At 42.7% G+C, this 288,358-nt stretch overlaps 1 protein-coding gene across 8 annotated transcripts; it reads right to left on the minus strand.

Moving 5' to 3' along the window:
• Positions 1-8,177: 8,177 nt before the first annotated feature.
• On the minus strand, positions 8,178-115,133 carry elovl6 (ELOVL fatty acid elongase 6). 8 transcript variants are annotated; one of them, XM_063046359.1, is made up of 7 exons: positions 65,290-65,321; positions 65,007-65,120; positions 40,168-40,299; positions 23,643-23,681; positions 22,721-22,857; positions 16,227-16,378; positions 8,178-10,368 (listed from the first exon to the last, which is right to left on the minus strand). In XM_063046359.1, the coding sequence occupies exons 4-7, from the start codon at positions 23,667-23,669 to the stop codon at positions 9,941-9,943; spliced, it is 744 nt and encodes a 247-aa protein (XP_062902429.1). In that variant the 5' UTR covers positions 23,670-23,681; positions 40,168-40,299; positions 65,007-65,120; positions 65,290-65,321; the 3' UTR covers positions 8,178-9,940. The 8 variants fall into 8 exon arrangements, with proteins under 8 accessions (XP_062902429.1, XP_062902426.1, XP_062902430.1 ...); XM_063046356.1 differs by lacking the exons at positions 22,721-22,857; positions 23,643-23,681; positions 65,007-65,120; positions 65,290-65,321 and adding exons at positions 113,836-113,896; positions 114,857-115,133; XM_063046360.1 differs by lacking the exons at positions 22,721-22,857; positions 23,643-23,681 and having other exon boundaries at positions 65,290-65,304.
• Between the last annotated feature and the right edge of the window lie 173,225 nt (positions 115,134-288,358).

Genomic DNA, 288,358 nt, shown 5'->3' on the forward strand with positions numbered 1-288,358 from the left:
TCATCACTCGTGCAGACACTTGGTTTTAGAAATCACAAAGAAGTTTTTGGGGACCTGTGTACAGTCACGGTGTTACAACTGACTGTAGTGGAAATACACCTGTATCTGGAAGGTCCAATTGCTGGAGAGTCAGAATCTTGGCAAAAACTACACCATGAAGACAAGAACACTCAATGCAACTCTGTGAAAAGGTTATTGAAAAGCACAGGTCAGGAAATGGATACAAGAAATATCCAAGTTACAGAATATCCCTTGGAATACAGTTAAGTCAATCATCAAGAAATGGAAAGAATATGGTACAGCTGTAAACCTGCCTAAAGCAGGCTGTCCTCAAAAATTAAGTGACTGTGCAAGAAGGGAACTAGGGAGAGAGGCCACCAAGGGACCTATGACAACTCGAGAGGAGTTACAAGCTTCAGTGGCCAAGATGGAAGTGAATGCACATTCCAGAACTGTTGCCCAGGTGCTTCATTAGTTGCAACATTATGGGAGAGCTGCAAAGAGAAAGCCACTGTTGAAAAAGTTCACATGAAATCTCAGCTAGAGCTTGCCAGAGTGCATGTGGGAGACACTGAAGTAGGTTCTATAGGCTCATGAAACCAAAATTTATCTTTTTGGTCATCAGACCAAACGTTATGTTTGGAGTAAGTCAAACATCGCACATCAAAAATAGACCATCCCAACTGTGAAGCATGGTGCTCTGGGGATGTTTCACTGCAGCAGGTCCTGGAAGGCTTGTGAAGGTAGAGGGTAAAATTAATGCAGCAAAATACAGGGAAATCCTGAAAGAAAATCTGATGCAGTCTGTATGAGAACTGTCACTTGGGAGATTTGTTTTCTAGCAAAACAATGACCCCAAGCATAAATCCGAAGCTACACAGGAATGGCTTAAAAACAATAAAGTTAATGCCCTGGAGTGGCCTAGTCAGAGTCCAGACATCAATCCAATTGAGAATTTGTGGCTGGACGTGTAAAGGGCTGTTCACTCATGATCCCCATGCAATCTGACAGAGCTTGAGCAGTTTTGTAAAGGATAATGGGGAAAATTTGCAGTGTCCAGATGTGCAAAGCAGATAGAGATCTATCCACACAGACTGAAGGCTGTAATTGCTGCCAAAGGTCATCTGCTAAATACTGACTTGAAGTGGGTGAATACTTATGCAATCAATTATTTTGTGTTTTTTCTTATTTGTAATTAAGTTAGATCACTTTATAGAGAGTTGTTTCACTTTGAGTCTTTTTCTGTTGACGTGTCAAAAAAGCCAAATTAATTCCCCTGTGATTTAAAGTTGTAAAACAATAAAACATGAACATTTCCAAGGACAGTGAATACTTTTTATAGGCACTGTATTTTGAATGCACGAAGCATATGGAATAAGATAGAAGATCTTGTAGCTCTATTAGAAATTGGTAGATATGATGTGGGCATCACAGAAACATGGACGAAAGAAGACCATAGTTGGGAACTTAACATCCAAGGATACACATTCTATCAAAGGATGCTCAGGTAGGCAGAGGGGGTGGTGTGCCTGTGTTAGTAAAAAAAAAAATGAAATCAAATCCTTAGAATGAGGCAACATAGAATCAGCAGATGTAGAATCCCTGTGGGTAGAGTTAAGCAACTACAGTGGTAAGACGACCCTGATAGGAGTTATTTACAGGTCTCCAAACAGTAGCCAGGATGTGGGATATAAATGCCAACAGGAAATAGAAAAGGCATGTGAATAAGAGCAATGTTAAGAAAGTCACGGGAGATTTCAATATGCAGGTAGATTGGGAAAATCAGGTTGATGCTGGATCCCAAGTGAGGAAATTTGTAGAACGCCTACGAGTTGGCTTTTTTAGCAGCTTGTGTTTGAGCCATAAGAGGAAAGGAAATACTGGATTGGGTGAATTCTACCTCATCTGTTCTAAAGGGACATCCTTCATTCTGTCATCCAAATCACTGACATATAACATGAAAAGGGGCAGTCCCAACACAAACCCCTGAGGAATCACCTGCAGCCAACCAGAAAAAAAAACTTATAAGAACATCTTGTGGTTGAACACATGAGGGTAAGGCAATTCTGGATCAGGTGTTGTGTAATGAACCAGATCTGGTTAGGGAGCTTAAGATAAAGGAAAACTGAGGAGCCAATAATCATAATATGATTGAATTCACCTTACAATTTACCAGAGAGAAAAATTCAGATGTATCAGTAATATTCTGGAGTAAAGGGAATTACAGAGGCGTTCGAGAGAAGATGGCCAAAATTGATTGCAAGGGGACACTAGCAGGGATTATGACAGAGCAGCAATGGCTGAAGCTCCAGGGGGCAATTCGGAAGGTGCAGGATATATACTTCCTAATGATAATGAAGTATTATAACGGAAAATGAGGTAGCCGTGGGTGACAAGGAAGGTCAAAGACAGCATAAAAACAAAAGAGGGCATATAATAGAGCAAATATTAAAGGATCGGGAAACTTAAAAAAACAGAAAGAACCATAAGGTAAGAGAAACTGAAATATAAAAGTATATCAGTAGTTCCCATTTTTTTCAGATATATAAAGGCATCCGTTAGTCTTGCAAGACCATGGATCTGCGCCTGGAAAGTCTTCACTTTCCAGGGTGCAGGCCTGGGCAAGGTTGTATGGAAGACCAGCAGTTGCCTATGCTGAAAGTCTCCCCTCTCCACGACACCAATGTTGTTCAAGGGAAGGGCATTAGGACCCATACAGCTTGGCACCAGTGTCATCGCAGAGCAATGTGTGATTAAGTGCCTTGCTCAAGGACACAACACGTTGCCTTGGCTGGGGCTCAAACTCACAACCTTCAGGTCGCTAGTCCAATGCCTTAACCATTTGGCCACGTGCCAAGATATATACAAAGAGTAAAAGAGAGGCAAGAGTGGAGATTCAACTCCTGGAAAATGATGCTGGAGTAGTAGTAATGCGGGACAAAGAAATGGCAGAATGAAATTAAATAGTATTTTGCATCAGTCCTCACAGTAGAAGACACCATCAGTATGCCAGAAATTTGAGTCAGGGGGTAGAAGTGAATGTAGTTGCCATTACTAAGGAGAAGGAGATTAGGAAGCTGAAAGGCATGAAGGTAGATAAGTCATCTGGACAAGATGGACTATACCAGAGGGTTCTGAAGGAGGTAGCAGAAGAGGCATTAGTAATGACCTTTCAAGAATCATGAGATTCTGGAATGGTTCCAGAGGAGAAAAACTTGTAAATGTCTCTCGACTCTTTAAAAAAGGGAGGCAGAAGGAAGGAAATTATAGGCCAGTTAGCCTGACTTCAGTGGTTGGGAAGATGTTGGAGTCTGTTATTAAGGATGAAGTTTCAGGGTACTTGGAAGGGCATGTGAAAGAAGACCAAAGTCAGCATGGTTTCCTTAAGGGAAGTATTGTCTGACAAATCTGTTGGAATTCTTTGGGGAAATAACAGACAGGATAGACAAAGGAAAAACAATGCAAGTAATTTACTTTTTATCCCAGATCATCTTTGACAAGTTGCCACACACATGGTTGCTTAACAAGATAAGAGCCCATAGTATTACAGGAAAGATACTAGAATGGAATGAAGATTGGCTGTAGTCGCTGGCGCTTAGAAGAATGGGCTGTGGTGGTGGGGCGGGGGGAGAGATCTCATTGAAATCAAATATTGAAAGGCCTCAACGAACTGAATGTGGAAATGAAGTTTCCTATTGTGGGTAAGTTAGGACCAGAGGGCACGGCCTTAGAACAGAGGTGAGAGGGAATTTCTTTAGCCAGAAGGTTGTGAACTTGTGGAATTCATTGCTGCAGAAGGCTGTGGAGGGCAAGACATTGAGTATATTTAAAACAAGGGTTGCCAACTTCTTGGTTAGTCAAAGATTACCAGGAGAAGGCAGGAGAATGGGTTTAAGAGGGGCAATAAATCAGGCATGATGGAATAGCAGAGCAGACTCATTGGGCTGAATGGCCTAATTCCTCTCCTATGTCTTGTGGTTTTATAGAATCAAGATAAAACTGGAAAAAATTAGGGCAGCACACATGTCAATGTAAAGTAGACAGAGAAACAGCACAGTGGCACAATGCCTGATAGCTCATGATTAAGGTTCAATCATGGCCTTATAGGAATTGGCTCAGTTTGGAGTTGTAAATTCTTCCTGTGACATTATTTTCCCCTGGGTGTCCCACTTCTCCATATGCCAAAAATATGTTGGTTGGTAGGTTAATTCCTCACTGCAAGTTGTCCCTAACGTGCACCTAATAGGTAGAATCTGGCGTAGCTGTTGGGAGTGCGAAAAGGGTTAGGGTTGGATAAAATTGAGAGCTTGATGGTTGGCATGTATGTAGGGTACTGCCAGGCCAGTTTTCCTGCTGTATCTCTATAACTTCATTTATCTGGTATTCACCAATTGCAATGCACTCTTACATTCAATAGGATAATTTTAACAGCCATTGGTAAAGCATTAAATTACAGTACAGTAGTGCTAGAAAGTTTGTGAAGTCTGTAGAATCCTGATCACATTTTAGGTCATATTTTTGCAGAAATAGAGAAAATTCTACTGGGTTCACAAACTTTCTAGCACCACTGTAAATAATAACACATTTGATTGGTTAATGAAATCCAAAAATAATTTTTCATTCAAAACTGCCTACTGAAAAGCTGGGTACTGCTGAGGCAGTACGGTAGTGTAGCGGTTCACACCACTCTTTACAGTACAGGCCCAATCCCCATGGTAGTGTAGCGGTTCACACCACTCTTTACAGTACAGGCCCAATCCCCACGGTAGTGTAGTGGTTCACACCACTCTTTACAGTACAGGCCCAATCCCCACGGTAGTGTAGCGGTTCACACCACTCTTTACAGTACAGGCCCAATCCCCATGGTAGTGTAGCGGTTCACACCACTCTTTACAGTACAGGCCCAATCCCCATGGTAGTGTAGCGGTTCACACCACTCTTTACAGTACAGGCCCAATCCCCATGGTAGTGTAACGGTTCACACCACTCTTTACAGTACAGGCCCAATCCCCATGGTAGTGTAACGGTTCACACCACTCTTTACAGTACAGGCCCAATCCCCATGGTAGTGTAACGGTTCACACCACTCTTTACAGTACAGGCCCAATCCCCATGGTAGTGTAACAGATCACACCACTCTTTACAGTACAGGCGACCCAGGCTCAATCCCTGCTACTGCCTGTAAGGAGTTTGCACATTCTCCCTGTGACTTTTCCTCCGGGTGCTCCAGTTTCCTTCCAGTCTCAAGACGTACCGGTTAGTACCATAATTGGTCACTGTAAATTGTCCCATGATTAGGCTAGGATTAAATTGGGGGATTGCTGGGTGGCGTGGCTTGAAGGGGCAATTCCATGCTGTAATGTCAATAAATAATAAAGAAAGCAACTCTCCAACAATCACATTAGTTTCTGCAACGTATCTGTGTGTGTCCACTATATTGTTTCTACCACCTGCCTATGAATGCTATTCCTACTTACCGAAACACAAATATTCACTCCATTTCTATTATCAACAGCGTCGATAAATTCAGTCCATAGTGCCCTGAGTTTCTATTGTGCCAGGAAGCCAGTGAGAATGCTACATGTCGTACAGTTTTAGTTAAAAGTGTCACTGCAGTTACAGTTACATTTTATTCCGGATTGTTATTGTTTACCTTGTTCTAGCTCAATGCATTGTGCGATGATTTGATATGTATGAATAATATGCAAGACAAGCTTTTCACTGTATTTTGGTACATGCGACAATAATAAAGCAATCCCAAATACAGAACCTATCATTGTTGTGACTTTTTACACAGGACTATGAAAACCAACAAATTCTCAAAGAAACAGAACAAATCTTAAACACAGCTAACTTCAAAAGGAAATCTCCACATTGCTATGATTAGACTAACATTTAACAAGTCTCCAAGATGAATTATAAACTGTAGGTGCACTGCACAGTAATTTTTTAAGCTTATAATTTTCAAAATTAATGTTAGATCCACATGGCTGCACAATTATTGTGAGAAGTTCTGTTCTTATGTTGTCACATCCACCCTGTTTGACTGGTTTTTGTTTGAGGTTTGTTTGATTGCTCCACAGACACTGAGTAAGCAAAAATAGAGGTAACGCCAAAATTCACCCAACAATTTAAATGTATTCGTCTTTGTGTGATCCTTTAATCAGAATAAAACAACTCTAAATTAGAAGATTAATTTGATTAAAGGTCAGGGAATTAACGAGTAAAAGCAAATCCAAAGACAGAAATGCAAAACTAGTAAGAGCAATCACTCTTCTCTGTTGCTGTTTACAATCTTGTTTTCCATTATCAAACGTATTAATCTAATTAGTAGGCAATTAAATGACTAAAGGAAACAAGTGCTCAACAGGTTTTGACCTGCAAAATCTTAAAATTGATGATGTTTACTAAGGCAAAACGCAAGTGACACCAAATTTATTTGGAGCTAGCAAAGTTTTCAATTGTCACAGAGGCTTTCTTCTACCCAGCAATGTTTTCATTTGAACAGGATATTCTATCAGTTATTTTAGTATAAAAAATAAAAAAGGAGCATTCCCCATTATCCTTGGGATAAAAGGCCATTACTCGCTTTTGCTCCAGTTTATTAAGTGCAGTTACTATTCTCAAATAGCACTGCAAGTAGATTCTTGTAGGAAGCCACCCTTGATTTTCCACCTGCAGCTATAACTGCCTATTGCAAGACCTTTTCAAAACATTACCTGCTATAAAATATTTATTAAAGATGTTCATTTTGCCATTAGTTGAATAAACCAAATTATGTATAATATTAGATAAATAGTTTTGCTAAGCATCTGCAGATTCTTCCAGAATGAAAGTGTTACCAAGAGCCTTCAACAGGTTTGTCAAAAATAAAAAGTGAAAGGGAAACCTGGAGCTGGCAAGAGAAGTAATTGGTTCAGCTCATTTTAATTATAATTACGAGTTTCATATGTGCTACATTTTAAATAAGTTATTCACTTAACTTGCTGTTAGTTCTCACCTTAAAGATGATAAATACTGCAGCAGCAGTGGTGAGAACCAATAAAGTGTGGTCAAGGGAGGTGGAGGATTGCCGAGTCGGTGGGCTGACAATATTCAGTGATTATTTTTGTACCTGAATGAATACAGTACAGTTGTCACTGACTTCATTCCAAGGCCGAGTGGAGAGCCAGTGAGATGGTATCTGCTATTGTGGCGATAGGCAAATTACATCTGGAAGCATGGTGACATCTGTAGTCTGCCCCTCACTCCTGCATATCAGACTGTGTCGGCCACTGACACAAAATTACACATTTTAACGCATGCATCAGTACACACTTGACAAATAACGCTAACCTAACCTTTATCTTTAACTTTTACATATTTCAACTTTAAATATTAATGCATTCAATCACCATTCATGCATATGAAACAGAAGTTTGCGAAACTGCGAAAAGGAAGCAAAGTATAAACCATAAAATTGTAGTAAAATTAAACTATATGTCTCAGTGAGAATCCATTTTTGGTTTGGAAATGGTCAAAATTTGTAAAGATATCAGACATTTTGTGCCCAAAAATACACTTTGAAGAGATCTGAACAATCACAATTGGAGGACACTCACCTGAGGTTCTGTACACAACCGAGGGCCAGTTAAAAAGGTAGGTGCATTTTTGGCTGGGCTTGTTGTGCAAGACTGCGGATATTTAGACACCTTGCACACAAGGGCATAACTTGTACAAAAGATTTGCCACATTATCAGTTTATACAAGTTTGTGCAGCACCAAAGTGCAAATTCAGAGAAAATCCAAGGCACTCACGCAAGTTCTAGAGTTTGATAAATAACTGGTAGAGATGATGATTGGGTAATTTTCCATGATCAGTTCCAGAGGTCAAAAACAAACTGAGGGTAAGTTATACTATCTGGACCCTAGGAATTATCCATACATTTATGGTTCCATAACCTACTGGTTAAAATCTGACTTCATCAGACAAAACAAAGTCATTCCTTCCTCTTAGACAGCAATGTGTAAAAATGTTCCAAATTAGCTGGCAACAATACTAGTATTTTTCTCCTGAGAGGGATTATTATTTAAAAAAATATATATATACAAAACGAAGCAACAGATTCAAAAGTACAATTTATTTTATAATATCCTTGAAGGAATATTTAATTAACTTTCTAATTAAAAGAGGCGAACTACTACACACCCATTTAAAAATATTTATTGTTTGTTTCAGCAACAGCAGTTCACACATTGTAATTTAGGAAACAACCAAAGAGTTCTAGTTGAGAGGATGCTTTGTCTGTGCTTAAACATACTTGGATATACAGTGTTAAATAACTGGAGCAGCAAGTTACATTGTTTTAGCTGTTTCAATTACCTCATTTATCATCACAGCATAAAATAGGATTTTTTTTTCTGGAAGAAACATCTTTAGGAGCCAGTTTCTTAATCTGAAAATGACAGGACATAGCAAATAATTTTAAGTCACCATCCCCTGTAGTTAGCAGGTTAAATGTTAAGTATTGTTTCTCAAAGCTGCCGTGCCTTAATTTATTTACAACAAACGATTTATCAATAAGACCACAGTATCAAAAAATACAAGTAAAAATATCTGTAAAATTACCCCATAACAGGTTTATATAAATACTTTTGTGGAACCCAGATTCTGCTGTGTGCATACGACACCCCACGAACTGTTTTAATTTTTAAATTACAACTGTTCAAACTGCTTAGCTTAATTTGCTCTAACACAAATAACCATTGCTCTCATATTTCAGAGTGTTTAAACTTTAGCAAGAATGAGGAGGGAACAGAATATCATTGAAACGGTACGGAGATCAATTTGACAGGCAACAATGGTTGGAAAGGGAGCCACACAAGCAAATGAGTTTGGCAGAAGTGAATACCCATCGAATCCTAGTGTGGTTTGAGAAAGAATCAACGGTCCATGAAATTTTCAGTGACTTAAAATAGAAAAGAAGCATGAAAACCAGAAGTTAAGGAAAGAAGTCTAAATTGTTCCTAGATGCCAAGTGACAAATAGTGGTGGATGTTCCAGATTGACATATTCGCTATACTCAATTACGAAGTGCAAAGAAAATGCACTTTGAAATATCAGTATTTTTGCACAAATGATAGCTGAATCTGTGGATGCATTTTGTATGAAATTTCTCTGCCCTTTATTTTTAGATATCTTTTTAAGCAATATAAAAAGGCAAAATAATTTCACACAGGTATTACACACAGCCTAATATTAATTTTCAGAATGGAAATCTATTTGAGAAATTACATTGAAAGAAATGTTTTAATCTTTTAGGAATATCTCATCACCTCTAAAATGCAATACCTTATTGTCCTTCGATAAATCACCATTTCTCCTAAGTAGAACAGCTATGCTGTTCAAATGGTAGTTCTTAAGAGGCCATACGATATATAACCAATATCCTTGAAAAATACACGTGTTTCATAGTGGGTATTTCTAAAGGAAGAATATTACATTTTAGTGGGCAGAGACTCTATGGTCTAGAAGTTGCTAGCAATTTTCAGTGCAGAACCATTTGATTCTGATTAACGCATAAAATTAAGATTTTAAAATCATTAATCTTTTCTTGAAGCTTTTGGTTGTTCTAGCTGGCCTTCAGAAAACCTTCTGATTCAAGACTAATTGAGTTAACCCTTTAAGCTCCTTTCATACCTCAGTTGTCAGTTTAAAAAAAATCAGATTGCAAAGCACCAATACTGAAACCTAACAGTTCAATATGCAACCTCTCACACCGCACAACTTTCTCATTTGCTTGGTGGCATTTGAAACTTCCAAGGATGATCTCAATGAGGTATTGGAAGCTCAACGGGTTAACCCAACCTAATGAGAATAGGCTGTCATTTTGAAGCACTCGAAACATGTCACTGTGCCACATGACTAATCCCCTGAGCTGTAACTTTGCACCACTCTGATCTAGGTGGCCTTCAGTGCTTTCCTGGTGCTGCTGCTCAGGTAAGCCCCATGAAAAAATTGGCAGAAAAGCACAAAATAGCTGAGGTACATGAGGGAGGACCAGACAATGTTGTGCATGTGAGATGGGCATTGGCCCTGCTGCATCCACTCATACACCAAATAGTTAACAATGCAGCCCAAGAGCATCTGGGTAATTTGCGTCATAGTGATGAACATGGCAAATTTGCGCGATACTCGGAAGCCAGCAGCTCGCAAAGCATAATAGGAGTACATGACAGCATGCACGCCATAATTCATGGTCATAAACCACCCTCCTCCAGCCACCATGTCTTTGTAGGAGTACCAGGAGTACAGGAGGACTGTGATGTGATGGTACCAGTGCAGGAAGATGAGCTTCTGTTTCCGTAGTATAATAAAAATTGTGTCTCCTAGAAAGATAAAGAGAAATACTTTAGTAATAAAAGATATAGGTTACTTCATTGTGCAGGTTTAAAGTTAAATACTTAAATAACATCAGATCTCATATTTAAATAACACATGTTCTTACATAAGAACTCCAGTCACTCTGAATAGATTGCAATCTCTGACCAACCACTACTAGTTGATCAAGAATTGAAGTGTGAGACAAGTTTATGAACTGATCTCTAAATGTATATCATGCATTTAAGACCCAAGGCCATCGGACATGGGAGAAGAATTAGGCCATTCAGCCGATCGAGTCTGCTCCACCATTCCATCATGGCTGATTTATTATCCCTCACAACCGCATTCTCCTGCCTTTTCCAAACGATCTTTGATGCCCTTACTAATCAAGAATTTATCAACCTTTGCTTTAAATATAACCAATGACTTGGCCTGCACAGCCATCTATGGCAATGAATTCCACAGATTTAACACCCTCTAGCTAAATAAAATCTACCTCATCTGTTCTAAATGGGTATCTTTAATTCTGTCATTCAAAACATTGACATATAACATGAAAGGAAGCAGTCCCAACACCAACCCCTGAGGAACATCACTTCAGTCAACAAGAAAAAATGGCTTTTTAGAGCAGCTCGTGGTTGAGCCCACCAGGGGAAAGGCATTTCTGGACAGAGTGTTGTGTAATGAACCAGATTTGATCAGGGAGCTTAAGGTAAAGGAACGCTGAGGAGGCAGTGATTACAATATGACAGAATTCACCCTACAGTTTGAGAGGGAGATGTATCAGTATTACAGGGGAGTAAAAGGAAATTAAGAAGGCATGAGAGGAGCTGACCAAAGTTCATTGGAAGGGGACAATAGCTCGGATGATGGCAGAATAGCAATGACTTGAGTTACTGGGGGCAATTTGGAAAGTGCAGGATAGACAAATGAGAATGAGCCAACTGTGGCTGACAAGAGACATAAAAGCAAGAGAGGGCATATGATATAGCAAAAAATACAGGGAAGTTAGAGTATTGAGAAGCTCTTAAAAGCCAACAGAGCAGGTGGCCAAGTGGTTAAGGCATTCGTCTAGTGATCTGAAGGTCAATAGTTTGAGCCTCAGCTGTGGCTACGTGTTTGTGTCCTTGAGCAAGGTACTTAACCACACATTTCTCTAGTGTCTGTGCGAGGAGTGGCGCCCCACACAGATTTCCAATCTGCACCTTGTAAGGCATGATAATGCCTGACGCAGGCCTCTCATCGTCTGAGCTGACGTTCCCTCCTTCCCTCCCTAAAAGCCAACAGAGGACAAGTAAAGGAGAGAGGAGATGAAATATGAAGGTAAGCTAGCCAATAATATATTAAAAAAAAAACCAAAAGTTTTGTTTTCCAGATGTATAAAGAATCTGAAAGGTAAGAGTAGATATCAGATTGCTGGAAAATGATGCTGGAGAGGGAGTAATGGGGTTAAAGAAATGGAGGACGAACTTAGTAAGTATTTTACGTTAGTCTTCATCGTGGAAGACACTAGCAGTACGCCAGAAATTCAGAAGTTGTCAAGAGGCAGAATTGAGTGTAGTTGTTATTACTAAGGAGAAGGTGGTGCTTGGGAAGCTGAAAGGTCTGAAGGTAGACAAGTCACCTGGACTAGAGGAGCATCCCAGGGTTCTAAATGAGGTAGCCGAAGAGATTGTGGAGGCATTAGTAATTATCTTTCAAGATTCACGAGATTTTGGAATGGTCCTGAGGACTGGAAAATTACTGTCACTCCACTCTTTAAGAAAGGAGGGAGGCAAAATAAGGGAAATTTTAGGCCACTTAGCCTGACTTCAGTGCTTGGGAAGATGTTGGAGGTCCAGCATTAAGGATGAGATTTCAAGGGTACTTGGAAGCATATGATAAAACAGGCCAAAGTCAGCATGGTTTCCTCAAAGGGAAATCTTGCCTGACAAATCTGCTGGAAATCATTAAGGAAATAACATGCAGGATAGACAAAGGAGAGTCAGTAGATGTTGTTCACTTCAATTTTCAGAAGGCCTTTGACAAGGTGCTGGACACGTGGTGCTTAATAAGGTAAGAGCTCATGGTTTTACAGAAAGATGCTAACATGGAAAGAAGGTTGGCTGGATGCAAAGTGTGGGAATAAAGGGGCCTATTCTGGTTGGCTGCTGGTGACAAGCGGTGCTCTGCTGGGATTATTATTGCTTAACTTTTCATGTTATATATCAATAATTTGATGAGGAAATGACTTTATGGCTAAGTTTGCAGACAATATGAAGACAGGTGAAGGGGAAGGTGGTGTTGAAAAACTGGGTAGTCTGCAGAAGGACTTGGACAGATTGGATGAATGGGCAAAGAGGAGGCAGATGGAATATAGTGTAGGGAAGCATACGGTCATGCACTTGGGTAGAAGGAATAACGGTGTAGACTATTTTCTAAATGGGAAGAAAACTCAAAAATCAGAGGTGTAAAGGGACATGGGAGTCCTTGTGCAGGATTCCCTAAAGGTTAACTTACAATTGAGTCATGGTAAGGAAGGCAAATGCAATGTTGACATCCATGTTGAGAGGACTAGAATATAAAAGCAAGGATGTCAGGCACTGGTCGGACTGCACATGGGAGTATTGTGAGTAGTTTTGGGCCCCTTATCTAAGAAACGATGTGCTGGCAATGGCCAGGGTCCACAGAAAGTTCAAGAGAATAATTCTGAGAAAGAAGGGTTAATGTTTGAGGAGTGAGTGATTGATGGTTCTGGGTCTGTATTCGCTGGAGTTTAGAAGAATTAGGGGGAAATCTCATTGGACTGGTTCAAATACTGAAAGGCCTAGACTGATTGATTGTGGAGAGAGGATGTTTCCTATAGGGTGGGATTATAGGACCAGAGGGCATAGCCTCAAAATAGAGGGATGTCCATTTACAGCAGAGAACAGGAGAAATTTCTTTACCAGAGGGTAGTGAATCTGTGGAATTCATTGTCAAAGTCAGCTAAGGAGTTGAAGTCTTAGCATATATTTAAAGCAGAGGTTGATAGGTTCATGATTAGTCAGGCGTCAAAGAGTACAGGGGGAAGGCAAGGGAAAGAGGTTGTAAGTGATAATAAATCAACCACAATGGAATGGCAGACAAAACCCAATGGGCCAAGTGGCCTGATAATGCTACGATGTCTTATACCTTCTATCTAAAATGCTCCCTTTATTCTGACACTTTGCTTCCTGCCAGCCAGTCAGCCAATCTTCTATCCATGCTAGTGTCTTTCCTGTAGTACCATGGTTTCTTATCCTGTTTAGCAGCCTCATGTGTGGCACCTTGTCAAAAGCCTTCTGGAAATCCAAGTAAACAACATCTACTGACTCTCCTTTATCTATCATGCCTGTTATTTCTTCAAAGAATTTTAACAGATTTATCAGGCAAGCCTTCCCCTTAAGGAAATCATGCTGACATTGGTCTATTTTATTACCTGCCTCCAAGTACCCCAAAACATCAAACTGAATAATGGACACTAACACCTTCCCGACCACTGAAGTCATGCTAAGTGGCCTATAATTTTCTTTCTTCTGCCTTCCTCCCTTGAAGAGTGGAGTGATACTGCAATTTTTCTATCTTCAGGAAGTTTAAAACTTTTTGTTCAGGTTTGCAATGGCACAAATACCTCCCTGAAAGGAGCAGTATACCTATATTAAATTTCCAGTCATTAAAAAAATAATTAAATTTAAGTAGAATTTTAAACTGATATGATAGTTTCTATCAGGAACATCCTATCACATGAAAGTGCAAGCATAGTAATTGAAGGGAAAAGTTATCAGGACTGAAATTATGACAAAAATATTTAAACATACTTAATAAAAAACTATATTCAATTATTGAATCGTTGCACACCATGTAACATATTATATACAACATCTTGATTCCTGTATATTGGTGAGACCCGACGTAGATTGGGAGACCACTTTGCTCAGTATCTTCGCTTCGTCCACCATGGAAAGCAGCCCAGTGGCCACCCATTTCAATTCTACTTCCCATTCTGACATGTCAGTCCATGGCCTCCTCTACTGCTATGTTGAGGCCACACTCAGGTTGGAAGAACAACACCTTATATTCTGTCTGGGTAGCCACCAACCTGATGGCATCAATATCGATTTCTCGAACTTCCCACCACTTCCTCCTTCACCATTCCCGTTTCCCTCTCTCACCTCATCTCCTTACCTGTCTATCACCTCCCTCTGGTGCTCTTCCCCTTCCTTTTCTTCCATGTGTCTTCTACCCTGTCCTATCAAATTTCCCCCTTCACTCACTCTTTATCTCTTTCACCAATCAACTTCCCAGCTCTTTACCTCACACCCTCCTCTCTCCCGGTTTCACCTATAACCTGCTACCTTATACTTCCCTTCCTCCCTTCTTATTCTGACTTCCCCCCTTCTTTTCCAGTCCTGAAGAAGAGTCTCAGCCTGAAACATTGACTGTTTACTCTTTTCCTAGATACTGCCTGACCTGCTGAGTTCCTCCAGCATTTTGTGTGCTGCTCTGGATTTCCAGCAGCAACAGATTTTCTCATGTTCAAAATGGCTCAACCCCATTCTATTCTTTCTCTGTGACTTTGTAAATTACCCTCTCCACTATCCAATTTTCTTTTGAACATGTTGAATGACACCTCTTCTATTCCCCTCTTACCATCAGCGTTACAGATCACCACAACCCTATGTAATGAGGACTTCTCTTGTATCCTGTGCCTTCTTCCCTTCAAACCATTTTTTTCCATCCTTGAAACAGATTAGTAAGAACAAGTTCTCCAAATCTACCAGATTCATCACAACCTTGTGCAGCTCCATAAAGTCAGCTATCAACCTTTTTCCGCAATGAGCTTGTTTATCCGTTCACCTTGCAGCCAAAATTCCTCAGACCTGGCGCTATTCTGGTAAAACTGACATATCTATCTGACACCAGTGCGTCCTTCTTATTGAGTACACAGAGTGGTGAATGCATGGAGTGCGCTAGCTGGGGGCCATGGTAGAGGCACATACATTTGAGAGAGGTGTGGATTGGCACATGAATGTGGGGAAAATGGAAGGATGTGGGATATTGTGTTGGCCGAGGGGATTAGTCGGCCATTTGATTACTGACTTAGGGTCTGTTACTGTTCTATGTGCACTCAACATCTGCCATTCCAATGATGGATGCACATACCTGTCCCTGCACACCCTTTACAACTGTGCCTCTAAGCCTACGCTGCTTCTCCTTTGCCCCTCCACTCTGTCAAAATGAAGCTTCTCCCTGTATTAACTTTCAAGAGGCATGGGGTTCAGGACTTGCCCTGGCCAGCACAGTGAGTGCACACATTGCTGGTAACTGGCACCAGCTTCTCCGTGTGCTCACTGACTGCCTCACACTGACCATCTCCCTCACCTCCCTCTGAGGAGAACAGCACAGTCAATATACGGGAAGAAAGCATTTCCCATCACATCCAGCAGGAGAGAGTGAGGGGTACTGTGGGATCAGGGTGGTTGGTGAGAACACGCAGCAGATGCCAGTAATGATACTATCATCATGCTGAGCACAAATTTCTCTGAGCAGAAAGAAATTTCCCAGTCTGGAAAGACACTGAAACCAAAAGAGGAATGACTATAGGCAGGGCTTTAGATTGTCCTATTAAATGACATGCTAGAATTATATTGTCCCTTAAAATAGGCTTAAAACAGAATCTGGCATAAAGTCAAATTTTACCGAAGATACACACCCTTTTGTTTCCATTGTTCTATCAGAAACACATAACCATTTCAAACACTTAGAATAAAAAAACACCAGTGGCATTATTTCCACAAACTAGAATTTTCACTATTACTAGCTCACAGCATTCAGCAAAAAATAAATCATCTTCCTTACTCACCTAGCTCAGGTGCTTTGCTCAACACAAATGCATATGCCCAAAATTTGCTGATGGGCCCATTGTAGAAACCTTGATCACACACCGACTGCTTCAGGCCGCTGGTTGTCAGGATGTACACCATGTAAGCTCCAGTGCGCACAGCTCCAATAATACTTCAAGGAGAAAAAGAAAGACAAAAAAATAATGAGGTACAGTGTAACCAGAACAGAAATGAAGCTATTCTAAATAATGATTTTATCTTCTGAATGCTTTGCAATGCAGGAAAACAAAGAGCCTAAAATCCACTGCATAGAAATTGGAGCCATGAACGCTTCCTTTCATGCCTAACATGCATATAGACCATAGATATAGGAGCAGAATTAGGCCATTTGGCCCATCGAGTCTGCCACACCATTTCATCACGGCTGATCCATTTCCCTCTCAGTCCCAATCGCCTCCCTTCTCCCCATATCCCTTCTTGCACTGACTCATCAAGAACATACAAAAGGCGTTTTGCACCCATTTTTACCAACTTCATGCTGAAAGCCTATCACAGTAATTAGGCCTCCTCACTTATTACAGTGATCCACTTTAAAATAAGTACTCCTCCCCGACTCTGGGAAAAATACTGTGACATCTACACCAATGTTATGTCTTTGATTAACTTCATGCTTTAATTACTTTCATAGATTAATAGAGTTATGCAGAACGGAAAACAGGCCTTTAGGCCTAACTCATCTATTCTGACTCTCCGATGCCTATTTCAGCTAATCCATTTGCTTTCACTTGGCCTATATCCTCTGCATGGACTGTACCTTCCAAATGTCTTTTGAACAATGCCACTGTTTCCACCTTTATCCCTCCACTGGCAATTTAAGGAGTCATCTCTTAGGCATTATACAAATTCCCTCTCTTGGGATTCAACAGCAACCTGATTTCCCCGATGTACCTGCATATTGAAATCCTCCATGACTATTGTAACAGTGCCTTTTTAATCTCCCGTTTTAATTTGTAGACCCCATCCCGGTTGCCTTCCGGAGGCCTGTACGTAACACCCATCGGGATCTTTTTACTCCTGCAGTTTCTTAGCTTTACCCCCAAGGATTCTACATTTTCCAATCCTATGCCATCTCTTTGTAAGGATTGAACTTCTTTTTACCATCAGAGCCACCCCATCCCCTCTGCCTAGCTGTCTGTCTTCTGACGCAATATGTATCCTTCAATGTTAAGCTCCCAACCATGACTGTCTTTCTGTTATGACTCGGAGATGCCCACAACATCATATCTGCCAATCTCCAACTATGGCACAAGATCATCTACCTCATTCTGTACAGTGTGTGCAATTCAAATACAACACCTTTAGTGCAGTATCCATCACCGTTTCTGCTTTTGGCCGCCTATATACTTTAACTCTTCCCACTGCAGTTTTGCCCTTTCATCTGCACATCCTTCCTCACAGTCTCCCTGCATCCGGATGTATACCAACTGCCCAACCTCAGCTCTATCACTCTGGTTCCCATCCCCTTGCCAAATTAGTTTAAATCCTCCCCAACAGCTCTAGCAAACCTGCCCGCAACATAATTGGTCCCCCGTAACCTCTCCTTTTTGTACAGGTCACACGTTTCCCCAGAAGAGGGGCCAATGATCCACAAATCTGAAACCCCACCCCCTGCACCAGCTTGTCAACTATGCATTTGCCAACCAAATCATCTTGTTCTTACCCTCACTGACACACAGCACAGGCAGCAATCCAGGGATTACTACCCAGGAGGTCCTGCTTTTCAGCTTTCTGCCCCACTCCCTATATTCTCTCTTCAGGACCGCCTCCCCTTTCCTACCCATGTCACTGGCTGCAATATGTACCGTGACCTCCGGCTGTTCCTAAGAATGCTGTGCAGACGACCTGAGACATCTGACCCTGGCACCTGGGAGGCAACATACCATCTGGGTGTCTCTTCTGTGAACATAAAAGAGACACATTATGGAATCCCCTATCACTGCCCTGCTACTGATGGAATCTAACTTAGGCAAGTGCACAGTAAGATGTACACAGTGAACTGGGAAGTGTTGTTGAACACTGAGACCTCGGGGTACAGACGACGGAGTGGTGAAGAAGGGCAACGATAAGCTTGCCTTCACCAGCCAAGGCACTGGGTACAGGAGTTGGGACTTCATGTTACAGAGTGCAAGTTATTGGTTCAGCTGCACTTGGAATAGTGTGTAGTTCTGGTCGCACAGTACAGGGTTAGACTAGAGAAGGTGCAGAAAAGATTGCTGCCTGGACTGGAGGGTTTAGGTTAAAAGGAAAAATTGGATAGGCTTACAAATTTGTAAGGGGTTTAGATAGGGCAGATAGTAGAGTCTCCAGAGTAGGGGAGTCTGAAACTTGAGGCCTTAGGTTTAAGGTGAGAGGAACAATTAAAATGGGATCTCAGGGGGCAGGGTTTTTTTTTATTTCTTTAGCCAGAGGATGGTGAATCCCTGGAGTTCATTGCAACACAGATGGCTACACACGCTAAGTCACTAGGTATGTTTAGGACAGAGGTTTGTTAGGTTCTTGGTTAATCAGGGTGTCAAAGGTTACAGGGAGAAGGCAGGAAAATAAGATGAGGGGGATGATACATCAGCCATGATGAAATGGTGGAGCAGACTTGATGGGCCAAATTTTCCTAATTTTGCTCCTATATCTTATGGTCTTAATTCCAGGCAGTTAGCCCCACCTTCGCTTCTCAGATCTTAAAGCTGTTAAATTGGAGCAAACTCTATCTCTGTTGCAGTCTCAGGGATGGCACAATTTCACACTCTTTCCCAAGTTTAGATTCAGTATTGGTGTAATGTGCCGCACAAATTAGTGCACAAAATACACATGAAGTTCTATTTTTAGGTATTTTTTAAGCAGGTGAAAAATATACATGAAACTAACTGTAATGCATGTGGTCTGTTTGGCTTGCCTGTTGGGGCAATCAGACTATTACAGTGGTGCTGGAAAGTTTGAGAATCCTGTAGAAGTTTCTCTATTTCTGGATAAATACAACTTAAAAAATGTGATCAGATCTTCATGCAAGTCCTAACAATAGGTAAAGAGAACCCAATTAAATCAATAACACAAAAAAAAGGCTTGTTCATTTATTTATTGAGGAAAATTATCTACTATAACATGTATTTGTTGGAAAAAGTATGTGAACCTTTGTGTTAAGGTAGGAATCTTTGTAGGTTACATGGTCGACACAACACTGTGGTTGAAGGGTCTGAAATGTACTGTGGATTTCTGTGTTCTATGTTCAGTAACTGGTCTGACCCCCTTGTACAGCAATAACTTCAACTAAACATTTCTGATAACTGTTGGTCAGTCCTGCACAACAGCTTGGAGGAATTTTAGGCCATTCCTCCTTACAAAGCTGGCCCAACTCTGGGATGTCGATGAGCTTCCTTGCATGATCTGCTTGCTTCAGGTCCTTCCACAACATTTCTATAGGATTAAGATCAGCACTTTGACTCGGACATTCCAGAACACAGATTTTCTTTTTTTTTTAAAACCACTGTTGTTGATTTACTCTTGTCTTTTGAGTCATTGTCTTGTTGCATTATCCAATTTCTATTAAGCTTCAGACGACAGACTGCTACCCTGACATTCTCCTGTAAAATCTCTTGATACAATTTTGAATTCATTGTCCCTCAACAAATAGAAGTTGTCCAGGCCCTGAGTCAGAAAAGCAGCCCCAAAGCACGATGTTTCACAGTTGGGATGAGGTTTTGGTGTTGGCATGCAGTGCCCTTTTCCCTCCAAACATAGCAACGTGTATTTCTGCCAAAAAGTTCAACTTCTATCTCATCTGTCCACAGAACATTGTCTCAGAATTACTGTAGAACATTCAGGTAGTCTTTCGTAAACTTGAGACATGCAGCAATTTTTTTTTTTGGAGAGCAGCGGTTTCCTCTGTGGTGTCCTTATATGAACACCATTCTTTTTCAGTGTTTTTCTTATAGTGGGCACATGAACATAGACTCTTGCAAGTTCCAGAGATTTCTGCAGGTCTTTTGCTGTTACCCTTGGATTCTTTTTCACCTCCTTCAGCATTGCACATTGTGATTTTAGTGTGATCTTCGCAGGATGCCCACTCCTAGGAAGAGTAGCAACAGTACTGAGTTTCCTCCATCTGTAGACAATTTCTCTTACCGTGGACTGATGAACCCTCAGATCTTTAAAATTCTTATATAGCCTTTTCCAGCTAATTCATCTCTACAGATCTTCTTCAAAGGTCCTCTGGAAGTTGTTGTGATTGAGGCATGGCACGCCTAAACAGATCTTTCTTGAGAAGAGCAGGCTCTGTTAGTAACTTGACTTTGTATCCTTTTTAAAAAATAGGCATGGCACCTCTACAACACACACCTCCTGACGAAGGGTCTCGGCCTGAAACGTCGACTGCACCTCTTCCCATAGATGCTGCTTGGCCTGCTGCGTTCACCAGCAACTTTGATGTATGTTGCTCCAATCTCATCTCATTGACTGGGGCACCTGACTTCAAATAGCTTTTGTAGAAGGCATTATCCCAGATGTTCACATACAGTTTCTAACAAATACATGCAACATTTTTCTCAATAAATAAATGGACAAATATAATGTGTTTGTGCTATTTATTTAATTGGGTTTTCTTTATCTAGTTTTAGGACTCACATGAAGATCTGATCACATTTTAGGCCATATTTATGCAGAAACGGAGAAAATTCTACAGGGTTCACAAACTTTCTAGTACCACTGTATATTTTTTCCCTATTTTTCTTGAAAATCTACAGATTCAAGACCTGCTTGAGCCACAAGGAATGAACTGCTTACTTATCAACCATATGCTTGGGTTTCCAGTCTCGGGAAAGAAAGATTTTACTGCCTTATATCCTAGATTGCTGAAATTAACTTCAGCAGAAGCTTGACATTACAAAATTCACTGTAACATTCCAAATCATGCTGACTTTCAGAGTGCTGAATCACGTGCAAATCTGCAACTAGGAGTGCAGTTTTGTTCCACCATTGGGAAATGCACAAAATCCATCAATGGTGTTAATCTGAATGCTAACAGTGAGTAAACACAAGAAAGAGGTTTAGCAGATGCTGGAGATCTTGGAACAATGCACACAAAATGCTGGAGGAACTCAGCAAGTCAGGCAGCATCTATGAAGGAGAATAAACAGTGGCATTTCAGCCCGAAGGGTCTCAGCCTGAAACGTTGACTGTTTATTTCCCTCTGAAGATGCTGCCTGAGTTGCTGAGTTCCTCCAATATTTTGTGTGTGTTCCTGACATTGAGTAAATCCTTTTGCTTCCATATGTGCACAGTTAAGCATGAAAGCTTGGAAATCTCTGCCACCTGTCCAACTGCTCCAATCCTCAACAGTAGACTTGACATTGCAAACAGTGCTCTGCTACTTAGTGTAACTGATCACTAGTACAGTACTTCTGAAAAAGTTAGGAGAGATTAATTCCAAATTAGCACCTCGAGCTTAAATAACTTATTAATGCCACAAGCATCCAGAATTCAGAAGGAATAATTTTACCTGTATCAAGCCTCGTCTCCTACAGCAATTAGCATTTATATTTTAGAAATATTTAAAAATAAATAGAATTAACGGCTGAGAAGCAAACAGCTCAGTTCTCAGTACATGCAACAAATCATCAACAAATCTAGAGGCAATGAAATTCAATAATGCCTAAGTCACTTTGGCAAACTCTCTGAACAAAATCTGTATTCATAAACCACAGGAAACTTCACTACTTGCATCCAAAAGTGGAATAATGCAGATTCTCTAAATCTGAACTGAAGCAAAAAAAAACCCTGGGAAGACTCAGCAGGTCAGGCAGCGTCTGTGGAGAGGGAACAAATTAGGACCTAATGAAAGAGTTACCTCATACACTAACTTGGCTTCTCTCTCCCTACGATGCTGGGTGACCTGTTACTGAGCAACTGATTTCTCTAAGTCTAACCTTCCCGTTTAAACCATTGATTCATCATTTCATTCCACCTTTACAGCGCATTGCCTCAGAAAGGCTAGCAGTATCATCAAGTATGCCTGCCCCTTTAGTCATTTCCTTTCCTCTGTTCTACCTCCTGGGTGAAGATACAGGAGCTTGAAAGCCTAGAAGTCCAGACTTGTGACAATCTCCCCACTGCTATCAGACCTCTGAATCCATGACATCTTTCACACTCCCCTCCTGGTGGGGCTGCCACATCCTCTTATCTCTGACAGCTCTTGTATCCTCTTACAACTCTCCCTCTCTTTGGTTATTCCATTTTTGTCATTTCAATATTCCTGTTTTGTACTACAACCTTTACACCATTTTGCTGCTTTTTCGATTCACAGAGTTATAAACTGCATTCATTATTACCACGTACACCGTTTTCTCTGTGAGCTTCATGCAAACTAGAATTCCCTGCACTCCAGCGTATGTGATAACAAACTAGTGCAAATGACAATTTTTTTTAAAAAACTAGAATGCAGCCATACATGGGAGAAGATACATACATTGAAACCAGAGTTAGAACTTCAGGGAACGAAACATGCGCCAGTGAGAAACTGTTCCGTACAGCTCCCCAACACTGATAGCCAATGCAATGCAGCACCCACAAAGCACCTCCTTTCATTTTGCTTTGGTAGCCTTGCTAGGAAGATGAAATATTTTCTTATTAATAAAGATTTAATGCAGTTCAATAATAGGCAACGCTGGTTATCCAAGCACTGTAGGCACCATGAGTGAAGAGCGCATCAGGTGTATAGGCAAGCCAATTAATTATAAAACTAGATGCACAATTAATATTCTTGACTTGGACTTCATTCTTATTGCATCTAGAAATTTAGTATCTAGACACGGTGGGAGAAATCTGGTCCAAGAAGCAGTTAGAAGAGAACCAAACTATTGCTCAAGGCTCCATAGTAATGAAAACATATATAGATGTTAGGAAGTTTTAAACTCTGTCAAAGATTGGCCATCTATGGCAATTGAACCAGAGGGCAGGCTGATGTATCAAGTGGTCCTTTCTTGATTGCTTCTGCATGTTTGTTATAAAAGATGTGTTTTAAGTTAATAGGTATCCAAGAAACACAGAAAACATAGTGCCAGGCTTTTCACTAGATGCTGCACAAACTCAGAAGATGCAGAGATATTATTTAAAGCTTCTTTAGCAGTGCTACCTATAGATTCACACACTATTAGAGAGAAGCAAGTACTATACTATGCCAAGGAAAAGCTACTATAGGAGCCAAGGCAATAACCTAAAATTAGTGAAAAAAATGAAATCATATTTTTATTTTCAGATAATTACTTCTACCTCTAGGCTACTAAAACAAAGTTTAAGGGAGATAATGGTAAGCTCAAAACATGCATTAAGTGGTAACTACGATTTACTCTTTAGCTACTGTATTTATAACATCAAAATGAACTGCTTACCCCAGCAGTCTGTTTTGTGAAGTACATCAAACTGGGATTCTAGGAGCAAGGCAACAGTATATTACTGTACAGTGATTTCCCTGCAATACAACTAACTTATATCCAAAATTCTTGGCAACATTGGACTGGAAATATCACAAAGTTGTTATCCACCATGCCGATAAAATACTGTTATCCAGGTAATTGACAAATGCATTACAGCAGAAATATTTTGTACCTGCTTAAAAATTCAGATCAACTTCAGTCATTTCATGTTTAGTTCATCTCATTTCAGAAGGGTTATGAATTGTAAAGTTAAGGTTTGACAGAGAATACAAAAGGTGTATTTAAAAAAAAAAGGCAAGTTCTACAGATGTACTGTGGAGAGCATTCTGAATGGCTGCATCACCGACTGGTATGGGGGAGTGGGGGTGGGGGAGGGTACTACTACATAGGACTGAAGTAAGCTGCAGAGAGTGGTAAACTCAGTCAGCTCCATCATGGCTACTAGCCTCTATAGTATCCAGGACATCTTCAAGGAGCGGTGCCTCAGAAAGGTGGCGCCCATCATTTTGGACCCTGGCACCCAGAGCACCCCCTTTTCTCGCTGTTACCATCAGAGGGGGTACAGAGGCCTGAAGGCAGACACTCAGTGATTCAGGAACAGCTTCTTCCCCTCTGCCATCAGATTTCTGAATGGACATTGAACCAATGAACACTACCCCACTACTTTTCTGTGTTTTTTTTCCCCACTACTTATCTCAATTTCATATACATATATATACTTACTGAAATTCAGTTTTTTTCCCTATAGTTTATTATATATTGCATTGTACAGCTGCCACAAAGTCAACAAATTTCATGACATATGTCAGTGATATTAAACCTGATTCTGATTTTGAAGTATACCTAGATGAGGGAAACAGCAAGATCTTGATAAAATCATCATGCAATTCCTACATCTCTCCAGGCAAACATGATTTCACTTTTGTGCAGGTTGAAACAAACTGTGTCATGTTTATTGTAAGTAATGGCCCTGGCAATTATATCAGTGCTGCACGATTGAGAATGGATCTACTTCGCGATTAAAATGCGAAATCTGATCAGTCACTTTTCAGCACAAGTTGCTCTTGCGTGTCTAATGCAATTTCTGTGCCATATTACATCACTCCCATGCCACACCTTGGCTGGAATGCCATTGAGGAAATCAAATCACATGTTCCAATTACCACGGTAACAAGTACTACTCTGGATTGGGATACTACTGGATATCGTTAATTACTTTTAAGTTCCCATGTCTCTGCACTTTTCCCTCTCCTGCGACCGCACCCCCCCCCCAAAGAAAAACTGTACTCTCACCACCTCAATTGCCACTGGCCCTGGCCCTGGTCCCAGGCTGATTCTCTCTTACCCCACCCACCAGATTATGACTTCTCACAACTCACCTTTCAACATATTCCAGTCCCCCTCGGCTTGCATGGGTGTTTTTTTTAAGTTAGTCAGGCCTACATGCAAGCAACTTCTCCCATGCTGTATATTTAAAAAAAAGGCACTATGGTTGCCTTTTCTTCTGCAGTAGATAGCCTGAATTCTAAAGCATATCATTACCTCATTTGTTAAAGGAACAAACACGGCTTATAAGCAATTAACACTAGTTGCAAAATAATAAATACACATACAACACGGTTCGAATAATGAATTTAAAGATTTAGTTGTGATGTTATAAATTAAGCTTAAAGCATTCAAGCTAATAAATAAGTAGACTCTCATTTAATATTTAAAATAGATACACCAAATCAGAGCATCTGGAGCAGGCACAAAGGGATTATTTGCTAAAATATCCTAGAGAAGAATCAAGTTAATTCTAATAAGGTTGAAAGCTTTCTTACACGAAAAAATTGCGAGGTTATCGATAGGGTAAATGCAAGCAGGCTTTTTCCACTATGGTTCAGTGGGACAACAAACAGAGGCCATGGGTTAAGGGTGAAAGGTGAAAAATTTAAGGGGACCATGAGGAGAAACTTCTTTACTCAGAGGATTGTGGGAGTGTGGAACGAGCTGTCAGTGCAAGTGGTGCATGCGAGCTCAAAAGAAGTTTGGATAGGTACACGGCTGATAGGTGTGCGGAGGGCTATGGTCCTGGTGCAGGTCAATAGACAATAGGTGCAGGAGTAGGCCATTCAGTCCTTCAAACCAGCACCACCATTCACTGTGATCATAGCTGATCATCCACAATCAGTACTCTTTTCCTGCCTTCTCCCCATATCCCTTCACTCCGCTATCTTTAAGAGCTCTATCTAACTCTTTTTTGAAAGAATCCAGAGAATAGGCCTCCACTGCCTTCTGAGGCAGAGCATTCCACAGATCCACAACCCTCTGTGTGAAAAAGTTCTTCCTCAACTCCGTTCTAAATGGCCTACCCCTTATTCTTAAACTGTGGCTTCTGGTTCTGGACTCCCCCAACATCAGGAACACGTTTCCTGCCTCTAGCATGTCCAATCCCTTAATAATCTTATGTGTTTCAATCAGATCCCCTCTCATCCTTCTAAATTCCAGAGTATACAACCCCAGTCGCTCCAATCTTTCAACATATGACAGTCCCGCCATCCCAGGAATTAACCTCGTGAACCTACGCTGCACTCCCTCAATAAAATGAAAGATGGAAGCAGGCAGTTTTTATGGTTCAGCACGGACTAGATGGGCTGAAGGACCTGTTTCTATTCTGTACTTCTCTATGACTCCTATGATTTCCTTCAGTGGAATTAGGTATGTTGGTTAAGGTCTCAAGCAGATGCTTTAAAAAAAAAGTGCTTAATTAATGGAAAATTCCCGCAAATTCCTTCCACTATAGAAAACCAGATATTGAAATCACCAAACAACAACCTTTCATCTGGCAATAAAACAGAACACTTGATGCTTGGCTACCTTTCAAATGGGTATATTAGAAAGACAACAACATATATCGTCAGGCAAATGATTCAGGCAAAACCTAATTTAAACACACAACTGCACAGCTTCCAGATGTATGTAGTTTCACTGGTAAAAGTGCCAACAATTACTTCTAATTACGCATGCAATTTCAATACAGTATTTCATTAACAACTATGCAGGCAATTACTGATCATTTAATGCTTTTCAGCTTTAAGGACTAGGTAAGAAGGGAATTACTGGTAGACTCAAACATTGCAGGAGGATGTCAGTTGTCTTGATGTTCGATTAGTTTTGTACTTAATTCATACAAAGTGATTTGGTTTAGAAGGCATTGACTTAAAGCAGGGATAAGCTGCTTAGCCCTAACATTCTATGCTGAGGCTTACTTCACAAGACCGGTCGCTGTAAACCATACGTCTGCTCTACCTCCACTTATAAAAATTTCAAACACACTTAACCTATTCTAAAATGCTAGTATGGCACCTCTTTCAATTATTAACTTCAGTAATCCATTGCACAGCCTTAAAAGCGTCTTTGGAAATAAAAACTTCAGTGCTTTTACATTCCAAATCATTCGCACTTAAACCTTGGCTTGGAGCTGAATCAGAAAATCACATCAAGAGACCCAGGCACATAATCTGCATCTACAACAGTGTGCAGCGCTGAAGGAGTACTGTACTTCCTGAGATGCCATCCTTCAGGTGAGCTGCTTGCACAGAGGTTTCACTTGAGAATGCCTCAGCCAATGTATCAGTAAAATCTGATTATTTGATGACGTCTGTGCACTTTCACACATTATAACACTTTCTTTTCCTCTCCAGGGTCCCACATCACATGTAACATTAGTGGGAGCATGACTCAAATGTGATTAACCCACCGCCTGTTCATTGCTTTAAGAGTTCCTCAAATTGGTGTTGGCACCACATCCGGAGATCCAGGCCCAAATCCCTTCAGCTGCACCAACTCACTGTCACAATCCTGTCCGCTCTGCAATCCCATCTCATCCTTCTTGACACTTAACATTTTTACAGAGTAAAACTTTTGTTCCTCTTGGGTATCGACAGTGTCAAACTCAACACCTCTTGGATACCAACATTCCCCCAGATACTGTGCAGCCATCACTTTTCCTCTGACCCCATTCTTCTTCTGATTCCACCTCTTGCCTGATTCCCAACAGCCTTCTGAGCTCCCCCTCTCTGTCCTCAACAGAGGATACAGCTTATGTCCTGAACTACGATTAATTTTTCCACCAGGCATCTTCACAGCAGACAATGAACCCCCTGCTCCTGTCGTCAGAAATCCTGCTTCATTCCGCCTCCTTCCCTCACCAGATCTGCTTGGCATAACCCATCAGTTATGAAAATCACCTCAATGTTTCCATTCCACCAGCCCACGCTTTGAAAATGTACCAAGCTGCTCACTCAGGACCGATGCCAATGTTGCCCCTAAGGCTGATTTATACTTCTGCGTCAAATGGACGCCATAACTACACAAGTGGCCTACGCACATTGTGAGCATTGTGAGCTTCCTGTCCATCAGAGGACTGACTTTAAAATATTACGATTGGTTTATAAAGCACCGAATGGTCTAGGGCCAAAATACATCTCTGATTTCCTGCTGCATTATGAACCTCAGGTCATCTGGGGTGGGTCTGCTTACCAGTGTTTAGTTCCTATGCTCCACATTTCCAGAAAAACCTTCCAGAGGATCTGAAGTCTGTCTCAACTTGAAGCTCTTTTAAATCTAAGCTTAAAACGTTTCTTTTCGCTGTAGCTTTTAGTTAGAGTCTCCTGCACTGTAACTTCTATTTATATCTATCTTCGTGTGATTTTATTCTCTTGTATATTGTCTGAAATTTGACATTTGATTTTTTTTATACCCTGTTCTTTGTAAAGCACTTTGAACTGCCTTGTGTTTGAGAAGTGCTAACATAGAAAACCTACAGCACAATACAGCCCCTTTGGCCCACAAAGCTGTGCCAAACATGTCCTTAGAAATTACCTAGGGTTACCCATAGTCCTCTTTTTCTGAGCTCCATGTACATGTCCAGGAGTCTCTTAAAAGACACCACTGTACTCACCTCCACCAACATCGCTGGCAGCCCATTCCACACACTTACCACTCTCTGTGTAAAATACATACCTCCCACATCTCCTCTGTAGCTTCAAGCACCTTAAAACTGTGCCCTCTCGTGCTAGCCATTTCAGCCCTGGGCCTCTGACTATCCATACGATCAATGCCTCTCATCATTTTATTTTAATGCTATACAAATGAACTTGCTTGCTTTGAGCATTTGTCATTATTTAAATATTTTTGTTCCTAAATCTTTACCTTCCCAACAATTCAATGCACCACAAACATCTCAATATAGAAGTTGTTTAAAGCTGATTCTGAAGGCACAGGAAGTATTAATTTTGTTTGGCACACTCGTCTCTGCCAAGAATCAGTTATCTAATGTCACGGTGTACCTCCCTTCAGACCATGTACAGACAACCGAACATCAGACGTCCCCACACATCTACCAACCTGAAGTTCAAACTTCAAAATAAATTTTATTATCAAATTACATGTATGTCACCATATACAACCCTGAGATTCATTTTCTTGTGGGCACACTCAACAAATTCATAGAATATTAATAACAGGATCAATGAAAGATGGCCTAACCAGAATACGACAAACTGTGCAAATGTAAATATAAATAAATAGCAATAAATAATGAGAACATGAGATAAAAGAGTCCTTTGAAGTGAGTCCATTAGTTGTAGGAACACTTCAATGATGGGGCAAGTGATACTCAGTGAAGTTATCCCCTTTTGCTCAAGAGCCTGATGGTTGAGGGGTAGCAATTGTTCTTGAACACATACTCACCGATTCAGGAACAGCTTCTTCCCCTCTACCATCTAACTTCTAAATAGACATTGAACCCATGAACATTACCCACTTCTTATTATTTTATTTTGCACTACTTATTTTAACTTATTACATATATATGCGCGCGCACACACACACACACACACACACACACACACACACACACATACATATACTGTTGGTCTTCCATACAACCTTGCCCAGGCCTGCGCCCTGAAGCGTGAAGACTTTCCAGGCGGAGATCCATGGTCTCGCAAGACTAACGGATGCCTTAATATATAACATACACACACACATATAGATACATAATGTAACTTTTTCTCTATATTTATCATGTATTTTCTTCTACTGCTGCCATCAAACTAAGAAATTTCATGACAAGTGCTGGTGATATTAAATCTGATTCTGATTTTACCCTGGTGGCGCAAGTCCTGAGGCTCTTGTACCTTCTACCTGATGGCAGCAGCGAGAAGAGAGCACGGCCTGGGTGGTGAGGATGTCTGAGGATGGATGCTGCTTTCCTACAACAGCATTTCACGTAGATGTTCTTAATGGTTGGGAAGCCTTCACTCGTGATTTACTGTGTAAAATCTACTACTTTTTGTAGGATTTTCCATTCAAGGACGTTGGTGTTTCCATGCCAGGCTGTGATGCAGCCAGTCAATATACTCTCCAGTACACATCTATAGAACTTTGTCAGATTTTTAGATGTCATACTGAATCTCTATAAACTCGTAGTAAGGAAGTAGAGGCCTTGCCGTGCTTTCTTCATAATTGCACTTATGCGCTGGGTCCAGGACAGGTCCACTGAAATAACAAACCCAGGAATTTAAAGTTGCTGACCTTATCCATCCCTGATCCTCCGATGATGACTGGCTCATGGACCTCTGGTTTCCCTCTCCTGATATCGCTTAGAGAACATGGATAGTCTTCCTGGATTGATATCCAAGGTCCCTAGATACCGCTCCAGTGTCTTAACCATGACATCATATCAGCAATACTGTGGTCCTTCCTGAGAGCTGGTCAGCTCCTAAATCTGGGTTCCATTCAATGAATCAATGTTATTTAACAATAAAACCATTGGCCTGCCATTTTCCAGTACCCTACACTGCTGACCAACCAAGGATGTAACCTGGACAGTTACAGCCCCTCAGATAATGGGTGCGACTTGCTGCTGCCTGTCAGAGAAGTTTGACTCCAAAAGTAGAACCATGTTGTGTTGTACAAGATTTGCTTTAAAGAATATATTTTGTATTATAGAGATGGATTACATCATGTATTTCCCAGAAAAATTTCCTCAAAACACCAATGCTATTTCAATGAGATCACAAGGGAATCATTGCATACTGCAGTACAGAATTCATGGATGCCAAACAAAATACACATGAACTTTTTGCCATTTTAAATTTCAGGGGAGGGATATAAAAATAATCTACGCCAAAATACAGATACTCCATGTACAAATCTAACAACTCTATTGAGATTTGTGCTTTACCGTTGAGGCATCGTTGGAAGCTGAAATGCTGTGGAGATTAACCTCCTTTGAAAGCACTCTAACAGCATTTAATGACATCCAGATAACCACTGGAAGGAAAATAATGGAATCCTGTATGCAATTACATTATAGAAATAGGAAGAAATACCATAAATCCCTAGAGCAAAACTGAAGCTTTTCACAACTACATAACTAGAAGAGCATGCCTGAAATCACCAGGAGAATCCAGTAATTCTATAACCTATTTGTTGAAGTATATAGGCACAGTATTAAATTTAAAAAGTGATACAATCTTCATAGTAAATTTAGAAAGTTATCTGCATAAATATTTGATCATGTTGAATTATTCCAACCATGGATGATGTCATTAAATGCTGGCATTGTCAATAATGTCAAGTCACAGTACCCCAGGGAAGCAAGTTCAAGAGTTAGACCAAATGTGCATGATGGAACAATGATATTTTTGGAAGTCAGGGCAGTGTGTGATTCGAAGGAAACTGTGGGTGGTGTTGTCCATAACCTATCCTGCTTTGCCCTTGGTGTTAAAGGTCACAGGTTTGGAAAATGCTGATATACCTTTAATGGGGATGAAGGTACAATCTGCGACTGTAGTGCAATGGCAGAGGAGGAATTGACATTTAAGGTAGTGGTCTGGTCAGTGGTGACGTCCCGACCTCTAGAAGTTCACGTTAGTGGTGATGTAATGCCTTTGAAAACTAAGGGCAAGAAGTCATCGTTGGCTGATGTTATTGTTGTGTGGATGCTGCTCACTACATTAGCCCATGACTGAATGCTGCCTAGGGTTGAGCTGGTCTTTAGAAGTTCAGAGCTGGGGAAATATGGGTATTTGCAACTGGAACCTTCTGTGGCATCGGTGGTAGAGGCAGGCGGGGCCGCCACTTTTGCTGCATCTCATTTTGATCCTGAACAATGATTGACACGCCTGGACATTCAGGGCCAATCTCTCTTGGACACGGATGGGTTAGTTAGTGGTCATCACCATTTCTCCCTGCTCCATAACCCCCCACCCCCAAGGCTGGCAGCTGAGCAGCATACACTGATCAGCAATTTGTGGACTGTTACTACAGTCTGCAGTCTCTGAATAGCTACACATACCTTAGGATTGATGATGCTGGTCATCTACTTTCCAAAAGACATATGAGAGTCATTATTGTAGAAGCTTAGCTCCTGAAACAACCTCTGCCCATAGGTTACAGCTATCAAAGCTGCGGGGTGGGGGAAAGGGGGCAGATCACCTAGTTTTGTCAGCTTTAAAAGCTAGAAATCATTTCAATAAATTAGAAATGTCTGAGGTTTATTTATTAAGAAACAAAATGATCAGAATCAGATAGTCAGGTTTAATATCACCGGCATATGTTGTAAAATTTGTTGTTTTGCAGCAGCAGTACAAAGCATTACATAATAATAAAAACTAAATTACAAATTTAGATATATATATATATAAAAAATTAAATTAAATAAGCAGTTTAAAATAGAAATTAATACGTAGTGATTTGTGTTCATGGGTTCAATGTCCATTCAGAAATCTGATGGCAGAGGGGAAGAAGCTGTTCCCGAATTGTTGAGTGTGTGCCTTCAGGCTCCTGTATCTCATTCCTGATGGTAACAATGAGAAGAGGCCATGCCCTGGGTGATGTGGGTCCTAAGAGATAGATGCCGCCTTTTTGAGGGATCGCTCCTTGTTCTTAATATAAAGAGTATAGAAACAAGTAAAATACAAAACTAAAACCAAATAGCTAAAATAAACTAACATTTCCCCTTCTGGCAAAACTGAGTTAGTGAAATCTCAGGACTTGCTGCAATGCCATGATCACAGGAATAGACATATTGTAAATAAGGAAACATTAGTGTTCTATATTTAAATTTTATTTATTTAGAGACACAGCGTGGAATAGGCCCTTCGAACCACACCACCCAGCAATTTTAACTCGAGCCTAATCATGGGACAATTTACAGTGACCAATTAACTTACCAACTGGTACGCCTTTGGACTGTGGGTGGAAACTGCAGCACCCGGAGGGAACCCACGCATCACAGGGAGAATGTACAAACTCCTGCCAGGCAGCGGCAGGAACTGAACCCAGGTCGCTGGTACCGTAAAGTGTTGTGCTAACCACAACGCTACCCTGAGTAACATGAGTTTTCTTGTATATACATTGCTTAAGCATTATTGTTCGTTTAAATAATTATGGGTTATGTACAAAAATACGTTAATTGCTTATGTCATCACGCTATCACCTGATATGTGCGCACCTCACTTAAAGTAAACCCATAGTTAGAATCACATTTCAGACTCCTGTGTCTACATTTTAGTTAGTTTAACATTTTGACGTTACAAAACATTGCAATAAAATTCTGGAAGAAATTGTTACTTTGTATATTTTTGACTGTATTTATTGGATACCAAGCTACACACAAATTTAGTAGGAAGCAGCAATTTCCTTGATAATCACAAAGATACCAAAAGTGAATGAATCAAATTTGGCATCAGGCAAGGCCTCCCGCTCTCATCTGTCATATTTGTGTGTGGTGTCGAGCTCTTGTGCCCATGTCATTCCTGATGGATTCAGCAAAAGAGGGGTGACAATGCCAGACAGTGCGGGACTTGGATCCAAGCCTCCCCATAAATGATGATGCCACTTTCTTCTTGTCAGACCCATTGTTGGTCTGCAGATTGACCAGTATCTGTGACCATTCTGAACTGGCCAAGGGTCAGAATGAATCAAAGCAAGAATGAGGCCATGTTTTCTGGCCACGGTTCTGCTGTAGTCTTCACATTTAAGTGTTAATACGCCTAGAATCAGGCTGGAACAGATAGGCAAGGCAAAACAGAAATTGGGAGCACTGTCTGGATGGTTGCCATCTACTGCTCCTGGTGGTGTTGTGCCTAGCACAGGTTTAGGCCCATACCTATACCTCGCTCCTGAACTGTGACAGTCACTTGATTTATCTGCCAGTTTATCTTGAGACCCAGAATGGATCGCCTACACATCAGGTTATGTTGCACAAGTCACCAGAGACAAGGGCCGGGGTATAAATGTATCCAATATAGCCCTTATTCCCGACGGTGTGAGATTGCACCAAGGTATACAGACACCAAGTGTCAGTATGAATTGAGATTCTACCCATCCCCAGTGGTGTGAAAGATGTCCTTGGCCACGTAACCACGCAACTTTCCCACTCAGTTAGGCCTTGCTTCCTTACACGTCCCACACAGAGAACCACCTCACTAACGCAGGCTGTGGAATCCATTTGCCAGAATATCTCAATCGCCAGAACTCGCCAACGAGCACCAAGACCTCACCTGGCTGATGGTGAATGATCCATTCCCTCTCCTCCCTTCCCCTCCTGCATCTGATCCTTCCCTCAAAGCCAGAGTCTCACTCCTACCACACGGTGACCTTGAGATAACTGTGGGAAGAATGAAATGATTATACACCTCTTAATTGCCAAGGTGTGGAAAAGAGTACAATGGTCTTTGCCTCTGAGCAGCTGTGCAACAGAAAAACCTGTTTTACAGGCTGGTCCGGGAACTCGTACTGAGAAACATCAACTACTCACGGAAGATTGATTCTAAGACAGACACCATTTGGTCTGCTCTAAACTTAGTGTTCCAGTCAGGAGATGTCTGCAAGAAAATGACACATTGTAAGGCGCAGGATTTGCAGGGAAGGACTGCTGACTCGAGTCCTTCCATCACTGGACACTGAGCAGTGAGGCCCTGTGTAACTGCCTCTCAAACATTTCACAGGTGCATTTTCCCAAAGAGAAAACCTGAACAGTACTAATGAATTGTAAAACCATTAATTGGACTGATAATGAAGGTAAAAGAAGGCACTTAATGTATTTAATGTATTCCGGTTTAAGAAGGTGCTGCTGAAGTGAGCAACTACTTACAGGTTGCTAACAAAACAAGGAATACAACTAAATACTTCATTAATAAGACTTACTTCTGTTAAAAAAAAATTATGGTAAACGATCACTGCACACAATGAAGAGGTGAGGCTGAGTTGGGGGTCGAAGTGTGAGAAAGTGAGGGGAGGTCGAAGCACACTCGAGGCAAAGTCGGGGTGGGTGGAGCCAGACAAAGTCAGAACGTACGAGACGCAGATTGGCGGCCCACCCACCCACCTAAACCAAGAACCAGGCATTATCAATCTTGGCACCGGGCCGATTTGGAAAGGTCGGGCCTGGGCCGAAACTTGGCAGCAGAACCCTGGCCCAGAGAGCATCGACGTGACACAGCTTGAGTCCGAGGAGCAAGGAACGAAAGTTTAAATGCTGGTCTAGATGGAATAAAAAGGCGGGGTGCCAGGACCAGAGGCAAGGGTCGGTCCGGTTCTGCTCACCGCTCCATGACATTTATTCCACTCTGTGATTACCTGAGGCTGAGGCTGTGGCCGAGGCCTCCGGCTGCTCTGGGCTCCGTGACGTTTACTCCGCTCTGCGATTACCTGAGGCTGAGGTTGTGGCCGAGGCCGAGGCCTCCGGCTGCTCTGGGCTTCGTGCCTGTAGGCTCTGTGATGTTTACTCCACTCTGCGATTACCTGAGGCTGAGGCTGAGGCCTCTGGCTGTATGGCTGCTCCGGGCTTCGTGTCTGTAGACTCACTTTCATTCTAAATGTTACTTGCTTACTTTAATTGTTTGCACGATTTGGTTTTTCTTCCGCACATTGGGTATTTGTCAATCTTTCTTAATGAGTTCTTTTGGGTTTCTTTCGTTTTCTGGTTGCCTGTAAGGAGGTGAATCTCAAGTTTGCATAATTTACACATACCTTGATAATTAATGTACTTTGTAGTTATGAACAAAAGCATAATTTGGAAATAAAAAATGGCTTTACACGGAAGCATACAGTGTAAACAAGGTGTATTACTATCACTTGATGCCTGCATATAGTGACTGGGACCATTATGATACTTTCCTCGTATTAAGACCTAGAATCTCCAATGACATCCACATCCATGGGATTTCAGGTTCTCTGCTGCACTGCTCAGCAACGGATACATGGCTGTCATTCCGCAAGTCCAAAATCCACTCATAATCACAGGCATGTAACTCTATACTTACAGTCATCCCATGCAGGTAGTTCTGACTGGCCCGTTGTATTTTCATTGCAAAACAACTGGACTTAATTTCAATTTAGTGGTCTTACACTTTACTAACTCCAAGGCAGCACCTGCTTTCTTGGGCACAGAGTCCTGAACTGCACGTGGTACTAATGTGGTCTCAAAGGTTCTGTACATTCCCAGAAATGCATCCCTACTTGGGCACTGCAAGGTGAAGATACCACTTTCCTACGAATAACTTGCTGTAACAGAATATTTCCTCCTTTGCACCCCTTGAACTAACAGATCCCGATCCTTCTGAATAATAGTTTGCAGGGCAGCATTGTGCGGTTAGCGCGATCACTGATTAGGGTCACTGAGCTATGCTGGCACCAGAAGCACGGCGACACTTGTCAGCTGTCCCCCATGCAATCCTCGGACATTTCACTCTATGTTTTGATGCAAGCGTGACAAACAAAGCTAACCGCTGTTCTTCACCATTTAAAATAATCTTTTTCTATTCTCTCTATCCAAGTACATTACCTCCCATCCTTCCACATTGCTTTTTAAACTTGCATGCCAAAGCAGACTTTCTCAAAAAGCACAACAGAACAATAACATTTATGCGATCTGACAAAGCATTCATGCTGATGTGGATGTTGTAAGTGCATATTAAGCGAGGGATGTTTTATTAGTCAGACTATTGCTGTTACCAGCTATAACCATCACAAGGATTCTGTCCCACTAAACTTACTTTCAACTACTGTCGAAGTAGTTTCGTTGCCGATAATAAGCCAACTAAGATAACTGGGCCAGAACACACACACTCTCACACCTCATGCGTTCCTTTTATTTTACTTGTGCACAAGGAGAACAGCACGGGCCCCTGTCACCCACACTGTTCTGAAGTCTGAACCAAAATCTGCTATTTTTTTATATATATACAAAATTGGCTTATCAGTTGCAGATATTGTTCATTATAAATTGTACTTGCTTGAATTCCTTACTCGCAAGATCAATCGCTATTCATAACAGAAGTGTTAAAGTCAATCAAAACTTCAAGCGGACAGCTGATAACATTTTGAAGTTAGTAAGGACAGTAGAGTCTTACTGTTTGGTATACTACACAAACTTCTGTTAGTTTATCTATCTCCGGCACCCCCTAGTGTGTTAGGGGTACTTATGTTTTACGAAGGCCTTTCCGGAAAACGTCTCACTACAGAGGCCTCACTTGTTTGGCTGGAGTATACACCACCTCAGCCAACCCGGCCCATCCCATCTGTAGTAAGCAGAGGCATCTCCAGCAGTCTCACTTGACTACAACTGCCCCAGGCTATCCTTGCCTTACTTCCACATTGCATTTTCAAAAGAAAAGTAACAGCACAGAGAGGTTCAAGGGCAGGATTATAACTCTGGTGTCAACTCTAAAATTCCAAACTTTGAAACTCATATTTAACCAGTAACACCGCCAGTTCAAACTATTACCTTAAATAGCATCGTGCTGCTGATAAACGGGCAAAATCCAACATCACACACATCACCTTGACTCCTGGTGTTCCTGAACTGAAGTAAAATACAGCAATGTTCCTCCTCTACGCTTTTAACACATTGCAAACCACTGAAAATCTAATTCCTTGGATCGGAGGCAAGGGTATGATCTAAAGCAGAGCCTTGTTCATTTAAACTAGAGGATCAATAGTTTCAATCCTCGAATGATGTTCTATTTCAAATATAAGATAATAATATAGAAAATGATACCCTGATAACGAAGAGCTGCTTTGTAACCAGAGAGTAAGGAGAATAAATTGAAATGCCAATGTCAAATTGATGTTTTTATAATTATACTATGCTTTCAAACAAGCATAGCTCAAGTTTCATCTTTTGAACAGCAGAATCTCTGCGGTAAACACTTCTTTGTGCTTTTCCTAAGAGATGGAAATTATATGCCAGAGGCCTGCACAGCCTGTCCTTATATTCAATAACTAACTTCTTTTTGTCCCCAAAACATAAGATGCTCATTTACAAATATACTTCAGCATCAGAAATGTGGAAAAGTGATGCACTTTGCCTAGTATATAAACATAGAAAATTACCCTTAATTGGTAATAATGATTACTGTGTTACAGTGCAGGTTCTTAGCACTTATTGTGCTTGTAATTCTATTTAACATCAACATGGGAAGTGTCATTATTGTGCTATGATATTGTATGTTTTAACAACAATGTCTGGGAGTTGCCACAACCTTTCAAATCACTTTGGGAGATTATATGAAGAGAGAATTTAAAGAATCTAGTGTTATTTCACACTAATTTTTAGTATCAGATAACATTAGACTATTGACACTAACATTTAGTGTTTCCAAAGTCTTATGCCACAGTAGGCTAGAACTTGCACCTTGATTGCTGACTCAAAACCCAGCATTGTTGCTGATGAACTTGCCCTCTGTTTCCTAAAACTCTGCTCCATCGAAGTTAAAGCAGCTAAAGTGAGACAGACAAGAGGACTAAATGCTAGATTGTGAAACTATCACAAGCAACTAAGGAAGAGATTTATCCTAAGTACCTGTAAAATCCATAAAAGCAATTGATGACACATTGAAATGATCTAAAACAGTTTTTTTTTCTTTACCCCTCATATCCTGCCAGCTAGCCATCCAGAAATAAATGATAATCACAATGCTGAAGTAGGAATAGCTAGGTAGAATAATTAAAAACAGCTTAGAAAATTAACCAAATATCTTTTAAGGCAAATACAATTTTTATTAACTCAAGGCTAAACAAATTTAGAGAATTATTGAACTGCACAAAATAACCATGTAAATCAAACCTGATTAATATTCAGCTGTCAATGTACATCACTGAAACAACTGGCCTGTTTATTACGTTGTTATTTGCGGAACTTCGTCCTGCAAATGTTGGCTGCCATATTCCCCACCTTACCACGGAGGCACATTTCAAAAGTACTAAGTTAACGGTTTGTGACATCTCGAAAGCCATGTGAAAGGTACACCGCAAGTGCAGGTCTGCCTCTTTCCATTAAAGCAGATGTTTTACTGATACTAGTGGCAAGTTAAATAATGATCACTTTTTCCGTCACTCATTTGAGTGAACGGATGTTGCCTGGATTGGGGAGCATGCCTTATGAGAATAGGCCGAGTGAACTCGGCCTTTTCTCCTTGGAGCGACGGAGGATGAGAGGTGACCTGATAGAGGTGTATAAGATGATGACAGGCATTGATCATGTGGATAGTCAGAGGCTTTTTCCCAGGGCTGAAATGGCTAGCATGAGAGGGCACAGTTTTAAGGTGTTTGGAAGTAGGTACAGAGGAGATGTCAGGGGTAAGTTTGTTTGTTTTTAAACGCAGACAGTGATGAGTGCGTGGAATGGGCTACCGGCGATGGTGGTGGAGGTGGATACGATAGGGCTTTTAAGAGACTCCTGGACAGGTACATGGAGCTCAGAAAAATAGAGGGCTATGGGCAACCCTAGTAATTCCTAAAGGTAAGAACATGTTCAGCACAGTTTTGTGGGCTGAAGGGCCTGTATTGTGCTGTAGGTTTTCTATGTTTCTGAAGTTTTATTTGGTATTAGAATTTACAGATTCAAAATAGTTTTTCTCCGAAGTTGCTGCTTTCCACGCCTTGTGGCGCCTCGGGTGGCAACCTTGGCACGTCTTTAGCATTTTTTGCAAGGCCGAGTTGCCTGCACAATGTTCAACCCAGCGCAGATGGAAAGTGTGCAAGGAGTTGGCCAGATTCAAATCCCTGACCATTCGCCTCGAAGTCTGGTGCAGATGCCACTACACTACCGGCCGGCTAATTTCTTCTCTCCCAAAGTAGATGTATTATATACATGGAAAACTTCCTTGACTTTGGTTAGAGGTAGAGAATGTAATATGACTAAAATCAATTTCATGATTTACAAAATTCATATCTTGTAAAGACACTTCAGATTAAGATCCATTTGGAGCATTACAATGCAAAGTTTGACTGCAATTTTTAAATACAAAACTTAAAAATGAGGCATTTGCAGCTATTGATACATTTCACCATTTTTAACCTCAATAAGATGGTAACAAATCACAATCCTATAGTTCATGAACTGAAAGATGGGTTGAATTGTCTGCAGTGTTTATAAGTGCCGCGAAGTATCACTATACAGGGAGAAAATGATACTTACCTAAAGAGGGCAAGGCTCAGTGACCAGAGTACCAAGGGCTTCCGCAGCTCAAACTTTGCTCGTTGTTTCATCATGTGCCGACCACCAAATATCAAGGCAGCATAAAGGGCTGAATACAAGAAAGACTTCTTCCTGAAAATAAGTGGAGAAAAAAACTGCTCCATTAATCCAACAAAGTCTGAGATGCAACAGCAGCATTTATTTCTGTCTGCAAATACAGATATTTTTGTCAATCCAATGCAAATAAATTATACACTCGAGATAATTCAACACTTTGTGCTAAATTTATCCAATAATCTGATCTCAAACTGTCCTGAGTAGAGAGCAATTCCAATGCTTGGGGTATAATCAACTGAAAAGCTGAATGGATAATTAACCCATCAACACTTCCTCAGTATCACACACACAAAATGCTAGAACTCAGCAGGTCAGGCAGCACCTGTGGTAAAGAGCAAAGAGCCAAAATTTTGGACTGAGACCCTTCTTCAGAAAACAACAAACTTCACGACTAGTAAACCTGATCTGAAAACTCAGCCGACTACAATGAGCTGAATGAAGAGAATGTTCAGACAATGCAATTGCTTTTTTTTAAAAAATGGATGACATTTGAAGACCATTAAACTTAAGTAATCTAATGAAAAATAAGATTATTGAAGTATTTTAAAGTTTTAAGTTAAGGAAATAAAGAGTAAAGCATTATAATTTGCACAGCATTACAGCATACCATTGCAGGATTGAGTGAACTGAAAGACTGACAAGGTGAATCTGCAACGTTACAAAGCATTCTTGTGGAAGTTTGGTGTTTACTTCAGTTTTAATTGCTGAACCCTTGGTGGCTCGATACAGAATTGACAAACAGACAAACACACACTGTTTGTTACGCTGAGTGTGTGCACTTTAATGTCTTCCCCCGGTATATTCCATTCCTTTAGTAATGGGGATGTGTAAATGCCGTCTGTGTAAATACAGTACTTAAGGTAGATACTTCTGATTATTTTGTACTATGATTGTAACTACATTGTGGGGTGCATCATATTCTAATTCATGTGTAGTCTTAAGTTGACTTTGTAATTAAAGATGGTATCTCCTAGTGCCTAATAAACAGGGCAGCTTGCTCTCAGTGAGGGTGGGGGAGGGGGAGAGACAGATAGAAAGAGGTTGCCAGTTCACGCTGGACAAAACTAGTATGGAGCTGTTATTGCGTTTTCTAGTAGATATCTTTTTGTAAATATTGGCAGTTTTCTTTTCACTAGTTTTTGTAAGTTTGACTTTTGACTTTAAATAAACACCCTTGCACTACAGTGCTAAGTGATTCCAGCAATTTCTTTCCCTTCAGTCGTAATTAATATATTTAACAAATGCTTATTAAAAGGTGTTTTTAAATCAGGATTAATTCGTGGCTCAGCAGTGAAGTAATCATCAAATAAAACAGGGAAAATATGGTGGCTTGAAGTAACGGATAATCTACCACATTAATTCCATGGGATGCCAAAGCATGTACACATTGCATTCAATAAAATCACTAATCAATTCAGTTAATAAGGTAACGTCTGCTTGGCAGCATGCTACACAGCGTGAAGAATAGCAGTAATTTTGCATTGGAAATCTGTTCATGAGTCTTTGCCATAAAACCAAGAGATTTAGTAATTCCAGAAAAAAGTAGATATAGAGCTTGCTATTAAAATATTTGTCAGAAAAGAAATTGTTTTTTCCCCCCAGTTAACTAAAAAAAAATGATAGAAAACACATTTAAACTGGCATCTGTCCACAAGGAATAAAATCCTATGATTAACTCATTGTTAAAGCTTCCAGAATCAAAACACTTGAAATTTTATCATTTATGCTGTGTTGCAGCCTGATCTTCCTTTGCATGCTGTACTCACTGACACAAATTGAATTTGGGATAGCAGTAATAAACGTGAAGTCAATAAAATCCAAGCTAGGGGCATTAATCGCTCAACATCTCCCAGCTATAGAATCAGAGTTTACTGTAAGAACTACTTCTCCAAACAGGATACTGAAACAATGAAAGGCAAGTAATCAATAATGTAATTGAAACAATAAATCATTACAAAACAGGAAAATTATGTCATAACTCCCAAGAATTTTCATGCAATCAATTACCTTTCTATTAACAACAAATTTAATTTGGGAAAGCTTGACCCACATTATGTTACAATGATATTTGTGAAGCATACAAAAAAAAATCTTTCCTACCAAATGCAATAAGCATATACAGTCCAACAGTTCATCTCTGTGTGACAGGAGAACACACATCATAGAACAAAGGTCTGTTTTCTTTTGAACATTATTGCACATTGCTAAATTATAATTGTGCATATTATTCTGTATTTTATTATTTGTTATTACTATATTTATTATTATTGCTAAGCATGTTTTTAAACGTTGCTCCTGTAACAAAATTTCCCACTCGGGATCAACAAATTAGTTATCATTATTATACAAAACGCTTTGGTTACCATATGTTACCTGTCTGAAGCTGTATAGAATGTATCTGAAGAATTTACAAGTTTCTGTGTGCTGCATTCCAGTGCAAATCCTTCATAATTTTGGAAACAAACTCTTGCAGAGATTAAATTTATGTGCAGAATTATGAACACTGCAAGTAATGTGGCTTACTTCACATATCTGTAGTATTCAGATTAAAAAAAAATTCAGTTCTGCCTTGCACAGGGTGGTATATTTTACATTGGAAAACGTGCAAAAAGTTACTGGTTATCGTGCTTCAAAAACAGTACATTTTGCTTTAAAACTTCATGCGCTAGGAAATGATATGATTATATACATACATTATATGCACAAGTTATATACATGCATTATGGAAGCTTGTGCCTGGGAGACGAGGGGAAATAGGAGAAGAAAATACAAAAGGTCAAGATCACTACATGCAGAAGGCCAATCATATAGGGTCTGAACAACGGCAGAAAAGCTTGCCACACTAGTGGCTTTCCTCGGCTTAATTACAAGGGGCAGCTATAGTTTGGGAGCAGTCGGCAGATCCGAGGATCTGGGAAAATGGATGGATATTCATAGACAATATAGTTGTCTGAGTTAATAGGGTTTGGGGGGGGGGGAGAGGGCAAGAGGCAGAATAAAGAGAACTGTGAGGTGAAGGATTTTACCAAAATTCCCAACGTTCATAAGATCAAAGATACAGAGAAATGGACATTTTAATATTTCAGTGGCACTTCACTTTTCCGAGTGACTTTTCAATGCCTAGATGGGGATATGATTACTGATGGAAAAGTGTGTTTACCGCACATCTAAGTGTCTAATCCCATCCCTTACTGCACAAACTGTCTTACCAGTACTGTGGTTTTGAAGAATTATTTCAAAAATTCTTCCATAGACACCTGGCTGACTGATTCATTCCAGCTCTCGCTTCAAGCTATGACTTGAAATACTAGAGTGAAGATGCCTGCCAGTTTCACAGGTAGGAAGGCAAAAAGTGAGGGCAAGAAGAGGTCAACAATAATGCAAAAGGAACTTTCGATGAAAGCTGGGCTGGGAAGATAGAGAAGAAGGGAGCTAAAAGTCAGCTTGTGAATAGTGAGGGAACAAAATCTGGGAGACACCATTTCAGAAGCTTCAGAACAATGTTACAGTGAGAAAGGGGACATTTATCTTGTTCTAGCATAGTCTGGGTAAATGAGTCAGTATTTATTGTAGCAAAGAGTGGAAATAGCAAGATGGAAAAAGTATGGATTGAAAATAAAAACAAAAATTTTCAGTTACTGATATTGACCATTTAGTAAAATTGTTTATGTTGAATTCTGTACTTACAGGAATAACTGCCATTCACAATAGAAGTGTTAAAGTCAATTGAAACTTCAAGCAGACAGTCGATGATATTCTGAAGTTAAAGACAATTGTGCCTTACTTGTTTGGTAGGTTTCACATTCTTCTGTTAACTTGCCTGTCTCTGGCACCCCTATTGTGCAATGGAACACTGTTTTCGGTAGACCTTTCTCAGAAAGTCTCACTCATCTGGCTTAAGTACACAGCCACCCCGACCTATCTCATCTGTACTGAGCAGAGGTGTCTGCAGTGATCTCACTTGACTATAACTGAACCAAGCTATCCCTGTGAACGTTGCCTTTAACCCTTGCCTTACTGCAACTTCCACAGCATCCTTGATGCCATGGTTTAAAACCTTTTGGATTTTTTTGGTTGGGTACTGTTACGTACCCCGTAACTGGGTTGCCAAACCAGCAGAAATGGATCACTCAGTTGGAGTCTGGAGTACTAGAACTAAGAAAGTTTTATTAAAGAAACAAGCAACACAGTAATCGAAAGGATAATAAATGCAACAGTTCAGTGATGATAAACACACATGTGCACAGAAGTAAGATAACAGCATCAATCAAGCTCTATCGTTGTCTAGGGGTAAATGACCAATTTCAAAATGACTCAAAGTTCAGTCCAGTTAGTAGTTCAGTTCACAGTAATCGTTGCCATGGCGATGGACAAGGTGGGGGAAGAGAGACAGAGAGAACAGGAACAACTGATCATTCAGAACACTGCTTCACTCACAGACCGGCGATACGGCTCACAAGCAACTTTTGGGCGGGTCCTTGGTGATGTCACCTGAGGTCACCGACTGTGACCCCTCCTCCAGATGCGGTCGATCCTCTGCAGTGAACCCGCGCTCAGGCAAGGGCGGACACACACCGGGTTCCCGCTGATCGTACCTTTCCACCCTGGTCGTTGTGTGGTACTTCTCACCCACTCGTGAGAAGCGTACCGCTTCCAGGGTCTCGTTACCTCGGGTGGCGTGTGTCCCTGTCTTAGCGAACCTGTCCCTTTTTATCCCCCTGCTGGGGTATCGCCTGTCCATCACTTCAAACAGTTCAGGGTTCAAAGGGGGAGCTGCTCCAGACAGCTCTCTCTCCCACGTCCCTTCATTACACATCTCCAGACACTGCTCCATTGTTCCTTATCTCTCCTTCCCCTGAGGGCAGGTGGCAGACCAATTGCTGATGCCACTGATGCTAGCCCAGGCCAGCAAACATCTTAATTTTATGTGTATTCTCGTAACAGTACAATTAAGATACAATATTTTCCTAGTGTTGGGGAGGTGCTGACACATCTTCACTAGCTCCCACACCATCCAAAATACTAATTCTTTATATCTGGGCAGTCAGAGTTCAGTAAAGTCCAAAGACTATATAAATCAGCCTCACAGTAATCCATTAACATCTTACATTAAATATCTAGGCCAAGTTTAAACAAGGGGGGAGAAATGGGCTCAAGATGATAGAAATGTGGCTCCAGGATACACCCCTGAAGCGGCCATCCAGTTAAGATAGTTTTCTCTCTTATCAGGCCAACAGAAATCCTGTGACCTCTGGTGAGATCCAGGGAATTAATAAGAACTGGCGTGTGAATGCTTGAATAGTGACGGCCCACTGTTTGCCTCTAGTAGAGTTCTTAATTGGTGAAGTGCAGGCCTTTCTATTTTCCGAGGGAATTCTCTGCCATAGTGATTGTGTTGTCTATATCAATCCCCCCCCACCCCAGGGCTCTTGCGTGAGCTCTATAATGCCATTAGTAACCTTCAAGCCAAACACTCTGACAGTTATCATTGCTGGCTTAAAAACCATGCTAACTTAAAAACAGCCCTGGCTAAATTCTACCAGCATGTTGACTTTGCTACCAGAAGTGGGAACATACAAGACCTGGCTTATACCAACATCACTGGTGCTTATCAACCGAGCTGCTCTTCACCCCCACCTCGGATACTTATCTGCTGTGCCAATTCCTGCATACAGATCACTGACTGATTGAGTCAGATGTTAAGTTCTGGTCCCCTCATTACAGGAAGCATGTGGATACTAATGAGAAAGGGCAGAGGAGATCTACAAGGATGTTGCCTGGATTGGAGAGCATAATAGAGTGAACTTGGCCTTTTCTGCTTGGAGCGGAGGATGACAGGTGACCTGATGATGAGAGGCATTGATCGTGTGGATAGCCAGAGGCTTTTTCCCGGGGCTGAAATGGCTAGCACGAGAGAGCACAGTTTTAAGGTGCTTGGAAGTAGATATAAGGGGGATATCAGAGGCAAGTTTTTCCACACAGAGAGTGGTGGGTGCGTGGAATGCACTACCAGTGAAGGTGGTAGAGGCAGACACAATAGGGTCTTTTAAGAGACTCTTAGGTAGCTGCACGGAGCTTACCAAAATAGAGGGCTATGCAGCAGGGAAATTCTGGGCAGCTTCTAGAGTAGGTTACATGGTCGGCACAACATTGTGGGTCGAAGGGCCTGTAATGTGCTGAAGATTTCTATGTTTCTATGAGTCAAACCAATTGAAAAAGAGAGAATGACCTGGCCAGAAGCAGGTCAACTCAGCATTGTGGAACTGTTTTGGAAACACTGGGAGATAGCCACCTACAACAATCACATTAACATCAATGCATATGCAGGATCTGTGACTGGCTTCCTAGAGAAGTGCACTAGGGACTAAACACATTTCTGTGAGGGCAAACCAGAAGCCATGGTTGACAGCACAGGTCCAAGCACTGCTGAGAGATCAGGATGCTATCTTCAAATCAGATGGCTCTCTGGTCAGCAAGAGCTGCACTTTCCTGTGTCATCAAGGTGGCAAGACAGGATTACTCGCAGAGAATATACAGCCATTTCTGTGACACCGGAGACACAATCGGACCTTAATGGATCAACCTGCACGCCAATGACAGTGACGCCGCGCTTCCAGATAGGCTGAATGTCTTTCATGCATGTTTGATGCACAAGACAATGCGCCAGTGAGGAAGGACCCTCCCCTCCCCTCCTGAGGAACAGCTGACGTGAGGAAGACCCTAGCCAGGGTCAACCCATGTCAAACTGCGGGGCCCGATAACACACTGGGGGTCGGGCGTTGAGGGGCTATGCAGCCCAATGGACTGAAGTTCTAATAAATACCTTCAACACTGCTCGAGAAGTGTTCACTTCCCCAGACAGGATCCAAGGGAGCTAGCATCATCCCAGTGCCCAAGCCGGGGCCAGCAACCTGCCTCAACGACTTCCATCCAGTGGCACTGACTCAAAAATGAAGTGCTTTGAGCTCTGGTTATGGATCATATTAAACCCCACCTTCCTGCTGCAATGGGCCTTTTCCAGTTCGTTCATCTTTCAAATCGCTCTACTAACCTCTGCACTTCTCTCTGTCCTGTCCCATCTGGAAAATGGAGCCTGATAAGCAGGATGCTGTTTATTGACTTCAGCTCACTGCTTAAACACAATCATCCCTCAGGAGCTGGAGGGAAAACTGTCCTCATTGCGCTTCAAATCCCCTCCCTGTAACTAGATGTTGGACTTCTTGACAGAAAGGCCTCAGTCAGTCTGTGTTAGCAGCAACATCCCTAGCTCCATCACGCTGAGCCTGGGCACTTTCAGGTGCAAGTCACCTTAGTGCAGCGGACTTGCCCAGGTCAGACTGAGAACACCCATGGCCACCATGACAAACAGGCCACGTGCGAATTTTTATGCTCTTATGTTTTCCTCGTCAACACACAGGTTTCACCTGGTGCTCCAGATTTCTCCTGTGTTATAGGCATCCATTAGTCTCATGAGACCATGGATTTGCGCCTTGGAAAGTTTCCAGGGCGCAGGCCTGGGCAAGGTTGTATGGAAGACCAGCAGTTGCCCATGCTGCAAGTCTCCCCTCTCCCCACCACCGATGTTGTCCAAGGGAAGGGCACTAGGGCCAATACAGCTTGGCACCGGTGTCGTCGCAGAGCAATGTGTAGTTAAGTGCCTTGCTCAAGGACACACCACGCCACCTCAGCTGAGGCTCGAACCAGTGACCTTCAAATCACTAGACGAACGCTTTAACCACTTGGCCATGCACCAACACCCAGCCACAAGTTACATCTGGTATGTGTGAACAGAAGGAGAATCAGAGGAGAGTTAACGGAATACTGCCACCACAGATTTATAGCGGCCTCAATTGCATTGGCTCTCCACTCTACTTTGGGTACCTAGACAATCGTAAGACATACGATTACAGTCAGTTTATGATTACAGTTTGACATTTAACACCAGTTCAAGTGGCTCATCATGGACTAGATGGGCCGAAGGGCCTGTTTCTATGCTTCTATGATCATCATTCCCTCCATAGTAATAACCAATCTTCAAAACCTGGGCCACCTCTCTCTGCATTTGGAACCTGGACTTCCTCATCAGAAGATGACTGTGGTGTGGAACAGAGATAAGCGCACCTCACGGAGGCATATTTAGCCCTCTGCTCTACTCATGCTACGTTCATGACTCTGTGGCCAAGCACAGCTCAAGTGACATCTATAAATTCACAGATGACATCACTGTCGTCTCAGAACGTCAGGTGGCAACGAGAAGGCATACAAGAGTGTGATAGATCAGCTGGATGAGTGGTGCCACAACAACAAACTCGCACTCAATGGCAGCAAAACCCTGACCATCTGAAGATCCACACTCAACGTTTTAGGAACAGCTTCTTCTCTTCTGCCACCAGATTTCTGAACGGTACATGAACCCATGTCAGTACCTCACTACTCCTCTTCTTTGTATTACTTACTTTTGTAACTTAGATTTTTTTTAAATATACCTTTGCACCACATTGCCACCACAAAACGACAAATTTCACATCATAGGCAAGTGATAAAAAACCCGATTCTGATTTCTGAGAGAAAATAGGTTAGAAGGAAACAAGTGGGATAATGGAAATCACTGTGAGCATTGTCAGAGAATCAACAGCACTTCTACACTTTAAGGAAACACAAGGTCCCATTTCAGCAAGTTTGTATTTCAGGTAAGAGCAAGATGTTTTGCATTAGTTGCTCATATCAAGTATACAAAGCAAACTGAATATGCAATTAAGTGGATATCATTATGTGCTGTGTCATATGACATCATTATGTGCCATGTCATATGACATCATCATTATTTGCCATGTCATATGACATCATTATGAGCCGTGTCATATGACGTGGGAGATCATGGTCCCATGAAGTGGTTTGCCATTGCCTTCTTCAGGGCAGTGACTTTACAAGACGGGTGACCAAGCCATTATCGATACTCTTCAGCGATTGTCTGCCTGGCGTTTCTGGTCACACAAGAAGGATTTGTGATATGCACCAGCTGCTCATGCGACCATCCACCACCCGCTCCCTCAGCTTCACATGACCCTGACCGGGGGACTAAGTAGGTGCTACACTTTGCCAAAGGGTCACCTGCAGGCTAGCAGAGGGAAGGAGTGCCTTACACCTCCTTTGCTAGGAACTTACTCCCCCACCACCCTTAAGTGGATATTAGTTACCTTACTAAAAGGTTTTACTTTTGTATGTTGAGCACAATTCTGAAGCTGGTTTCGTGCCCTATTTTTGGATGTGACTAATTCAAGCCATACTAATCTTAAAAGTTGCAACAAATTTGTTTCAACACCTTACCATGTACCGAACAACTCAGGCTACCCTGGTCATTATGACACAGGCTAATGTCTAAATGTACAGGTCTACAATGAGACTTAATCTTTAGAACATGGAACAAAAATATTAGAGGTTGCTCAATTCCATTGCACATTCCAGTATATAGTACTTTACACTTCAATAATGTTTATACTTCAATAATGTTTTATTGCCTGCCTGCACTTTCTGTAAAACCTTGTTTGGTACTGTTATTGCTTTCACAATGCACTGCTGTAAAGAATTGATCTTTATGGATGGCATGCAAAACAAAAAAAAACTGTACCTCAGTCCATGTGATAATTTACTCAATAAATTGAAACTGTTCCAAAACAACCAACTAATCACTATAAGGTGTAACAAAATCTTAATTCCAATCACTTCATTATCAAGTTTGAGTATTTATTTCTTACTTTAATTCTGCTCTCTTTGCTATCATCTATCACCTTCTAGTTATCCTCTTTCCCCTGCCCCGTCTTTTCATTCTGGTGCCTTCCCCCTTCTGTTAGATTGTTTGAGATGTGACAAGAATACACATAGATTAAGATGTAGCTGGCCTGTGCTGGCACCAGTGGAATCAGCAGTTGGTCTGCCACCTGTCTTCAGGAGAGAGAGAGAGATAAGGAAAACAATGGAGCAGCACTTGGAGATGCTAATGAAGGGGAAGGAGAGCTGTCAAGATCGGCTCCCCCTTTGAACCCTGAACTGTTTGAAGTGATGGACAGGTGATACCCCAGCAGGGGGATAAAAAGGGACAGGTTCGCTAAGGCAGGACACACACGACACCCGAGGTAACAAGACCCTGGAAGCGGTGCGTCTCTCACAAGTCGGTGGGAAGTACCAGGCCATAAATGCACAGGGTGGAAAGGCACGATCGGCGGGAACCTGGTGTGTGTCCACCCTTGCCTGGGTGCCAGGCTCACCGCAGGGCAACGATCGTATCTGGAAACGGAGGGGTCACAGTCGGTGACCTCAGATAACATCACAAAGGACTCGCCCGAAAGCTGACTGCGAAGGTCTGTGTGTGGAAGCCTTGAATATTCATTCGTTTTGCTCTCTCTCTCCACCCCCCCACTGTCCATCACCACGGTAGCGATTACTGCGAACTGAACTGAACTAAATTGAACTGAACTTTGCGTCACTTTGAAATTGGTCATTTACCCCTAGACAACGATAGAGCTAGATTGATCCTGTTATCTGAATTCTGTGTACATGTATGTTTATCATTGCTGAACCGTTGCATTCATTATCCTTTCGATTAGAGTACTGTGTTGCTTGTTTCTTTAATAAAACTTTCTTAGTTCTAGTAATCCAGACTCCAACTGAGTGATCCATTTCTGCTGGTTTGGCAACCCAGTTACGGGGTACATAACAGAGATAACTCATTTTTTAAATTTTTTCTTATTTTTCTTATATTTGTATATCTGTGCACTTGTAATGCTACTGTGACACTGTAATTACCCTTTGGGATCAATAAAGTATCGTTCTATCTATCTGGATGTCATGCCGAATCTCCACACAGTTCCAATGAAGTAAATGCGTTACTGTCAACACATACAAAATGGAGGAACTCAGCAGGCCAGGCAGCACCAACGGAAAAAAGTACAGTCGAGGTTTCGGTCCGAGACCCTTCAGCACGACTGGAGAAACAAACAGCTGAGGACTATATTTAAAAGGTTGGGGGGAGGCGAGAGAGAAACACAAGGTGATAGGTGAAACTGGAAGGAGGAGGGATGAAGTAAAGAGCTGGGAAGTTGACTGGTGAAAGAGATACAGGGCTGGAGAAGGGGAGTCTGATAGAAGAGGACAGAAAGTCATGGAAGAAAGAAAAAGGTGGGAGGTGCACCAGAAGAGGGCAAAAGGCAGGCAAGGAGGTAATGGTGAGAGAGGGAAAAGGGGATGGGGAATGTTCTTACTCATAGGTGACGGGTCAGTCAACAAAAACAAGTGCCTGACTTCAATAAATCATCTTTTAAGAGCTTTATGATAATCAAAATTTAAGATTTCTATTATTTGATAATTGCAGTTCAAAATAATTTCATTGTTATTAAGGATAATAAGATCATGAAAGTGCTATATAAAAGATACGTTTACTTTTCTTCAGACACCACCTTAAACTATTTTGGATGGCAGTGATCTATTGTGGTGGATTAAAATCAAGATGCCTAACATTCCAAGAATACTTAGTGGTGGATCATTTCAAATAACCAAAAAAAAATGGTTAAAAATTAAAAGCACATTTAAAGACAACAGGACAACATACCCCTCACATCTATGAGTCACTGATTAAAAATACTTGTTTAAGTATAAACTTAAGAATAAAATAAATTGGTTTAAAGGCAAAGAATCAGGCTCCTGAACAAGAAAATCTGCAGATGTTGGAAATCTAAAGCAACACACACAAAACGCTGGAGGAACTCCACAGGAGTGATAGCATCTACGTAAATGAGTCAACATTTCGGGCCGAGACCCTTCATCAGGACTGAAATGTTTTCTAACATTTCCAGTTTAAGGATGAAGTATTCTTGACCTTAATCGTCAACAATTATTTCCCGTCTGATGCTGCCGGACTTACTGGGCACTGCCTCTATTTCCAGGCAACACACATCAAAGTTGCTGGTGAACGCAGCAGGCCAGGCAGCATCTCTAGGAAGAGGTACAGTCAACGTTTCGGGCCGAGACCCTTCGTCAGTTTATTGCTAACTGCCGACGGGTCATCAACCGTCTTGACTTCACCTCACCTTGTTCCCATTTTTTTGTACCTCTTCCTAGAGATGCTGCCTGGCCTGCTGCGTTCACCAGCAACTTTGATGTGTGTTGCTTGCATTTCCAGCATCTGCAGAATTGCTCATGTTTACGCCTCTATTTCCAGTTTGCTTTACACATTTCCAGCATCTGTAAACATTTTTTGCTCCAATTAGCACTCCAGACACTTGGACAAACGAGAGAATCACAAGTTCAAAATCTACCTCAGCTGTAATGGAATTTAATATTTGGTTGGCATGAAATAACTGAGAAATTGCAACTTTACATGTTCTCAGACAACATCCGAAATAATTTGATTGCTTCGATTTGTGCACGATGGGGTTGCTTGTGAAACATCGATTTGGATGAAGAATGCACAGTGTGCATCGTTATAAATTGAATTGAATTGACTATTACTTACATTCGTCATATATATGAGGAGTAAAAATCTTCATATTACGTCACCAAGTATGCAATGTGCAATTTATAATAAATAGCATGCACAACAGGACAGTCAATATAACATAGAAATACAATGGTGTCAGCGTGAATTAATCAGTCTGATGGCCTGGTGGAAGAACTGTCCCGAAGCCTGTTGGTCCTGGCTTTTATGCTGCAGTACCGTTTCCCAGATGGTAGCAGCTGGAATAGACTCCAGACCCCATTGATACTTTGGGCCTTTTTAAAAAAAAACACACTTGTCGTTGTAAATGGCCTGAATAGTGGGAAGTTCACATCTACAGATGTGCTGGGCTGTCCACACCACTCTCTGCAGAGTCCTGCGATTGAGGAAAGTACAGTTCCCATACCAGGTAGTGATTCAGCCAGTCAAGATGCTCTCAATTGTGCCCTCTGTAGAAAGTCCTTAGGATTTGGGGATTCATGCCAAACTCCTTCAACTGTCTGAAGTGAAAGAGGCGCTGTTGTGCCTTTTTCACCACACAGCTGGTATGTACAAACCACGAGATCCTCGGTGATGTGAATGCTGAGGAACTTAAAGCTGTTCACCCTCTCAGCCCCAGATCCATTGATGTCAATAGCGGTTAGCCTGTCTCTATTCCTCCTGTAATCCACAACCAGCTCCTTTGTTTTTGCGACGTTGAAGGAGAGGTTGTTTTTTTGACACCACCTGTGTCAGGTTGATGACTTCTTCTCTATAGGCTGCCTCATTATTATTTGAGATTAGGCCAATCAATATAGTATCGTCAGCAAATTTAATTAGCAGATTGGAGCTGTGGGTGGTGACACAGTCATGGGTATACAGAGAGTAAAGGAAGGGGCTCAGGACACAGCCCTGAGGGGCACCTGTGTTGAGGGTCAGAGGGGCAGAGGTGAGGGAGCCCACTCTTACCCTTGCCGGTGATCTGACAGGAAGTCCAGGATCCAGCTACACAAGGCAGGGTGAAGGCTGAGGTCTCTGAGCTTCTTGTCAATCTGTGGCTGCATGTTCACAACATAGCTGCACTGCAAAGTCAGGGCAGAATTTGCTGAGTCTGCTCTGAGTATCACCGTGATGAGAGATTTAGGTGAGGAAGACAAGGGCCCAAGTGCTAGAGTATACTAGACTAGAATCGAGACACCATTTTGAACCTGAGGCAAGAACAGGGTTCTTAACTAGATGAGAACTTGATGAGACTAGACGAGAATCAGAATGAGAGAGAAAACCGAAATGCAATCGCATACTGAACCAAAGCTGAGCTGATAATTGAGCCCCGAACCCAAGTACTCTTTAAATATCCAAATCTGGGTAGCAAAACATGGCCACCAATTAGCAGAGCAGGTCAGAATCTTTATCGGGACAGTGCTAGCTATCCATACTCCGAAGAATTGGCGTGTCTAAACCCCGGAGGCGGTCAGGTGGGCATCTTAACAATCACAAAGTTATGTCATTTGGTTCCAACAAATTTGCATCCAAATACCACAAGGACATCAGAGCCGAAAGCAATTAAGGTCACCACAATGCACTTTAATAACTTCCAGTGAAAAACGTTAGTAGCAAAAAAAAGTGTCCTAGAAGCAAACCTACTTGTGCCTATCCATTTTGTGCAAAGCATTCAGAAAAGCTTTTTGAGGATGCTTTGAAGTGTTTGCACCCATTCCCTGTTGAAATTCTGCCCTTCAGGAAATTGGATTGGCTGTATCCTGATGTAATTTGTTTCAACAAAGGCGGCCTTTTCCTGTGCCATTTCCTCACACATGGCAAAGACATCAAATTCTGGCCATTAATTAACCGAGGAATCAGCCAGAGGATCTATGGAACTCGTTGCCACGGATTAGTGTGGAGGCCAAGTATTGTTTATTTATTTAGTGATACAGTTTAGGCCCCTCCAGCCCTTCAAGCCATGGCGCTCCAGCAGCCCCTGACAACCCGATTAACTCTCACCTAGTGAGGGGACAATTTGCAATAACCAATTAATCTACCCATTCCATCTTTAGAGCATGGGAAGAAACCAGAGCACCCGGGGAAAACCCACGCATTCGACAGGGAGGTTGCACAGAGGATCCTTACAAATGGCACTGGAATTGAACTCTGAACTCTGAACCCCCATGCCCCCCGCTGGAACAGCATCGTGCTAACCGCTACGCAAGCGGGGTGCCCAAAGCAGCTGTCGACAGCTACATAATTAGTAAGGATGTCAAAGGTTATGGGGAGAAGACGGGACAACGGGGCTGAGAGGGAAAAATGAATCAGCCACGATTCGATGGCGGACTCACAATACGCTGGAGGAACTCAGCAGCACAGGCAGCATCTATTGGAGGGAAATGGACAGCAAATCGCTTCAGATCAGGACCCTTTGTGCAGACTGAGAGATAGAGGGGAAATAGCCCATTTTCACAACACAAAATGCTGGAGCAAAGAGGTACAGCAAGAGCTAGGAAGCAATAAATAGACACAGGTAAGATGGGAGGGGGTTGGAGTGGTGATAGGCAGATGAGTGAGGGGAGAATCGGAATGGTATCAGAAGCTGGGAGATAAAAGTGACAGGGAGTAACGGAATCTGATGAGAGGAAGGTGGAACATGGAATGTAGGGGGGAGGGAGACAGTGATGGGGGCCAAATTGATCAAGATGGGAGTTTAGAGAGCAAAGGGTCAGGGTGGGGGTGGAACCGTTAATGGGAGCTGGAAAAATCAATGTTCATTCTGCCAGATTGTGGGCTACCCCGGTGGAAGGTGAGATGCTGTCCCTCTAGTTGGTGTTTAACCTCTACTTGGTAGTGGAGGATGCCAAGTCCCAACAGCAAGGGAATATGACTAATCTGCCCCACCTGTCTCGGGTGGGATTAGTCTCCTGCATGTAATTAACCGCCCCCGCCCTTTCCCTACCTTGATTTTAGAGTGCGATGCTCTCCGTCATTTCCACACTGCCAGCCTGCTGAACCCACCCAACCCAACTAAGCCCCGCCTGTAACAATCTGCAAATCTGGCACAGGAAGAAGAAAAGGGAAGGAGTTGAAGGTCAAGATCTAAAGTGTATGCCAATTAATGGGAATAAATTTAAACATATGTTTGGACTCCATAATGCTCAATATGCAGCAAAGAAAATAAAATGTATGTACAATCCAGGTTCATGACTATCAAAAGGACTTTCATTCCATTAGCATGGATTTGTTGGAAACCAGTGTGCAAGTATTTTGCCATCTTATGTTTGCTAGAAACTGCCATCCACACTTTTGTCACCTCAAGTTTCGTCTATTCCAGTCAGCTTCACATCCTCCTACCTCCAAAAACAAAGTTCCAAGGACATTTATCACCCAAGTACGCGCACATTATACAACCTGAGACTTGTCTTCTTACAAGCAGCCACAAATCAAAGAAACCCAAAAGAGCCCACTAAAAAGGACTGTCAAACACCCAATGTACAGAGAGAACAAAGATTGTGCAAGCAATGGAAGTAAGCAAATAGCATTCAGAACAAAAGTGAGTCCATAGACACGAAGCCCAGAGTATCAGGAACAGGCCACAGCCTGGGACTCAGCTCAGTGCAGAGCCCAGTAAACATTCTGGAGCCCTGAGACATGGAGCCCGGAACAGGCCATAGCCTGAGACTCAGTTCAGTGCAGAGCAGAGTAAACGTCCTGGAGCCCTGCGACATGGAGCCCAGAACAGGCCACAGCCTGAGACACGGAGCCCGGAACAGGCCACAGCCTGAGACTCAGCTCAGTGCAAAGCGAAACAGCAAGTAGAACTGGCCCAACAGTATTCTAACACGTTATGTATGCCCTTTCATCTGTCATCTCCATCTGGTGTCCTACAAATGCTCTTTCAATCCAACAGCAGGTCAATTTTAAATGTTGCTGCATTTCCACATCCTTTAGGTTTAAAACCTAACACCTGACAGATTTAGGTTTGCCTTCCTAATGTCACAGTTCTTGGACTGGTGCCAGTTTTTGGCTGGTTATTTGCCTGTGAACCCCAAGGTCTTCAAGCCACACACATAAAAGTTGCTGGTGAACGCAGCAGGCCAAGCAGCATCTCTAGGAAGAGGTACGGTCGACATTTTGGGCCGAAACCCTTCGTCAGGACTAACTGAAAGAAGAGCTAGTAAGAGATTTGAAAGTGGGAGGGGAAGGGGGAGATCCGGAACGATAGGAGAAGACAGGAGGGGGAGGGATGGAGCCAAGAGCAGGACAGTTGATTGGCAAAAGGGATACGAGAGGATCATGGGATGGGAGGCCTAGGGAGAAAGAAAGGGGGAGGGGGGAAGCCCAGAGGATGGGCAAGGGGTATAGTGAGAGGGACAGAGGGAGAAAAAGGAGAGAGAGAAGAAGAATGTGTGTGTATATATAAATATAAATAAATAAATAAATAAATAACGGATGGGGTACGAGGGGGAGATGGGGCATTAGCGGAAGTTTGAGAAGTCAATGTTCATGCCATCAGGTTAGAGGCTACCCAGACAGAATATAAGGTGTTGTTCCTTCAACCTGAGTATGACTTCATCTTTACAGTAGAGGAGGCCATGGATAGACATATCAGAATGAGAATGGGACATGGAATTAAAATGTGTGGCCACTGGGAGACCCTGCTTTCTCTGGCGGACAGAGCGTAGGTGTTCAGTGAAACGGTCTCCCAGTCTGCGTCGGGTCTCGCCAATATATAGAAGGCCGCATCGGGAGCACCAGACGCAGTATATCACCCCAGCCGACTCACAGGTGAAGTGTCGCCTCACCTAGAAGGACTGTCTGGGGCCCTGAATGGTAGTGAGGGAGGAAGTGTAAGGGCATGGGTAGCCCGAGGTCTTCAACTTCATTTTAAATCTACTCCTAGAAACTGTCACAATGCTTTCACATTCCAATTCTACTGTCATTTAAGGACAAATCATCACCTTTTCAGCATAAGCAATAATAGTCAGTACAGGACTGGTTAGTCCTGACTTGATTTGTCGCCCAAGAGCATTCCCATGAGTTTAGACAGGACTGTATATCTTGGCAACGTTGTTCTGGTTTTTTGTGTGAAAAGTAAACTACCTGGCTGACAGCCACATTTCAATGCAAATCGCTTGAAACTGAGGTAAAAATGCACTAGCTTACCAGATGGCCCTGCAATAAATTCTACGTGGTCCTTTGCTAAAGGGCCAGGCTCTATCCAAGACACTGGTGTCTCAATTTGCACATCAATCCACTTAACAAACCTTTACAATAAAGATGACGCAGAGCAGAGCCCCTGACTATTGATCAAATCAGTAACTCCAGAATTTGGTGCTAGAGAAACCAATGTCCCTCTGGAAAATCCTCTTCGAACTGCTCCACAGTTCAATAACCCATTTTTCTGCTACAACACACCTGCCTTGGCACAGCTCACACCCATTCAACAACTACTTTAATAAGCATGTTCTCAGGTGGGCAAAATACCCAAATTTTACTTCTAGGGAATGGCATGTTGTCACTGTGGTTAGAAACTTCCTCCCACCCCTAAGCAACTACCATTATGTTCAGAATCATACAATTATGCTCACAATTCCTCAAGTTCCCTAACCAACTCTTGCAGAGCCCTAAATTATTTGCCTTGATTTTTCAGGTCTTCCTTGGCATTTTGCTTTGGTCAGGCAGAGTTCTTCAAGTCTACTCTTTTTCCCAAGGGCAATTTCCTTCCAGGAAACTGGCTTCCAGCTGTTCGGTAAGGCCTTGTGCATTGCAAGGACTTTCAATCACATCTGAATTGCTTTTGAACCTGGTCAAGCACAGCCCACGTTAACCAACTGTCAAAGCTGTATTAGACTGTCAAAGTCACGCCAAACAATTAAAAATACAATTAACATTTCTAACTTTCTTTAGAAGTATTTAAAAGCAGAATTAAATAACTTAAATAACTAATATACCTGATTCACTAATGTAAAAAGTTTCCCTCTCCAGCTGATTTTCGCCATTAAAATGATTGAACTGACTGGACTTGTATTGATTAAGCTCAGTGAGAATTGCCTAGCCTACATGCTGGAGAACTGTAGAGGTTTACATCACCCTGTTAGACTCCTACTAAGAGTTTAAGAGGGTACTGCAGTTTTTCCCTATCAGCACCAACTGGCTGGGTAGATTTCAAGACATCTTGAATAGGATTCAAGATCTATTCATCCTTTCCCTGTAACTTGGGTCTTTAAGTCCCGGCAGCATCATCGCAAATATTCTCCATACTCTTTCAATTTTATTCATTTTTCACATTAGTAGATGATCTCAGAACTGCACAAACTTCAACGTAACATCCGATCTCCTGTACTCTGTTTAGCGAAGGCTAAAGTGCTAAAGCAGGGGTCCTCAACCTTTTTCACACCGTGGACCGGTTTAATATTGACAATATTCTTGTGGACTGGCCAACTGGGGTGGGGTTGTTCAAGTGGGGTGAAAATCACTTCAACTTGTCTTTTACAGTTAGGGTTGCCAACTTTCTCACTCCCAAATAAGGGACAAAAGTAGTAGTCAAATCCCAGGACACTTGTGTTTACCCCCGGTGAGACTACCATGACCATGAAGCCTTGTGCAGGCACCTGTGTGCGCATGTGTGACGTGCGCATGCGTGTATGTGCCGGTTTTTTCCACAAATCAGTTTTGGCTTAATCTTCCCGACTATACTGTACATACTTTATTTCTTCTTTATATAGGCTGTGTAGTTATCATATCATTCCTGCTTTTACTATATGTTAGTGTTATTTTCGGTTTTATGTGTTACTTGGTAGGTTATTTTTTGGGTCTGGGAACGCTCAAGTTTTTCCCATATAAATTAATGGTAATTGCTTCTTCGCTTTACGCCATTTCGGCACGAAAGCTTTCATAGGAACGCTCTTCCTTAGCGGGGGGAATAGGGAACAAGGGCGGTCCCGTATGGGACAAACCAATTTAGCCTGATATACGGGATGTCCTGGCAAATACGGAACAGTTGGCAACCCTATGTTCAAGTTCAGCAGTGCGTGACAGGGAATGAGGAAAGGTGCAGCTGACTCATATCGTTCCCTCAAGGACTGGTAGCACATGCTTGTGACGCCACTTCAAGGAATTATGAATCGGTATTCCTAAGATCCTTTGTTTTACTGCACATCTCAGAACACGGCCATTCACTGTGTCTTACCCGAGTCTGCCCTCTCACAATGCAACACCTCACGCTTCTCTGCATTGAGCTCCATCGGCCATTGTCCAGCTCATCTCCCCAGCTGGTCCAGATCACGCTGCAAACTTTGATGGTCTCCTCACTGCCCATTACGCCCCCAAATTTCAAACTGCACTTATTATCAAAGTATACATACCAGATGTAACTGTGAGATTCATCCCCCTGCAGGTAGTCATGAAACAAAGAAATACCAAGGAACCTGCTCAAAGAAAACATCAAACACCCAAAGGGCAAGAAAAAGAACAAATTGCGCAAGCAGCAAAAACCGAGAGAACGACACATAGAATATCAAACATCAAGCGTCCAGGAGTATTCAGTTTAGTTCCATTCAACAACCTGCCGCTGGCCGACTGTATGCCACAGTGCCAGTCTTTGCTGAAGCACCGCAGTCTGCGTTGGTCAAACCACTCAAACAAAAAGCAAAAAGAGACAAAGGGTCTTGGCCCAAAACATCAACTGCTTACTCTTTTCCATAGATGCCGAGTTCTTCCAGCATTTTGAGGGCATTGCATGGCTTTCCAGCATCTCTGGTTTGGGAAAAATAATGTAACCAGAATCCAGAAACACCTGCAACATGAACTCAAAGTCCTCCCAAAACGAGTCTACAGCCACGAGCCTCACCACTCAATCCGTGCAACATGGATTCCAAGAGTCCTGCACTTTCCTTCGACAGGGGCTAACGAGAGGGAGAGGATTGATGATCAAACACAGACAGACAGTGTCAAACATCCACCCCCAACCTCCACTCACAAGTTCACTGACTTCAGCCTTGCTAGATACCTCAATCAGAGGGAAGCAATGGAGTCGACCACAGGCGCATGCCCCATATCCAGCCCTCTGGGCTGCACACTCCACTCCCAACCTCACTGAACTCCCTCAGAGGCAGCGAAGCCCTAAAATTGCACAATCGGCCCAAAAATACACCATCGAGATGTAAATCACAGGTTCCAGCTGTGCACAGCTTAGTAGTAGAAGCATATTTGAATGAAGTAGTAGGAGTAAACGTAGTTCCGTGAACTGTCAGCAGGGCTTTGCTGTTGGTCGCGCTGTTTGCTTGAAGTTTGATCGTGTCTTGGTGTCATCTGCACCTATATATTGCAGATGATACAAATGCACGGGCAAGGTACTATGATCCAAAATACAGGTTCTGTTCTGTTGGTCTGTTCCACCTCTTCACAGAGTTTTATATGTACTTTTCTTTGGTGGTACAACGAAAAACTTAAATTTAAATGGCAGTCTTTCCAGCAACAGAACAGAAAACCCTCATTCCCACTGCGCTAGTTTTCAGGGTGACCAATTGTACCAGATAATGGACACCACATTCAGACCAGGTTCCTTCACTTGATTCTATGACAGGAAGACAGAGCAGCGTAGGTGTAGGCAAGAATGCAAGCAGACATGAAATGCCTCTTTTTCCAAGCCAATCACAATAGAGTAACTGAAGATAAAGAAACTTAATGCAAAGCATGTCCTCACCAAGTAAACACAAAAAGTTAGCCAGAAGCCAAAGGTGCCAATTTATCGGCAGGTTATATCGCCTGCCCAAAAATTAAACATTCAACTCAAATGAGCTGGCAAATTGCCTCTGAACAAATCCAAGAGCAGCCTGTTTGACAGGTGTCATTTCTATTACACAACGCAAAATTAAATTCAATTAAATCCTGGGTGCGTCTCAACTACTTTCTTCCCACCTTTTCTACAAGACAACTGACAAGCACCAACTTCACAGGTGAGTGACGGCTGAGTTGACCTTTGGGTCGGACATCTGCCTAACCTCATGCTCTAACATAAAGAAGTGTTAAGTCCAATACCGTGCATTCTACACAGGAACAAGGGTTAGGCCTTTGCGGGACTCCCTCAAAATTTCAGAAGCATTACCTGGAAGGTAAAACCATTGACAGTGCACGAGGAAATCTGCAGATGCTGGAAATTTAAGCAACACACACAAAATGCTGGTGAACGCAGCACGCCAGACAGCATCTATAGGAAGAGGTACAGTCAATGTTTCAGGCCGAGACCCTTCGTCAGGACTAACTGAAAGAAGATATAGTAAGAGTTTTGAAAGTGGGAGTGGGAGGGGGAGATCAGAAATTATAGCAGAAGACAGGAGGGGGAGGGATGGAGCTAAGAGCTGGAAAGTTGATTGGTAAAAGGGATATGAGGCTGGAGAAGGGAGGGGATCATGGGACAGTAAGCCTAGGGAGAAAGAAAGGGGGAGAGGAGCCCAGAGGAAGATCGAGAGCAAGCAAGGAGTTATAGTGAGAGGAACAGAGGGAGAAAAAAAAAGAGAAAGGGGAAAAAATTTTTTAAAAAATAAATAAATAAGGAATGGACTAAGAAGGGGAGGAGGGGCATTAACGGAAGTTAGAGAAGTCAGTGTTCATGCCATCAGGTTGGAGGCTACCCAGACAGAATATAAGGTGTTGTTCCTCCAACCTGAGTGTGGCTTCATCTTTACAATAGAGGAGGCCGTGGATAGACATATCAGAATGGGAATGGGACGTGGAATTAAAATGTGTGGCCACTGGGACATCCTGCTTTCTCTGGCGGACAGAGCGTAGGTGTTCAGCAAACCGGTCTCCCAGTCTGCATCAGGTCTCACCAATATATAGAAGGCCACATCGGGAGAACAGGATGCAGTATATCACCCCAGCTGACTCACAGGTGAAGTGTCGCCTCACCTGGAAGGACTGTCTGGGGCCCTGAAGAGTGATGAGGGAGGAAATGTAAGGGCATGTGTAGCACTTGTTCTGCTTACAAGGATGAGTGCCGGGAGGGAGATCAGCGGGAAGGGATGGCGGGGATTAATGGATAAGGGAGTCACATAGGGAGCAATCCCTGTGGAAAGCAGAGGGGAGGGGAGGGAAAGACGTGCTTGGTGGTGGGATCCTGTTGGAGGTGGCGAAAGTTACGGAGAATTATGTGTTGGACCTGGAGGCTGGTTGGGTGGCAGGTGAGGACAAGGGGAACCCTATCCTTACTGGGGTGACGGAGGATGGGGTGAGAACAGATGTGCGTGAAATGGGAGAGATGCGTTTGAGAGCAGAGTTGATAGTGGAGGAAGGGAAGCCCCTTTCTAGGCTTTTCATTCCAGGACGAAGGAGATGTTTTCTTTTTTTTAAAGAAAGGGGCTTCCCTTCCTCCACCATCAACTCTGCTCTCAAACACATCTCTCCCATTTCACGCACATCTGCTCTCACCCCATCCTCCATCACCCCAGTAAGGATAGGGTTCCCCTTGTCCTCACCTACCACCCAACCAGCCTCCAGGTCCAACACATAATTCTCCGTAACTTCTGCCACCTCCAACAGGATCCCACCGCCAAGCACATCTTTCCCTCCCCCACCTTTCTGCTTTCTGCAGGGATCGCTCCTTATACGACTCCCTTGTCTATTTGTCATCCCCCCATCCCTTCCCACCAATCTCCCTCCTGGCACTTATCCTTGTAAGCGGAACAAGTGCTACATATGTCCTTACACTTCCTCCCTCACTACCATTCAGGGCCCCAGACAGTCCTTCCAGGTGAGGCGACACTTCACCTGTGAGTCGGCTGGGGTGATATACTGTGTCCGGTGCTCCCGGTGCGGCCTTCTATATACTGGTGAGACCCGACGCAGACTGGGAGATTGTTTCGCTGAACACCTACGCTCTGTCCGCCAGAGAAAGCAAGATCTCTCAGTGGCCACACATTTTAATTCCATGTCCTATTCCCATTCTGACATGTCTATCCACGGCCTCCTCTACTGTCAAGATGAAGCCACACTCAGGTTGGAGGAACAACACCTTATATTCTGTCTGGGTAGCCTCCAAACTAATGGCATGAACATTGACTTCTCTAACTTCCATTAATGTCCCTCCTCCCCTTCTTACCCCATCCCTTATTTATTTTTTTTTATTTATTTTCCCCCCCTTTCTTTCTCTCTCTCTTTTCTCCTCCCTTTGTCCCTTTCACTATAACTCCTTGCCTGCTCTCCATCTTCCTCTGGGCTCCCCTCTCCCTTTCCTTCTCCCTCGGCCTCCCGTCCCACGATCCGCTCCCTTCTCCAGCTTTGTATCCCTTTTGCCAATCATCTTTCCAGCTCTTGGCTCCATCCCTCCCCCTCCTGTCTTCTCCCATCATTTTGGATCTCCCCCTCCCCCTCTCAAATCTCTTACTAGCTCTTCTTTCGTTAGTCCTGACAAAGAGTCTCGGCCCGAAACATCGACTGTACCTCTTCCTGTAGATGCTGCCTGGCCTGCTGCGTTCCACCGGCATTTTGTGTGTGTTGACAGAAACAGTACCTAAGTTTCTAGCTGAGCTGATGAGCAGACTAAAACACCAGAGGTAAACATCAATGTCAAAATGATGCAAGAACCCCAATCACTAGCCATTCTCAATTAAAGAGCTTGACTTATAGGAAGGAGCTTTAAAACACAGTCATGGCAGACAAGGGCAGCACACCTGCATCAATTTACAAGCAAAACAGAGGAAATGGCTCATGTATTAATCTTCCAATATCAGAATCAGGTTTAATATCACCAGCTTATGTTGTGACATTTGTCGACTTTGCAGCAGCAGCAGCACAATATAATACATAATAGAGAAAAAACTGAATTACAGTAAGTATATGAAATAGTTAACTAAGTAGTACAAAAATAGAAATAAAAAAGTAGTAAGGCAGTGTTCATGGGTTCAATGTCCATTCAGAAATCAGATGACAGAGGGCAAGAAGCTGTTCCTGAATCACAGAGCATGTGCCTTCAGGATTCTGTACCTCCTTCTTGATGGCAGCAATGAGAAGGGGGCACCTCCTGGGTAGTGGGGGCCCTATATACATTTTGTGTTCACAATATGGAGCCTTCGATATGAAACCATCCATAAATGATCAATTTGCACAACACATGTGTTCAATATACAGGAGAGATCCCAGATTCTGGTTGCTTACTACTTGAATTCACCTCCCCATTCCCAATCTGACTGTTTCCGTCTGTGGCTTCCTGCACTGTTCCACTGAGGCTCCATGCACACAAACTTGAGTCGTCTCAAGGATGCCTCACCTTCTTGCTGGTCACGTTGCAGCCTTCAGGAGTCAATATTGAATAATCCAACATGTTAGTAACATGTTTTCTTTCTCTCCATAACCATTGATGCCTTTTGTCATTTGTAGCTTTCTTTAAAAAAAAATCAGCATTGTTTAATATTCTAGGCTTGCCGCACGGCCTTATCATTAACAATCCATTATGTGCTTCTGATGGATATTCCAACTCCCTCCCCACTCAGTCTCAGATATTCTTTATTCTATTCAACCCCCCTTCTCCTCCATCTCTCCTGTACACTAACCTGCTATTCTTTTTCCGAAATCTGATGAAGGGCCTCGGATCTAAAACAACATTCTGCTCAGCCTGCTGAGTACTTTCATTTCAGATTTCCAGCTTCCACATTTCAGTTATTTATTTAACTTCCAATTGCTTCACTGCCGGTCATGTGCAATACAATGATGTTCTTTCTAAATGATGAGTAAGTGATCTTAAATACAGCAGGCATTGTTGATATTTAAAATGAAATGTAAATTGTGCATTTTATTAAAGAAATATTCACTCCCGTAACAAATCCTCTAATCCATAATGTTGCACAATATTTCGTGTCATTTTTGACTGTATTGACCACAAAGGCACACCCCTGTTATCAACACTGAATTGAAGAAATGACAAAGCAGATTTTACATTGAACTTTATCCTTCACCTTTGTACTACTGCAATCAAAATTACTGAATATCTTTTCATAACATCAGGCAATTTTAGTTTTCAAATACAAACTCTCCATTTCTGAAAAAAATGAAGAAATGGGAATGGGAAACTAAGTTCACCTTTCAGGCCGATGCCTTGTTCTCGTTGCTACCATCAGGAGGAAGAAGATACAGAAGCCTAAAGGCACACACTCAACAATTCAGAAACATCTTCGTCCCCTCTGCCATTAGATTTCTAACTGGACGTTGAACAGTACCCCACTACTTTTTTATTTCTGTTTTTTGCACTAATTTAACTATTTAATATATCTACTGTAATTCACAGTTTTTCCTCTCTATTATTATGTGTTGCATTCTACTGCCTCCATAAAGTTAACAAATTTCGTGACCCATGCTGGTGATATTAAACCTGAATCTGATTCATCTGAATGAAACAATTTGCGCCTTTTTTCTTCCCATTTAAATCGTACATTCTCGGGCCACTAAAACATGGGACAAAACTTAAGTAAGGAATATGATGGGAAGAGAGCACAGCAGTTCCCCCCAACATTATGATTCCTCTCAAACACAAATATTCAACAAGTGCTTATCATATTCTATGGAAACTGTGGGTGACCTACTTTGCGGGGGGGGGGGGGGTTAGTTAGAAATGATGAACAATGCAGTTCCAGCAGAGAAAAGCTGAAATCTCAAAAACTTCTATAGATGTACCATGGAGAGCATTCTGACGGGCTGCGTCACTGATCACTGTCTGGTATGGTGGGGGGGGGGGGCTATAGATGTACCATGGAGAGCATTCTGATGGGCTGCATCACTGATCACTGTCTGGAATGGTGGGGGGGGGTGTCTCAAAAACTTCTATAGATGTACCATGGAGAGCATTCTGACGGGCTGCGTCACTGTATGGTGGGGGCGGGGGGTTGCTACTGCACAGGACCGAAAGAACCTGCAGAGGATTGTAAATCTAGTCAGATCCATCTTGGGTACTAGTCAACAAAGTACCCAGGACATCTTCAAGGAGCGGTGTCTCAGAAAGGCAGCATCCATTATTAAGGACCTCCAGCACCCAGGGCATGCCCTTTTCTCACTGTTACCATCAGGTAGGAGGTACAGAAGCCTGAAGATACGCACTCAGCAATTCAGGAACAGCTTCTTCCCCTCTGCCATCCGATTCCTAAGTGGACATTGAACCCTTGGACACTACCTCACTTTTTTTGTAAAAAATGCGTATATATTATTTATGTTTTTGCATGATTTTTAATCTATTCAATATAGATTACTGTAATTGATTTATTATTTTATTTTGTTTTTTTTCTAGATTATGTATTGCATTGAACTGCTGCTGCTAAGTAAACAAATTTCATGTCACGTCAGTGATAATAAACCTGATTCTGATTCAATGAACCTTTGAGAATAATTCTTCTAATCCATGGTCTGAGAAATATTAGGCGTTCAACCATTTAATAGGCTCGCTATTTAGCATAATGAGTTGAATGACCCTTTCTTCACCTAAATATGCTCATTATTAATGAGAAGTTGCCAATTATGTGGGAAAAATCATGATTCCCTTTGCAATACAAAGATTTGGGAGGTGGAGGGAGATGAGCCGTAACTTTAATTCCTCCAACCCACAGATGTGAATGGGGTAGAAAAAGTTACAGTTTATCATCCCTCATCAGGAAGGGTACCAGAGCTTCTAGCTGCATGTCCAAACCTTTGGTGCAGTTTGAGATTTGAGTCAGATTGTGGAACTGCTCTTGCCTGAATTTTCTCAATGAATTCTAGACATTGCCATTTTAATTTGGCAAAGAATCAAGAAAGTTGTCAAAATATTTTTCAGGAGACTGCATGGATTAATTTTAAACTGTCTTGCACTCTGCTAGCATGGAATTCCTGAGACTCAGTAAATGAAATGAGAAGAGGGAAGACGCTTTAATGCAACTGATTATGGGTTATGAGGCAGAGAACTCCTATACCCAGGTGTGTCAAGTTTACCCAATAAACAATCTTTGAATTGCCAATCTCACTCCACCCTCCACAGGAATGTTTCAGGGCATGTTATACTAGGACTTGCACACTATTCACTTCCTAACTGTTAAGCAAACCACAATAGCTTGCCTGGAGGAAAGGCCATTTGGGATCATTTTAATGTCTTCAGGAAACACTAATTTCAGTGTATCCCAACTATTTTCCTATATTTTTATCCCAGCTTGCAAGTATTAATTGTACTCTATCTTCCAAGTAACCATATATGTGAAGACAGACTTCAAAATGGGAAATTTAGCACCCAGATCAAAGTTAAATATCAGTTAAAACAGTTACAATGCCAGCTGAAAATGCGTTATGAGTTACATTAAGATGAAGAAAGAGGTTCAACTTGAAGAAGAGTGAAAGAAATGTATTGCAAAATTAACTTGGAAGTAAACAAATTCTGAAGCATCCCTAAGAGTAGGGTTGTTATATCTGTAACTCCAAAACATGAAACTCGTTGAAAGAAAAAGAAGAGAGTCCCGAAGGTGATTCACGTACGTTGTGTTTACTTTAAATGAGGTGAGCATGTATCACGTGGTAGCGTCGCAACCTATGTGATTCACTTGTTTTTAACATATAATCCATAATGAATTAAAAAAAATGCTTAATCAATTTACAATATTACTCAAACACTACTGAAATATTGGATAAACACTCCTCCCTGCTTAGATATAAACTCCAATTCAATAGAGAATGTATCTCAACTATATACACAGTATAGTATTAGTACCTGACTATACACTCAAAAACTTCTATAGTTGTACCGTGGAGAGCATTCTGACAGGCTGCATTATTGTCTGGTATGGAGGGGCTACTGCACAGGACCGAAAGAAGCTGCAGAAGGTAGCCAGCTCCATCTTGGTACTAGCCTACAAAGTACCCAGGATCAGGGAGCGGTGTCTCATAAAGGCAGCGTCCATTATTAATGACCTTCAGCATCCAGGGCATGTCCTTTTCTCACTGTTACCATCAGGTAGGAGGTACAGAAGCCTGAAGACACACACTCAGCGATTCAGGAACAGCTTCTTCCCCTCTGCCATCTGATTCCTAAATGGACATTGAACCCTTGGACACTACCTCACTTTTTTTAAAATATACAGTATTTCTGTTTTTGCATGTTTTTAATCTAGTCAATATACATATACAGTAATTAATTTGTTATAATTATTTTTTTTTCTCTTCTATATTATGTATTGCATTGAACTGCTGCTGCTAAGTTAACAAATTTCACGTCACATGCCAGTGATAATAAATCTGATGCTGATTCTGATATAAACACCCACAGCATAGTAAATTTTTTAAATTGTCCCACTCAGGCCTAAATATTTAATAGCTTTTCAGGCTTTCTTACTCTTGTGGGATAACATCTTTCCTGACAAGGGTGATCACTCTGCTTGGTTGGTGAGACCTGTGGCTGTCAAACAATCCCAGGTTCAGGTTCTGGAGCCTCCTCTGTGGAGGCTGTAGGAGTTGACTCTGAGACTGTAGTAAGTGGTTCTGACAGCTCTGGACAGCTTTCTCCTTCCCTCAGCTTTGCTCTCTGGATCTACTTCGACCCTTGCTCCTTTCCTTTTCAATTTCTTGTCTTTCTTTTTCTTCTTTTAGTTTCTTGTAAATATCTCTGAATTTGCTAATTTCTTGAGGAATTAAGTCTCGTTTATCCTCTTCTATTTCCATAGAACTTCTCATCCTTCCTTCTCCTTTTCCTTTTTCTTCTTTCCAGGGTGTGCATCTTGATCCTGAGAAAGTGCCTTAAATCTCTAGCTTACTCTCTTATTAATCCTGCTATTGCTCCCTTCATGCTCTGATCTCTCCTCTTGGTTTCCTCATCCACATCATCTGACAAATCCTGTTTTTACATCTCAATTGACTCTTTTCATTTTGGCCTTCCATTTATCCAGCTGGACTTTGGTCTTTGCATCTACTTTTACAAGCAGCTTTTTGTCCCCCACTTGAAGTTCAGGCAATAACCTTAAAACACACAGTGCAGATTCTGGATCTTTACACTCACAAAAGTTGAAAGTATGCAACTTTCCTGAAGCTCCTTGAACTCACTTCCAGCCTAAAAGCAAGCCACATTTCACAAATAACTTCCTGTTTAAACATATCAGAAGCTTTCTCAGGTATGTTGCCTACAAAAACTATTGTAGTTGGACCACTACTTTCCTCACTTTCACAATTCCACTGAGCAGCATAATCCTTCCCAACCAGAGGCAGAGAGTTTGGCACCAACATCCATTTGCCTTCTCGGGCAATGGTTCATAGCGTACAGCTTGGAGACAGTTCAGAATCAGGTTTATTATCACTGGCACGTGTCGTGAAATTTGTTAACTTGGCAACAGCAGTTCAATGCAATACATAATATAGAAGAAAAAATAATAGTAAATCAATTACAGTATACATATACTGAATAGATTAAAAATCATGCAAAAACCAGAAATAATATACACTAAAAATGTGAAGTAGTGGCCAAAGCTTCAATGTCCATTTAGGAATCGGATGGCAGAGGGGAAGGAGCTGATCCTGAATCGCTGAGTGTGTGCCTTCAGGCTTCTGTATCTCCTACCTGATGGTAACAGTGAGAAAAGGGCATGCCCTAGGTGCTGGAGGTCCGTAATAATGGATGCTGCCTTTCTGAGACACCGCTCCTTGAAGATGTCCTGGGTACTTTGTAGGCAAGGACCCAAGATGGCGCTGACTAAATTTACAAAGCTCTGCAGCTTCTTTCGGTCCTGTGCAGTAGCCCCTCCATACCAGACAGTGATGCAGCCTGTCAGAATGCTCTCCACAGTACATCTATAGAAGCTTTTCAATGTTTTTGTTGACATCTCAAATCTCTTCAAACTCCTACTGAAGTATAGTCCCTGTTTTGCTTTCTTTACAGCTGCATCGATATGTTGGGAGTAGGTTAAGCCCCCAACATATCGGGACAGTTGTGGATCATCCAATACCTTTCTTAATTTACTTTTAGTTGACTCTGTAGCAGGGGATGTGGCATACAAATGTTGGATGGATCTCCAATCAGGTTGTAGTTGTCTCAGCCAATCGTGTCCCCACAATGGTGGTCCGCCTGCTTTTACCACATGCAAGCCAATGTGGCTTGTTGGTTGTTGCATTTCACAGTTATGAATGTCATTACCACAGGAATGATCTTTTCTCCAGTACTAGTTCTTAGCTGGATATCTGCAGACTTCAGTTTAGTATCTTTGAAATGCTGTTCGAACTCATTTTGTGGAATGACTGAAACAGCCGAGCTAGAGTCCAATTCAATTTTAATTAATTTGTCATTCCCTCCTGGTATAAGCCATATGGCTTGTCTGTTGTTAGCTTCCATATTGTAAATCTCTAAGCTAGCCAGTCCTATGTCACTGACTGAGACTTTTCATCAAAGTGCATATTAGTGCTCTTTTTGAAACCGCAATTTGATTCTTTAGCTTTTTCTCTTCCCTGTGCAGTCCATTTATTTTTTCTTTTTAAATCTTTTTATTGAATAAGTATACAAAAAAGTAAGCCATATAGACACTAATACATTGTTAGAATATAATAAAATTACAGAAGATATCAATACAAAAAAAAATACTACAAACAATGTAATTTAAACATAACATACCAAGGTAACATAATAGTATACTAATTTTATATATATATATCAATGGAGAAAAAGAAAAAAAAAACCCCAAAAAAAAACCCACCGTGCAACTAACTAAAAGCAAAGCAAAGCAATGGGCTAACTTGAAACCAAACAGAGTTAAACTTAAAATCACGTCCTCAATCCCGACCTCCATTAAAAACAGTGAAAAAAACAAGAAGGGTATATATTACATTAAATGAAAATATTGAATAAAAGATCTCCAAGTCTGTTCAAATTTAAATGAGTCATAAAGATTGCTTCTAATTTTCTCCAAGTTCAAGCATAACATCGTCTGAGAAAACCAAAAAAAGGTGGTTGGAGCATTAAGCTCTTTCCAATGTTGTAAGATACATCTTTTCGCCATTAAAGTAAGAAATGCAATCATTCTACGGGCTGAAGGGGAGAGATTACTGGAAATTTTAGGTAGTCCAAAGATAGCAGTAATAGGGTGAGGAGAGATATCTATATTCAATACCTTGGAGATAATATTAAAAATGTCTCTCCAAAAAGTTTCCAAAGTAGGGCAAGACCAAAACATATGAGTTAAAGAGGCTATCTGCCCCGGACATCTATCACAAAAAGGATTAATATGAGAATAAAAGCGCGCTAACTTATCTTTGGACATATGTGCTCTATGAACAACTTTAAATTGAATTAGGGAATGTTTAGCACAGATAGAGGAAGTATTGACTAATTGTAAAATCTGCCCCCAGTCATCCACAGAAATGGTAAACCCCAATTCCTGTTCCCAACCTACCCTAATCTTATCAAATGGAGCTTTCCTAAGTTTCATAATAATATTATAAATCATAGCCGATGCACCTTTCTGACATGGATTAAGGTTGATTATAGTATCTAAAATGTATGTAGGAGGGAGCATTGGAAAGGAAGAAAGTATAGTACTTAGAAAATTTCTAACTTGTAAATATCTAAAAAAATGTATTCTTGATAAATTATATTTATTAGATAATTGTTCAAAAGACATAAGGGAACCATCTGAAAATAAATCCAAAAACCGTGAAATACCCTTAGTCTTCCAAATTTGAAAAGCACGATCCGTAAAAGAGGGAGGAAAAAATGTTACCTAAAGTAGGAATCGCTAACCCAAATTGATTAAGATCAAAAAATTTTCTGAATTGAAACCAAATACGCAAGGCATATTTAACTATCGGGTTAGACACCTGTTTAAGGCGTTTCCAATCAAAAGGAAGAGAGGAACCTAAAATAGAGCCAAGTGTAAAACCCTGAACAGATTGTAATTCCAATGCTACCCATTTAGGAATGGATAGTATATCCTGGTCCAGTAACCAGAATTTCATATGTCGAATATTAATTGCCCAATAATAAAATCTAAAGTTAGGTAATGCTAAGCCTCCATCTCTCTTAGCTTTCTGTAAATGTATTTTACCCAGTCTCGGGTTTTTATTCTGCCAAATAAATGAAGAAATTTTAGAATCAACTTTGTCAAAAAAAGATTTTGGAACAAAGATTGGTAACGCCTGAAATATATATAAAAATTTTGGCAAAAAAAAACATCTTAACTGCGTTAATACGACCAATCAAAGTTAAATATAAAGGAAGCCATTTAGATGAAAGTTGAGTAATATGGTCTATTAATGGTAAAAAGTTAGTCTTAAATAAATCTTTGTATTTACAAGTAATTTTAATCCCAAGATATGAAAAATAATTATTAATCAATTTAAATGGAAATTTATAATATAAGGGAAGTTGTTTATTAATCGGAAAGAGTTCACTCTTACTAAGATTTAATTTATAACCTGAAAAAAGACCAAATTGTGCTAATAACTCTAAAACAGCCAGGATGGATTTTTGAGGATTAGAAATATATAAAAGTAAATCATCAGCATAGAGTGATAATTTATGGGACTTTAAGCCCCGAGTTATCCCAGTAATATTTGGAGATTCCCGAATGGCAATTGCAAGAGGTTCTAATGCAATATCAAATAATAAGGGACTAAGAGGACAGCCTTGTCGAGTACCTCGAAAAAGAGAGAAAAAAGGTGAACTTAAAGAGTTAGTACGGACCGAGGCCACAGGAGAATAATATAAGAGTTTAATCCAGGATATAAATTTCAAGCTGAAATTAAATCTTTCAAGCACCTTAAATAAATAAGGCCATTCTACTCTATCAAAAGCTTTCTCGGCATCTAAAGAGATAACACACTCAGGAACATTTTGTGAGGGAGTATAAACGATATTTAACAGTGTACGAATATTATAAAAAGAGTAACGACCTTTAATAAAACCCGTTTGGTCTTCCGAAATAATAGAGGGAAGTACTTTTTCTAATCTATTTGCTAATAACTTAGAAAAAACTTTAGAATCAACATTTAATAAAGATATTGGTCTATAAGATGTACATTGAGCAGGATCTTTATCCTTCTTTAATATTAAAGAAATTGACGCTCTATTAAAAGATTCAGGAAATTTACCAAGTTTCGATGAAGCCTCAAAAACCCTACAAAGCCAAGGGATTAATGAAGGAGCAAAACATTTATAAAATTCTACGGTAAACCCATCAGGGCCAGGAGCTTTCCCCAAATTCATAGAGAAAATAACATTCTTAATCTCATCCATGGTAATAGGAGTATCTAACATAGAAGCCATATCCTGTGAAATCTCAGGGAAGTCTAAATTATCTAAAAAATCATTCATATATTTAGAATCTCGAGGAGACTCTGATTGATATAAGGAAGAGTAAAAATCACAGAAGGTTTGATTAATCCCCACATGATCAAATATTAGTCGATCATTTTGGTTATAAATCTGATTAATTTGAGATGTAGCATAATTAGACTTCAATTGATTAGCCAACAGTTTACCAATTTTGTCACTGTGTACATAAAATTCACTTCTTGTTTTCTTTAATTGGTTTACAATCGAGGACGAGAGTAATAAACTGTGTTCCATTTGAAGTTCAGTTCTTTGTTTATATAACTCCTCAGAAGGAGCTATAACATATTTCTTATCAATTTCCTTAATCTTGTCCACAATTACCAACTCCTGCTGCTTCTGCTTCTTCCTCAAAGCAGCAGAATACGAGATAATCTCACCACGAATATAAGCTTTAAAAGTATCCCAAAGAATGTTAACAGAAATATCCTCTGTATAGTTAATTGTAAAAAAAAGATCAATCTGTTCATTCATAAAGTTAACAAAGTCCGAGTCCTGAAGCAACAGCGAATTAAAACACCATTGTCTATTATTTTGAATATTGGCCAGAATTTTAATAGAAAGCTTACGTGGAGCATGATCCGAAATGGTTATAGAATCATAATCACATTTAATCACTGAGGGAATAAGACGAGAATCAATAAAGAAATAATCAATTCTGGAATAGGAATGATGAACATGTGAAAAAAAAGAAAAATCTTTTTCCTGAGGATGCAAAAAGCGCCAAATGTCCGTCGACCCAGAATCAGAAAGAAATGAGTTAATCAAAGTTGCAGATTTATTAGGTAAGGTCCGTAAAGGAGCCGCACGGTCCAAAGCTGGAGACAAACAGGTATTAAGATCTCCGCCCCAGATCAATGAAAACTCATTCAAATTCGGAAACTGATTAAATAATGATTTATAAAATTCCGGACAATCCATATTAGGAGCATAAACATTAACCAAAACTACTTTTTTATTAAATAGTAAACCACTAACCAATAGAAATCTGCCATTCGGATCAGAAATAATATCATGTTGTATAAAAGTAACCGAGGAGTCTATAAAAAACGGAGACGCCTCGAATCTTAGCATTGGAGTTCGAATGAAACTGTTGTCTCTTCCAGAATTTAAAAAAACGTAGTCTGTCCCCCCTCCGCACATGGGTCTCTTGTAAAAATAAAATTTGTGCTTTAAGTCTCCGGAACACTTTAAAGACTTTTTTCCTTTTAATAGGATGATTAAGACCATTAGTATTCCAGGAGACAAAATTAATAATAGACTCCATAAACCCTAAGGTCAACCCACAACAAGGAGGATTGACGATAGGCTCGACCCACGAACCCGGAAAGGGAACAGAACATACAAGAGATACCGGGAAGAAGAACGCAACCCATACTTCAATAATGTATATAGTCCAAGAAGAAAGAAACTAAAAAGTGAAGCCCCTCCCACCACCCCCCACCCCATGTCCCGAAAGCTAAGTCTAACGCAGACCAGCCCGAAAGAAGCAAGCCCTAAAACTACCCCCATGACTTCCGGTATACGCTCCCTAAAAAAGTGTAAATATAAAAAAGATCAGCTGATTATAAAACAGTAAAAGAATAAAAAAAGATAACTCAATTAAAATAAACACATACCAAAATAAAAGCCAGAAAATATATGAAAAAAAACCGCAATAAACACCAGACCCATGAATAAGCAGAACAACAAAAAAGAAATAAGATTATTAACCTAAACTAGTTATAAAAACCTACAAAACAAAATAGATTTTAAAAAAAACTACAAAATTTAAGGCCACAAAAGAAATACGTAAGATGACAATAAGGAAGTAACCACCCAGAATCCCCTGGGAAAAAGAAAGAAATGACGCAGTTAAAAAGAAAGTTTAGCAACCATATTAAGTAATCAAAAATAAACTTTTCTGCCCATATAAGGCAAAAAAAATTAAGACCAACAAATTCACAGCCTCCGATCAGCGGAGATAGTTAAAAAATTACAATTAAGATGTCGATGGTGAAAATTGATCCAAATAACTCTGGGCATCCGATGGAGAGTCAAAAAAACGGAGGGCTCCATCCGGCGTACGAATCCTTAGACGTGCAGGGTAAAGAAGCGCAGGTCTTAAATCCATCTTGTAGAGTTCCGACATCACAGATCTGTAACGAACCCGTTGATCCCGGATTGGTTTACTGAAATCTTCCACGAATCGGAATTTAAGATCCAGAAAAACAATGAAACCCTTAGATCGAACGAATCGAAACAGTTTCTCCTTACCTTGAAAGTAATGAAACCGTAAAATAACATGTCGAGGTCTATCTGACCTAGGCGAGTATGATGGAACTCTGTGAACACGATCCAATAACGGTGGTTGGTCAGGAAATACAGTAGGAAATGCATCTTTTAAAAGTTGAGAAAAATACTTCATAGGGTTATCGGATTCAACAGCTTCACGCACCCCAATCATTCGAAGATTCTGCCGTCGCATTCTAGATTCTAAGTCAGAGTTTTTAAAGGTCAGAAAGTCGAGTTTCTTCTTCATTACATTAATTGTTTCTTCGATTTTCTCCATCTTGAGCTCACTTTGTTGCGTGGATTTTTGAAGATCAGATATAGCCGACCGATGTTCCGTAATAGATATTTGTATCTTCTCAATTGAACTGGCAATTTTCTGGAAACTAGTTGAAGTTTCCTCCCGAATTAGCTCCGATATAGCTTTCAAAGTCACTGGTGGTTCAGTCGGAGGGAAATCGGTACCTTTCGGTTTAACCGGAGGTTTGCCATCCTTCCCGTTTTTCCCATTCTTAGAGATAGCAGATCTTAAACGCATCCAGTTATCGAAGAGCCCAATTTAATTCAAAGTATTGTAAAAGTTGATGCCTTAATGGTTACTTAAAATATAGCTGATCAGAAGAAAAAAAACTCAGAGGTAATGGAGCGAGTCAAGAATGCGACTTCACTCCATGAGCGCTACCGGAAGTCCCCCCATTTATTTTTGTCCACCCAAAATACTCTTTGTATGGGACCTACTTTGTTGCATTTTCTGCAAGTATTACCTTCAAACCCGCATTGGTCTGGTATATTTGAGCCCCTGCCACAACTGTAACACATTATGTTCAGCCAGGCCAGTTTCTGTTTAGACGTAGCAATGTTGTTCACACTCACTTTCATTCCTGCTATAACTCAAATGCATTCCGGTCTGCTGTTTCCACTGATACAGCAATTTCAACTAATCTTATAAATGTAAGTAGTGCTTCACTTAGGAACCATTTTTGAATGTTTTCTCATAAGAATCCACATACTGAACAATCTCTTGGTGCGTCATTAAACTCATCACCGAACTGATAATGCTCAAACATCTTCAATTCAGCCATGTGCACTGAAATCGACTCCCCTTCATATTGATTCTCCTCATGAAACCTAAAGCATCAACAATGGTTTCAGTTCTAAATGTTCCTGCATTACTTTCATGATATCAGCAAAGCTCATTTTGGCTGGTTTGGCTAGAGCAGTCAGACTCGTAAGCAAACCGTATGCCTTTAAATTCAATGCACTCAATAAAATTGGTACTTGTTTCTCACTGGGTACTTCATTTGCTTTAAAATACTACTCAATCCACTCATTATACAACATCCAGTTATCTTTTGTGTAATTAAACATGTCAATCTTTCCGACGTAGCCAGCCATTTATGCTCTTTTTTAAAAGATTATCACTCAGTACTCAGTTTCTAATCCTGTGAATTCTTCCATTTATTGCTTTTTCAAAAAAAAAAAATCCTCGACCGTGTCTGTCCTTTCTGAAGAAGCATGTGCAGTGCTTTTTTTCACTTTAAGTGAGGCAGGCACTTGGTAGCATCATGACGTATGGAATTCACTTACTTTTACATATAATCCATAATGAATTTAAATGAGCAAGAATGTTAAAATACATTTACATTACTCAAATACTATTGAATTATTAAATACACAACAGCGATAAGGGAATTTCATAGATTAACATCAGCGAGTAATATTTATTATGGCAATTGATAGTAATCCCGCAATTTTCAAGCATTTTTCTCTATTAAACTCATACAGTGGATAACTCCATCAAATCATTACAAATAAAAATAAAAATCATTACAAATCAGAAATCAGGGAGTGGCTCTTAAGGTTTATTAATGCCACTAAATAGACACCATGTTTGAACTGTATTGACACCTGTGGCTGTGGACTTATGTTGATAGGCAATTGGATGCTGTACAGTGTGTAGTGAAACAAATAAATAAATAACACTTCTGACTCTTTTTGAATAAATCAGCCAGAATGGCAGGCAATATCCCAAGATAATCGATTTACCACAAGCAATCAGGACATCATTTGCAACTGCTTCTAAGTCCTCCATCTGCCATACTGAGCTGTTTAGTACCATATTCTAGTACTTCACATTAGTTACCCAATTGGTGCCTTAACTATTTAAATATCAACACTACAGGAGCCCATTTCACATGGAGAATAAAACAGACAAATTGCCATTTGCCAGCTTTTAAACCACAACGTGCAATTTCAGAATAAGTTAAAATGGCAATGTTCTGAATGGATCAGACAAGAGCAGTACAAAAACTGACACAAAAATCTCAAACTACACCAATAGCTTGGACACACAATTAGAAGCTGTGGCATCCAACACCCACCCTCAGTAAACTGTAGACAAAGGGAGAGTGAGGGATTGTGAAATGAATTAGGCAATAAAAGGACAAGATTTAAACTGTAGAAGACCGGAATGAATGGATAAAAGTTGTGACATTTTAAGTCAGTGGTACTTAGGACATCCTGACATTCCACCTCTCAAATTTGAGTTTTCTCAAATCTCTGACAAGCTTCAAGTTAAACCAGACTTTTTTCCTGCCAACATGAATCTGCTTTAATGCCAACATTGATGCCAACATGTAAATACCACCCACTGCACAAGTTTTGAGCCTTCAGGCAATCAACCTCAAATTATGCTTGCAACAGTTTTGTTTTTTGATGCAATCAGAACTAAACAGAGAATACAATCAATCAAAATGTATATAATTTGTAGAGTCAAGTTTCAATAACCTTTATGCTTCTTTAGGACTAGAAATAGGCCAATTGGCCCTTCAAGTCTGCTCTGCCATTTCATCATGGCAGAACCAATTTTCCTCTTAGCCCCTATCTCCTGCCTTCTCCCCGTATCCCTTAATGTCCTGACTAATTAAAAATCTACCAGACTGCCTTAAATATATATATATAAAGACTTGAACCCAAATTGGCAAAGAATTCCACAGATTCACCATTCTCTGGCTAAAGAAATTCCTCCTCATCTCTATGAGCCCTAGCTATGTCTGCCTTTCTGTTGGCTTTGTGGAACTATCTATGTTCCGTGCCTATTCTGGTATCTGTCCCCCACTTTTCCTTCGCTACATCGACGACCGCATTGGCACTGCTTCCTGCACGCATGCCGAGCTCGTCGACTTCATTAACTTTGCCTCCAACTTTCACCCTGCCCTCAAGTTTACCTGGTCCATTTCTGACACCTCCCTCCCCTTTCTAGATCTTTCTGTCTCTGTCTCTGGAGACAGCTTATCCACTGATGTCTACTATAAGCCTACTGACTCTCACAGCAATCTGGACTATTCCTCTTCTCACCCTGTCTCTTGCAAAAATGCCATCCCCTTCTCGCAATTCCTCCGTCTCCGCCGCATCTGCTCTCAGGATGAGGCTTTTCATTCTAGGACGAGGGAGATGTTTTCCTTTTTTAAAGAAAGGGGCTTCCCTTCCTCCACTATCAACTCTGCTCTCAAACGCATCTCCCCCATTTCACGAACATCTGCTCTCACTCCATCCTCCTGCCACCCCACTAGGAATAGGGTTCCCCTCGTCCTCACCTACCACCCCACCAGCCTCCGGGTCCAACATATTATTCTCCGTAACTTCCGCCACCTCCAACTGAATCCCACCACTAAGCACATCTTTCCCTCCCCCACTCTCTCTGCTTTCCGCAGGGATCGCTCCCTACACGACTCCCTTGTCCATTCGTCCCCCTCATCCCTCCCCACTGATCTCCCTCCTGGCACTTATCCGTGTAAGCGGAACAAGTGCTACACATGCCCTTACACTTCCTCCCTCACTACCATTCAGGGCCCCAAACAGTCCTTCCAGGTGAGGCGACACTTCAGCTGTGAGTCGGCTGGGGTGATATACTGCATCCGGTGCTCCCGATGTGGTCTTCTATATATTGGCGAGACCCGACGCAGACTGGGAGACCACTTTGCTGAACACCTACGCTCTGTCCACCAGAGAAAGCAGGATCTCCCAGTGGCCACACATTTTAATTCCACATCCCATTCCCATTCTGACATGTCTATCCACGGCCTCCTCTACTGTAAAGATGAAGCCACACTCAGGTTGGAGGAACAACACCTTATATTCCGTCTGGGTAGCCTCCAACCTGATGGCATGAACATCGACTTCTCTAACTTCTGCTAATGCCCCACCTCCCCCTCGTACCCCATCTGTTATTTATTTTTATACACACATTCTTTCTCTCACTCTCCTTTTTCTCCCTCTGTCCCTCTGATTATACCCCTTGCCCATCCTCTGGGTTCCCCTCCCCCCGCCTTGTCTTTCTCCCCGGACCTCCTGTCCTACGATCCTCTCATATCCCCTTTGCCAATCACCTGTCCAGCTCTTAGCTCCATCCCTCCCCCTCCTGTCTTCTCCTATCATTTTGCATCTCCCTCGCCCCCTCCCACTTTCAAATCTCTTACTAACTCTTCCTTCAGTTATCCTGACGAAGGGTCTCGGCCTGAAACGTCGACTGTCCCTCTTCCTAGAGATGCTGCCTGGCCTGCTGCGTTCACCAGCAACTTTGATGTGTGTTCCTCCTCATCTCTGTTCTAAAAGGATGCCTCTCTATTCTGAGGCTGTGCCCTCTGGTCTTAGAATCTCCCACGATAGGAAACATCCTCTCCACATCCACCTTATCAGGGCCTTTCACCATTCAACAGGTTTCAATGAGGTCACCCTTCATTCTTCTGAATTCTAGTGAACACAGGCCCAGAGCCATCAAACCATCAAACATTCTTCACCTGACAAGCAGTTCAATCCTGGAATCATTTTCCTGAACCTACTTTGAACCCTGTCCAGTTTCAGCACATCCTTTCTAAGATAAGGGGTCCAAAACTGCTCACAATACTCCAAATGAGGCCTCACCAGTTCCTGATAAAGACTCAACATTATAACCTTGCTTTTATATTCTAGTCCTTTTGAACATCATATTTGCCTTCTTCACCATAGACGAAACTGCAAATTAACCTTTAGGGAATCCTGCACAAGGACTCCCAAGTCCCTTTGCACCTCAGCTTTTTTTAATATTTTCTCTCCATTTACAAAATAGTCAACCTTTTCATTTCTTCTACCAAATTGCATGACCATACGCTTCCCAACACTGTATTACAACTGTCATTTCTTTGCCCTTTCTTCTGATATGTCCAAGTCCTTCTGTAGCCTTTCTACTTCCTCAAAACTACCTGCCTCTCCACCTTTCTGCAAACTTTGGATGTTGGAATTGATGGCTTTGTTGCAAATTATTGACACATAACATTTAAAAAATAAATACATTGGTCCCAACACAGACACCTGTGAAACATCATAAGTCATCAGCAGCCAACCAGAAAAGGCCTCCTCTACTCCCACTCTTTGTTTCTCGCCCATCAACGCTGCTTTATCCATGCTAGAATCCTTCCTGTAATACTATGGGCTCATAGCTTGTTACGCAGCCTCATGTGTGGCAGTTGTCAAAGACCTTCTGAAATTCCAGGTACACAATGTCAACTGATTCTCCTTTGTCCACCCTGCTTGTAATTCTTCAAAGAATTCCAACAGATTAGTCAGGCAAGATTTACCCTTGAGGCAACACTATGGCCTATTTTATCATGTGCCTCCGAGTACCTTGAGATCTTATCCTTAATAATCGACTCCGACATCTTCCCAACCACCGAGGTGAGACTAACTGGCCTATAATTTTGTTTCTTCTGCCTCTCTCCCTTCTAGAAGAGTGGAGAGACACTTGCAATTTTCCAGTTTCCTGGTACCACGCCCGAATCTAGTAATTCTTGAAAGATCAGTAATGTCTCCACAATTTCTTCAGCCACCTTTTTCATAATTCTGGGATGTACACCATCTGGTCCTGGTGACTTATCTACCTTTCAGGTTTCTAAGAACCTTCTCTCTAGTAACTGTAACTTCACACACCTCATCACCCCTGACACATAGAACTTCGACCATATTGCTGCTGTCTTCCACAGTGAAGACTAATGCAAAATACTTATTCAGTTTATCCGCCATTTTGTTGACCCCATTATTACCTCTCCAGCATCATTTTCCTGCGGTCCAATATCTGCTCTTGCCTCTCTTTTACACCTTATGTATCTGAAGAAACTTTTGGTATCCTCTTTAATATTACTAGCTAGCTTCCTTCGGTATTCCATCTTTCCTTTGGAATAGTTCTTTCTCTTTAACAATCCATATGTAATAGCACTTTCTGACTGTCACATCTTCAGCCGAAAGTGCTGAGTTTGTGATTCATCTCCTCTGAGGGCCCTGGCATCACAGCAGCCAGCCTTGAGTCAATTCACTTACTCTGCACGACTTTGAAGGAACAGCCAGAAGCACTTCATGGAGCAAACATGATGGGACCAACTACCACTTCAATTGTGAAGATAGCTGGCATTTCAAAGCTTGCTGTGACTTTAGCCAACCTTTTCCAGTCTAATCACTGTGCTGGTATAAAACACAGGATGCAGCTAACCACAGTATCACCAAAAGTTTATGATACAAATATCATGACCCTGTCTATTCTCATTCATCATGAGTTGTAGTATGTTGTCAAGAGTGCTATGCCCTCAACAACTTGCTCATCAGTGCTCAGTCTAGTCTGTGCCTTAATCACTTGCTTGAGGACTTCATTACAGACTTGATCTAAACATAAATAACAGAACAAATTTGGTGAAAGAAGAATTAACGTCATTGACATCAAGGGTAATGAGCCCGGTAATAAATTCCCTAGTAACAGTGAAACCAATGGATATAAAGGGAAAGCTCTCTACAAACAGAAATGATTATGATTTATCAGAATCATAACCACTGACGTTGGGTGGGACTACAACCAGAGGTCATGGGTTGAGGGTGAAAGGTGAAAAGTTTAAGGGGAACATGAGGGGAAACTTCTTCACTCAGAGGGCCATGAGAGGATGGAATGAGCTGCCAGCACAAGCAGAGCATGCAAGCTCGATTTCAACACTGAAGAGAAGTTTGGATAGGTACATGGATAGTAAGACTATGGTCTTGGTGCAGGTCCATAGGAGTAGGCAGTTTAAATGGGTCAGCATGGATTAGGTGGGCTGAAGGGCTTGTTTCTGTGCTGTGCTTCTCTATGACTCTATGAAGTCAACCATTTTAATCTCAGGATATTAATGCACATATTATTCAAAGTAGTAAGATACTCGCCAACTGAAGGACAGAATGGGAATATTTACTGACAAATATGGGTAGGCCAGTAGAGATGCAGCCTTACAGCTACAACAACCTCTTACTCTTGTCTTTTCTCCGTGGATTGTCACCTTGTCGTGGTGGAGAAGCTTGTGTGGTCCTGTGATCCCGAGAGCAATGCCGTCTGGAGCTACATTCCTGGTAGGGTTACCCATGGCGGTAAGGTCGAGGGTGAGGTCCCTGACAAAGAACAATCCAACCAAGACCTCAACGGTGGAACAGGCGGACGAAGTTACTTCGAACTCAACAGCTGTGAAGGTGGATGAAGGCTACAATAAATCCATCAGCTCCAATCATTGTGGTTTCCATGCCATTGGAATCGGTTGGTTGATTTGTGAAGTATCGTGTGCTTCTTGGAGCGCAACATCAAGTACACATTGAACAAATACACACATAGGCATCTTCGCTCTGTGGGCCACTTCTTCAGAATGAAGACCATCATCCTCGACCTTGAGGGATAGCCACAACGACGACTGTTGTCTGTGTGGAGTTTGGACATTTGCCCTGTGATGATATGGGGTTAAACACAGAATACAGCACAGGAATAGGCCCTTTGAAGCACAATAACTGAGTTCCCCTTTATCCTGGGTGTCCTGTAAATAGCTCTTGGTATTTAGGCATATGGTAGCATCTGAGTGGAGCTGATGGAAATGTGGTCAAAATAGGTTACAGTGAAAATTACCGAGGAAATGAGATTGCTCCAATTACTTACATAGACTCGATTGGTCAAAATGGCCTCCTATATTGTAAAGCAAAGAAATTACACAATGATGAGTTCCATCTGAAACTCCTCAAAAAATAAAAAGTGAAGCAAAGTCTCAAGCAGATAGAGAACCAGTTCATAAAGTGCAATTACATATGGATTTTTAAAGGCTGGTTTCCCCTATGCTCCATAACAAACAAAACCACAAACTAGAAGCACACCTATTGAAGAGATTAGCTGTACCAGTTGCTGAGAATATTTTATACAGATCAGTTAATGAAGAGCTTTCTTGACAGCCTGAATGGCTAACTAAGCTCTGTTTCAAAGGTAATACCTGTATGGCCATTGCAGCCCCACTAACACAGGCAAAAGAAAACTCCACAGCTAGCAATGGCCCTGTGCCCAATAACATCAGGGCCACTGCTACCATAGAAGCAATTACTAGAACTTACAACACAAGCTCTCTGGGTAAATTAAAGCAAACCATTTACTCTTTGAAAATTATTTCAGTACAACTGCATAAACAAGACTTGTATCTTTCATGTGGTACTTCCTCTCAGAACACAAGTTTTAATCATTCAGAACGAAAAGGGTGAAATACTTTCCATATGCCTTTCAAGTTATGACCGAGTTTGCTGGTAGTCATTTTGAGATTTAAAAAAAACAAAAATTAAGTGGCTCTCAAATATAGAATCCACATCAGGAACTAATAGTTTAAGTAATAGCACAGATTAAGAGCACCACTTATAAATTAAATATTTAATAACATGTCCAATCTGTCTTTATAATTTCATGCTGCCACATGAGTAGACTTGGTCCTTTGAAAAACAGCACCCAGCCATCAAGTGTTTCAACATATTCAACTAATGCTCTTAATTTTTCTCCTAGATTTTCAAGTCCTGCCTTGTGGTGGGGTAGAGTCCTTTGATCACCCAGTAACCTCCAGTATGAACAGCGTTCTGTTGAAGGCTTGGAATGGAGTGAATCAGGAGACAGTCTTTTTTAAATCATTACCTGCCCATTTTTGAGCGTGTGAAGCAGGATTTCTTCCTATTGCCGACTTCCCTGTAACAAGTTGAAGGAGAGTAGCATTCTCAATACATGTCAGTCCTTGCCATCAAGGTAGGGCTACCATGCCCTTGAATTACTGGATCTAGGACAGTGATGATAAAGGAACAAAGAAACATTTCCAGACCTGAATGTTGTATAATTTGGAAGGCAGCCTGCATATGGTGACGTTTCTATGCTGCTGCTGAACTTATCCTTCTTGGTGGTAAAGGTCAGATGCTGAGAGTCATCGATGCAAGTGCAGAGTACTTAGCAGACGTTGCACATTGCAGCCACTGCATGTCAGTACTAAGTGATTCGAGTGGTGAACAGGTTGCCAATCAAGCAGGCTACTTGTAATCTCTGCACCATGGCCTGTTACGGAAGCACCAACGCCCAACCACAGAAAAGCCTGCAGAAAGTGGTGACACAGCCCGGTCCGACACAGGCAAAGTCCTCCCCAACACTGTGCACATCGACAAAAAGCGCTGCCACAAGAAAGCAGCATCTGTCGTCGAGGACCACCATCACCCAGGCCATGCTCTCTTCTTGCTGCTACTATCGGTACAGAAGCCTTTGGATCCCACACCACCAGGTTCAGGAACAGTTATAACCTTTAAACCATCAGCCTTCTGAACTTCACTCCCCTGAATTCTGAACTGAACTGATTCCGCAACCCATACACTCACTTTCAAAGACTCTACCACTCATGTTTCAATATTATTCATTTACTTATTATTATTTTGTATTTGCACAGATTGTCCCTTTTGCATATCGTTTAACTTTTAATTGATTCTATCGTATTTATTTGTTCCACTGCAAACGCACACAAGATAATGAATATGGTGACATATACACATTTCAATAATGAATTTACTTTGAACTTTAAAGATGACCTCATTGAAGTGTCTGAGGAGCACTCCATAAACACTCCTTACTTACCTGTGCTTTTGGATGGTGTAAAGTCGCTGGGGTCCTGGGATGCGATTGATCCACCACAGGAAATCCAGCCTTTCACCTGCTCTTGTAACCATGCCTTTATGAGGTCCATTCAGCTCAGCATCTGGTCAATGGTTAAGGATGTTAGTAGGGGAGTTGACAATGGTAATGGTATTGAACATCAAGGTCAGTCGCTTGTACTTTCTGTTGAAGGCCTTTTCCAGTGCAAATGTTATTAGTTTGCTACTTATCAGCCCATGTCTGCATGCTGTCTTGATCGTGTTGTATGCAGGCATGAACTGCTTCATTTGTTAAACACCTGAATAGAATTGAACACCATAAGACAAAGGAGCAGAATTAGGCCATTCAGCTCATCAAGCCTGCTGTGCCATTCCATCATGGCTGATTCATAATCCCTTTCAATCCTATTCTTCTGCCCTCGCCTCGTAACTTTTGACATCGTTTTAAATGTACCCAATGATTTGGCCTCCATAGCTGTCTGTGGCAATCAATACCACAGATTCACCACCCTCTGGTTGAAGAAGTTTCTCCTCATCTCTGTTCTAAATGGATGTCTCTCTTTTCGGAGGCTGTGCCCTCTGATGATCAACCAAGGCAGGTCTGGGCTGATGGGTGACATTTGAGTGATACCAATGCCGGCCAATAATGGTATCCCTCTCTTTCTGGTAAACGATCATCGCAGCCAATAGCATGTCACTTCCCTTTGGGCACGAAGGCAGAATCGAAGCAAGTCAGTGAGCCTGTCGCCCAGAGTGAGAAAGACCTGCGGTTTGATCTATTAAAGCACCGGCTGAATTGGAAGGTCAGGTACAGGCAGAATTGAGACAGTGGGGTCCAAGCCACAGGGCGTATTGAGGCCACTGCATGCCATGTTTGGACGACGATTTAGGTACCAGGCCAACTTGAGAAGGTCAGGGTGTCGGAGCCCCAAGGTGAGGGCAGGCCGATTCAGTTCACTGCTCCGCGTCTGTGGACGGAATCTTTGTGGACTTCAGTTCAGAACGCTGTTTGCTTACGCTTATTGTTTGCAGGATTTGTTTTTTTTCCCCTGCACTTTGGGTACTTGCTGTTCTTTTTATTAAATGTTTTTTTTTCCCTTTGTTATGTGGCTGCCTGTTAGAAGATGAGTCTCAAGATTGTATAATGTATGCACAGTTAGATAATAAATGTACCTTACACCTTTGATCGATCATCTCCTCCTGACATGGTATCACTTTCATGGAATCACTACCAATACTCTCGGCAGGGTGTTGCATTGACCGGAATTTGAATTGAATTGGAGTAGCCACATACAGAATTGTGACTACAAGTACAGGTAAGAGGTTAGGAATCCTGCAGCAAGTATCTCTCTAAAGCCTGTTCACCATTTACAAGGCTCAGGTCTGAACCTGATGGAATTCCCTCCAACACTTCAGCAGGTTAACACCATTCAGGGCGTGGTAGTCCACTACATCCGTTCACTCAGCCTACCACCGATGCTCAGTAGTAGTAGTGTGTACCATCAACAGAGTGCCTCTGCAACGGCTCACCGTCCAAACCCACTACCTCTGCTAGTTGGAAAGGCTGGGCAGAAAAAGCAGGGGAAAGCACCACCACCGGACAGTTGCCCTCCCAGCCACACGGTCTTTCCTCGCTGCACCGAGTTCCCTGCGAGTCTGCTCCAGCCCGGACACGCTGCAACCATCCTGCCCCAGCGAGACTCGTCACACTGCAAAAACGCCAGACTGTACAGGCGACACAGCTCAACTCCGACGGGGACGCCACAGGCCGCTACTCGCTTACTGGGGGGGGGAGTGTCACTTTCTTTATTTCATTGACTATCAGCAAGCTGCCACAAACCAGTAAATAACTCCACCTTAAACCGGAAGTTTACAATTATTGATGAAGGAGCTGAAGTTGAGAGGGACAAAGACCCAGCCCCTCAGAAACTCCTTCTGTGATAACTCCTCAGCAACAATCAAAACATCTTCCTTCATGCACGATGCGACTCTCCATCCGAGTGTTTGCCCTAGAAAGGCCAAATCAGCAGCATCCAGTCCTTTGCTGCCCTCACATCACGGGTGCCAACTCACCGCTGGAAATCAGCTTTCTTGTTCGTGTCTGGATCACTGCTATGATCGGATTTGAGGCAGATACCCCAAATGGACATTAATTAGCAGTTTTTTTTTGGAGAGTAAATGTTTGCCTGACAGCACTGTCAAGGACCATAATCCCATCACTTTTCAGCTGACTGAGAATCAGCTCATGGGGCGATGATTAACTGGATTGAATTTGTCCTGCTTTTAGTGAATAGAACACAACTAGGCAGTATTTTCACATTATCAAGCAGTATAGTTATATCCGGTGCCATAACTTGGGTACAAGCACAGACATTACTCAGCACAAGTGTTTTGTGCCATAACTGTGAAATCAGTGGGTCCTCCCGAAGGGTTTCAACCCCAAACATTGACTAGTTACTCTTTTCCATAGATCCTGCCTGGCCTGCTGAGCTCCTCCAGGATTTTGTGGGTGTTGCTTGGATTTCCAGCATCTGCAAATTTTCTCTGTGTGGGTCCCTTAGCCTTTGATACTCTCAGCCAGTTCCCCGCCCCCCCCTACACCGGACTTTATATAGGATATAGTAAATTGGCTTAAGACTGATTTCTGTGATAAAGGGAATGTGAACACAATGCTCAGGTAGACCATCCACTCTATTTCTGATTGAAAGTGGACTCATGAGGCACCACGACCAACTCTAATTCTGAGCTCATCAGGTATCCCCACCCTTATAATTTCCAACAGGATCACTGACACTCCATTGTGTCGGATGCCACACACCAACCAGGTGCCACTACTAAGTTTGGCAAATTACCCAGGCTTCACATGGAAGCCAGGAATCTTCTCAATTGGCTTGAAACCAATTTCAATAGCAAAGTTATAATATAAATTTACCCCTTGTAAATCAGAAACTGCCTGTAAAACACACAATGAGTCAGGCAGCATCTATTACAAAACCTTTAAAAATTAACTTCAATTGAAACTCTTTAGTAGAACTAAATACTAAAGAAGAAAAGGACTATTCTTTCAAATTTGCCCTCAGTGCTATTGAAAGGGAGCAGCATATCAAAACAACTCATCTCTCCTGATCAGATGGATTGAAAAGGCTGGGTGTTAGGGGCCAGAGTCGAGGGTCAGGATGATTTGGCTCATTGCTCCACGACATTTACTTTGCTCTTTGCTGCACAGAGGCCGAGGCTGTGGGTCTGCGCTGGGCTCCATGACGTTTTACTCCAATACATGATGAACCGAGGCCCAGGCTGCGGGCCTGCACTGGGCTCCATGACATTTTACTCCAATACGTGATGAACTAAGGCCGAGGCTGCGGGCCTACTCTAGCTGCTGTGGGCTCTGTGTCCGAGGACTCACTTTCTTTCTAAATGTTATTTGCTTACTTTTATCGTTTGCAAGATTTGTTTTCTCTCTCTCTCTCTCTCTCTCTCTCTGAACATTGGGTGTTAGTCATTTTTTAAATGGGTTCTTCTGTATTTCTTGATTGGTGGCTGCCTGTAAGGGGATAAATCTCAAGGTTGTTTAATGCATATATACCTTGATAATAAATATACTTTGAATCACTTTGGCAGAGGTGCATAGGGCAAGGCAAAAGGACAAAGGAACTGAGGACTGGAGCAATAAGCTTGCATCTGAGTGCAATGTTGGAGTTTTATGAGAGTCTCTGATCTTCTCTGCTTTACAATGAGCAGCTTTTCACTATATCGGTAAAGCTTTTCCACCCTCACTCCATTGTTGTAATCCGGCAACAATGCTAATTGTATGCTGCGTGCTAATGATAAACTGAGCTGAGACAGGCAGCCACACTCTCTGCCGTTTGGATATTAAGCCCATCACTTAATGTAGCAGGCAAAGAGTGACCGGCCTTAATAATAGACAGACATGAAGATGTACTTTGTAATAAGTTACTGTATATACTTTGCTGCACCCCACCTGCCCCAATCACCAAGGTCAAGGTTAGTGTCAAACTGAACACAGGGTCTATTGTACTTGATCACAAATGTAACAGAAGGCAATCATTCTGTAGGCAAGAAGAATCAATGCGGAGAGAAGTTACAAAGCTTTCAAGATAACGTGTGACGCAAATCCATAGAAGCAGCTGCAGTACCTTTTGCCGTTGCTCATTCTGAAGAGATGGAGAGAAGGAACATGAATGAGAAAATGTGTGAAAGACAGAAGAAATGGGAGAAAGAAAAGGAAAGGGATTGAAGTAGATCCAGAGAGAGAAAAGGAGGAGAAAGCTGTCCAGAGCTGTCAGAACCACTTTCTACAGTCTCAGAGTCAACTCCCACAACCACCACAGAGGAGGCCCCAGGTTACCTAGAGTCGCTAAACCTAGCGTGTGGGTCCTGATTGGTTTTGGTCTAGTAAATGCACTCATCCCCAGTGCTCGTCAGCATGTATTAGCTTCAGAATTACCACAGTTATCCAAGTAACAAAGTTCATTATTACTCCATGCTTTTCAATGCGCGTGGCAAGTATTAAATTAAATACAGCAGGAATACTCTGAATGGCTTGATTTCTCAACGATTCCTTAACATCTTAAACCAGGCATCATCATCTTGTCGCTTTGCAAGTTGAAGGGCAACTCAAAGACTATACAGTCATAAAATGAAATAATCTACCCCCACCCATTCCAGTCATTAGTCATGATGTAGCAAAGTCACGGCATGGCATGACCAACTTTGCAGGAGCACGAGACTTTTATTTCCAAAAAGGTACCATACAAAACAAATATTGCAACTGATATCAAGGAGTAAGGTACAGGCTGTAATCTGTTCTCTAGATCCAATCACCTTATACAAACAAACCCTATGGAACAATAAAATGCTACAGGAAATGACTCCTCCCCAAGGGTCATAGTTTGACCTACTTCCATTGATGTTACACACCTGTTCCTCTACTCAACCCAATAGATTTGTGCACAACAACATGATCCAAGCCTAACAAAGGTGCTATTCACCCACCTTGCCTATTCTAACCAAGGTCAATTTCTGCTTCACCTCGTATACACCCAGTAACGGTTAGCAGAAAGTAATGACGACAAGCCTTATGTTACTGGTTCTGCAGTTTCTTCTGCTACCTTGCCACGCACCCATTCTTCCTTGGATATACAGACAGTCACTAGTCTGAAGGACTGAGAAGTCCAGTCAGGAACTTGTCTCACCAAAAATCCATAAAGGTACCTTTGCAGGGGTGCCTACATGCAGTAATGGGGCCTGTCACATGTTTTCATCTTAAGGCTTTATAAAGCACCGCGGAGGCCTCACTTGGAGTATCGAGAGCAGTTCTGGGCACCTTGTCTAAGAAAGGATGTGCTGACATTGAAGAGGGTTCAGAGGAGGTTCATGAAAATGATTCCAGGATTGAAAGGCTTGTCATACGAGGAGTGTTTGATGGCTCTGAGCGTCTACTCACTGGAATTCAGAAGAATGAGGGGTGACCTCATTGAAACCTATCAAATGTTGAAAGGCCACGATCGAGTGGATGTGGTGGGGGAGTCCAAGACCACAGGGATGTCCTTTTAGAACAGAGATGAGAAGGAATTTTTTTTAGCCAGAGTGGTGAATCTGTCACAGATGGATGTGGAAGCCAAGTTGAGTACATTTAAAGCAGAGGTTGATAGATTCTTGATACGCTTTTCAAATCAGTGACTTTGTTCCTAAAATCAGATATTAAATAGAAGAAACCAGTGGGAAACAAAGCCCAACAGATGCCATTGCAGCCAATTTTCCAAACAAGAGGCAAAACTATAAACTAAGCAGAAGATGAGTTTTGCACAGATTGACAGTCTGAAAATACTGCCTCCAATAAAGGGCAGGAAAAGAAAAGACAGAAAAGAAAGGAGACAATTCTTAATCACTAGGTATTACAAAATTGTTGAAATTGCAAAATACAAAACTACATTGAAAGTTATAAACTGTTTTGATCAAAAATATCCTTCAAAGCACAAAGTTATCAACTTAACTGCCACTTGTTGCAATCGCACTCTACCCATTCCAATTTTTTTTACAAGCTGGGTGATGACATAGATATTAAAATCTCAAATCTGTGATCCAATTATTTTAATTAACACAAATGATTATACAAGCAATGGGAGACAGCTACTATTATGTTGCTCACCAGCCAACAGCACAAGGATGTCTTTATAAATTTGAGTGCCATTCACTGATCATTCGTATAAATTAAGGGTCACATCAGGTCTACCAGGGCAACAACTCTCTAAATCACAGAGTGATTACATTACAGGAGGTCATGTCAGGTCTGTGTGACAGCATTTCAGATTGTGCCTCATCCTTCCCCATAACACTGCAATAATTTTCCAAGTTCCAACGTAGAACTCTATATATATACTGCTGAGCTGTTACACTGCCCATTGTCACTCAATCTTTGAAGGAGAACACACACTTCAATCATACTTCCTCTCAGATTTACATTCACCACTCTTTAAGGTAGTGCAGTTTGTCACACCTACGTAAAAATTATCCAGTCCTTCTCCTCTCTAAATATCTTTAGTTCGCTCCAAGGATACCCCTCATAGTGAAAGGAATAGAAGGATGTTGCTTTATTTATTGAGATACAGCGTGGAATAGAACCTTGCAACCCTTCGAGCTGCACTGGCCAGTAATTCCCTCAATTTATCCCTAGCCTAATTATGGAACAATTTACAATGACCAATTAACCTACCACCCTGTATGGGAGGAAATCGGAGCATCCGGAGGAAACCCACACGGTCACAGGGAGAATGTACAAACCCCTTACAGGCAGCCGTGGGAATTGAACCCAGGTCACCTGTACTGTAAAGTGTTGTGCAAACCACTAAGCTACCGTGCCCATAGATCAGAGATGAGGAGGAATTTCTTTACCAGAGGGTGAGACGGCTGTGGAGGCCAAGTCATTGGGTACATTTAAAGTGGAGGTTGTCAGTGAGGGTGTCAAAGGTTACAGGAAGAAGGCAGAAGAATGGGGGTTGAAAGAGAAAATGAATCAGCCATGATTGAATGGCAGAGCACTCAAGGGCCAAATGGCCTAATTCTGCTCCTATGTCTTATGGACTAAATCTGTTCTTACTGCTCAGAGACTTACTTCCAGCCCTCCCCCCACCACCGACTCCATCACCCTCATCACCCACATTCCCAATGGAAGTTAATGGCATCTGCTCTGGAAAAGGCCGCATCACTGAAAGGTATTAGGAAGTTTCTAGATTGTGTTGAGATGGCAGGAGGGATTTCTAGTAACCATTGGGTGTAACTGCTTACCAGTCCAAGCCTCTTACAGTCAGATTGGGGTGCTCCATGACCTTATTGCATTGAGTACACCAAACACAAGTTAGAGAATAGCCCAACTGTTCACCTCATGATGATCACTCCAGGGACAGGTGAAGATAGAGACAGGTGAAACTACAGATGCTGGAATGTGACTTTAAAAAAAAAAGGAACTGCTGGAGCTAAAAGGGGTGCTCGACATAGACTTGGGATCCTACATCTGGACTGTAAGGCATAGTGTCGAATGAATGATAGACAGCATATCAAAGAGGAAAAGGGGTGAGACAAGGATTGGTAGGTGATACGTAGAAGTGAATCTAGATGAGGAAAGCACAATAGGCAGCTGAAACCAGGTAGGTGAGAGGATGTGAAAGATAAACCAAGGGGAGAAATCCCAGTCAGCTGAAGATAAGTAGGCTCCTCTGTGATGATGGAAACCATTGAACAGTACAAGTGACTTTCCTTTGTCCTAATGTTCTTGTTACCGTTTGCACAATTTTTTTGTGCATGGGGGAGGTTGATCTTCTTGTTGCCGTTTGCACAATTTGTTTTTTTGTGCATGGGGGAGGTTGATGTTCTTGTTGCCATTGCACAATTTGTTTTCTCTGTGTGTGGGGGGCGGGAGGAGGTTGATGTTCTTGTTACCGTTTGCACAATTTGTTTTCTCTGCACCTATGGGAGGGAGGTTAATGTTCTTGTTGCTGTTTGCACAATTTGTTTTTTTTTGTGTGATTGATGTTTTTCTTTGAATGGCTTCCATGGTTTTCTCTGTTTCATGACTGTCTGGGGAAGCCAAATCGCAGAGTTGTATACTGTATACATACTTTGATAATAAATGTACTTTGAACCGATTCCCAACAACATTCAATTGCACTAGAATTCCTAATATCACACTCATGCTGAACGCTGCCTTGGTGCCCAAAGTAGCTAATGAATCCTCTGGAAATCAACACTTATATTGTTCAAATTACAACACGACTTAGAGCCCAGCAGCCCTGCCAAAACTGAACATTAGTTAACAGGTTACTGATCTGAAGCCATATTGAGAGTCAAAGTTATTTTCTAATTGAGGCAATTATGTAGGCAGCCACAAGTTCACCAAGTTTAGCCAATTTTGTGATAACTAAACATACAGCCTTTCTGCCCACAATGCTGTACCAAACTAAATTAGCAATCAAATGCTCATTTAAACTAATCCCTTCTGCCTACCCAACCTCCGTGTCCCTCTCTTCCAACACATTATGTTTATCCAAGATCCTCCACCATCACCCTGACAACACATTCCATGTACTCACCACTCTGTGTAAAAGGCTTGCTCCTTTGTTAACCCCTCTCTCCTTAAATGCATATAGTCCGTCTACTCTCTCTCTCTCTCACCCTCTCATAACCATATAAAGGCTCATCAGGTCTTCCCTCAGCCTCCAGCAAAAGCAGCCCAAGTTTGTCTACCTTCTCTTCACTAATGCTCACTAATCTCAACAGCATCTGGTAAACCTCACCTCCAAGCCTCCACGTCCTTCCTATAATGGGGCAGACCAGAAATGAATGCAATACCCCAGAGTTTCATAAAGCTGCCTGATTTATGAATTTAATGTCTCCACTAATAAAGGCCAGCCTGTTATAAGCTTTCATATCACCCCAAAAACTAGGGGGCTATGAACTTGGACCCCAAAATTCCTCTGTTAAGGGTCTTGCCACTGACAGAATACAGTCCCTTTATATATAATCAACTGAAGTGCGAAACTTCATGTTTGGCGAGGTTAGACGCCATCTACCATTTCTCCACCCATAAATGCAACTGATTATATTCCACTGCATCCTCTGACAGTTGTCTACACTATCCACAACACTGTATCATCTGCAAACCTACTAACCAACTCATCTACGTGTTCATCCAGATCATTTATACACTGTATAGGCCCCTGTTAGAAAAAAGTTGAAGTCTGTCCTGAGCCTTGTGGCCCATCAGGCCGGTGCTTATGCCACTTCACGGTTTCTGTGGCATGAAGCCACTGAGAGTACCAGACTCCCCCCTGGATAGGACGCCAGTCTATCTTGATGTTAACCCCCAGCATTTGCCGGTACCCATTTTCAGCTGGGTGGACTGGAGCAGTGTGTGGTTAAGTGCCTTGCTCAAAGGCACAACACGCTGCCTTGGCCGAGACTCGAGCCCACCACCTTCAGATCGTGAGTCCAACACCCTAACCACTTGGCCACACATAGGCCCCTGTAGAGCAACACTAATCATGGGCCTCCACCTTTGCAAGTCCCATTAACTACTATCCTGTCTCCTATGGACTAGCCAATTCCGATTCCAAATGACCAGTTCACTATGGACCCCCTGCCAAGTTCACTGTGATGCAACCCAGAGGGGATCCAAACAAAAAGCAGCCTGCGGAACTAGTGAAAAGTGCCTTTATTCACTTTCCAAATTTGCTCTCTTGAGAAAATGTCACTGCTCCCAAGATTATTTTAAAAATATTTTTACTAATCACATTACTTTCTTGTAAATGAAGGACGTGGTGCTGTAGGTCTTCACTATCAAAATATCGAAGCTTGTAAGGTAGCTTACAAAACCATTTGCTCTAGCTCACCAGGTACCAGTCATAATGTTATGTTGAGGTTGCATAAGGTGAATGCTAATTTGCAATATTGGGTGCAGTTTTTGTGTCACCTACCTACAGGAAAGTTGTAAATAAGATTGAAAGAGTACAGAGAAAAGTTTCATGGATGTTGTTGGGTCTGGAAGACCTGCATTATAAGGACGTTACTGCTTGGAATATAGAAGACTGTGAGGAGATCTGATAGAGGTATACAAAATTATGAGGGGTATAGATAGGGTAAATGCAAGCAGGCTTTTTCCCACTGAGGATGGGTAGGGCTACAACTAGAGGTTAAGGGTGAAAGGTGAACATTTTAAAGGGAACATGAGGGGAAACTCCTTCATAAAAGTGTGGAACGAGCTGCCAGCACAAGCGGTGCTTGTGAGCTCGATTTCAATGTTCAAGAGAAGTTTGAAAAAGTACATGGATGGTAGGGGTACGGAAAGCTATGGTCTCTGTGCAGGTCGATGGGAGTAGGCAGCTTACATGGTTTGGCACAGACTAGATGGGCCAAAGGGCTTGTTACTGTGTCGTACTCTTCTATGACTCTATAAATTAAACTTTGAAGTGGTTGCTTCTACATCTTGCAGACATCCTGGAAACCGGACCAGGTACTTCCTGATGCATTTGCCTCAGCAACAGAGATTGGCCTAAAACATTGCTTTTCTTCTCAGGGAACAAAAAGGCAAAAAACTACAAAACAAACTAAAAGTGCAATACGATTTACTGACCATCCTCATGTATTGTTGTCTTAAGTATACATTTGCCTCCACCTCCATTCATTCATAATTGTTGTCCCTTTTGCTATGCCCTAAATGAACTACTCTGGACCACAGATTTGCTTAGCCCTCCCTCCCCAACTCTATAACAACCTGCGCCACAAAGGGATCACACAGCTGAGTCGCCTCATGAGACAGCAGCTGTGAACTCGGCAAAGCAGCTGAACACAATTTAGTTTCTGTCACTTTCAGTAAAAACCTTTAATACTGGTTTTGAAAACCAGTATTGCCCCAATTTTGCTTCCTTTGGGAAACCTCAACTTGGTACTCAAGGAATAAAACAGCACCTTCAGCATAGCAAAAAACGGGGAAAGCCCAGGTCTCGAGCACTGCTATTATTAAACACTCCAAAATTAGCAGAGCAGAGCAAAGCCGAGAGCAATGAAAATCTTCACATTTCCCCTAACCAAATGCTCCAACACCTGAACCACAAACATTTTCACTTCCCAAATCCTCTTTGCTGAATTGGGAAGGGAATCACCTGCAGTTCTCACTACCTACTGTTGTTTTTAGCACTCACACACAGACAGTAAATGAATGACTTGGCTACTTACCAAACGCTTGAGGAAACACACCTTTAGTAAGGAATATACACTCAGTGGCCACTTTATTAGGTACACCTGTACACCTGCTCATTAATGCAAATATCTAATCAGCCAATTGCACGACAGCAACTCAATGCATGCAGACATGGTCAAGAGGTGCAGTTGCTGTTCAAACCAAACATCAGAATGGGGGAAGAAAGATGATCTAAGTGACTTTGACTGCAGAATGATTGTTGGTGCCAGACGAGGTGGTCTGAGTATCTCAGAAACTGCTGATCTCCTGGGAATTTCAGGCACAACAGTCTGAGTTTTCAGTGAATGGTGCGAAAAACAAACAAACAAAAAAAAATCCAGTGAGTGTCAGTTCTATGGGTGAAAACGTCTTGTTAATGAGAGGGCTCAGAGAAGAACGGCCAGACTAGTTCAAGCTGACAGGAAGGTGACAGTACCTCATGTAACCACATGTTACAACAGTGGTGTGCAAAAGAGCATCTCTGAATACACGATGCGTTCAACCTTGAAGTGGATGGACTACAGCAACAGAAGACCACATCCAGAGGCCACTTCATTAGACACAGGAGGTACCAAATATAAGTGCTACCGAGTGCACAGTACAGAACACAAAGCCTGTTGCCCATCTGTCATGCCATGGAGTTTGAGATCTTGCCAACAAAATGGTTCCAGTGAAATATCGCAGTATGTTGCATGGGACTGCTCAAGGATAGCTAGCATGGAGAATCATTGCTTCTCTTAAAACATTACCTGCCCAACAGCATTACTTTGTTTTTAAAAAGTCTTATGGTTACCTCTTTAACAGGCCAGGTAATGAGAAAACATGAAAAACTACTTATCCCATCAGTGCATACCACTGCTGAAAAAGAACATATTAAAAAGGACAGAGAACACCAGGGGTTAGAATCACCTCAACAGAAGAATGGCGCCAATGAAGAAAATAAGAGCGCTCAAAAGTGGAAAACAACGCAGAAGAGTAGGCCAGATATCTTGAAAGGCAATAAGAAATTAAAAAAGGAGTCCGTGGAAGGATTTTTTAAAAAATTTTAGCAATTGAGGTACGGCTTAACTGAAAACTAATGTCGATCAGACATGGCCTCAGGAAGAGTATGATTATTGGACAGAACGCTGACTGCATCTGCCTTAGCAGCAGGACCCAAGTTCATTTCCTCTGCACTCTTCAATTTGAATTACTGAACATAAATTCAAGCTTGCAGCAAGATTTAATTCATTAACATCTGTAGTCATAAACATGGTTTATGGTATGCTAGATAACAGCTTATTTCCTGAAATTTAAGATTCCATGGAGCTTGAGATGTTAGCAGTAAGGTAGTTAAAGCACTGCCACAACACTGCTCAAGGACGAGGATTGAGACTGTTCGAACATTAATTACCTGCACCAGGCAGATAGCCTTGTTTGTTAAGGTCTTTTTACCTCCCGAGGACTGTACTTTCTCCATCAAGATAGACACAGTCAGCAATGTCACCAGAGTGCCCACTAGGTAATTAAATTTTTAGTGTTTGAGGATGGGGGTTGGAGTCCTGTGAAGATCTAACATGCAGAGACCATCATACACATGTCTTTTAACTTTCTTTGTCTGCTACAGCACCAGTCTCTCCTCCCCCTTCTTTTTCATATTGATCCTCCCCTCTCACCCATTTACTCTGCGTGTCTAACCTGAGGACTCCCAGTTACTGTGTCTCCCCACCTCCCCAGTGCTTTTTCCTTAACTTCGCTTTCTGACGTTCAGGAATAAGCATTCAGCATCAGTTGGGGGTAACAAGTACTGTAGTGGTTAACATAACGTGGTGATCACTGATCAATGATCAGGCTGCGTGTGAGCAGTCTGTACATTCTCCCCATGACCACGTGGGTTTCCTCCGGTTTCCCCCCACATTCCAAAAACCTACAGTTCGGGTTCGTGAGTTGCGGGTGTACTGTCCAGGCACTGGAAGTGTGGGCTGCCCAGCGCAATTCTGATTGCCCTTCACTGTCAGCTTCAGTGTACATGTGACAACCAGGGCATGTGGTATATCTGGATTTTCAAAAGGCTTTTGACAAGGTCCCACACAGGAGATTAGTGTGCAAACTTAAAGCACACGGTATTGGGGGTAAGGTATTGATGTGGATAGAGAATTGGTTAGCAGACAGGAAGCAAAGAGTGGGAATAAACGGGACCTTTTCAGAATGGCAGGCAGTGACTAGTGGGGTACCGCAAGGCTCAGTGCTGGGACCCCAGTTGTTTACAATATATATTAATGACTTGGATGAGGGAATTAAATGCAGCATCTCCAAGTTTGCGGATGACACGAAGCTGGGCGGCAGTGTTAGCTGTGAGGAGGATGCTAAGAGGATGCAGGGTGACTTGGATAGGTTGGGTGAGTGGGCAAATTCATGGCAGATGCAATTTAATGTGGATAAATGTGAAGTTATCCACTTTGGTGGCAAAAATAGGAAAACAGATTATTATCTGAACGGTGGCTGATTAGGAAAAGGGGAGGTGCAACGAGACCTGGGTGTCATTATACACCAGTCATTGAAAGTGGGCATGCAGGTACAGCAGGCGGTGAAAAAGGCAAATGGTATGCTGGCATTTATAGCAAGAGGATTTGAGTACAGGAGCAGGGAGGTACTACTGCAGTTGTACAAGGCCTTGGTGAGACCACACCTGGAGTATTGTGTGCAGTTTTGGTCCCCTAATCTGAGGGAAGACATCTTTGCCATAGAGGGAGTACAAAGAAGGTTCACCAGATTGATTCCTGGGATGGCAGGACTTTCATATGAAGAAAGACTGGATGAACTGGGCTTGTACTCGTTGGAATTTAGAAGATTGAGGGGGGATCTGATTGAAACGTATAAAATCCTAAAGGGATTGGACAGGCTAGATGCAGGAAGATTGTTCCCGATGTCGGGGAAGTCCAGAACGAGGGGTCACAGTTTGAGGATAAGGGGGAAGGCTTTTAGGACTGAAATTAGGAAAAACTTCTTCACACAGAGAGTTGTGAATCTGTGGAATTCTCTGCCACAGGAAACAGTTGAGGCCAGTTCATTGGCTATATTTAAGAGGGAGTTAGATATGGCCCTTGTGGCTACGGGGATCAGGGGGTATGGAGGGAAGGCTGGTGCAGGGTTCTGAGTTGGATGATCAGCCATGATCATAATAAATGGCGGTGCAGGCTCGAAAGGCCGAATGGCCTACTCCTGCACCTATTTTCTATGTTTCTATATAAGTACATCTCTTTTTCTTGTCACAGCCACGGACTCTGCTGTGGGGTTTGGGCACCCTCGCAAGCAGGCTGTGGAACAGGGTCAGCAATCTCCTCGTGACTATGTTCCAACCAATTAGTGTTTCATTGTGGTGATATTTAACTCCCTTCCTCTCATTTCAGTCACAGCACATCAACACTCCCTGCTTACCTTGGTCCTTGTTTAAACTAGGGTTTAAACTAATTTGGCAGGGGGTGGGAACTGGAGTGTAGGGACTCAGGCAAGGATGGATGGTAAAGAAGTAAAGACAGTGTGCAGTCAGTTCGTCAGGAAGGAGAAGCAGGTGATGGGACTTAGTTGCAGCCAACAGGCTGAGTATCAAATCATTACGGATGCAGAGTCAGAAAGAACAACAAATACGGTACTCAAGGTGTTGTATCTAAATGCATTTAGTGTAAGAAATAAGGTTGATGAACTTGTTGCACTATTACAGATTGCCAGGTATGATGTTGTGGCCATCACTGAATCGTGGCTGAAGGATGGTTGTAGTTGGAAACTGAATGTCCAAGGTTACACGTTATATTGGAGGGATAGGGAGGTAGGCAGATAGGGTGGTGTGGCTCTACTGGTAAAGAATGGCATCAAATCAGTCGGAAGATGTGACATCGGATCGGAATATGTTGAGTCCTTGTGGGTTGAGTTAAGAAACTGCAAGGGTAAAAGGACATTAATGGCAGTTATATACAGACCTCCCAACAGTGGCTGAGAGGTGGACCACAGATTACAACAGGAAATAGAAAAGGCCAGTCAAAAGGGCAATGTTATAGTAGTCATGGGAGGTTTTAACAGTCAGAATGTTAATTCAGAAAATCAGGTTGGTAATGGATCTCAAGAGAGTGAGTTTGTTGAATGCCTATGAGATGGCTTTTTAGAGCAGTTTGTCATTGAGCTTACTAGGGGATCAGCTATACTGGATTGGGTGTTATGTAACGAACCAGGAGATTAAGGTAAAAGAAGCCTTAGTGATCACAATATGATTGTATTCAACTTGAAATTTGATAGGGAGAAAATAAAGTCTGATGTAGCAGTATTTCAGTGGAGTAAGGGAAATTACAGTAGTATGAGAGAGGAGTTCGCCAAAGTAAATTGGAAGGAACTGCTGGCAGGGATGTCAGCAGAGCAGCAATGGCGTGTGTTTCTGGGAAAAATGAGGAAGGTGCAGGTCATGTGTATTCCAAAAATGAAGAAATAATCAAGTGGTAAAATAGTACAACTGTGGCTGACAAGGGAAGTCAAAGCTATTGTAAAAGCAAAAAAAAGACATACAACAAAGCAAAAATTAGTGGTAAGATAGAGGATTGGGAAGTTTTTAGGAACCTACAGAGAGCAACTAAAAAATTCATCAGAAGGGAAAAGATGAAAAATATGAAAGCAAGCTAGCAAATAATATTAAAGTGGATAGTAAAAGTTTTTTCAAGTATGTTAAAAATAAAAGAGAAATGAGAGTGGATATAGGACCACTAGAAAATAAGGCAGGGGAAATAATAACGGGGGACAAAGAGATGGCTGATGAACTACATGAGTATTTTGCATCAGTCTTCACTGTGGAAGACACCAGCAGTATGCCTGATGTTCTGATGTTGGAGGGAGGGGGGGAGGGGGACAGGGAGTGTGTGTGTGTGTGTGTGTGTGTGTGTGTGTGTGTATAGGAAGAGAAATGGGTGCAGTTATTGTTACAAGAGTAAAGGAGCTCAAAAAGGAAAAGACCTAAAGGTACATAAGTCACCCGGAACAGATGAACTATACCCTAGGGTTCTGAAAGAGGTAGTGTTAGAGATTGTGGTGGCACTAGAAATGATCTTTCAAAAATCATTGGACTCTGGCATGGTGCCAGAGGACTGGAAAATTGCAAATGTCACTCCACTCCACAAGAAGGGAGGGAGGCAACAGAAGTGAAATCATAGACCAGTTAGCCTGACCTCAGTGGTTGTGAAGACGTTAGAGTCAGTTGTTAAGGATGAGGTGATGGAGTACGTGGTGACACAGGACAAGGTAGTATAAAGCCAGCACGGTTTCCTTCAGGGAAAATCCTGCCTGACGAACCTCTTGGAATTCTTTGAGGAGATACAAGTACCGTTTTCAGAAGACCTTTGACAAGGTGCCAAACATGAGGCTGCTTATCAAGTTAAGAGCCCATGGTATTACAGGAAAGTTACTCACATGGTTAGAGCATTGGCTGATTGGTAGGAGGCAGTGAGTGTGAATAAAAGGATCCTTTACTGGTTGGCTGCCAGTGATTACTAGTGTTCCACAAGGGTCAGTGTTGGGACCATTTCTTTTTATGCTGTATATAAATGACTTAGATAATGGAATAGATGGCTTTGTTGCCAAGTTTGCAGATAATACAAAGATTGGTGGAGGGGCAGGTAGTGTTGAGGAAACAGGTAGGATGCAGAAGGACTTAGATTAGGAGAATGGCCAAGAAAGTGGCAAATGAAATACAATGTTGGAAAATACATGATCGTGCACTTTGGTAGAAGAATAACTGCAGACTATTTTCTAAACGGAGAGAAAATCCAAAAATCTGAGATACAAAGGGACTTGGGAGTCTTTGTGCAGAACACCCTAAAGGTTAACTTGCATGTCGAGTTGGTGGTGAGGAAGGCAAATGCCATGTTAGCATTCATTTCAAGTCATCTAGAATACAAGAGCAAGGATGTGATGCTGAGGCTTTATAGAGGCACTGGTGAGGACTCACCTTGAGTATTGTGAATGGTTTTGGGCCCCTCATTTTAGAAAAGATGTACTGGCATTGGAGAGGGTCTACAGGAGGTTCACAAGGATGATTCCAGGAATAAAAGGGTTCTCATACGAGGAATGTTTGGTGGCTCAGGGTCTGTACTCCTGGAATTCAGAAGAAGGGGGAATTTCATTGAAACCTTTCAAAAGTTGAAAGGCCAGGACAGTAGATGTGGAAAGGATGTTTCCCATGGTGGGAGAGTCTAGGGTAAGTGGACACAGCCTCAGGATAGAGGGGCGCCCTTTCAAAACGGAAATGGAGAGAAACTTCTTTAGCCAAAGGGTGGTGAATTTGTGGAATTTGTTGCCATATGCAGCTGTGGAGGCCAAGTTGTTGGGTGTATTTAAGGCAGAGATTGATAGGTTCTTGATTGGACATGGCATCAAAGGTTATGGGGCGAAGGCCAGGAGCTGGGGTTAAGGAGGAGAGAGAAAAAAAAGGACCAGCCATTATTGAATGGCAGAGCAGACTCGATGGACCAGATGGCCTAATTCTGCTCCTATGTCTTATGGTCTTGTTCCGAAGGAAGGAAGACTGCCATTTAGATTGACGTCCTGGGTGGTAGCAATCCCTGATAATGGATGCTGCTTTCCTGCAACAATGCTTCATGTAGATGTGCTCAACAGTGGGGAGGGCTTTACCCGTGATGGACTGAGCTATGTCCACTACTTTTTGTAGGATTTTCCATTTAAGGGCAATGGTGTTTCTATACCAGGCTGTAATGCAGATAGTCTGTACTCCATTTCATGCCGAATCTTTGCAAAGTAGAGGCACTGCCTTGTTCCCCCCCCCCACCCATAATGCATGTACGTGCTGGGCCCAGGTCCTCCAAAATAATAACACAGAGGAATTTAAAGTTGCTAACCCTATCCAGCTCTGATCCTCCAATGAGAACTGGTTTACAGACATGCTGAAGTCAATAATCAGATCCTTGGTCTTGCTGGCATTGAGTGAGAGGTTTTGTTTATGACACCACTCAGCCAGATTTTCAATCCCCTTCCTATATGCTGATTCATCGCATGACAGTGGTGTCGTCAGCAAACTTGAATATGGCATTGGAGCTGTGCTTAGCCTCAGTCATAAGTGTAAATCCAGTAGAGCAGGGGGATAAGCACACAGCCCTGTGCTGATGGGAGATTGTGGAAGAGTTGTTGCCACCAATCTGAACTGACTGGGGTCTGCAAGTGAGGAAATTGAGGATCCAATTGCACAAGGAGATATTGAAAGGAAGGTCTTAAAGCCTATTGGTTAGTTCTGAGATATTGAATGGAATGATGGTATTGAATACTGAGCTATAGCCGATAAACAGCATTCTGATGTTTGCACCCTTGCTGTCCGGAGTTTCAAGGACTGAGTGAAGAGCCAACGAGATGGCATCTGCTCTGGACCTGTTGCTCCAGTAGGCAAATTGGAGCAGAACCAAATCACTTCTCAGGCAGGTGTTAATATGTTTCATCACAAACCTCCCAAAGCATTTCATCACTCTGAATCTAAGTGCCACTGGACAATAGTCCTTAAGGCAGGTTACCACATTCATCTTAGTTACAGGTATAATTGAAGCCTGCCTGACTCAGGTGGGTACCTCAGACTGCCAAAGCTCGAAGTTAAAGATCTCAGTGAACACTCCAGCCACACACTTCAGTCATTTCTTTCTTGTAAAAGTCAGAGATCAGGCTGTATTGGACCCAGATTTCAGAACAGTATCCTACCAACTGTGATGCAAACTCACTAACCATTGAAGCAAGAGAGGCTTATACCATTAGGAGGGAAGAAAAAGCACCATGAGAAAAGGCAGCAAAATTAATGATGAGATAACTTTGAGTAAGAGGTTTAGGATTTAAGTTTATCTGTAACTGGTAAGGAACATCATGAGTAACCACATGTAGTTGTTACAGCAGAGGAAGATTGATACCAATACTGAAAGATTAGTCAGAATGATGTACCTAAGCCCACAAGGCATGTGATAAGCAGTTGACCAATCAGTACTAAAAAGAAAACTATATATTTTTTTAAATCCTGAAACCAAATACTGTGCATGTCAAAAATTGAAATTGAAACAGAATACTGAAATAATTCATCTAGCACTGTCTGTAGACAGAACAAAAATGTATCACTGACCTTACAGAACTGGGAAAGGTTAAGAAATATAAATTGGAGCTGGGGAATGGAGACAAAAAAATGGTAGCAATGCTGATAGAAGGACGGTGGTAAACTACATCCAGAAAAGATACAAGGATTTCGAGCGAATGAAGCTGGTAACATCAGAAAGGAATAAAAGGAATGCAAACGCTGGAATTGCAGAATTAGAAAAGCTGATGATCTCAAACTAGTAAACTCAAAACTGGTGGATTCTATGTGCTAAACAAGTAGATGATGCTCTACAAGGGCCAATTACGAAAATGAGAATCTACAGCTCAATCTTACAATGAGCTTAGGAGACACGGGAGAGTGCAAATGATGATATCAGAGCAAAAGTCAGAACTGATGGAGGAACTCAGCAGGTCAAGCAGCACCTTGTGGAGGCAAATGGATGGTTAACATTTCAGGACACCCTGCCTGAAATACCCCAGGGTATTTCAGCCTTAAAGCAGGATTAAGCTGAAGTGCCAAACATATCTTTGCCTCCACAGACGTTGCTTGAGACACTAAGAACCTTCAGCAGTTTGTTTGTTGTTTTTAAGTTGTGCTTTGTTGGGACAGTCCAGGAGGCCAAAGGCAGAGATCATAATGGGAGAAAACAGGAAAATATTCTAACTGACAGGCAACAGAGCGCTCTGCACCATCCTTGCAAGCTGAACGAGAAAGGGAGTGGGATGCACAAATGGACCAGAGCATCACAGAGAAAACATTCTGAGATTTGAAAAGGAATGAGAGGGAAAATTGCATATAGACATAACAACATCAAGTTGGAATTAAAAACTAAAGACTCCTTAATAGAGACTGTGATATAATTAGTTAATTCTATGCTCTGAAAACATTCCCCTGTAACAACAGGAAATAGAGGCTAGGCCGGCATTTATTGCACAACTCTAATTATATTTAGAATGGTAGAGGTGGTGAAGAAATGCTTCTTTGAACATCTGCTGTCCAAACAGTGCTCGAACTTCCATAATCCTATTTGGCAGGGATTTCAAGAATTTTAAATCTTGCAGTAGTAAAGAAATGACAGTGATGTTTTCACCTCAGGATGGTGTAGGCCTCAGAAAACTACAAAACCAAAGATGACCTTTTTTCTACAAAACCATTAGCTCTTTTTAAAAAATTTGTCACATACGGTAAAATGCGTCAACACCAACACAGTCCAAGGACTGTGCTGGGGACAGCCCACAAGTGTTGTCATGATTCCGATACCAAACAGCATGCCCATAACTTTCCAACTCCAATCGTACAGCTTTGGGAAACGGGAAGAAACCTGAGGACATGGAGGAAACTGCGTCTCAGGGCGAACATACAAATTTCTTAAAGACACCTCGGGACTCAACACCCGATCAGAGATCGCTGGTGTTGTAAAGTAATTGTACGAACTGCTAGGCTATCCTACAGCAGGTGGTGATACCACAATCACTAACTCCACTGGAGGGTCAACGTGTCCCCACAGGTGGGCTGCGCAGCAGGTTCGGCAACTGCACTCGTGAATATGCACGTGTCAGCTAATTATTATTTCATTGTGGCGGTATTTAACTCCCTTCTTTTTGTTGTAGTGCTTGCCGAGACTTGAGCAAAGCGCAGCAATGTTACGCTGCCTGCTTGTCTGAGAAAGTGGACTCTGGAGTTAGCCAGCGCTGGAGACAAGCGGTATTCATTTTATGTTTAGATATTCTTTCAGCCGCGGTGATGGCATTTAGTTTTCCATTTGAGAGTTTTAGTCAACAGCCCTATTTGACCCACTTCAGTTTCGGTCACTCTCTCTCCTGCTCCCCCTCCCCCCCAGCACCCCCAGACTTGGGCCATATCCGAACAGCTTGACATACAGGCCTGTTGCTCTTGCCCTTAAGCTTTGGGTATGCTGTCAAAGATGACCTGGCAAGCTGTGTGTAGGCATGCAGACACCAGTCAGAATACATCAGAAATGGAGAAAGTGAATGCCCCGACTACCTTTGTCCTCACAATTATTAAGTTGAATAAATATCACAGTTTTAGATGCCCTTTCAAAATTTTTCTCAAAATTAGCAACAAATAAAAATTTTTTAACTCTTGGTAGTTCTCAATCTAAACTTCAGTGATGTTTGTCAACCAACATCCAAAATACAAGTTTTCACTGTTAGAAGACAGAAATCTTCAGTGTGGTAGAACAAAGGGATCTGGGATACAAGTCTATTATTCAATGACAGTGGCGTCTCAGGGAGATAGATTTTTAAGAGTGAAAGGTGAAAAACATGAGGGAAAACTTCTTCACTCAAAGGGTCGTAAGATGCAGAATGAGCTGGCAACACAAGTGGTGCCTGTGAGCTCAATTTCAACCTGTAAGAGAAGTTTGGATCGGTAAATGGATGGTAAAGGTATGGAGGGCTACGGACTCGATGCAGGTTGACAGGAGTAGGCAGTTTAAATGGTTCACTAGATGGGAGAAAGGGCCTATTTCTGTGCTGTACTTTTCTATGGCTCTATGTGCCTGTTCTAATCTCTGTCAATATGATTTTCCAGGCAGTACTTTGCGCCAATCCCTGTACAAACTCTTGTAATGATGTTGGAAATATTGACTGATTTCTGATACTGTGCCTACATCCCAACATGCAAAATTTTGCTTAGTACAGCCTTAGGAATTGTGGTGTGTGACCAGATAGTGTTTTGAATCTATAGTGTCAGTACAGAAGCTTCCAGCAAGTCTGGTCATCTCTTCACAAAGGCTATTCTAGAGAATCTTACTTTCAGAGTTCAACGTCTTTAGCGTACTTCTGCTAGGTTATGAAACTGGAGAATTATAAATTTATGAAGTGAATGTTACATTTTTCCAAGGAGCCTCTGGAAAAAGTACAACATCCCCAATGATTGTGTCTATTTAAAATGCAGAAGGAGCCCTCTAGACGATACAGAGAATGAGAATCAGGTTTAATACCACCAGCGTACATGGTGAAATTTGCTGTAATGTAGCAGCAGTGCAATGCAAAGCATAATCAAACCGTGCGATCTGCTAGAAGACCTCAGTCAACAGGCAGAAATGGGTGAAGCAGAGCCAGCGGATCAGTCCCCTCACATTATGATACCAGGTGAATCCGGGCCAAGGACTCTGTACTGTGTGCTTTAATTGATGCAGCAGTCATCAAACAAATAAATATTTGAGTTAAGAAGATTATGTAAGGAAAAAGTTTACTCCCTGCATTCAGCTAACTACAAAATAAGCTAGAATCGGACACTAGAACAGGATATGCACTGAGAATATTATAAACACATTCCAACAAGCCTAGAAATGAAACTTCACTAATTCTTCACCTCCTACCAAGAGAAGAAAGCCAGTCCAAAGTGCAGAAGATAGATTGTGCAGGGACAGTCAGGGTCTGATCCAGAGTACCAAGTGAACACAAAGTATGGGGTCAAGGTCAATTCTACAGAAGGAAGACTTGCTAAAGTGAAGGCACCGGAGAAATCTTATCTCAGGATTAACTTGTATTGTGCTCCTGAAGCAAGCTGTTCTGGTGCCATTGCTACTAAACGGCATTGAGTTACATGCCGAGATACAAGATCGCATTGAAGCCAAGGGGGGAGGTAACCAATAAAGGTCAAGTGTTATGATGTGAATTCTGTAGAATAAAGTCACTTTTACTAAAGTAGTACACTACAGGAGAAGGAACTGCGCGAGATAACAGAATGATAAAAATGGCTTCAATGCAAGCCACTTCAGCTGTCGAACTCAATAAAGAAATGCAGATGCTGATAATGGAACAGACAAACAGAAGACATTAGGAAGCGACTAAAAACGAAATCATACACAGATATGCTCAAGTTTGTTACTTCGAGGTGATGGAGATACTGATGTCAGATGTGGTGGTTGTTTGAACACAACACACTCCACCCCACCCCAGACTAGACAACGCTGTCTCATGTCAAAAACAGCTTGCTCACCCAAGTATTTGGCAGAACTTACATCAAAGTACATCACACTGAGATTAGAGAGTTAGTCTATATTTTCCCCTCTTATTACAAAGATATTTAACAACTATAATACTAGTAACATTTCAAAAATTTTATGTGAAGTTCTTTCTCCATGGGGAAACATGTTTCAGTGTAGAAGCTTCAAAAAATGTCTCCATATACAAGTCGGCCGTAAGAAATTCTAATGAAATTCTAATTGTAATTGCTAACCATCCTGAGTGACAAATACTGAGACAGATACAACCAGAATATGAATTTTTTTAAATCCTTTAAATATGCTGCCCCACAGTGAGAAGCTCAAGGGCTCAAAAAATAATTCCAAATAAGATGATTGCAACCTCGATCCGCAGGAAACAACTGGTTCACGTTTTCATATATGAAGTGCAACAGACATCATACTGGAATTTAAAAAGTAACCCCACTGTAAAAATCATTAAACAGTTACAGTTCCTTTAAGCGATAAATAAAACATACAGCACGCAGCCGCTCAGGAACGTGGCCCTCACCCTCCCCTGCCACCCCAAGATGTGCCCTGATACTAACCGTAAATCCTGCCTTTTCATGCATTGGTCTAAATGTCTCGCATACATTGCTATCATAACTATGTCCTCCACCTCCTCTGGTAGCATTGTTGTTACTTCTGTAACAATTTCTACAAGTTTATTGGTAAACGTATAAATAAGTTTATTTATAGATTATTATAAACTATGTGGTAAAGTTTGCACTGTGGCAATTTCTTTGGACCATTTACCCGTGAGGAACAAGACTCAAAGTGAACATTCTGATCGCCTCTTGACAAGCCTATATCAAAATGGCTTCAATCTACCATCGAGGAATGCCTTCCCATAATTTTCAACAGCTGGCAGCAAGGAGAGAAGCTCCTACCTACCTCCACCAAACAGGTATCCTCCACTGCCCTCCCATCACAAGGATACATGAACTGTTGCAATAATGACAGCTAATAATTACTCACAAACAAGAGAAAATCTGTAGATGCTGGAAATCTGAGCTACGCACCCAAAATGCTGGAGGAACTCAGCAGGCCTGGCAGCATCTATGGAAAAGAGGAAACAGTCGACGTTTCAGGCTGAGACCCTTCGGCAGGATTTTCAGCCAAACTGGAACAGTAGTTGATAATGCTCAAGTTTTGCGCAAGTGGGCTGTTTAAACAATTAGTTTTACAGATTCACACTCAACCAGCAAGTTCCGTAAATGCAGGACCTATGAAATGTATCCCTCATTTCTACTTTACGCCACAAGAGAAAAACATAATTTCCCAGATTGTACTGTAGATATATTACTTTATTTGTATTTAGAAATGTTAGTCTTCAGTTGATTTGGTAGTGAAAGAGTTAATTTAGAGACAGTAAAACTGGGGCAAGAGTATGCAAAGTTTACTGAACACAGACTGATGACATTTATATATATAAAAATCAGACTAGCCTCCAGTGATGTAACCACATGCAGATGAGCTGGAAGCAGTCAGAGCAGGCCTCCTGTCTTTTGATTGGCCAGTTTTCTGTCAGAAGACATCATAAGATGATCAGTATTGGTCAGTCGATCTATATTAAACAGGGCAACACTAACTTCCTAAGCACATGGCTCTGACAGCTTAAAGCAAACTAGCAGCAAAACTGAGTAACCAAAAACTTTGCTTTCATGTAGATTTTTTCCCTCTATCTAGCTGCATTTATTTTTAATTCAGATAATTTATATAGCAGTCATATTTCATCACAAAACACCGGCTAAAAATACACAAATAAATACATTCAAGAATTAAAATTTATTTTATTCCAAGTTATTTAAAATACTATGTTACATTTACTGAATTACTTTTCCCTTCAACTTTATAGGCATTTTAAGCCTTTGCAGATCTATTTTGTAGGTGTGACTAACCATCCCACAGTTGGTCTTTTAAAATTATTTACACCATTATACATTTTATTACAAAGCTTCACTAAATTCCAATATTAGAATATGTGAAACCACAAAAAGTATTCTTTGCTATACGACACCCAGTCAAGTGTTCACTATATATGGAAAGTGGAAAAAAAAGTTTAAAGGGAAAAAGCCTACTTCAATTATGATAACCTACATTTTAAAAGAACTTTTGACACAGTAAACTACTCCAAATATGACTATGGCAATATCTGATACAGAGCCAAAGTTAAAGACAATGGGGAGGGTGACAAAAGTGTGTCAGTCGAAAATAGTTATCGAGAAGTATTTGAAAACAAGTAAGTGAGAGAGATGCTTTCACCCAACCACAGTTGCCACAGGTGGGGCAAAAGAAGACAGGGACATACCAGAGCTCTCGCACAACTGCACAGCTGAATGAGTCAAAAGATGATGACGGGCAAGTCACGGAGACGTTAACAAGGCCAAGGATTTCAGTTTCTACAAGATAATATGGATCAGTGAATGGCATTTGCATGGCTTCAAGTGTGATTGCTAATCTCACAAGAACACTCAGATATCAATCTATTTTTTTTAAATTGAAGATATTAATTTCTTCCAAAAGACAAAGCCTACTTCTACAGCACTCCAACAATGGTAACTAGCTCACAATTCAAATGCAGCATGTGTTCAAAGGCAAGGTACTTACCTAAAAGAATTTCCTAAAATTCATCCCAGCTCATTTTAAGCACAATAGGTTTGGATCATGCAATCCAATAGCCTAGGAAGTGGTGTATACTTCATTCAGGCAAACATGATAAGCTTCATTATCCTTTAGGGTAACACTACAATCACACACACACAAATAACTTTAACAGTTCTACTTAGCAGTAACAATGATCACTGGCTGTAAAGCAAAAATCAGAGGTTTCTGTATGGACTTATGTTATAATTATGATTCTACATCTTGGTTTGACCTGAACCTATTGCTATACAAAAGGCCAAAGGATCCAAGCAGAGCAATCCCCTAAGTCAATTCCCCTTCATATTCCTATGTATCCCCAAAACATTCTTGATGCTTATAAACTCCCCTACGAATGTGTTTACTTCATTACCTACATGGAGGGATAACTTTTACAGTGGCCAACTGGTCTTCCAGCCATCTGTGGACATGGGAGGAAATCTAAGCACAGGGAAGAAACCCAGAGGGATAGGGAGAAGGTACAAACGCCACCCAGGTCCCTGAAGCGAGGAGGCAGCAGCAACTGTATCATTGGTATGTTAGTTTGGTTCTCTCCCATTACCTCATATCAAATCCCTTTAGGAAATGGAACCACTGATTCTGTGGACAGAATAGTCATACAGTATTACATGCAAACAGGCCCTTCGGCCCATCTAGTCTGTGCCGAACCACTTACTGTGCCTACTCCCTTCCAGCTGCACCAGGACCATAGCCCTCCATACCCTTACCACCCAGCGACATAACTAAACTTCTCTTGAACAGTGAAATCGAGCTTGCGTGCACCAATTGCACTAGCAGCTGATTCCACACCCTGCAGACCCTGAGTGAAGAAGTTCCCCTCATGTTCCCCTTAAACCTTTCACCTTTCACCCTTAACACAACCTCAGTGTAAAAAGCCTGTATGCATTTACCCTAAATATACCCCTCATAATATTGAAGTCCTCTATCAAATCTCCTCTCAATCTTTTACATTCCAATGAATAAAGTCCTGACCTATTTAATCTTTCCTTATAACTCAGGTCCTCCAGGCCCGGCAGCATCTTCCAAGGCTCCTCAAGCTCCACCCTACCTTACAATTTAAATCCTTTCTCTGCTTTGGCAACAACAGGCTCTCACATACACCAGAAACATTGGGAAGTACAAGGTAATAAAATGTTGTTTGCAAATCAAATTGCTTTTTGCAGTGAGTTCTGATTTTTGCATTTGTACAACTACAAGGTAGCACAATGCAAATGATGGATGCAGATTATTGAATGGTTTTGTACAACTATAACACTAACGGAGCAGTTGCACAGAATTCCAGAGGTATTTTATATTTTTAAAAACAAATCAGTATCTGGGCGTGGTGCGTGCATCTCTGTAAATGCCTCTTTATTCTCATCTCGGCAAGCACTACCCCTTTAGACTATGCCACTTTAACAGAAACCAAAAAAAAACACGTAAAAGGGGTACTTCTACACCTGTAAGATATTGGATCACATAAGAGTCCTCGAATTTTAGTGAAAAGGTGCAGTGATAGTTTAGTTTGAAAGGTAAATTTTGTCAATCCACTTACACAAAATGTAGTATGATAATCACTTCAGTGGAAACAGGCTGAAGCTGCAGCTTTTTTGAAACTAGAATTCAAAGGGAAAAGAGGAGGGGGGGATTACTCGAAGCTTCACACACGGCAACTCTTACGGAGCAATATGAAATTTCCCATCGGATAATCGAGGCCGCCTCGGCTTGTGCGACGTTTGCTGAGGGTAGGAGCCGATCGAAATCGCGGCGGGGGGACGGGGGTCGATGGAGAATTGCATCACTGGACCGCTCTGGCCGTGTGAAGAGGAAGAACCCATATACAAACCCAACGTCAGCAATGACTGGGCTTCCATCCTCTCACACACACAGTCCGAATACAAATAGCGACCTGAACACCAGGGCACGCGAAGTCCTTTTATACATACACACACACTCGGTATGAGCACGTACCTACTGTAAGCGCCCGAGCCTCTATTATTTAATGCAAAGTCGCGTTCGTGCTCCAGTTCTGCCGTGTTCCCACAGAAAATGGATCTGGCAGGTAGGGGCGGTTCGCGCCGGGCTGTCTGCACGTGCTTCAATGTCTGCTCAAGGAGCTTTTCCCCAAAAATAATTGGATTGCAAGAATGCCCCGTGAGAATTGGGCTGGGGGATGACACAATAAACCCTCGTCTACTTCAAGAAGATTTAAACCCGAGATCGCATCTATAATCACTCAGCATACGACTGATAGCGCGATCTGATGTTGTTTGGTGGATGCCCCCCCCAGCGAAAAATGAGAAGCGGTCCAGAAAGAGGGGAATTAAACTGATGAAAGCCAGAGGGGGAAGTAGCCGGCACAAGTGCGTCCAGAAGTAGGTGGACCCTTTCATAATACAAAGATAGAGGGAACTTTAAATTTGCAGTAGCTGAACCATTGTTAAAACCTACACAAAGTAAAAAATAAAACACAAATCGGATGTTATCTCAAAATGCCGTGGGGTGGGGGTGTTGGAGCCGGGTGGGATGCCAGCCCATCTGTCTGCAAGCAAGACTTGTACAAAACATCGGCTCACCAGTTTTCCTGCATCCACTGAATGGCTTCTCTCTCGTTGAATTGCCTCTCGAATTCATATTCCTGCAGCGCCAGCACTGACATGCTTGAGGTCGAGTCGCGTTTCTGCCCAGCGCCGGCAGTGTGAGGAACTTCTCCGCTGGTCTGGTCTGCCGCCGCCGCCGCCGCCGTCGTGATTGATTGACAGCGTTAGAACGGCGCGCTCGCCCCGCCGGCCTGCATTCACTTCCTCCTCTTCCCACTCCTCACTCACTCACTCACTCACCAGGCAGCGCAGCGCCCGCCCATCCTCAGCGCCCGCCTACCACAGCACGTTTCTGTGGGGCTTTTCCCCACTCTCTCCCTTCGCTGCACTGCTCTCTTTAAAAAAAAATTCTCCAGGCAATATGAACATGAACCCGTCTCTGTTCTGTTAATGTTTGAATTACAATTGAAATATTTAAACCAGAGTTTATGGATTGAAGTTAAAGATTCAATATTGTCCCCAAATATAACAGTTCAAAACACTACCTCCTTCCAAATTTCTGAACCTAGCAATACTAATACTTTGCTACCTCTTCGTCAATGAGAAGCTCTTTATTTATGAACACCTCTGGCAGTATCAGAGAATTTCCAAAGTGCTGTACAGACAGTGAAATATTTTGAAAATATAAACATCATAACCAAACAATCAAAACACCTAACTTTGCAATACATAATAAAAATACTATTAAAACAGTAAGAAATATATATATATATGGTTTTATTGCTCATTCAGAAATCCAAAGACGAAGGGGAAGAAACTGTTCCTGAAATGTTGAGTGTGTGTCTTCAGGCTACTGTACCACCTCCTTGATGGTAGCAATGAGAAGAGGGCTGGCTGTGGGTGACGGGGATCTTTTCTGGCCAAAGATGAAGAGCAGATGACTGGAGGACAACCAATATGGTACCCTTTCTGGAAGGGCAGCAGAGACAAGCCTGGCAATTACAGATTTAAGAGTCTATTGTTAATAATTGGGAAGTTATTGGTAAACGTAATGAGTGACAGGAATGTCCTGCATTTGGAAAGGCTGGGATTATTTAAAGATAGTCAGCATGGCTTTGTTAGTGGAAGTTCCTGTTAGATCAATTTGAAGAGGTAACAAAATGTTTTTGATGAAGTCAATGTGATTAATATAGTTGCATGAAACTCTGAGAGGCCTTAGAAGAGGTCCAACAGGGAAGAGTGGTCCGAAAGGTTAGGTTCCATGGGCAAGTTGGGCAAAATAGATCCAAAGTTATCTTGGCAATAGATGGCAGACAGCGATGGTGGGAAGTTGTTTTCGTGAATGGAAAATTGTGACTAGCAGAGTATCACAGGAACCAGTACTGGGACCTCTATTGTTATATACAGTAGCAGTTTGGATAATTTTAAGCATCTTATTTAGAGATACAACACAGAACAGGCCCTTCTGGCCCAACAAGCCATGCTGCCCATCGAACCCTAGTCTAACTGTCACAGGACAATTTACAATGACCAAATTAACCTTCTACCTGGTGCGGCTTTGCACTGTGGGAGGAAACTGAAGCACCTAGAGGAAATCATATAACCATACAACAATTACAGCACAGAAACAGTCTATCTCGGCCCTTCTAGTCAGTGCCGAATGCTTACTCTCACCTAGTCCCACCGACCTGCACTCAGCCCATAACCCTCCATTCCTTTCCTGTCCATATACCTATCCAATTTTACTTTAAATGACAATATCGAACCTGCCTCTACCACTTCTGCTGGAAGCTCGTTCCACACAGCCACCACTCTCTGAGTAAAGAAGTTCCCCCTCATGTTACCCCTAAACTTTTGCCCCCTGACTCTCAACTCATATCCTGCTTGAATCTCCCTTGCTCTTAATGTCAAAAGCCTATCCACATCAACTCTATCTATCCCCCTCATAATTTTAAATACCTCTATCAAGTCCCCCCTCAACCTTCTACGCTCCAAAGAATAAAGACCTAACTTGTTCAACCTTTCTCTGTAACTCAGGTGCTGAAACCCAGGCAGCATTCTAATAATTCTTCTCTGTACTCCCTCTATTTTGTTGACATCTTTCCTATAATTTGGTGACCAGAACTGTACACAATACTCCAAATTTGGCCTTGCCAATGCCTTGTACAATTTCAACATTACATCCCAACTCCTATACTCAATGCTCTGATTTATAAAGGCCAGCATACCAAAAGCTCTACAAAGTTATCTAAATTACTTACAAATATAAAACACAAAATAATTGAATGCAGAAGTATCCACACTTTACAAGTCAGTATTTAGTAGATGCACCTTTGACAGCAATTACAGCCTCGAGTCTGTGTGACAGGTCTCTATCAGCTTTGAACATCTAGACACTGCAATTTATCCCCATTCTTCTTTATAAAACTAATCAAGCTCTGTCAGATTTCTTGAGGATCGTGAGTAAATAGCCCTTTTCAAGTCCAGCCACAAATTCTCAATTGGATTGAGCTCTGGACTCTGACTTGGCCACTCCAGGACATTAACTTTGTTGTTTGTAAGCTATTCCTGTGTAGCTTTAGCTGTATGCTTGGGGTCGTTGTCTTGCTGGAAAACAAATCTTCTCCCAAGTCACAGTTCTCTTGCAACTGTATCAGGTTTTCCTCCAGGATTTCCCTGAATTTTGCTGCATTTATTTTACCCGCTACCTTCACAAGCCTTCCAGGGCCTGCTGCAGTGAAGCATCCCCACAGCATGATGCAGCCACCACCATGCTTCACAGTAGGGGTGGTGTGTTTTTGATGATGTGCAGTGTTTACCGTATGTCTGATAGCTAAAAAACTCAAGTTTTGGCTTTATCAAACCATAGAGCTTTCTTCCAGCTGACTTCAGAGTCTCTCACAGCAAACTCTAGCTGAGATTTTATGTGAGGTTTTTTTCCCAACAGTGTTTTTCCCTTTGCCACTCTCCCATAAAGCTGTGACTGGTGAAGCACCCAGGCAACGGCTATATGTACAATCTCTCCCATCTCAATCACTGATGGATGTAACTCCTCAGGAGTTGACAAAGGTCTTTTGGTGACCCCCCCCCCGCCCCTCACTAGTCCTCTTCCTGCAAGGCCACTGCAAGTTTTTGAGGACAGCCTGCTCTAGGCAGATTTACAGCCATATCCTTTCCATTTCTTGATGATTGACTTAATTATACTCCAAAGGGTATTCAGTGACTTGGAAATTTTCTTCCATCTATCTTCTGACTTGTGCTTTTCACTAACCTTTTTAGAGTTGCTTGGAGTGTTCTTTTATCTTCATGGTGTAGTTTTTGCCAGGATACTGAGTCAACAGCAATTGAACCCTCCAGATACAGGGGTATTTTTCCTACAATAAATTAAAACACAATTTAACTAATTATGTGACTTCTAAAACCAATTGGCTGCAGTGATGAGTTGGTGTATCATATTCAAGGGGTGAATACTTATATAATCAATTATTTTGTCTTTTATATTTATAATTAATTTAGATCACTTTGTAGGGATCTGTTTTCACTTTAATATGAAAGACTTTTTCTGTTGATCAGTGTCAAAAAAAGCCAAATTAAATCCACTGTTGTAAAACAATGAAACATGAAAACTCCCTAGGTGGGTGAATGCTCTTTATAAGCACCGTGGATGCTGCTCGAATAGCTAAGATTCTCCATTGGGTTACCATTTTGCTCCAGGTTCCAGCATCTGCTGTTGTTGTGTCTTCAAATATTTTTGGTAAATGGGTTCTACTCTGAGGCAAGCAGATCATATTCAAGATCAAAGTATTTATCCAGGTCAATTGGGAACAACATTTTCATGAGGATGTTCACAGGATGTGGTGGTTTAAACAAAATTTTCAAGGGACGACCAACTTTAAGTGCACCAAAGACTGGGAGTGTTGAGTAGCAGTGGAGTAAAATGTGGTACAATTTAGCAGATCACAGACTGAATAAAATCACAAGAAAAACATAGATTATTTTATAATTTATGTGTGTAGGCGCACAGTGTGGTCAATAAGTCTGGTGATCTGAAAGTACAAATCTGAGATTATGAGAGCAAATAAAACGACAGGACTGGAAATTTAACATTATTGTGTTTGCAGAGTGTTTGGAAAATGTAGCAAAGGGAAAAAAAGGGAGTGAAGAGGTAATTAATTATTTAAGGAATATATATTGCTGGAAAGATAAGATGCTTCTGAGGGAGCAAGACCAAAGCTACCTCAAAGCATTTTCATTTTTCTTTAACTGCTTTCATCAATGTATCATTAAACATGAGAATCACTTCACTAAGCCTGACCTCACCCTACAGAAATATTAATCTGTGTTATTCCTCCCACCCTCACTCTTCCTGCAATTTAGCACAACTTGTTTTCTCACTTTTCCAGTTTTCATGAAAAATCTACAACTTGCACCTTGGAATCTGTTTGCCTTTTGACAAAAGCAGTCAGACCCACTGAGCAATACTGGCATTATCTGTTTGTAATACAAGCTATTTTTTTCTTCGGTTAGGAACCAAGAAAGTCGTTAGCAGAGGTATCCTAAGGGTCCAAAATAAAATAGTAAATCAGCAAATGATACCTGGAGTGGTGGAAACTTTGCAGAGTGATTACAGTGATGTGAATTCACTTACTGTGAATTCAGTGTTGATTGGTATAAATGTCACTGTATTAGGCAAAGAAGGGGTAAGGAAGACATTTCTGAAATGGGTTTGAGGAAGCTTCCTTGATCAGTACGTTCTCAGGCCAATGAGGAAAGAGGCTTTGCAGAATCTTATGTTGGATAATGAGGTGGTCCAAGTGTCGAGAGAAAATTTGAAAAGCATAAGATAGTTTTGAAAGATGAAAAGGAGTAGGAAGCAGACTAGACAAGAAGGACAGCACAGTAGTGTAGTGGTTAGCACAATGCTTTGCAGTGTCAGTGACACAGGTTCAATTTCCACTGCTGCCAGTAAGGAGTTTGTACATTCTGCCCGAGACCGTGTGGGTTTCCTCCGAGTGCTCCTGTGTCCTCCCAAAGTCCAAGGACAAGGACGTGCGGGTTTGGCAGGTTAATTGGTCATTGTATAATGTCCCGTGACTAGGCCAGGGTTAGATCAGGGGTTGCTGGGCTGAAGGGCCTCCTCAGCACTGTATCTCAAAAAAATTAAAGGACATCTTATTTAAAGGAATGCACACAATGTGCTGGAGGAGCTCGGCAGGTCAGGTAGCATCCATGGATGGGAATAAGCAGATGACGTTTCAAGCCGAGAACCTTCATAAGGACTGGAAAAGAAGGGAGAAGAGGTCAGAATAAGAAGGTGGTGGGAGAGGAAGAAGAAGGGCTAGGTAGCAGGTGATAGGTGAATTGTGAAACTGGGAGAGGGAGGGGTGAAGTAAAGAGCTGAGAAGTTGATTGGTGGAAGAGATACAGGGCTGGAGAAGGGGGAATCTGATAGGAGAGAAAAGAAGGGCATGGAAGAAAGGAAAGGGAAGGAGCACCAGAGGCAGGTGATGGACAGGTAAGGAAATAAGGTGAAAGAGGGAAACAAGAATGGGGATGGTGTAAGGGGTCGGGTGCGGTAATCACCGGAAGTTCGAGAAATCGATATTCATGCCACCAGGTTGGGAGCTACCCAGACAGAAGATAAGTTGTTGCTCCTCCAACCTTGTGTCTATTATTTAAAGGAAGGCCAGCTTCAATGGAATGAGAGGAGATCTGGCCAAAGTCTGGAGGGTGAAACCCTCATGCAACAATAAAATTTCTGTAAAGAAGAGATGTTTCAAGTATAAACTCTGGATATTCCCATAGGACAAAATATAGAACCAAAGCCATAGTTCCTTGGGTGACATAGATATAATGTATGATGAAACATAAAAAGGGGTTGTATGATGCATATGAAATTAATAAACATCTGAGGATCAGGCTGAGAATGGTAAACTGAGAGGGGTGTAGAAAGGCAAATAGAGCAGATAAAGAGTAAACATGAAAAAGGATGTCAGTTAATATAAAAGTCCATAGACATAAGCAGATAGCATAAAGAGTGCTGGGGTCAGTAAGGAATTATGAGGATAATCTATGCTTCTTAACCGAGCATAGACTGGAATATTTAATTAGCACTTTGCGTAGTTGTTTAACCAGGAAGAAGATGCTGCCAGTACTTCAATACAAGTGGTGTTGGGAGAAATAATTGATGTAGTGAAAATTGATAAGGAGTATTTATTAGAAAGCTTTGCTGTATGTACAGTAAGTGAGGCACTTAATCTGGATTGAAGCTTTCTAGGTTGCAAAGGGAAGTGGGGGTGGAAATTGCAGAACATTTGCCGCAATCTTCCAATTTTCTATTGATGCAGAGGATCAGAGAATTGGAGATTGGAAAATAGGGATGTCATGTTCTGCCAAGTAATTATTGGCTGTATTAATTCAAAAATGTAACCTCAGATGTTGGAGAAGCAATATTTGGGGATAATTGAATTGTCATTTGGAAAAACTGGAGTTCAGATTGCCATGGAAACAGAGCATTTAGCCTGATGCTATTACAGTACAGCTTGGATGTCAAAGTTCAGAGTTCGTTCAGGCGTCCTCTGTAAGAAAATGTGTTCATTCTTTGTGTGTGCACTTGGGTTTTCTCCCAGAGTTCAAAGATGTACCAGTTGGTAGGTGAATTGGCCATTATAAATTGTCCTGTGATTAGGCTAGGGTTAAATAGGTGGTTTGCTGGGTGGTGCAGCTCATTAAGGCAGAAGGGCCTGTTCTGTGCTGCATCTCCAGACAAATAAAATAATAAGTAAAAAAAAGAAGCCTAGCAAGAGCTTGATCAAGACAAATCATGTTTGATTAACCTGATAGAATTATTTTTGATGTGGTAATAGAGAAGACCAGTGTAGGAGTGAAGAGGTTGTCTGAATGGATTTTCATTTGTAACAAGTATAGCTTATAGATTTGAAAAGCAGAGGACTACAGATTCTGGACACCCAACCGTTGCTCTAGTTTACTCCCATATTCCAAAGACGTATGGTTTAGTAGGCACAAGCTCATTGGCTGGAAGGACCTATTACCATGCTGTATCTCTAAAAATTAACATACACAATTAAAGATGCTGAAAATACTCTTCACAACAGACAGCATATGTGCAGACTGAAATGGTCAGGTCAATGGCCTTTCATCAGATCTTATATCTGTTCTGTTGAGTAATTTCAGCATTTCCTGCTTTATTTGCATATGTGTACCATTTAAAAATGTATGCTCTGACTAACCACTCCCTATCTTTTGTGTTATAAGTGTTTCAGAGTCAGAGAGAGAGCAAATCAGCAAGCACTACAGCATAAAACAGCCCCTTCTATGCATTTAGACCATCCCAGCCTGGTTTTCTGCCTGGTCCTCCCCATCTACACTTGAACCATAGCCATTAAACTCCTTTCATCTATCTAGCCTTCTCTTAAATATAATAATTGAACCTGTTTTTACTGCTTCTGCTGGAAGCTCATTCCATACTCTTCACCACCCTCTGAGTGAAGTAGTTTTCCTTCAGATTTGTCTTAAATATTCCACCTTTTACCCTAAACATACTGTATGTCCTTTGGCTGTAGTTTCACCCAACCTGAAGGGAAAAAGCCTGCATGCATTCCCCCAATCTATACCCCTCTTAATTTTGTATTTCTCAAACGATCCCCTACATTCCCAGGAATAAAGTTAACATATTCAACCTTTCCCTGTAATTCAGGGCCTCAAGTCCCAGCAACATCTGTGTAAATTTTCTCTGCACTCTTTCAAGCTTATTGATGTCTTATTGTATACACTGGAATTTAGAAGGATGAGAGGGGATCTGATTGAAACATATAAGATTATTAAGGGATTGGACATGCTGGAGGCAGGAAGCACGTTCCCACTGATGGGTGAGTCCAGAACTAGAGGCCACAGTTTAAGAATAAGGGATAGGCCATTTAGAACGGAGTTGAGGAAAAACTTTTTCATCCAGAGAGTGGTGGATATGTGGAATGCTCTGCCCAGAAGGCAGTGGAGGCCAAGTCTCTGGATGCTTTCAAGAAAGAGATGGATAGAGCTCTTAAAGATAGCGGAATCATACATTATGGGGATAAGGCAGAAACTGGATACTAATTGTGAATGATCAGCCATGATCACAGTGAATGGCGGTGCTGGCTCGAAGGGCCGAATGGCCTACTCCTGCACCTATAGTCTATTGTCTATTTTCTATTATTGATGTCTCAGGTATCTGAGTAGCCAGGGCATCAAAGGTTATGGTGAGAAGGCGGGGGAGTGGGACTAAATGGGAGAATGGATCAGCTCATGATAAAATGGCGAAGCAGACTTGATGGGCCGAATGGCCGACTTCTGCTCCTTTGTCTTATGGTCTTATAGTCTTATGGTCTTCCCAGTAGGTCAGTGTTCAGAACTTCACACATTACTCAATACATGGGCTCACAAACATTTTGCATAACTTCAGCATAGTATCCCAACTCTTGTACTCATTGCTCTGATTAACAAAGGCCAATGCGCAAAAATGCTCTCTTTATGACTCTATCTGTCTGCGATACCACTTTCAAGGAATAATGGATCTACATTTCCAGGTCTCTTCGTTCCACCGCACACCTCATTGCCCTACCATTCATTGTAAAACTGGGCAGAATTGGCTGCCTCTCTGGAAAGAGATCACATTAAGATGCATTTCTCATTGTTAGCTTTTCTGTGTTGTTAATTTGAATCACTGATGATATTCTAGTATCGTTTGAAATATTTCAGGCAGTACTGTATATCAATTTTTGCTATCAAATTATTACTAGGGAGATACTAAATATTTGAAGGCAACATTGAAGCCCATGGAATTTTGATGTGTACGGAAATAAGTAGCTGTAAGAATAAAGGAAAATGGTTCAAGTCAGAAAGCATGAGAGTTGTTGTAGTAAAGTTCTTCATTTATGTAGCGTAATTGAATCCTGGACTTCTTCAATGGAGGCATGCTCAGGGGTGCGGTGCTAGCCAGAGTGTACCCAGCACATCTTTAAGAAAAAAGCCGAACTAAATAAGCTAATTAATTAGGTGCCACCCGGGTGATTTCAGTATCTCAGAAATTGCTGATCTCCTGGGACTTTTACGCACAACAGACTCTGGGGTTTACGGAGAATGGTGGCAAAAACGAACAAAACAGCCAGCGAGTGGCTGTTCTGTGAGCAAAAACATCTTGTTAAATCCACTCGCTGGATGTTTTTTTGTTTTTGGCACCATTCTTTGTAAACCCCACAGTCTGTTGTGCGTAAAAGTCCCAGGAGATCAGCAGTTTCTGAGATACTCAAATCACCCTGGGCAGCACCTAATTAATTAGCCTGTTTATTTCAGTTTTTTTCTTAAAGATGTGCCGGGTGTGCTTTGGCTAGCACCGCACCCCTGGGCATGAGGTACAAAACAGGGCAGGGAAGTTATGTTATAGAGTCATGGAGTCAACAGTCTCTTCAGTCCAACTCATTTATGCCAGCCAAAGTTCCCATTTAAGCTATTCCCTTTTATCCCTGTTTGGCCTAGTTGAATTGTGGAATATGCAAAACCAAATTGTTCAGTTTAGAAACAAGGTGAAACTGCTAGAGTGGATGCAGCAGAAGTTTATAAGAGTGCTTCCAAAACCGATGAATTTCATCTGGCCTAGATTAGAATGAATTTTTGAGGTTATTCTCCTTGAAACAAAGGTTGTAAAGAGATTTGATAGGTCTGAATAGTTAGGATAATTAGAAAAAAATTGTACAAATTAGTGATTACTTCATAGGCCAGGGAATAAAGATTCAAGACAGTGGTCAATATTCTGTATGTGAGAAAACATTCTTTATACAGAGAGTGGTTACGATTTGTAAGGGTGATGGAAGCAGTGGTTTCAAAAGAAAATTGAATGAGCATTTAATAGCAAATAATTTCTAGTGCTGAAGGAACAGTATTGGGAAAGATATTGAAAGTAGAAATCTAGAAAGAGGTAACTTGGGTTCAAAGGGTTGAATTGTTTCCACTGTGTAGTAAACATTCAATGATTTTCTAATGAAGTAGAGGTTATACATTGTCTCCCAGTTGTATCCAGAGATTAGTATTACTGTCTAATGAGAAATGAAGTAACAATATAAAAACAACATTTTTCTGTGAAATACTCTCTCTCTTTCTCATATCTCTCTCTTATATCTCTCTATATCTCTCATATCTCTCTCTTCTCTCACTCTTTGGCATTTGCCAATTAAACTATTTCTTCCTATCCTTTTTTGCTCTCTCATAGACTGTGCTACTCTCAATGGGACAATCACAGTATTTCGCTCATGTTCTGTAACACCTGTAATTTGTTTCAGGTGAAGAGTCTTTTGGGTGTTTCAACCTCTCCTTTATTCTCTCTATTTCTTAATCAGTGGTCTGTCCCTGATGTATTTGTTTTGAACACCACAATTTATGAACACTTCCTTGGTTTGTCCCTGGTTATCTTCTATTTCAAATAGAAAATTGCAGTTTAAATTAGTTCTCCGATTACCGCAATTTGCTAATTATTAACATAACTTTGTTCCAACAAATTCTTTGTAGTTGGTTTCTGTTGTGACTGAGCGAAGTCACCAGGAAAGACTGAAGCTGGTGGATATAGAAGTCATTATTCAGTGGAACAATTAGGCATCAGGCTGGAGACACTCTTAGAAATGGCCTCCTGACCCAATATTACATGACATCTTTATCTGCTAAAGATCAAGGGTAATGGCAGGTTAATTCTATAGTTACAATGTATTCAGAGTGCTTCCTTTGAACTACATATAATTTTCAAACACCTAGATATTCACACCAACACTCCAGACACCCAAACTGAGTGTTAATCACCACTGACTCTGGGCTGCATTCATGCATATGCAGACATCTCAGGTCAATGGTGTGTTTCTTAGCTTGCAATAGATCCAAGTCTGCAGCTTCAAGAACACCGTTGTTCGGAGCTGCATTTTAAACAATCTGCAATCCACATTCAGATCTGAAGTCTGGTTACTGTTGAAATTAATGTTTGCTATATACCATAACTTCAGAGTACATCCTAACAATATTTTTAAATTTTAACCATTATAATTTTGTTCTCAATTTAATGCTTTGTTAATAGATGTATTTGCTTTTATAATCTTTACAATAGTTTTCTGTTACAACAATAATATCAAAATAGGAACCCTTCACAAATTAACTTATACATCTAGGCATTCTATTATTTCTTTAAGCCACCTGGCACAATGATTGGAATGAAATAAATAACCAATTTAATTTTGTATGTGATGTCACTTGCATTTTAAATATTAGATGGGGTATAGAAACTTAGACCGTTCCATTCTTCTAACCAGTTTCACTGCTGAATACCTTTAATTAAGAGAAATATATTTATTTCAACTATGAAAATGGTGGTTAATTCCAAGAAAACTCCAACACTCTTCTTCAAAAAAACAAGTCGAGTGAAACAGGAAACCATAGAACACAGAGTGATAATGCACAGGAACAGGCCTCTCAGCTGTGCTGACCCATAATACCAGTTCAACTGTGGTGATGAAAGGACTTCAACCTGAAACCTTGCTTTTTCTTTCACAGATGCTGTCTGACATACTGAAGGTGTCTAACGTATCTTACCGATGCTACTATTAGGGTCAGGAGAGTAATACACTATTCTAGTAACCCATGTTCAATCCTGGCCTTGGGTGCTGTCTCTGTAGACTCTACATGTTTTCCCTCTGTCTACATGGGGATTTTCCAGGTGCTCCAGTTTCCTTCAATTAATTAAAGATGTGTAGATTGGTGGGTTTATTGGTCAATATAAATTGCCCTAGGCATCTACATGAGTAGTCAAACCTGGAGGGAGTGAGGACACACGGGAAGAATAAATTGTTGACAGTAAATGCTCTTTGATATTCAGTGCAGACGTTATGAGCCAAAGTGCTGGTTTCTGTGCTATCTAACTCTATGACTTAATTTGGTTTAGTTCTTAATAATTGCACATGTTAGAAAATCATGGATCCTAATAGTATTTCGAGAGAATAATATTCTACTGAAAACACTGTCATTTGGAAATGTTCCTGACATTAAACTGCTGAAACATGGAAACTTGTTTTTTTTCTGGATTTCCTGGTACTTGGATTCTAGTCAAGCTCCTTGTGTAGCATTGTGTGTGTGTGTGTGTGTGTGTGTGTGTGTGTGATTTTATTGCTTAACACTTTGTTTTCTTCCTGACTGTACAGTGTGCACTTGTTATCAATACAACATTTGTACCAGTGTTATACAGTGACAAATCTGTCCCCATCCATACTGTTCTGTGGGTTCTGAGGTGACTGACGAGGCCAATGTGGGAATTGCTAACTCATCCACAGTAAAGGCAGGGTGTGCCTGATGAGATGGGCAGGTGGGTAATTGCTGAGGTGGTAAATTCCTTCAGCTATTTATGCCGGGCTTCCACGTATTTCTGATTAAGGTTCTCAGTGTCTTCCTGAGTGCTTGTTCTCTACTGTGGGTAGTCAATGGCTAGCAATTCCCTGAACTCTGTGGGATTTAGGATTTCTTTAAGGAGGTTTTGAGTGCATCCATAAATCTTTTCCTCTGCCCATCTTTTAATCCATTCCTGTGACAGAGCTTGCAATAAAGTGTCTATTTCTGTTATTTACTCTTGGGCATGCAGTAATATCTGCCTAAGCATTACTAAGGTCTCAGCAACAGAGAGAGATCTTTGTCTGGGAGAGGACATTGACAGTGGTTCTCTTTTCCTTCCATTGAATTTGGAGGATTTTGTGGGGACCACTTTGGTGGTATCTCTCCAGTGCCTCGAGGTACCTGCTGTAGGTAGTCCAGGTTGCTGAACAGTGTACATGGGCAAAGATCATTGCTGCCAGTAGCCCCTGAGCTTTGAGGCACATGAAATGTTGATCTCTAATGTTTCTCTGCTGAGGATCGACTGATTGGGATCAAAGAGGGGAAATTTGGAAGGGAAGGTGAAAACAAGAAAGGGTTAGAATTGGTTGAAGAGATTGTGGTCAGAGAAAAGCAAATTAGAAGAAAGATGCTGGAATGGTACTCAGGAGCTTGCAATCTTGACATCTGAAAAGAAGAAAAAAAAACACATATGTTGTAGCACCAGGAGCGGTGAAGGATAAAATGGAACTGCAGACCAAAACAGCTACAAGTTAGAGTCAATACGATTTGCAGAGGGATTGAAGAGCAGTTAAATGCTGAAGTATTTGGTGTACACAATGTAGTACCTCTATATTGGAGAAGCTAAATGCAGGTTGGTTGATCGAATCACTTGCATTCTGTCTACAGGACCAACACTGAGCTTCCTGGTATTTGCTACTTTAATTCTCCATCACACTCCTAATCTAAACTATCCACCTATGACCTTCTGTACAAAAGGCCCAATGTAAGATTGATCAGCACTTATCTCCGATTTGAACAGATTGCAGACTTCCAGGCTCAATGTCGAAGTTAACAACTTCAGGTAAGTTGCTTTCTCTGTTTGTATCAGAATGGGCCAGGTCATCTACCTGTGATATTAGTTCAGTTGTTCTCAGTCCACTATCACAGTCTGTCTTACAGAATGTATTCTGCAATCTTTTGTCTGTATTGTCACTCTAACTACCCCATGTTAAATATTTTATAGGCAAGACTATGTTCCCCTTCCCAAACTGTCCCTAACAACACTTTGACCAGATGACCTCATTTACAGGTTATCCCAAAGGAAACCTTGCCCTCACCCTAATAGAGATGTTTACTTTGTCCTATCCCTCCCTCTCCAAACCCCCACCCTGCATCTTGCTACAAACTTAATATTTCATATTCCATTTCATTGGAAATGTCATTGGTCTGAATCTTCAACCTTGTTTCTCTCCATGGATGTTGCTTGACCTGCTAAATGTTTTCAGCAGATTTATTTTAACTTTTTAGTTTGAGGTCATTTTAGTACAAACTCTGGAAAATGTGTTGTACTTCCAAAAATCGTGAGATCCACATTTGGAAAATCATGGCATTGGTTTTGAAAAACTTTTCAGTATTTCAGTATGTGTTCAAGGTTAATCTTTAAAAGTGATATAAATCTTATTCTGATTCACCAAATATATCTAGATGGCCTTGAAATGTTGCTAATGTGTCCTCCTCATTCCTGGCAGCTCATTCCAAATGCAGCCCAGTGCAAAGGAGCTTCTCCTGAAGACACAGCTGGGCTACGTTCAGAATTTTACTGTAAGTGGACATATGGAGCTTGAGAAATAGTATTATGCAATATAAAAGAATTTGGGCTCCTTTTGTATATGTATTTAAGAAGTAAATGAATCCCTAAAGGAACTGAGAGACCAATTATGAACAATGAGAATCTTTCTGCAAACACTAAGGATATGAATTCTGTGCAACTATTGAGGGCAAGAATAGACATTTCAGAAGGGTATAAACAGGGTTTATAAGCAATACATGGAAAGTGAAGTCTGATTTGGATAAATATGAAACTTTATGTTAGAGGAAATATCTAGGAAAATGCAAAAAAAATCTGAATGTATGTATGGAAAATATTGAAGATAATGGACATTTGTGATTTTAAGAAACACAAGAAATAGGATTTAGATTATGAAGACACGCAGTCCTCTTTTATTGTCATTCAGTAATGCACGCATTAAGAAATGATACAATATTTCCTCCAGTGTGATATCACAAAACGCAGGACAGACCAGAACTGAAAAAAACTAACAAAACCACATAATTATAACATATAGTTACAACAGTGCAACAATACCATAACTTGATGAAGAAGTCCATGAGCACAGTAAAAGTTCAAAGTCTCTCAAAGGTCCCACATCTCACGCAGACAGGAGAAGGAAGAAAAACTCTCCCTGCCATACCTGACGACAGTCCGACTCTGAGTCATCCGAAAACTTCGAGCTCTGATCAGCTCTCCGACACCGAGTACTGAGCGCCATCTCTATCTGAGTGATTCAACCTCCATCTCGGTCGCCTACAGCAGGCAAAGCCGGGGATTTTGAGGCCTTCCCTCCAAAAGATTCCCAACCACGCAGTTACGACAGCAGCGAACGAGCGTTTCAGAAATTTTTCCAGCTGTTCCTCTGTGCTTTCACATCCGTCTCCATCAAATCAGAATTGTCCTATTTAACGGATACAATATCATTTCTCACCAGAGGGCTGCACACCATCTCGAATGGGTGAGGCCTGTTCAACCCAATATTACGTGACATGTTATGTGCTAAAGATCAAAGGACAATTCTATATTTGCAATGTGTCTACAATGCTTCCTTTGAACTACATATAACTTGCACACCTCCTTCTTCACTCCCACACTCCAGACATCTAAAATGAATGTTAATCAGCATCGTGTGATTTTTCAATTAACTGCTGTTCACAGCTCTAGTAACCTATTGGCTAGGGCTGCATTTTAAATTTAATCTACAGTCCACATTCAGGTCTAAAGATTGGTTGCTGAAGTCAATATTTTGCTATATAACCTGACTCCGGAATACACCCTAGCAGTGTGCAATTCCGGGTACCTGAGTAATTCTCTACCATGAAGGACAAGTTGTTCAATTTATTTATGAAGGAACAAATAGATTTCTTGGCATGAAGGGCATTTAGGAGTATGAGGTGAGAGCAAGGATATTGTAATGTGACAGTGGGTTGGCTGCGGCTGTATTAAATAACAGAACAGGCTTGATGGGCCAAATGTCCCACTCGTGCCCCTGTTTTCTATATTTCCATGTAGTTATGAATGGAATAAAAAATGTACGGGAGGCATACCAATTTATTCCAGAAACTGGAGAATTTCCAATTATTCCTCCTTTCTCATTTCCTTTCATATTGTTGTTTTGCTTCAGTAGCAGTGAAAAGCAATTGAACAAAACCATGGTGTATTTGCGTGTGTTATTGTATTATTAATAATTTGATTTTTTTTAGAGAAAAGCAAATTGGTCTTCCGCTCAACTGGGCATCTTCTAGATGCTCCAAAGAGGAGCAGAAGAGTTCCTGTGATGTCCGGTTAAAAGTTACTCCTTAACCAAAATCTGAAGCATTTTGCAACAAGTCAAGGTGAACTCATTTCACGGTCTGTACCTCTGTCCCAGTGCATGCTAATGAGGGCTGGAGTTGGAAGGCTTCCTTCATTGACCCTCTGCACTCAAAGGATAGTGCAATTTTGAGTCCTCTCAAATCTGGTTATGTCTCTGAAGCATAAAAAGCAATGAAAATAAAATCAGTAACTTTTTTCCAGGCTTGGAAGCTCATTCAAATTAATGGGGACTCCCAGTATAACTGGTATAGGTTGAACAAGACTGATTCTCCTGTGTAGGGAATCCAGCGAGACTGCGTTCTGTTGTTGGAATCGTGGGCAGGGGTGCTAGCATCTGCTCCTTGGTTGATCCTGGCCTGACAGCCAGTCTAATTCTGGGATTTATTTAGCTGGATTGCCAGCAGTACCTCATCCACCCTTATCTACAACCTGCTTGATTTGGAGCATGATCTGTGAGGCCATCCATTGGCCTATGAATATTGTGTCCTAGCTGTCTACGTGATACACAAGCCAGGGCAGGATGATATGAAGAGTAAGCTTTGCAGCCTGCAGCAGGATCCCCCTCTTCAAGCAGCTGATGAGTACTAAAGTGGGGCAGAGATTATACAGGTAGGCACCAGCAGTGTTGCAGAAGTTGCCAGTCAGCGTTGTACTCAACGTTGGACTGCTTAGGGACCCCAGCTACGGACTTTTCCTCGGGGTTTATTCCCGAAGCCTTCCCCACGAGTGGGTGCAGCCGCAAGGCAGCGGCAGTTTGCAATCAGAGTTTTCCTCCTACTAGATGAGCTGCCAACCATGGCTGATGAGTCCCATCTGCCCAAAGCGAGTGATTTTAAGGTGCCAGTAACCTGACCTTGCCCATTTTCCTGTCAGTAGAAATGGTCCTGCCAGGCTTAGTAGTTAAGTCACACATGAAGGCTAGGAGCTGGACTTGGTTGTCGGAGGCTATTTGAGAGACATGCCATTGGGAGCATTTCATCGGTAATGGGAGCTTATCCCCACTACCTCTCCCAGCCACAACAACCTTAATGAACCAGGCCATGCTCTATGCAGTTAGTTAACTGCTGTCTTAGGAACATTGTTGCCAGTATTCTGTTCATCAAACCACATGTGAACTAACGGTACCTATACTTCAACAATATTGTGCTGAGATTTTGAAAGGTGTTATAGAGATCACGGATTTTTAAAGGTTAGTACTTTGATAAACAGAGAACTAAAATGCTAGAGACTGAGGTTATTTCTTTCCCCACTGCACAATACTGGAAATAAACATAAAAGTAAAGACATGTTTTGTTCACCCATTTGAAGATATTTCTTTGTTTCTTGACCTTTTTGAACAGTATTTGAGAGAGTAACTGAACGTAAATGCCAAGAAAGAGCAGGGCTGCCCTTTAATAGCACACAAGCTTGTGCCACCTATCACAACAGTAAAATAAATTATTTAAAACAAATCAAAACTGCAGATGCTGGAAATCTGAAACAGAAACAGTGAATGTCAGAAGTACTTCATAGAGTCAGGCAAGAGTTATAGAGAGAGAAACAAAGTCAAGATCTTGAGATCAACTTCCTAGTGTTGTCAAAGGGTCATTGATTTCAATTGCTGTTTTTGTTTCTCACCTGACAGATGCTTTCTGACCTGCTGAGTATTTCTGGCTCTTTTGTTTTCCAGATAAAACACGCTAATTATATTTTATGGGTATGTCATAAGGAATTTGAGAAGGAGGTAATAGTCTATAGCAACTGTGTAGTGCTGGTCGCCGTGCTCATTATGAGAAAATCAAATTACATAGTACTATACTACGTGATCATAAGCTCCAGGTATTGGAAGGAGGCAGTGAATAGGAAACACACACTTCTGGAGCTAAGTTTTGTTTATAAATTAGTGATATATATAAAATATTTACTTGAATAAGAACAATTCAAGATTCCAACATTCTGTTTTAGGTTCCAAATTTCAGATATCAAACAAAAAACAAATTCCTGTTTAGTTAGAATCAGTGAGATTCGTTAGAAGAACCTTTATTACTCCAATTGTAATTGGCCAAATGCATGGCAGATGCAGTTTAGTGTGGATAAATTTGAGGTTATCCACTTTGGTGGCAAGAAAAGGAAGGCAGATTACTAGTTGAATGGTGTCAAGTAAGGAAAAGGGGAGGTACAATGAGATCTAGGTGTTCTTGTTTATCAGTCACTGAAAGTAAGCATGCAGGTACAGCAGGCAGTGAAGAAAGCTAATGGCATGTTGGCCTTCATAACAAGCGGCGTTGAGTATAGGAGCAAAGAGGTCCTTCTGCAGTTTTACAGGGCCCTGGTGAGACCACACCTGGAGTATTGTGTGCAGTTTTAATCTCCAAATTTGAGGAAGGACATTCTTGCTATTGAGGGAGTGCAGCGTATGTTCACGTGGTTAATTCCTGGAATGGCGGGACTGTCATATGTTGAAAGATTGGGGTGACTGGGCTGGTATACACTGGAATTTAGAAGGACGAGAGGGGATCTGATTGAAACATATAAGATTATTAAGGGATTGGACACGCTAGAGGCAGGAAACATGTTCCTGATGTTGGGAGAGTCCAGAACCAGAGGCCACAGTTTAAGAATAAGGGGTAGGCCATTTAGAACAGAGTTGAGGAAAAACTTTTTCACCCAGAGAGTTGTGGATCTGTGGAATGCTCTGTCTCAGAAGGCAATGGAGGCCAATTCTCTGGATGCTTTCAAGAAGGAGTTAGATAGAGCTCTTAAAGATAGTGGAGTCAAGGGATATGGGGAGAAGGCAGGAACAGGGTACTGATTGTGGATGATCAGCCATGATCACAGTGAATGGCGGTGCTGGCTCAAAGGGCCGAATGGCCTATTCCTCCACCTATTGTCTATTGTTTATAATTTCTCTAACTAATTAGAAGTAGTGTTATTCCCTATTTAATGGTTTACAGACTAACATTTGCCTTTCTATTTATCCCTAGTTAGTTCGGAAACTAATTGAATTCCTATTTTAGGTATTATGGTTAACTTCAGTTTCAGTTCCAGGTCAGCATGTCTACAAATTCTAATTCAACACCAAAATATGTACATACAGCTTAACTCCTTTCATGACAAATTCTCCAAAAAAGTAAATCTCGTTCAGTAAGTGATCAAAGTCTTTGCAAAAATAATCAGTTCTTCCAGAAATCAAACTCAGATCTTCGAATGAAAAATAAACTTATACACCTGACTGTATTAAATCCTCTACATCATGAAACATTTCGTTCCCACGCTGGTTCTTCGATCTTGGGTGGCTCATCATCTTCTTCCTTGGTTCGTTGGATGAAATAGTGGGTCATCCACAGACAGTCAATTCACAAAACTTACACAAAAAAACCTGACTAAATCCCTTGGTATGATTTAACAGAACTAATTCCTAGTTACATGGTAGAGATCTTAGACACTTATCTCTACTAGTATTGTCTCATTATAGCTTTGTTATAGCCGCAGCTTCAATAAATTTTTTATCAATATTGTCTTTCCTCCAGGGTTTTTACCCCGAGGTTTTTCAAGTAAGTAGGGTAGAGATACTCACTAGTAATTCAAATTTTAACAGTTTATATCTTTAGTGTCTAATAGTTTGCTGTGTTTCTGTCACTTGTCCGCGCCTGAGTCAGCCATGCTTTTTTTCCAAGTTTCCTTTTATTTAAATCAGTAAACCTCATTATCATCCCTCCACAGGTGGAGCTTTCAACATTACATCTTTGGGTTTAATTAACCTGGGTTACACCCTTACCTCTTTGAATTAATCAAGTCCCTTTGCATACGGCTGCAGGGTGCACTGTAATTGATTTGTGGTGTTCAACATATGTGAAATCTGGAGGAGAACCTGCAATAGCTGAGCTCAGACCTTAGAAAAGGGACAGAACTATTGTCACTAAAGGATTTCCTAGCTCAAGATATGTTAGAGTTCTAGGTTTTTCTCTTTGTCTAGAAGACCTTCTGAGTTCAGATTCTTCTTTGTGAGAATTTTCATTTGCTGTGTCTTTTCTAGTCAATATTTCATCATGTATCTCTTTTTCTTGTTGAATCTCAGGCTCAATAGACAATAGGTGCAGGAGTGGGCCATTCGGCCCTTCGAGCCAGCGCCGCTATTCACTGTGATCATGGCTGATCATCCACAATCAGTATCCAGTTCCTGCCTTATCCCCATAACCTTTGATTCCACTATCTTTAAGAGCTCTATCCATCTCTTTCTTGAAAGCATCCAGAGACTTGGCCTCCACAACTTTCTGGGGCAGAGCATTCCATATATCCACCACTGTCTGGGTGAAAAAGTTTTTCCTCAACTCCGTTCTAAATGGCCTACCCTTTATTCTTAAACTGTGGCCTCTAGTTCTGGACTCACCCATCAGCGGGAACATGCTTCCTGCTTCCAGCGTGTCCAATTCCTCAATAATCTTATATGTTTCAATAAGATCCCCACTCAGCCTTCTAAATTCCAGAGTATACAAGCCCAGTCGCTCCAATCTTTCCACATATGACAGTTCCACCATCCTGGGAATTAACCTTGTGAACCTTCGCTGCACTCCCCCAATAGCAAGAATGTCCTTCCTCAAATTTGGAGACCAAAACTGCACACAGTACTCCAGGTGTGGGCTCACCAGGGCCCTGTAAAACTGCAGAAGGACCTCTTTGCTCTTATACTCAATTCCCCTTGTTATGAAGGCCAGCATGCCATTAGCTTTCTTCACTGCCTGCTGTACTTGCATGCTTGCTTTCAGTGACTGATGTACAAGAACACCTAGATCTCGTTGTACTTCCCCTTTTCCTAACTTGACTCCATTTAGATAATAATCTGCCTTCCTGTTCTTACCACCAAAGTGGATAACCTCACATTTATCCACATTAAACTGCATCTGCCATGCATCTGCCCACTCACCCAGCCTGTCCAAGTCACGCTGCATTCTCACAACATCCTCCTCACATTTCACATTGCCACCCAGCTTTGTGTCATCGGCAAATTTGCTAATGTTACTTTTAATTCCCTCATCTAAATCATTAACATATATTGTAAACAGCTGTGGTTCCAGCACTGAAACCTATGGTACCCCACTGGTCACCACCTGCCATTCTGAAAGGGACCCGTTAATCGCTACTCTTTGTTTTCTGTCAGCCAGCCAGTTTTCAATCCATGTCAGTACTCTGCCCCCAATACCATGTGCCCTAATTTTGCCCACTAATCTACTATGTGGGACTTTATCAAAGGCTTTCTGAACGTCCAGGTACACTACATCCACTGGCTCGTCTTGGGATTGACGAAATTCCCAGAGGTCTACCATCATGTGGGATACACAGATTACGCATTTCCTCATTTTTCTTCCACAGGGTTTTCTTCAGGACTGACAGGTGAGTTTCTTTCTACAGTGGATTCCTCTACATCAGGTAAGTAACTTGCATTTCTTTGGGGCTCCTAAGTGGTTGTAAATGGCTGGTTTGAATTTGGGTTGGAGCCCACAATTCTTTTGTGTATCTGTTTTCAGGTTTCTTGACTCTTTAAAGGTTCATCTACCATGTCAAGTTTTGGTCTGAGGTAATAAACCTCATCCTCATCCTCTTCAGAGTCAATTGGATTTTCTTCTTCTTCAACTGACTGTTCATTCTTAGTACTTTTGTGAGTTGTGTACTTGCGAAAAGGGACTGGAGATTGTTGTTCATTGTCTTCAGAAGGAAGAAATCCACAAGGGAGCAATAAATCCCTGTGTAATGTTCATATGGGCCAGACTGGTTCTCAGGGTGTACCTTGTAGAAAGGCTTGGTTCATCATTGCATAGACTATCTCTTCCCATTTATCGGCACGTCTGTTTTCACCTCGTAGGTGCACGTTCTTTACTCACACTCGGTCTCCTTCTTTCAAATCTGAAGCTGTCACATGTTTATCATGTCTGGTTTTGTTTCAGTCTGCCATTTTCCATGAGCTCTCCATTGCTATTTCGAAACTTTCCTCAAGATGAGATTTAGAATTGTGTACATAGTGAGTGTGTGATTTACCACATTTGTCTTTCAAGAGTAGTCCGAAAGTTCAGTCAACTAGGAGTCTGGGTTGTCGTCCGAACATCAGTTTATATGGACTAAAGCCGGTCGTCTCGTTCCTAGTACAATTATAAGCATGGACTAGGGGTTTCACAAATTCTCACCAGCGACTTTTGCCTTTCGTCTCTAGGGTTCTCGACATATTTAAGAGGATCCCGCCAAGCCTCTCAACAGGGTTTCCTCTGGGATGAGATGGTGTAATTCTGACGTTTTGAATTCCAGCTATCTCACACAGTTCTTTAATCAAGTGGGATTCAAAGTCAGGCCTCTAATCACCCTGTAGGCGCTCGGGATAACCATAATGCAAGATGAAATGCTCTTTGCAACCGTCTTTGATTTTTGGCTGGGTGTAGGAATAGCTAAAGAATATTTAGTGAAATGATCAGTTATTACTAACACATCTCTTATGTTACTTTGATCAGGTTCTAATGTAAGAAAGTCCATGCAGACCAGCTGCAAGGGTTGAGTACTCACAATATTCACTAACAGAGCAGATTTCTCAGGCAAGGTCTTTCTTCATACGCATTGACCACATGTTTTAAACTTGTGTTCTCCATCAGCAGCCATCTTGGGCCAATAGAATTGGCTTCTGACTAAATCCAGGGTACAATCAATAACCAAATGACCAATGTCATCATGAAGACTCTTAAGTACATCAGATTGAAACTTTTAAGGTAAAACAAGCTGGTATGTTGTTTTATCTCTGGTTAATCTTTTCCTGTAGAGAATTCCATCTTTTAGCTCTAGATGATCCCATTCTCTGAGAAGGTAGGGGAGTCTGGGGATTGTGTTTCTCACTGAAGGAGATGGTTTTTCTCCAGATTCCATCTGCTTGATGACTTCCCTAATACAAGGATCTGCTAAATGGGAGTCTGTAATCTCAGCATCAGAGAGATGAGAAATGATTGGTATTCCCCCACACTGATCTTCTTGTGTGTAACTGTCAGGAATAGCACTTGAATGCATCATTAAGGATCGAGCATATGCAATGGCAGCATCTGCGGCAGGTTCTGTTTGTTGAACAAGACGACTTTCACATATAGCTTGTGCAATGTCAGCGCTAACTTCACCTGCATCACCTGAGTTCACCAGATGACTTTCAGTAAACTTCAAGATATGTTCTTCCTCTTTCTGGGATATGAGATCATCTAATAGTCCTCCATGTAGTCATCGGGACAGCGCATCAGCATCGTTGTTCAGCTTCCCAGGCCTATATTGCAGCTTAAAATTATAGCTTGACAGAGCAGCTAGCCATCTCTAACTGGTTGCATCCACTCTGGCAGTGGAAAGGACACAAGTCTGAAGGTTACTGTCTGTTACTGCAGTAAGTAACCTACCGTAAAGATAATCATGAAATTTTTCATTGACTGCCATTTTAGGTGAGGAACTTTAATTAAGACAGGATACCTTAATTTGCTTTGGGACAGTCCCCTGCTGGCATAGGTGATGACCCTAAGGTGCCCGTCCTGTTCTTGGTAGAGGGTAGCACCTAAACCAGTAATGCTGGCATCTGTGTGTAAAGTATATGCCAGCTGAGGGTCAGCAAGTGCCAATACTGGAGCAGATATAAGTTCCTTTATGATTCAGTTGAATGCTTCTTAATATGCGGCAGTCCACCTGCCTCCAAATGGGTCCTTTGGAATATGGTACTGGCTATCACTCTTCACCTTGCAGTTCTTTCTGGTAGGTGGGTACCACAATGTCAAATCATTGAGTGTCTCAACTTTTCGAGAAAAATCCTTGATAAGTGGGCTGTAATATTCGATAAATCCAAAAGAAGGCCTTCCAACTCCTTCAGATGTCTGGGAATTGGCCAGGTTTTGACTGCATCTATCTTGTCAGAGTCAGTTTGAACACATTGATGAGTCACCACATATGCAAGATATGTGACTGAGGTCAGTGCAAAAACACACTTTTCTGGAGATAGCTTAAGGCTGTACTCTCTGAATCATGTCAGTCCTCTCATAAGCCTTTCCTCGTGCTCATTCAAGACTTTGGAGAACACAGTGATGTTGATGAATACAATGACTTTGCTCAGGTTCATATCAGCCAAGCATTTACCCATGAATCGCTGAAATGTCCTTGCTGTGTTTGTAATTCTCTGTGGCAACCTGTTGAATTCATGGAATCCAAGAGGACAGACAAAAGCGGTTTTAGGTTTGTTGGCTTCTTCAACCTCTATTAACCAGATTTTAGGTCAAGGATTGGAAGCCATTTGGAACTGGGCAAAGCCACTGAAGTGTCCTTGAGCTTCGGGAGAGCACAGGCATCTTTAATCGTCTGTTGGTTTAACTTCCGATAATCTACACACAAACAGACATCCCAATTCTTTTTTCTCACCCCAACAATTCGAGAAGAGAAAAGAGATTCAGACTCAGTGGGGATAGGAGAATCACCAAAGTTAAACTCTGGGCTTGACGCTTGAGAGGATTCCGACTCACTGGAAGTTTCAATTGGTGGTTCTTTCAGAAGTATAGCTTGTACTGAATTTAGTTCAGCTATAATGCATCTGGGAGGAATTGTGAGATCATGTGCTAATATATTGAAGATCAGTACAGGTAAGTGACACTGTTGCTTGTTTTCCAAAGAAACCAGGCAAGTCTGTACTATAAGTCCTCCAGGCAAGGGAGAAGAAAATGGATGCTCCACAGTAGCCCATTTGTCAGGATGCGGCATTCTGAATGTGACTGATCCACACAAGACTAGAGACTGCCCAGCTGGGATTTTTCTAGTGTCTTTGCCAGCCCAACATTTCCCTCTGTAGTCTGTCTTTGTTGCATTTGTAAAACTTCCAGGACTTGCTTGTAGCCAAACTTGGGAGAGAATTTCTGGCTACTTTGCAGTTTGGAGTAGTCTTTATACAGCTCATCAAGTGTACTCATGCCAATAAACACCACAGGCTGTGAAAGTAGTGAGATATCTGGAACAATCAATGCCAGGGTGGGCACTTCCACAACCACTCTTATAAAGTATTTTGGAAAAGGAACATTGATTTCTACATGTCCCACGTATGGGACAGCTTGTCTGTTAGCACCCTCAACTTCCAACAAGTTGGTGAGAGAATGAACTGGTAGGTCTGACAAGTTGTGAATGAACTGGTAAGTCTGACAAGTTGTGATCATAGAAGGATTTAGAGATGGTAGTGAACTGTGACCCAGTATCTAGTAAACAATTGCATTATCTTCTTGCTAGGCATATTTGAGCAGAACACTTTGTGCCAACTAATCCCTTAGGTAGGTTAACAGTTTGTCTTCCGGACTTTGTTTCACCAAGCAAGATCTTGGAGATTTAGGGACATGTTTTGCCAACATTCGTCCCTGTTTGTCCCACTACAGGAACCACTTCTAATCTAATGAGGCTTGGGAGTATCATAATATGACGCCCACTCACTCTGTCTCTTTTCATGCTGCCTTCTCTTTTCTGCTACTAATGCAAGGTTGGGTTTACAACAGCAAGTGCTGGCTATGAGCCCATCTTCACCACATTTAAAACAGTGCCAAGGTTTTGGTTTTACACTTGGCTGTTTGTCAGTGGTTGTGGACTCTTGTTTATCCTTTGTGTCAGCCTTTCCTTTTGGTGGCATATCACTGCTATCTTAGAGCTGGCTTTTACCTGCTGCTGTTTTGTAGCTTGTAGAGCAGCTAGCTGACTTTGAAGCTCAGCGATTGTATAGTCAGTTGAGAAGTAACTGAAATTAGTTGTGCTACATCATCTTCTTTACAGAGGCCTGCGGTCTGAGACTGTCTGACAGCACATTGTTCGACTGTTCCTAAATGATGATTCATGTGTGCAGTTCTGGAAACATGCTTGTCTTCCTCTGTGCATAGAAATGTCGATAGCTGAGTAAACGATGGCGGGTTTTGTTTTTTCTGTTCCAGTCGCAGTTCTAAGATTGGAGACTGGTCCCAACATCCACTACAAAACTATTTTAAGAGATGCTTGTTAGCCTCAGTCTCAGGAACTCCACCTCGCTTTACAGTCAGTGTCAACACTGCTTGTAGCCGCTGTAGGTAGGTGTATAGTTTTTCGTCCATGTTCTATACCATGTTCATGAATTTGGCGAATAATTCATCACCGTCTTCCATGGTGGCAAAAGCTGAATCTAAGAGTTGTACGTAAGCAGTGGGTGAATCTCCAGGGCTTATTGACTTGACACTGGTGGAAAAACACTTTCACATATTTTCTATGGTCTATGAAGATCAGACACATTTGGGTCTTGCAAGAGCAGTCCAACATTAGCACGCCAAGTCTTATAATCCGCTCACAAAGTTCGGAGCCTTACTGGTGAATTGCCATGAGCCATCATCATTACTGCACACAATGTGCTCCATTACAACTCTTTGAATATCTGGAAGGTTTAGATCATTGGGAGAGATGGGTGAGTTTACTGCAACTTCATTAATTTGTAATACAGGGACTGAGTTATACCGCATAGCAGCTAGAGTTGTTTTTGGCTGGTTAGTATCAGGTGAGTCTGCTCTGAAACAAACAGTTGTGGTCTTGTTAGATACATCTCCAGCAGGTTCAACAGTGACTGTTCCCTACTCTTGATGGTAAGGGTTTCACTGATCTGGGTTAACTTCTCTCTCAAGATATCTTCATAATCTTTCCCACTGCACTTTGCTAAGATTTTCAACTCACCAAGGTCAGCTTGTGTGGTGTCTTTTCCAACTTTCTGAGTGTAAACACTAGCTAAAGTAATGACATGGCAGGAAACTTTTGGCCATCGCTTGGCTGTTGAGTGTACGGTTGCAAGGGCTGGTGGTCTTGCAAAGCAGAGCTAAAATTGTACTCTAATATGAGGAGCTTAGAGACCCAGCACTGGGGTCAGTTAGAGGAATAAGTCTGGCAACTGAACCATTTTCTTTTAGGAAGTCTAGTATTTCCTCATCTTTTTCTATTCCTGTTATGCCACTGACTAAAACAGCATTGGGGATTTTGACACCCTTTCTCTCTATGACTTGCATTTTCTTTCACTGTAGGTCTTAATTGAACAAGTGAGTTTGAACAATAAGATTCTTTTAGCGCTTTGTATAGTAATCAATGTGTTAGCATTTATCTATTAAACTGCCTCCTGGCTGGCTCACCAAGTTTTATGTAACACCTGTATAGTGCTTGTCTTATCTCATGTGACTGGTCGCCACACTCTTTATGAGACAATCAAATTAAATAGTACTACACTAGGTGCTAGTAAGCCATCAGAAACTCTAGATATTGGAAGGAGGCAGTGAATAGAAAACACACACTTCTGGAGATAAGTTTTGTTTATAATATATACAAAATATTTACATAAGTAAGAACAATTCAAAATTCCAGTGTTCTGTTTTAGGTTCCAAATTTCAGATATCAAATGAAAACCAAATTTATTTTTAGTTAGAATAAGTGAGATTCATTAGAATAACATTAATTACTCCAGTTTCTCTAACTAATTAGATGTAGTGTTATTCCCTATTTAAAGGTTTACAGACCAACAATTGCCTTCCTGTTTATCCCTAGTTAGTTAGGAAACTAATTGAATTCCTATTTTTAAGAATTATGGTTAACTTTGGTTTCAGTTCCAGGTCAGTATGTCTACAAATTCAAATTCAACACCAAATATACAGCTTAACTCCTTTCATGACAAAGTCTCCAACATCACAACTTTAAATAAGTAAATCTCGTTCAGTAATTTATCAAAGTCTTTGCAAAAATAATCAGTTTTTCCAGAAAATCAATTTCAGTTCATTTCAATGAAAAATAAATTTTATACGTTCAACCGTATTAAATCCTCTACATCATGTAACATTTCGTTCCCATGCTGATTCTTCAATCTTGGTGGTTCGCCATCTTGTTTCTTGGTTCTTTGGATGAAATGGTAGGTCATCCATAGAAAGTGGATTCACAATACTTATTCACAATTCACAAAAAAACTTGGCCAAATCTTTTGGTATGATTTAACAGAACTAATTCTTGGTTACACGGTAGAGATCTTGGACCTCTGTTGCTGCTGATATCGTCTCACTATAGCTGCTGCTTGTTATAGACATAGCTTCAATAAATCCTTTATCGCTATCGTATCTCCTCCAGGGGTTTCACCCTGACGTTTTCAAGTAAGTAGGCTAGAGATACTCGCTACTAATTCCACTTTTAACAGTTTATATATTTAGTTTCTAATAGTTTGCTCATTCTTCTCACTTGTCCACACCTGTGTCGGCCACGCCTCGTTTTCCAAGTTCTCTTTTTTTCAAATTGGTAATCCTCATTTACATCCCTCCTAACATTACATCTTTGGGTTTAATTAACCTGGGTTACCAGATACTGACCAGAAATTGAAGGACATTCAGTGGAAATGGCTGAAGAGTGGAGTGGTGTTTTCCTGAGTGTCAGGGGTGTAACAGTAATCAATGGAAAGATAAATATGGAGATGAGTTCCTAATGAAACAAAAACAGCCTTTTTGACAAAGATTGCAAATAGAAATTTTGAAGAGGAATGGTTCTGAAGAAAGAAAGCTGCTGACATACTAAGATAGCATTAGGAGTAGGAACAGTATTTGTGATGTTTTCGGATGTGCAAGTTACAATCTAAATCTTTTCTGCTCCCTTCCCTGCTTATGAATTATAGATAACACGCATTATTCTCCCCACTTCTGACGCCTTTCTCAAGGATGTCTTCACCAACGTTTGTAGATAATGTTTTGTTAATGCACCAAGAATGATGAAAACAATGCAAATAATTACTTTCAGCTAATGGAAGTATGCTATTAAATATTAACCTTGCTCATTAGAAGCTCTGACGCCTTTGAGTCAGAAGGTTGAGATTTTTACCTATGTCCTCAGACCTCAGCATATTGCAAATTAAGAAATGGGAGAAGGAAAAAGCCTGTTGCCCCTCAAGCCTGCCCTGCTTTCCACAAGATGACTGACTTTCTACATCAGCCTCACTTCCCACAGTATTTCTTGGCTCCGTTAATGTCTAAAAATCTATTGAATTAACAGAGCATCCACAGCCGTTGCGGGCAGAGAATTCTAAAGCTTCACAATCCTCGGAGTGAAGAAATTTTACCTCACCTTAGTGTTAATTAGACAGTTGTTAACCAGAGATTTTGACCTTACTTCTATGTGTTCCAGGTAATAAATTCATTCTGTTAGCATCTACTCTTTTAAAGCTCCCAAAATAATGTTTGTTGCAATGATTTAAATATCTCGAGGTGAATTTTATTGTAGGCTTAGCTTTTTCAATCCTATAAATAATTCTGCTCTATCATGAGAATCAGTCTAATTAAGCTTTGTCAAAGGGAAGCATGCACCCCCACCCCAAGGTTAGGAAATCAAAACCAACAAAAAGCATCTGGCCCAGATGGGGTAACTGGCCAAGTACTAAAGAAAGACCTGTGCTGATCAGCTGGCTGGACTGTTCACTGAGATCTTTAACCTCTCACTTTGGCAGTCTGAGGTACCCACCTGCTTCAAGCAGGATTCAATTACACAGTTGCTTAAGAAGCATGTGGTGACCTGCCTCGAGGACTATTGTCCATTTGCATTTACATCCAAAATGATGAGGTATTTTGAGAGGTTGGTGATGAAACATATCAACTCCTGCCTGAAAAGCGACTTGGATCCTCTCCAATTTGCCTACCGGAGCACCAGGTCCACAGCAGATGTACCTCATTGGCTCTTCACTCAACCCTGGAACATCTGGACTGCAAAGATGCAAACATCAGGATGCTCTTTATCGACTACAACTTGGCATTCAATACTATTATTCCCCTCAAAACTAATCAATAAGCTCCAAGATCTTAGCCTCAATACCTCCTTGTGCAATTGGATCCTCAATTTCCTCACTTTCAGACCCCAACCAGATCAGATTGGTAGCAATATCTCTTCCACAATCTCAATCAGCGCAAGTGCACCACAGGGCTGTGTGCTTAGCCCCCTGCTCTACTTGCCTTACACTTATGCCTGCAGCTGAGCACAGCTCCAATGCCATATTTAAATTTGCTGACAACACCACTGTCATTGACCAAGTCAGATGTGCTGATGAATTGAATTGAATTGACTTTATTACTTACATCCTTCATATACACGAGGAGTAAAATCTTTATGTTACATCTCCGTCTGAATGTGCAATGTGCAATTTATAGTAATTTATAATAAATAGTATGTACAACAGGACAGTCAATATAACATAGAAATACAATTGTGTCAGCATGAATTAATCAGTCTGTGACCTGGTGGAAGAAGCTGTCCCGAAGCCTGTTGGTCCTGGTTTTTATTCTGAGGTACCATTTCCCAGATGGTAGCAGCTGGAACAGTTTGTAGTTGGGATGACTTGGGTTCCCAATGATCCTTCTTGCCCTTTTTACAGACCTGCCTTTGAAAATATCCTGAATAGTGGGAAGTTCACATCTACAGATGCACTGGGCTGTCCACACCACTCTCTGCTGAGACCTGCGATTGAGAGAAATACAGTTCCCATACCAGGCAGTGATGCAGCCAGTCAGGATGCTCTCAATTGTGCCCCTGTAGGAAGTTCTTAGGATCTGGGGGCCCACACCAAACTTCCTCAACCATCTGAGGTGAAAGAGGCGCTGTTGTGCCTGGTGAGATCCTCGGTGATGTTTCCACCATGGAACTTAAAGCTGTTTACGCTTTCAACCCCAGATCCATTGATCTCTATAGGGGTTAGCCTGTCTGCATTCCTCCTGTAGTCCACAACCAGCTCCTTTCTTTTTGCGACATTGAAGGAGAGTTTGCTTTCTTGACACCGCTGTGTCAGAGAGATGACTTCTTCCCTGTTGGCTGCCTCATAATTATTTAAGAATAGGCCAATCAGTGTAATATTGTCAGCAAATTTAACTAGCAGATTGGAGCTGTGGGTGGTGACACCATCATGTGTATACAGATAGTAAAGGAGGGGCACCTGTCTTGAGGGTCAGAGGATCAGCCTATAAGAAGGTGATTGAAAATCTGGCTGAGGGGTGCCACAGCAACAACCTCTTACTCAATGTCAGCAAAACCAAGGAGCTGATTATTGACTTCAGGAGAAGGAAACCAGCGGTCCACGAGCCAGTGCTCGTCAGAAGATCAGAGGTAGAGAGGGTCAGCAACATTAAAATCCTTAGTATTGTTATTCGGGGATTTACCTTGGGCCCACCATATAAGTGCAATTATGAAGAAAGTAGGGCAGCACTCCTACTTCCTAGGGAGCTTGTGTAGATTTGGCATGACATCTGAATCTCTGACAAACTTCTATTGATGTGTAGTGGAGAGTATATTGACTGGTTATAATACAGCATTGGTATGGAAACATCAATGCCCTTGAATGAAAAATCGGACAAAAAAGTATTGGATATGGCTCAGTCCATCACGGGTAAATACGTCCTCACCATAGAGCACACCTATATGAAGGACATCTACAAGAAAGCAGCATCCATCATCAGGGAACCCCACCACCCAGGACATGCTCTCTTCTCGCTGCTGCCATCAGGAAGAAGGTACAGGAGCCTCAGAACTCCCATCACCAGGTTGACGAACAATTATTATCCCTCATCCATCAGGCTCTTGAACCAAAGAGGATAATTTCACTCAACTTCACTTGCTCCATCATTGAAATGTTCCCACAACCTATGGACTCACTCTCAAGGACTTTTCATCTCATGTTCTCGATATTTATTACTTACCTATTATTATTATTTCTTTCTTTTTGTGTTTGCAGTTTGTTATCCTTTGCACACTGGTTGAAAGCCCAAGCTGGTGCAGGCTTTTTTCTATTCTATTATCGTTATTATTCTATGGATTTATTGAATATTCTTGCAAAACAATGAATCTCAAGGTTATGTATGGTGATATATATGTCTTTGATAATAAATTTACTTTGAACTTTGAACTCAAGTGTGGCCACATCTAATTCATATGAGTGTAAGGGGTTTCTTTTTTTTATGTCACTGTGTAGAATAATTAAAATGGCTTCTTTGTTTTGTTATAATTAAAAGGGCTTCTTTGTTATGTTAACTGCTGAGAAAGTCCTCCCGCTAGCAGTTTGTTTGGATCACGTTACTGATAAGAAGATGTTATGAACCAATTGCGATAGTTGTTATGCTTTTGGTGTGTCTGAAGATATTGTATGCGCGGGGCTTTGGGGCAGAAGGCGGGAGAGAGAGAGACAGAGGATGGACCAGGTGCTGTGATGTCCGCTAACGGGGTTGGACCCCGAGCGGGGCGTTCAGTGAGGAGAGGAGACGGAGACGGAGATGGACTCGTGTGGAGCATCTGGTCGACCACCGTTGTTGGTCCCAGGCGACTGGTCGAGGTGGTCCAAGGGGTCGCAGGGTGAAGAAGAAGGGTCCTGAGCTCCAACTGTTTGTGCACGAAGAGATTGAACTTTGATAAGTGTGGCACCTTTTATTTTCCTTTTATATTTTATTCTCTATTAATTATATCATTCCAGTAATATCTATAAACTGTAAATCATTTAATCGTATCTGGTGTATTGTCTGTTATTTGGGTGGGGTGGGGTACCTCACACAGCATCCACACAAACTAATTACCCAGTTTGGCGAGGCCAAGGGCTGTTTCCTAAGACGACAGCGAGCCAAGCGACACTGAGGCTGGCCAGGGGGGCTACGTTGTGTGGGCTTTTGTCCGGGATTGGATCTACTGGCATGCTGTGTGGTTGTTTAAATCAGTAATGTGTGTCTCTGTGGGTTATTTGCTGGTTATTGCTACATGTGTGGTGGTTGAGGTCTTTGTTCGAGTTCAGACTAGCATTGATGAGTTGGAGGTGGAACTCGGGGTTGTCCATGCTGTTGGGAGAGAGAGGAAAGAGTGGTATGATTTGGAAATAGTGTCTGCGAATAACTGTTCTAGCTCTGGCAGGCTCCGCCTGGCGTTTGGGATGGTGTCCACTCCAAGAGGGGTGGAGGTGTGTGAGACGTGGGCGGAGCGGATCTCTCAGTTGTTAGATGAGTGGCAGTGCTCGGTTGAGGGAGAGCGACAGGGATTGGTTGAAAGTTTAAGTAGGCGGGCTGGTGACGGTGTTAGAGCTGTCAGGTTCACTTACACCATAGTGACAACTGTCAGTTATTTGAAAGAGGGGGGAAAGTTTTCAGTGTGTCTTCTCTGGCTAGGAGGGCGGCTAAATTGCTTGTAGTGCCAGGGGGATCAGCCCCTCCTTCAGTTGTTCAGCTGATTAGAGAGGTGTCGGGAAACTTAGTGGAGGCCCCTTGGAGGAACGGCTTGGGGTCTCTGGGGAAGCACGTTCCCAGCAATGTACCAATGAAGTTCCGAAAGGAAAAGACCCTATTCCTGAAGGTTTAGAGGGACCACACCCCAGGGTGTCATTACGGATAGAGGGAAGCGATGCTTAAGCCATCCTCGACCCCGGGGCACAGGTCAAGTTGTTGTACAGTTCGTTTTACAACCGGTGTCTGAAGCATTTACCCTTGACAACCGCAAGGGCACCGGAGATTTTGGGTACTAGTGGCAGTAGTTATCCAGAAGATGATGATTGGTTAATGACCCTGGAGTTCATGGGAGCATTGTCTGGGCACCCAGCGTGTCGAGTTGCTTCTGAGGACGTGTGTAGCAGCCTTGAGCCGGTACCGAATTTAAACAGGACCCAGCGGTGGTACGGCCTGGGGAAAATAGCTGAGGGTGAGACCCTCTTAGTAGACACTCCGATCTACCACGAGGGAGGGGAGTTGACCGCTGAAGACACCTCAGTGAGAGACAGGTCGCGGCAACTGGACCCTGGCGGCGTGGAAGATGAAGGAAGCATGTGTGTGGATTATGCAACGTGGTTTAATGTGCTGGATCTGAGGAGTGGATGTTGCCAGATCCCAAGGAGTGAGGCTGTCGAGCCGAAGACGGCTGTTACTAGTTCCCTAGGATTCTTCCGATCCGAAAAGATGCCCAAGGGCATATCCGGAGCTCCTGCATCCTTCCCGCGGGGCATGAGGAAGACCATGGGGGAAGTGAAGGTGTGTGGAGTTTTGACCTATGTGGATGACCGCCTAGAGCTTGGATTCGCCTGGGGGGACTATGAGGCGAGGCGAGTGGCTGAGCCTGGGCGACAGAAGCGAAGTGTCACATGTGGAGGAGTTTTTGGCCGGAGGAGTTTGGTGCAATGAGAGAAAAATGACCCGACATACCAGTTGAACTTCCTGGTGTTGAATCAGACGGTGGTGGACCTGGGGATGGAAACCCAGGTCGTCAATCTGAATGAGACACAGGGGAGAGAGGGGATTTGCATCGCTGAACTGAGTGCTCAGAAATGCCGGCTGGAGACTGAGTGCCGCACTTGTGGGACGACCATTGCAGACTTGGAATTCATGCTCGTCAATGTGGAGAAGGAGCAACGGAATTCCGAGCCGACACTGTGGTCATGTACTGATGAATTAATCCAGCGAGAAGAAACAATGACCCACCTTCGAAGGGATCAGCAGAAACTCAAGACGTCGATTCAGAAAAGATTGGAAGACTTACAAGTTGGGGAAGATCCAGGAAGTGTTCTGACTAAGGCCAACAGAAAACTGAGAGCCCAAGGAAGGGAGTTTGACTACACTCCCGAGGAGGTGAAGAAATGGAGGACAGATCTCGGAAATGGGAGGCAGATGCTTGAAAGGAACCTGAAGATGACTATCGATAGTTTAAATGAAGTGGAAAAACTGAAAGTTGACCTGGAAGAAGCTGGTGGGGTAACTGCGTCCCAGATTGAGATGGCCAAGAACCCTGAGTCAGAACTGCTGAGGCTGTGGCGAGAGTTGAAGGGTCCCTGAAGAAGCTGACGTATCAACTGCAGGAGGCTGAAGGGGTAGCCCCGGCTAAATGTTTCAGTTTGGAGAAACTCAAACAGCAGCTACCGATCGAGGGAATGAGGAAGGATACGGATTCGAAGGATGATGTGCTGGACATTTGGTACATGCTGCCTTTCGCTAACTTCCCTGTGATTGAGGAAGAGACCCTTGGCCCTTCTCCCACTGAGTCAGGTGTAGTGGCAAGGGCTAGCTGTGGGCAGTCTGAGTTACAGCAGGACCAGGAAGGAAAAGAAGCGGGGCTCCGAGTTGTAATGGTGGCCTGAATAAGAGAGGAGATAGCAAGCAGGCCCGAGGTATCCCTAGAGTGTCTGAGCCTTTAGGGTTTTAGGTAAGGTGTTACGGAGGCCTTGGAGGATTAGGAAGCTCTCAGATGGGTTGGCCTATGTAGCGCCCGTAGACGGGTGGTAGGTCCACTGTTTGGGGAGCAATGTCACTGTGTGTATCCGGATGGGTTTCTGTGACTGTAGGACTGGTTGGCGAGTTATTTAGAAGTCATGAGGACATGACTTTGTTTCGTGGGGGGAGAGTGTAAGGGGGTTTCTTTTTTTATGTCACTGCATAGTATAATTAAAATGGCTTCTTTGTTATGTTATAATTAAAAAGACTTCTTTGTTCCTTTAACTGCTGAGAAAATCTTCCAGCTAGCAGTTTGTTTGGATCACTTTACTGATAAGAAGATGTTATGAACCAATTGGGATAGTTGTTATGCTTTTGGTGTGTCTGAAGATACTGTATGCACGGGGTTTTGGGGGAGAAGGCGGGAGAGAGAGAGAGACAGAGGATGGACCAGGTGCTGTGATGTCCGCTAACGGGGTCGGATCCCGAGCAGGGTGTTCGGCGAGGAGAGGAGACAGAGATGGACTCGTGTGGAGCGTCTGGTCGACCACCGTTGTTGGTCCCAGGCGGCCGGTCAAGGTGGTCCGAGGGGTCGCAGAGTGAAGAAGAAGGGTCCTGAGCTCCAACTGTTTGTGCACGAAGAGATTGAACTTTGATAAGTGTGGCGCCTTTTGTTTTCCTTTTATATTTTATTCTCTATTAATTATATAGTTCCAGTAATATCTATAAACTGTAAATCATTTAATCGTATCTGGTGTATTGTCTGTTATTTGGGCGGGGTGGGGTACATCACACAGAATCCACACAAACTAATTACCCAGTTTGGCGGGGTCGAGGGCTGTTTCCCTAGATGATAGCGAGCCGAGCGACCCTGAGGCTGGCCAGGGGGGCTACATGAGATTTCTGCACTCTAGTATTCCAATCCTTTAGTATTAAAGGCTCTTTTCCCATTACTTGAATACTTGTTAACCTACAAGTTAGCTTTCTGTGAAGTTCATAATTCTAGTGCCTCTTCAATTTGAGAGGAAGAAATTAATTTCAGATGTATTAGTATTTCATTGGAGTAAAGGGAATTATACAGGCATGAGAGAGGAGCTGGGCAAAGTTGATTGGAAGGGGACACTAGCAGGGACGATGGCAGAACAGCAGTAGCTGGTGTTTCTGGGAGCAATTATGAAGGTGCAGGATAGATACATCCCAAAGATGAAGAAGCATTCTAAAGGGAGGATGTTGCAACTGTGGCTGGCAAGGGAAGTCAAAGACAACATAAAAGCAAAAGAGAAGGAATATAATATAGCAAAAATTAATAGGAAGTTAGAGAATTGGAAAGGCTTTTCACAAACAACAGAAGACAACAAAAAAGCCATAAGTAGAAAAAAATTTAAATATGAAGATAAGCTATTCAATAATATAAAAGAAGATATCAAAAGATTTCTCAGATATATAAAGAGTAAGAAAAAGGCGAGAGTAGATGCCAGACCACTAAAAAAATCATACTATATAGGTATTAATGGGGACAAAAAGAAATGATGAATGAACTTAATAAGTATTTTGCCTCAGGTTTCACTGTGGAAATGACACAACATGTAGACAAGCCTACAGGAGGAGAGGCTGTCCTTGATCTGGTATTGGGAAATAAACTTGGTCAGGTGTTAGGTCTGTCAATGGGAGAGCATTTTAGAGATAGTTATCACAATTCTATCTCCTTTACCATAGCATTGGAGAAGGATAGGAGCAGACAACTTAGGAAAGCGTTTATTTGGAGTAAGGGGAAATATGGACCTATCAGGTAGGAACTTGGAAGCATAAATTGGGAACACATGTTCTCAGAGAAAAGTACGGAAGAAATGTGGCAAATGTTCAGGGGATATTTGCGTGAAGTTCTGCATAGGTATGTTCCAATGAGACAGGGAAAGGATGGTAGGGAACAGGAACCATGGTGTACAAAGACTGTTGGAAATCTAGTTGAGAAGAAATGCTTACAAAAGGTTCAAAAAAACTAGGTAATGATAGAGATCTAGAAAATTATAAGGCTAGCAGGAAGGAGCTTAAGAATGAAATTAGGACAGCCAAAATGGGACGTGAGAAGGCCTTGGCAAGCAGGATTAAAGAAAACCCCAAGGCATTCTACAAGTATGTGAAGAGCAAGAGGATAAGAGGTGAAAGAATAGGACCAATCAAGTGTGACAGTGGAGAGGTGTGTATGGAATCGGAGGAGATAGCAGGGGTGCTTAATGAATACTTTGCTTCAGTATTCACTATGGAAAAGGACCTTGGTGATTGTAGGGATGACTTACAGCGGACTGAAAAGCTTGAGCATATAGACATTAAGAAAGAGGATGTGCTGGAGCTTTTGGAAAGCATCAAGTTGGATAAGTCACCAAGACCGGACAGGATGTACCCGAGGCTACTGTGGGAGGCGAGGGAGGAGATAACTGAGCCTCTGGCAATGATTTTTGCATTGTCAATGGGAATGGGAGAGGTTCCAGAGGATTGGAGGGTTGCAGATGTTTTTCCTTTATTCAAGAAAGGGAGTAGAGATAGCCCAGGAAATTATAGACCAGTGAGTCTTACTTCAGTGATTGGTAAGCTGATGAGAGGCAGGATTTAATGAACACTTGGAAAGGCAAAATATAATTAGGAATAATCAGCATGGTTTTGTCAAAAGCAGGTCATACCTTACGAGCCTGATTGAATTTTTTGAGGATGTAACTAAGCACATTGATGAAGGTAGAGTAGTAGATGTAGTGTATAAGGATTTCAGCAAGGCATTTGATAAGGTAGCCCATGCAAGGCTTATTGAGAAAGTAAAGAGGCATGAGATCCAAGGGGACCTTGCTTTGTGGATCCAAAATTGGCTTGCCCACAGAAGGCAAAGAGTGGTTGTAGACGGGTCATATTCTGCATAGAGGTCAGTGACCAGTGGTGTGTCTCAGGGATTTGTTCTGAGACCCCTTCTCTTCGTGATTTTTATAAATGACCTGGATGGGGATATGGAGGGATGGGTCAGTAAATTTGCTGATGACACAAAGTTTGGGGGTGTTGTGGATAATGTGGAGAGCTGTCAGAGGTTACAGCGAAACATCAGTAGGATGCAAAACTGGGCTGAGAAGTGGCAGATGGAGTTCAACCCAGATAGGTGTGAGATGGTTCATTTTGTTAAGTCAAATATAATGGCAGAATATAGTATTGATGGCAAGACTCTTGGCAGTGTGGAGGATCAGAAAGATGTTGGGGTCTGAGTCCATAGGACACACATAACTGCTGCACAGGTTGACTGTGTGGTTAAGAAGCCATATGGTGCATTGGCCTTCATCAACCGTGGGATTGAGTTCAGGAGCTGAGAGGTAATGTTGCAGCTATACAGGATCCTGGTAAGATTCCACTTGGAGTACTGTGCTCAGTTCTGGTCGCCTCACTACAGGAAGGATATGGAAAATATAGAAAGGGTGCAGAGGAGACTTACAGGGATGTTGCCTGGATTGGGGAGCATGCATTATGAAAATAGGTTGAGTGAACTTGGCCTTTTCTCCTTGGAGCGTTGGAGGAAGATAGGTGACCTAACAGAGGTGTATAAGATGATGAGAGGCATTGATAGCGTGGATAGGCAGATGCTTTCTTCCAGGCCTGAAATGGCTAACACCAGAGGGCACAGTATTAAGGTGCTTGGAAGTAGGTACAGAAGAGATGTCAGGGGTTAGTTTTTTTTTAATGCAGAATGGTGAGTGTGTGGAATAAGCTGCCAGTGACGGTGGTGGAGGTGGATACAATAAGGTCTTTTAAGAGACTCCTGGATGGGTACATGGAGCTTAGAAAAATGGGTAACCCTAGGTAATTTCTGAAGTAAGTACAGGTTTGGCACAGCATTGTGGGCCGAAGGGCCTGTGTTGTGCTGTAGATTCTCTATGTTTCTTGTTGGCTGCCAGTGACATGGTATTCTGCAGAGGTTAGTGTTGAGAATATTTCCTTTCACGTTATATGTCAATGCTTTGGATGATGAAATTGATGTCCTTGTTGTCAAGTTTGTGGATGATACGATTATAGGTCGAGGTGCATGTTGTGTCGAGGAAGCAGGGAGTTTGCAGAAGGACGAAAGCAGATTGTGAGAATGGAGTCACAGAGAGGTACAACACAGATACAGGCCCTTTGGCCTATGCAATCCATGGCAAAACCATTTAAACCGCCTACCCCCATCAATCTGCACCAGGACCATAGCCCTCCAAACACTGACATCGAGCTTGCATGTACCACTTGGGCTGGAGCTCATTCCACACTCTCATGACCCTCTGAGTGAATAAGTTTCTCCTCCTGTTCCCCTTAAACCTTTCACCTTTTACCTTTAACCCATAACCTCTGGTTGTAACCTCATTGGAAATAGCATTTACCCTCTCTATTCCCATCATAATTTTATATACTTCTTTCAAATCTCCTCTCAATCTTCTATGTTCTAAGGAATACAGCCCTAATACATTCAGTCTTTCCTTTTAACTCAGATCCTCCAGACCTGGCAACATCTTGTAAATTTTCTCTCTATCCTTTCCTGTAGGTAGGTGACCAAAACGACACAAATTACTCCACATTAGGCCTTATACAACTTCAAAATACCATCCCATTTCCTGTACTCAATACATTGATTTATGAAGGCCAATGTGCTAAAACCTATCTTTCCAACCCTTTCTACATGTGGCACCACTTTCAATGCATTGTGGACCTGTATTCCCAGATCCCTCTGTTCTACCACACTCCTAGTGTCCTACCATTCAATGTGTAAGACCTACCTGATTTGTCCTACCGATGTGCAAAACTCGCACTTGTTTGCATTAAATTCCATCTGCCATTTTTCAGCCCATTTTCCCACCTGATGCAGATCACTCTGCAAGACATGATAGCTTTGCTTGCTCTCCACCACACCCAAATCTTGGTGACATCCACAAGTTTGCTGATCCAGTTAATCAGATTAACCACCAGATCATTGATATAGTGTAGATGACAAACAACAAAGGGCTCAGCACCAATCCCTGCAGCACACTACTAGTCACAAGCCATCTACAATCTCTCACAAAGCCACTGTCTAATCCAATTTACTACCTCACCTTGAATGCCAAGCGACTGAACCTCATTGACCAACCTCCCATGCGGGACCTTGTCAAGTGCCTTGCTAAAGTCCATTTAGACAACATTTACTGCCTTGCCTTTATCCACTTTCCTGGTAACTCTCTTGAAAAACTCTACAATTCTGATAGACATGATGTACCATTAATGAAGCCATACTGACTAATCCTAAACAGTCTATGTCAAAAAAATACTTGTATATCTGGTCCCTTAGAATACCTTCCAATAACTTTCCCACAACTGATGTCAGACTCACCGGCCTATAATTTCCTGGTTTCTGTTTAGAGACGTTTTTAAACAGCGGAACAACATTGGCTACCTTCTAATCCTCTGGTACCTCTCCTGTTGTTATGATCTCTGCTGAGGCCCCAGCAATTTCTACACTTGCCTCCCATAGGGTCTGAGGAACACCTTGTCAGACGCTAGGGATTTGCCTCGGGATAGCAAACACTTCCTCCTCTGTAATCTGTACAGGGTCCATGAAGTTGATGCCACTTTCCCCAACTTCTATCGACTCTGTGTCCACATCCTGAGTAAATGCAGATGCAAAAAAATTATATCCCCCATTTGCTTTGGCTCCACAAATGAATTGCCATTCCAGTCTTCCAGAGGACCAATTTTGTCCCTTGCAATCCTTTTGCTCTGAATATATCTGTAGAATCCCTTAGGATTCTCTTTCACCTTGTCTGCTAGGGTAACCTCATGCCTTCTTTGAGCCCTCCTGATTTCTTTCTTAAGTGTTCTCTTGCATTTCTTATACTCTATAAGCACCTCATTTGTTCCTACCTGCTATGTACTTCCTTTTTTCTCTTAATCTCTTGAAAACCAAGGTTCCCTACACTTTTATCTTTATCTTTTATTCTAACAGGCATATATAAGCTTTGTACTCTCAAAATTTTGCTTTTGAAGGCCTCCCACTTGCCAAGTACACCTTTGCCATAAAACAACCTGCCCCAAACCACACTAGCCAGATCCTTTCTGATAGCATCAAAATTGGTCTTTCTCCAATTTATAATCTCAACCTGTGGAACAGACTGATCTTTTTGCATATTTACTTTGAAATTAATGGCATTGTGGTCAAGAGGTGCAAAATATTCCCCTATGCAAACTTCTGTCACCTGCCCTGTCTCATTCCCTCATAGCAGATCCAGTATTGCACACTCTCTCATTGGGACTTCTACACACTGCAAAAGAAACTTTCCTGAACACATTTGAAAAACTCTATCCCATCTAGTCCTTTTACACGATGGGATTCCCAGTCAATATGTGGGAAGTTAAAATCACCTACTTTCACTACCTTATGTTTTTTGCAACGGTCTGCGATCTCTTTACAAGTTTGTTTCTCTAAATTCCTAGCACTGTTGGGTGGTCTGTAATAGAGCCCTTTAACGTGGTCATACCTTTCTTATTCTAAGTTCCACCCATAACGCCACACTAGAGGAGTTCTCCAGTCTGTCCTGACGGAGCACAGCCATGACATTTCCCTGATGCCACCCCTCCTCCTTTAATCCCTCCTGCTCTGTCCAGTCTAAAACAACAGAATTCCCGAATATTGAGCTGCCAGTCCTGTTCCACCTGCAGCCAAGTCTCACTAATGGCTACAAGGTCATAATTCCACGTGTTAATCCATGCCCTGAGTTCATCCGCCTTTCCTACAACACTCCTTTTATTGAAATATATGCAGATCAGGTCACTGGTCCCACCATGCTCAATCTTTTGATGTGCGTCTTTGTCTGAGGTCTCACCAACATCTGTCTCCACAACCTCTCCAATAACTGTTCCGGCTCTCTGGTTTCTATCCCCCTCCAGCTCCAGTTTGAACTCCACCGTGCAGCATTAGCAAACCTTCCCACTAGGATATTAGCCCCTTCCCATTCAGGTGCAAACCATCTCTTCTGTATAGATTCCAGCTTCCCTGGAGGAGAGCCCAATGATCTAAAGATCTTATGCTCTCCCTCCTACACCAACTCCTTAGCCATGAGTTAAGCAGAATAATCTTCCTAGTTCTGGCCTCACTAGCACATGGCCTGGGTAGCAATCTTGAGATCACAACCCTGGAGGTCCTTCCCTTTACTTAGCACCTAACTCCCTGAACTCCCTATGCAGAACCTCGTCACTAGTTCTACCCATGTCATTGGTACCTGCATGGACCATGACCTCTGGCTGTTCACCTTCCCACTTAAGAACGCTGAGGACTCAATCCGAGATGTCCCAGGCCCTGGCACCCAGGAGGCAACATCCCATCTGGGAATTTCGTTCTCACCCAAGAAACTTCTTTTCTGTTTCTCTAACTAATGATTCCCACATCACCACAGCATGCAGCTTCTCCCAATCATTTTGAGTCACAGAGCCAAGCTTAATACCAGAGACCTGATTATTGTGACTTTCCTCTGCTAGATCACCCCAGCTAACAGTATCCAAAGTGGTACACCTGTTGTTGAGGGGATTGGCCACAGGGGTACTCTGCACTGGCCTTTTCCCCTTAACCCCTTTCCCTTCGTGATTGTCACCTGTGTCCTGCACCTTGGGTGTAACTACCTCTCTATGCATCCTATCTATCACCCCCTCAGCCTCCTGAATGATCCAGAGTACATCCAGTTCCAAATCCAACTCCTTAGTGCAGATTGTTAGAACCTTCTCGCAGATGAAGTCATCAGGGGCACTGGACGTCTCCCTGTCTTCCCACATTCTGCAAGAGGAGCATTCAAATATCCTGCCTGGTATGTCGACTGTCCTAACTGAGCAAATGTAAAGAAAGGGGTGGGGGGAGGATCTCTTCCTAGAATGGGTAAAGTAGTGGTAGATGGAATACAGTGTTGGGAAGTGTATAGTCATGCAGTTTGGTAGAAGAAATAAAGGCACAAACTATTTTCTACATTGGGGAGAAAATTAAAAAATCTGAGGTGCAAGGAGACTCGGGAGTCCTTATGCAGCATTCCTTAAAAGTTAACTTGTAGTTTGAGTCGGTGATAAGCAAGGCAAATGCAATGTTAGCTTTGATTTTGAGAAGGCTAAAATATAAAAGTAAGGACCTAATGCTGAGGCTTAATAAGGCACTGGTCAGAACACATTTGGGGTACGGTGAGCCCCTCATCTAAGAAAAGATGTGCTGGCATTGGAGACGGTCTGGAAGAGGTTCACGAGAGTGATTCTGGAAATGAAAGGGTTAACGTATTAGGAGCGCTTGATGGCTCTGGTCCTGTAGCTGCTGGAGTTTAGAGGAATGAGCATGATCTCATTGAAACCTATCGAATATTGAAAGGCCTTGATAGATTGGATGTGAGAAGATGTTCCCTCCTTGTTGGGGAGTCTAGAACCAGGGGACACAGCCTCAGAACAGAGGGGCATCCATTCAGAACAGAGAAGAGCATGGATTTCTTTAGCCAGATCTTAATGAATCTGTGGAATTCATTGCCACAGATGGCTGTGGAGGCCAAGTTATTGGGCATATTTAAAGCGGAGGTTGATAGCTTCTTGATTAGTTACGGCATCAAGGGTTATGGGAAGAATGAAGGAGGATGGAGTTGAGAAGGATAATAAATCACCCATGGTTGAATGGTGGAGCAATCTCGATGGGCTGAATGGTATAATTCTGCTCCTATGTGTTATAGTCTTATGGAGCTTAGAAGAATGATGGTGGGGGAGATCTCATTGAAACCAATGGAATATCGAAAAGCCCAGACAGAGTGGATGTGGAGAGGATGTTTCCTTTAGTTGGGGGGCGGGGGGGAATCAGAAGACCGAGCCTCAGAATAAAAGGACATCCCTGTATAACAGAGATGAGGAGGAATTTCTTTAGCCAGAGGGTGGTGAAGCTGTGGAATTTATTACCACAGACGGCTAACGAGGCCAAGTCATTGGGTATATTTAAGGCGGAAGTTGATAGGTTCTTGATTAGTCAAGGTGTCAAAGGTTACAGGGAGTGTGGTAAACCATGTATATATGTTGTAACTCGGTTACTGGTCTGGACACACACCTCTGCTGACTGCCCCTGTGGCTCCTCCCACAGAGTCCTGTATAAAGGTGTTCGCCTTGCCCCTCCCCCTCAGTCTGGGGGCAGGCACTCACTGTGGAGGTCGTATTGTACAGCGAATAAAAGCCTTTCAGTATTTTACCAAACCTCAGTCTTTTGGAGTAATTGAAGGTGCTTCAATTTTATTCTCTGTACATTTTAAAACATGGAACAGGTCCTGAGACCAGACAAAGTAGACCACGATCCACAAATGCCTGACGCTGGAAACGCTTTCGAACTCTGGCTGGCTTGCTTCGAAGCGTATCTGGAGGAGATTAAAGTGACCGACCCCGTAGCGAAGCGCAGAGTTCTACTCTCCAGGGTCAGTCCACGGGTTTATTCGCTGATCAGAGACCAGCCGAACTACAACGGCGCGATGAACGCACTCAAAAGACAATACCTGCGGCCGATAAACAGCGTCTATGCTCGGCATCGCTTAGCGACACGGCAACAACGGTCCGGGGAATCGAGTGCAGAGTTTGTCCGGGCCCTACAGACACTCGTGCGGGCCTGCAATTGCCAGGAACTGACGGCGGCGCAGCATGCAGAACTCCTAGTGAGAGACGCCTTCGTCACGGGGACCAGGTCAGTGTACGTGCGCCAGCGGCTGCTGGAAAAAGCCGATCTTACCCTAAGTTCGGCGATCGAGCTGGCTGATACGTTGGAGGCCGCTCTGCATAACTCCGAGGCTCTCCAGGCACGCGATCCCCTGATGGCCTCGTGGGCGCCGCAGACCCCGCAACCCGCCAGCGAATCGACCTTGGCTGCAGCCAGTCGTGAGTCCGCGAAGTGCTACTTCTGCGGACTGGAGAAGCACCCCCGGAAACGCTGCCCGGCCCGACAAGCTACCTGTTCCAGCTGCGGAAGGAAGGGCCACTTCGCCAAGGTCTGTAAGTCAAAACCGCGAGCGGGATCGAGCAGCGCCGCGTGCGAGACGTGGGGGTCACCATCTTCCCTGCACGCCGTCACCACGTGCGAGACATGGGGGCGGCCATCTTGGTCGGCGCCACCTCCCATCACCTACGACCAATGAGTGCTCACGGGTCACCCCACCACGCCGGACCAAGACAGTGACCCCACCCTGGCTTCCGTGACCCTCGACCAAAACACTCCCCACCAGCTCGCAAGGTCAATGATGGACATCCTGGTGGAGGGGCACAGGACAAGCTGCCTGTTTGACACAGGCAGCACGGAGAGTTTTATCCACCCGGACACGGTGCAGCATTGTGGACTCATGATACGGCTGGTCAGTCAGAGGGTCACCATGGCCTCCGGGTCGCATACAACAGACATCCGGGGGGGTTGTGTAGCGACACTAGTGGTGCAGGGCACAGAATATCGGGACTTTAAGTTACTGGTCTTGCCTCAACTGTGTGCCCCTGTGCTATTGGAGTTGGACTTCCAGAGCCACCTGAAAAGCGTGACAATGGAGTATGATGGGCCCCTCCTGCCAATTACTGTCATAAATCCCTTGTTTTGTAGAGATATGTCACATACCCCGCTACTGACCACACACACACACCGACCCGCGCATCCCACCCAACATCATGCCAACTGCCACACTACCGACGCCACTTGCGGCCTCTCCACCCTCAGGATCCCTCCCCCACAGCTGTTCACCAACCTGACCCCCGGCTGTAAACCCATGGCAACTAAAAGCAGGAGGTACAGCGCGGGGGACAGAGCTTTCATTAAGTCGGAGGTGCAGCGGCTGCTCAGGGAGGGGGTCATTGAGGCAAGCACAAGTCCTTGGAGGGCGCAGGTGGTCGTTCTTCGGAACTGGGAGAAGAATAGGATGGTCATGGACCATAGCCAGACCATCAATAGGTTCACGCAGCTCGACGTGTAGCCTCTACCCCGCATCGCGGATATGGTCAATCAGATAGCACAGTACAAGGTGTACTCGACCATAGACCTAAAATCCGCTTACCATCAGCTCCCCATCCGCCGGGAGGACCGCCCTTACACTGCCTTCGAGGCGGACGGCAGGCTTTATCAATTCCTGCGTGTCCCCTTCGGTGTCATGAATGGTGTATCTGTCTTCCAGAGGGCAATGGACCGGATGGTGGACCAGTGCCAACTGAAGGCCACGTTCCCATATCTGGATAACATCACCATCTGGGGTCACGACCAGCAGGATCATGACAACAACCTCCAAAAATTTCTCCAAGCGGCCAAATCTTTCAACCTCACCTATAACAAGGACAAGTGTGTATTTGGGACCACCCGACTTGCTATCCTTGGGTGTGTTGTGGAGAATGGAGTCATTGGCCCTGACCCCGACCGTATGCGCCCCCTGTTGGAACTCCCTCTTCCCAATACCCTCAGAGCCCTCAAAAGGTGCCTGGGCTTCTTTTCATATTACGCCCAATGGGTCTCTAACTATGCAGACAAGGCCCACCCCCTGGTCAAGTCCACCACATTCCCCCTCTCTGCCGAGGCCCGCACGGCCTTCAGCCGCAGAAAAGGGGACATTGCCAAAGCAGCAATGCATGCAGTGGATGAGGCTATTCCCTTCCAAGTAGAGAGTGACGCCTCCAACTTTGCGCTGGCTGCTACCCTCAACCAGGCAGGAAGACAGTGGTGTTCTTCTCCCGTACCCTTCAAGGCCCTGAAATTCGGCACTCTGCGGTAGAGAAAGAGGCCCAGGCCATAGTGGAAGCTATAAGGCACTGGAGGCACTATCTTGCCGGCAAAAGGTTCACCCTGCTAACTGACCAGCACTCAGTCGCGTTCATGTTTAATAATCAGCAGCAGAGCAAAATCAAAAATGATAAAATTCTGAGGTGGAGAATCGAACTCTCCACCTACAACTATGACATCATGTACAGGCCTGGGAAGCTCAACGATCCCTCCGATGCCCTATCCCGGGGAACATGTGCCAGCGCACAGATCGACCGGCTATACGCCCTACATGTAGACCTTTTCCACCTGGAGGTCACCCGGCTTTTCCACTTCGTGAAAGCCCGGAACCTGCCTTACTCCCTTGAGGAGATCAGGACGATGACCAGGGACTGCCAAGTCTGCGCAGAGTGCAAACGCCCTTCTACCGACCCGAAAAGGCACCATTCATCAAGGCCACCCGCCCCTTTGAGCAACTGAGTGTTGACTTTAAGGGCCCCCTTCCCTCCACCGACCGCAATGTGTACTTTCTTAACGTAATTGACAAGTACTCGCGGTTCCCCTTCGCCATCCCCTGCCCCGACACCACTACCACGTCAGTTATAAAAGCCCTGCGCAAGCTCTTCACTCTGTTCGGATACCCATGCTATATCCACAGTGACAGAGGGTCCTCGTTTACAAGTGACGCGTTGCGCCAATATCTACTGGCTAGGGGAATTGCAACCAGTAGGACCACGAGCTATAATCCCCAGGGGAATGGACAGGTAGAGAAGGAGAATGGCATGGTGTGGAAGGCCATACTCTTAGCCCTCAGGTCAAAGGGACTGCTGGTCTCCCACTGGCAGGATGTCCTTCCCGAGGCACTCCACTCCATCCGCTCCCTGTTATGCACAGCCACCAATGCCACCTCCCGTGAGCGGCTCTTTTCTTTTCCCAGAAAATCAACCACTGGAACCGCCCTACCAACTTGGCTGACATCCCCGGGGCCAGTGCTGCTTCGGAAACATGCGAGGAGCAATAAATACTCCCCGATGATCGAGAGGGTTCACTTACTTCATGCGAATCCCCAGTATGCCTACGTGGTTTTACCTGATGGGCAGGAGACACGGTCTCCATCCACGACCTGGCGCCCGCAGGAGCTCTGGGCCCCTACCCTGAACACTCTGTGGTGACTATTGACCCCGTACCCACCAATGTATGTACCTACAAGACACCGTGCACCCCAAACCCTATACAGACACCACACGACACTCCCATACCGGGCGCGACGCACACGCACTAGGGATTACCAACGCCTAATGTGCTGGCACCTGAAGTCAGGCCGGAGCCAGCACAACCGCCATCGCCGGTGCTACGTAAATCACAGCGACGGACTCGACCGCCTGATAGACTTAACCTGTAAATATACTTCTTGTAAATATTGTCAGTCACTTCACCCTGCGGGACTCTTCTTAAAAAAAGGAGGGGTGAATGTGGTAAACAATGTATATATGTTGTAACTCGGTTACCTGTCTGGACACACATCACTGCTGACTGCCCCTGTGGCTCCTCCCACAGAGTCCTGTATAAAGGTGTTCGCCTTGCCCCTCCCCCTCAGTCCGGGGGCAGACACTCACTGTGGAGGTCGTATTGTACAGCGAATAAAAGCCTTTCAGTATTTTACCAAACCTCAGTCTTTTGGAATAATTGAAGGTGGTCAGGGAGAAGGCAGGTGAATGGGGCTGAGAGGAAAATAAATTTGCCATTATGCGGAGCAGACTTTATGGGCCAGATAGCCTAATTCTACCCCTATGCCTTATGGTCTTAATACCAATATCACATCGATCAAGAATAAGCAGATTTTCTCACTTTCCCTATTAAAGAACAACACCTCTTCACCAGTATTCATTTGAGATCTTAACCTTTGTAAGGAGGCAACTAAAAATAAAAATAAAATTTAAAAACATTAATGCATTTACATGGAGAATATCGCAACCTCAGATGGCCTATATGCTAGGTGAATCTAATTTATATTCATATCAAATTACATGAAAATTTGTCAGTCAATTTTCCACACAACAAGTTTCTGGACAGTGCAATGTTGTAATGACCAACCAGTCCCTTTTGTTTACTGTCGTAGGCTGAGAAATAAAGGGCAGCAGGATGTCTTTGAAACTGTGCCACATGATATTTTATGTTCACCTGAAAAATTCAGCTGCCGCAAGAATAGCTGACATTGTTATAGGGACATCTGAGTGAATAGGGTAAGAATTTGAGTATCTTCTTACAAGGTTAGAATTGTAAAATAAATAAAGGAACCGGAAAGGGAGAATTAATTAGTGTGGGTCATGTGCAGCATGAGATATAATCTTGAAACCTGATCATACAGCCTCTCATGGTCCCAGAGCACATCCTACAAAATCATGAAAGCTCATTAAAGCTATTTTCTGAGGAGACTGAAGAGTGCTGGACTTAGCACATCAATACTCACAATCTCCTATAGTTGCGCAGTGGAGAGTATCCTAACAAGCTGCATCACCACATGGTACGGAAACTGCACTGTGGTGAACTGCCCAGCACATCACCAGTACCATCAACGATATATCGAGAAACATCATGAAGGATCCCACTCACCCTGCTCGTGAACTGTTTGTCCCACTCCCACCATGACCACCAGACACAAAAACAGCTACTTTCCTCAAGCAGGAATCCTCTCCACCCCCACTACTTTATGAGTTCCTGTCACAGTCACCTTACGTACAGATATGCTGCACCTCGTGAGTCACATCCCTGTATGTACATACAATCAACCAGTCTTTTTATGTGTGTATATTTTTATTGCTTTTATTATTGTTTTAGAAACATAGAAAACCTACAGCACAATGCAGGCATTTTGGCCCACAATGCTGTGCCGAACATGTACCTACTTTAGAAATTACCCATAGCCCTCTATTTTTCTAAGCTCCATCTACCTTTACCTTTCTTTATTGTGTTTTCTTGTGCTGCATTGGACCTGGAGTTACGATTACTTCGTTTTCCTTTACACTTGGGTACTGAAAATTACATTAAGTCCCCTTGAATCTTGAATATATCTCTGCTTTTCTCATTCCTACCCATCCAAAAAATATATTTTCTGGAGTTGAATGAGATTGGAAACATTTTTGCACAAGTCTCACCTCTCTGGAATTTCAAGCAATCATTATCAGTCCTAATTGAACATTGCGTGCTTTGAGCAATTTTTGAAACAGTGTATCAAGCAGCAGTAAGTCAAGGCAACTGGATTTGCTGTGTTGCATAGAAGACGTTTCACCACTCATCCGAGAGGCTTCTTCAGTTCTGATCCCCAGTGGGTAGTTTTCCGGCTTATAACTGTGAGTTGTTTAAAAGTATGGCAATCACATGAGGGTTGTTAAGAGTCGTAGAGGTAATGAGAGGGTCATTGGTATTACCTTTGCATGTATGGAGGTGAGAACTGTTGTGGAGACACCACTACACAGAACAGCCACTTCACAAATGGATAGCCCAACATAGGAGGGCTAACACCTCAGGTCAAGACTGTATATCTACACCTAAAGGACAAAGGACATTCCTTTGATGATAACAATGTGCATATGTTGGACAGAGAGGTGGTTTCAAAGAGGGGTTAAAGAAAGAATCTTTGTCAAACTGGAAAACCCATCCCTGAACAGAGGGGGTGGATACGACACCACCTATCAGCTACTTACAATACAGTCCTAACATCTCCACCCGGGTATCTCCACAACAGTTCACAGCATCCCATTTGTTTGTGGTACACAACACAGGGCAGTACGTAATGGAGAGCAAGCTGTTGCCCACGTAGCATGCTCCCCCTCTCCATGCAGCCGATGAATCCAATGGAATGGCAGAGGCTGATACAGCTTGGCACCGGCAGCTTTGCAGGAGTTGCCAGTCGGTGTTGAACTCAATGTTGAACTGCACTAGGCACTCTAGCTCTGGATTTTTCATCGATGTTTTCTCCCAAATCCTACCCATGAGTAGGTATAGCTGCAAGACAGCAGAGGTTTGAGATCCAAGTTTCCCTTCTGGACGAGTTGCCAACCTTGGCTGATCAGCCCCTTCTACCTGCAGTGACTGGTTTTAAGGTGCCAGTAACCTGCCTTTGCCCCATCTCCTGGCAATAGAAACGGTTCTGCTGGGCTTAGTAGCTAAGCCACATGTGAAGGCCAGGAGCTGGACTTGGTTGCCAGACTATTAGTGATGCATGCCATTGGGGGTATTTAAAAAGTAATGGGAGCTTATCCCCATTACCGCCCGAGCTGTAACAACTTTAAGGAACCTTAGTAGGACCATAAAGTGAAACCATCTATTTGAGTTCAAAGAAAAACAGTATCAAAGTGTGCATATGTTATCATATTCCACTTCAAGATTAATTTTCTTGCAGGTGTTTGCAGGAAACTAAAGAAATAGAAATGGAATTTACAAAAAACTATACACAAACAAAGACTGACAAACAACCAAAGTCATAAAAAGGATAGAGCAGAACACTTCCAAGGAATGCTATGCTAGGAAAAGTGGAATGTGAAGAGACTCAGGAGTCCATATTACCAGGGAATTCACTGCCAGAGACAGCGAAAAAGATTACAAAGGAGTTAGATAGATGGAGAGAAACTGTGGCATTCTCCAGTAACCAGCCATACAGACTAAAGGAGACTGGCAAAATCAGAGAGAGAGGAATTATTTTAAAAAATTTGATTTATGTTCACCTCGAATGTGGAGCATGAAAGAGCAGAAAGTACAGTATATTCAAAGGGTTGTGGGTTAAATACTTGAAGAGGAATAAATTGCAATAATAAGGAGGAAGAGAGGAGTGCGAGTAGATGGATTTGGCACGGGCATAATGGGAGTTGCTGCCTGTTTATGCGCATACATTCTATGTACAGAGGAAAATTATCTCAATAGCTGTGGAGTTGCATTGTCTCAAAATTAGAACCAGAGCCTCAGAAGGGAAGTTTATAAACATTTCATTGCCCCCCCGCCCCCCCCCCCCGGAATGGTGGAAATTTGGAGCTTCCTTCTATAAATTGTGTCTGGTCTTGCTTTTGGTTGTTAATGCTAAACATGAGACTTATTCATTTTGATTAACTAGGCAGAGCTCAGGAGGACGATGGTGCCTAATGGTGACTCCTTTGCTTGTATCTTCGGAAACTGCTTTATTTCTATCTTTAATATCTCTTTTTTTTCCCTTTCAGGGTTCTTCAGAAGACCCTAACCTGAAGTTACACGTTGACTTAGGCTCTTTGCGGAAATGGGATCTGCTCTCGGGGTCTCACATCTGGCCGTTTTTTGATATGCCACGGACGTGGCCTAAAAGATTAGTGACCGTCAGGATGCCAGAGTTTCGTGGCTCTGTAGGCGGGCAGATTCGAGGTCAGTTCCGCCACAGAAAACTGGTGCATCGTGGGAGATGGATGATCGAAAGCAGCGAGCTGGCTGCTGGCTGTGTGCCCAGAGACCCGAGTTCTTCAGGCACAGAGCTCGGAAAAAGGGACACAACAGACTTTTAACATCATAAATCAGTGCGTTGTTTTGCACTGTGAAATGGTGACATCTCTTTTTCCCTTATTAGGGAGAGAGAGAGAGCCTATGGTATGTCGAATTATCGGGTGAACGAGTAGTCTTTGGGATATTGCAACTGTGTGTCTTTATTGATGCTTTGCTGCACGCTGGAGTGCCTAGTGGGAGGTGCCATTGCTTTTTGCTGGTGGGGGAGGGGGATCGTCACTTTGCTGCTGCTTATGTGTGGGAGGGGAGCTGGAGGGGGGCTTTGGGGTTCTAACATTTAACTGTCATTCATTCTTTGGGGCACTCCTCTGTTTTTGTGGATGTTTGTGAAGTAAAAGGATTTCAGGATGTATATTGTATATATTTCTCTGACATTAAATGTACCTGTTGAAACCTGTTAATTGGCTACAGGCCGTGGCGTGGCAGCGGGATCCAGGCCCCAGCGTATCGATGCGACACAGCCTGGGTCCTGGTGTAAGGAACGTCCTGATGTTTGTACGATTTAAATATCGGGCCAGATGGATTGAAAAAGGCAGGACGTCAGGATCAGAGGCGAGGATTGGTCTGGTTCTACTTGCTGCTCCAGCTGCTCTGGGCTTCCTGTCTATGGACTAATTTTTGTTCAGGATGCTAGTTTCTCACTTTTACTGTTTCCACGGTTTGTTCTTTTATCTCCCCCCCCTCTCTCTCTCTCTCTCTCTGCACATTGGGTGCTTGACAGCCTTCTTGTTTTATGGGTTCTTTTGGGTTTCTTTGTTTTCTGGCCGCCTGTGAGGAGACAAATCTCAAGGTTTTATAATATGTACATACGTAGTTAATAATGAACTTCGAATTTTATTAAGGTACATGGAACAAAGGAAAGTAAATGCAGGTAAAGCAATCACATTGAATGTTGGTGCACATTAAAGGGGGTATATTACCTACTCCTGTTTCTTGCTTCATATGACCAGCAGCAATGAACCATTATCATGGTGTTCAACTTCATGTCATTAATCACTTTCAATGATGAACAGAAGTGAGCTGATGCAAATTCTGAGAGACAGGTCTAAGATACTTGATGTTAACTGCATATCTGACTTCTGTCTTGAAGTTTTTGCAACACTATGCAGAAATTCAGCCCCTGCCTAGTATTTTGATATGGTATATAAGATACCAAAGAGAAGCAAGAAGATAAACTTGCAATCAAAAGCAAAATAAATCTGGAATATTGTGAGGCTTTGCTAATTGGAGTACAGGGAACTACTGAACAACTTAGAAGAGTTCCTGAGGAGAGGGATCACAAGGCAATGCAGCTTAATGATGTTTTGTATTCTTAACACAGAGCATCAGCACCTGAGATTGATCGCTGGGAATCTGCACGCTTGCCTCCCCATGATTTTCCATCTAATATCCTGAGTAGTCTGTCCAACATCTTGATTGATGAAGGAAGCTGTACCTAGTCAGTCAGTTAATAGTACCTGGCAGCATCATGAGAGAGTAAATGACAAACCTTCCCACAATAGCTATAGGTTCACTTACCAGACAGACACAAGTACAAACTCTAAATTCTGGACTGCTTTTGAACCTCAGTCTGGGTTATTTCATACAGGAAATAAATGGAAATTCTGAGGTAAAGCTGAGCTGTGGGGAATCATTTTTGATTTATAATCCCAGAAGGAGAAGTTCTATGCCATAATTCCAAATTTATAAAATAATCCCTCAGATACTCTGTATATTTACCACACTTCCTGTGTATTGTGTGAGTGAAGCCTCATACAGAAATGGGGGTTTCACATTAAAATGCTTTGAAACATTAACAATGCATTAATTATTTGTAACAACAATCACCTTTGATGTCATTTTCTACAAAAGCCCATTTCCATTGCTTTCTATTTCGTAGCCATAGAGAGACAGAGCATGAATACAAAACCCTTGATCCCACCATCCATTCTGACCACTAGCCACACAAATATCCCAGTCTTACAGCAATCCTGTTGCATTCTCCATGCATTCTCATCACCTTCCCCAGATCTGAGCAGTTACCGAACGCCCTATGTGTAACCAACCTACCAACCCACACATCTTTGGGAAGCCCGAGCACCTCAAGGAAACCCACAGCAACCTGCATAGAGACGGCACATGAAGTCAGTATTGAACCCAGGTCTCTGGCACTGTGAGGCAGCAAATCTGCTGGCTGCCCTGCTGTGTCTTTCTAAATTTCGATGTGCCTCATATTAATTCATCTAAGGAACCAAGCAATAGATCCCACACATATTTTATTAATTAATGTAACTCTGAACTAATCTGGTAAAGATCAGAAGGAGGTGGGAGAAGGATATAACGTACAGATGTCAGCTCACATACTAACTGATTCTTCTAGTTTTGAGCAACAAAGTGCAAAAGACTCGAAAAGAAAATTATTAGATAAATTGATTCCTAACATGAAGGCTACAGTTGATGCTAGTTTATTACCATCACTAGTGAAAATGGTCTCCCTCTAAGTCCTAAGAACCCACAGTGCACATCCAGAAAGGCATCTCTGAGCTAATGCACGGTCATAACCAATTGCTTTCCTTCAACTTGCCTGTTTGGTCAGTCTCCTTAACGATGAAGAACGTATTGTGCATGATCAGAATGCTTGATCATGGTAAATGGGTGGAATACCAAAAGGGTAATTATAAATTTGAAAGGGTATTAGATTCACATGAACAATCAACCCCATCTCACATGCAGCATACTTGCACAAATGAAACTCAGATTTTATTTGTGGAATAGCTCTCAAAGGAACCACAATTACCCTTGAGAAGCTTGTGGTGAAGTTCCTTCTTGAAACTCCTAGTGAAGGAATCCACACAACGCTAAGCCTTGGAAGTTCCAGGATATAGACCCAGTGATGAGAAGCCTGAACTTCCAGCAATTCTTTTTTTTTAAAGTAAGAACTTACAGGTTTCTTTTTGGGTCTCTAAGTGTTGAATGCAAAACAAGTCCTTGACATATTCCATAAAGAACACAAAATCAGGTTTTGGACTATTGCAAAGCTTAAGGTGGAAATTTCTTCTCTAAAAGAGACCCTGATAGTTCTCCTGTCAAGTGAGAGATGTATGTTGCTCACATGCTGACAGGGATCTGAAATTTGAAACTTTAACTTGTGACTACAGATCCATTGCAATCTACTTGACTCTTAGGCACCTTCTAAAATGGCCAACGAAAGATTCAGTTCTATTAAAACCTTGAAGCATAATAAAAATTAAAGCAGACTGACCACCTAGCAGACCCTAGGCACCAGATGTAGGTGCAGCAAAGTCCATCTCAGTTTATTAGATGGACAAGATTTAAATTTATGTTTCTGTGTTATTACAAGTGGTAGATAGTCAACTGCTTGACGGCGATCATCAGCAGCTGTAGACCCATAAGTTAAATACCTGTTGTTCAACAACCTAAAAAGGGGGATAGAGAATAACTTCATTTTTTTTTGTCAGGTTTGCACGTAGCAGTTCTTATTTCACTCATGCTGTGTTTCCAGTCGTGCAACTTCTGTATCAGATCCTTGTATATATGCAGAAATCATTGCTCGGTAAAGTGACACTGGAATGTAACTTACTCAGAACAGAAACTGATTATTTGGCCTACCTTCCTCATGGCATTATAGAGTTAGAATGAAGTTTATTATCGCTGGCATTTGTTGAGAAATTTGCTGATTTGCAGTTGCAGTTGAGTGCACAACATAAAAATTACAAGCAATAAGTAACAAGTAGTTCACCATGTGAATAGCAAGGTAGTGCTTGTGGGATCATGGAGCACCCAGAAATCTGATAATGGAGGGGAAGAAGCTGTTTCTAAAACACTGAGTGAGGGTATTCAGGCCCTCTTCCTCAAAGTTAGTAATGAGAAGAGGGCATGTCCTCGATGGTGAGAGTCCTTAATGATGGATGCCTCCTTCGTAGAAGATCTCCTCAATGGTGGGAGGGTGAGTCCATGATGGAGTTTATAGCCCTCTGCAGCCCCAGAGTTTCATTCTGTGAATGCATAAGATGGAGTGAAGAAGCTAATATCTAACTCAGACCCTGCAAATGAAAAATGGAGGCCTATGTGGGAGAGAGGGATAGATTGATGTTGGAGTAGGTTAAGAGATTGACACACTATTGGCCCAAGGGCCTGAGCTGTACTGTACTGTTCTATATTCTATGTTCTGTGTTCTAATCGTCCCTTGACACTCAGTGGCATCACCATCACTGAATCCCCTACTATCAACATCCTGGGGGTTACCATTGACAGGAAACTGAACCGGTCTAGACATATAAACACCATGGCTACCAGAGCAGGTCAAAGGCTAGGAACCCTGTGGCGTGTAACTCACCTCCTGACTCCCCAAAGCTAAGGAGCCAAGGACACTCCCAATCAAGATTGTGACAGGTCAGACCAAATCAGTGATGCACAAAACTTTAAAAATAAAGATCCTTAAAACCTGATTAGATAAACAAAAGATTAGCTTTACTTGTCACGCATACACTGAAACATACAGTGAAATGTATCTTTGCCTCAGATTGAGTTGGCAAGGGTTGTGCTGGGTAATCCACAAGTGCTGCTTCCAGAGTCACCATAGTGTACCCACACGGACTAACCCTAAGCCGTACACCTTTGCAACGTGGGAGGAAACAGGGGCACCCCGAGGAAACCCACATGATCACAGGGAAAATGCACAAACTCTTTCCAGACAGTGGATGGAATTGAACACCAATTGGTGACGGCTGCCATAGTTACGGTGTTAAGCTAAATGCCAACTACCGTGCCACCCCGAGGCATGGTATCAGCAAATAGTCTGCCACAGCCTGTGTGTTATCATTCAAAGGCTCACTCCTTACTGCAGTCCAGGTGAGCCAGCGTACCTCAGTGTCGGCTGAAACGCCAGTAACTAATCCTTTACGAACGCAAGAGCCGGGAGACTCCACAGGGATGTCGGTCACTATGGGGTTTCAGCATCATGCTCGAGGGCCCTGTGGAACTTTCATGAGGCTAAGCAGTAGAGACACTTTTGGGTGATCTTTGGAAAGAAGCAAAAAGTTAACAAAGCAACAGCTGGAGGGCCAGCACATCCCTTGCCACACACTCTATTTCAGTAAAACTTTCAAACAGCCCAAGGGTGAGATGAAGGAACACACACCAGTCCTCATAGGGGGATTAGAAAGAGTGAACAACTTCAAATTTCTGCTGTTAATATCTCTGAGGGTTTCTCCTGGACCCAACATATTGATGCAGCTACGAAGAAGGCAAAACAGTGGCTATATTTCATTAAGTGTTTGAGGAGATTTGGTATGCCACTAGAGGCACTCGCAAATTTCTGCAGATGTCCTGAGGAGAGCATTCTAACTAGCTGGTTTTGGGGTTGGGGGAGGCTGCTGCGCAGGAACAAAATAAGCTGCAGAGAGTGATAAAATCAGTCAGCTCCATCTTGGGCACCAGCCTCCCCAGCATCTAGGACATCTTCAAAGAGTAATGCCTCAAAGAGGAAGCGTCCATCATTAAGGACCCCCATCACCCAGGACATGCCCTATTCTCATTGCTACCTTAAGGTAGGAGGTACAGGAGCTTTAAGACGCACACTCAGTGATTCAGGAACAGCTTCTTCCCCTCTACCATCTGATTATCCGATTCCTAATTGGACATTGAACCCATGAACATTATCTCACTTTTTAAAAAATTCCTATTTTTGCACTATTTATTTAATTTAACTACTGTATGTATGTGTATACATATATATACTTACTGTAATTTGCAGTTTTTTTCTCACTACTATTATGTATTACATTGTACTGCTGCCACAAAGACAACAAATTTCACGACATGTGCCGATGATACTGAACCTGATTCTGATTCTGATTCAAGGTTTATGTTGACTGATTCTCTTTTCAATTCTCTTCCCGCAGCTCCATTAGCAATCCTTTTATTCTTTGTTCTGTCGTGTTCTTATCCAACTTCTTCAGGTTACTTGTGATTTTTCACTTCCTGTGATAGTGATTGGAAAACATACGACTGCTGAAGTTTTGTTAACATTATTGTTGGTGATCATCATAACGAAGGCCTTGGGAGCCGTCTTACCCAAACACATTTCTGCTGCATTTTGTTTCTTGTAAATACGTTCTGTGACTTTTCAGCATCTTTGAGAACAAAGACAGCGGAATTAACCAAATGATGTTACCTCGATTTCAAACAAATTTATGTGCAGAGAGGAACATCAACAATGAACAAGCTTAACACAACCTTTCTCCTTTTCAGTGCTAAATAAAGGCATCTGTTAGTCTTGCGAGACCATGGATCTGCGCCTGGAAAGTCTTCACTCTCCAGGGCGCAGGCCTGGGCAAGGTTGTATGGAAGACAAGCAGTTGCCCATGCTGCAAGTCTCCCCTCTCCACGACACCAATGTTGTTCAAGGGAAGGGCATTAGGACCCATACAGCTTGGCACCAGTGTTGTCGCAGAGCAATGTGTGATTAAGTGCCTTGCTCAAGGACACAACACGTTCCCTTGGCTGGGGCTCAAACTCACGACCTTCAGGTTGCTAGTCCAATGCCTTAACCACTTGGCCATGTGCTCATACCGTTTCAGTGTTATTGCTGCAGAAATTAAATGCATTGTGCTGCATGTTTGTTTCATAACATTGTTAACTTGACACAACATTTTTAGAGACTCGTGCATCTACACCCCTGGATCTCTTATTCCTCTTTCAATTTATCTTATTAATTTCTGGGAATAATTGGCTTCCTTATTTTTACAACTGAAATATATCACCTAACACTTACAATTTGACTGAACCTTCTGCAACTTTATTAATGCCCGTATTTTCTTACCCTCACGTTTGGTATTAATAATATGCTTCAATTTAGATTAATTAAAATCTTTGAAATTCTAATTCTGACTTGTAGGTCAAAACAAGCAAATCTTAACCATCACAGTCCCAGCAGTGATCCCTCATGATCTCCAACCATCTCGAACTACAGTGTACAATTGCCCATCTCCATACTTATCAGATCTAAATTTGGAGGGTCTAGATTCCTGATCCAAACATACCTCATTTTGTTTCTTGAGAAAATACTGTATTTTGGTAGTGCAATGTGAACCTCCTTATCTATCTAATTTGAAAGAAGGGTGGGAAACCACTTTTACAAATAGACTCGATCACTAATGACCTGCTTAGATTGTATGCTTATATCCTAGGATTGCAGCTTCAACCCATGGAATTCCAAGCCAGAGCGAAGCCCTGAATATCTTCACTAGCAACATATTTTTAATATCGCTCTTGTACAATCTTCTTCAACCATATATGAATCAAGATATGAAAAGAATGTTAAAGCACACCCAACTATCCCAGATTCCTTGCAGCACTTAAAAAAAAACTTGTTCTGCAAAGGCCTAAAGCAAGATTAGACTATCAGCAATATATATCAAATGTTGTAAAGCAAAGAAATACTTTAGCAAGGCTTTTGACAAAGACATCTGGAGGCAGGTTCTGGTTATGTAAGTTTTCAGCATTGCACTAGCTTTGGCTGGTCCTGATGCACGATTTTAACATAACCTAATAAAGCAATAGGTTTTGTTGTGGTCAATTGGCTGACTAACCCAGGGAACGTTGGTGCTCTTAGCAGAACATGTTGTAGATGCCACTTTGGCACTAGAATGTGTGGCACCACATGTGTGCCGCCAGCACACCCTCACATTGTGTTGGTTGTTAACGCAAACAATACATTTCACCACGTTTCAATGTACCTGTGATAAGCAAATGAATTTAAGTCAGTCCTGATCCGAATCTAAGATGACTCGACTGAAGTCAGTGATTAAAGTTAGCCTTGCCATTGCTGTGTTAGGAACTGATCTTCTTTCTCACCTTCTTTTACTTTTTTTTCAGCCTCTTCTTCTTCATCCTCTGCAGCATGGCCCCCAGGATTGAGGACAGCTTGCTTCCACTGCGGTCTGAGCTGATTGACAAGGTCAGTGTGGGACTCACGGTGCCCACGACAGGTCTGGTCAGGCAGGAGACGGGGATGGACAAAGTGAGGGGGAGATGTGTGGGGTAGATCGGGAGCTGGTGTTGTGTCATAGTCCAGTCCATGAAGTTCATATTCCGGTTCACGGTCCGGTCCATCGACCCTTGCTCCAGGTTTTCCCATCTACCCTGTTTCTGTCCTTGTTGAGCTAATTGAGGCAGCTGATGCTCATTGGGGCTGGCTGCATAAATACCTCCAGAGACCAGGATGTGGCTGCTGGATTGTTCTTGTCCTTACTCCATGTATCCCTTCCCCTGCCTTCTGTTTCCTCACCTGAAGCCCCGCCTGGTCTTGCCGGTAACTCTCGCCTCACCTGAAGTTCTTGTTTTACCTTGCTTTGCTTGTAGCCTTGCCTTGACTTGCTGTCTGGTCCCGGAGCCACCCTGTACCTAACTCCCTTCCTGTCCCTTGCCTCCGCCTAGGTAAGCCAGGCCATCTTGCCGTTACCTGGGGTTGGTTCTTTCCCTTCCTGTCCCTTGCCTCCGCCCAGGTAAGTCAGGCCGTCTTGCCATTACCTGGGGTTGGTTCTGTCCCTTCCTGTCCCTTGCCTCTGTTGGGAAGTGATCTGCGCCCTGCCCAGGTGATCCGCGCCCTGCCGAGGAGGAACCAAGCTTCGCCACAAGTCTCCAGTCTCCAGTCTCCAGCCTCCAGCCTCGCCTCGCCTCAAATCTCCAGTCTCAAGCCTCCAGCCTCACCTCTAGTCTCAAGTCTCCAGCCTCCTGCCAAGCCTCGCCTCGTCTCTTGCCTAGCCTCAAGCCTGAAGACTCCAGCCTCTAGCCTCTTGCCAAGCCAAGTCTCTAACCTCTAGCCTCGAGCCTGAAGACTCCAGTCTCTAGCCTCTAGCCTCTTGCCAAGCCAAGTCGCTAGCCTCTAGCCTCAAGCTTCAGGCCTGTAGATTTCTGCCTCGTCCTGCCTGCCTGCCAAGCCTCGTCCTTGCCTAGTTCTGGGGTCCGAGCCAGAGGCAAGACCCAGGTACTGGGTCCTTGTCCAGTCTCTGGCTCGGAGTCCAAGCCTGGGCTCCTAGCTGTCTTGTTCTGTCCTATTCCAGGTTCCTGGTTTTTCTGTCCATGTCCTTGCCATCGCCCTGTATCCTAGTCCTGTCCCTAGTACTTCAGTGTCTGTGTCTTGCACTTGGGTCCGTTCACAGCCACCACCCTTATGACATGTTGTCCCTCCGCTGTTTGGAAGGCATGGAAGCGTAGTGGTTGGCACGGCGTTTTACAGCAGTAGCGACCCAGGTTCAATTCCCACCAGTGCCTATGAGGAGTTTGCCCGTGTTCGGTGTGACCACGTGGGTTTCCTCCGGGTGCTCCAGTTTCCTCCCACACTCCAAAGCCCTACCGGTTGGTAGGTTCTTTGGTTATTATAAATTGTCCTGTGATTAGGCTAGGGTTTAGTTGGGGGTCGCTGTGTAGCATGTCTGGGAGGGCTGGAAGGGCTTATTCTGTGCTGTATCCCAATAAAGAAATCAATAGGTTGATAGATAGATGCATTTACAATAAGCTCGTCTGTGTTCCCAGTAGTTCCACTCTAGGTTCTTGATGCCTTCTCCAGTGCTCCTATGTCATTTTGAACTGTCATGGGCCGGGAACTCCCACGAGTTAGTGAGTTTGTTACCATTTTTCATGAACATCCTTTCAATGCCCTTCTCTGTGCTGGACACAAAATAGGTTATTTTTTTTTTGTGTGTGAATCTGGTTACGAGCATACAAATGACGCGGCCTGTCCATCAGAGCTGAGTGTAGTTAGGACCCACTCGGACTGAGTGGAAGGCCTGGCATTAATTTGCTGAATCTGCTTTGTTTGGAGGCACAGTAGTGCAGCAGCTGGCGTAATAGTTTACGGCACCAGAGACTGGGGTTCAATTCCCGACAGAGTCCTTAATGAACCTCTACGTTCTCCTCATGATCATGTGGGTTTCCGGTTCCTCCCACGTGGGCTAGTATGAGAAAGCTGTGGGCCTGTGATGTTGGCAGAGAAGCATTGGGATACTTGAGAGCTGCCGTCAGCACGTCCTCAGACTGCACGGTTATTGATGCAGATGATGCGTTTCACCGACCGTTTCAACATTTCGAAGTACATAGTGACAAATAAAGCTCATCTTTGCTGTGACAGCTTCTCTCCAGTACCAGTGATGGGAAGGCAGCAGGGTTCAGATATCGGATTCTCAGACTCAGATGGTAGTCGTTCATTCTCCAAATTCCTGCCCGTAAAGTCTTTGCCGAAACTCTGCTGCAGTTATTTGTTGGGCCACATTCCCACTGGGTTAATAATTCACTTAAAACTCTGAATCTACTTACTGGGACGATTCTTCCAGCATGGTGCGAGGCATAGGCTCCATTGGGAAACCTGGTAATATTTACCCTTGCATCCTTCCCCAGAATACTCCCTCTCCCTCTCCCTCTCCCTCTCCCTCTCCCTCTCCCTCTCCCTCTCCCTCTCCCTCTCCCTCTCCCTCTCCCTCTCCCTCTCCCTCTCCCTCTCCCTCTCCCTCTCCCTCTCATTGCACCCTTGCTTCACATAGGAATTGTACTCAACAAGGGACAATCTGATCTTTGCCGGAATTCTAGTATGGTCTTATGAAATAAACAGGATCAATTTTATTGTCAATTTAAATACATTTTTCTGGCTGTTCACAAATTGCATCACTCACTAATGACTGATATTCAGTATAGAAAATACACATATTTTTCTTGCCAGTCAATGGTCTGTTGTCTGAAAGTAAACACAGACCTTATTGTAAGGTGTAATTTAGTAACCAATCCCCAGGAGCAATAATGTGGAGCTTGGTGCCAGTTGTGAAGTAAATAAACTTCTATGCCACGTGAATTAAATTCAAAGTATGAAATCAGTATTGACACCACCAAACTCTTAACTGACCTCAACAACACCTCTGTTAGTGGCTAATGGTATGAAAAGTGACTGTCATGACAGAGGAGCCCCAGCCCATGCTGTGCCCGGATGCCAATAACACCATGGAAGCATTTGTAAAATGCAAGCAAAGGCGTAAACTGACATCAACAGTTCTCTGAAAGCTCAGAGTTTTTTTGAAACTCAGGTCAACTGCAGGCCTCTGTCGATGAGAAAAGATTGGATATTTTCAGCAGCTGGGAAAGAAGTCAAGCAGAGAAGACATTTTGGAATAGTCAGAGGATAAAAGTTTAAATTTTAGGGAAAGAAGACAATAATATTGAATGCCACAGGAAGGGTAAAATGTCAAACTGAAAAGTAACAGTATCAGAAGATCAACCCCATGGCACGATGACAGATTTTAAATATTAAAACCACGCAGACAGGTTCTTCCAAAAGTTCAATGCCTGGTGCAGGCTACAATTAAATCGCTAGGCACAAGAGATTCTGCAGATGCTGGAAATCCAGAACAACACACGAAAACACTGGAGGAACTCAGCAGGTCATGCAGCAACAATGGAAAATAGTAAACAGTCAACACTTTGGGCCGAGACCCTTCTTCAAAGAAGGGATCAGCCTGAAATGTCATTTCCACAGTTGCTGCCTGACCTGCTGAGTTCCTCCAGCACTTTGTGTGTGTGTAATCACTAGATGTGCATGAAGTATCGAAACCTGAAGCAGGAATGCAAGGGCTTGTTAATGCTGTCCTTACAAAAGTAAGAAACGCAACCAGCAAATACAAATTGAAGGAAGTGGATAAAAGACTATAGGATCAAGTAACCTTGGGCTCAGTGAACTTGATCAGAAAGGAGTGGCTGACCGTAACATAAACTATAAATTGCTGTGTAAATAAAAGTAAAGGTATGAAGGTGCTGATAAGTTAAACAGCCAAACTAAAGGAACATGTTGGGAAGGGAAACAGGATGCATGCAGTTAGCCAACAGAGGCAGTAAAATGAAAAGCCGACTGAGAAAAAACCATATAGGAGCTATGGATGACCAGGAGTTCACAGAGAAAACTGCCCCAATATACACTCAGAGGCCACTTTATTAGTTACACCTGTAGACCGGCTCACTAATGCAAATACCTAATCAGCCAATCACATGGCGGCAACTCAATGCATTAAAGCATCCAGACACGGTCAAGAGGTTCAGTTGTGTTTCAGACCAAATGTCAGAATGGGAAAGAAGTGTGACCTAAGTAACTTTGGCCATGGAATATTTGTTGGTGCTAGGTAGGGTGGTTTGAATCTCTAGAGTTTACAGAGAACAGTGAGAAAACCAGAAGAAAAAACATCCAGTGAGTGGCTGTTCTGTGGGTGAAAATGCCTTGATAATGAGAGAGGTCAGAGGAGAATGGCCAGACTGGTTCAAGCTGACAGGAAGGTGACAGTAACTCAAGTAGTCACATGTTACAACAATAGGGCGAAAAGGGGCATCTAAGAATACATAGCATGTTGAACCTTGAAGGGGATGGATAACAGCAACAGAAGACCACAAACATGCATTCTGTGGCCACTTCACTGGGTCCAGGAGGTACCGAATAACATGGCTGCCGTCTGTACAACTGAAAGTGAAAACGTAGGGAGCAATTGTCCAACGAAGAGTAAAGGAGCCAGTATTAATCAATACAGAATATCCATACCATGCAAGATAGCAAGGCTTTGAGGATGTTGTAGATGTTGGAATCATACATCTGCATAGAATGATTAGGTGTGACAGATCGCAGAAAAATCTTTTTGTGCTACCATCCAAATGCAAAAAAGCTAGAGGAACATACTGATAGTAATAAAGCTAAGGGGATATCATACTACTTATATTAAAAAGCAGGATTTCTTTAGCCAGAGGGTGGTGAATCTGTGGAATTTGTTGTTACAGGCAGCTGTGGAGACCGTGTCTTTGGTTTTGTTTACAGTAGAGGTTTGTCCCAGTCCATCGTGTTGTCCCATGGTCTCCTCTACTGCTATGATGAATCCACCTTCAGGCTGGAGGAGCAACACCTCATATTTTTGCTCGGTAGCCTCCAACCTGAGGGTATGAACATCGATTTCTCTAACTTAAGGTAATTTTTCACCTTTCGCTTTCCCTCTTCTTTCGTTCCCCACTCCAGCTCCTCTCTTATCTGTTCTCTTCTCCTCCTCTGCTTATCCCCTCCCCCAGGTGCCCCTCCTACTTCCATGGTCATCTCTCCTCTCCTATCAGATTTCTTCTTTTTCTATGACGAAGGGTTTCAGTCCGAAACGTCTATTTCCATAGATGTTGCATGACCTTCTGAGTTCCTCCAGAATTTTGTGTGTGTTGCTCTGGATTTCCAGCAACTGCAGAATCTCTAATTTATGAAATGAAATGTACTCAGAATATATTGATTAAATGGTTGGATGACTTAAGGATTTTGAATATCGCATCATCACTAATCACCTTGTGAAACCATTGATCAATGACCCCACAAACAGTACCAATCAATTTAAAGAGAAAGCTTGAAAATTAACTCCAAGAGATGGAGAAGGAGAGAGTGGTATCTGAAGTTCTAAACTAGCCAGAAGGTAGTTTAATCCATTGTGGTGAAGGAGAAAACTAATGCAAAACTATGGTTATAACTAGGTGCAAAAGATACTAACCTGGCAATCAGAAGGAATCACAGGCTGATCATAACTGTGGATGAAACTCAGATTCTGATTTATTTATCACATGTACATCAAAACATACAGTGAAATTTGAGTTAATAACCAGCACTCCCAAGGGTTGCCACACATTCCGGTGCCCATTTACAGGAGCATGCTCAAAATGTTCCACCAGGACAGCACCAGTGGTAACAAAAAAACCCCAAAATAATAGCAACAGCAAAAACAAGCCACTTTCCCATCCCACCTACACACAGAGAGCCTCTAATCCTGAGCAGCCCACTTCTGGCCCTCTAATGCTGGTCCCCGGATTCTCAGACTCACAGACATACGGCCTCCAACTTTGGACATCACCCTAGAACTCGCTGATCATGGTTTGATCCTTCGGCCCTGACTTCCAAATGTATACGGAACTCCAACCCCGATGACCTGGGTCCTTGGGTCTCTACCTTCAGCCTTCAACCTTCAGGATTCTACCACCAAATTTCTCATGTTCTGGATTTGACCTTCCGGCCTCAACTTCTGGTCTTGCACGGACATTCAGTCCAGACTCAAACAGACTGCTGACCCTCATGAACTTGCAGGTCACTGGCCCTCACGACTGTTGCTCGTATCCCAGGGTGCACCACCTGTATGAACCTCCAATCCCAGACCAGATGTTGACCTGGGAATTGCTGGTCTCCTCAGCACCCGCTGACGTGATTTCCAGGATACTGGTGTCTGACTGTGGAGTGCTTAGACCTGGACTTGAACTCTTGATCAGATCCTATACACTTCTATTCCCCATCTGGAAGGCCTTAAAGCTCACAGCTTCTTTATAGACAACAGACCTAACCAATTCCCCTCCACCACGACCACCCTCCTCCATCTGGTGGAATTGGTCCTCACACTCAGCAATTTCTATTTTGGCTCCTCAGACTTTCTCCATGGACACCTGCAAATACCCCAGCTACACCTGGCTTTTCATTGACTATGTGGAACAGTACATGCTCCAAGCTTATACTGCTTTTGCTCCCCAACTCTTTCTGCACCACACAGATGACTTCATTGATGATCCATCTTTGGAGACTGGCTGTCTACTGATACCTTTTATAAACTTACTGACTCTAATAACTGTCTTGGCAATACCTCTTCCCGCCCTGTCACTTGTAAAAATACCATTCCTTTTTCTGAGTTCCTCTGTCTCCACCACATCCGTTCTCAGAATGAGGCAATTCCATTCCAGAACATCTGAGATGTTCCCCTTCCTTAAAGAAGAGGATTTCCCTTCCTTTATCATCAATGCTGCCCTCACTCATATCTCATCCGTATCTTAGACATCCGCCTTTACCCCATCTTCCTGTCACCAAAACAGGGATAGATTCCCCCTTGTCCTTACCTACCAGTCCACAAGCCTCCGTGTCCAGCACATCATTTCCTGCAACTTCTACCATCTTCAATGAGATCCTGTCACTAAACACATCTATCCCTATGCCCCACACTCAACTCTCCAGAGGAATTGCTCTTTCTGTGACTCTATAACTCCCTTGTCCATGCATTCCCTTCCCACCAATTTCCCATCTAGCACTTCTGCTTGCAAGTGGGACAAGTGCTACACATACCCCTTCACCTCCTCCCTGACCGTCATATATGGTCCCAAACAGCCCTTCCAGATGAGGCAGACTATTATCTGGAAGTCTGTCAAGGTCATCCACTGTATCCGGTACTCCTGATACAACCTTCTCTGCAATGGTGAGACCAAATGTAGACTGGGGGAATACTTCTTTGATCACCTTCGCTCTGTGCACAACAAGCATGATTTCTCAGTGGCCACTCATTTTAATTTTACTTCCCATTCCCATTCCATCAGGTCGGTCCATGGCCTCCCCTATATAAATATTGGAAAAGAAGTAAGAAAGAATAAAAAGATAAGTTACCACAAGCAGTCCAACGAAGGGGAGGGGGTGTCATCACTTCCCTGGCTGGAGTTTGACTCATTATAAAGCCTAATAGCCGAGTGTAAGAATGACCTCTTTGGAGCAGTGCAGTTGCTTAGTCTACTACCGAGAGTGCTCCTCTGTTCAGCCAAGGTGGCATCTTCCAAATCATATTCATTACTAATTAAGAAATAATGTTCTTCACTTCAAAGTCTAAATTGGTGATGTAAGTCGTGAACAGCACTTGTCCCAGTACTGATTCTTACAATACATTGTTAACTGCCTACTTCCACAGTGAATATGCTCCTCTTTGCCCCACTCTGCTTTCTGTCTGCAAGCCATCGACAAATCTATTCTGTTACATGTATCCTGACTATGCATTCTTTGACTTTGCTAAATGTTGACCTTGGAGCATTTTATTAGTACTTTCTGAAAACCTAGATATGTTACATGGCCATTGACTATGATAAAAGTTGTTCAAGGGAAGTTTTATCAGAATGTAGGGAATAGAAACAAGAGCATGGGCACTCAGCCTTCCAAGCGTGTCCCACATTATGGCTGACCTTCTCCAGGTCACATTTTCTCTCCTGTTCCAATTTCCCATCTTAAAAAAAATAGATCTATTTCCTCTTTTAGTATTGCTAATTATCTAGCTCTTGGGTCGACAATTTCAGAATTACTCCTCTCTGCAAGAGGTACCTCATATTAAAATGACTGCCTCTAATCTTGTAACTTTCGAAATCCACATTGACTTTTCATTATTACACTTGTATTTTAATTTCTTCCTTTTCTAGTAATTCTTTTATTTTCCTTCAACTAATGTTAACAAGACTGGCAGATAATTCTCTAGACGTGTTCTATCTCTCTTTCTTAAACTAGGTATTAATTTAATCTACACTAAACTTTTATTTGCTAAAATGTTAACTATAAGCAGTGATGTCTCTTTTATAGGATGCAGTCTAGGGTTTTTATCCTCTTTGAGATTTTTTTCCGTTCAAAATCCATTTTTTTCTGTTCTAAATTCACTAATATCTATATTGTTTATCTTATCGTCCAATGTCATCTTAACTGTCCCTCTAATAATGATATAAAATGAATGATATGATATTTATGTCATCTCCCAATCTTCTATTGTCTTCCTGACATGTCTATATTTTTGTGTTTTTTTAATGATTTCATTATAGCTCAATGCTTTACAGTACCAGCGACCCGGGTTCGTTTCCCACTGCTGTCTACAAGGAGTTTGTACGTTCTCCCCGTGACCGCGTGGGTTTCCTCTGGGTGCTCCAGTTTCTTCCCACAGTCCAAAGACCTACCAGTTAGTGGGTGAATTGGTGATGGTGCAGCTCAAAGGGCTGAAAGGGCCTGTTCCTCACTATATGCCAATAAGTAAGATATTTTTGTATTACATTCCTTAATGAACTGATTTCCCCTGCATTAGTAGGTTTTATTCTACCTCCTAATTCCGTCATGTTCTCAAATTTCATGCACTCCTCTTATAGTTTATCTACTTAGTGCACATCTCTTTCCTTAACCACAATCATACCTTTAAATCTTTATTCACCCATGAACCCTCTTGAGTTTGATCTTTTGGCGGAACATATTTTGCATACCATCTGATGAAGCCTCTGTTAAATATTATCCATAGTCATGATATTTAACATGCAAAAGATTGACTGTCACCACAGGAAACATATAGCTGGAGGATATTGCTCTCAAGTTGCAGTGTCTAGTAAATGTGACCTCACTGACACTAAGTACGATCAGGGAATAGACCAAAAAAATAAGAAAAGTTACAAATATGTTCCCAACAACCAATTCAGCAGTGGATGAAATGATGATGCAAACATAGCCAGAGACAAATAAGGTGATATTAGTTAGCCAAAGATGGCACCTTACGGAAAGATGGTTCCTGACTGACTGATACAGAGTCGTCAAGTCCAAAAAGGAGCAAGAAGAATTACTGCAGAAGTTATGTGAAGGACATGAAATGTGGAGTAAAGGCAGACTAAGAGCTAAATCATGGAAGGTTATCGACAAAACTAAGAAGATAAGGTGTTAATATTTAGGCTATGGCCAAAGTCAAGATGTACTTGACAGTAAGCAGAGAAGCTGGCTACTGAATTATCACCTGAGCTACTGCATAGTGTGAAAACTGATTTTTTTTCCACACATAACCAACAAGTGAAGCCCAAATAATCAAGAAAACAGAAACACGAGAAAATCTGCAGATGCTGGAGATTCAAGCAACACACACAAAATGTTGGTGGAACGCAGCAGGCCAGGCAGCATCTATAGGAAGAAGTACAGTCGATGTTTCAGGCTGAGACCCTTCGTCAGGACTAACTGAAAGAAGAGATAGTAAGAGATTTGAAAGTGGGAGGGGGAGGGGAGATCTGAAATGAAGCGGAACGAGTGCCACACCTGCCCCTACACCTCCTCCCTCACTACAGTTCAGGACCCCAAACAATCCTTCCAGGTGAGACAACACTTATCCTGTGAGTCTGTTGGGGTCATTTACTGTGTCTGGTGCTCCCAGCATGGCCTCCTCTATATCGGTGAGACCCGACATAGATTGGGACACCACTTCGCCGAGCACCTACACTCCGTCCGCCAGAAAAGGCGGGATCTCATTTTAATTCCACTTCCCATTCCCATTCTGATATGTCAATCCATGGTTTCCTCTATTGTCATGATGAGGCCACACTCAGGTTGGAGGATCAACATTATATATTCCGTTTGGGTAGGCTCCAACCTGATGGCATGAACATTGATTTCCTGAACTTCCAGTAATGCCTCCCCGCCACCCCCCCCCCGACCTCTCCTTCCCAACACCTCATCCACTTTTCCTTCTCTCACCTTATCTCCTTGGCTGCCCATTGTCTCCCTCTGGTGCTCCTCCCCCTTTTCTTTCTTCCAAGGCTTTCTGTCCTCTCCTATCGGACTCCCCTTTCTCCAGCCCTGTATCTCTCTCACCAATCACTTTCCCAGCTCTTTACTTCATCCTTCCCCCTCCAGGTTTCACCTATCACCTTGTGTTTCCCCCTCCCCTTCCCCACCTTTTAAATCTGCTCCTCATCTTTTTTTCTCCAGTCCTGCCGAAGGGTCTCAGCCCGAATCATTGTCTGTACTTTTTTCTATAGATGCTGCCTGGACTGCTGAGTTCCTCCAGCATTTTGTGTGTAATGCTCCCTAATAATGTCTTCGAAGAGAAGCATGTATAAGGGCAAGGACAGCTCCCTTGAGCAAAGGGGACATTGTATTTCTTAGAAAGGCAAATTTCTTTTCTAAGATATATGAGCGAAAGCAATTAAGTGCACTACCAGAGAAGCCGACCCTTTATTACCAAAGGGGCTCAGAACAGACATTACTAGATCCAGCTGAGACAACCTGGAACCAAGCTAAAGCTGATATTCTAAGGTGATACCATACTTTATTGAGACTGAAACAGCCCAGCATCTCAGACAGAGCAAAAACCATGTGAAGCTTGCACCAGAGCTGATAGGACAGGAATAGTGTGGTGATATCATGTGTCACATGTAAGAACGTGATTGGACAGAGTTCAGAGCATGCGCAGAAATGACAGAATGATCTAGAAACTGTATGGTGAAAACGTGGTTGCTGTTTGCTGTTGTAAATAAAAGTTCTAGTTTTAATTCTTCCAGGATATAGTCTGTTCTTAGTAAACCACGGCATGTGTAAAGAAACAACATAGTGTCAGAAGTCGGTCTGGAAGAATAATACGTTTCGTTAACATGGGAGAAGCAAAGATAATCGAAAAAAAAGAGCGCAAACTTTTTTGTTGTCTGCTAGCAGCTTTAAAAATGGAAGTCTTGCAATCCCCATTGACCCTTTAGCTGACTGGAAATGTAGCTGAAAACTGGAAAAGATTTAAATAGCATTTTGAAATATATTTATCGGCGATCGGAGCAGATAATAAAACAGAATAAACGAAAGGTGCAATCCTACATGTAATAGGGGACGATGCCATTGAAGTATAAACCAATTTACTTTTGAAAATGGAGATAATTTGAATCTAAAAGTGATAATCGACAAATTTGACGCATTTTGTATACTGAAGCGTAATGTGACGTATGAGCGCAATAAATTTTTCAAGTGTTGGCAGATCTGGTCAAATGATTGATCAATTTATTACGGAATTGAGAAACCACAGTAAAAGATGTGAGTTTGCAGAGCTTACAGACTCTCTCATTAAAGACAGAATTGTTTGCGGCATTAAAGCTGTGGCACTCTGCAAAGCTTCTGAGACTGTGATGTCACAAGCTAAAGAGCTTTTTATCGAGAACAGCTGTGTAGACACTGTAAAGCACGAACATATTGGAAAAATTAATGCAGCAACAACAAAACCGGCAGAGAACAAGACCTGAAAGAAAAAAACTTTGTGATCGCTGTGGGTGGAAACATAATCTAAAAATGTGTCCAGCGTATCAGAAGATGTGCAACACCTGTGGTAAGAGTAATTATTTTTCACGTTGTTGCAAAAGTAGAAAGGAAATAAAACACATAAATGCAGTGCTTGAAAATGAATGTGAGGGGTTTTATATAGATGTGCTTTGTGAAAGCAAACGAAGTAAGAATTACTGGACTATGCCATTGCAAGTGAACCAAAACAACATTCTTTTTAAATTGGATACTGGAGCACAAGTAAATGTTCTTACAGAATCTGAGTTTAATGCATTAAAGCCTAGACCAAATTTATATTAGACAAATATAAACATGACTGGGTATTCAAGTGCAGACATTCCAGTAAAAGGAACACATGTGGCAAAAGTATCACACAAAAGTATGGTGCACATGCTTTCATTTGTGGTGGTGCTAAAGAATGTACAGTCAATACTGGGTTTATCTGCCTGTGAGAGACTGAATTTGGTGAAAAGCTCCCAGACCCATCCCCTTGTTACCAGCATCTGACAGAGCATTGGCACCAAAACCAGGAGTTGGAGGAGGACAGAGGCCAAACTTTTCGGTACAGTACAACACGGATCTGAAGCCAAAGAGTGAAAAGAATCAGGATCCAATTGAAGAAGTGAAAGCGCAAGTGAAGGAATTGAGAAGTTTTGAAATTGAAATGTTGAAGTATCAACATAAAAAAGATATTACATAATTAATGAATGAATTGCGATTTCTTCTCAAAGACCTTAAGAAAGAGCCAACTTCGGAGTTTCAGTTGACTGATGCAGACTGGACAAAACATGAAAATAACAACGAAACACAAGAACTGTGTGAACCACTTAGAAGGTCTACTCGTGTTCATAAACCCCCTAGAGAGATTGATAGAGACATGTTAACTTATACATTTGTTTTGATTAATGTTGCTAATTGTTTTTCTTTTTCAGGAAAGGAAGATGTGGTGATATCACATGTCACGTGTAAGAACGTGATTGGACAGAGTTCAGAGCATGCGCAGAAATGACGGAATGATCTAGAAACTGTATGGTGAAAACGTGGTTGCTGTTTGCTGTTGTAAACAAAAGTTCTAGTTTTAATTCTTCCAGAATATGGTTCGTTCTTGGTAACTCACGGTATGTATAAAAAACACAACAGAATAGCACCACAATACCAACAAGCCAGAAACAAGCCTCTACTTTTCTAGAATTTCTGCTATGGAGAACCAGAAATGTATTTGAGTGGCTGACTGTAGTACCTCTAGTGGGGTGATTTCTGTGTCTATATGTATCATGGTTCCAGTGAAATAACATGTTTACTTTTGTAGAAGAAGGTCCTGCAGTCCCCCAAGCTGGCTGTTTGCTGAATATCTTTTCTTTACAGTGGAATGGTTGGTGATCTTCCAGTTTTCACAGGCTAGGCGCTGAGGATTTCTTACTCAGCAGCTCCTTGCCTTATCCACACGAGGCCCATGGAGGCAAGCACTGGATTCTTTTTTTCTAGCATGATAGTTTTGTGCAGAGAAAGATGTGGGGAATTACATGGCTTCACTGTGTAATAAAGGTGAACAAAAGAAATTGAAGATTGGACATGAAAATGCTAAATTACTGCTTTGTTCATTTCTGCTCCACCACAGAGACGTCACGATTGTTAATTATATGCAAATGCAGTCATGGTAGTCTGGAATGCATTATGGATATGTACTGTGAACTGTAATAGATAGGGGTGAGCTGAAATAAAATAACATAACTTTACAAAACTCAGGATTACGTAAATCTCATGGTTTGAGAACATAATGGAAGTGTGGAAGGACGGATGGGAAGGCATCATAATTTACAGCTTATTTGCAAAATTGTATCAATAGCTGATACTTAAATAGGAACAGTTCAAAGTTTAAAGTAAATTTATTATCAAAGTACATACATGTCACCCTGTACAACCCTGAGATTCATTGTTTTGCAGGCATACTCAATAAATCCATAATAGAATCAATGAAAGACCACGACAACTTGGGTGATCATCCAGAGTGGAAAAGACAACAACTGTGCAAATACAAAAATAAATAATAATAAACAAACAAATAAATAAATAAATAATGAGAACATGAGATGAAGAGTCCTTGAAAGTGAGTCCATAGGTTGTGGGAACATTTCAATGATGGGGCAAGTAAAGTTGAATGAAGTTATCCATTTTGATTCAAGAGCCCAATAGTTGAGGGGTAGTAGCTGTCTTTAAAGCTGCTGGTGTGAGTCCTGACCCTCCTCCCTGATGGCAGCAGTGAGAAGAGAGCATGCCCTGGGCAGTGGGGTGTCTCTGTTGATGGATGCTACTTTCTTGTGGATGTGCTCTGTGGTGGGGAGGGTTTTATCTGTGATAGACTGGGCTGAAACCACTACCTTTTGTCAGATTTTCCATTCAAGGGCATTGGTGTTTCCCTACCAGGCTGCTGATGCAGCCAGTTAATACTCTCCCCACCACATATCTATAGGAGTTTGTCAAAGTGTTAGATGTCATGCCAAATCTCTACAAACTCCTAAGGAAGCAGAGGCACTGCTGTGCTTTCTTTGTAATAGCACTTCCATGCTGGGCCCAGGACAGATCCTCTGGAATCGTAACACAGAGGAATTTAAAGCTGCTGATGTTCTCCACCTCTGACCCTCCGATGAGGACGGGCTCATGGACATTAGAACACATGCTTCCAATGTGGGGGGTTTGCATAATTCCAAAAGGAGATTAGATTCTGGTTGGCATGGGAAGTTTACTTCCGCACTGATACAATTAAATTAAGTTCAAGGCAATTATTTATGCAATATCAGGAAGAAGAACATATCTGACTTATATTGAGTGAGGAAATGCTTGTGCTATGGAAGTAGAAAGAACAAACATATGTGGGGGAAGAAGGATGACAGATGAGATGATAGGGACAGGAAGCTATGGATTTTAGCACTTTTCATGAAATCAAGACATTCTAAAGGTTGCGGTAAAGGTGAAGGTAAAGGCACCCATTTTAATGATGCTGACTGAGAGATATATTGACCAAAATGGTGGAGTAAAGCCTGAGAATCAGAATCATGTTTAATACCATCGGTAAATGTCATGAAATTTGTTGTTATGCTGCTATACATATATATATATACACACACACATATATATCGTGGAGCTCCGGCGGTGTAGTCGACAGCTCGCCCCAGCATTCACAGCAGCCAGCACTACATATTGTTCTTGTTTTAAAATGAGTTCATGGTCTGCGTGTTCAGTAGAGAGGTTCAAATTCATTTATTTTAACTTGGGTTTAACAGATATATGGAGGAATTTAAGGTGGGGGCTTATATGGGAGGCAGGGTTTGAGGGTCGGCACGACATTGTGGGCTGAAGGGCCTGTACTGTGCTGTACTACTCTATGTTCTATGTTTATACAGTTGCTCGCTTGTGTGCTTGTATACCACCCCGAGTGTAACCGTAATAATCACTTTTCCCGTCTGGATGTGACTGAGTTGGTTCTCACCGAGCTATTGCACTCTGCTTGTAATTGTGCTTGCCGCAATAAAAATGGCAAACAAGCTTTTCTCGTCTGTCATCCTGCATCAAGTGCTCACCACATTGATGTCAGGAGTGGGATCAGCAAGATTGAAGAGCAATGGCATCAGATGGAGTGCCGTAAGAGCCAGAGGATGTTGAGAGACGGAGTGGTATGCCCCTCCTGTACCCAAGGAGTCCTGGGCCCAGCATGGAAGTGCTATTACAAAGAAAGCACAGCAGTGCCTCTGCTTCCTTAGGAGTTTGTAGAGATTTGGCATGACATCTAACACTTTGACAAACTCCTATAGATATGTGGTGGGGAGTGTATTAACTGGTTGCATGACGTTCGATTCCTAGGCTCTCCCTCCCAGTTGGAGTCCTGTCTTCGGGAAGCCAGCCTAGGAACCCAGATGGGGCAAGCGTTTCCAGGCTCTCCAACCCAGGGGACATGGCAGATCACATCACCCGCTCCCTTGCGGCCCACACTGGGGAACCCAGGATGCCGCAGCCATAGGAGGACAGGCGGGAGGATAGCACGCAGTCAGAGCAAGAGGAAGACCAACAAGCCTCAGCAACTCACACCACAAGGTCCACCCTGAAGCTCCCCAGACACGACGGGACCAGCCGCCTGGAACCTCGCCGGACGCAAGTCAAACTTGCTGCATGGCCCAGCGGATGGAGCCCCACTGAGACGGCGGTGCACCTTGATCTGGCACTGTAGGGGAATGTTCGTGTGGAAACTGCTGCCTGGGACCCCCAGCAGAATCCCTCCATTGCCGCCTCTCCGGGTGGGCCATTTGGGTGAAGAACAAGGCTTATATGTGGACTGCGTGGTAGAGGGCATCAGATGCCGTGCGTTGGTGGACACTCAGCCAGCTATCACCATCGTCTGCCTGGGCACCCTCCCCAACATGGACCAGCCACCCCCGACCCCCCGGGTGGACAATGACTGCAGTCCAGCTGGCTACTGTCTCCGGTGACTGACCGGTGCATCGCAGTGGGGACAAACACAGTGGAGCACAAGGTGATGCCAGTCAATGTCTGAGACTCCTGCATCCTTGGCCTGGACCTGCTGTCCCGCTGGGGGGCTGGTCTGGAAGTGCCGGGGGCTACACTCTGCCTCGGTGCTGAAGCTGTGGCTGTCCGGCAGGGCAGCTCTGGGAAGAGGACCAGGCAGGGCAGCAACAACCACCACTGGTCTCACAGCGGCCCGCTGCAGTGCAGCACACCCCGCGGACACCTGCGAAGGGGCAACGTGCACCATCACCGGCCACCCCAGTGCAGCTCATCGTCCCCTATCATCAGCAACCGCATTAGTGCAGCACAACGACATCGGCAGCACTGCCGTGGTGCTCTCCCGCAAGACTGACCGGACGGTGTGTGAGCTGTGGCAGCAGGACCAGTGGCAGTGGCTGGAAGACCTCCTGGACCAGCACCTCGACAACTTCACGGTCAGTGATAAGGACTACAGACGCACAGGGCGGGGCCAACATCACATTATCACCAGGAACCTCCAGCCCATCTGCCTGCGACCCATTGCCAAACGCCAGCCAGCAGAGCAGTGGATCAAAGAGGTGGCAGCAGCTAGGATCATTGAGCCCTCCAAAGGCCCGCGGGCAGCCCCAGCGGTGTTGGTCAGGAAGAAAGGCGGGTTGTGGTGGTTCTAAAGTTTACATAGCTATGCATATATGTATATGTATATGTATAAAATGTTAAATTAAACAAGAAGTGCAAAAAAAAAGTAGTGTTCACAGGTTCAATGTCCACTCAGAAATCGGATGGAAGAGGGGAAGACGCTGTTCCGGAATCGTTGACTGTGTGCCTTGAGGGAGGTTTCTGTACCTCCCTCCTGTTGGTAGCAACCAGAAGAGGGCATGACCTGGGTGATGGGGTCCTTAATAATGGACTTCATAACTCTTCAGTATAGTTCTTACATCCACGTGGGAAAGCAGACAGGCTTTCTTTAAAAAGGTGAGAACTGATTTGTCTGATAAAGTGGGGACGGCAGAGAGCCAAGAATGAGGGAAGAGAGAACGAGGATGTCACTGGATAGAGTTGGTAAAGCAGATACTCAATCAAACGTTTGACCCAGCTCTGCCCTCTGATGGTTGAAATTAGCACTGCCTCACTCAGAGTCACGGACATGAATTTGTATAGAGTTGTTGTGTTGTGGGCAACTTGTCACAACAACACAAAGTGCTTTACGCATTTTCAGCTGCCGTCTTTTCCTCTGTTTGGTTCTTACTGATAAAGGTATGGTCAGCAATCCATTTGGTGACGTAATAGCATCAAAAAGTAAATAATGAAATCGTCCAGACAACCATGGTATCTGAAGCTCCTGAGCGAGGCTGACAGCTTGGTATTGTACTGAAGAAATGCTGCCTTGTTTTTCAGGTGAGCTACAATAAACCAGGCTCCCTCAGCTCACTCTGGATCGTGGAGTCCTGTCATTGGAGAAAATACAGGCAGAGTTATAAATCAACTCCCTGGGAAATGTCAAGTTTGGGCACAATATTGGATTATACTTGTTCGTTTCTTTTGAAGTCAATAAGAATGATATTGTTCTCTGACTAATGATGGGCTCCTCCAAATGTGTTCTTAAAGATTACTTCTAATTTTCTCCAAATTTAAACATAATATCGTCTGGGAAAACCAAAAAAACGTATTTGGAGCATTAGTCTCTTTCCAATGTTGTAAAATACATCTTTTCACCATTAAAGTAAGAAATGCAATCATTCTAAGGGCTGAAGGAGAAAGATTACTGGAAATTTTAGGTAATCCAAAGATAACGGTAATAGGATGAGGAGAGATATCTATATTCAATACCTTTGAGATAATATTAAAAATGTCTCTCCAAAAAGTTTCCAGAGTAGGACAGGACCAAAACATATGAGTTAAAGAGGCTATCTGCCCCTGACATCTATCACAAAAAGGATTAATATGAGAATAGAAACGAGCTAATTTATCTTTGGACATATGTGCTCTATGGACAACTTTAAATTGAATTAGGGAATATTTAGCACAGATAGAGGAAGTATTGACTAGTTGTAAAATCTGCACCCAGTCATCCGCCGAAATAATAAAACCCAATTCCTGTTCCCAATCTGACCTAATCTTATCAAATGGAGCTTTCCTAAGTTTCATAATAATATGATAAATAATAGCTGTTGCACCTTTCTGACATGGATTAAGGTTAATTATAGTATCTAAAATATACGTAGGAGGGAGCATTGGAAAGGAAGAAAGTATAGTACTTAGGAAATTTCTAACTTGGAGATATCTAAAAAAATATATTCTTGGTAAACTATATTTATTAGACAATTGTTCAAAAGACATAAGGGAACCATCTAAAAATAAATCCAAAAACCGTGAAATACCCTTAGTCTTCCAAATTTCCTCAAGTGATCATGCAACCCTGACTTCCATCTCTCCCAGACAAAAGTTTGAATCTTGCAAAGAACTTGGGAGTCAGAACTTCACACACAATCAACAAAATTAATACTTGTTGCAACAAAATAAAGGCTTGGCAGTAAAAAAATGTCTAGTCACACAGAACCCGTACTTATCTTTGACTGAAAACAGGGATTAAACAAGATTCAATGTCGAAATTTCCTGAAACAACCAAGATCTGAGAATCTGAACTTTCCCATGTGACAAGAAATATGTTGCAAGCAGCCAGGCCATCGGTAAAAAGGACCATTATCAGGTGAAAAGTGTGACTGAGAGTTAGTAAAGATTTCCCTAAAACGAAAAAGTGCTTGATACAATCGGAAAAATATTTTAACAGAAACTTAAATTCTTCATGGGCACCAAATGCAGTTTTTTTGAGATGAATAACCTCTTTGGGGGCCTTACTCATATGTTTTATGGCGTGACCTATGTTCAAGGATAAAGATTATAACAAAGATTATAAGCTAAGTGCAGTTAGAATTGCAGGGAGGTAACTGGTGGAAGATCAACTGATCAGGCAGCAGGGGTGGCTGTTGACATCATTTTTTCCGTGCATCTTTCACAACCACAGTATCCCCGAGTTGTAGAGAGTACAACACAGAAAAAAGCCCTAAATCCAGAGTCTGCACCTATTCTCAAGTGTCCACATACACTAGTCTACTCAAATCACATTTGATTCTCCCCATGTTTCCATCAACTCCCCCCCACTCCTCCCCCAGATTCTAACTCTTCATTGAAGTTAGAAGGGCTGGGTTAATAGATTCCCAGGAAAAATTCAGCTAAGCATAAATGTTTAAACTTCCCCTTTGGACGAACCCGTCTGCATTGGACCATTTCACACTGAGGAAGCAGCAAGATAAGAAGGTTGGAACTTAGTATACATGTGGTAGCTGTGTTTCAAAGGGATGGGGGGCGGGGGTTGTTACAGTGTTCCTGGAAAACTGACCTCACAGAATTTTCCATTTTATGAAGTCATGTTATATATGTATGTGTTAAGAAACACAAGTTTAAAACTAAAAACATTTTGTGTTTTTTTTTGCACAAATTTCTTAAAAGTAAATTTCATTCCATACCTCACATTTTTAGGTATTGATTTCTGTAAGGGTGAATTTCTGTTACTTAAACAACCATAATATTTGATGTTGGTGATGGTGGTGGTGGTGGTGGTAGGGGGGGAGGGGGGGAGGGTGGGGTTCACCTGTATTTAATAGACTGCATTCTTTCCCTTTCCTTTCAGAGAAATAGCATCGGTATTTCACAGTGTCAGGGAATGTTAGGAGAGAGTGAGTCTGCCCCCTAGGGGCCAGAAACTGTATTACATGAATGGAATTGTTCTTCCAAGCAGTATTTAACAGGTGGAAACACAGAGAGGAATTCATTTATTGAGATACATCACAAAATAGAACCTTCCAGCCCAGCAACCCCCCAGTTTAATCCTAGCCCAATCACAGGGCAATTTACAATGACCAATTAACCTAATTCATCTGAGAAACACTTTGTCTACTGTTTCTGAAGCAGGCGTCACTTCATCCAGCTATGTCCTCACTTCTGAAGGTCTCTCTCCTAATATTTCCTAACGCTGGCCTCTTCCCTCAGTGGCCAGACTAGTGGGTGGAAATCCCCATTTAGCTGTGGCTTGCAATAATTGAATGGGAGCTGCATTGTGACCACAACAAGTCACCTACAACACTCTCTGGTCTAGCAAGCAACATAGGATGGGACCATATGGGAGGGATCAGGTCTTGTTGTTCTCATTGCTGTACTGGTGCCCTTGGAGAATGGGGGAAGGAGACAAGCCACATGCCCTGAAAGAGGATATTTGGTTCTGTGCATGTCACATGTAACCGTCAAGAGGACCATGATCTTGTCATAGGGTTTGGAGGCTTGCTTTCCTCAATGACCAAGAGAGCTATGTTGACTGGAATCAGGACTTTTAGCTTTGGCTCTTGGTAGGGTCACCCATGCCAAATGGGTCAAAGGGGTAGAGGCCTGACTAATAGTGTTGCTCCAGGTTCAGGGGTTCAGTTCAGGACCAACCACCCTGACTAGTAAAATAAAATTGTTATGGATACAGCAATGAAGATTCCTTCTCCATCCGAGTGTGATGGAAGTCCACCTAAGATTTACATGACTGACAGTAGTGAAAACTGAGAGGAAGCTACTGTATGATGAAGGAAGCCCTGAGCACTGTCAGAGATGAAGAACCTCCACTGCTGCCCTCAACTCCAGTGACTAACAGGTGGTAAGTAAGTAAATTGCACATAAATCAATTATTACCTTAGTCATAATTTCTGGGTGAAAATGCACTGACAGGCAAGTTGGACTGTATGTCCTTGTGCCCTATACACAATATTTTGGTGACAGCTGGCACTGAAGGGCATGAGTGGTCAGATAACTCCCATTTCCACAACTATTGTCATTTGAGCTTTTGGGTGCAAAGTAACCTGAGGCATATTGTGCTACTTTGCAGTTTCTGCATTACTTGGAGAGGACTCTGCTGACAATGGAAGATTTCACTGGACACACGATTTGACTGGAGCAGCACAGCACCTTCCGAATTCCACACAGTCAGGTAAAACTCAGAGGGAGTGCTTTTTCCACTGCTTAAGATACTCAGTGATGCTGGTGTCAGTACTACATTACTGGAGGCATGGCAGGTCACCCACGGCAGGTTGGGAAACCTCGAACACAGACAAAGACATACCCACCTGTGTAGAAGCTGCTACTACCGAGCCCTCACATCATACCTAGACCTCAATGGCCAATGGCTTCACGGGATCAGGTTTTCCAATGTTACAATAAGTGAAATAGAACATAGAACATAGAATAGTACAGCACAGTACAGGCCCTTTGGCCCACAATGTTGTGCCGACCCTCAAACCCTGCCTCCCATATAAGCCCCCACCTTAAATTCCTCCATATACCTGTCTAGTAGTCTCTTAAACTTCACTAGTGTATCTGCCTACACCACTGACTCAGGCAGTGCATTCCATGCACCAACCACTCTCTGAGTAAAAAACCTTCCTCTAATATCTCCCTTGAACTCCCCACCCCTTACCTTAAAGCTATGTTGCAAATGTAAATGTTGCAAAAGCAATGATCCCATGAAGCCACTGGTCATTGCCTGGACCACTCTCCCCACAGAGGGCAAGGTAACCGGGATGCTCAACTTTCTTACCACAGGGCTTTTAAAGTGGCCACAGCAGATCTTTACCATGGTCGCCAACTTGCTGCTCACCATAGCGTCTGAAAGGTCCTGGAGACATTGCATCTAGACTGGTATTTTTATTTCAGTGAACAGCAGATGGCATGGAAAGCAGTGACACTGCCAGGGAGTTGGCTTCACATAAGTGTAGGCAGCCACTAACCACACTTAACCACACTTACGTCCCCATGCGTGTTCTCTATAATAATCTGGACTTCTCCAACAACAGCAAAGATTTCCATCCCTCGGCGGGTTTGCAGTGAAAGATTTTCCTGATGGTAAATGTCACGTTTCTGTGAAGCACAGGCAAGGCTTTGATCTTCAGGGCACACGTTCCACCAGATGTTTTCTGTGGTCCATGGGAGGGGTGGATCCTAGTAGACAAGGATTGCCTTTATATCATGGCTGATGGAAAGAGGTAACATCACTATTATGGAAAATGCCACTGTTCTTCCAAAAATAAGTTTCAGGAGCCTCATCAGCCAGGGAGTGCCCTGAAGCACACACAATTTATTTACTGTGTGCTGCACCACAAGTTGAAAGTTCAAAGTACATATATGTCACCGTACACAACCCTGAAATTGATCTTCTTGCAGGCATACACAATACATTCAAGAATCATGGTAGAATCAGTGAAAGCCTGATTCAACCAGTGTGCAAAAGCCAACAAACTGTACAAATACAAAAAGAAAGAAACATTAATAATAAATAAATAAGCAATAAATATCAAGAGCATGAAATGAAGAGTCCCTTGAAAGTGAGTCATTGGTTGTGGGAACATTTCAATGACAGGTCAAGTGAAGTTGAGTGAAGTTATCCCCTTTGGTTCAAGATCCTGATGGTTGAGGAGTAGTAACTATTCTTGAATGTGGTGATGCAAGTCCCGAGGCCCCTGCACCTTCCTCCTGATGGCAGCAGTGAGAAGAGAGCATGGCCTGGGTGGTGGGGTTCCTGATGATAGTCGCTGCTTTCCTGCAACAATGTTTCATGTAGATGTGATCAGTGGTGGGGAGGAACTTTACCTGTGATGGACTGGGCCATATCCACTGCTTTCTGTAGCGATCTGAAGATAATAGTCCGTGACAGATGAAGACTAGAAAACATGCCTAAAGTCTAGGGCACGGGATGCAGGAGGTGCAGGAGGATAATGTGTGCAAGTGAGTTCAAATGAGTCTGGTACATACATCATGAATGGTAAGGTCTTAGTGAGTATTGAGGGGCAGAAGAACTTTGGGGTACAAGATATTAGATCAATGTAAGTGGAAACAGAGGCAGATAAGGAGATTAGGAAGTGTCTGACCTGCAGTAAACACAACAAAGACAGCAGGTAGGGAGTGTGTTCCTCAATGTGACAGACAACAAATTGGGTTTGCTGTGGTTTCAGGATCTCAGATTAAGGTGGAAGTGAAAATGAATGCATTACAATGATGTGTGGTTATCTGTATAATACCGATTTTTTAATGCAATATTTAAATATAGTACAGAGAACACACAGTATTTTCACAGGAAAGTATGAAGAAAGGTGCTGAAAACAGCACTAATATTTTCATGCAGTCTCTACAGTCATACATTCCATAAGCTGTCCTCCTATACACTGTTGATAGAGGAGGCTTAGTGGAGTGGCTTACAATGGAACCTTCTACCGTTGGACCTTTGCATTGAGTCGGTCCTTGCTCAAGTGCATCCCACGAGCATTCACTCCCAAACCTTGAGTTTGCATGTTGGTAGTGCTTGGTTTGTGCTAGTTCCTTTTGCTGGGATACCAACAAGTTTTAAAAATAAAAACAGGTCCTTCTTCATCAGGTCTTCCAGTGGCAATTAATTTGGTACATGTTCCAAGATCCAGCTTGCTCAGCACAGGGCACCATGTATAAAAGACATTGAGGGTGAAAGGGAACAAATAATAACACATGTCTCTCCACACCTTTCTGCAAGAGGTATTTAAACAAGCTTGAAGAGCTATATGATCTGGTCTTGCTGCAATTTTCTTATAAAGTGAGAGGATCTATTTGGTCACCCTCTACCATCTGGTAGCCATGTGATGCAATGGTAACAGAGTAGTCTGCTGATCATAACAAACAAACTTTGTCAATTAATCTGTAACACAGTTTCACACATTTACTATGGTAGAAATCTTTGGCAATCATTTTCTCCCACCTAGGATGTTTTCATTTATCAAATGGCATGTAAAAATAATAATTTTCTGTATCAGAAGATTTTTATTTTTCTGAAGAAAAAGACCATACTTCAGAAGGATTCAATTCAAATCCCTTCTTTCATTTCCACAGGAAGATTGAACCATACGCTGATCCTTGCCCAATGAGAGATTGTGACTCATGTGCAACATATTTTATTCATTTGCCTCCAACTTTTCCTACTGTCTTTTAGTACTTCTTCACCCTATCCTCAGCAAAGGATCAGCAGCACTTGCTTATTTCCACTGAAGTTAATTTCTCAGTGTCCTTTATGTCAAATGAGCAAATGTCAAAGGAGACACTGGAAGGTAAAGAACTGCAAAGAACTGATACATATTAGGGAAAGACAATCTTCAGAAGATGCGGGGAAAACTAAGCAATGAGAACTCTGTAACTAAAACAGCCATTGTAGACAAAGGCAAAAGAATAATTTGTGGCTTTCCACTTTTTCTTTAATCTCACTTAACTTGCTGATCTCAAAATATTCTGTAGGTATTAATACCATTGCCAAAATTACCTCACTTTATGACTGATGTTATGCTATATATGTTCAAATGAGGAAAACATGTCTCATCTTAATTTATCCAATAAAAAACATTCAACGTTCTAAGTAAATTTATTATCAAAGTACATATATCATCATGTACAGCCCTGAGATTTCTTTTCTTGAGGGCATACTCAGTAAATCCAAGAACCATAATAGCATCATTGAAAGACTGTACCCAACAGGGCGGACAAACAACCAATGTGCAAAAGACAACAAACTGTGCAAATACAAAATAAAATAATAATAATAATAATAATAAATAAGCAAAAAATATCGAGAACATGAGATGAAGGGTCTTGAAAGTGAGTCCACAGGATATGGAAACAGTTGAGTGATGATGGGTCAAGTGAAGTTGAATGAAGTTATCCCCTTTGGTTCAAGAGCCTGATGGTTGAGCTATAGTTCATGTTCCTGAACCTGGTGGTGTGAGTCCTGAGGCTTCCGGACCTTTTTCCTGATGGCAGCAGTGAGAAGAAGTTTTGACCTGGGAGGTGTGGATCCCTGATGATGGATGCTGCTTTCCTGTAGATGTGCTCCATGCAGATATGCTCAATGGTGAGGAGGGCTTCACCTGTGATGGACTGGACCATATTGGACTGTATTTGCAGGATTCTCCATTCAAGGGCATTGGTGTTTCCATACCAAGCCGTGATGCAACCAGTCACTATACTGTCCACCACACATCTATAGATGTTTGTCAAAGTATCAGATGTCATGCTGATTACTCATGGGGACAGCCAACATCGATTCACCCTCTAATTATACATCATTACTGAGGTTCAGTTATGTTGAAATAAAAATCAGATCCAAAGTTATTTCTCCTGAGAGTATTTAAGTTTTCTACTATTGATACAAAACTGTTTTTGTTTGAATTCTTGCATTTTAATTCAAATTGATTTTGTGGGCTTCCCTTTTCATACCTATTTCTTTTCCAAGGCGAAAACAACACCTTTCTCATGCTTCAGTCAATCCTCTGACACCGGGCATCAGTCTTTTATCTCTTCTTTCCACTATCTCCACAACATAACTGTCTCCTTAGTTTTTTTTAAGTGAACACAAATGAGTTCGGGTGAAAGATGCAGATTTACTTGCCATTTTATACTTTTCTGAATTTTTAATCTTACCAAAATGACTGGAAATGATAGGCAAGAGGGGAACCGATCTTAAATTACACTAGACAACAAATATTTCTGGAAAGTGTTGCTTTCTCAGAAATTATTTTGTTTATGATAGACTGCTTGAATCACTTTGTATGGATCTTCTCAAAACATATTATTAAGATAAATCTAACGTGGAGGTAGGTGAGATGCCAAGCCCCGAGATACATCATGGCTACCTGAGAAGTACCAATTGCACCCATCCCTGACAGGATTCCTCCTGAAGAATATCCCCAGGCCAAGTTCTTATTCTTCTTCAGTTTTCCATTTGGATTTCTGCTTCTAGGAGCTCAGTCACAACCTTTCATGTGGATCTAAATTCACAATGTTGTGAGCTTTAACACGAGTTTTATTTTACTTATACACATGCAGGATATTTGCCAGGTAGGATCATCTCCTTTCTAAGCCACATATTATTCTATTGCTTGAGATCACTGATTATTTTACTAGGAAACTTCGTGGTATGCTGCCTAACTGCTGTGGGGGCAATTTCTTGTAATGATACGTAACAATCATGTGAAAAGGAGTGGGATATATGAGTTAAAATTTCCCTTCAGTAGTCTGTGTCTAAAAGATATCAAATAACTCAAAATGTCAGAGTTTTGTTTTACCTTTCATTTAATTGTTTCTAATGAAATCAAAGACATTCACATGTTTTCTTTATAGCTTGCCAGTAGATGGAGATGCAGAACATCTTTTCCATCATGATATAAACACACGTTGATAAATTTAGGTACAAGGTTTTCCGTGTTAGATGAGTAATACTTTGAAGTTTTTGTTCATAAAACTACACTTATTCTAATATCAGCCGAAACTGCTTGCCAGCACAATTCAAACTCAGCACTTCTATCTCCACTCTCAAACCTCTTTCTTCATATACCTGGAAACTGATCTGTTACTATCCATTTAAATAATGCTATTATCTCAGCCTTGATATTTCCCTGTGGCAAAACAGCCCATGTTCTAACCATGTTCTATGGAAAATCATTCTCCTTAGTGACAATGTAAATTGATAGTATTTTTTTACAGTCTCCTCATGCAAAGAAACATATTTTTCCAGAAGTATAAACCTCTCAGTAACTCAAACACTTCCAATTGATCTCTTCAGATATCTCCAGCAGAATTATTTTTCCAAGTCTGCCCTCGTAAACACATTTGCTGTTCTGTAACATCCTGCAAACCTACACTTCAGCTCTGGCAAAGATCAATCAGCTCAACGGCCTATCTCAGCTAATGCTTTACTATTAGAGGTTTGATAGCCCTGGAACACTGGCCATTGGCCACAATTCTTCATCCTACATCTGAATTGTACTTGGAGCTCTGCGTTTTAAATTTAACTCCTACATTTTCCATACCCTTGAGGCTGTTGCTGTGGAGTTGCCAATGTTTTCATCATTGCAGAGAGGTACAGCAGGCATCACTTTGGGAAGACGAGTGGCTTTCTTCGGAAGAGAAGAGATCAGATCTGTCCATAAAACCATAAGACTGAATACAAAGGAGCATTGAGTCTGCTCAACCATTTGATCATGGCTGATTTAACCTTTCCCTCTCAACCCCATTCTCTGAGTTTGCTCCATAACTTTTGTCACCCTGACTAATCAAGAAACTATCAATCGCCCAATGACTTGGCCTCCACAGTGACAATGAATTCCACAGATTCACCATTCTCTGGCTAAATAAATTCCTCCTCATCTCTGTTCTAAACAGACATCCTTTTATTCTGACTATCCGACTACAGGAAACATCCCCTCTGCAGCCACTCCATCTAGGCATTTCAATATTTGGTAAGTTTCAGTGAGACCTTCCTCCTCCTTCTAAAATCCAACAAGTACAGGCCCAGAGGTATCAAATACTTCTCACATGTTAAGCCTTTCATCCCCTGGGTTATTCTCATAGACTTCACCTGGAACCTCTCCAATGCCAGCATGTAATTCTTTAGATATAGGGCCCTATACTGCTTATGATACCCCAAATGTGTCGGACTAACACTGTATAAAGCCTCAGCATTACATACTTGCTTGAATATTCTAGTCCTCTGGAAATGAATGGTAACATTGTCTTCCTTACTACTGACTCAACTTGTAACTAAACCTCTTGGGAGTCTTTCACTTGGACTCTCATTTTAATGTCTGAAAATAGCCTATGCCTTTATTTCTTCTACTAAAGTACATGACTATACACTTTCCTACACTACATTTCATTTCTCGCTTCTTTGCCCATTTTCCTAATCTGTGAAAGTGTTTCTACAGAGTTCCTGTTTCCCCAACACTTCCTGCCCCTCCATTTATCTTTAAATCATCCACAAACTTGGCTACAAAGCCAACAATTCCATAATCCAGATCATGAAAATATAACATGAAAGCTAGCAGACTCAGCACTGATCCCTGCAGCGTACCTCTCATCACCGGCAGCCGACCACAAAAGCCTCCCTTTATTCCCACTCTTTGTCTTCTGTCAGTCAGTCAATCTTCTATCTATGCTAGTACCTTCCCTGAAATATGATGTACTACTATCTTGTTTAGCAGTCCCCTGTGTGGTACGTTGTCAAAGCCTTCTGAAAATCCAAGTAAACAACATCCACTGCCTCTCCTTTGTCTATCCCGTTTGTTATTTCCTCACAGAGTTCCAACAGACCTGTCAGGCAAGATTTACTCTTAAGGAAACGGTGCTGACTTGGGAATACTGTCAGATATTTTCTTCCCGTGAATCATTTGTCCCTGGGTAGGCTTGATTTGATTGGTGATGTCCTTGGACAGAACCTTGTAAACAGTGGTTTAAGTGGAAGTTTTCCCCCTGAGGAAACCATTCTGACTTGAGCCTAGTTTTTCATGTGCTTTCAATACTCTGAAACTTTATCCTTAAAAATGGACTCTAAAATCTTACCAACCATTGATGTCAGGCCAACTGGCCTATAATTTCTTTTCTTTTACCTCTCACCATTCTTCAAGAGTGGAGTGACAGCTCCACTCTGGAATCATTCCTGAGCCTACGGATACTTGAAAGATCACCACCAATGCCTCCAGCATCTGTAGAACTTCCTCCTTCAGAACGCTGAGGTGTAGTCCTCCCAGTCCAGGTAGCTAATGCATCTTCTGACTTTTCCACTTCCCAAGCAGCCTTCTTAGTAATAGCAACTACATCCCCTGACACCCTTGAATTTCTGGCATGTTGCTGGTGTCCTCCACAATGAAAATTGATGCAAGATACTTATTCAGTTCAGCTGTCATGCTTTTGTTCATTACTATTTTTCCTGCTTCATTTTCCAGTGGTCTGATGCCCATTCTTGCCTCTATTTTTTATGTAATAGTTCCGGGCACATGGCAACAAAAATATATAAACCAGAAGAACAGAATTTTAGTAAAGAATCTACTGCTGAGCTATGGACTCCATCCATACCTCACTTTGGTGAAAAAGCTAGAGTGCAGGCCATGGTCTCTTCTCACTGCTACCATCAAGAAGGTGGTACAGGAGTCGCAGGACTCACTCCACCAGGTTCAGGAACAGTTATAACCCCTCTTGAACCAAAGGGGATAGCTTCTCTCAATTTCATTTTCTCCATCACTGAAATGTTCCCGCAGTTTATGGACTCGCTTTCACGGAATCTTCATCTCATGTTCTCGATATTTATTGCTAATTTATTTATTATTATCATTTCTTTCTTTTTGTATTTGCATAGTTCATTGTCCTTTGCACACCGGTTGCCTGCTTAGTTGGTGAGGTCTTTCATTGACTCTATACGGTTATTGAATTTATTGAGTAAACCCACAAGAAAATCAATCTCGGGGTTGTAAACAGTGACATATATGTACTTTGTTAATAATTTTACTTTGAATTTTGAACTTTGGAGTCGCAATCTCACTTATTTTTTATCATCCATACCCTTGTGCCAGGTACCTCCCTAAGACAATTATTTAACCTTACCTAAATGGATCAAATAACAAACAGATAATGTATATCGCAGTCTAAATTTTCCATGATTGCATCCACTTTATGGACAATGAAGAATTAGGGGTGGAGATCCATGTAGACCTATTTATAAAATACAATATCACAGTTCTTGTGAGAAAACAAGATGTAGTTGGTGATTTACAGAAAAAATATACTACTGCATATAATGGAGAGTAGAATATGAGTAGAGTACCATTGTTTACATGAAATATGAAATATGAAATAGGATTCTATGCAGCAGGGAATCTAGGCAAATTCATGACTTAAAATTCTACAAGACATGCTGAGACTGGTTTCAATTAAAGCTGACTTATACTTGTGCGTACTAGCCACGTGGGCTACGCCGTTGTGAGCATTTATACTTGTGCGTTGGTGTGTCTGCGTCGCTCTGCAATTCACCGCCAAAACGCTAGTTGGCGATGGGGTTTCTATGCCACTGTATTGAGTTTCTTCGTGTTGAAACTCAACGCAAAGAAACTCAAACTTCAAAAAATGACGACTGAAACTGAAGGAGGGTGAATTTTCTGTGCTTGTCCGGCCACTGAGAGATATGGACGCGGAAATGCATTTCAAATATTTTCGGATGTCGGTAGGTAGATTTGACGATTTCATTTGTCATCTCCAACCATCTATTTCGCATCAGTGTACGCACAGTATACTCAGAGACTAGCAATCACCATTTGAGTTTTAGCTTCAGGTGGAAGTCAACAGGCTGTAGCAGCTAGCTACAAACTGGTATCAAGCACAGGGTCCTCCATAATTTGGGAGGTCTGTGAAGCTTTATGGAAAGCATTGCAGCCAGATTTCCTTCCCTGTCCTTCAGTCGCCCAATGGGAAGTTATTGCAGCACAGGAGGAAGTGCGATGCTACCAAGCGGACCAATCACAGTTGTTTCAGTCTACATCGCTGCAACGCGTAGTTACATTTTGGGGAGGCGCGCGTTAGGCTACGGCGTAGGATTCAAATTGTACCGTAACTGTTGTCATTAATTTTCCACCACTCCTGGGACTAGAACCCATAAAACATAGCAACACAAGCACATGCATGAATACCATCAGATAGACGTACGCTTGGTAACTTTTCAGTCCAAACCCATGTACTACATTGGAGATGGGGTGCAGCACTGGTAGAGCAGTGCAAAATGGCATCTGTGCAGCACAAAAATGGCAAATGGACATTTTAGTTCTGATTCCCATTCCCATTCCCGTTCTGAAGTGTCAGTTCATGATCTCCTCTTCTGTCAAGATGAGGTCACCCTCAGGATGGAGGAGCAGCACCTTATTTTCAGTCTGGGTAGTCCTCAACTTGATGGCATGAATATCAGTTTCTCCTTCCGGTGAAACATTTCCCCGTTTCCCCCCCTCCCAACTTCTTCTAATCCCCACTCTGGCCTTTTATTTCTTCTCACCTGCCAATTATTTTCCCCTGGCTCCTCTCCTCTTTCCCTTTCTCCTATTGTCCATTCTCCTCTCCTATCAGATACTTTTTTCTCCAGTCCTTGACCATTCCCACCCACCTAGCTTCACCCATTACCTTCCTGCTAGCCTCCTTCCCTTCCCCCAACCCATTAATTCTGGTATCTTCCTCCTTTCTTTCCAACCCTGATGAAGGATCTTGGTCCGAAAACCTTCCATAGATGCTGCCTGACCTACTGAGTTCCTTCAGTGTTTCCTGTGTGTTACTGCAAGTTGAGTCCATAGCAAACATCACCTTTTTATAAGAAGTGAAATAATTTGCTCATTGAAAAACTGGCATGCTATCACAGAATCTTTGACTGTATTCTAAATCTGTCTGTTTGTTAGGATGACAAACGAAAGTGCAGCAGATCGAGTTGTTTGTACCATGAGGGATAAACAGAGAGTGGGAGGTGGAGAGTAAATGCATCTATTTTAATGCCAGGAGCATTGTAAGAAAGGTGGATGAGCTTAGAGCATGGATTGATACCTGGAAATATGATGTTGTAGCTATTAGTGAAACATGGTTGCAGGAGGGGTGTGATTGGCAACTAAATATTCCAAGATTTCGTTGCTTCAGGTGTGATAGAATAGGAGGGGCAAGAGGGGGAGGTGTTGCATTGCTTGGCAGAGAAAATATAACAGCGGTGCTCTGGCAGGATAGATTAGTGGACTCATCCACCATTTGGGTGGAATTGAGGAATAGGAAAGGTGTAGTGATGCTTATAGGGGTGTATTATAGACCACCTAATGGGGACCGAGAACTGGAGGAGAAAATTTGTAAGGAGATGGCAGATATTTGTAGTAAGCACAAGGTTGTGAATGTGGGAGGTTTTAATTTTCCACACATAGACTGGGAAGCCCATTCTGTAAAAGGGCTGGATGGTTTGGAGTTTGTCAAATGTGTGCAAGATAGTTTTTTGCAGCAATACGTAGGGGTACCAACTAGAGAAGGGGCAGTGTTGGATCTCCTGTTAGGGAATGAGATAGGGCAGGTGACGGAGGTATGTGTTGGGGAGCACTTTGGGTCCAGTGATCACAATGCCATTAGTTTCAATATAATTATGGAGAAGGATAGGACTGGACCCAGGGTTGAGATTTTTGATTGGAGAAAGGCTAACTTTGAGGAGATGTGAAAGGATTTAGAAGGAGTGGATTGGGACAATTTGTTTTATGGGAAGGATGTAATAGAGAAATGGAGGTCATTTAAAGGGGAAATTTTGAGGGTACAGGATCGTTATGTTCCTGTTAGGTAGAAAGGAAAGGTTAAAAGTTTGAGAGAGCCATGGTTTTCAAGGGATATAGGAAACTTGGTTCAGAAAAAGAGAGGGATTTACAATAAATACAGGCAGCTTGGAGTTAATGAGGTGCTCAGGGAATATAAAGAATGTAAAAAGAATCTTAAGAAAGAAATTAAAAAAGCTAAAAGAAGATACGAGGCAGCTTTAGCAAGTAAGGTGAAAATAAATCCAAAAGGTTTCTACAGTTATATAAATAGCAAAAGGATAGTGAGGGATAAAATTGGTCCCTTAGAGAATCAGAGTGGACAGCTATGTGCGGAGCCAAAAGAGATGGGGGAGATTTTGAACAATTTCTTTTCGTTGGTTTTCACTAAGGAGAAGGATATTGAATTGTGTAAGGAAAAGGAAACAAGAAAGGTAGTTATGGAAAGTATGACGATTAAAGAAGAGGAAGTACTGGCGCTTTTAAGGAATATAAAAGTGGATAAGTCTCCGGGTCCAGACAGGATATTCCCTTGACCTTGAGGGAAGTTAGTGTGGAAACAGCAGGGGCTCTGACAGAAATCTTTCAAATGTCATTAGAAATGGGGATGATGCCGGAGGATTGGCATATTGCTCATGTGGTTCCATTGTTTAAAAAAGGTTCTAAGAGTAAACCTGGCAATTATCGGTCTGTGAGTTTGACGTCACTGGTGGGTAAATTGATGGCAAGTATTCTTAGAGATGGTAAATATAATTATCTGGATAGACAGGGTCTGATTAGGAACAGTCAACATGGATTCGTGTGTGGAAGGTCATGTTTGACAAAACTTATTGAATTTTTTGATGAGGCTACTAGGAAAGTTGACGAGCGTAAAGCGGTGGATGTTGTCTATATGGACTTCAGTAAGGCCTTTGACAAAGTTCCACATGGAAGGTTAGTTAGGAAGGTTCAATCGTTAGACATTAATATCAAAGTAGTAAAATGGATTCAGCAATGGCTGGATGGGAGATGCCAGAGAGTGGTGGTGGATAACTGTGTGTCAGATTGGAGAATGGTGTGTAGCGGTGTACCTCAGGGATCTGTACAGGTTCCAATGTTGTTTGTCATATATATTAATGATCTGGATGATGGGGTGGTAAATTGGATTAGTAAGTATGCAGATGATACTAAGATAGGTGGCATTGTGGATAATGAAGTAGGTTTTCAAAGCTTGCAGAGAGATTTCGGCCAGTTAGAAGAGTGGGCTGAAAGATGGCAGATGGAGTTTAATGCTGAAAAATGTGAGGTGATACATTTTGGTAGGACTAATCAAAATAGGACATTTTGGTAAGCTTTTGGTATGATGGCATTTATTAATCAGAGCATTGAGTATAGGAGTTGGGATGTAATGTTGAAATTGTATCAAGCATTGGTAATGCCAAATTTGGAGTATTGTGTACAGTTCTGTTCACCAAATTTTTGGAAAGATGTCAATAAAATTGAGAGAGTACAGAGGAAGTTTACTAAAATGTTGCCTGGGTTTCATCTCCTAAGTTACAGAGAAAGGTTGAACAAGTTAGGTCTTTATTCTTTGGAGTGTAGAAGGTTGAGAGGCGATTTGATAGAGGTATTTAAAATTATGAGGGGGATAGATAGAGTTGACATGGATAGGCTTTTTCCATTGAGAGTGGGGGAGATTCAAACAAGAGGACATGAGTTGAGAGTTAAAGGGCAAAAGTTTAGGGGTAACATGAGGGGGAACTTCTTTACTCAGAGAGTGGTGGCTGTGTGGAACGAGCTTCCAGCAGAAGTGGTTGAGACAGGTTAGATGTTGTCATTTAAAGTTAAATTGTGCAGGTATATGGACAGGAAGGGAATGGAGGGTTATGGACCGAGTGCAGGTCGGTGGGACTAGTTGAGAGTAGGAGTTCGGCACGGACTAGAAGGGCCGAGATGGCCTGTTTCCATGCTGTAATTGTTATATGGTTATATGTTTACTGTTTTAAATATTGCTCTGAAGGAAACCATCATGACTTGGCAAGACTGACAGATATCTCCTTGCCAGGTATATCCCTGTGGATCATCTGGCCCAGGTAAGACGTGATTTGATCAGTGATGGCCTTAGACAGAATCTTGTCAACAGTGACTGAGCTGTTTCCAAACCCTGGTTCCTTCCTTATTTCCTTCTGCTTTCAATTAAGGAGATGGTGTCCTTCCTTGGTGACGTAAACATGTTATCCACAAGTCTGGACTGACCCAGCCCATAGGTCTAAGAATAGCTCAAGCCTTTGCTTTCAGGTGCTTTATTCATCTCAAAGGAAAGGATAAATCTTGTCACGTCATCCAGTATTAATGGGTAGTCCAGGCTCTACTTGCTAGGATCCAAAACCTCAGAGACAGAGGACAGGATGTTCCAGGATGCTATTGCTGGTGGCCTTCACAACATACCGCGCAGCATGCAGGGAATTGCTGGTCCTTAATTTGTCAGGGTGTTAGAAAAGTACTTCGTAATTCACTTCTTTAAGGCTTCTATTTCTTTCGTATTAAACTGCATGATGATATTTGATGAAATAAAAGGCAGGATAGACAAAAGAGAGTCAGTGGATATTGTTTACTTGGATTTACAGAAAGCCTTTGACAAGGGAACACAGGAGACTAGTTAACAAGAGCCCATAATATTTCAGGAAAGATACCAGCATGGTTAGAAGCAGGTTGGGAATAAAGGGAGCCTTTTCTGGTTGGCTGCTGGTGACTGTTGGTGTTCCACAGGGGTCTGTGTTGGGACCACTTTTTTTCCTGTTATATGTCAATGATTTAGATGATGGAAGTGATGGCTTTGTGACCAGATTTGTAAATGAAATAAAGATAGGTGGAGGGGTAGGTAGTGTTGTGGAAACAGGGAGTCTGCAGAAGGACTTGGCCAGACTGTGAGAATGGGTAAAGAAGAGGTAGATGGGATGTAGTGTAGGGAAGTGTATGGTTATGCACATTGGTAGAAGGAATAAAGTCACTACTTTCTAAGGGGATAAAATTCAAAAATCAGAGGTGTAAAGGGACATAAGAGTCCTTGTAAAGGATTCCCTAAAGGTTAACTTGCAGGTTAAATTGGTGGTAAAGAGGGGAAATGCAATGTTATCATTCATTTCAAGAGGTCTAGAATATAAGAGCAAGGATATGATGCTGTGGCTTTATAAGGCATTGCTCAGAACACACTTGGAGTACTATGAACAGTTTTGGGCCCTTATCTAGGAGAAGATGCACTAGCACTGGTGAGGGTCCAGAGGAGGTTCACGAGAATGATTCCAGGAATTAAAGGGTTAACATTTGAGGACCATTCGTTGGCTCTGGCCCTGTTTTCACTGGAGTTGAGAAGAATGAGGTTGGATCTCATTGAAACATATCAAATACTGAAAAACCCAGAAAAAGTAGATGTGGGGAGCATGTTTCCTATAGCGGATGAGTCTATGATCAGAGGGCCTGGACTCAGAATAAAGGGACGTCCATACAGAATAGATATGAGAAAGAATTTCTTTAGCCAAAGATCAAAGTACATGTATTATCAAAGAATGCATATATTATACAACCTTGAGATTCGTCTTCTAAAAGGCAGCCACGAAACAAAAACCCAAAAGAAAACCTATATATAAATATATATATATATATATATATATATACACAAAGAAAGAAGACTGTCTAACACCCAATGGGAGAGAATAAAAACCACATCATTCCCATCAAAAAGAACCCATAAATAACACATAAAAAAAGACTTTTGAACACCCATTATGCAAATAAAACCACCAGGCAAACGGTAACTGCAAGCAAATAGTGTTTCTGAATCGAAGTCCACAAAGAGGGTCCCATAGTTCAGTGCAGAGCCAATTAAACATCTTATGGAGCAACAATCTGAACTGGCCATACCTCTCCTCAGACCTCAACACGCTGACCTTCTCAACCAGGCCCTCACTTAAATATTCTTTCAAACAAAGGGTTCTGCTGCTTGGATATGCCAAACTTCACCTCCTCAATTTGGCCTGTAAATCTCTGTCTGATCATCATGTTCAGAGGCGCCAATACTCTCTGGGACCTGAATCTCATGGTTTTGACTTGGCCTGTGTTCAAACTTCCATGCTTTCCACGCTCTTGGCAATGGGCCTGCCTCCTCGTCTTGCCCCTGTTCTGCCACATCAAATTGCCTCCAAGTCCAAAGGGTAGGGACAGACTACTACTTGCAAGAGTGGTAAGCAAAGTATTTAGTTCGTTTCCTTGTTTCATTAGCCAACAGCCAGAAGTCGCTGAAGTCCACCAGCACCATCCTAAACTCAAAGGTTCAAAGGTTCAAAGGTACAATTTAATGTCAGAGAAATGTATACAATATACATCCTGAAATGCTTTTTCTTCACAAACATCCACGAAAACAGAGAAGTGCCCCAAAGAATGAATGACAGTTAAATGTTAGAACCCCAAAGTCCCCCTAGCTGCCCCTGCGAGTAAGCGACAGCGAGCAACAGTCCCCTCTCCCCACACCGGCAAAAAAAAGAATCGGCACTGCCACTGAGCACTCAAGCTTGAGCAAAGCAATAGAGAAGACACAGACTTGTAGATACCCCAAAGACTTCACGTTTCACTCAGTATTGGACATATCACAGGTTCTCTCTCTCCCTAATAAGGGAGAAAGAGATGTCTCCATTTTCCCAGTGAGTTGGGAGACATAACAAGCAACCTGCTGCTTTACGAAGTTAAGACTCCGTTATGTTACTTTTTTCGAGCTCTGTGCCTGAAGATTATAAAGATCCCAGCTCTCCAGGAACACAGCTGAAGATATATCAGCTCCCCAATGATACATGAGTCTTCTGTCATGACACCAACACTCGTTCCACCTGTCTCCAGAGCCCCGAGATCCTAGGCTTCCAAATTCGAGCCGGACTCGTAGGCCGAGCCTTTGGCGTGCCGAACAACGGCCAGTTATGGAACCCTGAGAGAGGGTCCCATTCTTGCAAAGAACCATAGTCAGCATGTATCTCTGGGTCAGGGGCTTCAAAAGGACCCTGAAAGGGAAAAATAGAGATACTAAAGATGGAAATAGAGCTGTTTCTGAAGATGCAAGCAAAGAAGTCACTGTTAGTTGCCATTAACCCTCCTAAGTTCGGCCTTCTTGTCATTCTGTGGAATTTATTGCTCTGGGCAGCTGTGGAGGCCAAGTCACTGAGTATATTTAAAGAAGAGATTGATAGATTCTTGCTTAGTCAGACCATCAAAAGGTTATGGGGAGAAGGCAGGAGAATGGGGTTCAGAAGGATAATATATTAGCCATGATGGAATGACAGAGCAGACTCGATGGGCTGAGTGGCCTAATTCTGCTCCTATATCTACGGTCACTCAGAGGCATGAAGGACAATATGTAGATAGACACTTGTTTAGTTAGGTTGACTGAGAGAAAGATTTTTACAGAATATTGCTTACAGATAGGACGAATATATCTCAAAAACTGGGTTTGCAGGCGGAATCCACAAAGGAATCAAACACTGGAGGTTTAAGTTGAGAGGAAAAGAATTTCGAAGAGACATGAAGGGCAACTTCTTCACACAAAAGTAAGCTGTGGGGAGGAAGTGGTTAAGCTAGATACAATAACAACATTTAAGAGACTTTTGGACAGCTACATGGATAGGAAAGGCTTAGATGGATGTGGGCCAAAGTGCGCAGATTTGACTAGCTTAGGTGTGTATCTTGGACAGGATTGAGGAGTCATGCCAAAGGACCTCATTCTGTGTTGTAATTTTCCATGACGCAATGACTCTATGAACTGCTTTACACAGACTTCAGTAACACAGTTCAAATTTAAGGATGGGAAATGGAAAGATTCCTGGTCAAAATTGGAATTTGACAAGGCTGTCTTGTTTGTGAGTTCTGCTGAGCCTTTATTGCATCCATTAAAAAGGACATGGAAAAAAAAAGAATTTTCATCCAAGAGAGCAGGTCAAAGCCTCCCTATACATGGAAGATATCACCACTGTCTACTCAGGCCGACTGTTGAACACAAACTGATCAACATCCAAGGGAAGAATGAACTGAGTACTTGGGCAGAGTCAATAACAGAACATACAAATCCAAGTTGTTTGACAAATAGTTGAAACTGTTCTTAGTTTCTCCAATTGTAATATGGTCTAGGGCATGCAACAATAACTGGGTGGAGAGTCTGGCAAAGTGAAGTGGAACATCAGATTACAGAAGCAAACTCCATCTTGACTGAGACAACTAGGTTTCTGATCCAGTTGCTGCTGGCGTTGTTACACCTGGCTACACATTCCAGTTCTGCAGTCACCTTCTTCTATTTCATCAGGATATTTAAAATGGATCATGAACATGGAGACTTAATAGATCAAATCTCCTGAGAAAGTAAGGAGAAGAGAAAAGTGTGATGTATTTTTCAAACAATGGTGTATTGAAAAGAAATGACTGACAGAGAAAATAAAGAATGCTCTGGAATAACATTCCTCAGCAAATTAAATACAAGTACACAAAATTAAGCATGTAATTTCTAGCAGGTGCATAATTTAAGATGTTTTGTGAGCAAATAAAATACAGAATAGAAACTGCATAACAAAAACAACCTTCAAAAATTCAATCCAGAATCATTTCAAAATAGCAGAGTAGTTATGCTATCTTCTGTAAGACAGCACAAAACATCTGCCATCCAGCTACCTCATCTTTGAAGTTCATTTCACGATTGCAGACACAGTCTCTCATTCCTCATGTTGCCACTGTATGAGATTCTGTGACTCATCTCATTGGAGCTGTTCTTATATTTGTGCCAGAAGATGCTGATTGTAGTTTGCCTCCTGAAGTTGAGCCTATCAGCTGTATTAAGTATGGTACCCAGTAAGTTTTATCACCTTTTGAGACCACAGAGTTCAAAATTCATTGTGTTACTCGGTATAGCTCTGCCGTCCTTCAGCAGCTGCGGGCCCTGATGCTGCCTCTTGGTGAGGTTGAGGCTGGGGCCCGGCCCTGGGCCGCCTGCCGCCACCGCACCGTCGGCGGCCTGCAGCCAGTGCGAGGCAGCGGCGGGCGGAGGGGGCGAGGCTCGAGGCCTGGAGCTGGCCTGCCGCTCGTTGCGACCGCCGCCGCCCGCCCCCGCTGCCTGGTACGGCCAGCACGGCGGCGAGCTGTGAGACCACTTCCATAGGCCAGTAACCAAGGTGATCATCCCAACGACGGTGCAGGCGGAAGAGGAGACATCTCCCAACGGCTGCAAAGGCGGATGAGGATGCCCAACAATGGGTAGGGAGGCTTGCGAGCACGCCGCAAGAACTGCCGTAGACCCACAACACTCAGGGCTTGTCTACCTAGCGTGTGAAGCCTGGATTCAGCAGACTGTGCGGAAGAAACCATCACTGGTTCAACGGGCAGAAAGGCGATTCTCAGCAATGCGTCGTGGAGCGCTAAGAGGGCACAGTGAGACACACAGAACACTGCTGGCCATCCACTGCATCCTGACCTATCTCCAGCCGTCTCGACTATGTCTTGCCACTGGGTCCAGATAGACCGGGACGAGAGAGTGAGGCTGACGACCTGCGCAACTCTCCCTCACTTCAATCCAAGTCAAGCGCAAGTCATGACTTCAAACCCAACGCGCAACCTAAAGTCCTGTGGTGATGGGGGAGTGACGAAGCAGCAGGTACGGAGACACTGGAAGCTGGAGTCACAAACCTGCACACAGGCGGCCCAGGGCATAGGGTCGCTCTCTACTGGACCGAAGCAGCAGTTGAGTTCGGCAGCCCCCTGGGTATCTGAGCAGCCCTCTTTAGGATGGCTCTGCTCACCTCCATGGAGGAAGGGGCTGGAAAAGGTGCCTCAAACATAGTCTGCTTCACTTCACCCTGGCCAGCTTACCGTGGCTGGTGGGGATCACCTCATAGCGGTCGACCTACAACAGTGAAGAAGAAAGTGATGGTGCTCAACCTTGGCACATGGAACGTGAGAACTCTGCGAGATAACGTCAAGGCAGACAGACCAGAGAGAAGAACTGCACTGGTTACAAAAGGGCTAGCTCGCTACAACGTGGACATAGCAGCTCTCAGCGAAACGCCTAGCAGACAAGGGCCAGCTGACAGAATGTAGCGGTGGATACACGTTCTTCTGGAGCGGTCGCAGCAGTGCTGAACGATGAGAAGCAGGTGTGGGATTTGCCATCAATTCTAACCTCGCCCGTAAACTCACCAAGCACCCAGAGAGCATCAACGACTGCCTGATGACACTTCAGCTCCCACTTGCAAACAAGAAGAGTGCTACGCTGATTAGTGCCTACGCTCCCACCATGACCAACCCAGATGACATTAAAGACAAGTTCTATGAAGAACTCGACGCCCTCATCTCAGCAATCCCACAGTCAGAGAAGCTCATCGTTCTCAGGGACTTCAATGCCAGAGTAGGGACAGACTACCAAACCTGGGAAGGGATCATTGGAAGACACGGCACTGGCAAGTGTAACAACAACAGCCTTCTGCTCCTCAAGACATGTGCCACACACGACCTTGTCATCACCAACACCCTGTTCCGCCTACCTACCCGTAAGAAGACGTCATGGATGCACCCACGCTCGAAGCACTGGCGTCTGATTGACTACATCATTACCAGGAAGAGGGACAGGATGGATGTCAGAGTGACGAGAGCCATGTGTGGTGCCGACTGCTGGACCGACCACCGCCTCATTGTGTCCAAGTTCAGGCTTCGCATTCTGCCCATGAGAAGACCCCAAGGGCAGAAGACTGCAAAGAGACTGAATGTCTCCAAGCTGAAAAGCAGCAGGGTTGCAGAAGAATTCGTCGATGACCTTGAAGGCAGACTGCCAGACACACCACAGGAAGACGGGACCAGCGTTGAGGAACAGTGGACGGCCTTCAGAGACGCTGTCTACACTACCGCCCTCGAACATCTCGGACCAGCAACCCGAAGAAACCAAGACTGGTTCGATGAGAATGATGAAGAAATACAGGCACTACTAACGGAGAAACATCAACATTACAGAGCGCATCAGAACAACCCCACGTCGCTAGCCAAGAAAGATGCCTTTACCAACGCAAGAAGAAAGGTGCAGAAAAAACTTCGCGAGATGCAGGACAGCTGGTTCAGCAAGAAAGCCGATGAAATCCAGGGCTATGCAAACAGCCACGACATAAAGCGCTTCTACAATGCGTTTAAGGCTGTATACGGACCCCAGTCCTCCGGCTCCTCACCTCTCCTCAACGCAGATGAAACGCAGCTGCTGACAGAGAAGAAGCAGATTCTGGATCGGTGGGCTGAGCACTTTAACAACGTCCTTAACCGCCCTGCCGACATCAACGACGAGGCCATTGCCCGCCTGCCCCAGGTGGAGATGAACAAGAACCACGACATCCTCCCCACAGTAGATGAAGTCAGGAAGGCAGTGAAGCGACTCTCCTGTGGCAAAGCGCCAGGACCCGATGCAATCCCTGCTGAGGTATACAAAGCAGGAGGCCCTGTCATGATGCAAAAGCTGACTGTACTCTTCCAGTCCATGTGGAAAAAGGGACAGGTCCCGCAACAGCTGAAAGATGCCAGCATAGTCCTCATCTACAAGAGGAAAGGCAACCGCCAGTCTTGTGACAACCACCGAGGCATCTCCCTCTTGTCCATTGCGGGGAAGATTCTGGCCCATGTCCTGCTCAACCGCCTTCTCCAACATCTTGAGCAAGGTCTGCTCCCAGAAAGCCAGTGCGGCTTCCGTGCTGAACGTGGGACCGCGGACATGATTTTTGCTGCGCGCCAACTCCAGGAAAAATGCCAGGAGCAACACAGCGACCTCTTCGTGACCTTTGTCGATCTAACCAAGGCTTTCGATACGGTCAGCAGAGAAGGCTTGTGGAAGATCATGGAGAAGTTTGGCTGCCCCAGCAAGTTCATCACAATCGTCCGGCAGTTCCACGATGGTATGATGGTGAAAGTTCTGGATGACGACAACGAGTCGGAGGCCTTCCCAGTGACAAATGGCGTCAAACAAGGCTGCGTTCTTGCCCCGACTCTGTTCAGTATGGCATTCTCTGCCATGCTGACAGATGCCTTCCATAACTACGAAGAAGGAATCCATGTCAGGTACAGGGCTGACGGCAGGTTGTTCAACCTTAGGCGCCTGCAGGCAGTTACAAAGGTGCGAGAGACTGTCATCAGAGACTTCTTGTTTGCTGATGACTGCGCACTCAACGCCAGCACAGAGCAGGAGATGCAGCGTGAAATGGACTGCTTCTCACAAGCCTGCGACAACTTCAGACTCACTATCAGCACCAAAAAGACCGAAGTTATGTACCAGCCTGCCCCAGGAAAGTCATACCAGGAGCCGTGCATCACGGTGAAGGGCCAGAACCTCCAGGCTGTCGACAACTTCACCTACCTGGGCAGCATACTCTCTCGCGCAGTGAACATAGACGCTGAGGTCAACAACAGGATTGCCAAAGCCAGCGCTGCCTTTGGGAGACTCCGTGAGAATGTCTGGGAGCGGAGAGGACTCAGCCTTACCACCAAGCTGAAGGTCTACTGTGCAGTGGTCCTTACCACCCTCCTTTACGCCAGCGAGACCTGGACTGTCTACAGCAGACACGCCAAACAGCTCAACCACTTTCACCTGAGCTGTCTCCGCAGACTCCTCCACATCAGGTGGCAAGACAAAGTCCCCTACACGGAAATCCTGGAACGAGCTGGGCTCTGCAGCGTCTACACCCTCCTGCTGAAAGCCCAAGCCAGGTGGGCTGGACATGTGGTCAGAATGCCAGACAGCCGATTGCCTAAGCAGCTGCTGTACGGAGAACTGTGTCAGGGCAAGCGCTCAGTCGGGGGGCAGAAGAAACGTTACAAAGACTGCCTCAAAGCGTCCCTCAAAGGCCTGAGTGTCGACATCAACACGTGGGAGACGCTTGCCCTCGACCGTCCAGCTTGGCGCAGCAAGATCACCACAGTATCCCGTGCAGCTGAAGTCAGACGCATCATCGAGGCGCAACGAAAGCGTGCTGTGCGCAAGGCCCGAGCAGCATCCACTGCCACGACAGCACCCACCCACTTGTGTCCCACATGTGGGTGAGCCTTCAGGGCCCGGATTGGCCTCATCAGTCACCTCTGGACCCACAGCCACCAATCTCCCATTTGACTTTGAAGCCATGGTCATCTTCGACTACGAAGGACGAACAACAACAACAGCACCCAGTAACAGCAATATTACCAGTTGTGCTGACTTTCGGATCGGCTACAAAACACTGGTACAGCTTACCATTTCCAACCCACATCAAAACAGATTGTCACCGAGGTTCATGCTGAAGAATTGAAACACCAGTGAGTAGCAACCTACTCCAAATTGAAGGAGATCTCATGACTCAAGGTTCAAGGTTCAGGGTACATTTATTATCAAAGTATATATGCAGTATACAACTCTGAGCTTCATCTTCCCCAGATAGCAATGAAACATAGAAAACCATGGAAGCCATCAACTCTCCCACGCACAAAAATAAAAACAAATCATGCAACCAGCAACGAGAAAGAACGGGCAAAAACATAGAATATTAAAACATAAAACTGAAAAAGTACAAACCATAAATTGCAGAGCCAGAACTTTGGTATTGTTCTCCAACAGCATTGATGAAAGAGAGAACATTTGAATGCAGGGTCTTTCCCTCGGGAGCAGTGAGTGAGAGGGTGGTAGATGGTGTTGAACACTCACTTGCCTTCTGCACTCGCCTCAATATTTCAATCTTCAGCGCTTTAATCAGTGAGATCAGGGGGTGGTACTGTAACAACCATGACATAACACAAGGCAGAAAGCTGTGTTCGCTTAAATCAGGGATAACATCTGTTGCATGCAGGAGCACAGAAATAGAACCAAGGTCATAACCTTTCCTCTGCAATCTCCTGGCTCAGTTCCAAATGTGAACCAAGGTGCTGAATGTAAGGCAAAGGCATCGTGTACCGCAAACATCCAGTAGAGCAGAACTAATCAAAGTGGATTCTATAGAGAGAGTGCGGGGATGCTGCCTGGATTGGAGGGCGTACGTTATGAGAGTAGGTTGAGTGAACTCGGCTTTTCCTCTTTGGAGTGGCGGAGGATGAGAGGTGACCTGATAGAGGTGTATAAGATGAAGAGAGGCATTGATCGTGTGGATAGTCAGAGGCTTTTTCCCAGGGATGAAATGGCTAACGTGAGAGGGCACAGTTGCTTGGAAATAGGTACCGAGGGGATGTCAGGGGTAAGTTTTTCACACACAGAGTGGTGGTTGTGTGGAATGCATTGACAGTGGCAGTGGTGGAAGCAAATACAATAGGGTCTTTTAAGAGCTTCTTAGATAAGTACATGAAGCTTAGAAAAGTAGAAGGCTATGCACTAGGGAAATTCTAGGCAGTTTCTAGAGTACAACACTGTGGGCCGAAGGGCCTGTAATGTGCTGTAGATTCCTATGTTCTATGTACTATGTTGTAATCAGAGATGGGTACCATGGATGTGAGTGATCAGAGCATCCTACGATCTCAGGACAAAAGAAGAAAACATGAACCTACCTGATGCATGATTGAACCATTCTGATGGGTATCTTCATTGCTGCATTCTCAGACAGTGTCCAGTAAGAACCTTCCAAACAAGACTGGCTGCTGTGGTTGAAGCCTGCATCATTCACACACACTGTATCTTCACCGTGGAAGAGAGGAGCAGCCTGACAGAAAATCAAGAGTGTCAAAGCCCAGAAGTGAGTGTAGTCACTATTACTAAGGGGAAGGTGCTTGGGAAGCTGAAATGTCTGAAGGTAGATAAGTCACCTGGACCAGATGGACTACACCCCAGGGATCTGAAAAATGCAGCCGAAGGGATTGTGAAGGCATTAGCAGTGATCTTTCAAGGATCATTAGATTCGAAAATGGTCCCAGAGGACTGGATAATCGTAAATATCACTCCACTTTTTAAGAAGGGAGTGAGGCAAAAAACAGGAAATTATATAGCAATTAGTCTGACTTCAGTGGCTGGGAAGGTGTTGGAGTTCATTATTAATGATGATATTTCAGGGTACTTGGAGGCACAGGATAAAGTAGGCCAAAGTCTATGTGGTTTCCTTAAGGGAAAGTCTTACCTGACAAATCTGTTGGAATTCCTTGAGGAAATAACAGACAGGATAGTCAAAGAAGAATTGGTGGATGTTGTTTACTTAGATCTTCAGAAGGCCTATTTAAAGGGGCCTTTTCTGGTTGGCTGCCAGTGAATGATTTACTGGTGTTCTGTAGGGGTTGCTGTTGGCTCCCTTTCTACTCACATTATATGCACATGATCAATTGTTTTGTAGATGATACAAAGGTAGATGGAGATGCAGGTAGTGTTGAAGAAGGCAGAAAGACTTGGACAGATTAGGAGAATGGGCAAAGAAGTGGCAGACGGAATATAGTGCAGGGACGTGTATGGGGTTGTAATTTAGTAGAAGAAATAAAAACATAGATTATTTTTTCAAAATGGGGAGAAAACTCAGAAATTGGAGGCACAAAGCACCTTGGGAATCCTGGTGCAGGATTCCCTAAAGGTTAACTTTCAGGTTGAGTCAGTAGTAAGGAAGGCAAATGTAATGTTAGCATTCATTTTGAGAGGAGTAGAATATAAAAACAAGGATATAATGTTGAGGCTTCAAAAGGCAATTGGTCAGACAACATTTGGAGTATTGTGAACAATTCGTGACGAATACCTGGGATAGGATATGCTCGCATTGGAGAAATTCCGGAGAAACTTTATGAGAATGATCCTGAGAAAGAAAGGGTTAATGTATGAAGAGCATTTGATGGCTCTGGGCTTGTACTGTCTAGAGTTTTAAAGAGTGAGGGTGAGTCTCATGGAAGACGACCAAATACTGAAAGGCCTAGGTAAGGTGAACATGAAGAGAATATTTTCAATAGTAGGAGAGTCTAGGACCAGAGGGCACTGCCTCAAAATAGTAGAACATCCCTTTAGAACAAAGACGAGAAAGCATTTCTTTAGCCAAGAGATAGTGAATCTGTGGAATCCATAGTCACAGATGGCTTTGGGGGTGGTCATTGGGTATAGATAAAGCGGAGGTTGATAGGTTCTTGATTAATAAGGTTCTTGAGAAGGTAGAAGAATGGGATCAAAGACATTCTCCTACCTTTTCTTTCCTGGTTGCAGCAGTGAGAAGAGAGCATGACGTGTGGTGGAGGTCTCTGATGATGGATGCTACTTTCCTCCAAAGCAGATCATGATGCAACCAGTCAATATACACTCCAACATACATCTAAAGAAGTTAATCAATGTTTTAGATGTCATGCCAAATCTTTGAAAGTAGAGATCTTGCTGTGCTTTCTTCATAATTGCACTTATGTGTTGAGCCCGGGACAGGAACTTAAAGTTTCTGACCCTCTCCACCTCTGATAACCCAATGAAGAACTTGGGTTTCCTCCTCCTGAGGTCAGTAATCAGTTCCTTCATCTTGCTGACATTGAGTGAGAGGTTGTTGAAGCACCACTCTCCCTCCTGTATGATCATAAGACCATAAGATATAGGAGCAACATTTGGCTATTTCGCCCATCGATTCTGCTCCTCCATTTCATCATGGCTGATCCATTTTCCTTTCGGCCTCTGTGTCCTGCCTTCTCCCATATCCCTTCATACACTGACTAATCAAGAATCTATCAACCTCTGCCTTAAATATACCCAATGACTTGGTGTCCACAGCTAAAGAATTCCAACAGTTTGTCAGGCAAGGTTTTCCCTTGAGGAAAACCAAGGTTTCCCATGCTAACTTTGGACTATTTTATCATGTGCCTCCAAGAACCCCAAAAGCTCAGCCTTAACAATTGAATCCAACATCTTCCCAACCATTGAGGTCAGACTGGCCTACAATTTCCTTTCTTCTGCTTCTCTAGCTTGTTGAAGATTGGAGTGACATTTGCAATTTTCCAGACCTCCAGAACCATGCCAGAATCTATTGATCCTTCAAATATCATTATTAATATCTCCACAATCTCTTCAGCCACCTCCTTCTGAATCATGGGGTGTATAATATTTGGTCCAGGTGGCTTATCTACCTTCAGACCTTTCACTTTCCTGAGAACCTTCTTCCTACAAATAGCAACTTCACACACATCTGCTCTCTGACACTCTTGAACTTCCAGCATGCTGTTAGTGTCTTTCTCAGTGAAGACTGATGCAAAATACTTATTCACTTCATCTGCCATTTAATTGTCCCTCATTACTACCCCTCCAGCATCATTTTCCAGCAATCCAAAATATAATCTCTCCTCTCTTTTGCTCATTATATATCTGAAGAAACCTTTGGTACCTTCTTTGTATTCCTTCCTTTCCTTGTTTATGATTTTTCTAGTTGCCTTCTGTTAGTTTTTAAGAGATTTCCGATCCTCTAACTTCCCACCAGTCCTTGCTCTATTATATGCCCTCTCTTTGGTTCTTATGTTGGCTCTGACTTCCCTTGTCAGTCACAGATGTTACATCCTGCTTTTGGAATACTTCTCTTTCCTTGGGATGTATCTACCTGTGCCTTCTGAATTGGTCACAGAAATTCCAACCATTGCAGCTCTGTCGTCATTCCTGCTAGTATCCCCTTTCAATCAACTCTGGTCAGCTCCTTTCTCATGCTTCTGTGATTCCCTTTACTCCACTGTAATACTGACACATCTGACTTTAGGATTTCCTTCTGAAATTGCAGGGTTAATGCTGTCATATTATGATCACTGGCTCCTATGGGTTCTTTTACCTTAAGCTCTCTAATTAATTCTGATTCACTGCACAACACCCAATCTAAAATAGCTGATCCCCTATCGTGCTCAACCACAATCTGCTCTCAAAAGCCATTTTGAAGGCATTCTACAAATTTCACCTCTTGGGCTCCAGCATCAGCTTGATTTTCCCAACCTACCTGCATTTGGAAACCCTCCATGACTATTGTAACGTTGCCCTTTTGACATACCTTTTCTATCTTCTGTTGTTATTTGTAGACCACATCTTCGCTACTGTTTGGAGGCCTGTATATAACTTCCATCAGGGTCTTTTTACCCTTGCAGATTCTACACCTTCTGATTCTATGTCATCTCAGTCTAAGCACTTGGTTTCATATTTTACCAGCCGAGCCACACTTCCCTCCTGCCAACCTGCTTATCCTTGGATGTTAATCTCCCAAAAATAATCTTCTTTCAGCCATGACTCAGTGATGTCCACAACGTCATACCTGTCAATCCTTAACTGTGCTACAAGTGAATCTACCTTTTTCTGTATACTCTATGCATTCAAATATAATACCTTCAGTCCTGTATTCATTACCCTTTTTTAATTTTTCCCCCTTTTACATTGTAACTCATCCCATTGAATGCAATTTTGCCCTTTTATCAGCCTGTCCTTGCTAGGAGTCTCACTACATACTGCCACTGATTGTAAATCAACACCCCATCCTCAGCTGTATCACTCCAGTTCCCAACCCACCACCAAATTGGTTCAAACCCACCCCCCAACCCACCTGAACAGCTCCGGCAAACTTGCCCACAAGGATACTGGTCTCCTTCGGGTTCGGGTGTAACTTGTCCCTTTTGTATGGGTCATACCTTGTCCAAAAGAGATCCCAATGATCCACAAGCCTGAACCCCTGCCCGCTGCAGCAGTTCGTCAGCCATGCATTTATCTGCCAAATGCTCCTCTTCTTACCCTCACTGGTGCGTGGCACAGGCAGCAATCCTGAGATTACTATCCTGGACGTCTTGCTTTTCAAGTTTCCACTGGACTCCCTAAAATCTCTCTTCAGGACCTCCTCACCTTGTCTTCCTATGACATTGGTAAAAATATGTATCAAGACCTCTGGCTACTCACCTTCTCCCTTTAGAACGCAGTTTACCTGATCTGAAACAACTCTGACCCTGGCACCTAGAGGCAACATACCACGTGGGACCTATTGCGTTCACAGAATCTTAGTCTCTATCTCTCTGACTATGGAATCTCCTATCACCGCTGCAGTCATCTTCTCCTCTCTTCTCTTCTGAGCTAAAGTGCCATACTCAGTGCTAGAGACTCGGTCGCTACATCTCCCCCAGCAGGTAATTCCACTCAACAGTATCTAAAGTGTCACGCAGGTGAGAAACTGCTAGAAAATTCAGCAGTCCAATGAACAAGGAGGCAATTAAAAGACGGAGAGGACCCTGACTTTGTTTTGATAACACTTTTAATTGTGACCTTGAGAGAGAGAGAGAACGGCGCTGGCTGAGACACGAGCTGGGAAGTCACCATGGTAACAGCTCAGAGCGGTTGAGCTAACGGACAGTTGGAATTTCGGATGGATTATAAAAGTTGATCCTTTTGTCTGATAAGGGAGAGGAGACACGACACGAGAGAACTGCGGAAGCTACCCGAGAAACCACTGGTGGAGTTTAAGACCACCATGAGGGTGGAGGACACGGACTGATTAATTTCGACCCATGATTACCAGTGCGGGTAAGAGCTTGCCTGTGGGGGTCTGCTGGTGGTGAACCCGTACCGTGGGTTAGTAGACCATTCCCTAGAAGGGGCTCTGTCCATCTGTGTCTGTGTGAGGGTCACACCAAGTGACTCTGAAGACTTCGGAAGCAAGAACAACTAAAGCTGTCAACTTGAACATTAACTCAATTAGCTCTCTCTCTCTCTCTATCAATTCAACTCGCGCAACACAAGGTGAACTGAACTGCTTAAATTTACCTGACACCGCAAGACTGATATCTACCTCCTGGACTATTATATTTTTTCTATCCACACACACATTTACAGATATATATAAATAATAGTTTATAACCTGTATTGTATTATCCAGTTTAATGATATTAATTCCTAGTAGTAATAAATGTAGTCTTAATTTATAGTAAACCAGACTCGAAGTGTGTTCCATTTCTGCTGGTCCTTTTCAACCCATCATGGGGTTCATGACAAAAGTGACATACTTATCGAAGGGAACGGCCACAGGAGTACTCTGTTCTGGCTGTCCATTTGTTTTCCTTCTCCTGACAGTCACTCAGTCCCCTGTCTCCTGCAACCTGGGAGTGACTACCTCCCTGTAGCTCCTATCTATCAATTCCTCGGTCTCCCCTACGAGCTGAATGTCATTCCGCTGCACTTGGGAGGCTCTAGTTCTCCCAGAATTCCCATAGCTTACACAAAGAACATAACACTGCCCTTGCATTCACTCACACTGCTCTAAATATTCCCTAACAGATGAGGAATGAAGAATAAAGAAGAAACTTATCTAATATTTACCTCACCCAAGACTAATCTCACCTTTACCTGATGGACCAAAGCCAAAGCCTCCCCATTGTAGCACTGGCCCACTCACACAATGGCCACTCCACCTGCCACTGCCTTATTTTTATTCACCCTTGCTAATGAATCCCATTCACTGATTGGTCACAGTTCAAACTCCAAAAACTGATGCTAAGTGCTGCTTTTTTAATCTCCAATTGTGGACCTGTGTGAAGTTGCCTCCTCTTCTTGTGCTCCCATTTACTAATTGGCCGCAGTTCAAAATATGCTGATTGGTCACTACCTTTGATTTAGCCAATAACAGTGGTGTCACCAGCAAACTTAGATATGGCATGGGGCTGCGCTTCGCCTCACAGTCATAAATATAAACTGAGTCGAGCGGGGACTAAGCACACAGCCTTGTGGTGCACCTGTGCTGATGGAGATTGTGGGGGAGATGTTTTTGCCAATCCAAATTGACTGAGGTCTAGGTAAATCGAGTTCTGTCTATGCAAATAAATGAGCCAAATTTCATGTGTTGAATCCCACATAAATGTTGCTATAAAATTAGCAACAGGATGAATTTTACCTCATATTGTTTCTGTAAATATTCACAGAAAAAATCATTCTAGAAATGCTGAGAAATTCAAGTTGACTGTCTAATGTTTTTTTATATAACGTTCATGGAAAATGTTTTAAGGTATTCTCAATCCTGTTTTACCTGTCATTTCAGTTCTGATTTCTCTGTGCAAATTCTGAGTGTCTGCAGAGGATTTAGTATTTATAATGATTTGCAGATTGCATGGCTGTCGAATTAATCTGCTTTACTTCAGCTTTCAGCTTTCTCATTCAACTTGCTTTCTCTCCCTTCCCAAGTATTTATTGCCTTGATGTATAAATCTTTTAGTTTGCCATCTAATTCTGCAGGCCAAATTTCTGGTCATATCCTTTAACTACAATTTGATTTATAGATCATCTTGCTAAATATTTGTAGTATCTCCATCTGGCAGTGCAATCTGGAGAATGTTTTAAACAATATTTAAGTACCAGACTTGCTGTTTGGCAATGGATCTGAATTGATTCACGTGTTCCATGACAACTTGTTAAAGTGTTCTAGGATTACACTTCTGCTGTGCCATATTAATTCACAATACTGTATTTTTTAAAAGGCATCACATATCCTGTATAAAATATTTTAAATATATTTTAACTGTATTTTAGAACTGTATATCTTGTACAGTTACTCAGACACAAAATTGAAGTAACTTCAGTATTAAAAATAGATATACCAGGTGCATATTCCATTGGTACACAGTGCCAAGTTGATCTTCATAACCCAGCATGTAGTCCACAGGCCCAACAAAATGCAGCAGAAAGTATCATTTTTCCTCAGTTCATTAGTCCAATTCTGACCCAGAGAAAGCACGATATTGTATAACTATAGAGTGTGGTCAATGTATTAGGTACTTCCAGTCTATGTGTAAGTTCATGGTCTTCTGCTGCTGTAGTCCACCCACTTAAAGGTTCTATGTGCATTCAGAGATGCTTTTCTGTACACCACTGTTACAACACACGGTTATTTGAGTTATTGTTGCCTTCCTGGTCAGCTTGAACCAGCCTGGACAGACTCCACTGACCTCTCCCATTAACAAGATATTTTCGCCCACAGAATTGGCTTTTTTTTGTTGTTTATCGCATGATTCTCTGTAAACTCTAGAGACAGTTATGTGTGAAAATCCTAGGAGATCACCAGTTTCTGAGGTACTCAAACTGCCCTCTCTGGCACCAACAATCATTCTATGGTAAAGGTCACTTAGATCACATTCCAAAGTAAATTTATTATCAAAATACATACATGTCACCATATACAGCCCTGAGATTCATTTCCTGTGTTCATACTCAATGAATCCACAATAGAATAATAATCATAATAGAATCAATGAAAGACCATAGCAACTTGGGCATTCAACCAATGAGCAAAAGATAATAAATTTGCAAATAGAAAAAGAAAGGAATAATGATAAATCAATCAATCAATCAATATTGAGAACATGAGATGAAGAGTCCTTGAAAGTGAGTCCATAGTTTATGTGAACATTTCAGCATGAGGCAAATGAAGTTGAGTGAAGTTATCACCTTTGGTTCAAGAGCCTAATGGTTGAGGGGTAATAACTGTTCCTGAATCTGGTAGTGTGTATCCTGCCATTTCTCTACCTTCTTCCTGATGGCAGCAGTGAGAAGAGAGCATGTCCTGGGTGGTGAGTGTCCTGATGATGGATGCTGTTTTTCCTGCAACAACACTTTGTGTAGATGTGCTCAATGGTAGGGAGAGCTTTACCCATGATGGACTGGACCGTATTCACTACTTTTTGTTGGAATTTCTATTCGAGGGTATTAGCATTTTCATACCATTCTGAGACACAACCACTCAATATGCTCTCACAATACCTCTACAGAAGATTGTCAAATTTTTAGATGTCATACTGCATCTTTGCAAACTCTTAAGGAATTAGAGGCACTGACGTGTTTTCTTCATTATTACCCTTACGTGCTAGGCCCAGGACAGATCCTCTGAAATAATAGCACCCAGTAATTTAAAGTTGGTGACCCTCTCCAGATCTGAACGCCCAATGTGGACCGGCTCATGGACCCCTGGTTCCTTTGTCCTGAAGTCAATAATCAGCTCCTTGGTCTTGCTGACATTGAGTGAGAGGTTGTTGTTATGACACCACTCAGCCAGATTTTCAGTCTCCCTCCTGTATGCTGACTCATCCCCACCTTTGATTCGGCCTATGACAGTGGTGTCTGTGAGTGAGGAAATCCAGGATCCAATTGCACAAGGAAGGACTGAGGCCAAGAGCTTGGAACCTATTGATTAGTTTTGTGAGGATGATGGTATTGAATACATAACTGTGGTCAATAAACAGCATCTTTGCTGTCTAGATGTACCAGGGTTGACTGAAGAGCAAATGAAATGGCATCTGCTGTGGACTTGTTGCTCCAGTAGGCAAATTGGAGTGGATCCAAGTCACTTCTCAGGCAGGAGTTGATATGTTTCATCACCAGCCTCTCAAAACAGGATCACAGTGGACGTAAGTGTGACTGTACAATAATAATTGAGGCAGGTTACTGCGATCTTCTTATGCACCAATATAATTGAAGCCTTCTTGAAGCAGATAGGTACCTCAGACTTCAGCAGCGAGTGGCTATAGATCTCAGTGAAGACTCCAGCCAGATGGCCAGCACAGGTCTTTAGTACTTGGCCAGTTACCCAGTCTGGGCCGGATGCTTTTCCTGGGTTCATCCTCCTGAAGGCTGCTCGTTTGCCAGCCTCATTTTGTCCTCATTCTGATGTTTGGTTTGAACAACAACGGAACCTCTTGACCATGTCTGCATGTTTTTATGCATTGAGTTGCTGCCACACGATCGGCCAATTAGATAACTGTGGTCAATAAACAGCATCTTTGCTGTCCAGATGTTCCGGGATTGAGTGAAGAGCCAATGAAATGGCATCTGCTGCAGACTTGTTGCTCCAGTAGGCAAATTGGAGTGGATCCAAATCACTTCTCAGGCAGGAGTTGATAGGTTTCATCACCAAACTTCTTAATTTGCATGTGTACAGGTTTAAGTGGCTACTGAGTGTATATTATAATTAGCCCTATCTCATAAGTCAGACAGTACCACAGCAAAAACCAAAAGTCAATGTTGATTCAGGTCTGTAAGGGTTGTTGCCCCACCTACCCCCACTACTTTTTAAATCTACTCCTCAAGGCATTTTTATTACAAATTTTATACCTTTCATTCCAGACCATGAGCTCCTGGGAATTAATGAAAATTGTGACTCTTTAAAAAGAATTTCAGGTTTAAAGACCTTCTGCCAAGGCCTGACCCAATATCCTGGCTTATGATAGCAGGCTGATTCAAGCACGTGGTGTAGTCCATCCTCGTATTCATCAGAGTGGTTTGGCACACCCGTACTCGGCCGGTGGAGATCACTGACACAGGAGCAACTTCAGTATAGCCTCCCAGCTCTCAGGCTGGGAATTTCACTTTGCAAGCCGATGTCATATTCAAACCTGGAGCAAGTAGAATGGGTTGTTTAAATGTTCTGAGAGAAATTAGTTGCCATGAGAATGGTGGATGGAGGTTTTTATTTGATTTGTTTAAGGTGGTTCAAATATTTTAAAGCATTTTAAGTTTATGTGTCTTTCTTAGCATATTTTTAAAAAATAGTCCATAACATAAATTTTTATTTCTTGTTTTACAAATACTTTAAATCTTTGCAATTGTTAAGGAGATCGACATGCAAGCATAGAATGTCAGCATCGGCTTGGCAGGGTGTGAGCTTGGGCTAGGGGCATTATTCATTGTTAGAGCCATTTGATGAGTGCACCTGGCCAATAACCCTATCAGAGACCCAGTGGTGGGAGTTGTGGGGTCAGAGAATGCAGTACCACTTCTTGTGATTTTACTGTAAATGTCTAAACCTGGCAACTTCTTCATGAACTTTGGCACCCCAGTGTGTTCACAACTTTCCTGCATGTCATACTCTAGCTGTAGTTTAAATATCGTTTCTTTCAGTCTAGGCATAAATTTGCTGTTCTCATATTGTTCGTACATCTGATAAAAGCAGCTACCCCACACATCTTAACTTCTGTATTTCCCTGTTCCCCCCCTTCCATCCCCACAGCTGCTACCTTTATGCTCTGGGGTCATATCTTTTTCCCACTGCAGTCCTTGGTATCCCACCATTTATTGCTGCGATGGCATTGGGTTTGCTGACCACAAAGCTTTGAACCCAAACAGAGACTTTAAACCCCAATGGATTTAAATAGCCATGAGCACTCTCACTAAAGGGAGATTATACTGTAACCACCCAATCTTCAAAGACTAGTTCTCTACCCATTATTCGAGCGGTGGTTCCCGTCTCCCTCCCAAGAAGAAGTTACTTACAGCTAACAAAAATATTTAAAGCACAGTTCATTTTTTACAGTGATACACACTTAAATCTACATAACACATTTAAAACAAATTTAAAACTCAGAGGATTTCTATCTCAAACATTTCCCAATTACAGACAATTTCTAAAACACAAACCATTTCCAAAACACAAAGCACAAAGTGTTTCTCAGACATAAAGGATGAATGACTTCTGAAGCACAGGTACACTTCCCATGAACTATATGTACCAAAGATGCAGACAAGCAAGTTTTCCATTGCAGAAACCAAAGCATAGGGATTGGATTCTCGTTATTCCATGTTTCCTTCATAGCTTCTTGATGTTCTTGTACCCAATTCCAAGTAAGCCTAAACTGCTCTCTACACTTATACACTTTTCAGCCACTTGAGTGACTTCACAAGCATAGAACATAGAACATAAAAAACCTACAGCACAATACAGGCCCTTCGGCTCACAAAGCTGTGCCAAACATGTCCTTACCTTAGAAATTACCCTTTTAAAGTAGTAAATAATTAATTTACTTACCTCGGTATTACAGTAACAAGGGACTTTAAGCGTTTTTTTTGAGAAAATTTCACTTATCTTTTAAATCATACAAAACAGAGTTTGGCACAGTGGTCACCCCTGTCCATGTCTCTGGTAGGTCAAATTAATGTTGTTAAAATGTATATCCTTTCTAAATTTATATACTTATTTCAATTTTTACCAATTTTTATTTCTAAAGCTTTTTTTGATTCGTTAGATTCTATTATTTCGTCCTATCTATGGAAGGGCAAACATTCCAGATTTAATAAAGTTCGCCTTCAAAAACCTAAAAGGGAGGGTATTACGGCCTTGCCTAATTTTCGCTTATATTACTGGGCAGCCAATATACGTTGTCTTACTTTTTGGTCTTTCTTTTATAATCAGCTTGACTGCCCAAAATGGGTGGCAGTGGAGTTGAACTCTTATAAGGATTTCTCCATTTCCGCACTTCTGGGATCTACACTTCTTTGTCATTTGCTTAAACTAATTGTTAATCCTCTCATTAGACATACTCTGAGAATATGGGCCCAGTTCAGAAAATATAATGGTCTTCATGGTTTCTCTCTCTCTAGTCCTAATTTACATAACCATCTTTTCCAACCTTCTATGCAAGACTTAACATTTCATGTCTGGTACAGAAAGGGCATTAGGTACTTTGAAGATCTTTTCATTGTGACGACAAACCAAGTTATCAGAAGATTGATGCTGATGAGAGAGATAAGGGAGACAATGGAGAAACATTCAAAATGCTAATAAGAGAGAAGAGAGAGATTAACAAAAAAGAGACACAGTTCCGAGTATTGACAGACCGGTTGCTTTGAACCTGAACTGTTTGAAGTTCGATGGACAGGCGATACCCCAGCAGGGGGATAAAAGGAACAGGTTTGCTAAGGCACGAGACACACCACGAGATCACGAGATAACGAGACCCTGGAAGAGCGGTGTGCCCCCACAAGTTAGTGAGAGTTTGGCGGTCTGGTCGTGGGAACTGACCATAGACGCACAGGGTGAAAAGGTACGATCGGCGGGAACCTGGTGTGTGTGTCCGCCCTTGCCTGGGTGCCGGGTTCACCGCGGAAGACCGGTCGTATCCGGAACGGAGGGGTCACAGTCGGTGACCACAGAAGACATTAAAAGAGTTCGCCCGAAAGCTAACTGCGAAGAATATCAAAGGTCTGTCTGAATCAGATTTGCATATTATCTCTCTCTCTCTCTCTCCAATGGCACAACAGCGATTACTGCGAACTGTACTAAGCTGAACTGAACTCTGCGTCACTTGAGACTGATCATTTTACCCCTAGACTGCGATAGAGCTTGATTGATTCCTCTTACCCTAGTTCTGTGTACATGTGTGTTTTATCATTGCTAACCTGTTGCACTTATATCCCTACGGTTAGAGTACTGTGTTGCTTATTTCTGTAATAAAACTTTATTAGTTTCTGTTAACCGGACTCCAACTAAGTGGTCCATTTCTGCTGATTTGGCAACCCAGTTACAGGGTACGTAACATCATAGATAATCGTTTTGCAACTTTTGAACAACTGTCTGCAAATTTTAACCTACCTAATACTCATTTTTTTAGATATCTTCAAGTTAGACATTTTATTAACCCTTTAATACCAAACTTTCCTGAGATGCTGGAAAAAAACGTGGACTTGTTTCTTTGTATAAATCCATTCGGTAAAGGTTTAATATTTACTATTTGCGATAAGTTAGCGACCTTGAGACATGCCCCCTTTGATAAAATTAGAACTGCCTGGGAGCATGATTTAAATATTTCTCTGTCCGACGAGGTTTGGGATTTAATTTTTAAGTCAGTTAACTCGACCTCTCTATGTGTTCGCCACTGCCTTTTGCAGTTCAAGGTTGTACACAGGGCTCACATATCTAAAACTAAACTATGGCGGTTCTATCCCGATGTTAGTCCCTTTTGTGACAGTGTATAGTGGGCGAGGCTTCTCTTATCCACATGTATTGGGTTTGTCCTAGTTTGGAGAAATTTTAGAGAGATGTCTTTTTAACTTCATCCCATATTGTTAAATGCCACTTAGAACCTAACCCTTTGATTGCACTTTTTGGCACCTCGGGTGAAGTTGACACGCATTTGAGTCCAACTAAATGTCGAACATGATCTTTTGCCTCTCTTTTGGCTAGACGTTTAGTTCTTCTTAGGTGGAGAGATGTTGCCCCACCCACTCATGCTCAATGTCTTGGAGACATTATGTCCTGCTTAGACCTTGAAAAGATTCATTATTCACTTGTTAATTCAGACATGAAGTTCCATAAGGTGTGGGGACCTTTTCTTGAGTATTTTCATAACTCCTCTTTAGACTAAAGGTTTATCCTCCTTTTATTTATATTTTACTCCCTTACTTTCGGCTTTGTTTTTCTGGTTAAGTTTTACATTTTTTTCATGTGAAATATATTACAGTTTAGGTAGTAGGCAATATACTTTTTTTATATTTACAGCTCTTTGGTGACAAAAGCTCTGTTTTAACTTCTCTTTACATCAAAATGGTTGGCTTGGAGTTGCGTAGTGGAAGGGTGGGGAGGAACTTCATATGATTTTATTTTGGGTGCTTTTTCTTTACTGTTATGAATTATATATTAGACGTGTTTGTTTTGCACTTGCTTGTGTTTTTTTTTGTGGTATTGTCCACTCAAGTCATCCCTACAATCACCAAGATCCTTTTCCATAGTGAATACTGAAGTAAAGTACTCATTAAGTACCTCTGCTATATCCTCCAGTTCCATACACACTTTTCCACTGTCACACTTGATTGGTCCTATTCTCTCACATCTTATCCTCTTGCTCTTCACATGCTTGCAGAATGCCTTGGGGTTTCCGTTGAGATTCCATCTTGCAGTGAATGGAGTGAGACACGCTTTTCACTGCGGCTCTACTTTTTATACCTTACATTCCACTGATAGATCCATTTTAAGTTGGAAGATTCACTATTTTTGTTGAAAGATTTATTACTTAACTACGATGGCAGGAAGTTGATTTGGTATTGAATTGAAAGGTGGCAAGACTCTTCCCGAAACGGAGCAAACAGAGAAATCGGAGGAATTTTCTACTTTAGTAAGAGTACTCTCTTCAATACAAGATATGAAACATCAGTTCGCTTAACACTAAGATTGATAAACTGATGGATGCTAACAGAAAGCTTGAAAAATCCATCTCTACTGTTCAAGAATCTTTGAAGAATTTGGAATTTCAATTTCAGACGCTCAAACAGATTACTCATCAAATTGAGTGGGAACAGGAGTCATTGAGGCAAACTATTAACGAGCAAGAATTGAAGATGTCATCTATGGAAAAGAAAATTCATGAAATTACTTTGGAACTATCAAGAACGAAGAAAAGAACGATTGATTTAGATAGCAGAATTTGCAGGAAGAATCTACGTATATTGGGTTTGCCTGAAAATACTGAAACCGGTGACCTGTTAAAGTTCTTTTCAGATGTGCTATATTCACTTTTTAGCGAGATTCTTGAAGCGAACCCTGTACTTGATACAGCTCATTGAATCCCATGATCTAAGCCCTCACCTGAACTACGTCCACGACCACTGATATTATACCTGCACTATTTTACAACTAAAGAAGCTGTACTCCGAGAGGCAAGAAAAAGGAGTAAGCTAATCTACAATGCAACAGAAATTCATATAGTGGAAGATTGCTCTGGAGATTTTTGCCGAAAGAAGGAAATACCGGGAAGTGATGGTTGAATTATATAAAATAAAATGTCGCCCGTCGCTCCGTTATCCGACACGTTTGATAATTTTTCTGCCTGACTCTCAGCCACAAAAGATTAACTTTCCAGATGAAGGTTGGGAATTTATTAAGGGGTTTAAGTCTATGTTGAAAGCAACTTCAATAGGCAATCCAGAGCTGAGAGATGTTTATAGTTGCTTTGAGGAAAGTCTGTTCTATATTTTATGGATGTCCGTACAGTACTTGGTTGATTTATTTTTTAAAAATTTGTTGATAGTATATATCTATAGTTGCTTTGAAGAAAGTCTGTTCCACATTTTATGGATATCCACACAGGACTCGGTTGATTTAATTTTTTTCTTGCTTGCCTTAATATTAATATATTTCTGGGTTTGATATATATATATATATTTACTTATTTTTTTCTATAATTTGTAAGTTTTTAAAAAAAAATCAGTTGTAATATATTATGTGGTTGGATTTATCCTTTTCTGAATACATGATTAATTTACTTTAGATGAATTTAAGATGGCCGTCGTCAACTACATTTTAACTATTGCTAGACATAACATTACAATATTTGAAATTTGTTCATCTCTTTTATTATGTCTACAATCGGTGGTGTAAACAAATAACTTTGTTAATATAGCTGTAAAGTGGAGATTGGGGTTAGTGTCATAGGTTAGCATGCTATCCTTCTACTGGATGGTTTCCAGGTCTTTGGAGGAGAGGGGTGAGGCTATTAGAGCAGCTTTTTTCTTGACTGGGCAGTTCTGAGAGGTTATATCTTGTATCAATCATGTCACTCTTTCAGGTCAAGTCAGTGCTGTTTTTTCCCTTTGGATCTAGTTTGCGCTTGCGCAATAGCTTTCTTTATAAAATTTTAAATTAAACCTTAAACATGGATGCTAATAAAATTAGTATAATTTCTCGGAACTTGAGTGGCAAGAATCATCCCATTAAGCGTAAAAAGATTTTTAAGGAAGTAAAAGCACTTCATGCGGATATTATTTTCGCGCAAGAAACTCGTACAGAGACAGGATTAAAATCGCTTTTTTAAATTCTGGTAGGGACTTTTATATCATTCTTTATCAATAAATAAAATTAGAGAGGTATCTATTTTTGTTAACTCTAAAATCCCTTTTGTACATTTTAATACTGTTACTGATTTGATTGGAAGATATTTAATTGTCACTGGTTTGCTATGTGGTCAAAAGGTGGCTTTGGTGTGTGTCTATGCACCTAATATAGAGAGTCCTGAATTTTTTAAGGAACTATTTTCCATGCTCCCGAATCTAAATGAATATAAGTTGATTACGCATGGTGACTTTAACTGTTGTCTTAACCCATCCATTAACAGGTTGTCAACCAATCCGTTGCTTCCTAATAAAGCAACGACTTGTATTAATTCTTTTCTATTAGAATATGGTTTGGTTGACATTTGAAGATATAAGCACCCTAATGATAAAGATTTTTTATTTTTTTCACATGTACATCATAAATATTCAGGAATTGATTATTTTTTTCTCGATACACAATTACTGTCTTCCGTTGCCGATTGTGCGTACGATGTCATTGCTTTGTTGGACCATGCACCTATGAAATTAACTTTGAGGCTTTCTGATAATATTTTGAAAATGTCACAGTAGAGACTGAATCCCATATTGTTACAAGATCCAACTTTTGTTAGTTTTATCAAGGAGCAAATTTCTTTATTTTTTGAATTTATTACAACTGAAGGCATGCCAGATTTGGTTATATGCGATACGACGAAATCCTTTCTCAGGGGACAGATAATTTCATATTCAGCAGGCTTAAGAAGGAAAACCAAAGCAGAACTTTTAGTGATTACTAATAAAATTAAAGAGATAGATAAAGCGTATTCAGTAAGACCGAGTGAGGATCTATTTAAGGAAAGGGTTGAACTCCAAACACAGCATGATATGCTTTTGACCTTCCCCATTGAGCAGCAACTTTTTGAATCCAGAAGTCAATTTTATGTACATGGTGATAAATCAGGTAAATTCTGGCTGGTCAGTTGAAGGCAAATATAGTCAGAAGACAGATTTTGAAAATACGTAGACCAGATAGAACTGAAACATTAAGATTCTCATGAAATTAATAAGATATTTATGGATTTCTATTCCAATCTTTATAAATCTGAATTCTCTGATAATACTATCTTTATGAATAGATTTTTGCAAAAATTAATTATACCTAAAATTTCTATTCAAGATATTAACACATTAGATGCACCTATTAAACAAGAGGAAATAGCTAGGGCTATACCCTCTATGCAGCTAGGGAAAGCTCCGGGACCAGACGGATATACAGTGGAATTTTATAAGGCTTTCACTGAAACACTTACATCACATCTATGTCAAACTTTCACTGACTCTACATCCTCTGGGGATCTCCCAAAAACTTTTTATGAGGCATCAAGCTCATTGATTCCTAAAACAGGAAAAGATCTATTCGAGCGTGCCTCTTATAGACCAATTTCCTTATTGAATGTGGACTTTAAAATTCTCTCTAAGATTCTGGCTAATAGGATTGAGAATATTTTGCCTACTGTTATTTCAAATGATCAAACTGGATTTATTAAAAATAGGTATTCACATTTTAATATTCAAAAATTGTTAAACATTATTTATTCTCCCTCATTTAAAGAATCTGAATGTATTGTTTCTCTTAATGCAGAAAAAGCCTTTGATAGGGTAGAATGGCCTTATTTATTTCAGGTTTTGGAGAGATTTAATTTTGGTCCGGGATTTATTTCCTGGATCAAACTGATCTATCAAGCCTCGATGGCTGCCGTTAAAACTAACAATCAAAAATCTCCTTATTTTAGACTATATAGAGGAACACTTCAGGGTTGTCCTCTTAGTCCTTTATTATTTAATCTGGCTTTAGAACCACTTGCTATTGCTCTTCAGGGTATTAAGAGAGGGGATAAAGTACATAAGGTTTCATTGTACTCAGATGACTTACCAGTTTACATTTCAGACCCTAGGAAATCTATTCCTTCTATGTTATCCATATTTACTGAATTCAGTACTTCCTCTGGATACAAGTTAAATTTACATAAAATTGAATTATTTCCTATTAATAATTATTCAGATCAATATGATCAAATACCTTTCAATATTGGTAAAAATTATTTTACCTATTTTGATATTAAAATTACTAAAAATTTTAAAGACTTATATAAATATAATTTTCTTCCTTTAATTGAATATACACAAGAAACGCTTTCCAAATGGTCGCTTATGATGATGTCGTTAATTGGTCGAATAAATGCTATAAAAATGACAATTCTACCAAAATTTTTATACATGTTTCAAACTGTTTCATCCTTTGTCCCAAAAACATTTTTTGATAGAATAGATTCTATAATCTTATCATATATCTGGAATAATAAAAGCTCTAGATTGAGTAAATCTTTACTGCAAAAATTTTAAAAAATGGTAGCTTGGCTTTACCAAACTTCAGATTTTATTACTGGGCAATTAATATTCATTATATTACTTTTTGGATTCACTGTATAGATATGCAGGACTGTCCTCCATGGTCAGACTTGGAGGAGAACTCGGTAAATGGGTTCTCTTTGGCTTCTTTGCTGGGAGCTCCTCTTCGCTTTTTATTTTCTAAGATTGGTAGACAAGATCTTAGTCCCATTGTTAGAAATACATTAAAATTTGGTTTCATTTTCGCAGATCTTTTGGCTTAAATAACTTTGTTCTTTCTAGTAATATCTGTTTTAATTATTTTTTTAAACCATCAATTTTAGATAAGGTCTTTTTAACATGGAAAACTAAGGGAATAATAACTTACCTAGATTTGTTTTTAGAGGATTGTTTAATGTCTTTTTCTCAGCTAGTGGACAAATATCATTTACCTAATGCACAATTTTTTATATAGTTACAAGTTAGGAATTTTTTACGCGGTTTGTTACCGAATTACCCGTTTGCTCATTTACCAAATATGATAGGTGTTATCTTTCAGCTTAAACCATTCCAAAAAGGATTGATAGCCATCATATATAAATGGCTTTTGAATTTATGAATGATGTCTAATGATAAGGTTAAACTTACTTGGGAATTTGAACTTCAAGAGTCACTTTCAGATAATCAGTGGAATAAAATTTTTCATTTAGTTAATAATTCATCTATTTGTGCCCGTCACTCCTTGATTCAGTTTCAGGTAGTGCACAGGGCACATATGTCAAAAGATAAACTACAGCATATGTTTTCTAATATAAATCCAACTTGTTGCAACACTGGGGTGGCCACTTTAACTGATATGTTTTGGTCCTGCATAAAGTTAAATAACTTTTGGAGAGATGTTTTTAGAACATTATAAAAAGTCATAGGTCTGGGCCTACAACCTACTTCACTTATGGCAATCTTTGGGATTATTCCAACGGAAGCAGGAAACATTCCTGCTTCCGCTCAATGCATGATAGCTTTCTCAACTGTATTGGCTAGGAGAGCTATTCTATTGTACTGGAAGGATCCCAATTCACCTTCTGTTTTTCTGGCTCTCCTCCATTATGTCTTGTTGAAGTTTGGAGAAAATAAGGAATCGGACTTTGATGCATCTTTTAAATTTGAGCAAACTTGGCGACCTTTTATTCAATATTTTCATATGATCTAATTCTTTTTACTTTTCCAGTTAATTTTTTTTTCTCTGTGAAGTTTTAGATTTTATCAAAAGGATTTTCCCCTTTTTTTTAACTGTATCCTCAAAATGGACTGCCCAGCCCCCTTTTTTTTTGTTTTAGGTCAGTTTAGTGGGGTTCTTTTTCCTCAATAACAGGAAATCTTGAGTCTTTTTTTTCTATGAACTGTTAAGAGGAGAAGTGGTTCTCTTGTCTCCTTATATTAGCTTAACACTATATATGATTTTGACAGTGTATATTCCTTTCTTTGTTTGTACTATTATCGATACATGTATTTGAGATAACCTCTCTGTCACAATGGGGGCGCTGGGAGAGGACCCAAATGCAAGACACAAACACATCTTGTGAGGTTAACTTAAATTAAGTTAATTGCTCGTTATAAGGACAGCAAAGCAGAAGCAGAAATAGTGTACTGGACAAGGGCTCAGGCCTTGGACTAGGCTGGGACTAACGGTCTGGACTAGGACTCGGAATCACGGACCACCAGGTCCAGGACTTGGTACTTGGAGCCACCAGGGCCAGGACTTGGTACTTGGAGCCTCTGGAGCCAGGACTTGGTACTTGGAGCCTCTGGGGCCAGGGCTTGGTACTTGGAGCCTCCGGGGCCAGGACTTGATACTTGGAGTCACCGGGGCCAGGACTTGGTACTTGGAGTCACCGGGGCCAGGACTTGGTACTTGGAGCCTCCGGAGCCAGGACTTGATACTTGGAGCCTCCGGGGCCAGGACTTGATACTTGGAGCCACCGGGGCCAGGACTTGATACTTGGAGCCTCCGGGGCCAGGACTTGATACTTGGAGCCTCTGGGGCCAGGACTTGATACTTGGAGCCTCCGGGGCCAGGACTTTTTGTATTCACGGGACAGACTCAGACAAAGACACAGGACATAAAACCTAGAGCTGGGAATCCTCCTTAGACACAGGATGGAGTCGAGACTCTTCTTGACACAGGGTCAGGACCCTTCCAGGGTACAGGGCCGGGACTCCTTTTAGACGCACAATGTGGATACGGAGACCACACAATGATGGACAGAACTATAACTGGGCACAAGTACGCTCCAAGCAGCGGCGAGCTCTTGACTCACCCCAGCGGGTTAACTTTGACTGACCCGTACTGACAAGGGAAGGCGGCTTGCTGGCACTTGCTTCAAGAGGAGACTAGGCTTGCTTCGACAAGAACTTAGTTGGCTCTGGCCAGATGACATTGGCTCGCAACTACCTTCGGTGACTTCGTGGACGCTCTCGCACCGAACGGCTGAAAGCCAGAGACTTATAAACTGCCAGTTCAGCTGAGAGTAAATTGCCTCCAATCACCAAGCCCGAGGGACATGGGAAAACGGGGAACCAAAGGAAAATAGGGAGTCAACGGTCCAGATTGTAACACAAACAAAGTAAATTTAAAGGGAACCTGATCCAGACCATGACACTCTCCTCTGGTTTGTATTTATCCCTATTCTTTTAAATCAATAAAAAAAGATTGAAAGGTTTTTCCTTAATCCTGTCCACCAAGGCCTTCTCATGGTCCCTTCTAGCTCTCCTAATTTCATTCTTAAGCTCTTTCCTGCTAGCCTTATAATCTTCTAGATCTCTATAATTACCTAGTTTTTTGAATCTTTCATAAGCTCTTCTTTTTTTTCTTGACTAGATTTACAACAGCCTTTGTACACCACAGTTCCTGTACCCTACCATCCTTTCCCTGTCTCATTGGAATGTACCTATGTGGAACTCCATGCAAATATCCCGTGAACATTTGTCACATTTCTTCTGTACATTTCCCTGAGAACACCTGTTTCCAATTTATGCTTCAAAGTTCCTGCCTGATAACCTCATATTTCCCCTTTCTCCAATTAAACGCTTTCCTAACTTATCTGTTCCTATCCCTCTCCAATGCTATGGTAAAGGAGATAGAATTGTGATCACTATCTCCAAAATGGTCTCCCACTGAGGGACCTGACACTTGACCAGGTTCATTTCCCAATACCAGATCAAGTACAGCCTCTCCTCTTATAGGCGTATCTACATAATGTGTCAAGAAACCTTCCTGAACACACTCAACAAACTCCACCCCATCTAAATCCCTCACTCTAGGGAGATGTCAATCAATATTTGGGAAATTAAAATCTCCCACCACTACAACCCTGTTATTATTACTGCTTTCCAGAATCTGTCTCCCTATCTGCTCCTCGATGTTCCTGTTACTATTGGGTGGTCTATAAAAGACACCCAGTTGAGTTATTGATATGTGATATTTCCTCGTATCTTTTTAACACAGTCTAAAAGCATATTGAGAGACGTAGATCTTAGCTAGCTACTATTAATGCTGTAAATCCTGACTACATAAAACTCTTTCAACTATAAATACATCAGTTATTGATTTGCTAAATGTTATTATCCATCTGGTTCTGAAAGCTTCTTCGAACTAAGTAACTTAAGAGTCAGCTTGTCTGTTTGAAACAACCCATTGTCTTATACTCCACTCTTGAGCAATAATAAAGCAGGTTTGGTGACCTTTTACAGACAGCGTGTCCTCAAAGCACAGAGTTTATTTGCAAAGCTGTGCTTTAACTTTGCTGCTTTTCATTTACATTTTAAGAACTGAAGTTTGACTTCCATTTGTGACTAGAAATTAACAAACTGTTAGTTGGAAGTATACTTACATCTGGTTTTGATCTTACACGTGGAGGCTGCTATTTAGAAGGCAAGCTTGGAAAACATAAGATAGAAGAGAATAGCTATTACATTGCATTGTCTGCTCTTCTGAAATGCATTACTTCATTTCCTCAAGATAGAATTCCATTTCTGTGGATACTTTTCCGTGGTTAACACCCCTCAATTCAGCTACCATACTTGTAAGTCTTTTAATATTTTGTTTTGTGTGTAATGTTACCTTATTATTATGTGTATTTGTTACCCCGTAATATTATTTATTATGATCTATATTCTTACATAAATTCATTTTTCCTTTGTATCTGAAATCTACTTTTTGAAAAAATAAATCATAATCTATTTATTGAAATACATGTGCTTACACACACAGAAACATACGTGTTGTGTATTTGTGTGTGCGTGTGCGTGTTAGACCATAAGACCATAAGATATAGGAGCAGAATTCGGCCATTTGACCCATCGAGCCTACTCTACCATTTCATCATGGCTGATCCAATTTCTTCTCGGCCCCAGACTCCTGACTCTACCCCCCCCCCGCCCCCGCCAACCCTGTATCCCTTCATGCCCTGACTACTCAAGAATCTATCAACTTCTGCCTTAAATATGCCCAATGTCTTGGTCTCTATAGCCACATGTGGCAACAAATTCCTCAGATTCACCACTCTCTGACTAAAGAAATTCCCCTTCATCTCCATTCTGAAAAGACGTCCTTCTATTCTGAGGCTGTGTCCTCTGGTCTTAGACTCCCCCACCAGAGGAAACATCCTCTTCACATCCACTCTGTTGAGGTCCTTCAATATTTGATTGATTTCAATGAGGTCACCCCTCAGTTTTCTGGATTCCAATGAGTGTGAAGAACTTGCATGTTTGCCTGTACATAAAATATTTGCAATTTTATTCACATCTTCTTGTGCTTTGTCATGACATTCAGCAGTATTAACTGTATCTCTAAGTAATTGAAGGTGATTTTCCACTGACTGCATTTTCAGACATGATCTTTGGAAAGTGCCAGTGTAGGTGTGCTGACTAAGTACAATGGAAAGGTTGCTGGATTGGTAATATATGATTCAGGACAACTATTTTCTGCATTCAAGAATCAGACTCTGGTCTGCTGAGTCACAAGTATCACAAGTCCTGGTTATACGACCGCTGACACCAGGCAAACAATCTCAGAAGAGTATTGATAATGATTGGGGTCATCTGTCTTGTAAAGGCACTGCCCAGAAGAAGGCAACAGCCAAGAACAATCATGATCATGGAAAGACCATGATCGCCTATATCTGCAAGGAACTTCTGCGAGGGTCCTGTTTGTTTACTTCAGCTCGGCATTCAACACCATCGTCCCAGAAATCCTCCACTCCAAACTCACCCAGCTCACTGTCTCCCCCGCCATCTGTCAGTGGATCACAAGCTTCCTATGTTACGTACCCCGTAACTGGGTTGCCAAACCAGCAGAAATGGATCACTCAGTTGGAGTCTGGATTACTAGAACTAAGAAAGTTTTATTAAAGAAACAAGCAACACAGTACTCTAATCATAAGGATAATAAATGCAACAGTTCAGCAATGATAAACACACATGTACACAGAATTAAGATAACAGGATCAATCAAGCTCTATCGTTGTCTAGGGGTAAATGACCAGTTTCAAAGTGACGCAAAGTTCAGTTCAATTTAGTTCAGTTCAGTTCGCAGTAATCGCTGCCGTGGGAGATGGACAGTGGGGAGAAGGAGAGAGAGAGAGCAAAACGAATGAATATTCAAACGGCTTCCACACAGACCTTCGATATTCTTCGCAGTCAGCTTTCGGGCGAGCCCTTTGTGATGTCATCTGAGGTCACCGACCATGACCCCTCCGTTTCCAGATACGATTGTTTCTCTGCGGTGAACCTGGCACCCAGGCAAGGGCGGACACACACCAGGTTCCCGCTGATCGTGCCTTTCCACCCTGTGCGTCTATGGCTTGGTCCCGCCTTCAGCCTTCCAAAACTTCCCACCGACTTGTGGGAGACACACCGCTTCCAGGGTCTCGTTACCTCGGGGTGTCGTGTGTGTCCTGCCTTAGCGAACCTGTCCCTTTTTATCCCCCTGCTGGGGTATCGCCTGTCCATCACTTCAAACAGTTCAGGGTTCAAAGGGGGAGCTGATCTTGACAGCTCTCCTTCCGTTAAACTCTCCCGTCCCTTCATTAACATCTCCAAATGCTGCTCCATTGTTTTCCTTATCTCTCTTTCTCCTGAAGACAGGTGGCAGACCAACTGCTGATCCCACTGGTGCCAGCCCAGGCCAGCTAATATCTTAATCTATGTGTATTCTTGTCACACCTGACTGATAGGGTGCAGCAAGTGAGGCTGGGGAGCATCATTTCTAGCACCCGGACAATCAGTACCGGTGCCCCCCAGGTATGTGTGCCTCTCTCCACTGCTCTTCTCCCTTTATACTAATGACTGCACGTCACAGGATCCATCTGTTAAACTCCTGAAGTTTGCAGATGACACAACTGTCATTGGCCTTGTCCGAGACAGAGATGAGTCTGCATACAGACGGGTGATGGAACGACTGGCCCTCTGGTGTGGTCAGAGCAATCTGGAGCTATGTACGCTCAAGACTGTGGAGATGACAGTGGACTTCAGGAGGAGCCCCCCAATACTCCCCCCACTCACTATACTCAACATTATTGTGTCTGCTGTGGAGATCTTCAGGTTTCTGAGTGTCACAGTCTCCCAGGACCTGAAGTGGACACCTAACGTGGACACTCTTATCAAAAAGGCTCAGCAGAGGTTGTATTTCCTACATCAACTCAGGAAGTACAACCTGCCTCAGGAGCTGCTGATTCAACTCTATTTGGGAATAATCCAGCCTGTTGTCTGTTTGTCCATCACTGTCTGGTTTGGATCAGCTACCAAACAAGACAAGAATAGACTCCAAAGAACAGTCAGGGCTGCGGAAAGGATTATTGGTGTGAAGCTGCCCTCAATCCAGGACTTATATGCATCTAGAGTCAGGAAGCGAGCAAGCAGCATCATTGTAGACCCATCACACCCTGGACATCACCTGTTCCAACTCCTTCCTTCTGGTAGGCGCTTTAGATCACTGTATGCCAGGACAAATAGGTACAAGAACAGTTTCTTTCCGTATGCCATCAGTCTTCTGAACACTTGAATTTTAGCCTATTATAAACCAAGTCCACTTGTACATACACATGTACACCTCATTGCATATAGTTCACAATTATTTGTACTACTGTTTTGTTTGCTTTTTGATTCTGTACAGTGAGAGCTCAGGGAAACCGGCATCAAATTCCCTGTATGTGTCCGCATACTTGGCGATAATAAAGGATTCTGATTCTGATTCTGATCATACGACACGGAACATAATGAATGATGTGGCTACAATTGGAATTGCAAGATAAATTATAATGTATATGCATTTAAAGCCACATCAGGATTTTATCCAAAGTTAATCATATAGCCCTTCACCCAGCTACCAGTTTATGCCCATCTCTTGGCAGCATGGGAGATTTTCTTCAGGTAACTTTTCATATTAAACAGTGCAGACTGATTTTTCCCATAACAAGCATCAGGAATAATCATTTTAAAAGGAAAAAAAAACATTCAGAAAGGGAAAACCTGAAGTATTCACAGCTTTACTAAATGCCAATGGATAAACAGCAGTGGAATTCCAAATATAACTGCTTACCTGGAATAAAAATATTGAAATATGATCTTGTTTGAAGTGTGTAGTCTTCAAGAAGTTGGACAGAGAGGTCGCATAAAATGGAAAAAGTAATGAAAGATAAAGATCATCTAGATAAGGTCTGCCAGAGTAATATATGTCAACATGAATCATGTAACGAATTGTTTAGTAACCTTATATTTTCATGTCACAACTTCAATCAAACATTTGCATTTCATCCTGTGCTGTGTTTAAAGTCCTTGACTAGACTCAGAATCACTTTGTCACAAACACATATACGTTAGCTCAGAAAATATATTAACTTTAATCTAACCTACCTGCAGGGAAACAAAGCAAGATCAGAATATTCACGTACTTTGGATGCAGTTTATTATCCAATGAAGATGTATAAAACACACAGCCGATCTAATCTGAGTTTCTCAGGAAAACTTGGGTTCTAGTTACCTGACTGGTATCAGGTACTATGTACATCTGAGCCTTGTTCAAAGAATTTAATCCAGTAACTATGCAAGCTGCAAGAGTTAAAGTTCTACACTGAAGCTCTAGCCTGACAATTTAACTACTATGAACAAAGTGTATTACAAAAACATAAAAGACCTACAGCACAATACAAGCCCTTTGGCCCACGATGCTGTGCCGAACATGTACTTAACTTAGAAATTTACAAGCGTTACCTATAGACTTCTATTTTTGTAAGCTCCATGTACCGATCCAGGAGTTTCTTAAAAGAAACTATCTTTCCTATCGTATCCACCTCCACCACCATCGCCAGCAGCCCATTCCACTCACTCACCACTCTGTGTAAAAAATCTTACCCCTGACATTTCCTTTGTACCTACTTCCAAGCACCTTAAAACTGTGCCCTCTCGTGCTAGCCATTTCAGCCCTGGGGAAAAAGCCTCTGGCTAACCACACGATCAATGTCTCTCATTATCTTATATACCTCTATCAGGTCACCTCTTATCCTCTGTCGCTCCAAGGAGAAAAGGCCAAGTTCACTCAACCTATTCTCAAAAGGCATGCTCCCCAAACCAGGCAATATCCTTGCAAATCTCCTCTGCAACCTTTCTATGATTTCTACATCCATCCTGTAGTGAGGCGACCAGAACTGAGCACAGTACTCCAAGTGGGGTCTGACCAGGGTCCTATATAGCTACAACATTACCTTTCGGCTCTTAAACTCAATCCCATGGTTGATGAAGTCGAATGCACCATATGCATTCTTAACCGCAGAGTCAACCTGCATAGCAGCTTTGAGTGTCCTATGGACTCGGATTCCAAGACCCCTCGGATCCTCCATACTGCCAAGAGTCTTACCATTGAGTCTCTTGTTTTTTGGTTGTTTTGTTATTTCTTCAGTGGTTTGTACAGGGCATGACTGCACAAGTGCGTGAGGGTCAGCCAGTGAGAACAGCAAGAAGAGTTTAAAAAGAAGACAGATTTATACAGTGGGTGTTGGTGAAGAGGGCGACAGAGTAGAGGGAGACAGAGTAGGAAGGCTTTGGCTCAACGGGGGGCTTCGGCAATAAAGGGTCGAGGCCAGGTAGGTAATCTGTGTAGAGTACAGACAGAAAGTACATGTGTGAGGCCAGTTTTCTGTGCTCAGTGTCAGATGTGGGAGGCCCTGGAGATTCCCAGCCTCCTGAACGGCCACATCTGCACCAGATGTGCGAGCTGCAGCTCCTTAGGGACCACATTAGGGAACAGGAGATACAGCTCGATGACCTTCGTCTGGTCAGGGAGAGTGAGGAGGTTATAGAGAGGAGCTAGAGGCAAATAGTCATTCTGGGACCTGGGGAGACAGATAAGTGGATAACAGTCAGGAGAGGGAATGGCAGGAGTCAGATGCTGGAGAGTACCCCAGTGGCTGTCCCCCTTAACAATAGGTATTCCTGTTTGAGTACTGTTGGGGAGACGGCCTACCTGGGGGAAGCAACGGTGGCTGTGCCTCTGGCACAGAGTCTGGCCCTGTGGCTCAGGAGGGTAGGGAAAGGAAGAAGATGGCAGCAGTGATAGGGGACTCTATAGTTAGGGGGTCAGACAGGCGATTCTGTGGACACAGGAAAGAAATGCGGATGGTAGTTTGCCTCCCATGTGCCAGGGTCCAGGATGTTTCTGATTGTGCCCATGATATCTTGAAGTAGGAAGGAGAACAGCCAGAGGTCGCAGTACATATTGGTACCAATGACATAGGTAGGAAAAGGGAGAAGGTTCTGAAAACAGACTTACAGGGAGTTATGATTGAAGTTGAGAAGCAGGACCTCAAAGGTAGCAATCTCGGGATTACCGCCTGTGCCAGGTGACAGTGAGTATAGCAATAGAATGAGCTGGAGGATAAGTGAGTGGCTGAGGGATTGGAGCAGGGGGCAGGGATTCAGATTTCTGGATCATTGGGACCTCCTTTGAATCACAAGGGGACCAATATCCTGGCAGGGAGGTTTGCTAAGGCAAATGGGGAGAGTTTAAACTAGAATTGCTGGGGGGTGGGAACTGAACTGAAGTGACGGAGGAACGGGTGGTTGGCTCACAAATAGAGAAAGCTTGGAGACAATGCGAAAGGAAGGATAGGCAGGTGATAGAGAAGAGACGTGCTCAGATCGATGGTTTGAGATGTGTCTATTTTAATGTGAGGAGTATTATGAACATAACGGATTAGCTTAGAGTGTGGATCAGTACTTGGAGCTATGATGTTGTGGCCACTACAGAGGCCTGAATGGTGCAGGGGCAGGAATAACTATTTCAAGTGCCAGGCTTTAGATGTTTCAGAAAGGACAGGGAGGGAGGCTAAAGAGGTCAGGGCATGGCACAGTTGATGAGGGATAGTGTCACGGCTGCAAAAAAAGTCATGGTGTCTATGTCTACGGAGTCTCTGTGGGTGGAATTTAGGAATAGTTAAGGGTCAATAACTCTACTGGGTGTTTTTTATAGACCACCTAATAGCAACAGGGACATCGTGAGCAGATAGGGAGACAGATTCGGCAAAGGTGTAATTATAACAAGGTTCTTGTGGTGGGAGATTTTAATTTCCCAAATATTGATTGGTATCTCCCTAGAGTGAGGGGTTTAGATGGGGTGGAGTTTGTTAGGTGTGTTCAGGAAGGTTTCTTGACACTATATGTAGATAAGACTACAAGAGGAGAGGCTGTACTTGATCTAGTATTGGGAAATGAACCTTGTCAGGTGTCAGGTCTCTCAGTGGGAGAGCATTCAGGAGAGAGTGATCACAATTCTATCTCCTTTACCATAGCATTGGAGAGGGATAGGAACAAACAAGTTAGGAAAATGTTTAATTGGAGTAAGGGGAAATATGAAGCTGTCAGGCAGGAACTTGGATGCATAAACTGGGAGCAGATGTTCTCAGGAAAATGTACGGCAGATATGTGGTAAATGTTCAGGGGATATTTATGTGGAGTTCTGCATAGGTACATTCCAATGAGACAGGGAAAGGATGGTAGTGTACAGGAACTGTGGTGTATAAAGGCTGTTGTAAATTGAGTCAAGAAGAAAAGAAGAGCTCAGGAAAAGTTCAACAAACTAAGTAATGTTAGAGTTCTAGAAGATTATAAGGCTAGCAGGAAGGAGCTTAAGAAAGAAATTAAGAGAGCCGGAAGGGGCCATGAGAAGGCCTTGGCGGACAGCATTAAGGAAAACCCCAAGGCATTCTACAAGTATGTGAAGAGCAAGAGGATAAGATGTGACAGAATTGGACCGATCAAGTGTGACAGTACAAAAGTGTCTATGGAACCAGAGGTTGGGTGAGTTGGCAGATACATGGCAGATGCAGTTTATTGTGGATAAATGTGAGGTTATCCACCTTGGTGGCAAGAACAGGAAGGCAGATTACTATCTGAATGGTGTCAAGTTAGGAAAAGGGGAAGTACAACGAGATCTCGGTGACCTTGTTCATCAGTCACTGAAAGTAAGCATGCAGGTACAGCAGGCAGTGAAGAAAGCTAATGGCATGTTGGCCTTCATAACAAGGGGAATTGAGTATAGGAGCAAAGAGGTCCTTCTGCAGCTGTACAGGACCCTCGTGAGACCACACCTGGAATATTGTGTACAGTTTTAGTCTCCAAATTTGAGGAAGGACATTCTAGCCATTGAGGGAGTGCAGCGTAGGTTCGCAAGGTTAATTCCCGGGATGGCGGGACTGTCATATGTTGAAAGATTAGAGCAACTGGGGTTGTATACTCTGGAATTTAGAAGGATGAGAGGAGATCTGATTGAAACATATAAGCATATTAGGGGATTGGACAAGCTAGAGGCAGGAAACATGTTCCCGATGTTGGGGGAATCCAGAACCAGAAGCCACAGTTTAAGAATAAGGGGTAGATAATTTAGAACGGAGTTGAGGAAAAACTTTTTCACACAGAGGGTTGTGGTTCTGTGGAATGCTCTGCCTCGGGAGGCAGTGGAGGCCAATTCTCTGGATTCTTTCAAAAAAGAGTTAGATAGAGCTCTTAAAGATAGCGGAGTGAAGGGATATGGGGAGAAGGCAGGAAAAGAGTACTGATTCTGGATGATCAGCCATGATCACAGTGAATGGTGGTGCTGGCTCGAAGGGCTGAATAGCCTACTCCTGAACCTATTTTCTATTGTCTATTGTCTATTGATATAGCAGAAGTTCTTAATGAATACTGTGCTTCAGTATTCAGTACGGAAAAGGATCCTGGTAATTGTAGGGATGACTTGCAGTGGACTGAAAAGCTTGAGCATGTAGATATTAAGGAAGAGGATGTGCTGGAGCTTTTGGAAAGGATCAAGTTGGATAAGTTACCAGAACTGGATGAGGTTTACCCCAGACTACTGTGGGAGGTGAGGAAGGAGATTGCTGCGGCTCTGGCAATGATCTTTGCATCATCAATGAGGACAGGAGATGTTCCAGAAGATTGGAGGCTTGTGGATGTTGTTTCATTATTCAAGAAAGGGAGTAGAGATAGCCCAAGAAATTATAGACCAGTGAGTCTCATTTCAGTGGTTGGTAAGTTGATGGAGAAGATCTTGAGAGGCAGGATTTATGAAGATTTGGAGAGGCATAATATGATTAGGAATAGTCAGCATAGCTTTTTCAAATGCTGGTCATGGCTTACAAGGCTGAATTAATTTTTTGAGGATGTGACTAATCATATTAACGAAGGTAGAACCGTAGATGTAGGGTATACGGATTTCAGCAAGGCATTTGGTAAGGTATTGCACGCAAGACTTATTGAGAAAGTAAGGAAGCAAGGGATCCAAGGAGACATTGCTTTGTGGATCCAGAACTGACTTGCCTACAGAAGGCAAAAAGTGGTTATAGATGGGTCATATCCTGCATGGAGGTCGGTGACCAGTGGTGTGCCTCAGGGAGCTGTTCTGGGACCCCTACTTTTGTGATTTTTTTATAAATGATCTGGATAAGGAAGTGGAGGGATGGGTGAGTAAATTTGCTGATGACACATAGATTGGGGATGTTGTGGAAAGTGTGAAGGGCTACCAAAGGTTACAGCGGGGCATTGATAGGATGTAAAACTGGACTGAGAAGTGGCAGATGGAGTTCAATCCAGGTAAGTATGAGGTGGTTCATTTTGGTCAGTCAGATATGATGGCAGAATATAGCATTAATGGTAAGACTCTTGGCAGTGTGGAGGATCAGAGAGATCTTGGGGTCTGAGTCCATAGGACACTCAAAGCTGCTGCGCAGGTTGACTCTGTAGTTAAGAAGGCATATGGTGCATTGGCTTTCATCAATCGTGGGATTGAGTTTAGGAGCTGAGAGGTAATGTTGCAGCTATATAGGACCCTGGTCAGACCCAACTTGGAGTACTGTGCTCAGTTCTGGTCGCCTCACTACAGGAAGAACATGGAAACCATAGAAAGGGTGCAGAGGAGATTTACAAGGATGTTGCCTGGATTGAGGAGCATGCCTTATGAGAATAGGTTGCGTGAACTTGGCCTTTTCTCCTTGGAGAGACAGAGGATGAGAGGTGACCTGATAGAGGTGTACAAAATAACGAGAGGCATTGATCATGTGGATAGTCAGAGTCTTTTTCCCAGGGCTGAAATGGCTAGCATGAGATGCATAGTTTTAATATGCTTGCAAGTAGGTACAGAGGAGATGTCCGGGGTAAGTGTTTTTACGCAGAGAATGGTGATTTTGTGGAATGGGCTGCCGGTGGTGGTGGAGGAGGCGGATATGATAGGTTCTTTTAAGAGACTCCAGGATAGGTACATGGAGTTTAGAAAAATAGAGGGCTATTGGTAAGCCTAGGTAGTTCTAAGGTAAGTACATATTCGGCACAGCTTTGTGGGCTGAAGGGCCTGTATTGTGCTGTAGTTTTTCTATGTTTCTATGTTTCTATCAAAACCATATTCTACCTTCACAGTTGACCAACCAAAATGAACCACCTCGCACTTATCTGGGTTGAAATCCATCTTCCACGTATCAGCCCAGTTTTGCATCCTATCAATGCCCGCTGTAACCTTTGACAGCCCTCCGCACTATCAACAACACCCCCAACCTTTGTGTCATCAGCATATTTACTAACCCATCCCTCCGCTTCCTCATCCAGGTCATTTATAAAAATATCAAAGAGTAGCAGTCTGAGAACAGATCCCTGAGGCACACCACTGGTCACTGAACTCCATGCAGAATATGACCCGTCTACAACCACTCTTTACCTTCTGTGGGCAAACCAGTTCTAGATCCACAAAGCAATATCCCCTTGAAACCCATGCCACCTTACTTTCTCGCTAAGCCTTGAATGGGGTACTTTGTCAAATGCCTTGCTGAAATCCATATACACTACATCTACTGCTCTATCTTCATCAAGGTGTTTAGTCACATCCTCAAAAAATTCAGTCAGGCTTGTAAGGCCTTTGACAAAGCCATGCTGACTATTTATATACTACTAAAACTCTCATGCACTGTCTGTCTGTTTGTCTGTTTGTGACCTCCAACTAGCACAAACGGTGCATTACAGCAGCACTTTTTTTGGTTAAATCGAATTAAAATGCGCTAACTTACAGAATGCAGGCAAAGTTCAGGGTTATATATTCGTATAAAATTGCTCATTCGCAAAAATCAACAAGCTCCCTTTTAACCCGAGAGCCGATCCGCCATCATGGAAATCGGATGAGGCCAGGGCCGCACGACTCCAGGATCAAAGAGTCAGACAAAAAGAGATGAGGGAAGAAGAGACAGAGGAGGAGAGGCATGCGCGTCTCCAGGATCAGAGACATAGAACATAACATAGATAGAACATAGAATAGTACAGCACAGTACAGGCCCTTCGGCCCACAATGTTGTGCTGACCCTCAAACCCTGCCTCCCATATAAGCCCCCACCTTAAATTCCTCCATATACCTCTCTAGTAGTCTCTTAAACTTCACTAGTGTATCTGCCTCCATCACTGACTCAGGCAGTGCATTCCACGCACCAACCACTCTCTGAGTAAAAAACCTTCCTCTAATATCCCCATTGAACTTCCCACCCCTTACCTTAAAGCCATGTCCTCTTGTATTGAGCAGTGGTGCCCTGGGGAAGAGGCGCTGGCTATCCACACTATCTATTCCTCTTATTATCTTGTACACCTCTATCATGTCTCCTCTCATCCTCCTTCTCTTCAAAGAGTAAAGCCCTAGCTCCCTTAATCTCTGATGACAATGCATAGTCTCTAAACCAGGCAGCATCCTGGTAAACCTCCTCTGTACCCTTTCCAGTGCTTCCACATCCTTCCTATAGTGAGGCGACCAGAACTGGACACAGTACTCCAAGTGTGGCCTAACCAGAGTTTTATAGAGCTGCATCATTACATTGCGACTCTTAAACTCTATCCCTCGACTTATGAAAGCAAACACCCCATAAGCTTTCTTAACTACCCTATCCACCTGTGAGGCAACTCTCAGAGATCTGTGGACATGTATCCCTAGATCCCTCTGCTCCTCTACACTACCAAGTATCCTGCCATTTACTTTGTACTCTGCCTTGGAGTTTGTCCTTCCAAAGTCTACCACCTCACACTTCTCCGGGTTGAACTCCATCTGCCACTTCTCAGCCCACCTCTGCATCCTATCAATGTCTCTCTGCAATCTTTGACAATCCTCTACACTATCTACAACACCACCAACCTTTGTGTCATCTGCAAACTTGCCAACCCACTCTTCTACCCCCACATCCAGGTCGTTCATAAAAATCACAAAAAGTAGAGGTCCCAGAACAGATCCTTGTGGGACACCATCTGGTCACAATCCTCCAACCTGAGTGTACTCCCTCCACCACGACCCTCTGCCTTCTGCAGGCAAGCCAATTCTGAATCTATCTGGCCAAACTTCCCTGGATCCCATGCCTTCTGACTTTCTAAATAAGCCTACCATGTGGAACCTTGTCAAATGCCTTACTAAAATCCATATAGATCACATCCACTGCACTACCCTCATCTATATGCCTGGTCACCTCCTCAAAGAACTCTATCAGGCTTGTTAGACATGATCTTCCCTTCACAAAGCCATGCTGACTGTCCCTGATCAGACCATGATTCTCTAAATGCCCAGAGATCCTATCTCTAAGAATCTTTTCCAACAGCTTTCCCACCACAGACGTAAGGCTCACTGGTCTATAATTACCCGGACTATCCCTACTACCTTTTTTGAACAAGGGGACAGCATTCGCCTCCCTCCAATCCTCTGGTACTATTCCCATGGACAACGAGGACATAAAGATGCTAGCCAGAGGCTCAGCAATCTCTTCCCTTGCCTTGTGGAGCAGCCTGGGGAATATTCTGTCAGGCTCCGGGGACTTACCCGTCCTAATGTATTTTAACAACTCCAACACCTCCTCTCCCGTAATATCAACGTGCTCCAGAACATCAACCTCACACATATTGTCCTCACCATCATCAAGTTCCTAAACAACAAACAGCAGAAGAGCTGAAAAGATGGGGGATGAAAGGACTGCACGTCTCCAGAATGACAACGAGAGGCACGAAGGTGGCAGATAAACCATAAATGATGCCATCAAAAGTGTCCTTCGTTAAATGAGGAGCAGCTATATTTGCTTTGCTTTGCGTTGTTCTTCTTTATTAAACTGAGGTTTTCTACTTCAGTTTCCAAAGCAAAGCGATACCAAAAGCATTCAGGAAAATTTAATGTTCATTCTGGTCACATCAGACTGCACTACCCTTCTCTCAAAGGATGCTCCAACCGGTCACCTCGTTGTCTAGTTCCTAATCATATTATGCCTCTCCAAATCTTCATAAATCCTGCCTCTCAGAACCTTCTCCATCAACTTACCAACCACTGAAGTAAGACTCACTGGTCTATAATTTCCTGGGCTATCCCTACTCCCTTTCTTGAATAATGGATCAACATCCGCAACCTTCCAATCCTCCGGAACCTCTCTCGTCTCCATTGATAATGCAAAGATCATCGCCAGAGACTCAGCAGTCTCCTCTCTCACCTCCCACAGTAGCCTGGGGTACATCTCGTCCAGTCCTGGTGACTTATCCAACTTGATGCTTTCCAAAAGCTCCTGCACAACTTCTTTTGTAATATCTACATGCTCAAGCTTTTCAGTCCACTGCAAGTCATCCCCGCAATCGCCAAGATCCTTTTCCATAGTGAATACTGAAGCAAAGTATTTCATTAAGTACCATTGTCTCTGCTTCCATACACACTTTTCCACTGTCACATTTGATTGGTCCCATTCTGTCACGTCTCATCCTCTTGTTCCTCACATACTTGTAGAATGCCTTGGGGTTTTCCTTAATCCTGTCCACCAGGGCCTTCTCAAGGTTCCTTCTGGCTCTCTTAATTTCTTTCTTGGAGCTCTTTTCTGCCAGCCTTATAATCTTCTAGATCTCTATCATTACCTAGTTTTTTGAACCTTTCGTGAGCTCTTCTTTTCTTCTTGACTCAATTTATAACAGCCTTTGTAAACCACCGTCCCTGTACCGTACCATCTTTTCCCTGTCTCGTTGGAATGTACCTATGCAGAACTTCATGCAAGTATCTCCTGAACATTTGCCACATTTCTTCTGTACATTTCCCTGAGAACATGTGTTCCCAATTTATGCTTCCAAATTCTTGCCTGATAGCTTCATATTTCCCCTTACTCCAAATAAATGCTTTCCTAACTTTTCTGTTCCTATCCCTCTCCAATGCTATGGTAAAGGAGATAGAATTGTGATCACTATCTCTAAGATGATCTCCCACTGAGAGACCTGACACCTGACCAGGTTCATTTCCCAATACCACATCAAGTACAGCCTCTCCTCTTGTAGACTTATCTACATATAGTGTCAAGAAACCTTCCTGAACACACTTAACAAACCCCACCACATCTAAACCCCTCGCTCTAGGGAGATACCAATCAATATTTGGGAAATTAAAATCTTCCACTATGACAACCCTGTTATTATTACACCTTTGCAGAATCTGTCTCCCTATCTGCTCCTCAATGTCCCTATTACTAGTGGGTGGTCTATAAAAAACACCTAGTAGAGTTATTGACCCCTTCCTGTTTCTAAGTTCCACCCACAGAGACTCCGTAGACAATCCCTCCATGTCTTCCTCCTTTTCTGCAACCGTGACACTATCTCTAATCAACAGTGCCATGCCCCCACCTCTTTTGCCTCCCTCCCTGTCCTTTCTGAAACATCTTAAGCCTAGCCCTCAAAGTAACTATTCATGCCCCTGAGCCATCCAAGTCTCTGTAATGACCACAATATCATAGCTCCAAGTACTGATCCATGCTCTAAGCTCACCCGCTTTGTTCAGAATGCTCCTTGCATTAAAATAGACACATTTCAAACCATCAGTCTGAGCGCGTCCCTTCTCTATCACCTGCCTACCTTCCCTCTCGCACTGTCTCAAAGCTTTCTTGATTCATGAGCCAACTGCCTCTTCCTCTATCCCATGATCCTCTCATATCCCCTTTGCCAATCACCTGTCCAGCTCTTGGCTCCACCCTTCCCCCTCCTGTCTTCTCCTATCATTTTGGATCTCCCCCTCTCCCTCCCACTTTCCAATCTCTTACTAACTCTTCCTTCAGTTAGTCCTGACGAAGGGTCTCGGCCTGAAACGTCAACTGTACCTCTTCGTAGAGATGCTGCCTGGCCTGCTGCGTTCACCAGCAACTTTGATGTGTGTTGCTCTTCCTCTGTCTCTTCAGTTTGGTTCCCACCCCCCAGCAATCCTACTCTAAACTGTCCCCAACAGCCTCAGCAAACCTCCCCGCTAGGATATTGGTCCCCCGGGATTCAAGTGCAACCCGTCCTTTTTGTGCAGGTCACACCTGCCCCCAAAGAGGTCCCAATAATCCAGAAACCTGAATTCCAGCCACCTGCTCCAACCACTCAGCCACACATTTATCCTCCACCTCACTCTGTTCCTATACTCACTGTCACGTGGCACAGGCAGTAATCCTGAGACGACTACCTTTGTGGTCCTGCTTCTCAACTTCCTTCCTAACTGCTTGTGGTCTGCTTCCAGGACCTCCTCCCTTTTCCTGCCTATATCGTTGGTACCAATATGTACCATGACCTGTTTTCCTTCCTTTTGCAGGATGTCGTGGAGGCGATTAGTATTATGATTCATGGTAAACCAGAATGCATTGTCAGTCTTAAATTCTGTCGTAAGTTGTGTACTGGTTGTTAACTAAAATGTAATTGTATGGATTTTTATCTCAAAAGAACATGAGAAACATAATTAAAGACTAATCAACTGCTAAAGACTGCTTTATCATTGAATAGATTTAATTGATCCAAACTTGACCTAGGCTCTGTTTCCCTGCTCTCGTTTCATTATCAAGACTTCCTATTTAGTTCAACTGTCTATCAACTCCATTTTGAATATATTCAATAATTTAGCTTACCCAGCCCTCTGGGTAGTGAATTCCAAACAGTCATGGCCCTTTGAGAAATGGAGTGCCTCCCTTCATCTTGAACACACAATACCTTATTCTCAAACTATGATACATAGTTATCAGTACCCTCATTTGGAAAGCATACTTTCTACTCACAGCCTGTAAACTCCCCCCCCTCAGATTCTTACGGGTCTCAGTAAGATTATGTGTCATTTTTCTGAACTCCATTAGCTACAGACTCAATTGACTCAACTCCTCTCCATAAGCCGACACCTACACTCCAGGAATCAACCTAACAAATTGTCCATGTTCTGCCTCCAAAGCAAAAAGTCTGTCTTTAAATGGATAAATCAATTTTGTTTGTAGTACTCCAGGTTTACAGCAATGATCTGGGAATAAAAGGGTTAACACATGAGGAGCATATTTGATGGCTCTAGGCCTGTACTTGCTGGAGTTTAGATGAATGGAGGATGGGGGGAGTCTCATTGAAACCTACTGAATATTGAAAGGCTGAAATAGAGTGGATGTGGAGATAATGTTTCCAAAAATGGGAGAGTCTTAGACCATTATTCTAAATCCTCAAAACAGAAGGATGTCCCTTTAGTACAGAGATGAGGTGCAATTTGTTTAACCAGAGGGTGACGGATCTGTGGAATTCATTGCACAGACAAAAATGGAGGACAGGTCAATAATATGTTAAAGCAGAGTTTGACAGGTTCTTGAGCAGTAAAGTGTTAAAGGTTACAGGCAGAAGGCAGGAAAATGGGGTTGGGAGTAAAAATAAATCAGCCATAATCAAATGGTGGACAAGACTTGATGGGAGTAGTGGTCCAATTCTACCCCTAAGAATTATGGTCTTATGTTCTTAAGGTAATCTCACTGGTACCCTGTAAAGTTAACAAAACATCTTTCCTTCCATACTTCAATCATCTTTGAACAAATGCCAACATTCCTTTAGCTCTCCTGACTATTTGATGTATCCCCCTGTATGTTATCACTTTGATTTTCAAGTGTTTGTTACTCCTGAGACTTCTCTATCACAACATTTTATTGTCTCATTCAATTTAAATAATTTCAATTTTAAATTCAATCTAAGGCCTCACTCATTTAAGACATAAATGAGCCAGAAAGTGAAAAGCTCTTATGAATGTACAGGTGGAAACGAATGTTTTTATTAATGATATATTTTAAAGATTTGTATCTTTTTTAAAAAGTCATGTATTTCTCACAGTATATCTCCATTCACTGGCAGAAAGTGGTAAAGCACATAAGATAGATAGATAGATGGATAGATATACTTTATTAATCCCGAGGGAAATTTGTTTTCGTTACAGCCGCACCAACCAAGAATAGAGCGTAAATATAGCAATACAAAAAACCCCCAACAATCAAACAACAAAATGCAAACTATGCCAGATGGAAAATAAGTCCAGGACCAGTCTATTGGCTCAGAGTGTCTGACTCTCCATGGGAGGAGCTGCACGTTCGATGGCCACAGGCAGGAACGACCTCTCGTGCGGCCATGTGTTGTATCGTGGTGGAATGTGGCCCAAGTCCAGCAGTAAAAAATTCAATATCCAGTCTGCAAACACGTTCCTCGATTGTAATATGCCCCAGATTGCACCATCTGTTGTTAACCAGAACAGTAAGCACCCAACTCCTATACGCTTACCGCTCTCAGTGCACTTCCGGTCAGCCGGAACAGTATTACCCACCGAACTCCTCTTCTCCATAAGTCTCTGTTGTCTCGACCGGGTCCTCTTTCCTCGGCTTTGTGATCCCCCTCTGCATCCTCTGTGTGTTTTCCTCCGGATTTCAACAGGGGTGTCCACCGCTCTGCTCGCTAAACTGGCCGGTATTTGCTGGTCTGTGGAATACACAATGCAACCTTGCTTCTGTCCCGCGTGTCGGGATGTAACCATTTCCAGCGCTAAAGAAAACCCGAATAAAACTCTCTCTACCAGCATGTTAGAGAGGGTGCAGCTTTGACGTGTTACTGTGAGTAAAAAATACAAAAAATAACGTAAATTAAGAAGTAAGAAGAAGAAAGTAAAAAAAGTAAGAAGAATAAACTAACGGTTTACACGTTTCTCATTTTTCATTGGCAAGGAATAAGCACATCAATGACGTGATGTAATTATTTCAATTATGTAGTCTACTAGCTGGTTTAGTCTTACCTAAGGAACTTTCCTTAATTCCTGATAAATAATTTTCAGACAATTTTTTATCCTTTATTAAATTTGTCTTTGCATTCTTTCTCATCTTAGCATCATTTCTCACTGCTTCACTTAGTTTTCTTGGTAATTGTAAGTTTGTTTGCACGTTAAAATAAACTACCATTAAAATTCAGATTGCTCATTAATTTTTAGTCACGGAAGAAACGCAAGTTTCAGAAAATAATGAAAAATAAAACAGGACTGTCCATTACTCATCCAACGGGACAATGTCACACGTGGGGGCGCTGAAGGTGGACCCAAATGCAAGACACAGACACTGAAGTACTGGGAACTGGACTGGGCTAGAGTTAGGGATGGGACTGGACACAGACTTGGGCTAGGAAAGCAGGACCAGGACCAGGAACTGGGAACTAGGAGCCTGGGTTTGGACTCCGAACCAGAGGCTGGACAAGGAACCAGAACCTGGGTCTTGACTCGGGCGTGGAACGTGGAACTAGGCAAGGACATGAAGAGGCGAGGGTTCTTCGAGGCTTGCCTGGGCAGGACGAGAATCTCCTTCTTGGAACGCAGGGCCGGGACGCTTCCTTGGAACGCAGGGCCGGGACGCTTACTAGGATGCGGGATCAAGATGACTGACGAGGTAAACCACCGAGGAAACAGTCAGAGATTCAGATGGAGAGGGGAAGGGACAGATCCAACTTCAGGGTAACGGCAAAGACTTATCCAGTGGAGGCAAAGACAGGAAGGGACAGATCCAATCGCAGTGTAATGGCAAAGACTTATCCAGTGGAGGCAAAGACAGGAAGGGACCTATCCAATCGCAGGGTAATGGCAAGGATGGCCTGACTTGGCTCACAGACACAAGGACAGGAAGGCAGTTCAGTCCGGCGTGGCTCCAAGTTCTTGGGGCAGCCAGCAACCTTGGTTGGCTACAGACACAGCCGAATCCATATCCAGCTCAGAGTGGCAGATGGCCACTCAGCTGGCCCCTGAAACTGCCAAATTCATACCACGATGACTGCTCCAACTACAGACAACAAGGCTCCATAAAGTGGTGGTCCTCCAAGAAGGCTTAGAGATAACCAATGGCTGCTCTAGCCTTCCACCAGCAAGTTGCTCCAAAGAGATACTGACAAGACCAACCAGCACCCACACTAGATCCCAGGGCAACTGAAATTCCTAGCCTCAAGATGAGCATCAGGCACCTATGATTAAGCCCAAATGAAACAAGGGAACAACCGGAAGACCCGGAGCCCAGAATTCACAGACCGGACAGTGAACCGGAACAGGGATTTCACAGACTGGACCATGACAGAAAATCAGTTACAGATCCAACAGGACTGCTAGTTACAGATCCAAGAGGACAGTCAGTTACAGATCCAAAAGGACTGTCGGTAAAAGATCCAACAGGACGGTCAGTTGCAGATCCAATGGGACAGTCAGTTACAGATCCAACAGGACAGTCAAACACAGATCCAACAGGACTGTCAGTTACAGATCCAATGGACAGTCAGTTACAGTTCCAACAGGACAGTCAAACACAGATCCAACAGGACAGTCAGTTACTGATCCAACAGGACTGTCAGTAAAAGATCCAACAGGACAGTCAGTTATAGATCCAACAGGACTGTAAGTAAACGATCCAACAGGACGGTCAGTTACAGATCCAATGGACTGTCAGTTACAGATCCAATGGACAGTTAGTTACAGATCCAAAAGGATAGTCAGTTGGAGATTCAACAGGACTGTCAAATAGAGGTCAAATAGGACTCTTAGTTACAGATCCAACAGGATTGTCAGTTACAGATCCAACAGGACAGTCAGTTACAGATCCAACAGGACTGTCCGTTATAGATCCAACAGGACTGTCAGTTGGAGATCCAACAGATCTGTCAGTTACAGATCCAACAGGACAGTCAGCTACTGATCCAACAGGACTGTCAGTTACAGATCCAACAGGTCTGTCAGTTAAAGATCCAACAGGACATTAAGTTACAGACAAATAGGTCTGTCATTTACCGATCCAACAGGACAATCCGTTACAGATCCAACAGGACAGTCAGTTACTGATTCAACTGGACAGCCAATTAATGATCCAACAAGATTGTCAATTTTAGATCCACCATGTCTGTTTGTTACAAATACAACAGGGCAGTCAGTTACGGAGCCAATGTTACAGATCCAGCAGGACTGTCCGTTACAGATCCAATAGGTCTGTCCATTACAGATCCAACAAAACGGTGTGTTACAGATCCAACAGACTGTCAGTTTCATATCCAACAGAACTGTCAGTTTTAGATCCAGCACATTATCCTCTGCAACTTCGCCACCTTCAACAGGACCCCACCAACTAAGCACATCTTTCCCTCTCCACCCCTCTCCACTTTCTGCAGGGATCAATCCCTCCGCAACTCACTTATACGCACGTCCATCCCCACGGATCTCCCACCTGGCACTTATCTCTGTAAGCGTAAGTGCTACACCTGTCCCTACACCTCCTCTCTTGCCACCATTCAGGGCCCCAAACAGGTGAGGCAACACTTCACTTGTGAGTCTGTTGGGGTCATCTATTGCATTCTGTGCTCCTGGTGCGGCCTCCTCTACATCGGTGAAACCCGATGCAGATTGGGGGACCACTTCGTCGAGCACCTCCGCTCCGTCCGCCACAACAGACAGGATATCCCGGTTGCCACCCACTTCAACTCTGCTTCACACTCCCATTCAGATATGTCCATACATGGCCTCCTCTACTGCCATGATGAGGCTAAACTCAGGGTGTAGGAGCAACACCTCATATACCGTCTAGGTAGTCTCCAGTCCCTTGGTATGAACATAGAATTCTCCAACTTCCAGTAATTCCCTCCCCGTCCCTTCCTCTATCCCTATTTCACATCACCTCCCTCATAGTTCTGCCTCCTTCTACTACTTTGCATTGTTCTCCTGCCAATCACCTCCCTGCTTCCCCTCCCCCACCCCTTTGTCTTTAAAATTACTATTTTTTTTCAACTACCAGCATTCTTCAAACCCTCCCCAAAGTTCTTCCTTCAGTCCCAATGAAGGGTTTCGGCCTGAAACGTCGACTAATCTTTTCAACTGATGCTGACTGACCTGCTGAGTTCCTCCAGCGCACTGTGAGTGTTCCTTTGACAACAGCATCTGCAGATTATTTTGTGTTTAAGGTTTAGATCCAACCAGACAGTCAGTTACAGATTGAACAGGACTGTAAGTTTCAAATGCAACAGGACAGTCTGTTACAGATCGAAGAGGACAGTCAGTTACAGATCCAACTGGACTGTCAGTTACAGATCCAACAGGACTGTCAGTTATAAATCCAACAGGACTCTCAGTTACAGATCCAATGGCCAATCAGTTACAGTTTCAAAAGGACAGTCAGTTACAGATCCAACAAGACTGTCATTTACAGATCCAACAGGACTGTCAGTTGGAGATTAAACAGGACAGTCAAATAGAGGTCAAATAGGACTCTCAGTTACTGAGCCAACAGGACAGTCAGTTACAGAGCCAATGGGCCTGTCCATTACAGATCCAGCAGGACTGTCCGTTACAGATCCAATAGGTCTGTCTGTTACAGATCCAACAAAACAGTCCATTACAGATCCAACAGAACTGTCAGTTGTAGATCCAACTGGACAGTCAGTTACAGATCGAACAGGACTGTAAGTTTCAAATCCAATAGGACAGTCTGTTACAGATTGAAGTCAGTTACAGATCCAACAGGACAGTCAGTTACACATCCAACAGGACTGTCAGTTACAGATCCAACAGGAGAGTAAGTTACAGACAAACAGGACTGTGATTTACCAGTCCAACAGGACAATCCGTTACAGATCCAACAGGATAGTCAGTTTTAGATCTACATATAGATTGGGTGAACTAAATTGGTAAGGGTGCTGAGGAAGAGGATTTCTTGGAATATATGCGGGATGGTTTTCTGAACCAACATGTCGAGGAACCAACTAGAGAGCAGGCCATTCTAGACTGGGTATTGAGCAATGAGGAAGGGTTAATTAGCAATATTGTCATGACAGGCCCCTTGGGTAATAGTGACCATAATGTGATGGAGTTCTTCATTAAGATGGAGAGTGACATAGTTAACTCAGAAACAAAGGTTCTGAACTTAAAGAAGGGTAACTTTGAAGGTATGAGACGTGAATTAGCTAAGATAGACTGGCAAATGATACTTAAAGGATTGATGGTGGATATGCAATGGCAAGCATTTAAAGATCGCATGGATGAACTACAACAATTGTTCATCCCAGTTTGGCAAAAGAATAAACCAGGGAAGGTAGTGCACCTGTGACTGACAAGGGAAATTAGGGATAGTATCAATTCCAAAGAAGAAACAAACAAATTAGCTAGAAAAAGTGGCTCACCTGAGGAATGGGAGAAATTCAGAGTCCAGCAGAGGAGGACAAAGGGCTTAATTAGGAAAGGGGAAAAAAGATTATGTGAGAAAACTGGCAGGGAACGTAAAAACGGACTGTAAAAGCTTTTATAGATATGTAAAAAGAAAAAGATTGGTTAAGACAAGTGTAGGTCCCTTACAGTCAGAAACAGGTGAATTGATCATGGGGAACAAGGACAGAGCAGACCAATTAAATAACTACTTCAGTTCTGTCTTCACTAAGGAGGACATAAATAATCTTCCAGAAATAGTAGGGGACAGAGGGTCTAGTGAGATTCAGGAACTGAGGGAGATACATGTTAGTAGGGAAGTGGTGTTAGGTAAATTGAAGGGATTAAAGGCAGATAAATCCCCAGGGCCAGATGGTCTGCATCCCAGAGTGCTTAAGGAAGTAGTCCAAGAAATAGTGGATGCATTAGTGATAATTTTTCAAAACCCTTTAGATTCTGGACTAGTTCCTGAGGATTGGAGGGTGGCTAATGTAACCCTGCTTTTTAAAAAAGGAGGGAGAGAGAAGCTGGGGAATTATAGACTGGTTAGCCGCAAATCGGTGGTGGGGAAAATGCTAGAGCCAGTTATCGAAGATGTGATAACAGCACATTTGGAAAGTAGTGAAATGATCGGACAAAGTCAGCATGGATTTGTGAAAGGAAAATCATGTCTGACGAATCTTATAGAATTTTTTGAGGACGTAACTAGTGGAGTGGATAGGGGAGAACCAGTGGATGTGGTATATTTGGATTTTTAAAAGGCTTTTGACAAGGTCCCACACAGGAGATTAATGTGCAAACTTAAAGCACACAGTATTGGGGGTATGGTATTGATGTGGATAGAGAATTGATTGGCAGACAGAAAGCAAAGAGTGGGAATAAACGGGACCTTTTCAGAATGGCAGGCGGTGACTAGTGGGGTACCGCAAGGCTCAGTGCTGGGACCCCAGTTGTTTACAATATATATTAATGACTTAAATGACGGAATTAAATGCAGCATCTCCAAGTTTGCGAATGACACGAAGCTGGGCAGCAGTGTTAGCTGTGAGGAGGATGCTAAGAGGATGCAGGGTGACTTGGATAGGTTAGGTGAGCAGGAAAATTCATGGCAGATGCATTTAATGTGGATAAATGTGAGGTTATCCACTTTGGTGGCAAAAACAGGAAAACAGATTATTATCTGAATGGTGGCCGATTAGGAAGAGGGGAGGTGCAACGAGACCTGGGTGTCATTATACACCAGTCATTGAAAGTGGGCATGCAGGTACAGCAGGCGGTGAAAAAGGCGAATGGTATGCTGGCATTTATAGCGAGAGGATTCGAGTACAGGAGCAGGGAGGTACTACTGCAGCTGTACAAGGCCTTGGTGAGACCACACCTGGAGTATTGTGTGCAGTTTTGGTCCCCTAATCTGAGGAAAGACATTCTTGCCATAGAGAGAGTACAAAGAAGGTTCACCAGATTGATTCCTGGGATGGCAGGACTTTCATATGATGAAAGATTGGATCAACTAGGATTATGCTTGCTGGCATTTAGAAGATTGAGGGGGGATCTTATTAAAACGTATAAAATCCAAAAGGGATTGGACAGGCTAGATGCAGGAAGATTGTTCCCTATGTTGGGGAAGTCCAGAACGAGGGGTCACAGTTTGAGGATAGAGGGGAAGCCTTTTAGGACCGAGATTAGGAAAAACTTCTTCACACAGAGAGTGGTGAATCTGTGGAATTCTCTGCCACAGGAAACAGTTGAGGCCAGTTCCCATCCCTCCTCCCACGGCATAGTCAGCTCAACCAGAATTGTCAGTTATAGATCCAACAGAACAGTCAGTTTCTGATCCAATAGGACGGTCATTTACAGGTCCAACAGGACAGTCTGTTTCTGATCCAATAGGACGGTCATTTACAGGTCCAACAGGACAGTCTGTTTCTGATCCAATAGGACGGTCATTTACAGGTCCAACAGGACAGTCTGTTTCTGATCCAATAGGACGGTCATTTACAGGTCCAACAGGACAGTCTGTTTCTGATCCAATAGGACGGTCATTTACAGGTCCAACAGGACAGTCTGTTTCTGATCCAATAGGACGGTCATTTACAGGTCCAACAGGACAGTCAGTTTCTGATCCAATAGGGCGGTCATTTACAGGTCCAACAGGACAGTCTGTTTCTGATCCAATAGGACGGTCATTTACAGGTCCAACAGGACAGTCTGTTGCAGATCCAGCAGGACATTCAATTAATGATCCAACAGGACAGTCTGTGTAAGATCCAACACGACTGTGTCACAATGGTGGGGCATTGGGAGCAAGGGTGGACCCAAATGCAAGACACATCTTGTGAGGTTAATTAGATTTAGTTTATTGTTTGATACCAGGAGAGCAAAGCAGGAGCGGGAGTAGCGAACTGGACAAGGACTCAGGACTACGACTAGGCTGGGACTAGGGGTCTGGGCTGGGACTCGGAATCTGCTCCCAGAACTAGAGGCAACATGAAGAGGCTACGGTATGGACTCTGAGCCAGGGACTGGGCAAGGACCCAGTACCTGGGTCTTGCCCTGGGCTCGGACCCCAGAACCAGGCATGGACATGACATGGGCTAGGGAGGGGAGGACCTTGGAAAAACAGAGCCTCAGTCTCTGGAGAATAGGTACATGGAACCATGGACACATACACAGAACACAGAGTCGGGACGCCTCCTTGGGTACAGGACATAGGGCCGGGACTCACACACAGAACAGAGAGCCGGGACCCCTCCTTAGGTACAGGACATAGGGCCAGGAGGGCAGGGCAACAGCAAGATGGCCAGACTTACCCCACGGAGGCGAGGACAAGACAAGACCAACACGAAAGAACACCAGACAGTACCTATCTAGCTCTGGAGATAGAACTAGACCGAGGTGCAGGCGAGGGCTGCAGACAAGAGCTAGAGGCGAGAGGGGCAGAGAAGGGATTCAGACAACGGGGTAGGACCGGAATCACAGACTGCCAGGGCCAGGATTTGACTTGGAAGGTGGATGTCGCCAGTGTGACGAGAATACACATAAAATTAAGATGTTTGCTGGCCTGGGTTAGCATCAGTGGCATCAGCAAGTGGTCTGCCACCTGTCCTCAGGGGAAGGAGAGATAAGGAACAATGGAGCAGCGTCTGGAGATGTGTAATGAAGGGACGGGAGACAGAGCTGTCTGGAGCGGCTCCCCCTTTGAACCCTGAACTGTTTGAAGTGATGGACAGGCGATCTGGAGATGTGTAATGAAGGGACGGGAGAGAGAGCTGTCTGGAGCGGCTCCCCCTTTGAACCCTGAACTGTTTGAAGTGATGGACAGGCGATACCCCAGCAGGGGGATAAAAAGGGACAGGTTTCGCTAAGGCAACACACACGACACCCGAGGTAACAAGACCCTGGAAGCAGTGCGCCTCTCACGAGTCGGTGGGAAGTATCGGACCTTAAACGCACAGAGTGGAAAGGTACGATCAGCGGGAACCCGGTGTGTGTCCGCCCTTGCTTGGATGCCGGGTTCACTGCAGAGGATCGACCGCATCTGGAGGAAGGGTCACAATCGGTAACCTCAGGTGACATCACAAAGGACCCGCCCGGAAGCTGCTTGTGAGCAATATCGCCGGTCTGTGAGTGGAAGCCGTTTCTGAATGATCAGTCGTTCCCGTTCTCTCTCTCCCTCCCCCCACATTGTCCATCGCCATGGCAACGATTACTGCGAACTGAACTAAATTGGACTGAACTTTGTGCCACTTTGAAATTGGTCAATTACCCCTAGACAACGATAGAGCTTGATTGATGCTGTTATCTTAATTCTGTGCACATGTGTGTTTATCATTGCTGAACTGCTGCATTTATTATCCTTTCGATTACTGTGTTGCTTGTTTCTTTAATAAAACTTCCTTAGTTCTAGTATTCCAGACTCCAACTGAGTGATCCATTTCTGCTGGTTTGGCAACCTAGTTACGGGGTACGTAACATAAGTGGGGGCTTGTCCGGGATTTTGAACGCTAAATTTTGGACAGAGTAAATGATTGGGTTAAAATTCCCAAAAGAAAGAAAAGACAAACAGCAGAAATGGAGGCTGAGGAATTTATAAAGGTGCCGACCTTGGAGGCACTAGAGGATGCCAGGAAATCGGAATTGGTAGCTGTGGCCAAACGGTTGAATCTTGCGAAGGTGAAGTCGACAATGGGGAGAGAGGAGATACACAGAGCTATCGTAAAGCACTATGTATCTAAGGGTGTGTTTCCCCAAGGCGAGCTGGGGGTTGTGTCTATTGAAAAACCTGCTGGAGACGCGGTACAGGTGCAGCTGGAAAATCTGAGACTCGAGCACGAGTTCCGGGTACGACAGTTGGAGCGAGAAGAGAAAGAGAAAGAGGTAGAAAGGCAAGAGAGAGAGAGACAGTTGGAGACAGAAGAGAAAGAGGGAGAGAGGCAGTTGGAGAGAGAGGAGAGAGAGGAGAAAGAGAGGCAATGGGAGCGAGAAGAGAGAAGGAAACAGAGGGAAAGGGAATTTGAGCTGAAGAAGTTGAAGATAAGGGCTGAGCAGGGGCTCGTGCCGAACCAAGGTGGAGGGTTCCGGGCAACCCAGGAGGTTAGGCTGGTTCCCCCATTTGACGATACCGACGTGGATCGGTACTTTCTCCACTTCGAAAAAGTGGCTACAAGTCAGGACTGGCCGAGGGATAAGTGGGTTGTTTTGCTTCAGAGTGTACTGAAAGGGAAGGCCCAACAAGCTTACTCAGCTTTGTCCGCGGAAGATGCCCAGAGGTATGAGGTGGTGAAAGAGGCCATCCTCAGGATTTATGAGTTGGTCCCGGAGGCATACCGGCAGAGGTTCCGGAATGCGAGGAAGCAGTGGGACCGCACGTATTTGGAGTTTGCCCGTGAGATGCAGACATATTGTGAGCGTTGGTGCGCCTCAAAGGGGGTAGAGGGGGATTATGACAGACTGCTACAGCTGATCCTGATTGAGCAGTTTAAAGGTTGTGTCCCTGAGGGTATGAGACCCTACCTCGATGAGAAAGAGGCAGCCACGTTAGCCGCAACCGCTAAGTTAGCGGATGAGTATGCGTTGACGCATAAAATGAAGTTTTCCTCGAGTAAAGGCTACCAGAAGGGTAGTCAGGATGGCGGGGAGAGTCCGCCAGAAAAGTCAGAAAGTAAGCCGGGGACTAGTGAAAAGGATAAGGTAGACCGGGAGCAGTCTGGTAGGAAGTCTCCTGGGGTCGTCTGTTATAATTGTGGGAAAGCCGGACACTTTGCGCCCGGTAGCTTTGCCCCAAGGAAGGAAACGGGGAAAGGAAAAGCGGAAATTTTGAATGGCTGTATTGAGCTGTTAAGCGAACCGCTAGGGACGGTCAGGTCTGCCAAAGTTCAGGAAGGGCGCGAGAGGTTTATCTCGGCCGGATTGGTGTCAGTGAAGGAGGGGTTAAAACCAGTTCCAGTACGGATCTGGAGAGATACGGGAGCGTGTCAGTCACTAATACTGAAGAGTGTATTAGAGTTTAGCTCAGAGACCCAGACTGGGGAGGTAGAGGTCAAAGGTGTTGGGGAAGGGACAGAGTCAGTCCCTTTGCACCAGATACACTTACAAAGCAACCTGGTCTCTGGACTAGTCATGATCGGGATGAATTACCGATGAAAGGCGTGGAAGTCTTGCTCGGTAATGACATCACCGGGGGAATCGTGTTCCCAGTCGTGAGATTGACAGGTCAGCCTGCCAGCATTGATGCCCCGCCCATGGACTCACAGGTTCATCACGGGACCGCGGTAGTGAATTTAGCTGAAACGTTTCTGCCAACCTTGTACGAGAAGAGGGTAGAAAATGAAAAGAAAGAGTGTAGTGAGACAAGACGCAGTGAGGGAGCTGGGACAGACGTAGCAGTAGCCAGGAAAGAATTTGTGCAGACGCAGGAGCGAGACAAGGGGCTGATGGTTTCGGCAGAGACAGCTCTCTCTGACACAGCTTTGTCAAGGGAACTAGTAGGCTATTGTGTGGAGGAGAAAGTGCTAAGGAAAAAAGGGAAATCAAGTACAGTACCCGCAGATGAGGAGTGGGGGGTGGTGCAAAAGAGTTATGGGGATGAGGTTTTTAACATGGCCCACGAGGTACCCCCCGGTGGACATTTTGCGGTGCTGGAGGAAACAGTTGGTGGAATCATGAAAGAGGTTTACCGGCTGCCCAGGGGGAAGGATGTTATTGATCATGACCGACACGAACTGAGACGGTCACAGGCTTTTGATATGCTAACAAACCTAGTCGGGGTTAGCGTGGAAATCAATGAAGCTAGGGGCCCCCTGATAAGAGAAAAAAACCATTTTGAAAAGATTAGTGTGGGATCGATCAGATGGGAGAAGGCTATTGTTTTGGCCAGGTCTACTGATAAGGTCTCTCCCTTAATCCCCGAACAAAGCGACTCTTTAGGAGTAATTAAACGACTCGCACCCGTGTGGTTGATTGTCCTGAGGCGATGCAAAGAACTGGGACGTTGGGTGATGTCTGTTACAATAGGCCAGCCTAGTAAACAACCCCATATATATTGAGTAATTCAGTGACTAAAGGGCTGACGAACACAGAGGTGTGTATTGGCAATTTAATACGGCTGTCTGAAGCCAGCTTGATAGTGAACCTTGAAAAAAATGAATTCGGCAACACGAGGGTCACTTACCTGGGAATTGTGGTGACAGAGGGGCAGCTGGCAGCGATGCAAGCTACAGTGCAGGCTATCGCTGACCTCCCAACCCCAACAGACAAGAGGGCCCTCAGAAGGCTCTTGGAGATGGTGGGGTACTGTAGGAAGTTTTGCAATAACTCTGCGGTCACTACCCCTCCCCCTCCTACTAAGCCCTTGCGAGAGAAAACTGAGCCGGAGTGGGACGACCCTTGTTATTGTGGTCCGGGACAAAACCAAATGAGAGGTTACATTGATCGCAATTCATCAGTGTTTTTGGCCACTATGAAGTTTGCTGAGTTGGAGCCTCGTCTAAGGGATTATTAATAACACATATAAAAGGAACAGAAAATGTGATGACTGTCTGTCAAGGTGTTGACAACTTCAAATTCTCTGTATTAGCCAAAGAGCTGATAAAGATGTATATTTGTGTGTGTATCAAATAATGTATTCATGTTTGTAATTTTTACCTCCCGGTAAAAATCCTTAAAAGGGGGGAAGTGTGACGAGAATACACATAAAATTAAGATGTTTGCTGGCCTGGGTTAGCATCAGTGGCATCAGCAAGTGGTCTGCCACCTGTCCTCAGGGGAAGGAGAGATAAGGAACAATGGAGCAGCGTCTGGAGATGTGTAATGAAGGGACGGGAGACAGAGCTGTCTGGAGCGGCTCCCCCTTTGAACCCTGAACTGTTTGAAGTGATGGACAGGCGATACCCCAGCAGGGGGATAAAAAGGGACAGGTTCGCTAAGGCAACACACACGACACCCGAAGTAACGAGACCCTGGAAGCGGTGCGCCTCTTACGAGTCGGTGGGAAGTACCGGCCCTTAAACGCACAGAGTGGAAAGGTACGATCAGCGGGAACCCGGTGTGTGTCCGCCCTTGCTTGGGTGCCGGGTTCACTGCAGAGGTTCGACTGCAACTGGAGGAGGGGTCACAATCGGTGACCTCAGGTGACATCACAAAGGACCCGCCCGGAAGCTGCTTGTGAGCAATATCGCCGGTCTGTGAGTGGAAGCCGTTTCTGAATGATCAGTCATTCTCGTTCTCTCTCTCCCTCCCCCCACCTTGTCCATCGCCATGGCAATGATTACTGCGAACTGAGCTAAATTGGACTGAACTTTGTGTCACTTTGAAATTGGTCAATTACCCCTAGACAATGATAGAGCTTGATTGATCCTGTTATCTTAATTCTGTGCACATGTGTGTTTATCATTGCTGAACTGTTGCATTTATTATCCTTTCGATTACTGTGTTGCTTGTTTCTTTAATAAAACTTTCTTAGTTCTAGTATTCCAGACTCCAACTGAGTGATCCATTTCTGCTGGTTTGGCAACCCAGTTACGGGGTATGTAACACCAGGGACAGGACTTGACTTGGAACGTGGATGCCGCCAGGGATGGGACTTGACTCAGAACTTGGATGCCCCCGGAGCCAGGACTTGACTTGGAGCCTCCTGGGTAGTGGCGCGCTCTCGACTCAGCCCGGGAACAGTAGACAGTGGTTCTGGATTCCCTCTGGTGGGTTAACTGATGGACCCACCTCGGTGAGGAAACTTTGCACGCTTGTTTTGGCGAGGTAACTTAACAGGGTTGCCCCGGTGAGGAAAGGCGAATTACTGGCACTCGCTTCGGGTCGAGACTAGGCTTGCTCCAACCAGATGATATTGGCACGCCGTTCCTTGGTGACTTTGCAAACGCTCTCACGCCAAACAGCTGAAAGCCAGAGACTATAAACTACTGGTTCAGTCGAGAGTAAATTGCCTCCAATCACTAAAACCGAGGGACATGGGAGAACAGGGAACCAAAGGGAAACAGGGAGTCAACAGTCCAGATTGTAACATAAACAAAGTAAATTTAAAGGGACCCCGATCCAGACCATGACAGACTGTCAGTTGCAGATACAACAGGACAGTCAGTTACAGATCCATAGAACTGTTAACTTCAGATCCAAATTGGCAATTAGTTACTGATCCAGCAGGAATGTCAATTCAAGGTCCAATAGGACAATCAGTTTCAGATCCAATAGGCCAGTCAATTGCTGATCCAACAGGACTGCCAGTTGCAGATCCAATATAATAGTCAATTAATGATCCAATAGGATAGTCAGTTTGAGATCCAACTCGACAGTCAGTTACCAATCCAACAGGACAGTCAGTTACAGATCCAATAGAACAGTCAGTTTCAGATCCAACAGCACTCTCTGTTAAAGATAAAACCGTACTATCGATTACCAATCCAACAGGACAGTCAGTTACAGATCCAACTGGACAGTCAGTTAAAGATCCAACAGGACAGTCAGTTACTGATCCAACGGGACTGTCAGTTACAGATCCTGCTGAAACTCATGTTCTTCTTTGCTCGATCTTTAATGGCTCTTTTGCTTGGACTTTGAAACACTTACATCAATTTCAACAGGTGTTTCGAGTTGTTTGATAGGAAGTGTGTATCACGGCTCTCCTTCCAATTACACATCTTTGCTCTATTGTTCAAACAAACCAATAAAGTTCTAGCTTCTCTGACTTGCCTTTCACATGAATTGTCTAGTCAGATTTCGTTAGCAATCAGTAATATCTGTCTATTTCCCCATTGTTTTGTGGTCTCAATCGCTGTACAATTGCAACAGTGTGTCTTAGCAGTGTTCCAATGCTAAATTCATTTTGCTGATGACACCACTATCTTCCACTGAATCAAAGGTGGTGATAAATCAGTATATAGGAGTGTGACTGAAAATTTGTTTCGGTGGTATCATAACAGCAACCTCTCACTCAATATCAGCAAGACCAAGGAGTGATTTTAGACTTCAGGAGAGGTAAAGCACAGGTCCATGAGCTAGTCCTCATCAGAGGATCGGAGATGGAGAGTTTTGGCTACTTTTAATTTCTGTGTGTTACTATTTCAGAGAACCTGTTCTGGTCCCAACGTGTAAGTGGATTATAATGAAAGCACGACAGCGTTTCTACTTCCTTAGGAGTTTGCAGACTTTCGGTGTGGCAGCTAATACTTTGACAAACTTCTATAGATGTGTCATGGAGAGTATATTGAATGGCTGCATCATGGCCTGGTATGGGACTACCAATGCGCTTGAACTGAAATTCCTGGAAAAAATTATCGGATTTGGCCCAGACCATCACAGGTACAGTCCTCCTAACCATTGAGCTTATCTACATAAAATGCTGTCGTAGGAAACCTGCATCCATCATCAGGGATCTCCACCACCCAGGCCATGCTCTCTTCTCACTTCAGCCATCAGGAAGAAGCAAGAGGAGACTCGGAACTCGCAACATCAGGTTCATTGACAGTTACTACCCCTCAACCATCCGGCTCTGGAACAAAAGGGGGTAACCTCCTTCAACTTCACTTGCCCCATCAGTGAAATATTCCCCACAACTAATGGACTCACCTTCAACGAGCCTTCATCTCATGTTCTTGATATTTACTGCTGTTTTTGCATTTGCACAGTTTACACCCTGGTTGAATGCCCTAGTTGGGTGGTCTTTCTGAGTTAGTTGCTATTGTATGGCTGTGTTGAGAATGCCCATGGAAAATAAATCTCAGGGTGGTAGATGGTGGTACATATGTACTTTGATTATAAAATTTACTTTGAACTTTGGTCAGCAGAGTAAACTTTCCGAAGTGTGAAACATATTATTTACAGATTATTTCTCATCAGTGATGTTGAAAAGAAGTATGTTATCTACTCTCACTTGTAAAAAGCTATGTTGGGTTTTCTTGGCTGTGTAAGTCTAGGGAAGCCAAACCGATGAGTTTGAGGTGGCTCTCCCACCACGGGTTGTGTGGATGCTGTGTAATTTCCTACCCTGTTATAACGCAGTGCCAAGAGACAGCAGACAGCACACTGCATAATATTAAAGGAATTATATTTATGAATCTTAACTAAAGAGTTAGTAAAGAAAAAAAAGAAAAAAAAAGACAAAAAAGGGCCCATTATAATTAAACAGTCAAATGTGCGCCAGTTGGAGCTCAATTCACTGATCCTCATTTCATCTTGCCGCCCAGCTCCAGTGAATCACCATCTCCCCACTGGGTCACTGGGTCTTATCCTATAACCAGTTCTCTCCAGCGTCTTCTCTCTTCATCTCCCACCGAACAAAAGACCCAGCTCACATTCCAAAGCATCTGTTATCTTAACCATAACCCAAACTCTGCTCCTACAGAAAGACCATTATGTTAGCAGTGAAACCTGTATTTGCAAAGAATTACCCTGGTACCTCCTCAGTGAGCAAGAATAGAACACCGGTGAGTGTGTTTGAAAGATTGACAAGCCATACGGCAGTTGTTTCCATGCTGTAGTCATTGAAAGCGATATTAGAAACATAGAAAACCGACAGCACAATATAGGCCCTTCGGCCCACAAAGCTGTGCTGAACATGTTCTTACCTTAGAACTATCTAGGCTTTACCCATAGTCCTCTATTTTTCTAAGCCCCATGTATCCATCCAGGAGTCCCTTAAAAGACCCTATCGTTTCCCCCTCCACCACCACCGCCGGCAGCCCATTCCACGCACTCACCACTCTCTGCATAAAATACTTACCCTGACATCTCCTCTGTACCTAATATAATATCTAATAAATATTTATAATTCTTCACTGCTATTGAGAGATATGTTTTTTTCCCAAATTGGGATTCCAAGTTGTGTCATTGTCTTCCAAGTTTGCAAAACCACTTTTCCCACTGGGACAGAGTGAAAGGTGGCTGATCTAAAAGACGGGAGATGAGGTATGATCATTGCTTTCTGAACAATTTGGCCACGCAAGATCTGTACCGAATGTGCTGAGCATTCCCGTACTGGCTGCTTGGCACGTATGAATGCTGATTAATTACATTGGCTCAAATGCTGCAATTTAATATCACAGAATGGATACAATATACAACCTAAAAGTCTTACTCTTTACAGATATCCATGAAACAGATAGAAAAAATCCCAAAGAATGAAGAACAGAAAATGTTAAAACCCTGACACCCCCCCCCCGTGTGTGTGTGTGTGTGAGAGAGAGAGAGAGAGAGAGAGAGAGAGAGAGAGAGAGAGAGAGAGAGAGAGAGAGAGAGAGAGAGAGAGAAAGATCGCTCAAGTGCAGGGCCTTCTGACACCAGCGCACACCACCTGCTGTCTCAATGTTTCAATCTCCTGTGATGCTCGGCAAGGAACTGGGTCATCCAAGTGCACCACTTCCAGGGCACGCCTGGAGATATCAAAACGCCAGACCACATGGCGTGTCCAAGAATGAGAACCCATCACCCATGGAGAACCATAGTTTGAGATGCAGCTGTAGATCACAGACTCCGACAGGACCTTGGCCACCTGGAAAAGAAAAAATGGATGCTAGAGTGCAGTTTTTCCTTGGTAGGGGTGTAGATCACCGGTAGGCTCATTCATTGTGCTAGGCAATCGAGTAAAAGTGTAGGATGGATGATATTCACAAAATTTTCAAATGACAGTGACACCCTTCGAGTTTGAACATAGAAACATTGAAAACTTACAGCACAATACAGGCCCTTCAGCCCACAATGCTGTGCTGAACATGTACTTATTTTAGAAATTACCTAGGGTTATCCCTAGCCCTCTATTTTTCTAAACTCCATGCACCTATCCAGGAGTCTCTTAAAAGACCCTTTTGTATCCGCCTCCACCACCATCATCGGCAGCCCATTCCATGCACTCACCACTCCCTGCATAAAAAACTTATCCCTGATTTCTCCTCTGTACCTACTTCCAAGCACCTTAAAACATGAGAGGTGTCCTCTCGTGTTAGCCATTTCAGCCCTGGGAAAATGCCTCTGGCTATCCACACAATCAATGCCTCTCATCATCTTATACACCTCTATCAGGTCACCTCTCATCCTCCGTTGCTCCAAGGAGAAAATTCAGAGTTCACTCAACCTATTCTCATAAGGCATGCTCCCCAATCCAGGCAACACCCTTGTTAATCTCCTCTTCACTCTTTCTATAGTTTACACATCCTTCCTGTAGTGAGGTGACCAGAAGTGATCACAGTACTCCAAGTGGGGACTGACCAGGGTCCTAAAAAGCTGTAACATTACCTCTCGGCTCTTGAATCAATCCCACGATTGATGAAAGCCAATGCACCGTATGCCTTCTTAACCACACAGTCAACCTGCGCAGCAACTTTGAGTGTCCTATGGACTCGGGCCCCAAGATCCCTCTGATCCTCCACACTGCCAAGAGTCTTACCCTGAATACTATATTCTGCCATCATATTTGACCTACCAAATTGACCCACCTCACACTTATCTGGGTTGAACTCCATCTGCCAATTCTGGATCCACAAAGTAAAGTCCCCTTGGATCCCATGCTTCCTTACTTTCCCGATCTGGTGTTCAACTAAATAGGAACATTGTGATGCTGCAATTAAGGAAACTGATTTGAGCGAATGCTGTGTAAATATTTATTAAACCATTATTAATAACACAGTGTTCAAATGAATTTCATGGTTTCAGGATCCCCGATCCATATGTAAATGGAAGCAGCATATCTCACCATGGGATTGGCAAAAGGGATATGAGAGGATCATGAGACAGGAGGCCCAGGGAGAAGGAAAAGGGGGAGGGGGGGAAAACCCAGAGGATTTTATATACACACATTCTTTCTCTCTCTCTCCTTTTTCTCCCTCTGTCTCTCTCACTATACCCCTTGCCCATCCTCTGGGTTTCTCCCCCCTCCCCCTTTTCCTTCTCCCTGGGCCTCCTGTCCCATGATCCTCTCATGTCCCTTTTGCCAATCACCTGTCCAGCTCTTGGCTCCATCCCTCCCCCTCCTGTCTTCTCCTATCATTTTGGATCTCCCCCTCCCCCTCCCACTTTCAAATCTCTTACTAGCTCTTCTTTCAGTTAGTCCTGACGAAGGGTATCGGCCCAAAATGCCAACTGTACCTCTTCCTAGAGATGCTGCCTGGCCTGCTGCGTTCACCAGCAACTTTGATGTGTGTTGCTTGAATTTCCAACATCTGCAGAATTCCTCATGTTTGCAATAGTAGAGAACATAGCTTTAAGGGGAAGTTATTTTCACACAGAGAGCAGCGCATTTGGAGTGCATTTCCAGGGATGGTAGTGGAAGTAGATATGGTGGAAGCATTCAATATTCTTTGAGACAGGCACATGAATGTATAGGGAATGGAGGGACATGGATCATTTACAGACAGAAGGGATTAAAGTTCAAAGTTTGAAGTACATTTATTATCAAAGTATGTATACTATATAAAACCTTGAGATTTGTCTCCTTACAAGCAGCCATGAAACAAAACCCAAAAGAACCCATTAAAAAAGAAGACTGTCACACACCCAATGTGCAGAAAAAAGAACAATTTGTGCAAACAATCAAAGTAAGCAAATAACATTCAAAACGGAAATTCACGTAAGTGAGTTGTTGTCATAGGATGGTGACTGAGAACGGACCCAAGTGCAAGACACAGACACTGAAGTACTAGGGACAGGACTAGGATACAGGGTGAGGGCTAAGACATGGACACAAAAACCAGGAACCCGGAACAAAACTGCACAAGAGAGCTAGGAGCCTGGGCTTGGACTCCGAGCCAGAGACTGGACAAGGACCCAGAACTTGGGTCTTGCCTCTGACTCAGACCCCAGAACTAGACAAGGATGTGACTTGGCTGGCAGGCAGGACCAGGCTTGAGACCAGAGGCTTGAGGCTTGGGGTCTTGAAGCTTGGCTTGGAGCGAGGCTTGGCTAAAGACTTGAGGTGAGGCTCAGCTACAGGCTTGACTAGAGGCTTGGCTAAAGGCTTAGGGGCTTGAAGCTTCTCCTGGGCAGGTTGCGGTACTCCTGGACAGGGCGCGGATCTCCACCCAATGGAGGCAAGGGACAGGAAGGGACAGGACCCACCGCAGGGTAACGGCAATCTGACCTGGCTTATCGGACGGAGGCAAGGGACAGGAAGGGAGCTAGATACAGGGTGGCTCCAAGACAAGACTTCAGGCAGGACGAGGCCAGAGTTACCGGCAAGACAAGGCAAGGCTTCAGGTAATGCAAGGCGAGGCAAGAACTTCAAGGCGAGGCAAGAGTTACCGGCAAGAAAAGGCAAGGAAACAGAAGGCGGGGAAGGGATACAAGGAGTAAGGACAAGAACAATCCAGCAGCCACGCCCTGGTCTCTGGAGGTATTTATGTAGCCAGCCCCAATGAGAATCAGTTGCCTCAATTAGTGCTCAAACAGGAACAGAAACAGGGTGGACAGGAAAACCTGGAGCAAAGGTCAATGGACCGGACCATGACAGTCATTTGGCACAGACGTGGGCCCAGAAGGCTGTTTCTATGTTGTACTTTTTATGTTCTATGTGCTTGAGGGCCCCCGAGATGTAGGGAAGGCAAGACTCCCTGACAGACTTCTCCTTACTCCCTGCTTCCCCATTCCTAAGGGAGCCATACACTTATTTCCAACATATCTTGTTGTAATGTCATAAATCAATGTGACCGTGACTTATGACCATTTGTGTGTGGAGCTCTGACCGTGGAGGTCAACAACTGTTCACCCTTAATTTTCCAGACTCTGAATCATTTTGATCGGCAGCAATAGCTCAGTGCCACTTCTCACGGGATGTTGCTTACTGCAACATCGGGCTGGTCACTGATGCACAATACTTAAGAGAGAAGCTGAACAGGTGGGCAGATTTGTGAGGATTTCAGCTGTCTGAAGCTTTCAACATGTGTGTGGCTGGGCTGGTCTAGTACAGTGGACTCCACTTCAAGCTCAGAGCTCTGAATTATGAATTCTATCCGTGCTGAACCTACAGTCGCTGGTTGGCCTGCAGGGGAAGTCTTTCAGGATCTTTGTCTGGTATCCATGAAGTCTCCATGATCCTTCACTTTTTTTAGCCGACCTGCAATGTTAACACTGCCCCACAAACTAGATATTGAAGAATATAGACTATCCCCTCCTTCTTGCTGTTGTGATTGAAGTTGCTTGGCATTATAGTGATTACAATGTGACCCTCTGGAGAATGCCATCACAATCCTCTGTATGCAGTTCCAATACCTACCATGCACCATCTTTTGCCTTTTGCATGATGTTTGCTATTACATTATGCACTAATGTATTATGGTTATCTTGTGACTGTCTTATGAGGATGATGTAATGGTCTTTTAGAGGTCACCTGATGTAATTTTCCCACCGATGTGAGGTCATGGAATGACATGTTCACCTCGGGTATAAAGGGAGGTCCCTGGGGTGACGCAGTTGGTTTTCCAGTTAGAACATTAGCCAGAGACTCCGCTCCGTTGTGTATTTGCCTTATGACGCAGTGTTGATTTAAAAGGGAGTTTCACGGTCTATTGTAAGGTACAAAAGTATTGGGTCGGCAGTTTAACCAATAGCTGCCAGGTTTGTTGATGTACCTTTTCAGTAGTATTGGAGAGTGAAGACGGGAACCTGAAGGAGTTGTTCGACGGTTTAAAGGATCAACCATTATTGAATTCGTTCAAGAAAGGGTGATCTGCATGAGATAGCCTCTGCTAAAAGCAGCAGAAAATGCTGTGCAGCATATAGTATTCAGAGGGAAAGGTCAGTGCCTTTAAATTGTTTTACTTCCGTCGTTGTGAATCCTGCGGACAAGACAGGATCCAGCTGGGATCGGCAGTGACGTTGTGTCTTCGAGAAATTCTTTACTTCAAGAAAGTCTCTCCTAATTGACTGTATAAATCTCTTGGACTTTCAAATTTACCATTCTAAGAACTGTTTTTGAATTCACTGCTTTAAGAACTGTTTTTGCATTTACCGCTTTAAGAACTAGCACTGAATGGCCGTTCTTTTTAAAAGGCTGCGTAGCAGTTTACTTCCAGTTAAGATTTTCGTTTGTTTTTTTTAATATTGAGCAGAGTTTAATAAATGTTTGATAGTTTTTATAAAACCTGACTCATTTCTATATTCATTATTGCCGGTCTCGTGACATACCCTACACATTAACTTCTTTACTCTGACGATCGTAAGTGACTGAAGTGTGATAAATCAGGAGAAATTATACCCTGATAGTAAATTAAAAAAAACAATAGATGCTGTGAATATGAAATAGAATTAGAAAATGGTGAGCACACTCAACAGGGTAGCAGCAATGGAAAGTGGAAATGAGTCAGTGCTTCAGATTGGAACGCCACCCTGACAGGACTTTGATGAGAGCACAGGGCAAAACCCTACAACATCTGTTAATCCCAATCTGATTTGGATGTCTGTTTACTGTGGGCCACAGTCAATAGGAGTATGTGTCAGAATGGGCAGTACGGTTCCTGACCACTCTACACCAGCTCCAGAATACAAGAACAGAAAATATGACTGGGCTTTTTAAGCCTTACATTACATCAGGGAGGACCATAAAAATCAGGGTTGACTGAGTTAGAAGTGAACTACAAATGCTGTTGGCCAAACCATGACTTAAATACTGCCAGTTTAAGACAGATTTTCACCAGGAACGACACGTGTGCGTGTGCCCAAATGCCTCTCATCACTGCCAAGCTGATCCATGCTGGGACAAGTCCAGTTGAATTTCTAGAATGACAAGAAATGATTTGGTAATCATTATCTTGTTTATCTCTGGAGAACATTAGTCTTCTTTCAAATACAGTCAATTCTGGTTAATTGGACCACATTAGGACCAGTACTTTTTGCCCAATTACGCAGCTTCCCGAATCAGTTGAAGTTTCATGGAAATAGTTTCATGGCCTATTTCCGTGCTGTAATTGTTATATGGTTATATAGTTAAAAAGATATAAGAGACCAACTACCATTTAACTGATTAACCAATTATGTATTTTAATGAAATACAGGACGAAGTAGAACACTACTAATAATATATTAGTTTCTAATAGCTATCGATGAAGGAATTCATGCAGTATAACTGCCATGCTCTTTTGAATTGAATTGACTTTATTACTTACATCCTTCATATACATGAAAAGTAAAACTCTTTACACTACATCTCCATCTAAATGTGCAATGTGCAATTTATAGTAATTTATAATAAATAATATGGACAACAGGACAGTCAATATAACATAGAAATATAGTTGTGTCAGTACGAATTAATCAGTCTGATGGCCTGGTGGAAGAAGCTGTCACGGAGCCTGTTTATGCTGTGGTACTGTTTCCCAGATGGTAGCAGCTGGAATAGATTGTGGTTGGGGTGACTCAGGTCCCCAACGATCCTTTGGGCCCTTTTAACGCACCTGTCTTTGTAAATGTCCTGAATAGTGGGAAGTTCACATCTACAGATGCACTGGGCTGTCTGCACCACTCTCTGCAGAGACCTGCAATTGAGGGAAGTGCAGTTCCCATACCAGGCAGTTACGCAGTCAGTCAGGATGCTCTCAATTGTGCTCCTGTAGAAAGTTCTTAGGATTGACTGTAAATGAACAAAATCAGTGCAGGCACCTAGTGCAGAGAATGAACTGCCTTAATATAATGCTTTTGATGGTTGGAGCCTCCAAATCTTCATTTTCATTGTAACATCCAAAATGATTGTCGATACCTTCAAATTTTTTGGAGCTCTTAATTTCATTTTCACTCCTTGTGTTTTGGCATCTTCGAGCCTGAATGCTTTAAACCATAGGAAGCAAAGCAGTTCCAAATTGTCTTACTACTTATTTCTTGCTGGCTGTCAGTGACAAAAAAATCATTGCTTTTTGAACACAAACATAGGCAGCTGATGCTATTTAAAAACTGTTCGCTGTAAGTATGGTTTAGTGTCTGAATGCCACACAAGTATAAATGACTGACGCTAGTTAGAAACTGATCAGCAACAGTTTCCTGTCGCAATTAATTGGCATAGCGTCCCAAATAAACTAAGGGTATCCTGGCTATTTTCTCAATTAGTTTTTGTTCTTTAAGAATTGTCCTAAATAAGTGGCTGCCCTGATTAACCGTTGGCCCAATAAGCTGGAAATCATTATTGCCAAAAAACAGTACCATGCAATTGAATTTACATGAACAACTGCAGTGATTGAGGTACCAGGGGATGTAAGTTTTCTGCTGCATGGATCACAGAAAGTTAGGGGATGGGTCCAACAAATAGTTCAGAAGGCAATTTGAATTCTGTTCGTCTTTCCTTGTAAAGGGTTCGAAAACAGAGAGATTTTCAATCACACATGGTGTTGGTGAGCACTCATTTGGAACATTAAATGCAATTTCATTCCCAATTCTTAAAAGTAATATTGGAGGCCATACAAAGGAGGAATTATGGTGATGAGAGGGTTGTGCTACCAAGAGGTCTAGTTTGAGCCCATATGCCTTGTATTTTAGTCTAATGAAGGGTGAGCTTATTCAGACAGCTAAGATCCTAATTGGTCTAGACAGTGCAGATGTTGGGATGATTTCACTCATAGGAGGATCTTGAAAAGGGTGGGACTATAATTTCACAATAAATAAATGGTCATTTAAGACTGAGGTACTTAAGTATCTTGCCCGCATTCCTGGTGGCAGATCCCTGAAACTCTAGAATTCCCTGTTCTGGAGGGTGGAGGAAACTGGATCATATGAAGGTGGTTAAATATCTGATAGATCAAGGAGTAGAGTGGTATGAAGAAATGACATAGAAGAGGAGACGAAGTCAGCAAAGGTCAGCCTTTATAATATTGAATATTGGAGCAGGCTTAAGGGTCCCAAAATCTCCTATTCCTATATCCTTGTGCTATTGCAATGTTACCTGCTCATTCACTTATCACTCGGGTTAGTAAATATAACTGAGTACCAAATAAGGGCTGTTTGTTGATTAAAATGCAATCTCCACCCATTACAGGCATTAGCATATCTGCTTGAATTATGGTTTATAAATGGTGGTGTAAATCATTTAAAGATCAGAATCATCATCAGATTTATTATTACTGATGTATGACATGAACATTGTTGATTTGCAGCAGCAGTATAGTGCAGAGATGTGAAAATCTATAAATTACAGAAGAAGTGCAAATAAAGAATAACATGGACCATTCATGAATCTGATGGCAGAGGAGATTCTGTTTTCTCACAAAAAGTTTTGACTCTATCAATCAAGAGACTGTGTCAAACATTCAGCCCATATCTGGCTACCCGCAGGAACATAGCTCCACCTTACATATGCTATACTGTGGTATGCAAACTTTGCTCTTAACTAATATTCTAACCTGCAGGACAAATGGAAAACTGTTCAATTCATTTTGCTCCCGCTCTCGAAACAAGATCAACCTAACTTATGTGAAATAGCGGGGAGAGAGAGAGCAGCATCGTAGCAGGATGGCAGATATTTGCAAAGAATGTCTTGTCAGGAGTGACTCATTCTTTGAAGTAGTGAATGAGAGAGCAATATCGTAGCAGGGTGGGAGCCATTTGAAAAGGACAAGTCTTGGGAGTGAGCTTTATTTGTGCCAATATAAGGAAAGGAGGTGTAAGCACAGCAGCCATTGTGTAAGTGTACCTGTGTTAGAGTGGTAAGATTTTGGCTCAAGAGGCTGTGAACAGCCATATGACAAGGATGCTGACAACACACACAAAATGCTGGAGAAACTCAGCAGGCCAGGCAGTGTCCATGGAAAAGAGTGCAGTCAACGTTTCAGGCCCTTCATCGGGACTGAAGGGTGCTGAGTCGTTTGGTTTTGATTGTGAAACTTGGGCTTGAGAAGTTGGAGTCAAAGGTATAACATAGTTGGTGGGAAAAGGCTGAGTAAGTGACTTCGGTCAGTGCAAAACTCAAAGGTTTCGGAAAGAAGGCATGGGTAAGAACAGGTAAGCTTCTTTTGTTGTCTGTAAATTCCTACAGACTGGAGCAGGAGCTGGGTACACTCAGGACCATCCAGGAGGCTGAAAGCCTCATAGATGAAACTTTTATTAAGGCTGTCACACCGAGTTCAGGGTTCAGATAGCAGATGGGTGACCACCAGGATAAGCTAGGGGAGTAAGCTGTCAGTGTAGGGTTCCCTTGTGCCTTTCCACTCACCAACAAGTATACTCCTTGGACACTGCTTGGGGGATGGGGGTGGGGGTGGGGGAGCTGACCTATCAGGGCACAACTGCAGCAGCCAGGTCAGTGGCACTGTGGCCAGCTCAGGGGCTCAGCAGGGAAGGGTACATTCAGGCAGAGTGAATGTAATATGACCCTCAATAGTCAGAGGGAGGGACAGGAGATTCTGTGGCCATGAAAGAGACACCAAGATGGTGTGATGTCTACCAGGTGCTCGGGTTCAGGATGCATCAGTGCGGCTACAGAATATTCTCAAGGGGGAGGGTGAGCAGCCAGCGGTTGTGGTGCATAGTGGCACCAATGACATAGGTAGGAAGGGAGAAAGAGTTGCTCAGCAGAGAATACAGGGAGTTAGGAAAGAGGCAGAAAAGTAGGACCACCAAGGTAGTAATCTCTGGATTACTCGTGGTGCCATGTGCTAGTCAGGGCCGGAATAGGATGATAGTACAGATGAACAAATGGCTGAGGAACTGGTGCACAGGCAGGGCTTCAGGTTCCTGGATCGTTAGAACCTCCTCTAGGGCAGGGATCACCTGTACAAGATGGATGATAGGCAGCTGAACTGGAGGGTAACCAGTATCCTGGTCAGGAGTTTCACTAGTGCTTCTCGGAAGGATTTAAACTTGCTTGGTAGGGTGATGGGAACCAGAACACCAGGTCAAAAAATAGAGGGATGGAGAGTCAGGCAGATGGCAGGGTCAGTAAAAACAGGCAGGATCAAAGTAATAGATAGTTTTGCAAATATATTTTAATGCTTGGATTATTATGGGTAAAGGTGATGAACGTAGAGCATGGATCAGGACATGGAATGATGATGTTGTGGCCCTTATGGAGACTTGGTTAAGGGACAGGAATTGGTGCTTAATGTTCCAGGGTTTCGATGTTTAGAAAGGAGAGAGGGAGGAAAAAGCGAAGAGGGTGGGGAGGTTGGATTTGCACAACGAATCCTCACAATCTGCTTCTGTAGTCACAGTATTTCTGTGGCAGATCCAGTTCAGCTGATGGTCCATGGAGACCAAAGGGTTAATTTTACTGTGGCAATGCTGTTGAATGTCAAGGGTAAGTGGTTGTGGACTTCAGTAACATGATTTTTAAAATCCGTCGCTATTCTGTCCACAAATGCTGTCCAGGTTTTGCTGCTGAAAAGTTGCAAGTGGAACTGAACGTTATGCAACCACGGCAAGCATTATCATCTCCATTGAGTTGACGAGATGACTGCTGGTGATGAGCCAGCTGAAGATAGTTAGAGCATAAAACAGAGAGCAGTACAGCACAGGAACAGCCCTTTGGCCCACAATGTTGTGCTGAGCCAACTATAAAAGTAAATCAATACACCCCCAAAAACTAATCCTTCCTACCTACACAATGTCCATATCCCTCCAGTTTCCTTGCATCCATGTGCCTGTATCTAAATGTCTCTTAAAAGCCAGTAATGTATTTGCCTTTACCACCATACCAGACAGTGCATTCCAGGCATCCACCCTTCTCTGTGTAGAAAACTTATCCCTCACATTCCCTTTGAACCTTCAAACCATGCCCTCTGGTATTAGACATTTCAACCCTGGCAAAAAGATACTCCCTGTTTACTTTACCTATGCCTCTCGAAATCTTATAAACCTCTAGGTTTAGGACACGATCCTAGTAACTTGCTGTCATGCCTGGACTAGGGAAATTGGCATTCAGCATCCACATAAGAACATAAGAAATAGGAGCAGGATTCAGCCATCTGGCCTGTCGAGCCTGCTCTGCCGTTCAATAAGATCATGGCTGATCTAACCATGGACTCATCTCCACCGACCTGCCTTTTCCCCAGAACCCTTAATTCCCCTACTATACACCTTTTGCTTTGTAAGTACTTTCCCTTTTGAACAGGTTTACATTTTTACTAGAGCTTTTTTCTCACTTCACTCCATCAACTGTTTCCTGACTGTCAACCGCAGTCACCCTTGCCTCACCTCTGGAACTCATCTTGTGGACTGGTGCTGTGAAGTAATCTGGAGCCAAGTGTTCTTGGCAAAAACCTTAATCACCTCCACCTACCACCTCCCAGCCTTTGTTGCTTTTTCCACTCTTCCCTCCAGTAAGGTTGAATCAGATTCGTGGGTCCAGCAATTAAGACAGAAAATGCACTGACTTTGAATAGGTATATAAATCATTTATTTACAAACAGTAAAAATTCAATCAAACATTCATGTTTCCCACATTACTGACACTACAAAGCCGAATACTCAACAAACATATTTAGTTAAAAGTGTGCACAGAGCATACCTTCCCAATCAACATGTGCATCCTTGCCTTTAACAAAGGAAGACAGAAAGCCCCTCCCACGTGCTATTTTATATACCCAGGATATTTGAAACTGGACACCAGGCATCTAACCAATGGGAAAAGCAGCTGCAGTTTCTAACGTAACCAATCACAATGGAAGTAACTTTCGACATTCAGAATAAGGTACACCTCCATATGACACCTCCTCCATTTACCTATCACCCTCTTCACCTAGATCCACCTCTTACTTGCCAGCTGTTGCTTCACCCCTCTCCTCACCTGTTCATACTGGCTGTCTCCCCTCCACTCTTTCAATCCAGATAAAGGGTGACAACCCAAAACATTGGTCACCCATTTCTGCACACATATCCTGCCTGACCTGCTGAGTTCCACCAGCTCTTTGTTTTTCTTTGCTCCAGATTCCAGAATCAAAAGTCTTTTGTGTCTCTGTTAAAAACTGAACTGAGCTTCAAGGTATTCAAATTCACTCGATGGAGCAGGCATAAGAGATCAACTTGGGCTTGATTCCAGTTTCAAAGAGAACTTTGAAAAATCTGTATTTGTTGCAATGGGCTGAATGAATCGTTGATCTTCCTCCATGATTATACCCTTGTTAGAGATGGCAGCTGATAAAAATGACATTGGTTATTGAG

Source organism: Mobula hypostoma, chromosome 4 (genome assembly GCF_963921235.1).
Source record: "Mobula hypostoma chromosome 4, sMobHyp1.1, whole genome shotgun sequence".
Classification (NCBI taxonomy): Eukaryota; Metazoa; Chordata; class Chondrichthyes; order Myliobatiformes; family Myliobatidae; genus Mobula; species Mobula hypostoma.

What these genes read in the sequence shown, in the direction of transcription:
- elovl6 (XM_063046355.1), bottom strand. Translation starts at nt 45,118, where the DNA reads ATGGAGCAGTGTCTGGAGATGTGTAATGAAGGGACGTGGGAGAGAGAG. An exon ending in ACAACGACCAGGGTGGAAAG is followed by an intron (nt 40,300 to 44,879) that starts GTACGATCAGCG and finishes ACTTATTTTCAG; the next exon opens with GAAGAAGTCTTTCTTGTATT. An exon ending in CTGAGCCTTGCCCTCTTTAG is followed by an intron (nt 16,379 to 40,167) that starts GTAAGTATCATT and finishes TTCTCCTTGAAG; the next exon opens with TATTATTGGAGCTGTGCGCA.